The sequence below is a fragment of the Melospiza melodia genome, chromosome 2 (assembly GCF_035770615.1).
Source record: "Melospiza melodia melodia isolate bMelMel2 chromosome 2, bMelMel2.pri, whole genome shotgun sequence".
In the NCBI taxonomy this organism is placed as follows: domain Eukaryota; kingdom Metazoa; phylum Chordata; class Aves; order Passeriformes; family Passerellidae; genus Melospiza; species Melospiza melodia.
This window is the reverse complement of record NC_086195.1, coordinates 118,318,181-118,606,538: the sequence shown is the minus strand read 5'-3', so window position 1 is coordinate 118,606,538 and position 288,358 is coordinate 118,318,181. Positions and strand designations below refer to the sequence as shown.

At 40.0% G+C, this 288,358-nt stretch overlaps 6 protein-coding genes across 13 annotated transcripts; 4 read left to right on the top strand and 2 right to left on the bottom strand.

The window, feature by feature from the left end:
- The first annotated feature begins 6,085 nt into the window (after positions 1-6,085).
- Positions 6,086-17,730, top strand: LOC134415226 (regucalcin). The gene is made up of 7 exons (XM_063150516.1): positions 6,086-6,127; positions 6,737-6,902; positions 9,379-9,561; positions 10,838-11,053; positions 12,513-12,644; positions 16,356-16,510; positions 17,246-17,730. The coding sequence occupies exons 2-7, from the start codon at positions 6,740-6,742 to the stop codon at positions 17,294-17,296; spliced, it is 900 nt and encodes a 299-aa protein (XP_063006586.1). The 5' UTR covers positions 6,086-6,127; positions 6,737-6,739; the 3' UTR covers positions 17,297-17,730.
- A 2,217-nt stretch (positions 17,731-19,947) lies between these two features.
- On the top strand, positions 19,948-32,697 carry LOC134415225 (regucalcin-like). 2 transcript variants are annotated; one of them, XM_063150514.1, is made up of 7 exons: positions 19,948-20,041; positions 25,950-26,118; positions 26,568-26,750; positions 27,975-28,190; positions 29,643-29,774; positions 30,391-30,545; positions 32,255-32,697. In XM_063150514.1, exons 2-7 carry the CDS (start codon positions 25,953-25,955, stop codon positions 32,303-32,305), a joined length of 903 nt encoding a protein of 300 aa, XP_063006584.1. In that variant the 5' UTR covers positions 19,948-20,041; positions 25,950-25,952; the 3' UTR covers positions 32,306-32,697. The 2 variants fall into 2 exon arrangements, with proteins under 2 accessions (XP_063006584.1, XP_063006585.1); XM_063150515.1 differs by lacking the exon at positions 19,948-20,041 and adding an exon at positions 22,539-22,682.
- A 21,575-nt stretch (positions 32,698-54,272) lies between these two features.
- Positions 54,273-73,363, top strand: PLCXD1 (phosphatidylinositol specific phospholipase C X domain containing 1). 2 transcript variants are annotated; one of them, XM_063149704.1, is made up of 7 exons: positions 54,273-54,377; positions 59,058-59,200; positions 62,564-62,700; positions 65,909-66,037; positions 66,548-66,703; positions 70,105-70,288; positions 71,875-73,363. In XM_063149704.1, the coding sequence occupies exons 2-7, from the start codon at positions 59,089-59,091 to the stop codon at positions 72,168-72,170; spliced, it is 1,014 nt and encodes a 337-aa protein (XP_063005774.1). In that variant the 5' UTR covers positions 54,273-54,377; positions 59,058-59,088; the 3' UTR covers positions 72,171-73,363. The 2 variants fall into 2 exon arrangements, with proteins under 2 accessions (XP_063005774.1, XP_063005775.1); XM_063149705.1 differs by lacking the exon at positions 54,273-54,377 and adding an exon at positions 58,425-58,558.
- A 207-nt stretch (positions 73,364-73,570) lies between these two features.
- Positions 73,571-84,798, bottom strand: GTPBP6 (GTP binding protein 6 (putative)). Its single transcript, XM_063149703.1, has 10 exons — positions 84,438-84,798; positions 81,589-81,726; positions 81,092-81,162; positions 79,446-79,576; positions 78,673-78,743; positions 78,065-78,223; positions 76,518-76,726; positions 75,044-75,192; positions 74,581-74,733; positions 73,571-74,278 (listed from the first exon to the last, which is right to left on the bottom strand). The coding sequence occupies exons 1-10, from the start codon at positions 84,796-84,798 to the stop codon at positions 74,137-74,139; spliced, it is 1,584 nt and encodes a 527-aa protein (XP_063005773.1). The 3' UTR covers positions 73,571-74,136.
- A 99-nt stretch (positions 84,799-84,897) lies between these two features.
- LOC134414711 (cohesin subunit SA-2-like) lies at positions 84,898-143,548 on the top strand. 4 transcript variants are annotated; one of them, XR_010026822.1, is made up of 34 exons: positions 84,898-84,989; positions 85,107-85,275; positions 89,669-89,753; positions 90,363-90,509; positions 91,977-92,073; positions 93,091-93,167; positions 97,110-97,181; positions 98,950-99,154; positions 100,227-100,378; positions 101,617-101,690; positions 102,124-102,247; positions 106,177-106,275; positions 108,320-108,399; positions 116,244-116,351; positions 118,259-118,361; positions 119,185-119,302; positions 121,011-121,114; positions 121,554-121,646; positions 121,732-121,821; positions 122,796-122,999; positions 124,562-124,638; positions 125,589-125,676; positions 126,700-126,777; positions 128,512-128,604; positions 129,264-129,432; positions 131,968-132,113; positions 133,007-133,108; positions 134,414-134,568; positions 134,671-134,799; positions 138,585-138,775; positions 139,852-140,026; positions 140,970-141,054; positions 142,559-142,898; positions 143,002-143,548. XR_010026822.1 is itself a non-coding variant. In XM_063149697.1 (33 exons), the coding sequence occupies exons 2-33, from the start codon at positions 85,232-85,234 to the stop codon at positions 142,565-142,567; spliced, it is 3,573 nt and encodes a 1,190-aa protein (XP_063005767.1). In that variant the 5' UTR covers positions 84,898-84,989; positions 85,107-85,231; the 3' UTR covers positions 142,568-143,548. The 4 variants fall into 4 exon arrangements, 3 of the variants coding, with proteins under 3 accessions (XP_063005767.1, XP_063005768.1, XP_063005766.1); XM_063149697.1 differs by having other exon boundaries at positions 142,559-143,548; XM_063149698.1 differs by lacking the exons at positions 142,559-142,898; positions 143,002-143,548 and adding an exon at positions 142,212-142,544 and having other exon boundaries at positions 128,512-128,592.
- Positions 143,549-144,840: 1,292 nt separating this feature from the next.
- PPP2R3B (protein phosphatase 2 regulatory subunit B''beta) lies at positions 144,841-189,393 on the bottom strand. Of its 3 annotated transcripts, none has more exons than XM_063149699.1 (14): positions 189,347-189,393; positions 187,535-187,897; positions 160,293-160,478; positions 158,532-158,635; positions 157,890-157,992; positions 157,071-157,145; positions 153,612-153,698; positions 153,027-153,183; positions 151,594-151,642; positions 150,416-150,505; positions 149,552-149,727; positions 147,040-147,158; positions 146,827-146,933; positions 144,841-146,068 (listed from the first exon to the last, which is right to left on the bottom strand). In XM_063149699.1, the coding sequence occupies exons 2-14, from the start codon at positions 187,880-187,882 to the stop codon at positions 145,924-145,926; spliced, it is 1,746 nt and encodes a 581-aa protein (XP_063005769.1). In that variant the 5' UTR covers positions 187,883-187,897; positions 189,347-189,393; the 3' UTR covers positions 144,841-145,923. The 3 variants fall into 3 exon arrangements, with proteins under 3 accessions (XP_063005769.1, XP_063005770.1, XP_063005771.1); XM_063149700.1 differs by lacking the exon at positions 189,347-189,393 and adding an exon at positions 189,121-189,141; XM_063149701.1 differs by lacking the exons at positions 187,535-187,897; positions 189,347-189,393 and adding an exon at positions 174,624-175,113.
- Between the last annotated feature and the right edge of the window lie 98,965 nt (positions 189,394-288,358).

Genomic DNA, 288,358 nt, shown 5'->3' with positions numbered 1-288,358 from the left:
ATGGCGTGCCTCAATGTGGCTTCCTTAGGAAGAAGTGAAGACACACAGACTTCTGGGCTCTGGTTTCACGGGAGATGCCTTGCTACTGCTGCTTCTGAACCTTCCTTTTACACCAGCTTCATGGCTGAACACTTTGCCCACTCCTGAGGTGAAACTCTGTGGTATTTACCTCTTGTAGAGATGATTCTGGGATAACTGCTGTCGGGCTCTGCTCCTAACCAAGTGGGTGCATCTAGTGGGATGTGGCAGGAGGATTAAAGTGACTGCAAACACTGACTTCTGAAAGAAAATGTTACATATTAGTTGGGTAAGTTGTTTGAAAATAGTGGATGTGCATGACTGTTTCTGTTCCTCAAGCTCCCCCCTCTGCAGAGAGCTTGGATAAATTTCTGTGACCACGTGGTTCTAGGAGAAGCAGCCTCGCATATTTGCTCATTAATTTCCCTGCCTCTGTGTATGCAGCTCCCAAATAAACTTTCTTTTTCCAGTAGGCTTCTTCTGTCTGGGGCAGTCTCCTGCATCCACCTTGCCCTGCCCTTTCTCTGGGATTCTTCTTTTGTTTTAGGTTGGGCAGACCCTCCCTGCCTTCCATTACTTTCTCGTCACACTTGGAGCTGGGTATCTGCCTCACCTTGGCTGCTTTATCTGATATACATTGTTTTAAATCTCTGGCTAGCTTCCATGATGACACCTTCATGGTTTCTTTTGGCTTAAACATCCTTAAGACATTTTTTTCCAGTTTCTGTTGTTTTTCCTCAGGTGCTGCTCCACCCACCCTATCCCAAGGAAAGAGCACTGGGGAGCAGGACAAAAGTTGTATTTTGACAGTTCCATAACAGTTCCAGAGTTGTTCTGCTCATAAAATTGGTGGGCCAGTGTCCTGAGGAAGGATTTAAAACTTAGCTCAACAGTAACAAAAGGAAGGTGCCATCAAGAAATCTCCTGGTCGTCTGAGAGCTCTTGAGCTTGTGACAGACTTCAAGAGTAGTACCTATAGAAAGAAAAAGTGTTACATGCCACTTGGGAAAATGGCTCTGGTTATACCTTGGGGAATGCAGGCTCTGGTGAGGGAATGAGGTCATCTGAGGGGGAAAAACACCTCTGAACTAGCCCATCCACTTCACCTGAAACCACAGTGTTTGTCTGCATTCCTTTGTAGTTCCTTATCTCAGAAGGGTGGTGCTGGGTAGTTTGGGAACCCCTGTCACTGGCATTTTAGGCTCCATTTGCATCTGGTTGAATGGAACCTGACCAAAGTGCTTTCCCTCCTTAAAACTGGCTCAGCTATTGTTCTCTTGTCTCCTCTAAAATGAAGTAGGAGCATTGTTTCATCTTTTTCCTGATTAATCATTATGCAACAAGCCAGACATCTCTCCTGGTTAAAGGAAGGACAGAGGCTGAAAAGCTGGATGAGCCAGGTGATGCAGATACTAATAAGCAAGTTGTAGTTTACACTCGTTACAAATGGCTGGTACATAAACCAGACTCCTCAAATTGTCTGGTTGAACATCTTAAATTAAAGCTCTGTGAAGTCACCCTAAATCTGCAGTTAATTTGAAATTTAATTTTGATTTGGCCAGAAGAAGGATTTGCATGCCTGTAAGCTGCAAACACTGAAAGCACTGTTGCTAGATCAGTTATTTGAATGAAAGATGCTGCCTTCCCCTCAAGTCCTGGCTCTGTTGCATGACCTCTGTTGTGACTATAATTTTGCAGCTGCTGTAGCACATATCAATGTTTTTTTTTTTTTATCCTGAGGCAAGTAAAATGCAAATCCAGGTCACATGGGGTACAAAGACCAGAAAAGTAAGGCATTAATGAAAAGTGTCTTGGCTGTGCTCCACTGAAGAATGCTTTCTGAAGCACCCTGTTGCCCAACTGCTCCCAGTACAGAGCAGAGGTCTGGAGAGGCACAGGCTGGGAACTCCAGATTTGTAAGGCAGCTTCAGGCAGCAGAAACCTGCACTGGTTGGTGCTCCCATGACAAAGAAGATGGAGGTGTAAGTGTGAGAGTGTGAGGGTGTTCATGAAGCACTGGGGAGACTGGCTGCAGTGGGAAGGGTCACACATTTGCTTAAGCGTTGTAATCTTAAGTGAGAGATGCTTTTTCATGAGCCTGTGGCCTGTACAGAAGGAATTGTGCTGAAAGAAGTCTGTGTAATAAACTGTAATAAGTAAAGGGTACGATTGCCATTTTTGTGAAAACTGGTTTTTGAAGGCTAAATACTTCAATATGACTTCATGGTGATTTAGTGCAATCCTTTGTATAAAGGATTCCCTGTCTGAGCTTCTTAATCCATTCTGCATTAACTTGTGTGACAGTGGTGTTGGACACATAAATTAGTCAATGGGCACAAATCTGCTGGTGCTACCTTCTCCCAAGCAGACATTTGCAAACAGGAAAATGGAGTACTTTGGCAAATGTTTTATTATGTTTAAATACACAACTGTGATCATCCAGACTAGTAAACAATTGAAACTTCTCAGCAGTTTGATCTCTCTTGGAGTTACTTGTTGCTTGCTAACAAATAAAACTTGATCTGGATACACAAGCCAATTCCAAGAATTATACTTGGCTGCAAACAAGTGCATGTCAGTGCCAACTCTTCCTTTCCAGTGAACTGATGGCAGTGACTGATTTCACGTTTCTGCCTCTGCTCTTGCTCAGGGTTTTTTGCTTGTCCCTCCATCTGTGCACCCCCAAATGCAGTACTATCTGCTAGTGCAGAATTCCCACATGCCCACTCTGGCTGCCCTAATGGATTTAACAGGCTTGCACTGAGGTAATGGCTCTTTGGGCTCCACAGCCCTTGGCACAGTCCCTGCTCTCAGTTGTACCTTGCCCATCTGCCGAGGTGGCCTGACAGAGGCAGCTTTTGGGATACAGACAGCTGATGCACAGCATTTGCACTTCATACCAGCCATGGATCAGGCCTAGAGCTCTCCCACCTTCAAGCAGGAAGGAGGACTCACAGTAGTAAGGAAGGAAAAAAGACAATGATTGCTCTAAAAATGAAGAAATGGCAGGATCAGGCTCATAAAAGAAGACAAGAACAACTGCAACTTTCCAGGAATGAGCAGAAGTAAAACCCAGTCTCTACAGTGCCTGAAATAGTCCAGCACCTCTTCTTGCCTACAGTCATTGAGAGTGGGTTTTTTTTTTCCATCTCTGTGGGGCTCTGGGCTGTTCTCCAGAGCTGCTGAGTGTTTCCTGACTGTCAGGAATGGTAATGGCTTCTGGCAGGCTGAGGGAACCTGCAGGCTGGGGGAGAGCTGTGACTTCACCCTACAAGGCCTCCCACATCACAGATCTCCTCTTTGTGTTCCTCATGGTTGTAGATAAGTAAGAATTCCACTTCCCTGCTCCCTCCCACCATGTGGAATAAATGCTAAGCCAGCAGTGTGGAAGCCACCGAGGTGCTGAGTTAGCTCCCTATCAGTCAGATTTGGCCACACAGTAGCCTGTGGCTGCAGTGCCACAGTGGGAAGTTGCCAGTGGGAAGGCACAAGGCAGTACAATCTTTGGCAGCCACCCCTTCCGTGCTCTTCTCTCCCACGGTGAGCTTGTACTGGCAGAAGACTTTATCTGATGCTCTCTGTGAAGGCACCCCAGCACGGATTCCTCCCTGCTCTACCTTTCAACAAGCTTGGATTAGCCAACACAGAGAGGACAAAGCAGGGGTGCTGTCCCATGTAACTAGAGCTCCGAGCTCCAAGCGCATGGCACAGAGTCTCTGTTGTAACCCAGTGCTTACAGAGGCTGTTCATTTTCTCCCAAGGTGTGTGCCAGCACACAGCTTGTTTTGATGCCTCCAAACCATGCTGGCAAATGCTTAAGTCAGCAAGGAACAGAGACTGCTGAGGTGGGTTGAGGGTGTACCTCCTGTTGCTGCTGGATTCAGTAAGCTCTTGCTTTGTATCCCAAATGGCCTTGCAGTGTGCAAAAACAATGGGAGAGCAGTAAATGTGGCTAAGCTTTGTAAGAAGCAATAATTGTTCTTCATTGTACTTAATGAATTCTTTGATTCTTTGCATATGGGTTTGTTTGTTTGTTTTTTAAAATTTCTGAATCTTCTTTCCATGTTGTGAAGTGTACGGAAAAAAGAAGAGAGATGTGGCACTTTTGTTCTGAATGTTTCTCTGTGTTGGTTGTTGCTAATAATTTGCTTGCATCAGATCTGAGATGAATTCCTGCTATTTGTTGTACATGCAGCAGTAGGACAGAAAAATAAATTAATTCAGTGCTAAGCACTGAAGGAATACCATGGAAGCCTATAAAATAGAAGTCTAACTGCTCAGATGAGATGACAATAAGTTAATGAACATAAATTAAGGAATATCACATCAGTACTACATCAGAAGAAGCCTACATGAAGCACATGTCAGTAAGGTCATGCAGCCCATGAACTTTCTGAAGGTACCACTAATAGAAATAAATGTTAGCAAGTGAAGCCTGGGCTGTGACCACCTGCTTTATGAATAAAGGCAACCAAATAAAAATGTTAAACAGGATATAATTGCTGCAAGGAGGGTGTATGATTCTTGGGATCTCTTGCTGGTCACTGTGACTCCAAGAATGTTAAAAGTCTCTTTTCCCAGCCTGAGTGCTTGAAGAAGGAGTCAGAGCTCTTCAATTCTTGGTCTCGAGGTTGTTTATTGTGTCTTATCTATAAAAAATTTTCTCCTGTCCTGCTGAGGTCCAACCAGCAGGACAGTTCCAGGCACACTGCCTGCCCCCGGGGCACTGTTCTGTCTTTATACTAAAAACTAATACGATATAACACTAAACTAAACTAATACTAAATACGATATTTACAATTACTTTCCAATACCTATCACCTATGTTAGACAGTGAGCTTCTACTCTAAACCAATCTAAAAGTGCCAACATCACAGCAGAAGATGGAGGCCAAGAAGAAGAAGGAGAAAGGCTGGACACAGCCAGTTCCCTCCATCTTGCCTCCTGAAACCCCATACCAGAAACCCCAAAGTCTACTTTTTCACCCCGTGATAACTTCACTATTATTCTACCTAAACTGTTGTAGCTTGCTGATCTTCATATAAGGTTGGTAATTTGCTCCACGGGTCATAATCAAAACCTCAGGTGTTTTGGGCTCTGTGCCAGGGCTTCTGAGCCCCCTGGCAGGGGTCCTGGCTGTCCTGGACAGCCAAAGGGATGTTCTGGGTTCCCACATATGATAAGAAGCAGATGAAATAACTAAGAGGAACTGTGTGGGGACTACCTCCTAAATGACCCAGCTGGGTGCTATGGGATCACTGGTTGCAGTGCCCCTTCAATAATGGGGCTGCTACATAAGCCAGCTGGAAACCAGAGTCTGGATGGGGAAGAGGTGAGCTTTGGAGCAGTTGAGTTAATCCTGGTTTGAGGGGACAGAGCAGCAAGCCAGCCTGTGCCTGCCTTGTGCTCCTGAGTTTCCAGGCGGAGACACACAAGGCCCTGAAGCCACTTGATGTCACTGATCCCTGTGGGGGTCACCAAGTCCAAGTTAAAAGGCAATATGTCATGGGATGCTGAAGAGGAGACCTGGAATAAAGAAGTACCCACTGCTTTGAGACTTGAGGCCTGGCAGCTGTAGTGGCCATAGCACAGAGATAAGCAGGCGCAACAGACAACTCTATCTGCAAATTTTGTTGCCAGCTGTTTGCCTCCTGCCTTTGCAAGTTTTTGAGACTAAACAGCATGGGGAATAAAAGAGGACAGGGCATGCGGAAGGCCCGAGATATCTGGATAACCGAGGCGCTGCTGCAGGAGCTGTGAAGGATCCCTGGTGCTGGAAGTCAGGGCCAAATATCTGTGGCCACCTCCACCAGAGCAAGAAGGCAGGGAGAAGTCAGGCCTTCGGGGAATCAGCTTCTCCAAGGGCCACCGTACTGGGGAAGAAAGCTCTTCTCCCTCTTGTCCCTCCCTGCAGCTCTTGGAAGAGGGGTGCCGAGCCGCTGCTGCTGGGCCAGCCGGCACCGCCGGCTCCGGGGAGAGGAGGATCCCGCGGGGCCCGGCCGCGCAGCCCGCCCCTGCCGGGGGACCAAGGAGCGCTATAAGAGCGGCGGGAGCGCTCCTGGGAGCAGGTACGGCCGGGGCGGGCTGGGAATAGCGCTTCCTTGCTACCGTGAGTTACTGATGATTGTTAGTGCTGCTCTTCTCTCCCGCGTTCGCGGGTAGGCAGGGTCCCGCACACGCCGTGTGTACATGACACGGCGGCGCACACACACAGACACACACACACCCACACACACAGACACACACACAGACACACGCACACCCACACACAGACACACGCACACCCACACACAGAGACACGCACACCCACACACACAGACACACGCACAGACACACGCACACCCACACACAGAGACACGCACACCCACACACACAGACACACGCACAGACACACACACAGACACACACACAGAGACACGCACACCCACACACACAGACACACGCACAGACACACACACAGACACACACACAGAGACACGCACACCCACACACACAGACACGCACACACACGCTGCGCCCCAGCAGCCGGGCATGCGGGGGCGGGCCCGCGGCGGAGCGGCCTTGGCCTCCCTGTGCCCGCCCGCACCCCGATTCAATCTTCCCTCTCTCTTTTATTATTCCCTCTCCTTGTTTTTTTTTTTCCTTCCCCGTTCCCGCTGGTGGCTGGCTCCCGCAGGCCGGCGGGGCCGGGCTGTAACGCGGTGTCGCTTCCCCGCAGGCCATGTCATCTGTCAGCATCGAGTGCGTGGCCGGCGAGGGCTGCAGGATCGGCGAGTCGCCCGTGTGGGACGACAGGGAGGGCGCGCTGCTCTACGTGGACATCACGGGCAGGAAGGTGTGCCGCTGGAGCCCCGTCACCCGGCAAGCGCAGGCCATTGCCCTGGGTAAGGAGCCCTGGAAAACCTCCCGATGTGCGGGAGCCTGGAAACCCTCCCGGGGTGCGGGAGCCCTGGAAAACCCTCCCGGGGTGCGGGAGCCTGGAAACCCTCCCGGTGTGCGGGAGCCTGGAAACCCTCCCGGGGTGCGGGAGCCTGGAAACCCTCCCGGGGTGCGGGAGCCTGGAAACCCTCCCGGGGTGCGGGAGCCTGGAAACCCTCCCGGGGTGCGGGAGCCTGGAAACCCTCCCGGGGTGCGGGAGCCTGGAAACCCTCCCGGGGTGCGGGAGCCTGGAAACCCTCCCGGGGTGCGGGAGCCTGGAAACCCTCCCGGGGTGCGGGAGCTGCGCGCTGGCGCTCGGGCTCTGTCCCTCGGCGGCTGCACTGGCTCAGATCTGGAGACCCTTCCCTACAGCCGGGGTTTCCTCGGTCACCAGCACACTGGGAGACACTAGATACAGACCAGACCTAGTCCTGGGGACTTTCCTTATGAATTTTTAGTACTGGCTTATGTTTGATCTATTTCCTCTCCCTGTAAGTTGTCCTCAGCTCTTTTACTCGTACTTTGTCCCAGAGGTGAAGTTCTTCTGTTGGTGCCTGTAGTAGTTCTGATGTGAATGATCAGTGCTCATAACATTTTCTGTATCATGAAACATTTTCTATATTATGAAAGATGATTTCCAATAATGCTTTAAGAAGGTGATACTTTTTTAAGGTAGCAGTGTCGCCAGCTAGAGTCTCAATGACTCAAGTATTTTTTCCAGAAAGGAAGAGATATGCTAACTCACTTTACAAAAGGATTGCAGATTTACTGCTGGATGTGATAGAGTAAATATTTGTGTTGGGAGACAGCTCCTTAAGTGGTTTCAGTGCAATTTATTATTTTCCCGTGTTCAATAGCACTTGGTGAAAATCAATTTTGCCTACCTATAAGCTGTTCACATTATTCACTAGAGACTGGTCTGGGCTTATCTGCCCTCCAAATTACTGTAGTTGCCAATTTCAAGATGAGAGAAGGCCTGATGGTGATTTTGGAAGTGTTGCTTCCCAAACTTATTTGCTCTTAGCTTAGCTGAGGGAGTGTGCATCTCCTTTCCCCCAGACTGATCTACTCTCAAAGGTGTAGTCTTTTGCTTGCAGCCTCTCTGGAGATGTGGAAGGGAGAGCAGCTGAAGTAGCTCCTGTTTTTCTTTTATTTTTTTAAAATTGTTTCCTCTCTTTAGTAATAAACCAGTTATGATTCATAGCTGTGTCTTTGGAAATGCCACAATTAAAAGAAAAAAAACAACCCCCAAACAACTAAAGAATGCCATGTGATTATAGCAGCAGGCTTCCAAATTGGAAACTAAGAGAAATTATTAATTATTAAAGATTTTAATAAGAAAATTACAACAACCCCATGCTGGAAACAACTTAAAATGCCCTTTATAACTTTACATGGTTAGAAAGAACTTTCAAATGCCCTCAGCTGCTAGAGCTGAGCTTGCAGTCGGGTGTTCATCTCCAGTGCTGGAGATGGACAAATAGCATTCGGATTTCTGTCACGGTGATGCTGCTGCCAGGGCTCCAGAGGGAAGGGGCATCCTGAGCCATGAGCAAACAGCTGGGAAGGAGCAGTTCCTCTTGTACCCAGTGGTGGCTAAGTGTCTGTGAAAGTATTGCCTAATTATATACCCCTGCAAAGTTATAAATACAAGAAATATTTCGGTTTAAAATTAGAAAATTAGTGATTAGTGCAATTCATAGAAAACACTATGCTAGACTTGGTTGCCCTGCCCAAAGTTATTATTCCTTAGATTGCATCTGACTGTAGGCTTTTACAGAAATGTTGTCTTTGCACTCACTGTTTTCTTTTACTAATTCCTTTATAATAACATGTAATTGAGGTTTTATGCATAATAGCTCAAGTGGAGTCATGGAAAGTGAGTGTGAACTAGTTTTCTCTTTTGTTTGAGCTCTTGGGGAGCTCTGCCACTCCTTGGTGTGTTTTTGGTGCTGCTGGAGGTTGAGTGGCACAGCAGAGTGTGGTACAGGTGTGTCTCTGCCCCGTGTGACCTGTCCCAGTGCAGAGATACTCTGCCTCCATCATTCACGGCTCATTTACACAGGAGCTGTGCTAAATAAACACCGTTGCTCTAGAGCTCTTATGACAATTGATTTTTCCCTTGGAGAGAGAACAGCCCACACAGTAAGCAATTGTGAAAAGCATATGTTCCTGTCCTCCTTTTTAGACTTATTATTTTCAGTAAAGCACCTAGCACAACTAGGTGCTGGTAATGATTATAGCTCCTGGTAGCAGTGGTAATACTCAAATTCATGTGACATAATCTGTTTCTATGTATTTAAACATCAGTTTTGTTGGTAGAAAAGTAGGTTGTTTCTCTTGCATGTGGTTTTGCTGAGTTCAGTTGGCATGTCTAAAGAGGGCAGGAAAGAAATGTCTCTTCATGGCGCATCTCACTTTTCAGTTTCACCCCGTTTCCAGATGCTCCTGTGAGCTCCGTGGCTCTCCGTCAGTCTGGGGGTTATGTCATCACCCTGGGAACCAGGTTTGCTGCTTTGAAATGGAAAGAGGAGCTGGTAACCACCATTGCTCAAGTGGACAAGGACAAGGCAAACACCCGGTTCAATGATGGCAAGGTGGATCCTGCAGGGAGGTATTTTGCAGGTATGCTGCAGTCTCTTTCTTCCCTCTGGTGCTTGCTGGGTTTTGGTGATAAGAGTCAGTGATCAGTAGTAGATGCAGCAAGTTTTCCTTCACAGTTAAATGGTGGGGATTTTTTTTTGTTTTCTTCAAACAGAGCTTAAATCCGCTTACAGATTTGTTTATATCACCTGGGCACTATCTAATCTGGACTGTTTTGATAAAAAGAGGCTGACTACACTGAGCCTGCCTAGTTTAAGATACTGGCCTTGCCTCCTTCCTGTCAGCTGCTTGATTTGAAGGGTGCCAATAGAAAATACATTTCCAGTGGGAAATTTATTATATTGTGTGGTTTGTTCTCCGTAACACAGAATATTGCTTCTAAAAACTAAGGGACAATTCATCCTGGAGATGAGAAGGCTCAGGGGATCCCACCTGTATGTATAAGTGCCTGACTGAGGAGGGAGTAAAAGAGATGGAGGCCAGGCTCTGCTCAGTGGTGCCCACTGAAAGACCAGAAGGAGTGGGCACAAGCTGAAACTCAGCCAATTCTGTATGAATGTGAGGCAACTCTTTTACTGAGGGTGACCAGACAGTGGAACAGGTTGTCCAGACAGCGTATGGAGTCTTCATCCATGGAGATCTTCAAGGCCCAACACTGGTGGGAGGAACCCGCGGTGTCTGACCCTGCTCTGAGCAGGGGGTGATCCTGGATGATGCCCAGAGGTGCCTCCAGCCTCAGCTGTGATGCTGTCCTCCTGATTTTCAAACCACCATTCTGTGCTTTGCTGTGTCATTCAGTCCCAAGACCTGACTTAACCTGCATTTACCCAGCCTCTCAAGAGCCAGTCTCAGCTGCCAACTTCAACGTGTAAAGATGAGATTTGCTTTAAAAGAGGCTTTGGTGTGAAACTCATTCTGAGGGAGGAGGTAATTTTTTTTCCACTCTCTCAGCTCTACAAGGCATTAAGATTAATTGTAAGTTAAATGCTGGCCACACCTGTCTTAATATATGAGTGACTGAATAAAACATTTTGCAGGAATCATGCTGCACACCATTTCTGCTGCAGAAACATTCAACAAAAGAACAAAGGCTGTGTTTTGCCACCTTCTGCTAAAAGCAAGCACTTTGGAAGTCTGCCTTTTCCTTCTGTTTTTAACTCAGTTTCTTCCTCAAATTTCAGAAGCCCCCCCTTTCTACGCTGGCAGTGTGATCACCATGGTAGTGAGAGGCTGTCCCCAAACGTGGAGAGGCGTCCCTTGGCTCTGAACCTGCTTTTTCCCCTTTGGCTGTGCACAGGTACGATGGCAGAGGAGATCCGTCCTGCCGTGCTGGAGAGGCGCCAGGGCTCTCTGTACACGCTCCTCCCCGACCTCTCCGTGGTGAAGCACTTTGGCCAGGTGGACATTTCCAATGGGCTGGACTGGTCGCTGGATCACAGAACCTTCTTCTACATTGACAGCTTGTCCTACTCCGTGGATGCCTTTGATTATGACCTCCAAACTGGAAAAATTGGTATGAATGGTTGTATTCTAAACCAGTTGTTTGTGCCTGAAGGTGGTGGTGTTTGTTTCTGCTCTGGTCATTATACAGAGATGGTCAGAGCTTTGGGGGATGACCAGAAGCTGTATTAACCTCTGTCTGCGTAGGCTCCTGGCTCAAACCAGTCAGGGTCGTTTGGTAATACTATAAAGTATTTAAATTGGCACTTGGAGTAACAATCTGTACTACTGTTACTAAACACAAGGCATATCTGATCTTGCAGCGAAAAGGACAAAGTGTATCTCACCTGTCTCTTCCTGTGGCTGCGTGTTTCTTGTTACTGGCAGCACAGGCAAAGTGACAGCAAGCTTGTAGTCTTGCACAAAACCTCTGCTAGCTTCTCTAGATATTTTTTCACTCTTCACCCTGTTGTTTTTTTTTAAATACAAGCTACTAAAGGAAGATTCTGCAGAAAGAACAAGGCAACAATGGTAGCAGTAACTCAAAGCTTCCTTCATTAATTTAAAACAAACCAAAGCCTTGAGGGCTTCTACAAGCTTGGGCAAAAGAAAAATTCTGGTGACTTGGACTAGTAATTTGCTTTTGAGTACACAGGCTGCAGTATTTTTCTTTTAGAGAGCCCAGCCAATTTGATGTTTAGTTTTACAGCTCTGAATTTAAAGCAATTTTGTGTGTAGCACCTTGTCCTAATGTCTCTCTGCTATGGCTTATATCTGATTTTTTCCCTAGGAAATAGGGTACTTCTCTCTCTCACTCATTCTTGCTCGCTCTTTCTGTGGGCAGTCTGACAATCCCCAGCAGCAAAAAGGAAACTCATTAAAAGTGTTGCTGCAGATGAGGAGCATTGAAGTTGTCAGAGCATAAAATAAACAATGTTGGAAAGTTGGGTTTAATTTTCTTTACTAATAGTGGATAAAAGTCCAGATAGAGTTGTTTGTTTTTTGGTCAATAGTATGCCTTTGAAATTGATGCTTTATCCCCAAACTCTGTGTTTATGTAATCTCTCAGTTTGTAGATCTGAAGCTCAGTTTTGTGTTGAAACAGTGACTGTTGGCACGTTCCAGCAAACTGTTTGAAAAGTCTCCAGCTGGAGCAACCCATACTTGAAATTATTCAAACTGCTTTTAAAACAAGTAATTAGTTTTATGAATATATCTAACATGAATTTATTCAGTTATTTCATTTAAAATTGTAAGTAGGGAACACGTGTGGTGCACTAGAAATGAATGCGAGAAAGAAGGATTATACTTTCAATGGATAGAAACTGATCCACAGGCTTTCATGCTGAGAAACAACTGTCTCAGGAAACAAACAGGGCAGCAGACACAATCTATTTCTTTCATGGGAAAAAAAAAACTCAGGGCCTCAGCACAGCTTTTGAAAATAATAGCACAAATAACTTTGCTGGGCTGTGACTGATAAAAATTTTAACAACTGTTTCACTCAGTTCTGTGGTTTTTCTATGCTGCAGGCAACCGTAGGAGTATATACAAACTGGAAAAAGAGGAGAGCATTCCTGATGGGATGTGCATTGACACGGAAGGCAAACTCTGGGTGGCTTGTTATGATGGTGGGAGAGTGATTCGCCTTGACCCCGAGACAGGTAAGTTCTTGCAACAGATGGACTGGAATTTTGTGTTAAACAAAACAGAACAAAAAAACCCCAAAGAAGAAATAAAAACAAAGAGTGAGGGGTGGGGTTTTTTCACCTCACAGAAATAGTGTATCTGCTCCTTTTTAAAAACTGTGCTTTTTTTCTTTTTTTTTTTCTTTTTTTTATAATTTCAAACAATTTTATGTCCCTGATCTAAAAAATTACCTTTCTAAATATGTCTCCTTTGTTCCCAGCATGTGTTTTGTTCGAAAAGATAAAGTCACTAAGGAGACCATCATTCTGCTTGTGAATTGTTTGTGTTAGCATCCTCTTGCATCCTCCAAAATTAAGACCAATGTTTATCTCATTGATAAATGGGGAAGATGACTTAAAACCATTTTTCAGTCTTATTTCTTCAGCTTAGTATATTATTTTGGGCAGCCTGCTGGATTTTATTACAAGTCTCATGGGACAATGATGCCAGCAACATCTTTTTTATTTTTGGAAGTTACTTGCGCTATCAATTTTGCAATGAAATAATTAAAAAATGTTTAATGGATTCCACAACATTTTATCATTCCCACAGTAATGTCTTGGGTGTGCCCATTGTCTGAGTCTGTTGTTCATTGCTGCTCTCATTTGGACTCTAGTGATGTGCCAGGGATGATTTACTCTGGGTAGAAAACACATGTAAAGCACTTAAGGGAAATGAACCACATTCACTGCAAAGGGCTGTTGGGTGGCAACGGGAGCATGATTTTGTCAGATCCCAGACAGCGCAAGTTTGCATCATGCAGCAGAAGAGAAACTGCACTGGGATGCCTCTGGAGCCTAGCAGAAGGCTTGGGGTTTTGTGGGACTGTGGGTTCAGGGATGCCAGTGCCCTGTGTGCAGTGTGCAGCAGACCCTGGCACACATGCACCAGCCTTGCTTCTGACTCTGCTGGAACTTCTACCATTTTTGAGTCTTGTTTCTTCAGCTTAGTGTTTTGTTTTGGGCAGCCTCCTGGCTTTTATTACAAGTCCCATGGACACTGTTGCTTTCCCCCTCACCTTTTGATCTGTACCCATCCAAAGCCTTGCCAACCTGTAGGAACTCTCCAGTTGTGCAGAGTCTGCACCCCAGCTCAGGGAGAAGGAAGCTCCAGTTGGGAATTGCCAGCAATGCTGGGACTTGTCTCTGGACCCACATTCTTTTGCTCTGGTGGGCAGAGCATTCCTTGGTGACATCCACCAGCCCTCTGAATACCCTCCTGATGTAGTAGATTCAGTAATTTTTCCTCTCTGGTTCACTGTTTCTGCCTTTTTCCTGCCTTTTATTTTCCTACCTTTTTTCCACTTTTCCCCTTATTTTCCTTTTCCTTCTCCCTTTTGGAGGTGTTTTCATATGGGAAAGCTAGAAGGAATAGTGTCCATAAGCAGATGTGTAGGGATAGCAGGAATATTGATGGCAGAGTACATATCCCTGATTCACTCCCAGTCTTTAACTCTGCTCACAGATGGATGAGGTACTGATGTGTTGGTAGTGCATTTCTCAGTGTACTTCTCTTCCATGAACCTGTTCTGTCTCCCCCTCACCCCTGTCATAGCACCTGCAGAGAACAGTGTTGTGAAGTTTCACAGGGTAACTGTCCATGTCAAAAAGAGCCACCTTTTTTTGTGAATATCTCATGCTTACCTGCCCTCTCATGCTATCATTTTGAAGTAATATCTAAAATCTGCAATTTCCTGAATTCTGAATGAATTGTAATTATTTAGGGAGATAACCCAGTGAGGTTTGAAGAGAATTCTATGAGAGCCTCTTTTAATGCACAATAGCCATTAAGTGTGGCTTGAATGGCTGTCAGCCAGTGCAGACACATCCACCAATAAAGAGCTCATCCAAAGCACGTGAGAGGTTTTCAGGTTTCAATGACAACAAAGCCTGGACTTTGTTTTTAGGGTAATGGGACCAGGAGACTTGTTTGTTTGGCATCTTTCCTAAGTGAAGGTTTTGAGGATCAGGGTGAAGCAGATTTTCAGGTCTAGGCTTCCTTAGCAGAGATGGCTGCTGCCTTTAGATTGAGGATGTGCTACAGGGAAGGGCTGATGGCTGATCCCTGGGGTTTGCAGAGGACTCAGGGGGTGTCTAATGTACAGGTTACCAAGTCCTGTCACAGCTTCTGGTCACGCAGTGACCTGCTACTTTTACTCTTTAAATTGGAATCCTGCAATCATTAAAGCTGGAAAAGACCTCCAAGATCATGGAGTCAAACCATCAACCAGCAGTGCCAAGTCCACCCCTAAACCATGTCTTTAGGTACCACATCTACATAGCTTTTAAATACTTTCAGGGATGATGATCCCACAACTTCCCTGGACAGCCTGTTCCAATGCTTGACAACATTTTCAGTGAAAAAAATTTTCCTAATGTTCAATCTAAACTGCAATTAAATATTTTATAGCTCTTCCTAATGATTGTTTTCAGCATCATTTGACATTTATAGTGTCAAAAAGATTTGTTATATTTGTCTCTTCAATAGAGACCAAGCACAGAGTAATACTCCAGATAGATTGTAGAGCATCCAGGTGCAGATTTTCTTGAAACTCCAGGGAGACACTTCAGACCTTTGTAAATGATAACTTCCAGGCTGTTAACCACTGAGAGCACTCTACACCTGCAACCAGGTTCTAGCTCCTTGTCTCTGGGGCTCATGCCCCTTTTCCTACAGTCCATGTTTTTTCCTTTTGAATGCCCTTCCCACTTACTTTCTCCCAGACTTGGTGTTAGTCACTTTCTAGGGTTCCCAACATCCTGCTCTTTCAACACATCACTAAAGTTGGTTGCTGTAAGGGGACCAAGCCCTTTGCATATGCAACTGGGAGGACAGAGAAATTACACATATTTTAAGGAAATTCATGTGCATATTTTTAGAAAGAGAAATTAATTCACTTGTAGGTACATAAAATAGGCATAATGGGAATAGGCTGTTATTGCCCAGAATTAGCAGAAATTTTGGAAAAATCTGCTGCAAGATGTCTCAACAGCCTTCTGGTTAGGGCTGGAGGCAATGTGTTCACTACCCTCATTAAGACCGTCGTTATTTGTTGGCATAATAAATGTCTAGTATTATTTATGGTAGCACTAATTTTCTATAAACATCACACATGTCCCATGATCCCTGTTTTATGCAAGCTTGATTTGGAAGACGGTTGAAATTTCCGGAAAAACTTCTAGGAATTAATCTTCGCTAACCGCAGGCAGCAGGGGTGCAGCAGGAGGTGCGCCTCCGTAGCGCTGCGCGAGGTCTGCTCGCTCCAGGCTGCCTTTGTAGTCAAAAGTAGAAAAGTCAGCAGGTCTAGGGCGTGATTCATGTGACCTGTTTTAGAGAGGAATTCTATCCCATTTCCATTGACTCCATGGACAGCCTAGATGATGAGCTCAGATACGTGTTTGTGCTGTGGATGTTAGCATTTAATTAGAGGACAAGCTGGGATTGAAGTGGGATTTGTCGGTGATACCTGAAACTGAAACTTGTCAAATGATACATCATCAACAACAGGGTTCGAAGAAGTCTGGTTTCTCCCTGTCATGGTGCTCATCAGTCAGGGTGGGACCTCTCCCAGCCCTGGTTCCCACTTTTGCAGAACATCTGGCTCTACAAAGGTTATTTGTGATAATTTGTTTAGATTTCTTGTTCTAAGTCGACAAACAGGAAACACCATGCATGTTTTCCTGCAGGAAAAAGACTCCAGACTGTGAAACTTCCCGTAGACAAAACAACTTCCTGCTGTTTTGGAGGAAAGGATTATTCAGAAATGTTTGTGACTTCTGCCAGTGATGGAATGGATAAAGAGTGGCTTTCACGGCAACCGCAGGCTGGTGGGATTTTCAAGGTGAATGATGCTTTCTCCTTTCATTTTAGAAGGCTGTTGTTTCACTCCTGATTTTTTCAGGTAGCAGAACTCCAGTTGGCAGTGCTGGGAAGCTGGAAAAAGGCAGTTGTTAGAACATTGGTCATACATGTTAAGCTGCTGTTTGTATTTTTTGTTCCTTTTGCAGAAAGTTAAACACATTTAGAGGTTTGAAGATACTTTGGGGTTTAAACTTTGTACCAATGCTGATAGTGCAAATTTTCAATGCCATCATCTCTTTATCCTTCTCCCTCTCCCAACACTGTTTACATTTTCTATTTATGGAAAGGATGGGTAAATACTTACATATCTTAATCAGAGGCAGATAAAAGCATCTGCTTTTATTTACTTTCTAGTTAATTATCAGGAAGTTATCTCTTTAAAAAAATCATTCCACTGGGATTTGTTTTAAAGCCCTGCTCTTTGTGTGTGCATGCCGAAGGTTACATTGTGAACTGCAGAATTAAGGCTTAGCAGTATCTAAGAGAAGAGGCTTTTGGGGAATGGACTCTGGCCTATGATTACTGAGCTTTAGAGAAAGAGCATGCATTGAAATTCCAGTCTGTGGTGAGCTGATGTGTGCAAAATATAGTAGGATGTCAAGCTGGAGTACACAGTCCTTTTCTAAATTAAAGCATGTGTAGTTTTGTAAGGAAACCAAGCACCTAATAATGGTGAATTATCACTCTAATTTTTTTTTTCTCTGTGTTTAAACAGATAACAGGACTGGGGGTGAAAGGAGTTCCACCGTATCCATTTGCAGGTTAAATACCCTCTTCAGAATGGATTACAGAGGGCTGGCGTAAGCAAGACGAGTCTGAAGGTTTTATTCTGGTGTTCAGCATCTTTTGCTTGGAAACCATAACCCCATTACAATCTTTCATCAGGAAAGGATTAAAAACTACTGAAATACATGGAATATTTTAAAACTGATCTTTTTTCTCCCTTGAAACTTACTTTAAATATATGATGGTACTTTTTCTGCTGTGCTAAAAAGATTCTCATCCTAATAATCTACTGTTGTAATTCTATTTTATGATTAAATAATATTTTAATATATTTTTATTGAGTAGTCTTCTGTCTCATTTGCAACTTATGCTATATTGTTTTACTGATTATACTAGTTGTACTGTCTCTTTTGCATATTTTCAAAGTTCCTCATAAAATGAGTTTTAGTGGTCCTACCACTGTTTTAACTGTAACTTCATTTGTCCTAAGATGTTCCCAACAACTGAAACATTAATACCTCTCACTGCATCTGCAGCTTCCTTCTAACAGGCCTCAGCTGTGGCTGTGCTTAAATTAACTCTGGCTGGGATTTATCACTCCTCTCCCCAGTGCCTGTTACCATGTTGCTCATTTTGTTAAATACAAACCCAAAGTTTTGTAGTCAAGAACCATATGCTTTTCTATCCTTTGAAGATCTTGGCCTGTTTTGGGGACGTCCATGATGACAGGAAAACATTGGGCATTCTTGGCTGTTTGTGCATAAAGCACAACCTGCACACACAAACCTCCTCCAGACCCAACCTCCCCCAGAGTACAGAGAGGCAAGGCAGGCCCACATGCCCAAAAAGCCACTGCTTTTACAAGTGTGAAGGAAGGGGAAGATCTGTTGCAATTTCTTCACACCACCTGTTGTGAATGAAAACTTACTCACTGGATTGCATTTTTGCCTTTAACTTCAGGCCTGTATGTGCTGCAACCGCTGTGATGTATCTCAGTTGGATTTCATTCTGCAGAATTTTGCTCTTGGAATGTTACAGGTTCCCATGTTAGTGCACCTCCATCTGCAGGTGGAATAGCTGTGTGTCCCCATCCTGCTGTGTGAGGGTCACCCACCAAGTGACTGCCAAGTGAGCCTGTGGCAGGGCAGTGCATTTTCTCTCCAGGTAGCTCCAAGAATCCGCACATAATGGTTTGCCATTTCTGCAGGCTTGTTGCACTTAGTTTCTGATGGATCATCTTCTGTTGGCTGTGCCCTCGAGTGTGCAGTGGGTGACTCAGCTGCCCACCAAGGCCTCAGTGCTGCTTTGATCCAAGGGTTCAAAGATTATTTTGTACACATTACTGTTTCCCCTCTTTAAATCATGCAGGGATCTGTCCTGGCAGCTGAAAAAAAAAGATTTAAGCAGCTGCTCTTCAGTGTGGATGAGCATGAGAGGCAGTAAAGGAAGCTGGGCCTTGTTCTTTGGAGTGTCCACATCCTTCATTTATTTTGTGCTACAAGGCAATCTAAAGGCACAATCTAAAGTCTACTCAAAGCACAGTATTGAGAAAGCTTGAGTTAAGAGAGATGGTAAATGTAGCAAATTTAGGGCTCTGATCTCACTAAAGTCACAAACCTGGTGATACCTGTAACTCTGGAACCATGCTGTTGGGCTGCTGTGGTTGATCACTAGTGGAGATCCAGAGATGCAGCAGAAAATAAGTGGACATAAACACAGATAAGCTTCCTCTGCCATTGCTGTTGAGGTTTTGTACCTGTGCTCACTCTCACACCATCTGGCAGTAGGGTGATTGCCAGCACAACAGAAAAAAACAAGCCAAGCTTTTTTTATGTTGTTGTTGCATTAGAAAAGTAAGAGCAATAGCTTGTACAGGCATGAAAAAATGGGTCAAAGATTAGTTTATCAGAGTTGGCTAGGAGGCACCTGTGAGCCACAGGGAGGAGGACATGGCTGCTGGAGCCCCTCTTCCTCCATGCTGTGCATGGGTGGCACTGGGCAAATGTCTGAGCAACTCGTTTCTTTGTGCTTTGTGAGTGTGAGAGCACAGGCAGGTAAAATAAGCTGCTGCAGACATTTTACAAATGAATGCCACCTCCCCCTGCAGTAAAAGCACCTACTCTTCTTTGCTGCACAGGTTTTGTGGGCTTCCCATGAGCAGGAATAGCCAACTCTGCCAGGAGAGTTGCATTTTTAATGCTGCCGAGATGCCCCGGGAGCGCGTCTCAGCGCTGGGGCTGGAGCTGCTTCCTGCACCCCAGCCCTGAGGAGCCCAAACTGGTGCTGCTGGCGTATTTTCACTCAGGTCCCATGACTGGGTGCTGGATCTGGCAAACTGGAGCTGAGCCGTTGCCGGTTCCCTCAATTAGGAAGGCTTCCTGACTTTTGTTTAATCCCTTGCTTATTAATGGCGCTCACCTCTTTGATCAAAGATCAGCACTGATTTCAATTAGGGTTGAGCAAGAACTCAGTGACAGGAAAGGCAGTATCAGGAGGAGCAGCTGCTGAGCCCTCAAGGGTTTCTTCATCCTCATGACCAAAATCTATAGTAATAGGTGAAGCGTAGTTGTTCCCAACCAAGCTGGAGAAAGCTCTTGTAATCCTTTGCTGGCAAAATAGCTCTGCTGGAATAAAAGCAGGCGGCACTGACTGCCTGGGGAGCTCCAGTTCTTCCCATCTCGAGCACAAGGGAGGGACCAGGCCCTTCCTACAAAAGGGTGAAGCCAGGAAAAGATAAGCTTTGGTTTCACTTTTGAACCACGCTGTCAAGTGGGCTGTCTCTGGGGTGAGTAACCATACCTGTATCTGCCCGGGGTTTTTAATGCCTGTGTCTTTGTTAACTCTGCCTGTTAGAGTTAACAACAGGCAGAGTTAACAAGGGAGGGGGCTCTTCCCCTGAGAGCTGCAAAGGTGCAGAAAAACTTTAAGAGATCAGGACAAAAAAATAACAAGCAAACTTGAGTTTCTAGAGCTGTGAATGATGGGATGGATCCTCAAGGGGAATAAGTAACACAAGTATATTTTGGAGAGATATGGGGTAAAAAAGAGAAGCGATGGATTTACCAAATATTTGCAAAGCCACAAGAACAAATTCTGAGTTATTGTCTGAGCACACGGCTGTGGGGAACAGAAGACAACTATTTAAATACCACATTTTGTGGTGTGATAATGCCTTGTTATTCTCCTGACTATGTTGATAAAAACTAGGGACTACTAGGGACTACAAAAAGCAGCGGGTAAGAGTTGCATCAGAGGACACCAAAGCAGTGGGAGAGAGGAAGCCACACCAGGAGGAGACAAGTGGTTGGGTGTCAGCCAGGGGTACAGGGGTGCATTGCTGCCTTTGGCCAACTTCACTAGAAACTTCTGCTTTGCAACCCAGCAACATCAGAAACAAACAAAGGGCATGGCAGGGCCAGGCTCTTTATGTTGTGGAAACAATTAATAGAAAAGCTGCTGGCTAGCAAATACATGCACCTGCTGCTGCAGAGCTGCATCACTCATCAGCAACACCCACAAAACCTTTGAGATGTGTCTCTTCCTAAAGGGACTGGCTTCTGGAAAGGCAGACATGTGGGATGTTGAAATGGCAGAGTGGCAGATGTGGTAACTGTGTTGGTAGCCTAGAGGTGGTCAGGGTAGGAATAAGAGATGGTGCAAAATGTGGCAGGGGCATCCCCAGAGCATTTGCAGCCACATGAATAAATTAGAGAGATGTGTTCTGGTATAATTTTCCCAGCTGCTGTCCTTCCTGTGCCACTGATGATCCAACACTCAAGCTGCTCACCCAGCCAGCTGCACGTTTGGTGTTTTCATTGCCAGCAAGGTGAATTCTTTGTCCCTCTGCCTCACTTGGTTTTACGTAGCTGCAGCCTGTGATGGGGAAGTCAAGTCACCAGAAGTGAAAGGCTGTGTGGAAAATGTGGTTTTCTCCTCCAAAATCCTTTAATCATTTAAAGAAAATGCTTTGGGAAATATTTTGTAGAAAACAAGATAACTTATATTTCTCAGTTGGTTTTTTTTTTTTTTTTCAGATGAGAATTAATTTTCAGTGAAAATTATCATAAGCCAGAATTTTCCTTTTGGATATGTCTTCCAGCTGAAAATGCTGTGGAAAACATGTATATTTTTATACTTGAACCTCCCTTTGAAAACAGCAGAAACTGAGGGTTTGTGCAGAGATGAGTTGGAGCCTTTGGGGGCCAAGAAAAGCTCAAAAGGGTCCTCAAGGCACCCAGAATCACGTTGTGTGTAATACAGTGATTTTGGAAGGAGTTTGACTTGGAAATATACCTGGCTTTTTCCCTAGAAATATTTTAATTTGTTTATGTCTTAGGGCTGTAATTTTTTAATCTCTGAATGTGGATTGATGGTGACTATGGTAGGATAATACATCTATCTTGTCTGCTTGCTTATCAGGGAAACGTGTTCATCCTGTGAATCATTTGAACATCAAATTACAGTGTTCATTAAAGTCTTTCATGAATAAGGAAATGCATTGCTCCTGCATGCTGGACTGGGGCTGATTTCTCCCAAGGGGCTTCTGCCCTTGCTGAGTGTGGCCCTGTCACCAAAACTCTGGTGGTCGCTCTGGCTCAGTGCCCAGCTTGGTCCCTGTCCCCATGGCAAGCCTGCCTTGTCCCCACCTTGCTGGCCCTGCCATCCCCTCCCTCTGCTGAGCAGGGCTGGCTGGGAGAAGGCACTTGGCACCTCCCACCTTGGCCTCCCACAGACAAAAAAAGAAGGCAAATGCCAAAGGAGGAGGAAAAATAAAAGTCAGGCAAGACATCACCATCCTGCAGCATCCATGGCAGTGGCTGAGAGTGCCTGGTAAAAGTCCTGCCCTGTGTGTGCAACAGGCAGCAGCTTGGAGCTTTTTTCCAAAGTGGGATCAGGCTTTGCGTGCTCGAGGTGAGGAGCCCTGGGACTTCACACACACAGGAAGCTTGTGGCACAGCTGGGAGTAGGAGCCAAGTCTTAAAGATGATAATAGGCCTTAATCACAACAATATGTTTTTCTTTATCAGAATACTACAAAACCCTCCCTTGCATCTTTCATTAACCTTCCCTTTTCAGCACCCTAAATTTTGGAAGGCTGAGCTAGCCCTTGGGGCAACTGAATGGTGCAACGCCTCAGTTTCCCTCTCACACTCTCCCGACATGAGAAAAATACTGAGCAAGGATTTTTCTCTATCACATGTCCTGCTGCTGGCACTGCAAACCAGACCATTCAGAAAGGCTTTGCTCCCTGCCTCATCATTCATGTGACTGCTGACTGAATACAAAATGTAAAGGGTTACCTGCTCCATGCAGATAACATCAACTGGTGCACATTTTTAACCGTCGCTGGAAACAGCAGCCAGTTTCATTGGGCCAGTGCTGGAAAAGAGTCACCAAGCCAGGGCTGGCAATATTTTCCTCAGCAGGTGCGTTGGTGGGATGAACTGCAGCGTTTCGCATAGGTGTCCTCCAGCTTGGTAACGATATTCAGCTGCTTGACTGAGGGGAAAAGGGTTCTTAAAATTCTCTGGTTTATGCAGATGGTTGCTTGAGTGTACATTAAAAGTTTTAGCTGTCTGCCTGCTTATTTGAAGGGTCAGTTTGACATTAACAATGAAATGATGTGTGTTTGCATGGGAGGGAGAGAGGGAAGGAAACAGCAAAAAAACACTTTTAAGGTCAGTCATTCATTTGTATTTTACCTGTATCTTTTTAGGGGTACTGAAATGACCAACTTTTGTGCAGATGATTTGAAAAGGGATGTGGACAGAGGTCTAGAAAGACTGTTTTCAAATGGCTGCCAGAGAGAGGGTTTAGTTTCTAGAGCAGAGAGGATGTTTTTACATTAAGTTTTTATTCCTAACAGGAAAATTTTCTTATGGTCTCCAAATTCTGATAACTTTTACCAGTAAAACTGTTTAACAATTTAACTTGGAAAATGTTTCAGTGACACCTGTCCATCCCTTGTGCATGAGTCCAGGAGGCTGCAAAACCAACAAAATGTTGGAAAGAGGATATAGGCAGGGTGGATGTGCTGTTTTTTTCTGCAGGGATTTTGCTTTGGGAGATTACAGAAATATCTGGTGATTTTTGCTTGGAATTTCTCATCTTTCCTTGCATGCTCATCTCCGATGGGTCAGTGCTGTACCAAGCAGGGTGCAAGGTGCCACAGATAAAGGTGTCCAGGTGGCAGGATGCTTGGGGACTGGTTATGCTGGGATATTTTGAACTGGGTTTTTGGGGGTCATTTCCTCATTTTTCCCTCTGAGATGCTGTATTTGGTGAAATGTTACTGCTGCATAATTCCCTGGGGAAATTTGCTTTTGCAGCAGGGAGGGCATGGCAGGAAATAAGCAGAGCACTGAGCAGAGGGGGGACAGGGACTGGGTAGGACAGGGCTGAGTCCCTCACAGCTTGTGGGGACTCTTTTGGAGGCAATGCTGCCAGTTAGGGTTGGATGGTCCTTCCTGTTAAAAGCCTCCATTTTCAGCTGCTAGTAAAAATTAGTGAAACCTCAGCTAGCAAAACACAGACCTTCCCTTCTAATTGCCCTCTTCTTAAAAGCAGGGAGGGGTGAGGATGATTTGAGCCACAATATTCACCAGTATGGGAACCTCCACAGCTGGAGTGACACGCAGGAGTTATTTCTGTGGCAGAGGGGAGGGATGCTGGGGCTGAATGTGCACTCAGGGAAGGTGGGTGTGCTCTGAGGGTCCATGGGACAGGGCAGGTCTCTGCAGCATCGCTGGGGGAACAGGAGAGGGGGAAGCAGGCAGCTGGTGCAGGCAGGATGGTTTCTCGCCTGCCTATGCCTTGTGAAACAGCTGGCAGTGGTGTGATTGTGTACTCCTCATGTGGCATGTGGGATGGGTCTGTGAATCAGTATTTCACCACAGCTTATCATGCCAGGCCCCTGTTTTGGCGTTGCAGAAGTTGGACAAGGGGCGTGTAAATGAAACAGGAGCTGGTGGGAAAAGAAAGGTTTAATAAGGCTTGGTTGGGTGAATGAAACAGCTGACAAGACAAATACGCACTGGCTGCTGCAGATCTGGAGCCTTTCTGCCTCTGCAGGAACCACAGTGCTGCCGGGCTGCTGCCGAGCTCTTGTTTTCCCACAGGGGTGAGAACAGCTCTGTGCTTCCCAGGCCATGGTACAATAAAGTCAGCATTGTGTCTCCAAGCCATGGGTCCCACATATGGCAGCCACATGACACAAAGCTTTAACCCACAATGAAACTCACTCCTCCAGCTCAAGCACTGTTTAACAGGTTTCTGGAGGTTAAAACTTGGCATCTTGCTGTGTATCTTCATTTATGCTTTAGATGCTCTTTTCCTGTGTGGAACACCTTGCTGCCCAGCCTCTTGTGGCCAGTGTATTTTGGAAGGGAAAAGGATATATTTGATAGATGGGTTGTTTGAAACTTGGTGATGTGACTCATTGCAGGAAAGATCCCACGTCCCTCAGCCCTGGCATTTCCACTCACAGTGATTAACTGGCTCTTCCCATGTATTTTGAAGTGCATTAATGCTAATTAATTATTTGTACACCTTATCACCGGCTCACCTGCTAGGAAACAATACCCACTTGAAGACAGTAATCCCTGGGACTGATGTTATGTCAGGGATTGGCTGCCTCCCAAGAATTATCTCCCAATCTGTGGAAAAAATGTGCTGAGGCCAGTGGGTGCAGCAGCGGAGGCGGCTCCATTAGGGGTGACTGAGGCACTGAGTGGGCCCCTTTCTTTTGTAAGAGCTCAATGTGGAGCTTATTGCTCACTTCCCACCCCACAGCAAGGTCAGGGAAGGGACAGGATCTGTGTTTTTGAGGACATCAGTGGGTACTGGACATAAAACTGATGGGTTGTGCACCATGTGTGGGTGTCAACCAGCTGTGGCTGATTGACTGATGTCCCTGCAAGCACCTTGCTGCAATGGGGACAGGGGAGCCAGAGCATGAACAACTTGTGGCAGAGGCAGGCATATGGAATGGGAACTTCACTGGTGGCTTTGGCCCCCCAGGCAGCAGCTGGGGTAATCACACCCCAGAGCTTGGCATTGGGCAAAACTTGGTTGGAGATGAAGTTGGGGCACTGAGGGGGCTGATGAAGAGAAAATGCTTAGAGGGAAAACAAAGCAGTAGAATTTCAAAGGCAGGAGCTTTCCTCAGTATTTGCATTTTCTCATTGTCTGGTGTGGGAACAGGCATTTGTTGTGCAGTGGCTTCTGTGGCAAAGTGGAGTGGGTGCTGTGGGTGTGTAAATGTCTTCCTGTGGAGGAAATCAATTCACTTGTGTTAGTAGGGCAGAGCCTTGATTTTCCACAAAAAGATTGATCCACCACTCATTGGTGCTGCTGCCTTCTGATCCCTCCCTGTGGTCAAGGGAACACTTAGGATCATGGATCCCCAGACAGCAGCTTGGTTCCAGCTTAGGGCCATAGCCAGCACTCCTGTGCCTGGAGACAGGTGCCTCATCAGCAGCTGTGGCTTAGGAAAGTTTTGGTAGGGAGGAGCTTTGGCACCTCAAGGTCAGTTCCAGCTATAAGGCCATGGAAATGTCATAAGAACCTCCTAAATTACTTTGTCGTGGGATTTGGAGTGCTTTGCTATTTACAACCTCTGCTTTTCAACATTGTAGGCATGGAAATATTCACATGACAGCTTTTAATTACATCCATTATTAACTTCCCCTCAGGCCATGTCTTCCTCCATCAAAATCGAGTCTGTTGTGAAGGAGAAGAACCGGATGGGAGAGTGCCCAGTCTGGGAGGAAAGGGAGAATGCACTTGTCTACGTGGACATCAACTCACAGAAAGTTTGCCGCTGGAGCCCGGTCACCAATGAAGTGCAGAGTGTGTCTGTGGGTAAGAGTCCACTCTCACTGCTTCATCCTGGGACTCTGTCTGTCCCATCCAGCCTTCCTGGTAGGAGTCCTGCAGGTTGGTGGTCTCTCATGGGACCACACTCCCTGTCTTCTCACAATGTGTTGCTGAGCACAGTGTGGCCTAAGCCAGCTGAGTGGAGAGGACAATTCACATGTTGCCCCTGATAAGTCTAAGAGGGAATGCATGTTTTATTTGGGACCTGCAGAGGAAAAGGTACAGTCCTAATGGCTGTGCCCTCCTAGAAGGTGGAAAAATCCATGGAACGCAGAGCCAATGAGATGTGCTCACAATCCCAGGGGAGAAGGATCTCAGCATCAGCTCAGCCTTTCCTGGCCAGGGGTGTCCCGGGTCAAGCCCAGATGCCCTCGGTGAGGGCCAAGTGACGGCGCCAGAGCTGCCCTTCATATTCTGCTCCCTCTCCCCCACAGATGCCCGTGTCAGCTCAGTGGCCCTGCGGCAGTGTGGGGGCTATGTCATCACCCTGGGGACCAGGTTTGCCTTCCTGGATTGGGACACCCAGGAGGTCACCACCATCCTCGAGCTCGAGCAGGATAAACCCAACAACAGGTTCAATGATGGGAAAGTGGATCCAAAGGGGAGGTTTTTTGCTGGTAAGTTCCTGGCAGAATTTCCCCTGGAGCAAGGGGAAACTAATTATAGTGTATTTTATATAAGGCATTTTTATTTATTGCCTGTCTTGTGAATGCTCTGCTTGGTTACTGCCCAGTGCAGGAGGACAGGGTACCCTATACCTTCTGACCTAGATGAGGACAGATGCTGCTGACAGGGGCCGTCTGACAGAAAGACTCCCCTACTTGGTGGAAGGTGTTTTTCAAACAACTACCTTCATGGAAAAGCCAGTGAAGGGCTTATGTAGGTGGGATTTTTTCTGGAAATGTAGAGAAGGATGCAGCTTCTAGAGCAGAACATGAGCTGCAGCTTGCACCCATTTTGTGCAGCCTCTCTTGGTTAGCCTGTGAAAAACAAGGATATGGGGGGGAGATCCTCAGCCTCCTGAAGGCAAGAAGGAGGTTTAGGTTGTACATTGTGTGAAAAGTCTTCACCCACAGGGTGATAAGGCACTGGAACAAGCTCCCCAGGGAAGCAGTGATGGCACAAAGCCCAACAGAGTTCAAGAATTGTTTGAACAATGCTCTCAGGCACATGGTGTGCACCTGTATTTTAATGGTCACAGCCCGTTTAAATTATGAAAGTAGCCTACAAAGAGCAACAACAAAAAAAACCATATGATTGATGCCTGCCTGCATCTCAACTTCTGCTGTGAGCAAAAACTCAACCCTCTGGGGCGTGTCCTGGTGGTCCGTTGGGTCTTTGATGTCTATGACTTAAACCTCATGGCAATGTAGGAACATCCTTTCATTGGCCAGGATCTGCTCTGTGGGAGGCAGCTGCCCTTGATCTGCTCCTTTTGCTCTTCCTCATCAATCTGACGTGACCCATTAGTCCCTTTCACCATAGGATTGCACAATTGTAGAATCATAGAATGATGTGGGTTGGAAGGGACCCTTAAGACCATGTAGTTCCAACCTCCCTGTTGTGGGCAGAGACACCTTCCACTAGATCAGGTCACTCAAAGCTCCATCCAACCTGGCCTTGAACACTTCCAAGGCATGGGATATCCACAACTTCTCTTGGCAACCTGTTCCTGTACCTCACTACCCTCACAGGAAAGATTTTCTTCCTAAAAATATTTTCTTTTTAGGAAGAATTACCCTAGAACCTCTTGGTAACACTTAGAGGAGGTTTTTGATCAAACATGAGGAGCAAGCTTCTAGTTTCTAACCAGTGCTCCCACTTCCATTTTTCCATTTCAGGCACGATGGCTGAAGAGACGGCACCAGGAGTCCGAGCGAGGCGGCAAGGAGCTCTCTATACCCTTTTCCCTGACCACTCAGTAATAAAACAGCTAGACCAGCTGGACATCTCCAATGGTCTGGATTGGTCCCTGGACCACAGGACCTTCTTCCACATCGACAGCCTGTCATACGCTGTCCATGCCTTCAGCTACGATGTGCACACTGGAAAGATTGGTACACATGTTTAAAATTTGGTGATGATTAGTGACACTGCTCTGTCTGCAGAAGACCTGGGCCTGTGAGATGCAGGGCATGTTCATTTGACAGATTTCATATCTTCTGGTTACAGCTTGTCAGCTGGCTGACTGTGATATTCCCCAAATTTACTCAGCAGGCATATTTGGTGAACAAACTTTTGACAGTGTTTCAGCTTTCTTTCTTCTGGAGACATGGCTCATACTTAGACCTGTTCAAGGAATTGCAGAAAGAAGTCATTTACACTGCAGAATGAGAAAGAGCTTTTAGGATGGTATTTATTCTTGAGTGCCATCTACTGGAATTCCTTTGATTGTACTAGCTCCATAAATACAAGTGGAGAACGTGCATGTATGTATTTCACAGAAAGGTTTTCAGAGGATCAAGCTGCCATTGTGACAGAGTTTTCCCTACAAAATTTTTGAAATTAAGATGTTTTCAAATTTAACTTAAATTCATTCTATGGATAAACATTTTTTATTGTATCTTCAAGGAACTAAATTTAAGTATAAGCAAAATGGATCTTACCTCATTTCAAAACTCTTTGAAATATTTTCATGCTGTATCAAGCTGATATACTCCACAGGAATTTAAATGTCTGTACTGCCTTTGTACTTTAAAGAGGGCAGACTTTGGGTAATCATAGATGAAAATCACACAAAGTAATTGCATTCACTCAGATTTCATTTTGTTGAGAACATCTCTTTCTACAGATTTTAGGATGTAAGATTTCAAAAGAGGATATAATGCAACATTTCCCCCTGCAAATGTAAAAAAGTAACATGTTTGAGTATCCTAGGCTTGGCTTTATGTCCACAGCTGTCTATTCTTGGGTAGTGAAATGACCAGAAGGTGCTGGGTGGGTCAGAGCAGGTGATCCATGACCCATGGGCCCTGCTCCATGAACCTGACTGCTCGCCAACATATCTGCACTGCATCCCTGACCATGAGCTGGTGTCCAGGTTTAATCAAAACTACTTGCTTGGTTTGCCATTAAAAAGTAAATTTTTTGATCTTTTGCTAGGAGAGATTGCTTATCACCAATGTTTAAATGCAGGTAATTATTTATGTGACATGACCAATAAAGGTCCAGGAAAAGTTACTGCACTTGCAGTGGCTGTGTTGTGGCAGGCAGCAGGTGGGTTAACAAGAGAGATGGGGGCATTTTGTTCTCTTCTCTTGGTAAAATAACAGGAGCACTAATTTGGTACAATCCCAGACTGAAATGTCTGTGCTGGGGACTTGTCTCTGCCAGGCTGGATTAGGCTTTTAACACATCTGCAAATGCTGGTGTGATGTACATTTTGCAGCACGTCTTTCTCACAGAAAATGAACGCAGCTGTTTGCAAGGGCATGGAAGAGGTTAGCCTGGGATCTGATACACAATGGGTAGCAGCCCACATAACATCAGCTTTGTAACTCTCCCTGCAGCCTGCCCCAAGCTTTTGTACCATCTGGAAAAGGAGGAGCAGATGCCTGACGGGATGTGCATAGACGCAGAAGGGAAGCTCTGGGTAGCCTGTATTGATGGCGGCAGAGTCATTCGCATCGACCCGGAGACAGGTGAGGCCTCCACCAGTTTGGGCATGTACATGTGAGGGGAATGGCAGCAGGGGGAATGGTTTGAAGGGGAGATAAGGTGAAAAGAATTGCCCATTTCTGCCCCACGGATTGCCAAGAGCATGGCTGGCTCAGGCTGTGATCATGTAAAGAGTGCAGCTCCCTGTGCTGCCTCCAGTGTGAGGTACCCCTGCCCCATCGTCGGCTGATGAAATGCAGCACACTCCTCTTAATAGTACCACTATCAAAAAATGTCCCACAAAATGCTGCATATAACATTTCTCAGTGTTGAAATGTTTAAATGGAAAATGCTTTAAAGAACTACATCCATCCCAAGCCAGGTGTCCCTGCCCTTCCTGACCTCACACACAGTACTGCTTTATTTTGAGAAAAGGAAATGAAGCCTCGCAGATGCGGGGGAGAGCCTGAAAAATAGTTAGAGATGAGGCAGATGAAATAATTTGGTTTCCCCACAAACTGTCCTTTAGGATGTGGTCTCTGTCTGAAAGGGAGGTGCCTTCTGAGTAATGTCACATCTGTGCCATGTGTACTAATAGTATTCATAATTACATGCTTCCTAAAAAATGAACATTAGAAAACAACTGCACATTTTTCCCAGGAAAAAGAATCCAAACTGTGAGGCTGCCTACTCCAAGGATCACCTCTTGCTGCTTTGGTGGAAAAGACTACTCAGAAATGTATGTGACTTCTGCATATGATGGACTGGACGAGGCCACCTTAGCCAAGGAACCTCATGCAGGAGAGATTTTCAAGGTGAGCAGATTTTATTTCTTTCTTTGTGTACATCAGACCCGCCAAGCCTCATGTTCTGGGAGTGAGGTGGCCCCAGCTGCCGTTGCTCATCCCACTCACCTCACGAGCTGCTCCAGGTGCATGGCTTGTCCCCCTGCCAGGCCCAGCTGCTTTTGCAGAACTGCCCATGCAATTGGAAGGAAGACTTGGAGAAATTACAAGTTATAGTGTTGATATCTGGCTTGGCCAAAGTTGACTGGTCAAGATCTGGAGGCAGCGAGCGGGTATGGATCTGCCATATGGATAGTGTGTTCTGTAATACACTGCAAGGAATTGCTTTTATCTCTTACTATAATTTAATCCCTTTTGCAAATTTCATTCTCTTACTTCTCAGTTTTTAATTGTGCCAGGAAATCTAAATGCTTACAGAACATATTTCTCCTTTAAAAATTAAATGTTTAAATTTACTAGGCAAAATTTTGTGTCTCAGTCTGAAAACTTTTAGGATTTCTTTTTGTCAGTTAAAAAATGTGAGGATTTGAAGGAATTTTGAATGAGTTAGAAATGGGATTTCTGAGTTGTTTTAGATAATGTGATTTATTTTTTTAATCTTCTATATAGGTAGAAAGGGTGAGTTTGGTTCAGATCTTCACCACATGGTTTAGAAGGTCATGAGACTTTTAGTTATAAGATCTTCTAAGGATTTATTAATTAATAAAACACTGTTAACAAGGATATTTATGTTTTTGATTTAATCTTTAAATATTTCTTCTTATGGATTCATGTTACAGTGTAAGCTTTCTTAGGTAATCATTTTTTAATATGCAAATCTATAATACTGTATTTTAAAATTAGAAACTTTCCTCTACTTAGTTTAATGTGTCTCTACTTTAAACTATAAATCCACATTCTCACTTCTAGCGCTAAAGTTTGGAAACCTTTTCTCAGGTCTCAAAGCAAATTCTGTGTTTAATTCTAAGCTTTGCCTTACAGGCCTAGAGTTCTGGGAATTCCCTGCATTTCAGATTCCAACAAAAAATGATTGCTATTTTTTAGAAAACATTTTTGTCTGGGGCTCTTGAGTCTGGAACTTGTTTCTCTCTTCATTTTTTTTCACTCCATTAGCAAAAAGGATATCAGGAGAATAAAATGCAGTTCTTACTCAGCAATTGCCATCAACCCAGACCAAACTTTTATCAGTTTGGCCACAAGATGAAGACATGTTACAGGAGGGATGGAAATCTTTTCTGGGATCTGGGACACTCCTGTTGAAAAGCAGGGCTTAGAGCAGATATCTCATGGCTGAGAACTGATATATTCAAGCATCGCAGTTTAGAAGCCCACAGGAGGATTAAATAAGCATCTTTTTGGTTTTGTTCTTGGGTTCTCCAGTTCCACAAGGGAATTGGTGTTTTCCAAACTCACATTTGTCTTGCATGGGCAAAGCATGTTAAAAATTACTATGAATTGTTTTGAAGACAAGGACTACATACAAAGGCCACAGATAACATTTCAATTAGCAAAATTATTGAGTAGTGCTTGATAATCTTAGTGATTTTAAGGAGTTTGGAAGAACTCCAAGTCGTGACTCCTTTTGGGCTCCTCTTGAAGCAGGGGACCCTCCACATAGTAGTCTGCTGCTATGGCATTTGCTCTACAATGTTTGAATGTTTTCATTATATTATCTGTTTCCTTTCTTTTATCTTTTAATTTTTAATTTTTTAAAACAGATAACAGGCCTGGGTGTGAAAGGGATCCCACAGAATTTCTATGCTGCTTGAACCTTGACACTAAACAGCAAAGAAGAAATGCTTCCATCTAGTAGTAAATCTGACTGGAAGAAATCAAATGAACTACAGAATTTATTTGTGTGAAGAGTTCTAAGCCCACATTTGTGAGTGTGCTTGTTTGGAGTTGAAGATATTTCTCCTTCTGTGGGCCTGTGGCTTGATGCAATAGGTTAGAGGGGTAAAGTTAATCTGTGTTACACCTTGGTAGCTTTTGTGACTTTCCATAAACCTTTAAATGCTCAAGCGTAGTTTCGCTGAACTTTCTGCCGACCAGCTCTGGATTTTCAAGTCTGTGCAGTTCCCAAAGCAGAATCTGACTCCTCGTGTTACAGTGACGCACCAGCAACGATATGGCAGATTTTAATAAACATTTTAAAGAGTGATGTCTTGAACTGGACTGTTCCTCTGCTGCAAGATTCCCCAGGGTTTGCTTTTGTTTTTTTTTTTTTTTGTTTTTTTTTTTTTTTTTCTCCTTTAATGATCAGACCTATTTGTAGTATCCAGGTTCCATTTTTCCATCCTCATTGGCCTTCTTCCAGGATGTCCTGTCTTTAGGACACCCCTTAGGTTGCTGAAAATAAACTACACAACTATGTTTAAAGAAATGCTTACAGATGTTTTTTCCTCTGCATGCAGATGTTACCTTGAAAGCACTGCCTGATCACACACAGTCAGTGCACGCACAGGCTGGGAGCCACCAGGACAGCCTGGAATACAAAACACGGATGCTTGGTGGAGTTGTGTTGTTATCTTGTTGTTGTATTTCATATTTCTAAAGTCCCATACTGTCACAATCATATTTCTAAAGTCTCATACCTTCTCAGAGATATTTCTTGGGGGCAGCTCTTCACAGCTCTGACTTCTTCTCCTGCTTGTTCCTGCTTCTTAGTCAGAGCTCCTTCCAGGCTCTTCCTGATCGGCCAAGCCCAGCCCCTTTTATCCCAGTTATCTTCATTAGCTACAGCTGCTGCCCAATTAAGGACATCACAGCTGCAGCCCATCAAGAACAACCGGGGCTTATCAGGGCAAGGCCTATATACAGATATTCAAATACAATACAGATATTTTAATAAGACTCCTACTACAGAGTTGTCCTTTCAGGGGTGATATTTACACACACACACACAAACACGCGAACGAACTTCCCTTTGCTTTACAGCCTTAATGTACCCAGGGCCTCACCATCTTGTTCCCCTTTCTTCTGGGGCTCATCCACTCCCATTTCAAGTATTTTTCCCCTTTTTCCCTTTAGATCCTCCCCTCCTTTCTCCTCCAGAAGGCACAACACCAAAGTGTATTTTTAGAGGCTGTTTAAATAACGACCGAGCTCTACCCTGGACTCACTGAACCCTGGTGATCCTTTCAGGATTTCAGAATGCTCGAGACCTGCAGACACACAGTGAAATCCAGCCTTTGCATTGAGTTTGCTGTCTTTTTGCTGTCTGGAAAGAGACACAGCATTTTAAAATAACACATTTTCAGATCTTTAGATCTTTAATGCTGACACTTTGTAATGTTGCAAAGAAGGCAATAATCCCCATCATTTACCAGACCAGATGTTTCAGTGTCTTCCTCTGAGGTATTTGACCTTTTCACCCCTGCTATTCAAAGCCCTCAGACACTATGAGTAGGGAGAAAGTACTCAGTGCCTCATGAGGATAATCTCCCCCAAAACCACAGAGGAGCAGGGGAACTGTGGTTAGCCATGCAGAAATATTAAACACAGTTTTCATGGGGCTGTACACAGATTGCCTCTAAAATTAGCTGTTTTCTCCAAACCCAGCATCCCTCTCCTAGCCAGGAGTCCCTCAACAGTTTTGAAAGAACCAAACTGAGTTGATTTTTTTCCTTTAAAAATACCCATATTGCCCAACTCTCTTATGTGGTAGCCTGCTGACAAGTAGGAGATCTGGTGCTGAGATCTGATCAGGCAGGGGATGGGCCAAGCCACATGTCCTAGGAAAATGTTGTACACATTTCAAAGGTGACAGGACAAGGTTAGGTGGTGTCTCTGACCCCTCAGCAGAACTGAACCACAGTCCAGAAAGAAATCTGAGATTCAGAGGACCAAGAAGGGAGCTTTATTCCCTAAGTACTATTGAATATACTTGGCCACAAACAGGATTTTCCAAAGTGCATTATTTCAGTGCAGTTACCCCTGAAGTCTGCTAAAACCCATGTTAGATGTTTTTCAGACACTTACTTTAGATCATTAGTCAGCACTTTTCTCCTGTGCCGCTTGATCAGATCATTTGTATAACAGGATGAAGAGGCTTAGCCTATCACTCCTACCTTTTACCCTGGAAGGGAGGTGAGTCCCTGGAGCTGCACAGAGACAACTTGATTGAGAAATAAAAGATTCAGCTTATTGTAATGTTTGCTCAACAAATAGGCCGTTGTTTTTCTTCCTAAGTCATAATTCCAGCAGTAATTAAACTGCTGGGGGTTCTTAAGAGCAAAGGTGCTAAATGCCCTTTGGCACCATGTCAATGCCAAACTGGTACAAGGAACATGGAATTATGCAAGATTTCCTGTTTACCCCATCTGGAGAGGAATGTGGTGGCAGGGTGTTTGGAGGCAAGTCAAGTGTCCTAACCTTTAATTAAAAAAAAATATAGGAAGTGAGTGCAGATACTTCATTTAACAAAAAATACCCAGTTACTTGCAAAATTGCCTACTTACTAGGTCCTTTGCTCTGCCAGAAAAGCAAAGCAGATAATTCTGAAACAATTTACACTTGAGAAATACTTACCACCCCTGCAATATTTTTTTTTTGCTAGAGTTTTCCCAGACATGGGAAAGCTGGGGTTGCTAGTTTGTTATTTTCCAACCACTCCTTCCTCCATTTCTAAAGGGAGACATGGAGTGTTCTGCTCTCACATTCCAAGGTCTCTCTGCCTTGGGAACTCTCTCTTGTAGTACAGCTTCTCAAACCAAAAAAGCCTTGAAGATTGATGAGTTTCTCTCTGCTACCCAAAGGCCCACTACTTTGCTTTTCTTCACATTTCAGAAGTTGCTGTTTGGTGAATTTGCTTTTAAAAGACAGTGCTAATTGAAAACCATGTTGGGCCTGTTCTCCAGCCTCAGTTCACCAAAGAGAGGCCAAGGCCCCTTGCCTTGATGAAGGCATGAAGGAAGCTGGTACAGGAGTGGGTTTGTTCCTTTTGTGCATATATCCATAGTATATATATCCACAGTACCCATAGTCCTTGCTGAGGACACGCTCTGAGCTGGTTACTCAGTGGCTGAGTGCTTGGTTGGTGTGGGCTAGCCCTACATAGGGTCAGCCCTAACCCATATGCTCCTGCCCAGGGGAAACCTGCAGAAAATAAACCAGCTAGTCAGCAATATGGCACAGACTGATGGGAGCTGGCTTCCTTTTTAAGGGATTGCTTTGTACATCCTGCCTTTTATAAGTATTTATTATGTTTTATCTATATTTGACCTGTACCACACTGGATGACATTAAACTAATAGTATTTTAAGTTAGCCATTCCATGCTTCACCTTGTGAAGCATATAAAAAATGTGCTGGTGACTGACTAGTTTTGTACAATTCTCTACCTAACTGCAGCAAAAGTTGGTCTGAGCTCCCTCCTAGTAACCAGCATTTGTTAATTTTGTTTTTGAAATGCAGCAAACTGGAATAAAAATATGTAAAGAATTTGGAACTTACAGTGTTTGATTGATACAGGTTGTGATAGCCTGCCTTTGATGCAGCCCGGGACACAGTTGGATTTCTGGGCTGTGAGAACACATTGCCAGCTCGTGTCCAGCCTCTCATCCACCAGCAGCCTCAAGCCCTTCTTGGCAGGGCTGCTCTTGGTTACTGCACTGTGACTGACCCAGGGTCTTGCAGATAATCTGTGTCAGGAGCAGGAAACCAACTCCATCTCCTCAATGCCGGTTCAGTGATTTACCTGCCACAGAATCAGTGAAAAATAAATTAAATTACAGAGTAATCTGAAATTTGGGGAAGCTTTCCAATGACTCTCTGGGGCTTTAAAGAGAGGAGTTACTTCACTTTTGGCATTACATCTGTATAGTTGTGTCCATGCCAAGCATTTATTTCCCACTACAGAAACTGCCTCAAGGCTCAGTGGTTTTTTGTCAGCTTTTCCTTTGCTGATGTACACCAGCCTGACAAAATAGTTGTCTTTCTTTTTTGTATTTTAACATTAACACAAAAAACCCACACAAACATTAACAAAAAACTTTGGGAAATTATTAGGAAAAATTTGGGGTGCTTTGTTTCTTACATGGAGATGAGAGAAGAAATGAGAGATTTTTCAAGCCCTCAGATAAAGAATATGTAAATAAGAAGATATCAAATCTTTATTAAGGACTTCAATTTTAGTCTTTAACATTGGAAAGATATTTATTTCACCTTCAGTTTTTGCATTCCTATCAATATCTGAGACAAGAAAGCTTAAAAATAGAATAATGGAAAATTATTTTTTTCTGCAATGGTGCTAGCTTGCTGTTTTCATTTTCTCTTAAAAACCTTTCCCTAATTCTGCTTTGACAAAGGAAGGATAGTGCATGGAGACCTATTTATATACCTCCAGCGCTGGTATCTTCATCCTGGGTGCCTAGTGATTCCCCCAGTAACTCTCTATATACAAGTAAATAAATAAATAAATTTTAAATAATAAATAAATAAATAAATAAATAAGTTCCCTTCCTAGATGTAGGAGAAATGTTAGATGCTTTGAAGGCCTCCAGTGGGAAATATACTCCAACTGAAATAAATTTTAAAATTTTGTAATGTCAGTAACTAATTGCTTACTTTTGGTAAATTGGAGGTTTTTTGGACATTCAAAACACCTTCTTCCTTTTATTGCTGACTCATTTACTTGAGGAAGACTGGTCCAACAGGTAAATGCTTAACCATTAGACACAACTAATTCCCCAAATCCCAAATAACACAAGGGCAGCATTCTTTGCATGTGGGCCAGCTCCTTTATTTTTACATATCTCTGTGGTATACAAACCATATTTATCACATACTTTTGACCATCTCTCCAAAAATCAACTTGGCAGTGGTCAAAGATCTACTATAATTGTTTCTGCTTATGCAGAAACAATTTCATTCTTTTTAGGCTACAAGACCAGACCAGGTCAATGATTCAAGTAGCAGAAGATTCAAGTAATGCTGGAGGGTATAAGTTCAAACCTTTCCTATGTGCCCTAGAGGCAGAACTCTGAGATCAGCATAAAATAATCAGAAAGGAATGGAGAAAATGTTTATTGATATAATTTTTATTACTAGCCAGACAAGAAGATTTTCCAGTGATACATTGCCCGAGGATAACAATCCCTGAACAGTGCTAAAATATTCCTTCATTCTGTACTGCATGTACTACCTGTGTACTGAATGTTTGTGTTATCTGTGATATAAGAACCAGGTCTGGGGAACAATAAGACTATAGTGGACATTTTATGTCTTTTTTAAAAGAAAAGAGTACTAAACTGCCACCTCTGCTAAGTTTTGCACCTGTTGACCCACCTCGGTCCAAACTGGATTAAATTATCTAACCAACGTAGCCCCACATTTCTCTTCACAGAGAAAAGCAAGGCACAGTCCTTCCCAAGAATATTTCTGGGATTCACATTCTCTGAACCTCAGAGCAAGAAAACACAATTCTTATCATTTGCTGTGCCTGTGTTTGTTCCAAAGTAGAATGCAATATGGAGATTGTTTACCCAAAGTGATGGTTTTTTGTTTCCTTGGCCTGTCAGGGCCAGCTGTGTGTGTATGTTGGGACTGTTGGGGGACAGTCACGAGATGCTGTGCAGTGTGTGCAGTTGTCTGCAGTGTTGACTGCTTGGCAGATTCAGTTTTAGATGTGTAGAATAATATAGGATAATAAAGTAATTAATTAGCTTTCTGATATCAATGGAGTCATCCTCATCATTCCTCCTTTGTCGGGGCCCTTGCAGCATTGCTATAAACCAGAACCTGTTCTGTGTGACAAAGAAGAGGCCTTATAAACTGTGATGAAGGATTTCTTACCTGTTTGATGTAAAGACACCAGTTTCACAAGCATTACTTCCCCTGACAACAGGACTAGGGGGTACTCCATGAGGACAGGAAAGCCACCCCACCTCTGTACCATATAACTGCCTATGCTATGTCCCACTGCTCTCTTGTAGTGTACTCCTCTCACACATGCAGCAAAGTTTCTGTAAACTTGTCATTTCCCAGTAGCCACTCTGATAAATACAGTGATCCTGCACTGTGGCCATTAGAGAATCAGAAATCAACCAGAAATCAGCAGAAACACCAAGTGTCCGTGACACAGCAGGTGAAAATGTACCTACAGTCTTTGCCACACAATACAGCAGGCAAACAGAGTAACACAACACTTAAGGTACCAGCACAATTAAAGGAAGGAGATTCTTACTGATAGAAGACAACTTCAGCTAACTTAGTTAGTCTAAGCTAACTCTTAAGTTTTTATGAATTCCTGATGGCACTTGCAAGGAGAGGTTTCTCTGTGCTCAGCACAGAAGGAGCCATTTCATTTGGAAGTGTTCTATTCCTTTAGCACTAAGCCCATCTCTACATCCCTGAGACAAGTGCAGATACCTCTTATTCCCTGTTGAGCTGGTTCAAGTAGTTTCTGAAAAACACTAGCTCATCTCTCTCATCCTTCCCATTGTTCTGTTTCCTGAAAGAAGTGTTTACCCTAAAGAGTAAGCTGTTGAGGCCTCCATGATTTATGGTGCAGGTGGCTAAATTCTCTTAAGTTCTATTGCCCTCAAGGTATCTAGAAATTAAAAATCTTCTTCACTTAATCTGTCTAAAACTTAGAAGGTCAGAATGATGGATTTAGCAGTCTTGAAAAGATGACCTTATAATGACATAGGGGTGGTTTTGTGCTTTTCAAATCTCTTCATTCTGGATCTTTGCAGATGCAGGCAGAAATCAAGATAAAATCAAGATGTTGATTTTACATATCAAATATTAAGAATGCCTAAACATTTTGTTGTAGAATGAAAGCAGAAATGCTAAGATATGATCTCAGGCCCCATATATGATCTGATGGAGAATAAGTGGGTTTTTTTTCTGGGTTCTGCTATAAAGCCTATTAGTGATACATACACAGTAGGGAAAGGAAGATTCTTCTTCCTTGTGTTCTGTCTGAAGAACACCTTGGACCTTGAAGTCTGCCTAGGATATAAGTTCAGCTTTATGTTTGACTAGTAATTATTTGAAATGACATATTCCACATCTGCCTCCTCTATGGACATTTGGCCTGTACATGACGAATATAATATCACATATGACTATTTTATTCTTATGCTGTATTTTTATGGACTATAAAAAACTCCATACTTGTTTAAATTAAATGGAGTTTGCATTGAGTGTTATAGAATTGCCTTATTTTTACATTGTGTGCACATGTATACATATAAATTTTTAACATTCTTTCTGCTCATAGCACTGAAAGTAGCATAATTACATAGATTTCGTATATTTGGGGAATTTTATATAAAGAAATGTCATATTTTTAAGGGAATGTCCAGCTGTGTTGGAAAAAGCATGCTTTTAATGCAAGAGGTCTCCTCAGTATTCTCCCTTCCCTGTGATTCAGTGATGTTACAATGACTTTAAACAGGACATACATGAGCAGCCAGCAGCTTGGCATACTCCTAGATCCACTGATTTCCAGTGCTCAGACCCTTCAACCCTGTAGGCAAACCCCAGACTGACTGGAGACAAGTGCATGGGCTGTCTAGACATATTCACTCTCTGATGCCACACCAGTAGCACATGAAATGACCTTACTTGCAAGATCTCATGTGCCCTGGGTTGTGCTGTGTTATGACTGAAGCTATCTTGAAATTGACCTTTGTGCTCTTATCAAACAAAACATGTGCTATCCATAAATTTTGCAAAATTTGGCTTTTGAATGCAAGATAGACCTTTAAATTGCATCTTATTCCCAAGGTTTGAACATAAACAGAAAAGAACTGCGGAGGGAAAAAAGATTGTTATATGTTGCACAAGGTTACTGGGGATAATGAAAAATATCTGCTGGGAAAGAAATATAGTAGATTGCTTGGAAAATTTTTGATTTAATCTGGAAAGTAAAGGAGAGATTTTTGTGTATTCATTGCAATTGTGAGGAATGGATGAGAATTTGAGGCTGGAAATTCCACTGAAGAGTGGCCATTAGAAAACAGATTCATGATTATTCCAGTACAAGATGGAATAGTAGCTGAGTGACACAAGGCAGACTTCAATAAAAGCTGTTGAAGGGTTAGTGCTTTACAAAAAATACACACAATGACACAATATCCATCCACAGGCATATACTACCCCACTGTGAAAAAAGAGAGAAAGTGCTGTAAGAGATCAGCTTGATTAAAGCATGAACTGTCCATGAACCTTAAACACAAGAAAGGATCAAGCTAGAAGCAGAAACTAGGTCAGACTACTGAGGATGAGTGATAAATATAACATGAAGATAGAGGAACAAACTTTTAAAAAATAAAAGCTCAAAACAAGATGCGTCTGACAAGAGGTATAATAATATAATTTTAGAAGTGCAGTTGTAACAGAGGGAAGGTGAAGGCAAGGATGGATTAGTCAGCTGTTCAGAAGAGAGGAAAAGATATTTCTAGATGGTACTCAGATGGTAAAATTCTGTAATAACATTTTTTGCTTCTTTCTTTAGAAGAATGATTTCAGTTGAAGGATATTATAGTCCATACCAGCAATATAAGTGAAGATGTTAACTTTGAACAGGAAAAGAAAAATTTAGAATTTTTCAAGTGAGCAAGGGATTATGAGTTTCCTCATGAAGATATTAAAGAACTTCACAAGGAATATTGGATAATAATGTTTTACCTGAGAGCATGTTATAGGCAGGTAATGTCTTAAAAGGTTCAGGAAGAAAAAGATAGCAATTGTCTTTAAATAAGGAGAAAGGAAGATTAAGGTATGATTCAGCCACAAACTTCATTTCGGTATTCAGAAAATATTTTAAAAAACTGACAAAACAAATTATTTGTTAGTACTGAAAGAAAACAAGGATGTGAACAGCACCAATAAGAAATTATCAAATCTATATAGTTTCTTCCTACAGCAGAACTGGATCTGAAAACTGTGCCATGCCATGTCAGCAAGGCAGCCACCTCTTTATTCTGCCATGGACCTGTTCATCCACAGTAGGCACCATTTGAAAGAGCTGCAGATTAAATTTGTCTAGGATTGTAGCTTGTTTGAGCTGCGTAAAGCATCACTTTATTGAGTTTGTTTGTGTAGTGTGCTGCAGTATTGACAACCTGAAAGTCAAAGAAACAGTTGGTGTTGATGTTGTGTCCTCCTCCTCCTGCACCAAAACAAGACTCATGCAAGCTGTAAATGGGTGGGTGGGTTTTGGGCTACGTCCCAAATGCTTTGCCAGATTCTGCACAGCAGGGAACAGGCAGACTCACTTTGGCTTTAAAAATGAGTACTATGGACACACTTGTCTGTGCTATCTTGTATATTTGCTGGCCTTGAACAATTTGGCATCTGGAATTGTGTCTTCCAGTCTGGGATCTCTCAATACTTTGCAGACACTACTCCTGGGGTGGCTACCCACCTCAGTGTGCTCTTGTTGCCTCTGCCAGTCTTCATCCTGGGCCAGAGCTCTTTTCACTGGAAGACACAATTCCAAATCTCAATAACCTTCAATAAAAGGTTATTGCTTTGAAACCAATGAATTCTTCACTATGTGGTCAAGAGAAAGACATTTTTAGGGTGTAACACAGCAAACTGATTTTAGAGGCTGATAAAGTGCACACTTTTGATTAATTACTCCCTTTGATTGCAAAAGGAGTCTTAGCTGTGTAGTGCATCAGTAGATGTCTCTGCTGCAGGTATCTGTGAAGCTTATTGACCTGAATCCCACTTCTGTGTTCTAGTGACCTGGACTTGTCCCTCAGATGTTGGTAGCACTGGTCAAAAGGTCAAAATGTTACCTGGGAGGTCACTGAGTGCTGTCACAGGCTTGTGCCTTTGGGTGGTGAGGCTGTGTAGTGGTAGTGGTCACTTCTACCTTCCAAGAGCCTGGATGGCTTCTCCAAACTCTATTCTCAAAGGAAATTTATGTAGTTTGGCACAGGAATCATCTCTGTTAAGGGTGATGGAGCCTGGCATTGCTCAATTTGTTTCCCCTCATTTGATAAGAGCTTCCTTTTTCACAATTAATAACCCTCTCTGCAGCTTGTTATGTCCATTACCCTGCTGGTATGAGAGTGGGGTGTAAAGGATACCAAGGACACTTGATAAAAGAATCATTAAAGGGTTTGGGTTGAAAAGGAATTAAAGATCATCTAGTTCCACCCTTAAAGATCATCTAGTTCCACCTCCTCTGCCATGAGAAGGGACAATTCCCAGTAGACCAGGTAACTCCAAGTTCCCACCCAGCCTGGCCTTGAACACTGCAAGGGATGGGGCAACCACATCCCAATTTATCACAGAACCACAGAATGTTAAAGGTTGGAAGGAATAAAAATCATCTAATCTCACCCTGTCCTGCCATGGGCAGGGACACCTTCTACTAGACCAGGTTGCCCAAGGCTTTATCCAACCTAGACTTGGGCACTGACAGTGTTGGGGCATTCACAGCCTCTCTGGGTAAGCTGTTCCAGTGTCTCACCACACTCATGATAAAGAATTCCTTCTTGATATCATCACAACTTCCCTGAGCAAACTGTACAGATACACAAGGACCATCTTCCTGGAAGAGCTGGAGAGACATCAGCATTATCATCTCAGCACTCGTGGGTAACTGATGCACACACCAGACTGTTTAAGAACTCTTTAGCAGATTTGAAGAGCCCCAGCAGAGCCCCATCTGCTGCCTCCTACTCCACTAACACCTTGTGGGCTTTGGTGACATGGGGTCTGCAGTAACTGGAATTAGTGGGAGTGACTGCTGAGAGAGGGGAAGGTAAATGTCAGAGCCCAGGAAAGCTGATAGCAAGCCCTTCAGACCCCATCCTTCCTGCTTGGGTTCTGCTGGTCTTGCTGCACTCTCCTTCTCTCTGCCAACGCCAATGAGGTCTGTTTGCATCCACTTTCACAAGAGTGAGTAGGAGTAACATGAGTCAGCTCCTTACCACTTCTTCAGTGTAGGTGCTCTCTGCTTGGCATGCAGGCATCAAAGCTGCCAGGGCGGTTTTAGGGTGCCTATCCTAGGAATTTGCTCTAGGTTTTCCATAAGAGGCAGGTCACTGAGAACAAGTTGCTATTTTCTACAATCTGTCAGTAGGGACTTCCTGATAGGGCAGACAGCAAAATTCCTGTTTAACAATTGGTTTTTATCCATTTCAACCACTCATTTCCGTGAACAGTTCATTTGATGCAAAGACAGGGTGAACTGTAGATAAGGGGTATCTCCTGTCATGTTAGTGACTTTTCTTATAATTAAAACCACAAAGGGTAATTTTATAAACTCTTCATTTATTTTCAGCATCTGCTTTAAATGTTTGTGTAGTTGAGGGGTGATGGAGAAACTGATGTCAGTAAGTGCTAGATTCATAAAAGTTCTTTCTTTTTTTTGAAGTAGGGGATTTTTGTTGTTCATTCTTCCTCTATCATAATTCTCAGGATGAGCTGGTGACTAGGATGATTCCTCTCCAAACATGTTACTTATAAATATTTTTAAAATCACTTCCCCCTTTAAAAAGATTCACAATCTGCAAGTTGAACTTCTTTTTACCAGATAAGATAAAAGAGGTTGAGTACGGTGATGCACTGACCTCTGCTGGCATCATCCCTTCTTACTGAAACTCCTTTTAAATGCTGAATTTGATACTCCAGAAAATAGATGATGCATCTGAAACAAGACCTGAGGTAGAATCAGTTCATGATGAAGCCACATTCTAATGCTACATTAAATCTAGCACTGTGACTCTTCAACCAATCCACAGTTCTTGGGCATAATGACACATGGTATTGATATCCTACAGAAACCCTCAATCTTATGTTTTAAATATGCTTTTGTAGCAGCAGGCTCAGAGTTGGACCAGGTTTTGGCTGTCTGTCCTTCTGTGGCAACATAGTGCTGGGATGTAAAGAAAAAGTGTGTGCCAAGTCTCTGTCAGATGCTCTGGCTCGTGATGAACTGTGTGCCCCTGCCTGACTCCAGCCTGCTCTGTGGTGCCACATCACCCTGAGCCAACAGGAGCCACCAGGCACATCTGTTCATGCACTGCTGGCTGTGCCAGCGACCTTCTCTGCAAGCCCTGAAGCAACTGTGACCAAGCAGCTCCATCAGAGCTGTGTCTCTGCTGGAGATGGGGTGCTAGCTGCCAGAAGCATCAAAGGAAGCTGGTATAGAGAAATGGCAATTTCAAGGCTGTGGTCCCTCTGATTTTAGTTTGGGATGGAATGACTTACTCTCTAGAAATTGCTCTCTACTATAGTCCTTGCTCTGTGGCTCTGATCCTTCTCTGATGGGAATGACTTCCAGGTGCAAGCCAGGTTTGGTTCAGATGAAACTCCAGATGATACAAAGAGCTGATGGGTAAAGCAATCAAAATGCTGCTAAGGAGCATAATACTCCCAGGAAGCTGAAGACTGTGTGCAGAGAGGAATGACAGTGGGACATGATTATGTGAACCACGGCTGTCCTAGTACAAGGAGCTTTCCTTTTCTGTTTGCCCACACAAGGATTAAATACCTCAGAATTTACTGTCTAGGAGATATCTGTACTCCTTTCCAGTTCCCTGGGGGCACCTGCACAACTTGTGTGTATTTAAGAAATTCCCTACAGACTTCTAAGCTTATTGAATAACTGCAGGAAAATCCATATTTTGTTAGTACTCCTGTCAGTCTGCACACATTTCAAGTGAAGCTGTGCCTGTTGCCTGTGGGCTAACCTTTGGAGATAAGTTTTAAAGTAGAGTGGAGAAAGAAGTGTGTAAAGTAGAGTGGAGAAGAAACAAGTTCCCCAGCCCTTGTTTCTTATATGGTGAGCAAAATGTTAGGGTTTTGTTTTGGAAGGAGCCCTGCCTGATTGAGCTGAGAGGGACAGGAATATGAAGGGACATGCCTGGTCAGGCACTGCTCAAAGTGCAGGCTGAGCCTCAGCTGCTCTGTCAGAATATGAGTCATGTTTTTATTTGTGTTTTTCTGAGCCTGAATTGAGAAAGCTTGTACAAGAAATTTTACAGCCCTTGACATCACTCTGCACTCTTGCAAGACAATAGCCTGACATTTTGCCCTAGGTGTTGGATTAAATAGTAACTGGAGATTGTGCAAATACTTCTCTTAGCCACAATTATCATGCCAAGGTCTTGTGCAAGCTGGGCACTTCTGTGGCTGGGGTGGTTACTCTAACATGTGACTTTAAGATAGCAGCTCTGTCTGCATCACTGTTGGTTGACTTTTCTTTGAAAACACTGGTAGAAAGCCCACACAGGATGACCTGAGGGAAGAACCACATCCTGACCACCAGTGCTTGCCATCAGAGTGAATCTGGGTGGTTCACAGAGCCCATGCTGAGCAAAGGTAAGCTGCAAGCACAACGCTCTCCTGCTGTACACCAGCATTCTGACACAAGCATATCACTGGTTTTGGTTCTCTAGGGTGTCACACTCCCATAAGCAAGGCAATGAAAAAGAACATAGACCTCTGCAAAAATGTGCTTGCACAATTGTATCCTATATCTCCTTTACATTACCCTCTCCTAAACTCTGTCTGTGAGAGCAAAGGGAGTTGACACCGTAAGAGCAAACAAACTTGCATTTCTCAACCTCGTGCTAATAGCTGCAAGCCTGAAATCATTTGGGGATTTTTTGCTTACACAACAGCTCAAGTCTGTTGGGTGAAGAGTGAGTTTCACATGTTTTGATGCCTTATGGATATGCTCTCAGAAAATTTTTTATCCTTTTAGGACCATTGTTTTCCCCTTCACCCAGCCCTGCAGTGATTTATTAGCTTTAACTAAATAATCTCACAATCTCTTCTCAAGCTGCAATAGTAGGAATGCGGCACCAGCACTTTACTTTCTCAGCAGTATACCTAGTGAGGTAAATATGAATGCAGAGACAGCAGAACTGTGTTCCCCTTTTAGCTGCCCACTTGCTCTCCAGCTACTAACTTTTGGCTCTTGCATGGTGGCATCTTGTGATCTCTTTTCCTCACAGTTGTCTTACAGTGCTAATGTGAGCCACCGTGGGTGACAGTTTCAAATTTATCATACTTCCTCTCACAGGCAAAAAAAAAAATTCAGTGTCTTTGGCTGCCTCTGTCCTGAGGCTCTTCTCTTGTGGTTGTCCAAGCTGGGGGACCTGCTCAAGCCCCTTGTACAGAAATGAGAAGCACAGAGGTTTGTGTGCATGAGACAGGTGTGGAACACTCCCTGTTGTGCTCCTCAGCTCCAGGGCTGAGAGACAGCTCTGTGCCCCAAGCAGTAAGCATGGTCCTTGCAGAGCACAGGACCCAGTGGGAGAAAGCAGGCTTGGAAAGGAGCAGCCTGACATGTATGAGGCTGTGCTTTCTGCATCCCTTGGTTGACTATGTTAAGGAAAGCAGGTGTTTTGAAAGGTGACTGAGTTTCCTTGCTGAGATGATCATCAATGAAAAGGAAAGGGACAAGCAGCAGGAAGAAGAGGGGGGTTGGAGACTATGGTCATACTACTGAAAAAGTAAGGGCACCTGAAATGTGAGTCTTTAGTAATGTGGTGTCCTTAGGAAGGGTGTAGAAATCAACCAGAAAGCTTTGGTAGCAGTATGTCTCTGTTTGAGCCAGTCTGAAGAAGGTTAGATGATGGGCATGCTAGATGTGCTCCTTTCCCCCTGTTGACTTTAGAGGGTTGTTAGCTTGTATCCAGAAGCAGCTGGGAAGAAAGAGAAGATATGAAGAGGGTAGAAGCAGGTGTATGAGAGTGTGGCTGCGTACACCCTACCTGCTAGAAAGAAACCCCAATTAAAAAATCATGTTAGCCTGGCTAACTGTATGTCCCATGAGGCTCGGACTGTTTGATTCTAACTGTGTTAGAGTGCCTTCTTCTAATTCTGCTTTTCTGGTCACATCTCCTGGCCTGGAACCAGAGCACTGCTGGGGCTGCAAGAGCCCTTGCAGGGGTCTCCTTTTCAACCTCTTGCCAAAGCCAGGCAGCTCTGGGGTGGGATGGGATGGGATGGGATGGGCTGCTCAGGGCTTGGTTCACTTGGTGCCACAACACAACTACACGAGGAGATGCAGCAGGGTTTTTGATGTAAAGGCCCACAGATGTTTAAAGGTGAATCACCAGGACCCTCTTAGACCGGGTACCAGCAGCCAGTGCACCCTACAGTGTACAGCCCTCTGCAAGGGTGTCAGCCCCCTCTGCCTATGGCAGTAGGAAGAAAGTGCAAAGAATCCCCGTTCTTGAACCTTCTGCCATCTTGGTCTGTGCATGTGGCACTTGGGGACATGGTTTAGAGGTAAACATGGTATTGCTGGGCTAAAGGCTTGGCTCAATGACCTTAGAGGTCACTTCCTCAACCTTAATGATTTTAGGATTCTATGTGACCTCCACAAGACACAAGCAATGCCCATTCCTTTTCATTTGGCTTAAAACCCAAGGGTCTGTTAGTCAGGTTATCAGAACATTGAAGAGAGGCTGTTTTCAAGAACCTCATGGTACAGTTGATAAGATTTTGCATCAATTCAACATGTGATTTAAAAAGTGCTGTGGGTAAGAAAGTAGGAAGAAAAACTGTACCAGATTAGGCAACTGCATAAATTATTTCCTTAAAAAAAAAATTCCCTTCTACTTATAAAAATCCCAAGCTCAAACCTAACGAGGAAAAAAACCATACCAAAAAAGAAACAACTCTCCTAGGTGCCAGCTTCTATTTCCTATAAACCATCAATTGTTTGGTTTTGTGTTAACCTCCTTTCCCCACTAGATGAGCCCTAACCTTCCTTTCAATATGGTGCAGAGACTGAAAATATGGGTCAAACCCTGTAGGTCGATACAAAGTTTTGTCTACATCAGACGACCTGAGGACCATTTCAGGATCAGAAATCGTTCAAATACATTTACAACAATGGCTGAACTTTTAGTTGATGGTTCTTATCACACCCATGTACTTAGTGAAATTCTTTAATCTTTCTAGCCCAGCTGTTCATATAAAAAAGTCAATAAGTGCAACAATGAGCAATGAGTGTGACATCATGTTCTTCACTTGTAACCAGGGAACAGGAAAAACTTGCATTTCAACTTGCCACAAATGTACTTCCTTCCTGTAGCTTCTAACATGTGTGCTGCAAAAAAATGTGTTTATATGCTCCTGTAAGGGAGATTTATTACTCAGCTTCATTAACATAAATTGATTAGTTGCCCCTGCCATGACAGGTAAAATAGATATGGAGGTATATTAATGAAAGAAAAAAAAAATCCAGTTTTGTTTTTACAGAAAAACTTGTCGATCATGAACACTCTAATCCATGGAAAATCCAATTGTGAAAACAGTCTTCACACTTAAGTGTTGTGTAGGATTTATTTTTTTTTATAACAGGTAGTGTATTTTTTCCCTGGTAAGGCATGGTGTGGTTACAAGAGTCTCACTGCATCTGCAGTCCAAGAGAAAGAAAATTGCCATGGAAAATGAACCATGAAAACAACTACAGTCATGTACGGTTTGGTCACTGCTAGAGCTTCTCTGTGTCTTTCTTGTGACATTCATGCAGACAACTGCTGAGCTTTCAGTGCATTGGAATGGCTTCTTACCCCTTCTTTTAGTGGAAGGTGGTTTGTTAACATTTTGGAGCTTGATAAATCTGATTTTATGGCCAGACAACATTGGAGGCTGCGTGTTCTACACAGTGATAGCAACATCCTCTAACTAAAAATGCTATGTGACAACTTGAAGGGTACTTATTATACTATTATAGAGTTTTAAGATGGGCATATTTAGTGTATGTCTGAATACTGATTAATTAGCTCAGGCACAAAAGCCCCACAACACAAACTGTTGGTGGGAAAAGTTAACTGAAATGTTTGTACAAACCCTTCCAGCAAAACTGCTGTCCTGGGTGTGCAGGAGTGGGACTACCCTGGAGCTGCAGCCCTTGTGCAATTTTTCACCTCCACATTCCTGACACAAGTACCAGTGGAAAACAATCTACCAGTGGTCAGTGGGATTTAGGAGATGTGGATAGGAAAACAGAAAAGGGCCAGTAATATGTATCAAGCAGTTTATAAATGACTATGCTATTAATTACTGCCCTGTGATAGTATGGGAGGTCAACATGGTGCTTTGTTACCCTGCAATAAAATAAGCAAAAGTAACAAGAGATGAAGTACTTTCTTAGGTTATCTGTCTCCTTGGGAAATCTGTATAACTTTTCTGTTGCAGATTTTAGCATCTAATATTAGCAAAGTTTGACCCAGACTGACATCCTGAGCTCAGCTTCTACCAGCCCTGCATCTAAATCCTCTGCCATGGGTGACTGGTGCTGTTTGCAGAGTGAAGTTCTGTTGGAGGATGAACATTTACTGCAGATCACTGCAGATCATACCTGCACTGCCTGAGACATCCATCCTGGCCTGCTTTTGCTATGGTGCCCCAATAGGTGTGAAATGCAGGCAGAGACCAAAAAGAAGCACAAAGTCCATGAAACTGCAAAAGATGTAGCTCTGCAGGGCACAGATCAGGACTGGCTCTGCACTGAGGATGCAGTTTATCTGATCTGTATCAGCTTGTGAGTCATCTTTGTTGCTGAAGCATGGACTGTAAAAGGTCTTGCTCCATGGCAGGTTATGTGTGACAGTGCAAATCAGCAATACATGGGAGAAGAAGAACTCACCAGCTTTAGAAGAATATTCAGTGATTTCCCAGCAACCCATTATCAACTCAAGGTCACCAAGGCTAAACCAACATGAGAACCACAGGAGTTAAAGTCTGGATGGCTTAAAGACCCAGACACTGTTACCTCCAACCTTTGCCCAGTACTGGACATTTGTCCTGAAGGACCCAGGAGCCTAATCTTCACAGCTGACAACAGAAGGGAAGTGGGATGCTACTTATGGTGCTGAAGGACACATGACTCACTCCCTCAGCTTCATCAAAGTGATGAATTTAAGCACAAAAAGAGTCCTTCCTCCTCCTCCCCATCATGTGCCACCAAGTTAGAAGCTGCACACAGGAAAGACATGGACAGGGAACAGTGTCTTGATGGTCCTGCTTTTCCCAGGGCAATGCTTCAGCTTCATACTGCCCAGGCAGCTGCTTCTGATGCTGAGCTGAGAGCTGCCTTTGTGGATGCAAAGTGAGTCCATAGTCTCTTCAGCTTCTCCAGGGACTGGGACATCTGAGTAGAGGCCTTTGTTTGTGACCTGTTCCAAAAAAAGACAGAGATTCATGCAGGGCAGGGGATTCCCACAGGTTTGAAGGGTTAGATAACAAACTAATGGCAAAGGAAAGAATGAAGAGGTTTCCTTTCTACCTGTAACTTGAAATCCTTTCTGGTGGATGAGAATGCATTTAATTTTTTGTTTCTCCCTAGGTTCTCTGTAAGGTTCTAGCAACAAAGCCCAGTTCTCTTCTTGTTCATGTTTTCTCAGATGCTGGGTCTGAGGAGAGAGTTTTGTTTATCTCCCCTTAAGTTTCTCTTCCTAGTAGGACATTACGAGCAGCTCTCCTGTGCATGTTGGAAGAGCTTTTCTTACCTTGTTTTAAACACTGTTAGTGCCAGACATGAGGTAAGCTGGCTGTATATATATACAAAAATACCAAAAGTATTTTAGGGCATTTTAACTCTTCTTGTCAATAATGGTGTAGTTAAGTTGAAATTAAAATCTCACTTTTTTAGTTTGAGAGGAAGATTATTTTGCCTGCACCTTGATCCATGCCCACTGAAGCCTCTCTTACATTGGTGGGAATGGATCAAAATGGAAGAATTTGAGGGTTTTTTTTCCCCACGTTTTAAAAATTTCAATTAAAATTTTCACTAATAAAATTCAACCCTATTTTTTCCTCTCAGCAACACTGTACCCCATGTCTAACCACCCCAACAGCATTTTTACCAGCCACTGAATTTTATCACTGGCTTTGCCTGTTGCAAATACAGCCAGGGCTGTTCTTCATGGTGGAACTGGCATGCTGCAATGTGTTTGGGTCACCTAAATCCCATCCCAATGCTTCTGCCTAAGGTTTCCTGCCAGCTGGTGCCAGATTATCAGAGGCACATCACTGAAGGGCTCCAGACTGCCTCCCATCCTCATCACATCCTGCTCACAGCACTGCAAGCTAGAGTAGCCATTGTGGTCTCATACTCTAGAAGCAAACACAGACCAGCAATTTCAAGCTCTCAGCAGGTCTGGGCTGCATTTTCCTTCCCAGGTCTTTTTATTACCCAGAGTGACCTCCCTGGTGCTGCAAGCAGCCTCCTCAGTGATTCCCCTGCTTTTAGGACACATCATGGCTGCTGCCCCTAGATACACAACCTCCTCTCATAAATATTAAGCTGCCTGTTTGTTCCAAAGCCAGAAATTTGGTGAAGGTTGAAAGGACTTATCAGTAAGTCAGGACAGGGACAAACGCACATTGCCCAGGGCGTTGGACACGTCCTCAGAGCAAACAGCGCAAATCCAGGCAATTCAGTTAAAGTTGTTCAAATGCTTAGTGGTATATTTTTATATAATTTCTGTACATTACAGCATAAAGGTGTTCCATATCTGAAAATAAAAAACTGGGTTGGAAGACAAAAGTCTCATGCAACATCTCAAATACTATACATTTTCAAAATAATGTCACAAACCTCTAATTCATCTGAACAAATTAACTGATTTCTCTCAGACTGAGAGCATCATATTTTGGCATGCCAAAGTGTTTAAATATATAAAGTCCAGTTTAAGGTTGTATGACTGCTGCCTCTGTGACTAACTAACCAGAAACTTCACTCTGACCCACAGCTATAAATCAGAGCTGCACTTCCATCAATCCCCACACTGATGTATCTGCCTGTTTTGACTCACTCAGATGCTACCAGCTTCAAACCTCTTCAGTACTGATTGCTTCAAAACCTGATAAGCTCCTTCTGGTAAGTTCTTTGTCTTTTGAGGTCTGTCCTGTCTTTTTAATGCAGACATTTCTTTTGTGAGGAGGGAAAATCTTGGGCTTTTTCAGTCCCTGCTTCCTCATCTTGAAATTTGTTTATCATTATTTCTGCAAATACTGCTAAAAGTTATCCTTGCCTTGACTGCTCCTCAGAAGACATGCTTATTCAGGGCTTTAATCATTTGCTGATTAACTTCCTGTCATTCATTTGCTTATGGAATTCCTAAATCCTTCCTGAGAGACTGTGATCTCAGAACTAAACCAAGAGCAACTCTCTTGACATCTCTAGTAATTCTAGTGCAAACAAAGAACTGAGACACAAACTCAGACTTGAAAGGGTAGGAATTAGAAGGGTTTGGACAGGGCTAGAGATTTCCTGATAGAGTATTTCTGTTGAGGTGAGACCTGCAAGATCATATCCACATCGCTCAGCAGACATTTCATGTTACTAGGGTGTAAAGAATGAAATGTGAGATTTCAGTTTCATGGTCCTTTTTGAGTTTTCTGTTACTCATTTCAAATCCACACCAAAATAGCCTTTCATTTTTTCTTTCCACAGTCATTTTTTGCCTTTTAGTCCAAGCAATTTCACACTGGTTTGTTTCACAAGCTGGAACCATGTCTGGCTGTACTGTATTCATCATGGTAGTATCCAGAGACTGCCTGACTGTTGTTTTGTCACACCTTCGTAGTCTTAACTTTATAAGAAAATGAAGAATTAAAGTTGACTTTGATTTTTACTCCTAGCCTTTTCTGATTGAAATACTTTCCTGCTTATTTCATTCTACAAAGGGCACAATAACACTTCTCTGTAAGTGTTCTCAGCTATTGTCTATCGTGGTGGTAAAAAACCACACAGCCATCAAATAGTGTCTTTGCCTTCCTACCTTCTCCTTTGCTTTACTTCATTTCTTTTGGCATTTCATCCTTTTTGTGCCCAGTGCTAAACTTGGTGCACATCTATTCTGCATCTACTGGCAGCTAGTTTTGTGATACACATAACTGTAAGCATCTCCCTGAAACCCAGGCAGCCCTGCTGTCCTGAGATTCACCAATGGAAATTACTCTTTTAGCTGAATGTTAACCTGACCTTGCTGCTGTTGGCACCACAACAAGTTTTGCTCTGTGCATATACACTGCTCTGCCTCATGCAAAAATGAGTTAGTGAAAAAGGCCTGTCTGGAAAACACATCCTTGCATTAAGCAGCACAACACTGCAGCAGCCTGAAGTGTTGCTAATCCCGACTGCAGTATGATCCCAGAGCACTTAGATCACAGCTCCATTGGAGATGACCCTCTAGGAATGCTGCCCTGTGGGGAAAGCGGAGATAATCTTCTCTATCCATTCTTTCAGCTGGAGTTTCAGCTCACCATTCTTTACTTAGGGAAATGTGTGTTTTAGTGTGCCTTTGGACCACTAAGGGGTAGGTGAGATCCTTTCTCCATCTCTCTGGGAAGGCTGAGAACACACCCTGCACCGAGGGTAAGCATGTTTGCCTCTACATGCCATTCACTCATCTATTTACCTCCTGCCTCTTTACACAGAAAAGCTTTTTGAAGAGCTTGCCAAGATTTCTGCCAGGTGGCATCATAAGTGAATTTCACCACAGCTGAGGCCCTGACAAGCTTTACTGGACAGACACAGCAGAAAAGTAAGGTACTTCTAACGTATATATATATTTGTAAATATTTATCTTAAGCCTTCCTGCATCAATAGACGTCAAATGCAGGAGCAGCACGGCATACCTGGCACTCCCCGCGCCTGTGCCTGCCCTCAGGCTCCTCCTGGAGCAATGCCCCGTGAGCCCAGAGAGCGGCTCTGCGCTTCGGGCTGCGCCACTTCTCCTCCTCTCCTTCATCCCTCCCGCCCCCTCTTCACCTTCCTCAAACCTGCGGCCACTTGAGCCGGGCGGGGCAGCTCCGCCCCGCCTGCTGCGGGCCCGGGCGGGCTGGGCAGCGCTCGGCTCCCCGAGGAGCCGGCATGGACACGGACTCGTTCCCCGCCGTGAGTAACGCGGCGGCCGGGGGAAAGGGAGGCAGGGAGGGATGCGGCTCTCGGCGGGCCCGGCAGCGGCAGGGATGGAGGGAGGGAGGGAGGGAGGCGGGGGCAGCGCCCAGCCCCGGGCCTCATCGCCCCCATCGCCCCCATCGCCGCCGGGGCTGCGGCCCCTCCTCGCCGGGTGCCCGGGCGCTGCTCCTCACAGGGTTTCCCCTAACTCCCCTGGAGGTTTTTTAGCTTCTGGGTCGGCTGCAGCACATGTTTGACTGATGTCATCACGAATGGTGCTTTAATTATATCTGCCGCCCGGAAGGAGCTGCGTTGGCCGGCGTTGGGCCGGGTCCCAGCCGTGCCCAGCGCGCTCCGGCCGGGCACAGCCGCTCCGGGCCAGGGACATCAGCCCGGTCCTCTGTGTCCTGGGGCTGGACAAATCAAATCAGAACAACTCATTTCAGGAACAGAATTCTTTCCTGTAATTCAGAATTCTTTTCTGTAATTCATATCACAACTTCAATTATTCTTTCTAAACAGGTGCCCTTTCTAAACAGGTGCAGGCAAATGCCTTATCCTTATTTAAACATTTTAACACAGCCTTCTTAATATCTGCCTTCAATAGTATTACATAACTTACTTGATATCAAGAGTATGAAATTTTCCTTTCTTCTTATCTCAAAGATTTGAATATAAGATATATATAAAATATAGTGGCTTTATAGGTCTGCAGGTTTTATTGCTTGTATATTGCATGTGTCCCGGTAAAGTCCTCAAAATGTGATTGCTGCCTGTATGCAGAGCACCCAGAGAAGGTCAGATGCTGATGTGAGCAAGGGGAGTGAGGGTAGTTAGGGTGGGCTGCTCCTGACTGGAAGCCAAGTGCCCACCAGAGTCTCTCCATCACTCTCCTGCTCGGCAAGGGAGAGAAAAATGTAGCAAAAGACTCATAGGCCAAGATAAGGACAGGGAGAGATCACTCACCAGGCACCGCCACAAAAAAGGCAAAGAAGACTCGGCTTGAGGAAAACATCGTATTCATTACCAATGAAATCAGAGTAAGGTAATGAGAAATAACCAGCAAATCTTAGAACACCTACTTCCCCCTCCTCCATTCTCCCAGGGTGCAACTTCACTTTTGATTTCCTGATTTCCTCTACCTGCAGTGGCACAGGGGGATGTGGAATGGGCACTGAGGTCAGTTCATCAAGTATTGTTTCTGCTAATCCTTCCTCCCCAGGAGAGGACCTCTCACACTCTCCTGCTCCAGCATGGTCCCTCCCTGTGGGAGACAGTCCTCCACAAATTTCTCCAACATCAGTCTTTCCCAAGAGCTGCTGTTCTTTGTGATCTGCTCCAGTGTGGGTCCTTTCCATGGGGTCACAAGTCCTGCTAGCAAACCTGCTCCAGTGTGGGCTCCTCTCTCCATGAGACCACAGGTCTTGCCAGAGGCCTGCTTCCACATGGGCTTCCCATGGGGTCACATTCTCCTTTGGGCACTCACCAGCCCTAGTGTGGGACCCTCCACAGGCTGCAGGTGGAGGGCTCTGCTCCAGAATGATCTCCATGGGCTCCAGGGGCACAGCTGCCCCACCATGGTATTTGCCACGGTCTGCAGGCAAATCTCTGCTCCAGTGCCTGGAGCACCTCCTGCCCCTCCTTCTGCACTGGCCCTGGTGTCTGCAGAGTTGTCTCTCTCACATAATCTTGCTCCTCTTTTCCTGGCTGCTGTTGCACAGCAACTTTTCCCCCCTTTTTGAACCTGTTACCCCAGAGGCTCTACCACTGTTGTTGATGGCTCACCCTTGGAGCCAGCTGGCATTGGCTCTGTTCTACTTGGGGAGAGTTTTTGGCAGCTTCTCACAGGAATCAGCTCTGTAGACTCCCTCACTACCAAAATCTTGTCATGCAAACCCAACACAGTAGTTTATCACAGTACTGTGTGTAGGGTGAATTTACCTATCTGGATAAGGGGAATAAAGAAGCAGTTCTTATTTGTGAAGTTTAGGGTTTAGTCACGAGAGGCAGCAGCTAATAGTTGCAGTTTCATTTCTCCAAGTAAGCCTTGGTTTCTCCCCAAAGGCTGCCCCTCAAACACAAGGCAGCAGCTGAGTTTAGAGGTGGCAGTGTGAACATCTAGGGCTTTGCATTGCATGGGGGAGTGGGACAAAATCTGGTCCAGGCACTTCTGTACAGGACTTGATCAGCAGATGGCCATGGTGCAGCTCCTGCCATGCACTGCCAGCGGTTGCCATCCCCAGTCTCAGGGTTCTGTGGAAGAGGAGGAGGAGAAGGAGATGTGCATCTCTCACATGTCTGTGTTTGCAGGACTGCAGTGTGCCTTTGTCTTGCTGTTTCTGCTCTCTGCTGGCTTTCCTCAGGCCCAGCAGGACACTCTCTGTGAAGTGCCCTGGTCCTGCTGAGGCTGGGGCAATGATGGCAGCCGTGCTGCCCATGGGCTTTGGCTGGACAATGCCAAGGGATCACTTGTACAGCTCAGTAAAGGCAATTGCAGGGCTTGATGCCTCTGCAGGGCCTTCCTGAGCATGTGCTATCATGACTCTGTGGTGAACTGGGGGAGCACATGGCAGGAGGAGAGAGGCAGCAGGCAGACCTGCACCCTTGGATGCATTCTGGGAGTGCTGTTGTTGCAAAGGAGCTTGTGCCAGGACAAGGTGTGACCGCATGGCAGGGCTTAAGGGTACTGCTGTGGGTCCCTGGGGTGATGGGTGCCTGCTCTGGGGGAGCATGGGTGGCTTTGGAGAGCCCCAGAAGCTCTGGAAAGGGAGGTGCAAATCTCCCCACTCAGAAGAGCAAAACCAATGCTTATAGTCAGGTCTCTAGTCTGCATACAGGACCTGCCTAAGTGCTGCCGTACGCTGGGGTGTTGCAGCCTCAGAGCTCCTGCCAGCTTCAGAGCTGGAGAAGAAGAGAGACCATCCAGTCTTTTTAAACAGAAATGCTGTTTTAAGCACCTGCAGCCCCTGCCCACGCTGATGCTGCATGGTGCAGAGACTAGAGCAGAGCAGCTGTGGGGTGCAGTGTGATGAAGCATGAAACAGCAAAAGGTGACAAAATGAGCTTTAGACATCTGTTGTCTGAAACAGGGGTCTGTGGGGGACAGAAGCTCATCATATCAAAGTGCAGAGCCAGAGGATGGGTGAGTTGATCTGCCTGAGATCTGAATATTTTCCCAAGAATAAGAATGGCTGCTGTGGCATATAGACACCATTTGTTTCTTACAACTCAATGATGCACCAAAGACACAGCAAGGCAGGCTAGGCAGGTGATGCTTTGTGCATTGGCTGTATAAAAGCAGATTGTATCTTTTTGTGTGGTATGGACATAAAGCTTAGGAATGCAATTCCTAAAGTTGCCTTTCAGATGACCCTATGTGACTGTCAAAGAAAAATATTGCACCATGTTTAAGGAAATGTTCTTCATATAAGCACTGTAAATGTGTGTAGATGTGCTAAGATGTGTGTAAATGTGCTAAGATGCAGCAAAAGGGACCGGGGACCAGTGAGGGTGTTTGCAGAGTACAAAACCTCAAAAATATGTATATGACTGAGATTGCTGTAGCAGACAGGAAGGAATCTTTTACATTGACAGCTTTTAAAAACAACATTAAAAAAGAAGCTGTGATATTGGTAATATGTTGATATTGGTAATCACTGTGCCAGAAGAAACTCTCACATTATCTGTGACAAAATAAAGCCTTGAAAGCAGTGAAAAGAAGGAAGGCTCTAATCCTCAGACCCCCACCTGAACTAGGAACATACTAGGCAAAAGACCCCAAAACACAGAGAACTTATTTTTGTGTTCTTCACAATCCAGGAGATCATAAAATGAAAAATGAACAGGATAACTCTAGCAGGCCCTGGTGATGGCATGATTTCTCACCTGGGCTTTCTCCACTGGCACTCCCGCATGACCACTGCAAATTTTGCAGAGGATCTCAGAGAAGAACAGTTCCAGAGTAGTTTCAGGAAGGTCAGACCAAACTGAAATACCTATGATCATGGACTCATAGGAGTGGTAAAAACATCTTTGGTGTTCTCCAAAGCAGGAATAAGGAGAGGAAAGTTTTCCTCTTTGACCCCAGATGCTGGAATGACCTGCAAATCCAGTGTCCTGACATTTTTGTAAAGGCTTTTCATAGAGTACTCCTGTGGCACCTGACTGGATCCTTGAAGGTAAGTGTTCTCTAGGGACCTGAGGGTAGCAGACCCAGCCCCTGTCCCAGCCCTGCCCTTGGTCCCCTTGCCATGCTCCTGGGACTGCAGAGGGTAAAGGAATGGACACAGTTTCACACTGGAGGGAGGTACTCCTTGTGGTTTCACAACAGCCAATACAGACAGCAATTTCTCCATACCAGTGAAACTCTGTATATTTGCCTTGGCTTGGCTATATTTGCCTTTGCCTTCGCTATTTTTTCTTTCACTTGGTCAGTTTGCAAACCTGAAGCTGGAATCCACCCTTTGGCATTGTGCTGGGAGACAGTGTTATCAAAAGCAGTACATGTTGTGGCTGCAAGCTCTTGACATTTTTCTGCATCTACTTGAGGGAAGGGTTGGCATTTTTTAACATCTGTAAATTCTTCCTTCACAGGTGCAATGCCCTTAATTCAACCACAGTAGATGGAGTGGTTTATTTGGAGTGGTTTATTGTTTTTCTTTCCTTTTTCCCTCCCAGAACACCCTATGAAGTCCCAGAGCACATACCAATGGAAGGCCCTTTGCAAACCTTCGTTCATGTGTGCCATGAAAATGGTCAATGGATGTCACAGTTACCAGAGAAGCTCTGGGATATTCCCCTCTATAACTTAGCTCTTCCAGGTAAAGATTAACTTTTGTTCTGCACTGTTATGTTAGCTTACCATTTAAGCGTTGGAATATCCTGTTTGTCCCATTTCAGGATGGCTATGTTTATTATTTGGGTCAGCGTGTGGGGGAGGGTTTGTGCGATGTTATGTGAATAATGTTGGTCTGTAATGTTTGGTGTTTCTTAGAGGCGAGGGGTAACAAAGGAATTTTTTATTTTTTTTTTTTTTTAGAAATAAAAATAAAGTGGCACTTTGCGTTATCTTGTGAGATACTATTAATAATCTAAGGATTAACTTATTTGGGCAATGATAAAATTTCCCTAATTAATTCTTGTGAATTCCTATATAATAAAATGTTTCCAGGAGGAGAGAATTAAGGTTTACCTTACTATTTGTTTCTTTGTACTGCCTAAAAGAAACTGTGAAGTTGCAGAAAAAGGAGAATTGAGACTTATAATTAACTTTTTTTTATTAATGTAGACTGTTACTTTTCTACATGATCCAGCTTATAAAAACTGGATTTATTGTGTTATGTGTAAATGCATTTAAACAATATCTGCGTATTATTAACCTTTCTTTGGTCATATTATTGCTTCTTTCTGCTGCCTTGACTTTTTCCGAGGCACTGAAGGCCATCAGCTCTTGAGTGATTCCCTTTGTTTCCACTTCAAAAATGGTTCTAAAGAAAAGTCTAGCCTGTGTTTTCTCTCACACCAGTAGATGTGACAGGTAGCTTGGGGGGAAAGCAGCACAGTGTGTAGATGAATGTTTTATGTAAGCCACAGGATCATAGGTTAATTTTAGGAAAGGCATATATTTAGAGATAGTGTAAAGTCTTGTCTTCAGTGGGTAGAGCCTTGGGAGAATCCAAAAATTGTAGTGTTTTGGCTTTTTTCTACCTGTTGTGAAGTAATGGAGTGTGGAGTTCCAATTAAAATTGAAAGCCAGAAACTTATTTCATGGAGGCTTCTTAGATAATGTAATTTGAATTGATCTTAACTTCAAAACAAGCACATCTCTGTTTAGGATAAAGTCTGTGTAAGAGGACTACAACAGGTGCTATTAAAGAAACCCCTCTAGATTTCTTATTTAACAATCATGAGAGGAAAAAAGAAAATATGTATCTGTCTTATGACTGAAGAAAGGAGGTAATAGTCTTCTCTTTTTCTATTTTTGTTCCTATTGCAAAAATCATTTAAAAGTCAGTAGCACACACAGTGGGATTTTGTTTTGCTGGAAAGAGAGCCATGATGTTCCTATAAGACTTTCCCCTGGTGTTTCTTGGCCATCTTAGAAAGTGGAGAACCTACTGACGGGTTTGTTTGCCGTCCTGGCTCTCCTCCTAATAACCTTGTTATTCTTGAAAATGTTTGTTGTTCTTGTGAATATGCCTGCAGGGATAGCAGGCACGAAGAACAGTTGAAGGCAAGTCCATTTCAGCAAACACTAGAGGACTTTTACAGAGCATTGCAGGCTATTAGCTTAGAATATTTTGGTGTCTGTCCAGCTGACCTATAAAGCTGATCTAGCCCAAGTCAGAACACAAACAGATCAAGACCAATCAGGTCAAGACAGCTCTGGCAGGTTTCCAGAGGGAGGAAACCCAATTTGGAAGTGGAAGTTTATCTCACAGAAGGCATGCAAGAAGCATGACAGAGTGGATTCTGAAAGTATGATGATGAGACAGCGGCAAATCTCATTAATTAGTGTTGTGCTTGCACCAGGTTCAGCACAGTGCTGCTGGGGAGGGGTGGAATCAAGGTCTGGAGCTACCGGGCTTGGTGCTAGCTCACTATCTTTGCATCATATATGTTGTGTCATGGATGTACCCATCTTCCTTTCATTACTGTAACTCATGACATCACAAAAGACTCGTGAGTAAAAGATTGCTATCCATTTGCTGGTTGGCATCCATAGATGCAACACCCATCAATGGAATCCTGCTTATCTCTCTCAGACTTGGATTTGGTCCATGGATATTTAATAGTTTGACTCCTACATCTTCTAACACATACTTCTTTTATTACCTACTCTCAATACTGATCTCCCATCTGCAGTGAGTGTGTTTTGGGTATTTAAAGCAGTAACAGGGGATCTTGTTCTTCTTTCACTCATAAACTTGGATTTCCCTCAGAAATCTTCAAACACTCACCTTGTTTGTTGTTTTTGTAGGGGAGGTGGGGATTTACTTCAGGAGGACATTTTTAGCAGATATTTAGGATATAAATAAATTAAAAATGGCTTTTAGAAGGTGAGAAAATTGATTGAGACATCAAACTATTATTGACAGTTCCAAAGAATTTTTACTTCCAAACCAATCCTTTTTACTGTGTTTATTAGAAATATTACCACTGGTACCAGTAAGACTGACAATTCAAGAAAGCACTTCCTAGCACTAGTGAACATTTAATTTGACAGAAGACTTAAACCTCAAAATGATAAGCAAATTCTTTGCAGATATTCTGTTTAGATCCAAGCAAGTCACTGAGTTGTTAGCTTTTCTTATTGATGCTTTATAAAACTGGAAGAAATAATGTTACAGGAAAGCTAGCAAAATCACTGGTTCCATATCCTGATGAAATGGTGAGTAGCAATACTTTCATCTAAGCACGATGCAAGAGATGTGTCAAATTTGTTAAGACTTCAAGGAAATAAAGTATTTGGGCATATTGGTCTTGGCTCCCATGCCTGCATAATTCCCTGTTCTGGAGAGAGTCAGGTAATTTTTGAAGTCCATCAAATGAGGGTCTTGTTCATCTTTCACGCATAAACTTGGATTTGCCTCAGAAACCCTCAAGCACTCACCTTGTTTGTTGTTTTTGTAGGGCAGGTGGGGGTTTACTTCAGGAGGACATTTTTTGCAGATATTTAAGATATAAATGGTTAAAGTGCCAAGTTAAGTGTTGGTCCAGTCAAAGGTGTAAGAAGATGAATTTCTTCTTTCAGTCATATTTTCCCATGCAGAGCTGAGGGTATTGGACAATGAAATCCTGCATTTGGACAACTCTGAAAACAATTTCTAGATAAATTCAGCCTTCAGCTATTTATTCCTTGAAAAAATATGTTTTCACATCAAGATAATTATTTTGAGGGAAGAGGCTATTTGAAACAAACCATTTTATTGTGGTTTGAGGCAAACAACGGTCATATGTAGTTCAGATGGTTTATTTCACACTAAGCTTTTTAATGTTAGGTGACCAACCTCTGTAGACAATTCCATCTTTTTGCCATAACTACAGAGGCTCTCAGAATATGTAGGTGTGTGGCTTGCAAATGTGGTGACCTATCAGGTGTGCACATGAAATGTAGCCATGGAATGTGGTCTTGAGTCATTAAGAAAAGAGATTTTCTGTACATTTATTTTTGTATCCTACAGGGAGTCACGACACTATGACCTACTGTTTGGATAAACGCTCTGCTGTTAGTGGCAATGAGTCCAAGCTGGTGAAGTTTTTAAACAAATGTCTGCCCTGCATTGTGCACCCCATTATCATGAAGTGGTCTATAACACAGGTAACCATTGTCTGGTGTTCTCTTCTTGCCTTGGCAAAGTTGAAGCTTGTGCTGCAGGGCTGAGAGTGTACAATGACAGAATAGCCTGCTGCCCAGAAATCTGTGCTCTCATGAGATGCCGTGCTTGGGTGTTGTGGTTTAACCCCAGCTCAGCTCTGCTCTGCTGCTTCTCATTGCCCCTGGGTGAGATAGGGGAGAGAACTGAAGGGTAAAAGCTGGAGAACTTGTGGGTTGAGATAGAGACCTTTTAATAGGTAAAGCAAAAGCCACATGGGCAAGTAAAGCAAAATAAGGAATTAATTCACCACTTCCCATGGACATGTAGGTGTTCAGTCACCTCCAAGAAAGCCAGGCTCCATCATGTGTAACTGTGTCTTAACAGGACAAACACCATCATTGATGTTCCCTCTCTTCCCCCAGCTTCATATGCTGAGCATGACTCCTTATGATGTGGGGTACCCCTGTGGTCAGTTAGGACCAGCTGTCCTGGCTGTGTCCCCTCCCAGCTCCTTGTGTACCCCCAGCCCCTTGCCCCTGCTTTTCTGAGAGGCAGAAAAGGCCCTGACTCTGTGTAAGCCCTTCCCAGCAACAGCAAGAACATCCCTGTGTAATCAATGCTCTTTCCAGCTCAAATCCAAAACACAGTTCTATTCCAGCCAATATGAAGAAAATTACTCTTTCAAAATCCAGCACTTCAGAGTATGAGATAGGAGCCACACATATCTAATCATCTTTTATGGGCAAAAAGCATGCAGGTGAGGCAGGGATGATACTTGTAGTTGTTGTTTAAAGCTGACCACTTGGTACTAGAAACCATTTTTCACATGTTTATTGTGGTGGTAAATAAAATTTAATATTAATGTAATTAACAGAGATTTTTTTTCTCTTGAACTTTGCTTGTCATTTTTGTTATCACTGTTGTGTGAGATGTCAGTTGCCTTCCCCACCTATACTGGGTATTTCACCAGCAGCAGAAACAGAAGAATCCCTTGTTGAAGGGATTTTTTTTCCCCATAAAGATTAAAAGAGTGAAGGTGTGGCCCATCACATAAGGTTTAGTTAACTTTTTGAAATGTGCAAATATTAAGCTAGTTGTTATCTCTTTGTTCCTCATAAATGTATGTTAAGGACAAAATTGATGATCATGTTCTAAGCTACAGCTTTTGAAGATTCTTACAAAGAATACATTTTCCTGACATCAAAGAGGTACCAAAAATCTTTCTGGTTTTGTTCTTATTGAAGGAATAGTTCATTATTAGAGAATTAAAACTGAATAATTGATAAATATCAATAAGCATGCTAAGGTTTCTTTTGTTGTGTTTGAGCAGCTCTGGCAAACTGGAATCTTAGACATTACCAGCTATCAAATATGAACCAGCAATCATGAGCTGACGTTGACGGGCACTTGCTTAGCACAGATCCTTGTTTATTTTGAGCTGCTTTTTTGAGGGGGACTTTAGCCAATGAAAGATTTGGAAACCTCCTCACTTGTGGGTTTGTGGCTGGCAAAGTGACCCCGTTGGTGACAAACAATCTCTTAACATCATTATAATAATCTTCAGGTCCAAACCCAGTGTGACAAGCAGGAAGTGTCCCAGTGGTGATAGGGAAGAGGCACAGCTACAATCCTGCCCCTCCTTAGCTCTGCTGTGCTCCAGTTATCTGTGTGGGGAGATGACTCCACCCATTGGAATGCAGAGCAGACACCATGGAGCCCTTCTGATGGTAGGATCCCCAAGTTCCTGGATGGCCCAGTGCCTGGGAGTTGCCTGCTTGAGCCCCAGTTGCTGTGGCTGTCAGTCTGGAGGCCCAAATGGTTCCTGTGTAATGGCTGTGGAACTTCCAGTCATGGCCTGGATGCCTGCTGTGAGATTGAGGCACTGAGCAGCATTGCTCCTCAGGGCTTCCTTTTGAATTTTGCCCTTTAGGGGGCAATGTTCACGCTGCCTAATCCAGTATCCAAACCCAGCTGACTAATTAGAGAGTCTAATTTGTCTTGTTTTCCTGTGTAGTCAACAGATAAGAAAATTAATCTGAAGGGCAGTTCAGAGCAGCAATTTCATTTGGTGCTTTTTCTGGCCACAAAGGTTATAAATTACCTGCAGCCATGTAGAGTCCTGTCTCCAACATACTCCAAGCAAAGGGATGTGGATCAGTTCAGCTTGGTGGACATCCAGCAGGCCCAGGAGGAGGTGTTGGCCAGATCCACTGCATCCCTGAACTCTGGGGCACCCTGGGCTGGTCTGTCCCATCCCAGCGCCTCGGGCACAGCCTGGGGAGGCTAAATTCATGTCTAAAAACCAGGAAAGTTAGGGGGTTAAACTGAGCAAAGTGAGCATCCTGCCATGTGCCTTAAGCTCTGCCATAGTGCTAAAGCTATGAATCTAGATATTCAAGAGCAATGCCTTGTGCTGATTTAGCTTTCTGATCCTTTCTGACTTAAATCAGTATAATGTATGGTTTCTGAAACCTAACTTTTCATCCCTAGCAGGCTGAAGACAAACTAGTGTTTAAACATATCTAATTAAATTGATTCTATTTTCTTTTGCTAAGAGAGTCTTGACATAAGGAAAAGACATATCATTTGGAACTTTTTGCCTCAGAAGCAGCTTTATCATGTGTTCTATTCAGCCCTCAAATCCAGTGGAAGTGCTCTGAGGGAGGTGGATCTAGAGGAGTGCCTCTGTTTTGTAGGACTTCTGCAGGTTAATTCAAACTTCATAAGAAACTATATCTTGAAAAAGAACAATAGCCAGTAGTTTTTTCTATTTTTGTTTTTCTTTCTGTTGAGGATGTGTGAGGTCCGCAGAGACAACCATGGTAAAGTCTTTGATCTAATAAGATAAATACAGCATTTCTAACTTGCTGATCCTGCAGTTGTTTTTTAAATGAATAGTTGTGTGAAGAGCAATGATGTATTTATGCACAGGTTAATTGGTCTTTAACTTTCAGAACACAACAAGGGCAACTGTCTGAAATGAATCTAATCTGTACTTGCAGTAAATGCTGCAGGGAAATTGGAATCCCTGTTGCCAGAGAGCAAAATGCTTCCAAGTTGCAATTTGGTGCCATACAGTAACATTTTAAAGATGAAAGACCTGTGAAAAATGCCATAGAGCTAACTTTGTACCCCTCTTTTAGCTTTCTAAACTAAAGAAACAAATCTCTTTCAAGTTCTCAGGGCTTTGTCTTCTGTTTCACCTTTCAGGTCCTGACTGTGACAGAGCAACTTGAGGCTGGAGTTCGATACCTGGATTTCAGGATTGCCCACAAGGCTAATGATCCTTCTATGAATTTGTACTTTGTGCATATGGTTTACACAACTGTTACTGTGCAGGTATTTTCCTTACTTTTGTGATGGCTATGAAACCAGTGCCATTTTTTCATTTGAGGGCCATCATAATCCTGGCTCAAGGCTCTTCTGAGTAGGTTATTTGTTTTTCTTTTGTGAGGACTTCAAATTAGAGAAAATCAGCAGGGCTGGAAGTTAGTTTGAGCTGCTGCACGTGATACTGGAGCATCAATGTTTTCCTTATCCTCAAACCAGACTTTGTGCCTGCTCTCCACTGCCTATCCCCTACCACATGCCTGATGTTCTGGGGTTTATCATGCGTTGTGCCAGGATGATACAGGGCATTCCTGTTTCCGTGGTAAGGAGAGAAGTTCTTCAAGGGAAGAAGGCATTAAAAGCCCTATATAATTACAGAAACACTTTTTATTTTGAGAAAACACAGTTTTTCGTTATTGTGATTGTGAGTCTACTCTGCCATCACTGCTCTGTTGATTGAATGTCCTTTCTCCTGCGTAGCACAGATAACTTATAAGCTGCCATATCTCTTTCTTGTAGGATATTCTGTGGGAAATATTGAGGTGGTTAGAAACTCATCCTCAGGAAGTTGTTATCATAGCCTGCAGGAATTTTGATGGATTAACCAAAAGACTTCATAATCATCTTGTTGCCTGTATAAAAGAGATTTTCCAGTGTAAACTGTGTCCTAGAAATGTAAGTATGAGATCCTTTTTTTTCACATTTTAAAAGAATGATATACCACAGTGAGATCTTTAATTGGAAATTTTTAGATATATTCTACTTTCACTGTGTTTTTAACCTTGGAAAGGTACTGTTTGCTGCATCAGAGATATGTCATTATCTAATAGAACTGAAGAGATAAAGCAAACATACATTCCACAGTGTGGAGGAGGGAATGAAATTTGACTGTTATGTATGTGGGACAATAGTAGAGACAACTGTCATCCATTGTCCTGTCTGAGTTTTCTTGGAAAGGAAAGGGAAAAGAAGAGATAAAAGAGAGGAAAAGAAAGGAAAATGAAAGAAAAAAGAAAGGAAAATAAAAGTTGTGCATCTTATATTTATTATTTAGTATTTAAAGAATCCATTTTCTGCCTTTTCACAGCAAAAATTTTAAATTAATTTTTTTTCTATTTAAAACAGTTTAGGTTGGAAGTGGCCTCTGGAGGTCATTCGGTCCAACACCACCACGCAAAGTAGGACCAGCTTCAAAGTTTCGCTGGGCTGTGTCCTGTTCATTCTTGATTATCTCCAAGGATGGAGATTTCACAACCTTTCCATGAAAAATTTGACCAATCTCACAGTAACATTGTTTTCCTTCTCTATCTGATTAGAATCTCTCTTGTGTCTGCTGACTTCCATCCTTTGCAGTGCATATCTGAGGAGTCTTCTCTACATTTACCGTTAGGTACTTGCAGACAGCAGTAAGACCTGTCCAGTCTTCTCTTTTCATGCTGGACAGACTCAGCTCCCTCAGCCTGTCATGCTCCAGCCTCTGCTCCAGCCTCTGCTGGCTCTGCTGGTGTGCTGCTGGATTCACTCCAGCTCGTCAGTGATTTCTTTATATGGGGAAGCCCCAGCTGGAAACAATACCTGAGCTCAGTCCCACAGCTGCTGAATGGAAGGGAAGATCCCCTTTTCTTGATTTGCTGTCTGTGCCTTTGCTAATACAGCCCAGTTCACAATTGACCTTTGCCAGGTGGGCACTACTGGCTCACGTGCAGCTTGATGCCTATGAGAATCTTCAGGTCCTTCTCTGCAAAGCAAGTTTCTTGCCAGCTTCCATCAGTCTGTCCTGGTGTGTGGGATTAGTCTGTTCAGGACTCTGTATTTGCTTTTGTTGAGCTTAATGAGGTTTCTGTCAACTTGTTGAGGTCCCTCTTAATTGCATCTCTGCCCTCAGTACATTTCTGGTGGCATTACTCCTAACCTGTCTTACAGTTACCCATACCTCCAGAAAAGCCTTAATTTAAATCAGAAAATATTTGATTGCTAGAGTTTAGAAGTTGAGATTTTTAGCTCCCTCTGTTTTTTACAAGGTGTGGGAGCTTTTAGTAGTTAAACAATTAACATTTCAAAGATGCAGAGGAACAGAGGGTTTTCTCTGGAGATGTGAGTGGTGCAGGAGAATGATGACCCTGTTTATGATTCAAATTCTGCCTTTGAAGCTGGTGTATCAGTAACATGTGAGTATTACCACTTCAAAGCATTTTGTACAGCAGAGTTAAAATAGAACAATTCTCAGCAAAACTGGGGATTCTGAATATTCAGGCCTCAGCTGAATAACTGAAGACCTGAGTGACACTGTTTTATTGTTTCCCCAAATAACTTGAGTGTGTAAGTTGTGGATGAGGAGAGATACTGGAGAAGGTGGTCAAATTTGCTTTCAGGCACATGGCCAGCCTTAAACAGAAGAAAGTTATTAACTGCAAAAGGGGAAAATGATGTTGCTGATGACAACTTGTTGAATAAATGTATTGAAAGAATGGTCTGAGATCACTTGATGAAGAAAGAACATTTCTGAGTTGTGTCCAGGAGGAAGGAGGAAGGGAACTGGAGAAAAAACCAAACCAAGTACTTCCCTTGAGTAGGAAAACTTTATATCTATGGGGTCTGTGACCAGCACAGTGGATCTCACCATTTTCCTAGTGGTACCATTGCAGGTTAGGCATCTGTGGGATTTTTCACAATCACAGATTCAGATTTGCCATTGAATATCCAAGTACTTGCTGACTTGTTCTAAAATAAACTGCTACCTACTGTTACCTGTCTTTCAAGACCACATCTCTGTTGTTGTACAGAATTAAATGTGAAACTGTTTATGAAGCAGCAGCTCAGGCAAGGCCTGTATGTAGTACTGGCACAGGCCACAGTGTGACAATATTACACTGCATTTAAAATTTTAATTGTCTTAACTATTCAAGGTGTCTTCCTTTGATCTGGATTACTAGGGTTTAAAAATCCCTTGTTAGACTTTAATTTCTGCTTTGTCTGCATAATAAGCACCTGTGTTTATATACACATCTCTGGTAGCTTGTTATTTTGGCTTTTATTGCACATCTTTGCTTGTTTGTTTAAAAGGTTTCAGCTTTAGAAAGGCAGCTGGAGTAAAGCAAAGGCTTCAGTCAACCACAAAGTTTTGTACCTTAAGAAGCTTGTGTCTTAATTTTGCAATATTTTCTGACCTAATAGAAGCTTGCATTCTTTCTTTTGTGGATGAACTGAGAGGGATTAATTCAACCCACAGCTTTCTTCTAATATTTATATTATTAATTTTCAAGTGCCTTTGGCTTTTATTTAAGTTAATAACCTAATAGGAACATCAAAAAGCCACCATTTCTTTTTCACAAGCTGCAAATGTAGTTTTTAACCACAACATTCTTAGAAGAAACAATGCCTGTTAAATATACTGGTTTTGTAAATAAAACTAGTCAGAGGGCCTCAGTTCTCTCTGATGGTAACTTCTGAGGCTGGAAAATGTAATTTCATATTGAGACACTTAAATTTAACAGCTATTTTAGCCCATCCACCTGATGGAGAAAATGTCTGACTCAGGTCTTTCTCTCTCTCAATTAAAAATGTCTGGAGTATCCCAGTTTCATAAACTTTCCAATTAGAGAAAGGAGGACTAATGTAGCTCTAGGTGACTCACATTTAGTATTACTAAGTTTTAAGCATTTCAGTTTTCTTTGGTGGTTACTGTGCCAAATTTGCATCAATGTGCCAAATCTGCTAAAATTATTCCTGCTTCTCTCTGTCTGCATTCCTGCAAGACATGGTCTCAGTCTTCCTCCCTTAACAAACTTCCAGCAATGGCTTGTGCATGAGGGCTGAGACAGGGATGGTTTAATATTATGCAGGTGTAAGACCTTGAGTTATGGACATGATCATAGCTGAATTGTTTGAGGAAAGGAGGAATTTGCTGAAGCTCCTAGGGTCATATTGCCCTGCAGCTGGTAGTCCAGCCCATCACATACTGGGCTGCTCATTTAAACTATCTGAACTGAATCTGTGCCAAGGTGATGTCTCTCAGTATGTGGAGTTAGGGAATGATGCTGTGTTGCTGACTTCAACCTGGGCCTGCTTCCTTTTAGGTGGTGCCCACGCTGCGGACCTTGTGGCACCTTGGCCACCAGGTTATAGTCTCGTACGAAGAGGAGATGGAACTGGGGAAGCACTGTGAGCTGTGGCCTCCCATCCCGTACTGGTGGGGAAACAAAACCTCCACTCGCGCTCTTATCCGGTATTTGGAGCACATGAAGCGGATGGGCCGGCCAGGTAGGCATGTGATGGTGTTCACAGGGGTCCCAGGATGAGGGAAGAGACAAGGATCTGACTCCATTATTTCAGAAGGCTTGATTTATTATTTTATGATATATATTATACTAAAACTATACTAAAAGAATAGAAGAAAGGATTTCATCAGAAGGCTAGCTAAGAATAGAATAGGAAAGAATGATAACAAAAGCTTGTGTCTTGGACAGAGAATCTGAGCCAGCTCACTGTGATTGGTCAGTAATTAGAAACAACCACATGAGACCAATCACAGATCCACCTGTTGCATTCCACAGCAGCAGATAATCATTGTTTACATTTTGTTCCTGAGGCCTCTGAGCTGCTCAGGAGAAAAATCCTAAGGAAAGGATTTTTCAGAAAATGTGTCTGTGACATAGGCACAGGCAGTTCGCTGGCAGGAGAGAAGGGGCACTTACAGCTATGCAGAACAAGTAGGAAGCTGGGCAATTGTTGCCTTCTGGAATATAACCACCCTGTGTGTGCTGTGTGGATACTGTCAGCATGCACACATGCACAGACCACAGAGATTGTGGTGGCCACCTCACTGGTGTGACCCACAGAAAGGGAGCCCTCAGTGCAGACACACTTACTGCACCCTCCTCATGGGGAGAAGGCTGCTTCCTCAGTCCAGTCTTGCTTTAGCACAGATGGTGACAAAAGTTCATTCCACTAACCTTGTTGTTAAAGGAAGCTCCTACAAGGTTTCTCTCAGGGGACACCTTATCACTCTCAACAGCTACTTGAAAGGAGGTTGTACCAAGGTGGAAATTGGCCTCTTCTCGCAGGCAACCAGAAGAGGAAATGGCCTCAGGTCAGGGGGATGCTGAGCTTGGAAATCAGGAACAATTTCTTCACTGAAAGGGTGGTTAAGCATTGGAATGGGCTGGCCAGGGAGGTGGTAGAGTCACTATCCCTGAAGGTGTTCAGGAAACAAATGGATGTGGCACTAAGTGCCACGGTTTAGTTGTTACGGTGGTGTTTGGCCAAATGTTGGACTCGATGATCTTGGAGGCCTTTCCCAACCGTAATGATTCTGTGATACCAGAGCAGTACGAGCAGGGCGTAGCTGCACACGAACAGCAGCACTCAAGCATGCTGGTGAAGTGCAGTCTGACAGAGGTTCAGTTCAGAACCTGTGGCACAGCTTTTGCAGTGAGGGGGAGCCTCAGAAGAGCACTCCCCAGCCGGAGGGTGCACCCTGCGCTCCCATCCACTGGGGGGAAGGCTCAGCCTTTGGAAACAACCCTCACAGAAAGACAGGAGTAATTTACAGAGGAATTTACAGAGGACTAGTCAGTGGAGAACCTTCCGACTGCAATGAGTAACTAGACCAATTTAGCTAAACTGGAATGTTTGGATAACCAAGTGTGGCTCAGGAATTGTTTACTACAGCATGCAGTTGCAACAAGGGGAAACAGTAATAGGGACATGAAACAATACAGAAAGAGTGTGAAGTTAGTATTTTAATGATCCCCACTGGAACGAGATGTGAAGGTAATGCAATACTGAGAAGTTTCTCTTCTCCTCAAAAGAATATTTAATCTGTCACTTTCTGATTTTTGTTTCAGGAAAATTCTTTGTGGCAGGTATTAACCTTACTGAAAATTTAAGGTATATTCTTGTACACCCATTTGGATCATTGAAGAAAATGACACTCCAGAGTCTTCCATGTTTGAAAATCTGGATAAAGCAGCAGCATCCAGGACCAAAAAGAAAATGTATTAACATCATTGCTGGAGACTTTATAGGAAACAATGATTTTGTCAAAGATGTGATAGAACTTAACGCAAAAATTAATCCTCCATTGCTCTGTCAAAGTGAAGTGGAACAAATAGCATTTAATTCTCAGCTTCCTGATCTATGAGAAGTTGAAGAGGCTTTGTCTGCATTTATTGTGCCCTGCTGTAAACATCCTGAATCTCATAAAGGTCCACTTAAATTAAACCAGTAATGCTTTCAAGGCTTAGTAGGAAAAGGTCTCCCAACACCATCAGGGTTTTGAGGCCTTTGGACAGAAAAGAGGGCAGGTACCTTGCTGAAGTCTCTAAAGAACTATGCATAGGTGTAATTTTTGGAGATGCTTTGATTCTGTAGCAGCTGGCAATACTAAAAGTCCCAAGAACTCAATCTTGTTTTCCATAGGACTAAGAAGGAGGAAAATATCATTAGTTGCATGATTTAGTGGTAAGATTTTATCTTTCTTATAATTGTAAGGACATTTTGCACTAATTGCAACCCAAATTCTTACTCTTTTATATAAGTCTGAAATTGACTTGTTGGTTTTCATAGTTTCTGTTAAATAAACAAAAGGAACAGTTGAAAATATTTTTGATATCTCAGAGATGCTGCACTGACAATCCAATTTGAAATGATCTTCTATATACACACACCAATGTGCTGAGTATCAGTTGTGAGCTACCTTACAAACAGGGTAGGCCCAAAATTATTTGGAATTTTTAAGAGGTAACTGAATTTGCACTTAGTCATGCCAGTTCTGCAGGTATAAAGACACCAAAACGAGGCCCTTACACAGTTTGTCTGTGGCAGTTAAACATTTTACTAGGTGTTGCCTAAGTATGCCTTACACTGAAAAGAAACACAGAGGAAACAAATTCCTGATCTTAACTTAAACTGCCCTAGAAATACAGATTCTTGGCTTCTGTCATGCTCATTTGGGTTTTCACACCTGGTCTGTTATTTAGCTATTTTAGTAGCTTTGTAATTATTTTTCCTCTCACTAAGTAGTTTTTGCATATGTCAAAACTAAGAGGTTTATGCTATTTCCCATTGCATACTAATTCTGTTTTTCTAAATGAACTGTGTAATAACAGATCATCATGAAAGCAAGAAAAATGTCAAGCATCAGGACTAAAACAGGACCAATTATTCTATAAAGTTCACTATGCAACTTCATCCATATACCTCACTTTTGAGATGCACTTTATATACAAAACTAAATTCAGATGTCTGCTAATGTTTGCAGAAGTTTTTCTGCCTGTCTTTTGTGCCCTCTTTTTTACCCTTCTTATTCTAATAAAACTTGATCTCTCTCTGTAATATGGAGTGAAATATTTGGTTTTTCCTTTCTGTGATGTTGTTTTATTGGTTCTCAGTAGTAATTCGTAACTTAAGAAATGGATCTGTTGTGGGTTTTTTCCTATTGTTTTTCTCTGTGAAAAGGTTTGCTGTACCTTAAATGTTTTCTCCAAGAACTGACATAGTAATAGGTATTGTGGATAAATTACTGTAGGCAAGAAAACTGTATGGGTAAAAGATGTTCACAGCTAACTTTATTTAATGCCTTAATTGATTTGTTTTTCTTCACTGCAATAAGACATGGCAGTTATTTTATTTACATTCACGCATTCTGCTTGAACACAGATTTATCTTTATTATTTATATACAACCAACAATATTTTCTTCATTAACTTTCCTTTTCTAAAGACCATCTGAAATACCTTAACTATAATAAATACTATTTTCTTCTGAAAAAGGCAATAAAAAGCTTAATTTGTATGATGTAAGAAACTTGGTTCTTTTCCTGTAGGTTAAGTCAGATGCCATTCCATGTGTTTGAGGTCCTCAGCTTATAGCCAACAACAGGTTTAACATAAATAATTTAGTGCTGTCCTGGTACTTGCTGACAAAATTAAGCTCAAAGCTCTTATTGTTTCCATATAGAAGTTTTCTGAAACAGCGTCCACTTCTAAAATGCGCCAAAACCATCAAGTGTGGAAGAAAAATAAACTATTCAGCAGTGAGACTAACAGGTCGTTTGTTTCACATCCTCTTGAGGAGATCAGTTTCTTCTCCTGGAACAGGATACAGGTTCATGACATGAAAATCTCACTGTTGGGAAAGAGGTTTTTGTATCTGCCAAAAGCAGAACTGCCGATTATCACCTTCACCCTGGCTGTGCCGTCTTCAGGCATGACCTCTACTTCCTGAACTGTTGCTTCTTTATAGAGCCAGCTGTAAATGTGAAAGCATATTAGCATCTTAAAGCTATGACACATGGCACAAAATGTGATTCTTGGTCTAGTTTCGAAGGTTCCTATCTAGGTAACACTTTAAAAGATGAAGTGTTTCAACTTCACTTCTCTAATGGGGCTAATTTTTGTCAATAGGTCACAAAACATTGATAATTATCTCTGTTATTCTTAACAGAGGTAGCAGATTAAAATCAGTATAATATGATCTGAAAACTTTCAGATTATGAATGATTAAGTGTTTCATATTTCTCCAAGTCCTTCACATGATTTAAAATTATTTACCTTAGCTGAGGTCCCTCTAAGTTGATGTTAACTGTTAGAATCTTCTTCCCGGTTGCTGTCAGTATTTTTTTCTCTATTTCTTGTTTCAGTTCTTCTAAACCATGCCCATGCAGAGCAGAAACAGCTAAAGCATTTTCTTCAGCAGGTTTATACCTGAAAGAAAATGAATTGCTAGCACATTTGTTCATGAAGATTAGGTTGTGAAAATATTCCAAGCACGGACAATTTAACTGAGTTACTCTGTACTGACACCTTCTACAGAGGCCACTTCTTGTATGACTCAAGTGATTTCTTTTGTAATTAAAAGATAATGAATTCTTTTTCAGACCATAGTTACATATGTAAAAGACTGAGAAACACTATTAAATATATTCTGAAGTGTGGGATCTCTTTTCTACACTAAGAATGAAAAAGATTCTGGAACATAAGAAATGTTTAAGTACACTTAGCATCTCCTGCTTACCTTTCTGTCAAATCCACTTTGTTATGAACTTCTACCATTGAGTCCAGTAAATGGCTAGGAAGATTGAGATTCCTCAGAACTGACAGAACGGTGGCTTTCTGGAGGATGGTTTCTGGATGAGTAATATCCCTCACATGAACTATCAGATCCTAGCAAAGATCAATAAACAATACCATTTACCAGGTTGTAGAGACTGTATACCATTTTTTGCATTGCTAATTACTCTAAAATATTTTCCTATCCATTTGGTAATACACTGGCAGATTAGCACTGTAAAATTAACTACTAAAACAGTATTAAGCTACTGCTTCTTGGACCATGATGGAAGAAAGTCTGCAGCAGCTTAGCCTTACACCTCTAGTGAGTACAAATTGCCTCCCCACAAACCTGAAGCAAATGTTGTCAATCAAGCTAGTCACAGAATCAGATTTCAAATAATAACTGATCCATTTTGTTCAAAGCCAAGGCTTTGTAACAGTAAGGCTTCAAAACCACTGGAGATTAAAAAGAATGGTCTCTGAAAAAAGCTCTCAGAAGAGTAATGGCTGCAAAACTGTTTCAAAAACAGAGGGGAAAAAACCTCCCTGTTACTTGTAATTCTATTTTTACATGCAAAATATAGAATACTATCCTTATGCTTAGCTCTCAGGATACTAATACTGATGCTGCACTAAAAAGCTTTATACAAAATGTACCAGGTTCAAGTATATATATGTTTGCCATAATAAAAACCAAGCAACCAAACTCAACATTTGCATTCAAATAGTTTCATCATCTTTGCTCGAGACGTTGCTTTATACTTCTGAAAAATCATTAGAAGTAAATGACAAATAGGATGGTTTCAGCCAGGTTTTGAAAGCCCTGCTATTACATGGTTAAATCTAATCTTTAGCAGCATTCTGGCATCTAGCTACCACTAAATTTCATTACCTTTCATAATACAGGGTTTTTGTTTAAATATCTGTGTATGTATGCAGCTTTACACTTTGTTATGGCACAGGAAAACAAACTTTAATGAGAAAATAATTGCTAAAGTACATTTATATTTATTACATGCTGCCTGCATCACATCACAATCACCCACTTGTAGACTACAAGCAACCTTAAGTTAAAACTAGGTAATTTCAGATGCTTTAATTCATTTTTAACTCCCAGGAAAGCTAGCCTTGACTCACTTGGATGCACTGTTCACATATTTTATCAGAAAAATCTGGTTTAAGTATCATGGAGATGGACACATATACTCCAAATAAGCCCTTTCTGAAAACCCTTTGTAGTTGTATGTTTTACATAAGTAAAGCATCAGAAAATTAGTTTATTTTAAGATATTTACATCATTATCTCAGGAGTTTACTTTAGTCAGCCAGACACTTTGCTAAGAACAGCATTTCAATTAACTTCCCCTGTTTGAAGGTTTGAGGATTATCTAAAATTAAGTTATTTGATTTCCCAATTTTTATAGTTGACTACTTACTGAGTAAGCCACTTCTTCTAGTGTAGCTGAAAATGACTCCACCAGATTATGTGGAAGATCAGTCAGAAACCCAATGGTGTCAACATAAATAACTGGCATATGTGAGGGCAAATAGCCAGCATGGGCTGTAATATCCAGAGTGGCAAACAGCTGATCTCTGGGTTGAAGTCCTGCTTCCCCAGTCAAGGCTTTGATCAAAGTAGTTTTTCCTAATTAAATAAAAAAGAACAGTATTTTAATGGCTTGTTCCAAGTAAAATTTAATTTGCAAGACTCAGGTGAAATGCATAATGTAACATATGTTTTTACACCTATTCTAGTTGTTTAATTGTAGCTTGTCATCAGTTATCTATATGATGTTAGGAAATCCAAAGACAGTCTTACATTTTATAACCTGGAATTGGGTTTAAGGTCACATATGTTTAATCACATACTGGTATGTACAGCTGTGCTGTGAAATCACAAGATGATCAAAGACTCATTTGACCTCATTTGATCTACCTACATCTCTCACCTGAAGAGCACTGCCATGACAGCATTGGGAAGCATGCACTTACACACTCCTCAGTGCTTCTGTTGTCAAATGAAATAATTTACTTGCTAAATAAAAAAAAATAAAGATAAGTGCTAATAATATATACCTTATTAGGCTGAGGCCTTTATTGGGCATTTCCTCATGAACATAATAATAGAGACATTTATTTGACTCAATGAATACTTCATATAATTAGTCATTAAAGTGCTCAGTATATAGCCTAATTAAAGTATTTCAATTATGTGTATGCCAAACTGTTTTATATCTATCAATATCTATATCTATACCTATGGCTATATCTATATCATCTATCTTCAGTTGGAAAAGTATGGAAGTATGACATTTAAGAAAAACATACAGTATAATCCAAATCTTTGAGTGCAAGATAGTTTTGTTTTTTAAAGAAGTTGAGTAAGAAAATGAAATTGTCTTAAGATAATCCAACCTGAAAAAAGTTTCTAGTCCAATGTCTCTTTATGCCTTGACTAAGAATTCACTTGTGTAAGCTAAAAAACCACACCAAACCAAAAAAAGCAGAAACAAACCTCTTTAGCTTTATTTAGCTTCTCCTAGGAACACATCTCAGAGTGCTACACATAATCCATGAAAAGCTACAGTGCTCCTTAAGCAGGTAGCAATTATCTTCCTACACCTCAAGTCTTCATGGTGATCTAAACACCCGTGTACTTTTCTGTGCCCATTCTGATCAAGCAGTAGAGATTCATATAAAGGGACAATAACAGTGCAGTCTTTAGCACTGTATATAAAATCTTTCTGGCACAATAGGTGCTAGGCATTCCTCCAAAACATGTCTTGGAGACTGAAAAAACCAAGCAGCTTAATTTGCTTTCCTAACTACATCCTAACTGAAAAATATTCATTACACAATTAAAAAAAAACTAATTAAAATACGAAGCCTATACACACACAAATGAGAATCTGGCCAGAGTTTCTAATTAAAAACTAGACAATATAAGCTCTTTTGTGTGATGATTTCAGGAGGTTTTGCTTACCACAGTTGGTATAGCCCATTACTGAGACCATTGGGAACTCGCATTTTCTGCGCTGAGTTCTAAGTAAAGCCCTTTTTCTCCTTAGTTTCTCCAGGGCATTCCTGATTTTAAGTTCCCTTTCTTTTAAGACACGATTCTGTGTTTCTAGAAATGTTTCACCTGAAAAATACAAATGAGTAATTGGCAGAACAGCTTACAAGAGAAACTGTATAGCAAGCGATGTATTTGGAAATCAAGTGAGCTAGCGCTAGGGCTAGTGAGGTTAAAAATAAGCCAATAAAACTATGTATTCTTGCCTAAAAAAGTGAATAAGTAATTATGAAACATATGCTAACCACTCTAAAATATCCATGTACACTTATGAAAAATCCCTGTGGCAAGCAAATAGTTTATCCTTCACCAGTTACTGACCAAAAAACTTGACCAGCACAGACCCAAACCTTATCATTTAACTTACTTTCTGATAGATTTTTGTACATTTGTTTAATTAGACACAGAACACTGTTTTTCCTCCTGACCTCCTCCAAATAAAATAAGAAGCAACTAAATTTGTTTAAAAGCCATGGAGAAAAAAAATCCTCCAAATCATGAGATTATTTAGACTTTACCTGAGCCCATGATGTATCTTGAACCTCCTCTCTGCTGATCTCTCTGAGACACCTCGTTTTTCAAATTTGACCTGGCAGCAGAGTAACAGTTACTTGGATGCAATTTTTTTAAATCCAGTTATACCAAAATACCTAAAAACTGTGAAGCAGTAGTGTTATTCTTATAGTACAAATAAAACCACTAAATGACTGAGTTGTAAATAAAACCTGCTCATGGCAAGAAGCCTGGAGAAAAAAAAAAACAAAATGAATTTTTCTGGCTCAACTGTAGCTTGAAAAAGCCTACAACTCTCTTGGTAAATTGTAATTGCTATTCTGAAATTTCAAAGAGCCAACTATACCTCAAAAACATCCACATAACTCACACCAACTGCCATGCACACATTTCTATGCCACAGAATGCAGAAATATGAAAAATTTAAATACAAATTATTCTTCCTTGTTTATAGCTTTCCTTATTACACTCAACAATTTTATATATGGGATATACATATCCAATTCCTACATATTCTTGCAATCCATCTTGTGTCTTAGAAAGAACCGGGACCTTTTCATGAAAAATACATTTTGTAAGATTATTGAACACATTCTGGTTTTGCCTGTCAGCACTGCAGAAGCTTAAAATAATGGCATTCTAGTAAATAATTCTGTGCTCTAATCAATCATTGAACATCCGATGTATTTTTTCTTTACAGTAAATGTTTCTGGCTTTTGTTACTGTAAAGAAATATTCACTAAACCACGTAGATATGTGATGTGCACAGCCCAGGTACCTGAGAAGTGGAATTTCAGCCAGTGCTACCTGCAGTTTTGCTTCTTTTGTCCGCGCATTGCAGCGAAAAATGTGAAGCACCACGGTGTATCTGTCAAAGACTGGCACGCCCCAGGCACCTTCTAGCTCTTTCTTCAGCCATGCAAGACAAAATAATCGACATGTCTTCTGTCCCCCACAGTATCTCTAGATCAATTCCTACACAGCAAGTGCAGTTAGTTAGCTGATGGACACTTGGACTCAGAGGAACTCATGATTCCACTGCAATGGATGGGCAATCATTATGAGCATGCATGGCCAAAATTTGGCTGACCAGACAGAGAGGAGTTAAAGTGAATTTAGAGAGTAAAACTTTATGTCTAGGCCCATCAAATTCAGTGAGAATCCTTCCACTGCCCTTTATGGATTCTTGCAACAAGTCTTACAGCATATCTCAGAATCAAGAACGTCAGTAGTTAAATCCTTGTAAAAAATAATTATGAAATAGTGGAATGGGAATGGCTAGGGATAATATAGGAAAATAAAAAAGATTACTAAAACTTGTAAACAAATAGAGAGGAATGCAGGAAAATTATTTCAGTGAAAGACTTAATAAACCCAACCAACCCAAACCCCTCATCCTTGCTCTAATTCAGCAAAAGACACTTAAAATATGCAGCAGTTTCCTTATGCCATCTCTAAAATCCAGAATGCTTGTATACATGTTCTCAAATACTTGCCTGAATCAACCCTGTTTAATTTTGTCTTAAGATCTATATTCGTCAAAAGAAAACATTTTTTAACAAATCTAGTACTGAAAGAATTCAACTGTAAAATAAACAGTTTTCCTAAAAACTAGGAAATTGAAGTGAAACATTTTCAACTTCCCTTTCATCAACAAATGGAAACATTTGAATAACCATCTGTTAGAGATATTTGTCACCACTTCATTTTATAATCAGGGAAAGCATTCGAAACCACCAGCAAAGCATTAATGTTTGCTTGTAAAGTTTGCATACACTTTACACCCTGCATGATGCTGCACATACTAAAAACCCAAAAAAGTTTTTATTTCAGTTTGCCCATGAATATCTGTAGTTCATGTACCAATTGTTTTACTGCCAGTGTTAAAATACTGAAGTATGCTGCACCCCTCAATGCTTCTTTTTAAGGGCTAGGAATGAAAGTTTAAGTATTTGAAACACTCAACTATAAGCTTGCTCTGAATTTACACCTTATATTCAAAATACAATTCAGCATCCACAGCATAGGGAAAAAAATATGCTATCTATTATAAATATAGAAACTTGAGCACATAGCTAATCCAAAATATTGACATTCTTTCTAACAAAATCTTTGTTAACACCCTAATTTTGTAAAAAACACCTTGAGTAACATTTTCAACATTTTAAAAAGGGCGTCAAATGTGGGAGCAGAGTCTATAATAAATTGTAGTAAGCTGCTGGAAAATTTCACGCACATGCTGGAAACATGTATCAACTGGACAAATGCAATAGGTATTAAGATTCTTTTCAATAAAACTCAGTCCTGGTGCTTCATATATTAACATTTGCAAATTCAGAATCTTAACCAACCACTTTTCCTAACATCAACAGCTTCCAGACAACAGTGATGCAAAGAATATGATTTGATATTATGTTTAATTACCTTTGTTAGTGAAGATACTCTTTCCACATTCAAGAAGACAGCTGTCACATGGGGCAATTTTTTAATCTTTTCTAAAAGATGGATAATGATTGCAAAATACAGTGTTAAATGTCAATTCTCTTTTTAAAATGCCCAGACTATAAACCATTTTGCACTGAGCAGAATGCTCATAAAACATCAAATGGCACCATAGTCTTTGTTCATAGAGCAGTTTTAATTGCTACTTTAGTACTGTGCCAAGAACAGCATCAGTTTCACTTATGTCAATCACATAAAGTTACAGACTAAGTTAACTCACACATTTTCAGCGACCAGGGGTTATGTCTATTCTGCATTACTTTTGTAACCTTAAAAATTCTTTCAAGTTTGCCTGGAAACCTGCATGATGGATAAACAAAATTCTCCCTCTCTTCAGCTTCCACACCTATCCTTGAACAGTTTGTCTGCAAAAGTCTTTCATTTAGAGAGATGCAGTGCTGAAAGATCTCAGTCCTTACCTGTCAAAACCTGAAAGTTTCCTTTGCCAAAAACAAACTTCTTGTTGGGATTTTTTGTAGGAATAATTATTTTATCTAAAACAGTCCAGTTCTGAAGAGTATCTACAAGAGCAACGGCTTCGGCAATCTGTAATTCAGCTTCAGGAACATAACAATAACAGAAAAAAGAAAAGAATATTACAATGTACCATCAGAACTCTGCTCAGATCTCAAATAACTACAGTACTTCTTTCAACCTCTAGCACAAGGAGGAAAGTGTCTTACCTCTTATCAGAGTAATTGAACAGTTTGATGCAATTTTATCACACAAAGCATCTTTCTGACAGTATAAATTATTTCTGTGGCTGTTGGCTTAGGAGAATTTTTAATTGTATTGTCAGGAAAGAGATCACAAAGCTTTCTTCTTCAACAAGTGAAATTAATAACTAGCTGGAAAATCTATTATTTCAGATGAGCACAAAACCACACAATTAACACTTTGGTGTTTTGCAGCAATAATTTGGGAATTACTAATACAGCATATCCTGCTGCTAACTTCACAGCCACTTAAAGGACCTAAACTGGTTTGTGACTTGCTTTGTGACTTGCTAAAACCAGTAGATGTGAATCCTGTATTCTGGTTCATCAATTACTTTTGAGTTTTTACCATCTACACTGCAAAGCAATGAGTTTTGAGGACTTTGTGAAATCACAAAGGCTACAGAAGAATATCAGATCAGCAACTCTAGTCTTGATATGCCAAACTTTTCCTTTTCAGAACAAATTTGTAAAGTTTCCCTAGACAGCAAAACAAAATTTATATACTAAATAGGTTACATTGATCCAAGAGGTAACATAATTTTAAAGATAATCATGATCCACTTTTTCCTCATATTGTTCGTACTTTTTGTAAAATACATACATTTCCTATTGGATCTGTGGTGCTTCAAAAATCATTCCAAAACATTAGTTCAGATTTCAGGCTCTAAGGAGGGCCTAAATAAATGGAGAAGGACTGCTATTCTTCTGTATGTTTGGACAGAAAGGTGTCTTTATATTTTACCTACTTTTCAGTTGTAAAATTATGTCACTTACATCAATTCTGCAAAGGTTAAAAGCTTTATTCTGCAATGTGAGAATTTGTTAGAATTAGCAGCACCAATAAAACTAAACATGATTTAGGCTCATCACATAATAAATTGGAATAAAATAATAAGTATAAACAAAGTGTCCCTTGCCATCCAGAAGAACACTGACAGGCGCAAGAAGTGGGCCCATGGAAGAATAGTGAGGGTGAACAAGTGCAAGGTCCTGCATCTGGGTCAGGGCAAGCCCCCAGGATACTGGTACAGCCTGGAGGATGGACAGACCACAGCAGCCCTGCTGAGAAGGACTCAGGGGCGTTGGTGGAGGAGAAACTGGACACGATCCGGCACTGTGCTCGCAGCCCAGAGAGCCAAATATGTCCTGGGCTGCATCCAAAGCAAAGCAGGGCAAGGGAGGGGATTCTGTCCCTCTGCTCTGCTCTGGTGACCCCACCTGCAGGGCTGCACCCAGCTCTGGGGTCCCAGCACAAGGTAGTTATGGACCTGTTGGAGCAGGTCCAGAGGAGTGCCACAGAGATGACCAGACAGGTGGAACCTCTCCTATGAGAAAAGTCTGGGAGAGTTGGTGCTGTCCAGCTTGGAGAAGGTTCCTGGAAAGACTTTTTTACAGCCTTTTAGTAGGTAAAAGGTGTTTATAAGAAAGATGGGGGTAGACTTTTTAGCAGGACCTGTTGCAATAAAATGGGGCAGTGGTTTTAAACCAAGAGATTCGATTTAGATTTGATACAAAGAAGGAGTTTTCTACAATAAGAGTGATGAAACACTGGAATAGATTGCCCAGAGAGGTGGAGGTTCTGTAAACATTCCCTGTGAATATTCAGCCCAGATTAGACAGGGCTCTGAACAAGCTCCAGTGGAAAATGTCCTGTATCATTACAGGGGTCAGACAAGATGACCTTCAGAGGTTTCCTCCAACCCAAACCATTCTGTGGTTCTATACATAAAAAGCTAACTTACAAGATGCTTCAATCCCTTACATTGCAACCTTCTAATTAGAGAAGTGTTCAAAGAGAAGCATCAAGTTCATAACGTATCTTAATTGTGTGTGATTAATGCTTATACATTAGCTAGTTATGATTTCTGAGAGAAACCTAATAGTAGTCCTAAAAAAAAGTCCTTACAGAGGAATTATTGGTGCATCACTAGGTAACTGCATAAAAGCATTTAAGTCTCCGAGAGGATTTATTCAGGACTTGATCTTCAGTGCACTCTCTTCTTTGGACAGGAGGGTATTGCTGCTCTCCAGCCAACTTCTGGGCAGCCCTGAGACCAAAGGACTCCAGCCCACCTGGGCAGGCAGCAGGGCTGAGGACAATTAACGCTGTGCTAATAAGGGGGACACCCGACTGCTTCCCTGACCAAAACAGTCAGCGTGGTTTGCAAGTCAAAGCACAGGCCTGCCAGCACTCACTAACGGTTCGTTTTTTAAAAAGTTGTCAAAGAAGGAGAGAACGACCGAGACCTTCCATCCAAGCTTGTCCTTGGCAAGCCACAGGTGGCGGTTTCACCGCTGTGACACGGGGCCACTTCACGCTAGCGGCACAGCCACAGAATCAATTGGGCTGGAAAAGACCTCTGAGATCACCGAGTCCAACCAACCTGTGACCAGACACCAGCATGTCAATAGCCCACGGCACTCAGTGCTGCCGCCAGTCTTTTCTCACACACTCCCAGGCACAGAGACTCCACCGCCTCCCAGGGCAGTCCATCCGACCCCCCGGTGCACGGCTCCCTGCGAGCCCGCCCGCCCCCGCAGCCCCGCACCCGTGGTGAGCGGCGACTTCTGCGGGCCCCACTTCACCGCAGGGTGCACGACGGCAACGCGCTGGGCGCCGGGCCCCGGGGCCAGCGGAGATGGGGCCAGCAGCTCCTCCAAGGCCGCCTCATCCTCCTCCTCCTCCTCTTCTTCTTCTTCTTCTTCTTTTTCTACATTCCCGCCGGGGGCCGCCGCTCCGTTCCAGGGCGCTCCGCCGCCCGTGCCCGGCGGGCGCAGGGGGGCCTGGAGCGGGGCGGAGGCGCTGAGCGGGCGGGCGGGCAGCGGGCGGCACCGGGGCGCGCCCAGAGCCGCCGCCGCCGCCCGCCGGCAGCGCAGGAGCAGCGACCACGAGAGGCGGCCGGGCCCCATCGGCACCGCCGGGCCCGGGGCGGCGGGCAGGCACCGTCAGCGGCCGCGTCTTTCCGGCCGCTGCGGAAGCGCCGCCGCCGCCCATGTGACAGCGCTGCCCGCCCCTGCCGGGCCCAGCGGCCGCCGTGATTGACGCCGGGCCCGGGGCCGGCCGCGCTGGGCAGCGCCAGGGAGGGACTGCACGGTTGTCGGTAGGTTTAATTTCTTTCTGTTTCATCCTTCTCTGCAGCCGGGCGGGGGATGGAGCGGGGGCTGTTTCTGGCCTGGTTTGCGTGGAATTAAGTCTCTTTGTGTGCCTTTCTTGACAGTTTTCGGCCGCTGTTCCGCCCGCAGAAGCCGAAGGGTTGTTAAGTTTTTAACACTGTCGATTTCGGTGAAGTTTCCTCAGGAGGTCGTGACAGCTTGTTTGTGCTGCTGAAATAATGTAGCGGAAATGATAGCGGAGCCCAACGCAGCCAGTACCCTTCCCAGCCAAAAGTAAGACCTGGCACAGGTTGTCTGTAAAATGTGTGGGTAAATTCGGGCGCTGTCCCTCGGGTTTGTGTGCAGACACCGCGGCAATCTGTGGTGTGTCACCTTGGGGAAAAGGGGAAAAAAGGGGTTTGCTCTGCATTGTGCTTTGTTACTAATATCTTCATTTTATTTCCTTTCGTCTACTATTTAGCATCTCCTTAGTGTAGTGTTTTATGCTGTTTATGACAGGGAGCTTGGCTTTGCAAGCTCTTCTGTGCCTTATTCACTACAGTGCCTATGTGTACCCTACCTTACAAAAAAAAAGAAAAGGGAGCAGATTCATTGTCAGTGCACGTGTTCCCTTCATCAGAGAATTTGGGGATGCTGGGAGGGAAGAGTGCTAAGTAATCTGCAAGCTTCCTGTAGGCGTTAATGGGGGCATTGCTTCTGTATATTTTTGCATTGTTTTTATCAGGGAGCCATCATGTCTTCTTCCTTTTATAATGTATTTCTAAGTCGTTTGTTGAGATGAGATAAAGTATTCATATAATTGTTTATGCAATGGCAACTAGAAGTTCCACTAGAATAAATATAAATAAATAAAAGGTAAAGTTACAACATTTGGGTATTTCTTGTTTGGTTTCAAAGAACCAAACAAAACCATTCTTAGATGTCCGCTGTTGTGTGCTTTGAACTCATTGCAGCCTGGTCTTTTCTGATCCTCTCATGTTCTGGGCCTGTTTGCTCCGTGTGCTTTGCTTCATTATGCTCTGATGGAGGCTGAGAGTTGTAGTCCATGATGATAGATATAGCTTCCCATATGTCCATTCCAGTATGTTTCATCTGAAACCAGCCTTTTACCTTCAGAGGTGTTAGGCAGATACATGGCAGTTGCTTATTGGAGCTTCTTATATTGGTTCTAATAGATGAAGCAGTTGTTTTGAAATTTATAATTTTAAAATTTTACAGGTAGGATTCTTTCAGTAGCACAGATTAATTGTTCCTTTTACACAACAAAAGGAATATATTGCCTCTTTGGTAAAGATATGTTTTCTTTTCAAGTGTGAGTCACCAGATCTATTCTAAATGTTTATAAGATAAGAAAACTGAATTCAGACATTATCACAGTAATCTTGTGTCTGAGGATTAGATGTGGGACTTGGCTTCCTTCATGCTTAAAGTGTTTGATAAGTAATACTTCAAGTGCTAGTGAAAGGACAACATTGTGGCAGGAACACAAGGTAAAAATGAGTCTCTGAGCCATACATAACAGAGTATAAAGGTGGAAACAGAAATGGCTTTCTGCTTATGCTTTCTTAATGGTTGCTGACGGAAGCAACTAAATGGCTGAGAGCTATTTCTTCCAGTGCATGAGGCAGTGGATGTATGCATGCAAAGTGCTCAACATAGTGTAGAATAACAAAGAGAGGAAAAAAAAAACACAGCTAGTTCAAAATTTGTCAAACCTACCATTGCACTCCTATAGTTGAGATGTTAAATGGAGATAGACATAGGGATCACTGCAGAAGTGACCCCCGTGTCTTCCCCCAGCTAGATACAGTAATACCTATGTTTTGCTTAAGAGAATAAGAGGATGTCTTAATTCTTTTAACAGTTTCTTCAACAGAAATGTAGTTGTGCAAATGAAAATTCCATTTAAATATCCCATTTAATTGCTCAGTGGTTTCATGGGGTTCAGTTTCTAGGTGCTGGTCTAGTTTCTGCAAATGTTTGTACCTGCCTTATGAATAGCCTACTGGAAGCATCAGTATTAAAGGCTACCAAAAAAAAGAAAAAAAGAAGAGAGAGAAAGAAAAGAGAAACATGAAAATTAGTAGTACCTGGATTAAAAAACAACCTCTACATTTATGTAAGTTGTCTGTTGTTGCCAGGGCTTCCTGAGGCATAGCTATGTGCTGCAGTGCACTGATAACCAAAACAGTTCAGAAACTAAATGGCTTTTTAATACTAGTATTTAGTGCTTAGTTATATTTCTTGAGTGCTTAAGATAGATGTTTAGTTGCATGTGTACCAGTTACTGTAAAAGGTTTCACCCCAGCTATGTTTTATTTGGCCCAGACCTACAGTTCTCTCCTACAGTGAGGGAGCTGTAGGTCTGTGGTCTTCCCACTCTTGGAGGTTTTGCTGAGCTTTGGTAACGTGCTGCTCCATGTGCCTTTTCCTTACTTTGTTGGGCCTCTTTTGCTACAAGTATATTTTGTCTGGCATAAGAAATGAAACAAGTAGCACAAGGCCAATAGATACCGTCCAGAGAGCTGTCCTTCAGAATGTTCTTAGGAAGGAGAGGTGTGAATTAAACCTTCAAAGAAGTATGTTCTACACAGAGATAGTAAAAGCAGTACGTGATCAGACAAGTCCTTGACGGAACTGTCCTGTGGCAGTTCTGATTTTTGAATTATTTAAATGTTTTAAACCAACTTGGACTCAAATATAGTTGCTATAATCAAATGCAGTGCGTTTATTTTCTTTCTGGGATGGAGTAAGTTGCTAAATAGTACTTGTAAACACTGCAGAAAAGGTTTTGAAGGTGTGTTGAGTGTTATGTTGAGGTACAATGCAGAAACTGGTAACCCATGTTACTGCAGTGCTGGCTGGCACCTGAGTTGCAGCTCGTGTGAAACAGTGCAAGTAAAAACCTGTTAGTCCAGCCCCACAGTGATGCATTCTGCTTTGAAATCAAGAGTGGAAGGATTTAATCACATAGGAGAAACAGCTCCTTGCCAAACATGTTTGGATTCTTTCTGGTTTTGTGGTCTGTAGAAGGATCTGAGAAGAGCAAACTGGCATCAGAGAAGCAATGCATATTGCTGTCCCTTGCTGTTTGTTCTTTTCATCTGGGAAGTCTCTGGTAGTACTTGGGCTACTTGATCTCTGTGGCTTGCAATTTTAAATCAAAGAAGACAATTGAAAAATTTTGTGAATGATTTCACAAAATACTGACTGCGCTGGGAGCTATAGTTTATCCCACTCTTCGCATGCAGAAGTCCGCACAGTTGGTATAAGGATTGGTTCATCCTGAATTATTTTCTTTCCTCCCATCTATCAAACACTTTGGCATGTTTTGAACTTTTCTGTAGCAAATAATAAACAGAATTTAACTTTCATTTCTCTGTAGAGAAGGTAAGCATATGCATAATTGTATTTAGAAATTTTATATATTTTGGTGCAATTTTATTTTTCTATAGAATTTTTATAGGAATCTTTGGAAGTCTCATTCTACATCAATTCTTGAAGTGTCTCAGTAGATCAAAAAAGTAAACAGAGACATGTTTAAATAAAACTTGTCTGCTCTTACCAACAAAATAATGTTGGGACCTTGGTCCTGCAGTTGATGTTATTCCGTCTCAGAATTTGTTTGCAAAACAATTGTGGGAAAAAGAATGATAAAAATGCTTATCTGGCATTGATAAACCTAGGTGGAGTTGAGCTGGCTCTGCATCCATAGAACAGTTAATTCTCCATCTGTGTTTGCCCACTCTGGATACTGGAGAGTTGACTGTATCTGATAGTGTAACACACTGGTTTTCTTAGTTTGTAAAGTGGTCACTTGTGTTAGTACACGCTCTTGTTGCAGTAGTGTCATGAAAACAGAAGTCATTGTACACTCTCATATTTACTTTCTTTCTGTGCCTTCCTGTAGTACAAGTCAACTGGCTTCATGTCCTGGCCACTGTAGTTTAAAGGAGGCCATTGCAGCCAGCTTCCAGTACTGGGCCTGCTGCACAAGTGGGATCCAGCTCGTCTGCTCAAACATGACCTTTGGCAAAGCACATTGTTAGCATTGGGAATGATGAAAAATGGCATGGTTTCATTGCAGATAAATGTATGGCTTCAGATCTCCCAGAAGGTGCATCTTTCTTTATACAATTGTTCCTCCATGATATTAGCAATGACTTGAAAATGAAGGTTTTTATGTGTCTTTTTTTTTTTGGCATGTTTAATAAACAAAGTAAACCAGGTTCTTCTTCTCATTTTAAAATGTCAGCACATCAAATGTAGCTGCTTTGTTTAGCTTAGGGCACCCACAGAGTGAATGCCTACTTATGTTACTGGTTCATGGTGCAAAGCTCTTAAGTCAACAAAGGCTGCATTAAGTCAACATCAGCTTTCTTTTTCATTTACTTACTTTATACTTCCTTGATACCTTTGATAGCTTTGCTGGTTTTCTAATTATCTGCATATTTTACAGGAAAGCCAGCAGTCTGAAAAAGGCCCCAAATTTCTGTTGTGCTTTTAAAGTTAGCTGTTTGGGTTTTAGTGAAAAAATGTCACCAGTACCAAACAACAAATTAAAAATCCTAAAATGCATGTATTTGCTTTTCTTCTGGCTTTATCCTGAAGTGTGTAGTCCTGAGTGCTTGCTGCTAACTCCTTCAATATGTTTATTGCACCTTAGAGAGAATGCTGTCCATGATGAGACTGTGCCTGAGTCTCCTGCTCAGAATGGCACCTGTGTGAGAAATGGCAACCTGAAAACACCAGTAAGTTAATTTAAAAACTTTTTAAAGTTTTAATTCTTTTAAATTGTGGAGTTTATTTTGTGTCTCATTCAGTTGTTACAAAATTGAGTACTGCATGCAGCAATCACAATGCATCTTAAAGCTGGTCACTGGATACAGCTTGGCCCTCAAATTCCATTGGCAGCAAAGCCTCAATGGTGGCTTTTGAGTGGTCAGTTCATTTCTGCATGGCCCTTCCTTTGTGTGCAGCCGATGTTAATTGGCAGGTAGTCAGTTTAACCTGTGAGGGAAAAGATGTGGAAGAGCTTCTGTGCTTGCTTTCTGTTATTCATAAATGACAGCTGCCGCTGAAAACTGCCTTCTGGGTAGTGTGCAACTGTGCAAAAACTTCTTTCCTGTTACATCTTCCTATGTTTATGACTCATTGTTAAAATGAGTAAAATTCAAACTGGTAAATCCTTACTTTCATTTCCTTTTAGTGTGGTCAAATTTGGTAAGGAATTGTTGGGGTCTTTGGTGCATAAAACTGAGCAGCCTGGGGAAGTGTTTACAGTGAGAGTGAAATAAGCTGGTGTCTGTGAAGGCCTGTTGTGTTGTGTTTTCTCACACACTGTGTTTGACTCGTTTCAGAGGGAGAAGCGGAAGGTCCGAGAGCAGTGTGAAAACATCAGGAGGAATTCTCCCGCTAGCAGACGAGTGAGCCAGCTGCAGAATGGAGAAGTGGTTGAGGCAGTTACCTTGTTTGAAGTGGTTAGCATGGGGAAGCAGGCCATGCAGGTATTCCCAGCACTGAGTTCTGAAAGCATTTGGTGGAGGAAAGATTAATAAACAGTGGTCATTTCCATTATTTGTAATGTGGAACATTTAAATTTTGGCTTAGCTGGGGAAGAAACATGTTCGATTGGAAAACTGCTGTGAGTGTGGTGGCTCTTGGAAAGAACATCTTGCAGCTTCAATAAATTAGTGAAGAGGTAGCTGTCAGATGTTTAAAAAGAGGAAGGAAATTGTACCTAAACCAGTCTACAATGCCTTAATATACAAAGAGATAATTATTTAAAAAAATGTGGAAGAGATTCATCAATAGCAAATTTAGTTGTCCAGAATTCTGAAAAATCAGGTTATCTTTTTTTCCTTTTTTTTCCTTTTTTTCATATTTCTTTTTTCCTCCTTTTTTCCTTTTTTCCTCCCCTGTGCTTGCCTTGTACTATTAATCCTTTACCTTCATTCCAATGCAGTTTGCCAGCAGCTAGTGTAATAGGCAGGTTCCCTTTTCATCTCTATAGTTAGCAATTTTCTTCAGTGTGAGGAAGCCTACCTCCCCATATTCTTTGAGCACATTTATTATCTTTGTATATGTGTTTGAAAATCTGGAGCCCCACATATTTTTATGTACAGTTATAGATATGTCTCTGGTGAGTAGTGTTTGTAAGCAAAGAGTGTGTGTGTGTGTGTGTGTGCACATGCATGAAAAGTGCATTTATATTTTGGATGTGAAACCTTTGTGCTATAGCTGGGGTAACTTCTGTAGAGCTGTCTGAAGAGCTTGGCTATGCCAAGCTATGCCAGCCATCATGGGAAGGTCTTGGAAAGGCAGCAGGGCTTGAGTTCTGTTGCTGCTGGAATTTATTAGACCTGTGTGGAGCTACTGGTGGGTTGAAGCCTGGAAAGCTTGTCCCAGGAGACCCATGTCACTTACAGGCTGTAGACTGTACTGCCCTAGAAATGAAATCTGGAGCAGTTTTTTGCCTTATGTTAGTGTGTGAACTGTTTCAAACCTACTGCACAAATCAAGTCCTAGAGAAAAAGAGAACCTCCAGGGTAAATTGCTGGTAGGATTTAATAGTAATTAGATGGTGCAGAGGCTAAATGTGTGTTTGGATTTTTTGTTGTTTGTGTTTATTTATTTGTTTTTAAATTAAATTGTTACCTCAGTGCAATCAAGAACTCAGGAGGACAACTTTTTTATTTTTCTTTATATTACATTTATTAAAACTGTGGTAATTTTCCCTGTTAACAGGAAGCAAAGAATCTGTGAAAAACAACATTGTCTAAAGCAGTTTAAGACTTGAAAGAGTCTTTTAGAACTACTAGAAATGGAAGAGAATTGCTTGGAGTTTATTCTTGGTTTTGTAATTTAATGGAGATGGAGCAGTGTTAGTTTTTATCTTTATTGTGGGTATCTTCAGTGGAGTGTGGCAAACTGTCTTCATCTCCTGACTAATGAGCTTCTTTAATCTGTTCTAGTCTGTAGTAGTTGACTGGGTTGAAGCTTATAAACAAGACAGGAATGTGGCACTTCTGGATCTCATCAACTTCTTCATTCAGTGCTCAGGCTGTCAAGGTAATTTACCTTCTTCACAGCCCTTCCACTGTCTGTGTGTGAGAGGAGTTTGAAGTGTGCTTTTTGAAATGGAGTTTTTCTCTGCAGTAAATCATGAACTTATGATCTGTACCGTTCGTTAAGACGAACTCCAGATGGGCAGGCAAAATAGAAAAGAATGCTGCTGGTTAAATTCTTTGTGCTAGCAGCATTCCAGCTCTGAGAGTTGTATTTGAACAAGGTTTGCAGGGTCAGGTTTCTGAAGTGGCATGTCACATTGCTTTGGAGAATCCTCACATAGGGACAGTGCTTTTGATGAGTGTTCTAATTAAAATCCAGTGTTTCAGTTGGCATTTGTTTTGTATTTCTTGGTATCTTTTGTTTTGCTAGTGTCCTTGTTTGAAAATAAGCAGCTAGCAGATTCAGCTCCCTGCTTTGGTGGCTAGAAAAGCAGTCTCTTGCCTCATTGCAGTTGCTTCTGCTAGAGAGTTGTGAAGCTGTCTGTTTCATAACAAACATTGAAGCACTGCCTTCTGGGGACAGTCTGCTAGTGAAATGCTTCAGGATGGCAAGTAAGAGATTTAAGAAGACTGTCCTATTAGTTTGAAACTTCTGAGTGTATTTAAGCAGCTAGAAATGTACTTTTTACATATCTCTTTTTTTTTTCCCCCTCTAGGTCTTTGACTAATATGCCTTCGCTTATGAGAAATACTTTGGGGGTTTTGACTAGTTTTGACCTGTGGGTAAAATTTTAGTCAATCCTTGAAGTAAATAAATTAACAGAGAAAACAGCCTTTCCAGACAGCACAGAGCAGACTTCTCTAATGGGAATTTCAGTTTTGGTTCATCAATATTTTTTCCTATAAATTAATTTATGTATCTTTTTCTGTGTATGTTGCCTGTACCAGTGTACATACATAAAAGAGAATTCCCCTGTCTTCAGTGTTTCTAAATTTAATAAAGTTCTTACTGTGGTTTGGACTTGATTAATGTTATAGAGTTGTGAGTAATTCTTTTTAAAACACTACTTTTTTTTAGGCATGGTAACAGCAGAGATGTTTCAAAGTTTGTACAAGAAAGATGTCATGCAAAAAATGACAGAGACCTTTGATAAGGTAGGTGCTACTTTAATTTTGCATGTCTTTTTTATATAAACAATAGTCTCTACCTTATTAGCCAGCCTGGATGGAATTCCTGTTGCTTATCAGGAGCTCGGTACCATTAGTACTGCTCTGCATTAATTTAGTAAAATAAATATAGTTTTTTGCAAGAGAAATTTGTTGTCATAATGACCCATTTTAGCAGCAGCAGATTTTTTTTAAGTTAAGTTTTATTTTGAGAGTTTTACTAGGGCTGTCTGACTGCAATGACTTTATAGAGGTAGATATAACCCAGCACTGCAGCAGGTAAATGGCTCCTTTGGTATTTAGTTGATAGGTCCTTTAAAAAATAGTAATATGGATTACTGATGAATTAATTCAGATATTTTTAGCTGATATTTTATTTGAAAATGTTCTTTCTGCTTTACTGACAATTATGATTTTTAATAACTGTATTACATCATGTGAAAGAAGAAAAATGTGTTTCAGATTTTTAGATAATTGTGAAAGCAGTAGTGAGTATTTAATTTTTTGGGGATTGTTAAGAAAGGCACATAGCTTTACAATGCTGTTTCACTGCTTGACTGCTCCTTGGCTAATTGTGGCAACATTAAATTTTCTGCAGTGCTTTCACAGTTGCTTCCATGCTTTTTTCCCTTATATTTGTCACTTCTGAATTGATTTGTCAAGCAGCAGCCATCAGCCTTGTTTTAACTGAGCATCTCTCAAAGACCAGCTGCTGTAGAAATTCCCACAGAGAATGAATTTGCCAACATGTTTTTCTTCATTTTAGAAGTGTAGTAGCACTTGGGCTAATTTTTTGACAGAAATGAACCTCTATGTGTCTAGCCATATGAATTAGTAGTCTGGCACTTCTTTGCCAACTGAATTAGCCCTGAATAACAGTCATGATACTGCAGGCACTCTGACAGATACAGAGATGTGATTACTTTTACCATCAGCCTGGAAATACTACAGCTCTGTAACCTTTTCACCTGTCCTCATGGGCAAAAAGGCAGGTTCTGCAGTTGCCTTAGAAGCTGTATTCTCTATGCTCTGTAAAGAGAGTTCTCTCATAAGATGGAATTGTAGGTTAGTGGTTTAAGTTAGTCGAGGAGGAGTGCCGTATGGGACTACTGGGATTTCAAAAACATTTTTTAAAAACTAATGACAGTAATAGTGAAAGTAGTAATGAGAGTGGAAAATATTGCCGGATATTTGCTTAACATCATCTTGCCTTTGAATTTTTATTCTTTGTTTCTAGCATTCAGAGGATTCATTCTTGATTATTTCAGTGATTCAACCATGGCATTGCTGTTCAGTTAATTAATTGCAGCACTACATCCTTGCATCAGTACTTCCTCTTAGAATTCTTCATAATGTTAGTGGGAAATGTTAATAGAGTTCAGTATGGAAAGAAAATAATTCCTAACATCCTCATGATCATGGTGGTGAAGTATGAGTTAGTTAAGTGGTCAGTGAGCTGGACTGAAAACTGGTGGAACAACGAGGCCTGTGGGGAAATGATCAATGGCAAAAGGTCCAGTTGGAGTCTAGTCACTAGTGCTGAACCCCAGCTTGATATTGTAGCCAATGCTGTTTTACATATTTAGTAATGACCTGGACACTGAGGCAGAGTTTAGTCTTGGCAAATTTTCAGATGATGCAAAATGGGGAGGATTAGCTGCCAAATCAGGTGGTTGTTCTGCTCCTCAGAGGGACCCTCAACAGACTGGAGAGTTTGGCAGAGGGGAACCTCATGAAGTTCTACAACAGGAAGCCCTGGGAACCTGGGAATGGATAGCCCTGTGCACCACTACACATTGGGGGCTGATAGACTGGAAAGCAGCTCTTGGTGTGGGTGACAAAATGAGCACGAGCCAGCAATGCACCCTTGCTGCAAAGTTGACCAACAGCCTCCTGGCCTGCCTTAGGCAGAGCATTGCCAAGAGGTCATGGGGGATGATCTTTCCTCTCTTCTCCTGCTACTGAGACTCATCTGGAGTGCTGAGTCAAGATTTGGACCTTGCAGAACAAGAGAGAGATGGGTTTACTGGAGTGAGGCCAGTGAAGGGCCACAAAGATGATTTATGATCTTTGATATGAGGAGAGGCTGAGGGAGTTGAGCCTGTTCAGTCTGGAAAGAGGCTGACTCAAAGGAATCTGGCCCATAAAATACCTGATGTGACAGGACAAGGAGGAAGCACAGCTCCACTCAGTGGTGTGCAGTGAGATGGTGAGCGATGGGCAGTGGGTGCAAACTAAAATGGACAGAATTTTACCTGAACACAAGAAAACTTCTACTGAGAGAATGATCAAGCAGTGGAACAGGTTGCCCAGAAAGGTTGTGGAGTCTCTGCAGATATTATTTGACTGCTCGTGGCATCACCTGACACTGAGGGAAAAGATGTGTACTTTGAGGGATCCTTGACAGAATGATGATGGCGCCAACTGTAGTTAAAAATTAAAGCTTTATTTGTTAACAGTATGTTATTATTAGTATAGAGCAGAATTTATGATTAAAATGGCACAGGATTTCTGTAAGCAGAATCAATATAATAGCATAATATAGAATGTATAATATAGCTCAGGTCTCACTGTCCAGCAGGAGTTGTGGTCAGAGTTCACCAGTTAGACCTTGCAGTACCTTGATTTTGTTGACAATGCTCTGGGTGCTGTGATGCTTCCCTGTTTTCTGACTGGGTCATTGCCACCACCTGCCTGGCTGAATGCCTGGGATCTGCAGGCTTGGTAAGGAAGGGAGTGATTGGTCTGGCGCCCAGGAACAGTGAGACTGTGAGGGAGGGAAGTTAATCTGTTTGATTTGTCTGCTTGGTTCACAGGACCTTCAGGGCCTGGTAATGAGGGAAAGGGAATGAATATGTGACCTGCTTGGTCACAGAGAAGGGCTGCTTGCTCTTAAAATTGCATTAGTTATGCTAACCACATTTCCAGGAGTTGAGAGCAGAAGTGCTGGTTGCACACAGCACTGGACTGCCTATGCTGGCTGACCTTGCTTGAGCAGGTGGGGTTGGATTAGATGATCTCAGAGAGTCCCTCTCAATTTCAGTCTTTCTGTAATTCTGTGAAAAATGTACTGATGTTAGAAGCAGAGACTGGTTTTAATAGGGTCATGGAGGCATTTATTTCATCTTTGTGAGCCATGGTATTCCTCAGTGATGAGACAGTCTTGTCTTGACACCATTTTTTGTTTTTCTTCTATTTTAAGATAATCTGTTTCTTCTGCTTTTCTTCCTGTTTGTGACATGTACTTCTTGCAGTTCTTTGTTTTTATGTGGTTTTTCTTTCCTTTCCCATTTTGTTGCTTAGACATTTAGGAAGGGAAGAGTTAACTTTGATGCTTAATTGTATAGCTAGATGAGGACAGAAAAACTTGTGCTTCACTGAACCTGATAAAGAACTCTAGATTTAACGCCTTTTGTTTTGGAATAATTGCAGAATTGAGAAAACATCTTAAATCAAGTTGCACTAGTGCTGAAAACATTCTTCTCTAATTTGAAAAGCTCAGAAAGTTTTTTTTAGAGTTTAGATGTTTTACATCTAGGTACCAAACGTTGAAAAAGGTTATGTACTTAGACTTGCTGTGGAGCCATATCTTAGAATTAATAATGGGGGTTATACCTTGTATATGTTTGCTTCTAAGTTTTGTAAACAACTTGTCTCCTATTCATAACAAGACAACTCAGGTTTTATATAAAAAGTGTGTCTTTCTTCTGTCATTGGTTAGTAAAAAAACCCCCAAAAACCAACAAAACCCAGGTGAGAAGGATTTAGGTTTTTTGTAGTATTTTGGCTTGTGTGGGCCACCTGTAGCACACATTGGCTGAAGTTCTAATGGCCTTTGAAATATGTTGCATGTTTTGAAATGCTTTTGTCTATGAATTATCTGTGCCATTTCATTAACAACCTTTCAAAATTTTGTCTCTTGCATTACAGGAAACTGGGTTGCAGTATAAGAAATTCATGGCCTATCCTTGGATCCTGACAGTTACTTGGCCGGTGGACATGGTAGGGCTGTTGTTGTTTCCCACAACTGTAGTATAGCTTTTTCTGTGGGGAATTTATCTGAACTCCTTGTTGGCACTTCATTTTGACTTTCCTCTCTTTCTGTAGACTCTGTATGAAAGAAGGAAACATTTTCTGGTTCAGTCAGAGCAGGAGCTCACATCACTCTGTTGAGTGATTTGAATAGTTCTCTGGAAGAACCTGTGTTAAGGGTCTAATCTGACTTGATTTCTAGAAGCAGAATTATCTCTCTACTGTTCATGAAAGGCATCTAAGGGAATCCCAAGTTAGGTGCCTCACTTTAGGTGGCATGCCCTTCATGTTGTGTATATGGTTACAGCGTGCATGTTACCATTAAAGAGTATCCCAGTGTGAAAAACATGGGCAGTAGAAATGCTCTTAAAAAGTGAGAAGTCTTTGTGTATTTTGTGCTAATTTTCAGATTGAGGAATAAGCTATGGTGATAAAGTAGGTATTTCCTGAAGTTGTAGATGGTCTTTCTACTGTCCATGTCATGATCAAGGAGCATTAAATGAGGCTTGCTGGAAACTTACCTTTCTGTTTTGGCACTTGCTGCTACTGTTAGGCTCTGAACTGACTCTTACAGCCTGGTCAGGAGCATATTCCAAATTCCTGATGTGCTTTGGGTTGCAGCCGGCCCTGTGATCATTCTGTATTGACATTTCTCATTAAAGCAAGCAGCAGTCCCTATGCATTGGAAACATAGTTACAGGAGAAGAGCATGAAGTGTACTTTAGAAGCACGGGAGGTTATGCTGAGTGTGATGCTGTGTTAGAATGGGGCTGAGAAGGTGATTGCCCACTGGTGAAGGACAGCTGAGCAGTGGCCAGCCTTCAGGAGGAGATTTTCCACAGTGAGTGAAGTTTTGGAGTTCCTTGACCTTGCTCACACATGGAAACTATAAAGATGCAAATTCATATTCTGAGCCATTCCTGGGATCTGTGAGGTGTACATGAAATGTTCACACTGTCTGAGGCTGCCATTTACAAAGTCTGTCTCGTGTACTTTCCACTATTTTGTGTGAGAAGTCATTTCACCTTCCCTCTGTCTGCTTTCCTCTTGGCAGTATCAACCATACTGTGGACACTTATGTTTTTATTGTAATTTGCTTTTTGCATGATGTCAAAGGTATTGCTCACTTACTGTTTCTGTGGGGGTTTTTGGAGACCCAGGTGCAGGCGGTATAGCTGAATGACTGAGTATTTGGCATTGAGCTTTAGCCTGATAAACTGCTCAGGCTGGGAGTGCTGCTGAGGAGAACAGTCCTGTCCTGTTCATGCCAGAGTTGTTTATCTCCACTTTTCCCTTACTTCATTTTCTGCCTGGATTTTACTTTACTTTTGCAGGAAGAGGAAGGATAGGGAAGTGGGGAAGCACTGCTACCTGTGAGAAAGTAGAATAAGCCAGGAGTGCTCATGGTTTATGCCAGTGAAAGTTACTTACTCTGCTCTGCCTTCCCACACTTTCTCTCTCTTGTCTGTTCACAGTTACCTTGCTTACATTGCTTTCAAAAGTGAGCTGTTATGACAGTGATAACAGTGTAGCTCAAATAAAGCTATTTTCTCTCTCTCTGCTTGCTTGTATCCTAGTTGCTTGTCCCTACTTTGCAATACTAACCATGGAAAAAGTTATGGGGGATGAAGTGAAACTGTCTGTCAGCAGAACTCTCTCTGATGTTCAGTGGGAGATTTGGAAATGCACAAGCAGAACTAATTAGTGTGTTTTCTCTCAACTTGTCTCTCTTGTGCAGGACAATGAAGACTACCCGCTGATCAGAACAGGGCCCTACTGGAAGAAGTTCAAGGCCAATTTCTGTGAATTCATTGCAGTGCTTGTGCAGCAGTGCCAGTGCAGCATCCTGTATGATAACTACTTGATGGACGCCATCATCTCGCTGCTTACAGGGTTAGCAGATTCCATGGTCAGAGCATTCAGGCACACAAGCACTTTGGCAGGTAAAATCACTTGCAGAGTTGCTCTAGAGGTGCTGAGTTCTCTTGACTTGTGTACTAACAAAACTGCTCTAAAATGAAAAACTATTTACTGGAGCAGTTCTCTTATGCACTGAGAGTATCTTCCTCCTAGTGTATGTTATATGAATGTCCATAATATAAACTTTTTGTTCCCATGTGTATCTGAATTGAATTTGAATGCTTTAGATATGATAGATCTAACATAATTTTTCTTTATAAAGAAATCTTTTATGCCTGACATGACTGACTTCAGAATTTTGCTGTTTTGAATATTATATTTTTCAGTAACTGATTGATTTTTTACAGTTTTTTGTTGTTTTTCTCCCTCCATTAACTAATGTGATGAGGTTGCAGTAGGTGCTTCACCTTAGGAAGCTTCCTTTGGAGAGCTGCTATTCTTGTGGTCTCTGTGCAAGAAAAGAACATTGCTTATTACACATTTTTGTTTCATGCAGTGTGATGGTACTAAAGCTACTACTTTTTTCCCCAAAAGCTAGTAAATACCCTCTTTACTGTTCAAAGAGCACTTAAAGTATAATTTATTCTAAAGTACGCTGTTTGCTTTGAGGGCTCAAAAAACTGACTTGAAATCTGTTCAAATCATCCAGCAATCCTTAAAGGAATGTGGATTTTTGTCCATTCCAGTAGTATATTAAGATTCCCAGCAATTTCTGAGCCAGCCTCACTGTTTTTTCAATTTTTTTCTTTTTGATTACCAACAATCAGCTGTTCCACAATTCTAGGTTCTCTTGCAGAAAAGTCAGAGTTGCATAAACTTACAAGAGAGTTGCCCAGTAAATTACGTTTCTGACCAGAACTCTGACCAAAAGTTTTAAATCACCAGAAATAGAAGTTAATTTTCCTTTTTTGATCATTGTCTGCCTTTAAAATAAACACTGTATTTTAAAGCAAATTACTATAATCTAGTCGTGTTCATATTTTCTATATAAGCTGGATTTGGCTAACCATATCCTTTTTGTGGTAAAGTGGTGAATATATTTATGCTGCATGTCTCTGAGCTAAGCTAATTGTGCTGGGTTTGTTTCTTTTTTAGCAATGAAACTTCTGACAGCAGTTGTAAGTGTCCATCTGAACCTTGATGTCAACAAGCACAATGCCCAAAGATTGTATGAGGTGGAGAAGAAGAGGCTAAGTGGCAAGAGGACCAGTTACAGACTTGATCAGCTAGAGAGAAAAAGGAAAGAGGTTAGGGAAGTGTCTTGTATGGGAGATTTGTGAAAGTGTAAAAGGATTGCTGGCTGCTTGCTCTTGGGTCCCTGCAGTTCTCTGAGGTTTATATATTTTTGTTATGCAAGGTGCAGAGCAGGTGTGACTGGCTGGATTAAGTGGTACAAACATGACTAAAGTAAAAATTGCCCTATGGACTGTCAACCTGTGATATCTCACTTACTGGTTGCTTTTCTAAATTGGCATCATTAGCTCTTGATCTTCACACAAATATGGATTTACACAAAAATTTCATTGTCTCAGTAGCTCTGGTGTTGTGGAAGTACAGTTTTGTATATGTTTGTACAAATTACAAGCCCAATTTTTAACAGTGAATCAAAAGGGACACAGACTAAGTGTCATCTCTGTGTAAGTAATGCATTACACAAAAATGGATTGAACTTCAGGGATGTCCTGTATAATTTTTGCTTTTCAATTTCTGTTGTTTCTTCCCTGCTCAAAGACAGCTCCTTTTCAGCTCTCAGAGGCAGAGCTGTAACTGTAAAAAATAACTGTGGTTTGAGGGAGAGGGTGACTTGGTGAATGAACATCAGGTATAGTTCCTTGTCTCCTGACCTTAGAATCACTTACCTCTGGTTTGAGTTTTAGATGTCTGTGGGCTTCTCTGAGACAATACCCCTTTTGTGGGGAGGAGTGTTTGGGTGAGACAGGATATTTTAGTATCATTGTAAGTCTGATCTTATCCTCAAAGACAGAGGAGATAGGTTTGATGGAGGGAAAACCCAAACTTGTCACCCTTCCTGATGCTGTGGATGAGGGAATATTTTTATTAGGTGACTTGCATTTTAGAAATTCCTACCTAAATTTTTGGGATTCAGTTTCTTAATAGGCTTGTTGTGTATTTTGAAAATTTCTTTGTCTGCATTTTTCCATCTCTGTTTGAGTACATGAAAAGTATGTGAGGATTGCTTTGTGCTGTATCTTTCTGTGTGATTTCTGATAGATCACGACTCACTGTATCAAACAAGTAGCTTGTTTCCCAAGGCTAGCAGTTGGTATACAATAATTCTTTCCTCAGGATGTAGCCACAAAAAGGTCAGTTGCTAGTGCAGATATAGCCCCCTATTTTATGTTGGTACCACATGTAAACATGAGCAGTTTGCATCACAGTGGTATTCTAAGGGCCCTGATGAAAATTTTTCATGTGTAGTGAATTGTGGGACTAATATTAACATTCAGTTCTCTTTGTATTTCAGTATGAGCATAAGCTTCTAGAGATACAGAACATGATGAATGCTATTTTCAAAGGGACGTTTCTAACCCGTTACCGGTAAGAGTGAAAATAAAGCTGTGACGTGTGTCTGCATTCCCCAGAAACTCCTGCTCAGATTGTACAGATAGGAGAATCAAGTTAAACATCCTGGAGGCACTGATGGTGTCAAGGAAAGTGTAGTAGTTAAATTATTTTTAAGAATCTGGGCTTCCAAAAGGACCTCTCTAGTGTGTTCTTTCAGTTCTTCCTGCTGGCTGTAGAGCAGTGTATTTGTGAATGAGAAGATATCCAGAATTGCAAAATAGTTTGTGGCTAAAAGTGGTCTAAGTACTGATTGAAGAGTAACTTATAACATTAATATGAAGATACTTGGAATATTTTGAATTATACATGCTTTTGAAATTCCGTAACATAAAAATATTGCAAATAACATAATTGGTTTTAAAATTAATTTTTAATGTATTAATATTACAATTTTATAATTTCACAGTGATGTTATCCCTGAGATCAGAGCAACTTGCATGGAAGAAATTGGCAGCTGGATTAAAACATACCCAGATGCTTTTTTGAATGATAGCTACTTAAAATATGTTGGATGGATGCTCTACGATAAGGTAAAGTTTAATTTGTTTTTTTGCCTAGGGCAGTACATTAGTTTTCTAATTTTAATTTTTTTTTAAAGAATCCTAGCATTTAAATTCTTGAGAGTAGATGTTTAAGACTGTGGTGGTACAATAAGAATTTACTTTCTTCCCCATTTCAGGTTATATTTTAAAAGCCATTTTAACACTAAATAACACTGAACATTTTTTCCAGTTCTGTGTGAATCCCTGTATGTGCAGTTATATTTATATGTCACTGAATTGGGAGTTATGTCTGAAATGTAAAATGGCTCATATCTTTTGAGAGGGTTAGATATTGACTGAAATTCTGCTTTTAGGCTTGATGGACATTTAACATTTTGTTTAGATTATTATAAGGAATGAAAAAATAAATATTGTCTACTGCTATTCTATTGTAGTAGAATAGTCTTCAATGTTCCATCTCTCCTATAGAGTTAGACAGATACAGAAAATGTTTAAAGGAAGTCCTGCTACTTCCGAAAGGTTTAAAGGAAGTCCTGCTACTCCTCCAAATACCACCGAAACAAACAAGCAAAAAAACCAAAAGAAAGTCAGTGAGTTCAAACCCCAAGCAGTAGAACAAGAGGCAGTGGGCAGAAACTGATTCGCAGGAAGTTGCACTGGAGCCTGAGGAAGAACTTTACTGTGTGGGTGACTGTTCCCTAGAGATGATTGCCCAGAGAGGTCATAGGCATCTCAGTGGAGATGTTCAGAACTATCTGGACACAATCCTGTGCTGGGATTATCTGGACACAATCCTGTGCTGGGATGACCCTGCTTGAGCAGGGAGGTTGGACCAGATGGACCAACCAGATGGATCAGGTGCACCATTGTGGTCCCTTCCAACCTGACTGTTCTGTGCTTCTGTGAAAAAACTCCTTTTCTCTTGCTTTGAGAAAGCATGAGAGACTTCAGGGGGATAGGAATGTTTATCGGGAGCGGCTAATTAGCGAAGTCGGCACGCTGTACTTGTGCAGGCCGCCTTTGAAGGCGGCTGTAGCTCCTGTGCGGATGCTGGAACCCGCGGGATTTGTTTGTGCCGGCTGCGGGCGGGTTGCGCTCTGCCGCGGGGCCAGCAGGGGGCGCGCCAGGCTCCCGCTTCCCGCCCTGCGCCCTCCCTCTGAAGGTGGCGTTTGGGGTTTTAGGGCGACAAATACATCGGGAACTGTCGTTTGTTCCTGCATGCATTTTATCTGATCACAATATCTTTTTATCTGGAGAATTCTCAAAAGAAAATGCTTTTTTTTTTTGAAGATGATATGTCTTCATTTGCAGTACTCTGCAGTGAAGATTAACAGCTGGTGTCTCTAATTAATGCACACAGCTCACCCACTGCCATTTACTGGAAACTGGAAGTAGAAAAGAAGTAGAACTGGAAGTAGGCTTTTTTAATCTGAAAGCAATGCAGATGCAAGCAGAGTGAGATGAAGTGGAGTATCTTCCATATTCTGTATTTGGCTGAGACCTGGTAGTGTGCCACTATTGGTGGCTGCAGTACCACTACTGCAAATTGCCTGATTTCAAAATGAGAGCACCAACAGGGGCAGCAGTGTTTTTTATATACTGTCATGGATTTTTTTGGGAAGGCTGGGGAGGGAGAGCAGTTTTTAAAATTGTTTTGCCTCAAATGACAGTTGGGTTGTCTTTGCTATCCAGGAGTAACTCAGAAGTAGACCTTCCCAGTTCATAGTCTGGGAAGTGTTGACCCAGCAGTCCTATCAAACCATCCAGGTCCCAGCCTGTATTTGTATTATTGACTGGCCCCATCTCTGTGATAGTGGTGGGGCTGAAATCTCATAACTGAATGTGTTCAAGCAGTGCTGGAGCCTGTGCAGAGCTCTCAGAGGTCACTAGAGCTGCCCACCACTTTACTGATGTTTTCTGTCATCAGGTCAGGATCAAAATGTGCTATGATACAGCTGAGGCAGAGTGTATGTGTTCAGAGTATCCTGAAAATGTGCTCACATAATTCCCCTTCACTCTGTCATGGCTTTGCAGGACCAGACAGGCACGTTTTTTGTTGAGATTAGAATGGTAGTTCTGATGAGGGGAGTAAGTGGCTGGGTGTTTGTGCTTGTGATGCTGCTGTTGAAAGAACCTGAAGGTAGTGAGATATCCTTGATCATTCAACATTACTTCACATCCTTCCAAAACTATGGGGAATGTTGAATTTAGAAAAGGTGAGGTGGTTGAGAAGGAGAAGCAAGGAAAATGCAGATGGAAACTTAGGAAAAATAACAGAAGTATTCATAGAAGTAGTTATATGTTTCTATTTACTAGAGTTAATTTTCTCAACACTTAAAGGAACATACATGTGTGGGGTTGTGACTGAGAGCTTTTGGATAGAAGCCTCAGAAGGGAGATGTACACTTTAATGTGTTTAACATTATGTCTGCAGACCTACACTTGACTCCACCTGACTGGCAAATGACATTTCCAGGTGTGCGCCAGGGGCTGTATGACCATTCAGCAAACCAGTGCACACTGTTGTCCCTTTGCCCACAAACAATTTCAGTCCCTATTCACAAGCAGAGTGTTGTGACAGAGAACCAAAGGCAACTGAAAGAACCAAAGAACCAAGCCAGCTTTGCAGTACCTTGGCTGAGCTGAGTTTGTGCCAGTGTGCAGTGATGGTGCCACCTTGGGGCTGTCTGTGAGAGAGCTCTGTGGCAGTAGGAAGCAGCAGGTGTGGGCAGCAGTCTCTTCCTCAGAGACTTTAAAATATAATACAGAATAAGTACTGCTGGTGTGTCATGGGCAGATTACAGAACAGTGTATATTGTTACCTGTTGACCTTTCACTTTATATTTCTAGCAAAAAGCTGTCTTAAACAGAGCTGTTAGTCAAAGCCTGCCACTGGGTATCATCCTTGGCTTTCCATCTAAGCAGGTGAACAGGAACTTGTAGCAATGGATAGCCTGTATGTAGGTGGTCTCCTTTCTTGGATTTCCATGTTTATTCTTACTACTATTGTTAGCAAGAGGAATTAAGAAAGAAATATGAAGAGACTGATTCAAAGCCTGCAGTTCATCTTAGTATCTCTGCTGATATGCTTAGCATTATAAATTTACAGAACACATGATTTTTCTATGTTGTATCATCAAAATCACTTTCCCAGTTCTATTTAAAACTTTTTCCTTTGAATGATGTAACAATATGCATGAGCTAATTGAAAAGCTGGCTAAGGAAAAGATTTCTTTTTGAGGCATCTATGAAGCAGCATAGCAATAGTATGAAATAACACCTTGTATGGATAAATATATTTTGCCTAAATTAACTAATTAGGCTGAATTCAAAACAACCCTTTCCCTACAATACTTAAAATATCATGTTCTAGTGTAAAACAGAAACAGGGAGAAGGCATGGTGCTTGACTCTATAAGAATCCACAGTGCATTTCTAAGTTGTACCTCTTCCTCTGGGAATCTAGAGAAACCTGTGATTTCTTGGACTCCTTGTCTGTGTTTAGCAATTGTCCCAGTCAGCTGTTGACAAGAAGCAAGCAAAGTCTGATGTATGGGAGAGTGCTGGTTGTGCTAAGCAGGCCATCCATACTCCTGTCTTTGTATCTTTAACAGATGAATAGCACAATCCCTGTATCTTTTCTATTCTGTTGCTTTTACTAACAGTGGTCTGTGAGAGTTTCTTTGTGTATGGCTCTTAGGGAGCCATACACAAACTTTGATGTTACCTTTGAGTTTGGCTCACTGCAGGCTTCCTCTGTGTGTGTAAGAGAGGGAGATGAGTGTGTGTACACACAAACAAACTGGTACTGATGTCATTGATAAAGAAGATGAGGCAGCATTTGGATAGTCTGCTGTAGGCACCCACAAAGAGCTCTTTTTTACATGCTGTAAATGCTGATGGTGACTAACAAAATACATGTATTTTACTGTTAGCCAATTTCTCTTTGTCTTACAGCAAGCTGAAGTGCGGTTGAAGTGTCTTCTGGGGCTGCAGGGAATTTATAGCAGAAAAGAACTTGTTTCCAGGATGGATCTCTTTACTAACAGGTTCAAGGTAAATGAATTACTGTTTGCTGGTTTTTTAAGTCTAGGTTGGGTGTATACACAGGGCCTGATGTTTTGATCAGAGCTGATCTCCCCACTCTCTTGACTAAGAGGAGTTTAGACTCCTGCAGAAACACTTTGTTGACTGAATAGAAGGAGTTTTGCAGGGATGTTTCCCTCTGTTTCTATGAACTCTTCCATTTCACTTTAGTTCACACAAAATGGTGTTAGCATGCACTGTGGTCAGTTATCGCCACCATTTATCCAGATTGGCCCAGGTTTTTTTACAGGATCTTTGGCAGATGACAAAGAATTTCCTATGCTAAAGATCCTCTTTTTGCTGTCCCTGATAATGGGTTAACCTTGATAGTGGACTGACTGTCCATGTATCACACTGATGTGGGAATGGCTCTCTCTTGATCTACCATGTCAGTATGAATCTTGAAGAAGGATCCCTTATGTCCTTTCTGAACAAATCAGGTGATACACTGTAGTTTTCAGTGCTTGTTTTGTGGCTTCACTGACCCTGTACTCTGTCATATTCCAACGTCCCAACTCATTTAAGAAGTTAGCCCTTTACTTTTTTTTAACCCTGGCGTTGCTAAGGATTTTGTCAGCTGCTCTTACCCTAGCAGGGTTGCACCTTCTCAGTATTTGAGTAAGAAAGCTGAAGATTATGTGATTGATATCTCAGTCCCTGTGAATCAGGACATGATTTAATGTCAGGACAAATCAATGCCTGCATGTGGTAGCAAACCCATGGTGTTTTTGCAAAAGGTGCAGGGCTTACCTATGTGTCAAAGCAGTTGCTAATAGTGAAAAATGCTTATCACATATCCTCAAAGAACATGAAATGGCTTAATATTAGTATCTTAGTAATAAATTATTCAGAATTAAACTCAGCTATCTAATATTGACCCCTGTTTTAAATGATTATGTGGTAGTCCCTTATCTTTCTGACTGCTCTAAGCTCTGTAACCAAACGCAGGATTGGTATTCAATAAAGAGTGATGAAATAGCTCCAGGCTGTTTGTGCTGCAATTTCCCTGTGTGGAGGATGCAGTATAAATGGATTATTGCTAACTCCATCCCCCAGTCAAAAAACCCCCACCCCAAAACAACTCCATCCCCTCTAAACAAAAGAAATCCAAACAATTACGCATAAAATACCAGTTTCAAAGTTTAAAGTATGCTTTCTTAGTGATGGGGAGTGTAATCATATAGCCATCAATCCATTTCCTGCAAACAGGAGTTACACATGCTCCCTCTGTTACCCTTGAGTGTTCAGACTCAGGACTTGTGGATTTAGATGTCTTCCAACTGGATTGTGAGAAAAAGGAAGGTGCAAAGGAAAATGAATGTAGAGATTTAGAAACCATGTGTTAAATGAGGAAACTAAAATAGTTCCAAATCAAGCAAGTCTAAAGGTGTAATAGTATCTTAAAGATATAGGCCACACTGAGGTGTGCAAGTTCCTGATTTCATGGGATGGGAAGTTTTTCAGTTTTTTGAGTTGTTTGCATGTATACTAAGTTACAATATTGTGAATTCTGGAGCATAGCAATATTGCTGCTATGCCATGAGGTACCTTTATGACTTTAACTGTCTTTTTAGCAAGGCACTGACTTCTGTAATGTGTAGGTGCAGGCACTTAACTGTTAGTGGGAGAAACTGATTAGATAATGCTTGTAATTTGAGGCTTACCTTCATTTAACATACTGAAGTGCCAGTAGTAACATCTAAGAAACAAGTTGTCAGTCACTTTTAATTTGTAGTGTGTAGTTAATTTCTTGTGAACGCATACATTACATGTATAAAAAATATCATATTACTGCATGATTAACTCAGTTAAAAAATTAACATGCTGTTAATTTTCAGGGGCTGGGGAACTACTTGGTGGTAATCAAGTTGCCTTATGTCTCTTAGGAAATAGCTGCAGAAATAAAAATAAATCTCTGCTGTACTAGTGTAGATGATCTAGCTGTAGCAAAAAATACATGTTTATTGAGAACAAACCATGTTACATCTTTTTATTGTCATTTTACATCCATTAGGATCGAATTGTGTCCATGCCTCTGGACAAGGACCATGAAGTAGCAGTTCAAGCCATGAAACTCTTGATGCTTATGTCGCAGTAAATAATTTCTTTTTTAATTTACTGTATTGTTTTAATGGCAACAAGATCCAGGTACAAACCTGATGAATCTTCCTGTAATCACTTACTTGTTGGGAAACAGTTGCTTCTGGCAGGATATGAGTTACAGTTAAAGCTGCTCAAGACATGACATTTTCTTTCTGTGGGAAATGCCAGTGTTAAGAAAACCCTTGTGCTGAGATTCAGTCTGAAAACTACGTTTTTATATCTGTGTTTCCCTCTGAAAGGAAATCCCACCTTTTTTAATATTGGCTTTTCTCAAAAAGAGCATTTGACAGTCTTGGGGGAAGTTCCCACTGAAGATGGGGTCCCCACCCCACCTTCTGTCCCAGGATTGCCAGGTCTTGACCAGAAGCTTGGAGAACTCTGCCCTCTTCCCTGTCTCTGCACCTGATGCAGGAAGCTTTGAGCTTTGAGGCTGTTGATGGAATTTGGACTTTCAGATTCTTGGCTCCAGGGCAGAGAATCTGGTAGCCTTTGAGCCCATAGCAGACTGACAGGAAATGATCAAGTGTGTGATTTTGCTGAGGTGGAAGACTAACAGAAGAGTTGTTTTCTTGGGAAATTTACCTGCCAGCCATAGCTTTGGTAGGATAATGGCAAGCTAGAAGTGTGGGGAAGAATTACACTTGGTATTACAGAAGTATATAAATCTTTTTCTGATACATCCTTGAGCAGCATGTTTATTTTAGAAATGTCTTTATTTGCAAAATATGTGTAGAATAAATTTTCTGTCCCTCTTTCTCAAAGCAAAATGGGAATAAGAACTTCACTGCATTCCATTGATAATACAGTTGAGATGTTAGGACTCAGTGTCTCCTCTGTCTGAGAGTGTAAGTTGAATTTTGGTGATGTAGATGCTTATTTCCATGTACAGCATGAGACATTATCCAATAGCCTTGTGGGATTTGCTTCTCTATTTAAGCCAGAAGTATTAGTCATTGCTAGAGGAGCATGTAGACCTTAGTGGTCCAACTAATGTGGTGCTGTAGACATTTACATTAAATTTCAAGTATGTTTGTATATTGAGGTGCTGCTTGATTGTCTCCTGTCTCACTTCACATTCCACTGGTTTGAATGGCATTTTTCCAGGGCTCCTTCAATAGGCACATCAGAACAGCATATGATGCTGTGAGCACTGCACCCTCTTCTGAAGGTAGTGCCATTGTTTGGACCTCACTGGTAGTAGCCAGGGTTATATTGTTCCTGTGTTCACAGTGTCCATGCCTACATCCCTTGGTTCCCCATGGTGCTTAGCTGTTGGAACAAAGCACAATGCAGGGCCCATGGATAACATGTCCCTGTGCTAGGAGGAGCAGCTCACCATTGTTGAAGTACAAAGATTCCATACACCAGTTAGGGCTGCACTTGTTCCGTATCTGAATTAACAAGAGCTATATTGGCACTGCAGCTGTTTATCATCTCTGGCTTTATTATAAGGGATAATTTTCTCATTAATGCAAGCTGCAGCTATAAAAGTTTGATCAATGTTTCTTTTTCCCTGAAGCAATTTTTTCTGAATTTTGCTTAAATATGGTTTCCAGTGTGAATAAATGCCATATAAAGTTTTCTGAATGATATTTTTCCATCATGAGATGCAATTTTCATAAGTAAAATTAATACATTATGAAATTGTTTTTAATTAAGCTATGTAGAGACCTAGCAAATACATTCTTTCTTTTTGCTCATCTGTTGCATATCCATCCTGCTTTGTTCCACTGTACACCCCCAGCTGGTCTGAGCCCTGCTGATTTGGCATAATTATTGGAGTGGTGAAAGTGTGCATTGGAGACTCAATAAGCAAATTCAACAACAGCTCTTCTCTTTGATAAGAGTAGTGCTGACCAGTCTGTAACTGTGTGAGGAGAATGCAGACAACATAGCCAGTCACATGCACAGGCTTCTTAACAAGAGCCTGCATCAAGGTCCTTTTCTAGCAGGGGAAAAGCTGATGCCTTAGTACCTACAGTGGTGACAGAAAGGACTTGATGCTGGCAGTGCAGAAACAAAAACCTGCAGGGCTAATATGTCTCAAATAGATGTGTCTCATAGCTCAAAGCTTTTTTGCGTATCCAGATACACACAAAAAGTGTGTCTGGTTTTTGAGCAGTAGTGCTGCTTGATACATGCAGTAAAGCATGAAATTGAGTTGGGGACAACAACTCCCCTGCCTCAAAGGGGATGATAAAGTAATAAATGACAGCTTGTATAAATGGCATGGCTACTAGTATGCAGTGGTAGAATAAAATTTTTGCCACTTTTGCCACGCTGTCTTGGCTTCTCTTTGAATGACTACTTTTGTCATCTGCAAATTTGGCAACTGAATTCAAGTGACCCAACTTGTGTTTTTAGTGAGATGTGAGAGACCTTTCAGATCAAGTTTCTGAAAGCTATTTTTAAAGCTACTGGAAAGAACCTCTATCTGAATTCTCTCTATTTGATCAGGAATCATTAATTAGAAAAAATAATCTTCATTGATGAGGTACAGACCTTCAGACCATGTCTCTAATCTTGGAGTAAATATTTTGTTATGTCATGACATGAGTCATCCAGTAATAGCTTTTTTTCTTCCAATTACTCAGTTGGGTAATTTTTCTTGGGAAAAATACATTATGTCAGTAACTTTCTTTGACTCACTTCCATAGTTGTCCTTTGGGTCAGCATAGAAGCAAGACTTTGGTGCTAATTTACCATTTTTGTGATGTTTTACAGTGGCAGGAAAACTGTGCTCCATGTATGGTAGTAACAGGTTTGAGCATCTCTCAGCCATCACTGCATTCCAGTTCTGTGGAATATACACTGACTACTCTGTATCCTACTGCCCCATAAAGCTGCTGTGCCTTTACATTCTCTCTCTTGATAGCTAGAGAGGCAGTGAAAAAACTGATCTTTTCAATTCACTTATATGTGTTATATTATTAAAAAAAAATCCCAGTGCTGATTCAGATTTCTCTTGCTATGCATATACTTAGTTTTTTTCAAATCCATATTTGTATTCTCTTCTTGTGTATCTCTGTGAGCTGAGAGTTTTTTTTCCTTCTTGTTGTTGCATGTTGTCTCAATTGAATGCCAGTCTTTGGGCTAGTAGATTTCTGTTTTTACACAGCATGATGTGATCCTGGAACGGAAATGAGCCTATGAGGTTTAGCATAATAGAAATTATTAATGGTACTGAATTATGCATAATTGTTAGCATTAATGTTGCAAAGGATCTGACAGGGAATAGAACTAGGAAGGAAATAAAGAAGGAGAAGCATCAGTGACAATGAGAGACCAAGGTAAAAAAAGCATTGCCTTTTAGGAGGCAAATTAGTTCAGTGTGCCTACTGCTAGACAATTCTGTTAATTTTTGTGTGCTTAACTACCTAAAAGCGTAGAGGGATTTCGGAAAAGAGCAGCAAAATAAGGAAACCACAGTAGATGCATGGGGAAAGGTTACAGGTGGTGTGGGTAGGGGCACAAATCCACAATTAGCTTGAATATGTAAATAGCCCAGGGGAAAATGACTTTGGTTTACTTTAGTTAAACGTAATTAGAAATTAAACTGAGTTTTAAACACAAAACACATCGGTCTGCCACAGCATAATCACAGTGTATTGCAACATGCTAATTCCATTGTACAGTGGGTGGGAAAGGACTATTGTTACATTTTAGTGGCAACCATATTGTCATTTTGCTGATCACCAAAGTGTGTCTTGAAATAACCTGCAATGAGAGCAGAGGAGTGAGAGTGAAATTGCAGAACAGTTCAGTAGTACATGATTTTTGTATTTAAAATTTTTATTGCAGACATTAGAATACTTTTAACATACATGGTGTTTTGGTTGATAGTGCTCTGTGCACATATACTACTTTTACAATGCATCTGCAGATTTGGATGTTTAACTTGACTTAATTTTAAATGCGAAGTGACCAGATTCTTTTTTGATTGAGATGCTATACCTTGGATTGTCATCACAATAATGTGTACCAGATCTTGCCCTGCACAGCCACTAAAAACAAAGGCTAGAGTAAAACTCTAAACTGTGTCAGGTATGTTTTTATTTTACTCTTGTGATTTTGATGATTTTCCTTGGTATGAGCAGACAGCACAGACCAAGTCAAGCTACTCAAGCAGTCATACCTCTTGCATGCAACCAAATAAAACAAAAAGCAAGATATGAAATCTTTCAACTGGTGCCATATGTGGAACAAAATGGGTCTGTGATCTCCCTCTAGAATGTCCCAGTTTCCTCTGGGACATGAAGACTGGGACATGTTCACACTGAAGTGCAGAGAAAGTGGTATGTCATGAGATTGGTATGTGGAAGGCCATGCCTGTTTATTTTTAGGTACCTAAACACTGGCAGGCACTTCTGGCTTAACCTTTATCTGTTGCTTGGCATGCTGAGGGCTGTAAATTTGCAGCAGTATTGCTGCTGTATTTGAAGTATTCGTTGTGTGGTTGACGATTGCCTGATGGATGTAAAAAAGAAAGGCACACTTCAGTGTGGCAGTGTTAGTGCTGGTGGTAGCAGGTGTAGTCAAGTGCTGCTGCTTGCAGAGGCAGGTAAAATGCCTGGGCACTCATTTCAGAGGGAGCTGTGAGCCTAAACCTCATCATGGTCAGAGAGTGGTGGTTGAACAGTAATAGTAGTAGTAGTGCCCACAGGTATTCCCCCCCACTCAAGAAAGGAAAAAGCAGAAGATCAGGTGCTCCAGTGGTGTCAGGAGTGTCTGTCAGCTTGTGTTGCAAAGGAAATGGATTCTTCTGCCTTCCTTTGCTTCTCTGCTGTTTGGGAGTGCTTCCTTTGCAGCTGGAGCAGCATCTCACCTACTTATGTCTTGAGGAGGGAGTAAATAATACTGCACTAGATGAATGTAATGGATAAATTCCCAACCTCTTAGAAGACAAAGTTAAAAATGGAGAAGTTGGGATTTTGGAAATCACAGAATGGCTGAAGTTAGAAGGGTTGTCTGGTCCAACCCCCTGCTCAAGAAGAGCCACGTAGAGCACATTGCCCAGGACTGCATCTGTATGGCTTTTGAGTATCTCCAGCAATGGAGACTCCACAGCCTCCCTTGGCAGCCGGTGCCAGTTCTCTGCCACCCTCACAGTAAAAACATGTTTGTCAGTGTTTAGAAGGAGCCTCTTGTGTTTCTGTTTGTGCCTGTTGCTTCTGGTCCTGGGCACCAGCAGCAGAAGCCTGTCTCTCCCACCACCAGGTACTTACACACATTGCTAAGATCCCCCTGAACCTTCTCTCCTCCAGGCTGAACAGTCCCTGCTCCTTTGACCTTTCCTCAAAGGAGAGATGCTCCAGTTCCAGGAAAGATGATCCCCAGATCATCTCTGTGACCCTTTCTTGATCTCTCCCCAGTCTGTCTTGTGTACTGGGGAGCCCAGCCCTGGACACAGCACTGCAGGTGTGGCTTCACCAGTGCTGTGTAGAGGGGAAGGATCACCTCCCCAAACCTGCTGGTAACACCTAATGCAGATACCATTGGGATACCAGTCACCTTCTTGTCAGCAAGAGAACATTGGTGGCTCATGTTCAACTTGGTGTGTACCAGGATTCCTTTTCTAAGGGTAGAAAATAGCTATGGAAAAGCAGTTTCATTAGTGCTGGAGAGGAAGAGTCCTTGATTTCTATCCAGAGAGATAGGTATTGCTTAGGTCTTCAGGCTATCTGAATGATTTAGTCAAGGAACTCTTTTAAAATAGAAACATTCAGGTATTGCATTCATTATTTCTATAAATGTGCTAAAGAGAGAAAACCTGAAATACAAAGAAGAAAAAAATTAAGTAGAAAAAATGTGTGCATTTGACTGGCATGTTCATACAGGAAATTTCATTTAAGCACAAGAAGAAGGTTTTTCACTGTGGAGTGATCCAATACTGGAATACATTGCCAGAGATGTTGTAGAGTCTTTGACTTCATGGATTGGACACATCAACCTGCTGTAGCTGATCCTCTTGGAGCAGATGTTCTGCAGAGGTGCTGACCATCCTCAGTGCTCTATCATTCTGTATTGGTTCAGTTCAGATCACCATATGTTTGTGAAATTTCTTATATTCCCAGCTGTCCACTGGTTTTGAAAAATATATAGAGAAAAAATGACAAAGACATCTTCATGGAAACTAGTGCTTTAAAAGAATTCAGTAATAGATTGACATTAAAAAAATGAAAGAAACATTGTCAGACTGCTATTTTTTCTGTAAATTCCCCACAGCCTTTTAATATTTATTATATCATGTCTTTTTATTCCTGTAAGTGCTCTTTGTTGTCATTCTTTGTTTTACTCTCACTTGTTAAACTTGTAGAAGTTTAATAAATTTGATCATTCATGGCTTCACAGGACACACCACTGCTTATTCATGTGCTCTAATGCACCATAAAACCATATTACTTCTTTCATTTTTTTACTGCTTAACATCAATAAACACATTTTTACTCTACTTTCTCAGTTCTGTAGATAGTTAAATAGTGACATAAATATTTCTCTTTATGGTGATTTCTTGATATGTATTCCTTTACACTTCCTATATGTTCTATTACTGCAAATATATTGTCTAGGTAATTGCATGTTTAAAGAGTCCACCAAAACCTGCCTTAAATATATAAGGCAGCTTTTATTTCACATTATCCTGTGAGACTGATTCATCACTTTTGGAGACATACCATTAGCGCTTTCATTTAAAGACCTTTTAATGGATGCTCCAGTGATAATCTCACCTAGTAGGAGCTCACTTCTTTTTCAGTCAGGTTGGAGGATATTTTGGGGCTTTGTGACTTGTGAGGATGCTAAAGGATGCAATGGGTTGGAGACAAATGGGCAAGCATAGGAAAGACTGCTGATTTTCTGTAGACATCACCCTTAGCTGGAGAATAGCATGAATCCTCAGTTGCAGAGAGGGTGTTGGACCACAGGTGTAGATGGTTTTAAAATGTTACTGCTCAAGGATTGAATGCAGTGATCAATAAAAACCCTTTCCTCTCAGCTGGGTATAGTAAGTGTCAGGATCTCATAGGTTGCTCTTTTATTTTCTGAAGTAGCCTAGTCCAGTGACATTGTTGTGGCAGCAAGAAGCAGTTATTTGGAAACTTTAATCCTGGATTTGGACTTTACTGCTCTGGTACCTCTTCATTGGGTTATTCAACCTTGATGCTTCAGTTTCTTTTTTGTAAATAGTTGATATGAATACCATTTCTACCTCTCAGAGAGTGTTCTGGGTGTACTAGTGGCATGTGGTGTTCTCAAGATGTGTAGCTGAATGAAAAAGTCATGACTTTGAATGTGTTTGTGCAGAGAGGTCACAGCCATAAGCGTGCCATCAAGAATGTGTTTTGATTTCCTTTTTTGTGGGATTCTAGTGTAATAGAATATATTAGAATATATTTTATATATATATAATATAATTTAATAAATGACTTAAGAATAATTTGTACTACAGAATGAAGGTTTCTAATTGTTTATTATTTTCTATGGTGAACATCTAAGCATAGAGTAAATGCATGATTTTCCTGTTTTATTACTATTACTCTTTTTGCCATGATCACTGATCAACTGTAATTATACTTTAAATTAATGTTCATGTCCATGCAGTGGGCCTGGTTTGTCACGGTTTACACAAACCTCTGTTTCTCTACACAGTGAGTAAAAGAACACTGCCAGTTTTGTTTGAGAGCATTTTTAGAAATGCCCTACAAAAATTTACACATAGCTGTGTAAACAAGTTGCAGGGTTATGGAGAATCAAGCCTAGTAAAAGCTGGACATAGCATTCATGCTATTCTTTGCAGATAAACCTGGCCTATAACTTCCGTTGTTATTTTTGCCTAGGAACTGTGGGGATGTGTTATCAGCTGAAGACTGTGAAATGTTATACCAGTTTGTTTATGCCACTCACCGGCCGCTTGCAGTAGCAGCTGGGGAATTCCTTTATAAAAGGTATCTCTGCCTGCCTACTTCTTGCATAGTCTCATTTGTTGTGGAATTAAGGTGGATTTATTTAAGGGGGATATTAAGCATTAGTTTTTCTGATGAAAGTATGTGCCACCTTTCTTCTGGTAATCAGAAGAGAAATGCTGTCTGGGGGTAATTGCATGTTTTTCTGCACAGCCCTGAAACAATAGGTATGAGAAAAGTTGCAAGACTAACACAGGGAATATGAAACTAATTGATCCACAAGTGCCGTGCTATGTTGAGAACATGCCCTCTTTCTCTCTACTTTCCTATTGCTTTGCTTCTTACAAGCTAATCTGTCACCTGGCATCTGCTGGATTTTCATAGTTTGATGATTAATCACAAAAATGGCCTCCTCTTCTCCCTTTGGAAGTTGCCTTATACATTGTAAAGGCTTTGAATAATGAGAGATGCAGCAGATTAAAAAGCCCTCCCAGTTTCCTGTCAGGTTAATGAAATACAGGTTTTATCTTCCCCAGGAGTAACTCTTATAAATGGGCTTCTTATAACACTGGTTGCATGAAGTTGTATGGAGTTGGCATGCTAAAAAGGGAAGAGACAAATATTCTGTCTTTAGCACTGAGAGAAATAATCTTGACTTACAAAAATAAATGAAAATAAAAATATTTAGGCAAGGATTTTGTGGGGGAACATTCAGAAATAATAATCATGTTTCCATGCATACAGAATCTCTTCCTAGTTGTGTTTTCCTTCTAACTGAAATGTTGGCATTCTGGAATTTGTGGAGCTAAGTCCAACAGAAAGACAAATGAAGAGAAACTTTTGTTTTGATGAATCTGCTATTACATCTGCTAGACTTAGTTGTTTGTGTTGGTCCTAATATGCTCTCATAAATTAGATATTTCTCCTGTCAGAACTCAGCTGCATTTTGCTACCAAAGTTATTTCCCTGATAACTTTGCCAGTGCCTTATAACACCTTGACCTTGTAAATCTCATCCTGGTTCTTGTTTGCCTCTCTCCAGCACTTTTTCCAGTATAGAATGTTTGTTTTGGTGTGATAAGAGATGTTAGTGACATCCTCCTTTCCCTGGTTATACTGCTAAGTTTTAGTATAAATGCTTATGCTTTCCACCCCTGCTGCCCCTTCTTCTCAGCTTGCACAAAATCTCTTCCATGTCTGCATATTTTAACTAAGGTTACTTAGCTGGCATAAATTATGCCAGCAGAAACTCTTCCTGAATGCACAAGCTTTTGCTGACATTTAGTAGTGTGGTCTAGCTCTTAAATCCAAGCTGTTTGGGCCTTACATTAATCTGCAGGGATGGCCTTCCTGTATTTATCTTGAGATTAGCACTTTTTGTGGGTAGTAGTCAGAACCATTTTGGATAAAGGGGGAAATGGAAGTGTCATACTGTGGTTCATACTTTAGACAGAAGAGGAAGAGCAGAGTTTCCACTGTATTTGTGATGTTAATTGCCTCTTATAATTACAAGGTACTGTGCCTTCCGTAAGAAGCTGCAGTTCCAAGATGCACTATGATGTGAATAGTGGCTGTGTGGTAATATCTCTGCTGTGTTGTTAAGGTTTTAAATTTGGCCTAGAGCAAGCCTCTTTTCAAGCATGAGCAAATGCCTACATTGCTGTATGGTCAGTTTATGGAATCTGCATCCATCATCCAGACGGGTGACAGAGTGCTGGTGAAACTGTCAGAAATAGTCTCTGCATCCACAGGGATAGCATGTCTCTCTTTTCAATGGAAAACAATCTTTTTTCCTTTCATCTTATAAAAAAGTCTAATGAGATTTGGGGTCAATAAGTAGACACTTGAGAGAAAGAAGTCCTTGTGATCTTGTCAGAATTAGTGTTACATTGGTAAATGAGTGTAAGGAGAATGTGGCAGAGCTGGACTGACTTGCTTTTCTTTTGGCAGGCTGCTTAGTCATGGGGGAGATAAAGTTCAGCCCAAAGGAGGAAAGTTTGGGGCGAGCACTGACCAGTTGAAAAGATTAATACACTTTTTCCTGGAGAGTGAGGTGAGAACTGGCCGTGCAGTAAGCCTTTTAAATCCAGTGTTGCATGTTAAATCAATTATCTTCTTGCTTTTGAAGGCAATTTCTGTTGGTGAGCTCTGAAATGTGTGGAGTTAGAAATGTTTTTACTCTCTAGATTAAGTTTTTAGTGAAGCCATTTCTGTTCTGTTGTATTAAACCTAATTTACAAGTGTGCTGATGGAGAGAATCAGTGCTGAGGCAGTTTCTGGAAACAACCAGAAAGACTAATGCCACCAAATGAAGGTTTTTTGGTATATGTCCATGTTTTTCTGGAGGCAGATGTGGGTTGCTGTACCATGGCTCCATGCTGACCCAAGACTGTAGTTTTATGAGAGTTTTATCAGCTTAAGTGTTGATAAACAGTTCACTGTTTAGCTTTTGCAGGGGTGCAGATCTCTATCTGGCCAAAGTGTCTCAGGCACAGCAGTTTTGCATCTTTCTGCAAAGAATTCGATGGACGACTTGTTTCTAGTCCTGTGACTGCATTTTTGGCTGTTACAGTCAGCAATATAAAGCAATAGTTTCAGTAATTATTTAATTTAAATTTAAACTTGTATTAAAAGGGAAAATTGCAATTCTTTGCCTACTTTTCCTGATTTTTTATCCCACTTTCCTGCTTTGTATCAGGTTGAACACATGGTGTTTAAATGTTGATTGGCCTGGAAATAAATATGCTGGAGTACTTCATTTGAATATATATGTGAACGACAGAGCTTTGTCATTGGACAGAGGGAGAGGAACATATGAAGCTGTATTTCTTTTAGTGATGTGTTTGCTTCTACAAGCTTGTGTTTTTAATCCCTAGCTACACAAACATGTTGCATACCTGGTAGACAGCTTGTGGGACTGGGCAGGCAAATTCCTGAAGGACTGGGAGTGCATGACCACTCTTCTATTAAAAAATGATGAAGAAGATGGAGAAGGTGGGTAAGCAAAGAATTTAGTTTTGTCTGAATGAAGCTCCCCATGCTATTTTTTGAACCTTGCCTTAGCTAGTTTAGGATCATTTCATATTGCAGTACCATTTGCTCCCAGATTGTTGTCCCCAAGTGGCACAAAGCAGATGCAACAATGCACTGCTAGTGTAATATTTATATCAACATACTTGTTTTATTCAGTATTCTGTATTTATGTAATGCTAGTTTATAACCTGTCCAGTAAACACTTGTGTAATTAAGCCATGATGCTGTGAAGGTCCGCCCGAAATAAACGGGTGACAAATGATTTTTGGGTGCAAAAATAACCAACACAAGGCACAGGGGTTTTGCAGTAACAAATCAACAAGGTGCAATTTATTGATTATAACCACAGCTAAATATGCGTTTGGTTAAGGGATCCGGGGAAGAGAAAGGTAAGACAAGGAAAAAGGGAGGAAAGAAGGTCAGGGAATGGGGTATAGCTACCAAAACGTGATGTCTTCGGGGTCCCGCCGCCGAAACTCGCTGGTGCACGTCTTGGGGAGTACTCAAAGGACAGTCGGGCCGAACCCCAATATATATACAGTTCTTGGTTGGGGGAAGGTAACTGAAATTAGGTTTCCATGGAGGGGAGAAGTCCATTGTTTTCATGGCCGAATGCTCACATGTACGTTAAGTTTTCCCCCTCCCTGAGTTGGGAGGGAGTACAGTCCCAGTCTCTGGAAGGAGGTTGCCAGGGGGGTGCCATGGGGGTGTCAATAGGGTGCCAGAGGGGTTCTGGGTTCCTTGATGAGGGGATTCGCATCTCTGTTGGTCCGTCACGGTGGTTGAAGACAGGCAAGAGGGGTCTTCTCATGGAGCGGAGGGGAACCACCCCAGAGCTCAGTCCAGCCAGCTCAGGAGTTTGGAAGAAAGTCCAGTTCAATTGTCCAGAAAAGGGCAGCATGCCCCCTTCGAGTACAGCATGGCGTGTTCTGCAAACATCACTTGTGAACACACTAGATAAGCAGGAGACTTTCTTTCCCAACCGGCTCAGCAGTTTTAACTCTTCGGTAGTCTTTTCTCATGACAATTGTGAGGCAAAAAATGAAGGACTTTCGGATGGACTTCTACAGATGCTTATGTAGTGTTCGCTTTGTTTGTCCAAAACTGTAGAATCTAAAAGTATTAATAGATTGAAATGTGTTATTGTCAGGCTTTTACTCCTTCCTCAAAAGAAAATTAGTAATGTACTGAGTTCACTAACATCTAACACTAGAGGGGTTTTTTTTGTAGAATTATTTTAAAGTGAATTTAAGTAAATCTTTAAAGTCCCTTCCAACCCAAACCATTCTGTGAATAGTTGTTGTAGACCTGGAGTTGATTGTGTGATTAAAATCAATTTGTAGACCCAGTGAGTTAGAGCATTTTGGTACTCAAAGAAGATTCGTCCTAAATGAGACACTAGTCAGTAGGAGACCTCATTAAAACTGCCTGTGTTTTTGCAAGCCCAACTGCCCCAAAAAGTGAAGCCATTAAGGGATTAATGGTACTCACTAAATGTAGAAAATAACTTCCTTCAAATGAAGTCAAGCACTCTTTAGCTGTTTATTTAGCAACACTGCATTCTTTAGTGTCCTTCCACAGTTCCTCAGGTGAATGAGTAGGCTTTACATCAATTGTTGCTGCATCTTCACTTTTCTTTTGTGTGATGCTGAGACTGATTTACTTCCAGCTCTGAGTGATGCCCAGGAAAGTGCTCTCATCGAAATCATCCTTGCAACAGTCAGAGAAGCAGCTGAAGGTCATCCTCCAGTGGGCAGAGGTGCAGCCAAAAAAGTCAGTGCATCTTAGTCTTATTTATTGTCCTGTCATCACATTATCTTTGCCTTATGTACTTTGCCAGACAGCTTGTTCCTAGTCGGAGATGTATCTTAGGAAATAAAATAGCTTATTTTTCTGAAGTTTTGCAGTGTCTTTTCACCTCTAGATCTTGTTAGAAGTGGATGTTGAAGGAGATGAGCATTAGAGAAGAGCCACTTGAAGCATGTTACTGACAAATGATGAGCATTTTATCCATGACATATAGCTGTTCAGCAATTTGCATCTAATTTAAGATCAAACAAAAAAAAAAGCATCTGGTTTTGTTCATGGAAAAGTGTCTCTATCTTAGGTTGATATGCTTGAGACAATGCAATATAAGTTAAGCTTGGGTTATATGTAAGATTCCACTCAATCCCAGAGATTTTATAATTTTAACCAAGTTCTTTATCTGCAGATTTTGTCAGTAAAAGAGAAGAAAATCCAATTGGAAGATTGTACCAAAATTACTGAGCACTTTATTATGGTGCTTCCTCAGCTCTTGGCAAAGGTAAATAACAGCTGCTCTATGAATGCATGTTAAATATTTCATGAAAATTCCTGTAATGTACTCATATCCTGTTTTTTCTCTGCAGTATTCAACAGATGCACAAAAAGTGGCAAATCTTCTGCAGATTCCTCAGTATTATGATTTAGATGTTTACAGTACGGGACATCTAGAGAAGGTGAATAGGATTTGGGATAATCGGTTCACGTGGAATGCTCTATTTATGTGACAATGTGGGGAGCTTAACGGGATTTGGAACAAGTAGAAAATTGTTGAAATACAATTAAATGGTCTCATACCTTAAGAAAAGTGCTCTTATTCAGGCTTTACTTTTTGGTTTGGAGCTGCAAATAAAGGCCTTAGGCTTGGCAGTTCTGATACGCGGGGTTGGGCCTTGGTGGATAATGATTTGTGGTTTTGTGTGGTAGACCCAGCCCTGGGTGTTTTCATTCCTGGCTGGAGGGAGGGTGGATTATGCCATGTGTCTTAAGTTGGTGTCTCCCAGGAGTTTACTGCAGAATAGGTTTCATTCTCCATGAAGGCTGACTCCCAGCTGCTGGGGAATGACAGTGACTGAAAGATAAGAATGGAGATAATATATCTGCTGATGGGAAAGGGATGGTCAGAAACGGATAGATGAAATCCTCGAAATAGTTTAACATGTTCTTGAGCAGGGGTGTTTACAGGGAGGCAGTGTTAGGCAAACACTCTGAGGTTAATTTCAGCCTAAAACTTGAACTGGAAGAGAGCAAGTCAGCGGAATAGCACAAATTACCTCTTCCCACTAAGAGTGAAGAACCCTGTTGCTGACATGATCCAAAACTTTCTCCATTGCTGATGGAGACAACAGACAGACCTGTCCTTTGGAAAGGCATTTATTCCCTATGTAATGCTAGTCATGTGTTGCTATAGTAGAACTTAAAGCAGTTGCTTCATTCTTTAGGAAGATCTAGAGACATAATGATGAAAGAGAGCTATAAACACAGAAAAAAAAAGTTGTGGTGTTTAGTTCTACTCCTCTTCTGCTTAGAGTGGCATTTGTTTCATCTTGTTTATATGACCCATAGGGATATATGGGCCTAGTGAAATGATTTAAAGCATAAGAGGATTTTTGTACAATTTACGTATAAATGCCCCTTTTATCACCTGCAGCACTTGGATGCTTTGCTGAGAGAGATAAAAGACATTGTGGCCAAACACTCCGACATGTCTGTCCTGGAGGCTTCCTCCAGGACTTATTATATCCTCTGCCGGGAGGAAATTGCCATCTATAGCCAGGTGGATTGTGCTCGAACTCAAATGATAGATGAGTTGATGAAACAGCTTAACCAGCTACTAGATTGCTTCTGGCAAAAGGTGAGTGTGACTCTTTGAGGGGTAAGCAGACTGTTTTCCTCGGGAAAAAGAGGAAGACAAAGAAAATTAAGGAGGATATGGAACTATTCTTCGCCTGCCATTTCTGCTTGAAGGAGGCAGAACTCTAAAAGATGAGTTTGCAGCTCTGAAAAGAATGGTTCTTCACATTTTAATGAAGCAGATATATTTTGGCAGTATATTTTGGCAGGAATAGAGCTGGGAAAATAATAAACAAGGTAATCCATGCCACCAATGGGGCATTGTATGTCTTCTGGCAGGCTTTTATTGGATGCTGATGTTGTAAAATGTGTCAAGCCAAAAGGTCCCCTAACCTCAGAATTATTTTGTTGATCTGTGCCAGTGTGGGAGAATGTGTACTTGTGAGGAACAAAATTGCTACACCAGATATTCTGGGCCTAAGAAATTGCTTTGTAGTTACTCCAGTGCTGTGCCAAAGATACTATGTGCAAAAATCAGCTAGTGAGTGCTGCTGGTCTACAGGTGATGAGACTCTTCCCAAAAAGGTACAGTTCTGTAGTTCTCCATATTTGACTGTACATAGGATGCCCTTTGTGCTGTCACTTGGATGTAGGGAAAAAAACCAAGCAAACAGCAGTCAAACCAAGCAAAATGCAGATTGTATAGCTTTGAGGGTCTTGGAAATAATGCCTTCCCCCTTGGAAGAGGACTGCAGTCTCCCTCAAAGCTTTTCATTAGGTCTAAAAAGCAGAAACAGCTGGTGGGATATGAATAGCTTGCTGGCTGAGCAGAACAACAGAAGCCTGCAGCTGATCTGATCAACTGTGCCGTCATGAACAGGTGTCATGCCATGGTATGAGAGTTAACACTGGCAAGTTTTTATTGGACACAGGGATATTGCAAAATGTGTCAAGCCAAAAAATCCCCTAACCTCAGATTGGATTAATTTTATTGGTCTTAAATAGAGATCTATGTCAATGTGGGAGAATGTGTACTTATGAGAAACAAGATCAGTGCAAGACCAGGGATTCTTCGACTCCTCCGTAGTGTGATCTATATCTAAATAAAGAGATTTTTCTCCTGGAACTCCTCCCTTCTAATTCCTGGTTGTATATTTTGTCCCCCAGAATCACATAGTATACTTGTGGAAACTACAGCAATTGCATCTATGGGAAAGTATTTAATATATTTTTAGCTATCTTTGAATGTGATCTGGCAGCTGGAAGCAGGGAAGGTCAGCACCATGTGAGCACTTAGCTTTCTGGAGATCCTTAGCAACTGTGTGAGGGACCATGTTAGACTAATTGCTACTTTTTGCTCTGTGTTAGCAATACTGCAACCTCTAGGGGGGCTGCCATTGGTTTATCAATGACAGGGATTTTCCTTTGTACAAAATTCCTGTGCAGTTATATTGTTTTCTTTTGACTGTAGAGCAGGACATGAGTAGTGTGGTTAAAGGTAAAGGTTAAAGGAGGGCTGGAGGAGAGTGATCCAGGCTTGTGGGTTGGTTGGGAAGGGAACACAGTCTTTCTTTGGCCCACACTGGCTAATTCCTTTCTCTTTCCCAAACTTCCATGATTTAGGAAGGAGGATTTTGTATGGACGCAGGAGAAATTTCCCGGATGCATTCTACTTTGAGAAGAGTAGCAGCTTTTCATAAGTGAGATCTTTATTTGCACAATTCATTTTCCCATGTACTTAAAGTATCAACCTTACACATGCAAAGTGAGAATTGCTTGTTGGGTTTATCAGGTTTTTTCTCAAGAGAATGAAAGTGATCCCTATGAGAGGTGCTGCAAGGTTTAGTTTCTTTTTAATAGAACCATACTCTTGGATATGGAATTATTTTTGGACTCATTATTGAGCATCAGCCCTAATGTAGCTGAGAAGTGTATGCTACAGAATTGAGATGTTGGAGTGGACACAGAGATCCCCTCTGTGGTGCCTCTGTCCTAGTTAGATGTTTTTCCACAGCCTTACTAACAAGACTGGTGGTCACTCTGAAGGGGGTGTAGTGAATGCAGTTGTTCTTTGTAGCAGGTGTAATCTGCTTTTTATTTTTAGTTTATCTGATCTTCTTTTGTTAAAAGATGATTTCTCAAAACCTTGGCTCTCCAGAGATTGATAAATTGTCATGCAAGCTAGTACAGAGGTTAGGGGAATTGGGCCTTCTCAATGTGTCTATTACCTGTCCAGCCTGCTGAGGCTACTGTGGTTTTCCACAGAGAAGTCTAATGCTGAGTTGAGAATACTCAAGACTATTAGAAACAGTCTTTTAGAGTGGGCTGAGGACATTGTTCTTTAGACCTTTTTGGGTACTTGAAGACTATGCATAAAGTATAGCAAAAGATACAGAACTCAGGTTTCTTTTTCCTCTCCTCATGGCACTGCAGTTTTGTGGTAGGAGTGTAGACTGTAAAGCTATAGTCTAAAGACTGCAGTGTTAGATGATGAAAACCTAATTTTTCCCCCTCATAATTAATATTTAGTTGTTTAATGTTATTTCTGTACATCATATGAAGGCAAAAATAGGATAGGTTTAAACTGTTTGATCAGGTGAATCCTCATTTCTTGCTTAGTGTATCACTATTGTTTCTTATTTACCTGCAGTGCCCATGATCTCACCAAGTGGAATCTGTATGACAAGACTTTAAAGTTCCTGGTGTTTGAAACAGAACATGGCAGTTTGCCTGTTCTGGTGAGTAGTTAATATTTAACATTGAAAGAAGTTTTTCTTGATGAAAGCACAAAGAAATACAAAGTATTAAATAATCTTATATGTCAGTGTCCTATGAGACAGGAAGATACTGTGTCCATTTCTCAATCTGGGAAATTGGGGCTGTCTTTGGTTATTGGAATCTGTAAATTAATGCCTCTATATGAATTAATTTTGGAAAGTTTTCAGAACTGTGACATCTGGACATCTGACATCTGGATTGATCCTTTGTCACATTCAGTACTTCCGATAATTGCATAGTCTCAGTTTCAGTACATATGAAATCATTGGGACCGTGAGGAACCCCCTTTAGATTGCATGTAACCAGAAATTGGAATACTTTGGATCTGTTGCTTTCACGTTGACTCTTGTTGTGGTGGTTCATAATTACCAGCTGTCTCAACTGCAGCCTTTTGGTTATCTGGTTGCCTCACCTCAAACACTGTGTGAAGATGGAGTTGTGTGTTCTAGGATTGCAAGGTGAAATATTTCAGCAGTTATGAATGAAACCAGCCCCTCTTTGCAGGAGAGAACTTGGGAGGCTTTTTGGCAAGGGGTGAAGTTTAGATGAGTAGAGAGAGCCTGCAGCCAGTGGGTAGAAGTGGACTCCTTTAGATGGAGCATTGGAGGACCAAGGTTTAGCTTCTGCTCTGAACTGGCCTCTGGAGGAGTCTGTCTTTAATCAAAGGCTTTAAAGAACTCCCAAGGAGCTAAGCTCAAGTGAGCCTCTGGGAATACACTTTTGGATATGTGGGTTGCTTTCCCTTGAACTCATGGAGATGTCTGAGAAGTTCTGCAAAATCAGCACCTTAGTAATGAAGTTTCTCAGGGGGCAATGCTTGCTTATATGTAAACCTTTTAAATTTATTTTAAGGATCTAAATACAACTGGGAAATGTTCATGTGAGCAGCATGCTGAATGTCAGGCTTGAATGCTTTGTTTAGTCTTAAGCTTTTTGCTGCTGAGCCTTTAATGTAAATAAAGGACATGTGTTTTTATTTGCAGATTATCCTACCAGCTCTCCAGTGCACTTATTTCTCTCTCCTGTGGCAACTAGCTGCAGTTTCGGAAAATTCTCCCAAGGTTGGTTGCTGCTGTAATTTTGAAGCTAGTTTCACCTCATAGAAGTTTACCCTTATAGAAGTTAAAGCTAATTTACCTGTTCTGAGATTTCTTGAAAAAGCAAGCTTATAAGAAGATAGTTTGTCTGTTTTCTTGAGGAAACCAAATCGAATTGAGGCATTTTCTCTCTATATTATCCTCTTTTTTTTTTTTTTTTTTTAACCTGTATGTGCTTTTTCAGTCTGCAGGAACAATGGTTCACTGCTATTTTTACTGCAAAACATGTGCATCAAATTCCTAGGGCTTGATGGAGATAAGGAACTTGTCTCACTGCCAAAGAGTTTGTTGTTTTCTTGTTTTAAGCAACAAAGAATATTAAGTGAAAACTCCAGGACATTCTGTAACTTTGTTTCTTTTTTTAATTTTCTTGATTTACCAACCTGTGTATTTCTGTCAGAAAGGTTGAGGAAGGTGGTAATTTTCTCATTGGTTGACTATTTATTTACATGATTTTTAAAAGTATCAAGCTTTAGCAGATGTTTCAGAAGAAAGTCTAGTTTGAGACACCAGAAAGGAAAACTCTTTTATGTTTTGTTTCATATGTGAGGGTGTACCCTGTGGGGCTCCTCCTCACGATGATTTCTGACTCCAGTGGGTGCTGCTTTGTCATTGTGTCCCCTTCCCTGGCGCTCGTGTGCACCAGGACAGGCGCTGACATGGACATTGGCGTGAGGAATGCCGGCTGGGGCGTTACCCGTTTGGCCACTGATTCACTGTCTATTCCCGTCCCGTTCCATTCCTGCCTGGATCCCCACATCTCTCACTGCTCCAGTGTGTTCTGCCTTTCACTCCAGACACAGTTAGCTCAGCTTGGTAATGGGGCAGCACATTTTTTAATTTGGCCTTCATATGGGAGCAGATTTTGATTGGAAGCAGATGTGACGGCGCACTCTGCAGGGCCAAATCTGGATGTTGGCAGATAGAGAAGTTCCAAGAGCAAAAAAAAAAAAATAATTCCTGGACAGCAGCTCTGTTATTTCCCCTTGCTCCTCCCCTAGCAGTTTTAAGAGAATGTATTGCCCCTTACCTGGTTCTCCTCAGCATGTCCTGGGATGAATCCCTTTTCTTATAAATGTAGAGCTCCGTAACATGAAATCTGCCTCTCTTGAAGGGCATTCCTTTTACACTTATGGCTCAGAGCTCAGTGCAGTACAGCTGAGACCTGGTTAGAAAGTCTACTGTACGGCTGCGAGCAAACCAAATAGTCTCCCATACTGGATTCATCTTAACAAAGTGTGGTGTCTTAAGTTTCTGAGTGCCAAAGTTAAATCCTATTCTCGTTGTAGTCATTAGGGGAAGAAGGGAGAAAACCAACTCCAGAAGGCAGTGCCCATTGAACATTAGGTGGAATGGACCAGAGGTTTTTATGACTCTGCTTCCATTGTTATCACTGCTTTATACAGATAAGATGAAGTGAATAACAGAATACATGCTGCCCTCCCTACAGATGGAGAAACAAAGAGTTTGTGACTTGCTGAATTCCACTGGCCTCAGCAACTGTGACAGATGCAGTTGTTCATAGCTAGTAAGCTGTTCTGTGAAATGCCAGCTTCTTTCATCATGTCATCAGCTGTGCTATCTTAAATGAATAATATGAGTGGAAGAAAGATGCAACTGTTGTTTGTTCTGTAATTCTCTGTTGAATCGTAGTCTCTAACATATTGGTCCTTTTGTTTTTCCTAAATGTGTTTTTAGGAGACTCTTTTTCCACTAAGAAGGCAGCTGAGACATTTCAGTCAGATTTGCACATGCTTCCTCCACCATAAGGAAAAAGATGTAAGAGAAAAGGTTTGTGGTTTTTTGTCACTTAATGAGCATTTGTGCTCAGATCTCCTTTTAAATGCCTGCCTTTTTTTCATACTGGTTTTTCATTCTATTAAATTTTTGCTGTGTTTTTGTCTCTTAGCAAAGAAATAACACATAAAAACCCCAGTCGTCAACTATTTCTTTTAAATAAAAGCTAAAGTTAAGTTAGTTGAAATGCTACAAGTTAGTGCTGTCTGCATGAGCCCATCTGCAGAATCAAGGCCTCAATCTGAATGAAAATCATTGTGTTTTCTAATTAGACCAGTGTACTGGTTGCTATCATTGCTTCATTCATGTTTTGCTATGAATATTACTTAAAGAAATGCAGAAATTGTCCAGCGGTTCATGTGTTAAAAGAGGGGTATTTCAACATAATACAGCTCTTCTTCTTGCCCATGCAACTTTGAAGATCTTTAGGTGGTATTTGTGCATGATACTTGTGTACACTGCATCCTAACATACAAGTTTTTTAAGGATTTAGCTGGGGCATTTCATCGCAGCTGAGGCAAACAGAAATCTTTAGTTTGCAAGGAAGAAGTGGGATGGAAACTTGATTGTGTTTGATGGAAATGCAGAGTGGAATTGGCACAAAAAGTAACATGGTCTCTAAATCCTTCTTTGGCTTTATTTGCTTGGTACAGGCCTTCATGATACTCTGTGACTGGTTGCTGATTTTGAGTCACCTGGATTCAAATAATAATGAAGAAGCAGTTGGACTTCTAGGTTATCTTCCTAACACAGAACTTCAGGAAAAACTGTTTTCATTTATCCAGGAACACGTTTTCATGGATGGAGAAGAGGAAAAAAAAGGTTAGACATCTTCATCAGTGGAGAAACAATCTACTATTTTTGCTATCATTTGTCATCTGCAGTGAATGTATCAGGGAAAAAGGCTGGCCTTTCTTTTGTTGTTATTTTGTGAGTTGCTTTGTTTTTTTTTTCTAGCTGGTCACCTTTACAAACAAAAACACCCTGTAATTCTTTGATCTGTGCAGACTGTGGGTTAACCAATTCACCTGTATGATGAAAAGGGCTGAAGTAAAGTGGGGTTGGGTGAGTAAAAGTGTTTGGTATACTGACTTCCATGGTCCAAATGTTAGAGGAAGGCCTTGCAGTGTTGTAGTGTGTCAGTGCATGGACCCTTCTAGGCCATCAGAGTAAAGAACCAGTAGATTTTGATTTTGGGACTGTGGGGCTGATTTCACAGAATTATAGACTGAAGGGACGTGGATGATCATATACTTCCAAACACCTCTGCCATGGACAGAGACACCTTCCTCTAGAGGAAGTTGCTCAAATCCCCATCCAGCCTGGCCTTCAACATGGAATGGAGCATCCGCAGCTTCTCTGGGCAGCCTGTTTCAGTGTCTCACCATCACCACAGTCAAGTCCTTATGCCCAAGAAATAAATCTGCCCTCTGTCTGTTTAAAGCCATTCCCCATTGTATCACTACATGCTGTTGAAAGAAGTCCTTTTCCACCTCTCTTGTTGGCCCTGTTTAGGTACTCGAAAGTGCTACAGGGTCTCACCAGAACCTCCCCTTCTCCAGGTGGAAGAACCCTAATTCTCTCAACCTGTTTTCATAGGCAAGGTGCTCCAGCCCTCTGAGCATCTTCATGGCCCTCCTCTGGACTCAGTCTGGCAGGTCCACATCCTTCTTGTGTTGGGGGCCCCAGAGCTGGGCACAGCACTCCAGCTGGGGTCTCAGCAGAGCAGAGAAGGGGCAGAATCACCTCCTCACCCTGCTGGTCTCACTGGTTTGGATGCACCCCAGGACAGAGTTGGCTTTTTGGGCAGTGAGCGCACACTGCTGGGCCTTGCCGAGCTTCTCATCAGCCAGCACCCCCAAGTCCTTTTCCTCAGGGCTGCTTTCAGTCCAGTGGGAAATAGTGTTTGTTGCTCTACTGCCTTTTTTCAAACACATTTGGATGCTGTATTGAGGTTGTAATTATGAAGGCTGATTTTCTTTTGAGAGTGTTTTGAAAATAGATTGTTCAATGTGGTTCTGAGGACAAGTTCAAGTGCCATGCTTTGAGAAAACAAGTGTTGTTCTAGATTTCTCTAACTCCTCTCCAGCTGTTCAGATGGAGTTCTCTGTTCAGTTTGGGCACCACACAGTTTAGGTCATGGTGTATATACAAGAACCACTGATGGGCAACATTGCATGGCCAAAATTGCAAAAGGGAAATAGTAAGAGAATCTGAATTAGTAAAGATACAGTAGAAAAGATTGCACAAGTAGGTTGTAGTTGTGGGAATTATTGAAGCAGGTTATGTTTCAGGATGTTTATGTTATGTTTCTGAAAGTGATAAAATTGATCCTGCTTTGGGATAGATGGCCTGAGATCTTTTTCAAACCTTTATTCTCAGTTTTTCAGTTCTTCCCGCAAAGGATCCCTTTTACCCTATTGCAGATTCCTTCCCGAACAAGTGATTTTGTGATGCAAGGTGTGCTTGTCTGTGTGCACAGCTGGCAGCTTTCATTCCAGTTTAAACTCTAACTTTCAGATACTTCTGATCAGTCATTTGCCTTATGTTTGTTTCCAGGCCCACAGTCATTCTAGAAGCAGAAAGAGTCCACACCAAAATTATAGGTCAGAGACTGAAGTCTTTTGGTATTTGATAGCTCACATGTGCAGCAGGAGAGTGTGTCTTGGCTATCCTACTGCAACAAACTCTCCCCAAGCACCTTTTTAGCACTGTTGGAAACTCTTAAGAGTATCTTTTTCCCATGAAAAGTAAAAGAGATACTTAAGAATATCTGTTTCCCACGAGTTATCCAGCTAGTAACTAACTCATGTTCCAGACACTTGTTCTTAATGCTATTAAGTGACTTTTCTTCCTTTTACTCTTGTTGATAAGCACGTGGAGAATTTTATTGGAACTTGGAGAATTTAATTGGAACTCTTGCTGACTGTGTGTGACAATTTTGTAGGGTTTCCAGTGAGTTATGTGCTCTTTTCTACCATCTGTTTTATTCTGTGAAAAAAATGTGTTTGCAATTTTTCAGGTCCCTTCCATTTGGTATGTTTGTGCCTTTTATTCTAGTTGCTGGTTCAGCTCTGTAACTGTGAGCAGTGTTGTACTTGGAGATTCTGACTAGTAGAAATGCCAAAGTCCTATGAAGATCAGAGTAGGAGACTGTGGAAGAAGACTGTTTTCAGTGTTACCAACTGGAGCTTTGAAATGGGAATAAAGCTGTGTTTTCTGATGTACACAGGAATGAGCAGTGGCACCTGTTACTGAACAGCTGAGTCTGTGCTATTTAGGTGAAAGTTGGTCATTTAAACTGAGATATCTTGAATAAAGTAATAGAACAAAGCTTCAATGCTTTTGTTTTCCTAGATCTGACAGAAGAGGGAAAGGATGAAGCTTGCAAACTTGATGACTTGCACAAAAAGCGGAGTCTTCTGGCAGCATATTGCAAGTTAATAGTGTATAACGTGGTAGAGATGACTGCAGCTGCTGAGATCTATAAGTATTATGTGAAGGTAATGTTTTAGATAAGGTTATTTTTCCTACCAGTGCATTTTAGTTTTTGAAAGTGTCTCCAGTGTTTGCAAAAGAGGGTGTTAAATAAGTGTTATTTATTATTATTATTATTATTAAATAAGTGTTATAAGGCTCAGAGTCCTGGGATAATCACAAAAGAATCAAGCAGGAGTGGGGCAGAGCTCCTCTCTTGGTTCCACAAAGGTACCTCACTGCAGACAAAGCAACTGAAAATTGAGGAGAGGATGTGTCTGTCTGGACATCTGCTCCTCAGCTTCTCCGGAGAGGCCACTGCAGAGCAGCAGTTTATGGCTGGAGAGTGATTCATGTATTTAGGTTCTCACCCTGAAGTGTTCAGCTTAATTCATACAGCTCACACAGTGCATATGGAGGTGCCTAGATTTCACGAGTCCCAGGGTTTAGATGACCAGGGTTTAGCCACTCTGAAGGGGGTTTCGGGAGGACCAAGATCATTGGAGTGGGCAGTTTCCTTGAGTCAACTGACAGAACTTTGGAAATACCTGAATATGAATCTTGTTCTTTGCTTCATTGGCAAGCAGTAGTAAAGTGTAGAAAACTCCATATTTGGTGAGGCTTTGCTTTTTTTAAAGAATTACAATTAATTGTGAATTAAGAATTGACAAGCAATTAGTTGTTAATACTTAACAATTTCAGTGTAATTTTGATCCTCACATTACTCTTCAAGGAGCATACCATTGCTTTGCATATGAAATATTATAAAAGACCCAGTTTTCATCTTTTAACTTGCATGTTCTGAAATTGGGAGTGTTTTAGGAACTTCTTGTGTCACTTGAACAGTCACGTGGTTTGTGTTCTCCCAGTGCTAAAGAAGGGGAATGCTAACTCTCAATTGTTTTGTTGCTGTTAATAGACCTACAGTGATTTTGGAGACATAATTAAAGAAACGTTAAGCAAGACGAGGTACAATGACAAAATTCAGAGTGCCAAGACACTGATTCTCTGTCTGCAGCAGGTAAGGTTAAGATTAAAGCAAGAGGCTAGGGGCTCTTATGATACCTGTATTCACAGTGAAGATTTTTACCTCCCATGCCATAATTATTCAAAATCATTAGAAAACCTAGTGACAGAATTTACTTCCTTTCCTGCACTTTCTCTACGTATATTGTTTTTGCATGTCACAATTAAAACTCCTTTCAAATCATTACCCCTATCTTAAAAGGTTCTTTTGTCCATGATGTTTTTTGGTCATGTTTTTAATCTTCAAGTGCATAGTATATTAGAACTGATGTGAGATTATGAAGTGTTTCTTGGGACATGATGTCTCTTAATAAATGTTAAGGATCTTATGTTGTGTTTTATGGACTACCTTAATTCTTCCTCAGTTTGAGGACCCATGGATGTGCCTGTGTCTGGCCACTCCAACTCCCCCTGTATTTTCAGCTTTTTTTTTTTTTTTTTTTTTCTGGATGAAAGTGGTTTGCAGCTCTTCTGAAGGGTCTCAGTTGCTTGCAGCTGCTGACTGATAGCCAGTTAGCTATTTTAGCAGCTGCTTTTGCCAGCTCTGCCCGTGGCCAGAGCTGCTTCTAGCCTGGAGTCCTGCTGTAATCCAGAGAGCAGGCTCCTCCCGAGGATACTGACACATGAGCTTTGCTTATTTCACACATATTGCCAGGGGCTTAGATCTGTGAACCAGCCCTTGAAATCTGAGCTTAGATGAGTCTAAGCAGCATTTGGCTACATATATTCTGCTGACATAGTCAGGACTTGGCGTTTAGGTATCACATAGACAACAGGCCCTTTTTGGCCTTTGCCTGACCTTGAAAGTTAACAGGTTGACAAGAACAAGCTGCTTCCTTATTCTATTAGAAAAAAAACCCCAAAGCACAGTTAATGGAGCTCAAGATGTGTTTTTGACCTACTCTTACTCTCCGAAATGGGACTATGGTGCTGCCAGACTTGCAGCTTTGTATCTGCACTGTGCTACTCTGAAAGCATCTCAGGCAAATTAGGCCTCTGGAGCTTGGTTCAGAAGCCCCAACAGGAGATGAGGTCAGTGGGACCATCATCTTCAGGAATCAGTTTTTTGTTTATACACATAATATTTTTATTTTTTAGTTTGTGCCTGTCTTAGGAGCACAGCAGTGTGCTTTGTGTCAGTTCCTTGTCGTTGTTCCATGCAGTGCTTCAGAAGCACATGGCTCACCTGCTCTTCTGTGAGGCTTCTCTCTGTGTGAGGTGGCTGTGCCTGTCTCTCTGCCTGGTGCTTTGTTTGCCTGTAGGATTACCTGTGTTTGCTTATCTGAGACTTCTCTTGCAGCTGTTTCAGACACATGCAGAAAGCCAAGACAGCAGTAATGGTGTGGACTTCTCCTCTCCTTCCTTTGCAAACATCAAAGAACTTGCTCGTCGCTTTTCACTAACATTTGGTTGGGACCAAGTGAAATCTAGAGAATCTATAGCCATGATACACAAGTATGTGCCATGTAGCATCATGTTGTCCGTGGTCATTGCTTTTATTAGTTGTCTCTTTTATCTGTTTTATTACTCTGTTCTTTTCTGTTTTTCTTTCAATAGGGAAGGGATTGAATTTGCTTTTCAAGGAGCTACTGGAGTAGATGGAAAATGCTTGCCTCCTAACTTGAGCTTTCTGTTAATCATCAGTGAATTTTCCAACAAGCTGCTGAAGCCAGACAAAAGACTAGTGTAAGTTCAGTTCTCGTATACCATCATACACAGTTTGTGATTTGTGTATCCCTCTACAAAGGACACTTGAACTTCAGCGTGGCAGAATTTGCTCAAGGGCACTTCAGAGAACCTCTGAAAGCAGTCTGCCCTTCAGGCTGTTAGTTTGAGACACACTTGTTGAATTTTGTAGTAGTAGTTATTTCAGATTGTATCTGCAATAAGCATTCTAGATTTTTCTAACACATAGTTGTGGCCACATATGGCAATTCTTCTGAAGGAAAGGCTGTTAATTTGGTGGAAGAGATTTGTGACTTGACTGGTTAGTGGAGTGACAGGAATGCTTTTCTGAACAGAAAAGTAAATCAAAATACTGTGGAAGAAATAATGCAGGGATCATTATTTTGTAATTATCTATTTCCACAGCTTCAGACCTCAATTATGTGAATTCCATGGAACATATTTGGAATAAAAATATATGTGACACTCTTCATTATATAGATATTTAAATCCAAGAATTTTATGTTTACACAGGCATATGCCCTGATCCAGTGGGTCATGTTTTAAATACTTACATTTAATGCTATAAGAGTCATAGCTTTGTTTTTGTATCAGTAGGGTATTATGCACCTGAATGGAGAGATATATGGGTATGTATCTTATTTCCTTCTTCACCTGCCTCAGCTCTGATAATTTTTGAGATGGAAGTAACATTGTTCCTTCTATTTGACCCTTTAGCATTACTTCCTTAGTCAGTGCTGTTCATTTGGATCTGGATCTCTGCACTTCAGAGATACTTCCAGGTATTTCCATTTTTCTGAAAGCACATTTGAAGATGTGGGACAGTAAGACACATCTGCCTTTCTGCATTTCTGAGTAAATCACTCCAGTACACAACAAGAAAAGTTTTACTTTTGAAAGGAAGTCAGCAGAAAGGGAGGAAAGCCAACTGTCACATCTTTCTGAGCTCTGTGTAACTTGCTTGTTCCCATGTCACTTTGTCTTACATTGGAGGAGAACTTCCATGGGAATCATCAACCAGGTTTTATGTAACATGGGTCAAGAATAGTAAATGTCTATTTTCCTGTTACTTCACATGACACAATTTATTAATGATTGCCATCAACACAATTCATTTGAAAAAATTGATTCAAAGCTGGAGTGCAAAATGCAGAAGAAAAGTAGTTAACATATAATGATTGCTGACCCATAATCTATGGATATGGATAACTTCGTTTGCTATTCTTGCATTTTTCTCAGATGAGAATCTTTGAGATCTGCTACTAAAATTGGTTTTCATAGAATCCATAGGACTCAAGGATCATCTAGTCCCAACCCCCTTGCCATGGGGAGGAACACTTTCTACTAGACCAGGTTGCTCAAAGCCTCATCCAGCCTGGCCTTGAACACTTTCAGGGATGGGGAGTGCAGAACTCTCTGGGCAACCTGCTTCAGTGCATCACCACAGTCCCAGTCAGGAAATTCTTCCTAATATCTAATCTAAACTCACACTCAGTTTAAAGCCATTTAAAGCCTTTTAAAGCCTTCTCCTATTTCTACATGCCCTTATAGAAAGTCCCTCTCCAGCTCTCTTTTCATCTCTGTTTAGGTACTAGAAGGTGCTGTAAGTCTTCCCCAGAGCCTTCTCTTCTCCAGGCTGAATAATGCCAACTCCCTCAGCCTTTCTTCATCAGGGAAGTGCTCCAGGCCCCAGTTTGGACAGTTATAACTCTGTCCATTGTTGTCTGTATTTTAAAGAGCTGTAAGCCTCTGTGGTCACACCCATGCAATAAGTAGATTCCTGTTAAACCATCCTTGAAAAACTGTAATTTCATTTACCTCTGGGAGTTGTTTTTAATCAAGCAAGAGGAAAATATTTAATTGTTGATGGGGCAGATCAAAGCTAAATCCTGATATTCGAGGATATATTCTGGAAGTATATTCCTGAATGTATCAGATACATTTGATGCATTCAGGTAGGTGTATTCATGGAGAAGTTTTGTGGAGAATAACAGAACCTAGTAGGGAATGCACTTGACTTCTTACTGCTTTGGGCCTTCCATCTACTGCTTGGAACAAATGGGAAACAATAAAATTTGCTAGAAGGGAAATTGCAATTTATCCACAAGTACGTTCATACTATATTTCTAGAATAGTTTCTATTCTGGGAGGCCATAAGTGCCTTGCAGAGACTGGAGATTATATTTCCTCTTAGAAATATTTAGGTTTAGCTCCATCATAAATTATTGGATGGAATGTTTTAAGTCAACATGAACTTTGAGAAACAAACATCTGGTTATTTTCATTTTTCTTATTAATCATAGGATTGATGTCCAGGTCTATATGTTAACATATGTGAACGTACCTGTAACAGATGAGATACAGAATATGGGCATTTGTTAGAAAGGACTATATTTCAACACCATGGAAGTATATGGACTTTAACCCTCTCCCCTGTAATTGCACAGGCTCTAGCAGTAAAATACCTGGCTTGTCAGTTGCTCTGTGCCACAAAATGCACACAAGAAATGAATTGCTGAATAGCAAGCAGCATGAAGGGCCTGATTCCTGAATCAGTAGGAGTCTTTCCATTGACATTGATAGCAGTTGGATTAGACCCTGAAACTGTAGTTACAATACGTGCTTGTTTGGAACCAACAAATTCCATTACCAGGGTTTCTTGATCCCTGGGGCCCCCAGAGTCCAGGACTCTAATTATTTCAGAGCCAGTGCTTACCCTGACCTCCTCTCAGCACTGGTTTTCTTGTTTTGCAAAGCAAATGAAATGTCTGATATTTTCCAGGCCACTCTCCTAATCAAAAAAAAAAAAAAAAATGTTGCACAGGCTGGTGTTAAAACTGTCACTTCTGGTATTTGCTAAGGTGGGGTCTGTTTTAACAACACTGGGCTTGATTTTAAAGTGATGGACTGTAGCTGAAATGTGGTGAATATCCGGTTTCTAATCCTGAGTCAGACTTTGGTTTTCTTTTCTTATTGTTATTAAGTAGGAATGGGTCAGAAAGACTTTGTTGAAAATGTCCTGTTTTTCAAATAAGAAGTGTTTGAAGATGGCCTTTTTGCTCCAGGAAAGGTGCTAGCTTCACCTGGGATTCAGGAAGGCCCAGTGTCAAATCTCTGGCCTGAATCAGACAGAACAAGGATTTGAGATAATGTTTCCCACATCCCATGTATTGTCAGAGCTATAGAGCAGTTATCTGCTTCTTGCAAACACTTGACATTGTAGTGAGAGAACTGGATTGAGTTTGAGCTGATAATATAGAAAAGTGGTTTAATTGGTTGTTATTTTTTTAAATTTTGACAGAACAGGCATTCATGGTATAAAACCCCCATTGCCTGACCTGTACTGTTTTCTGCACTACTGAATCACAGGGAGCATCTCTTGCCTGGGGTCTTCTTTGTGTTCATGAGGCAGAAAAGGCCACGAGAAGAAATGAATCCTTGGAGAATTTCTGCCCTGTTCAGGTTGCTACTGGCAGCAGCAATTGGCAGACTTTCCCTGCACAGGAAACTCTTTATAGAAGCTGATGTAGTTTTGTAATTTCTGGGGATCTTGTGTTGTTTCTAATGCTAAAAATTCAAGCACCCTTTTAGCTTTGAAGATGTTTGCATTTTAAATAGATAGTTCAGAGATGTCAGGTATTTCACAGAAAAATAGTGCCCTCTCTTCAACAGTTCTGTTTGCACCTTTGGAGAGTAAAGTGAAAACCCTTTCTTGCAATACCTGCCCTAGATATTGAATGGAAGGATAGTGAGTTTCCTTATGCTTGCTTTTGTTTTTGTTCCAGGTACAGTTACTTACAGAGGTACATAACAGAGCCACTGGCCTGCAGAGGAGACAAATGGCAGCCTTTGGTCTGGTACAGAAACTCTTTATTGTCAAATGAAGATGAGGAGAGCTCTGTCCTTGGCAGTTTGGGAGAGTGGCCCCCTGTGGGCTCATCTAAGACATCTTCTTTTAAAAGGAAATTGTCTAATGGTATGAAAACTTCCCAGTTCTTGATCAGCTGTATTTTTTGTCTGTCTGGAAAAACTGCTGTATCTGCTATTTTGCTTAGCTGTAGCAAATTTGCACATGCTAAAATGTATTTAATGTTTTGCATTAGCAGTAGAGTACCATGATGTGTTGGATATTGTGGACTTCCCAGTTTGAAGTGTGGTTTTTGCCTTCAGCTTTGTTGTTGTTACAGGTCCCTTGATCACTCAATAGCAATAGGGTTGGACTGAGGGGAATTCAAGATTATCTGAATTCTGCTGTGTACTAAAATCTGGCATTTGTCTGAGCCACTGAGACTTGGTTGATTGCTTTTAATTGTTAACTTAGGACACTGTTGCTTTAGGCCCTGTAGATAATTGAGACAAGAGAGGTATTTCCAGAAGTTGATTCAGGTCTTCAGGCCAGATTATCTGGGCCAAATCATATTCTAGGGTTTTTCTCTCTGGTGAATTTCTAAGGAGTCTGTAAAATTATACTCCTACCTTAAAGAATTATATTTAGATGAGCTGCATCCAGGCTTTGGCAGCATTTATGGACAGCCCATCTGTAATGAAGTATTCACTGATGGATATGGTGGGACTTAGTTTAAATGTAATAAAGCTATTATGAAAACAATTGCTAATAAACATGCTAAGTGTTATGGACATGTGCAGTAGTATGTGGAGGAAAGGAAATTTTCCCACAGTGTCCTTTAGTTTCTTTCTCATTCTTTCTCATAAATCTTCTTTTCAATAACTTGCCTTCAGAGAGCTTGTTCCTTTGTATCCCCAAAGGCCCTGCTTTCTTGAGCATTACATAGACTCAGCAGTACTGATAGCAGTTATGGACCAGGGCCAAGTTCATAAATCTAGATTGCAAAAATGACCAGTGGGCAAATTAAATGGATTTTCTTTTAAGTGGCTTTTAGCTGTCTCTTTCAATAAAGGAGTGCTTTGCTCCAGATGTCCTTTTGAGCTTGGCCCAATTGTTTCTCTGCTGTGGGGAACATACTGGAAATGTCCATCTCAGGACCTCTGAGGGTGAGGCTGAAGAATGACTGTGTTCACTCTCTGTTGCAGGGTCTGTGCCTGAAACCAGCCAGACTGAAGCAGGAAGCAAAGCCCCAGAACAGCAGTGTGTTTCCCAGCTGTCCTCTGCAGCAGGGAAAAGCAGAAAGAGGCTGAAATCTCAGGAGATGCACTTGCAGGAACGTTTGCCATTCCTTTGTCCAGGAGGGATGCGTAGAAGATACTGGTGAGAGTTTGATGTCTTACAAGCTCCTCCACCTGTTCTGGCATTGACAGTTGGGGTCTCCCTATCCACCTTCTGGTTTTTGTAATACTTCATGAACTCAGGGTGTGTGCTCCTCCTGTCTTATGGGCTGTGTCCCAAGGACAGGTTGTGTTTTTTTGTTTCCCCAGTCCAGTATCTACATCTGCTGCTTTCTCCTGCCACTGTCACAGGGCTTCTGTGCTTTCTTGAAGTACTATCAGGTGTGCAGAGAAAAAGACAAGGATGGAGGAAAGTTCCCTGTCCCACTTCCCATGTCCAGATTGGAGATCTTTGGTGCTGGTTACTCTCTGGCTGTTGCTGCAGCCACACAATAAGTGTTTTCTGCATTTCTGGAAATGAAAGAGGATTCTTGTCTCTGCAGATCTGCTGTTAACCACTGTGTTACCCTGTGGCTTTCTTTTAGAGAAGTGTTGGTGTGCAGCATGCAGACATGCCACAGTGAAACTCCACACAGCTTGGATGTGAGAGAGGTGTTGCAGAAATAGGGAGTCTGGAGTCTACTTTTGAGCAATCAAAGTGCTCAGTTGAAGTATTTTCCTTTAATTCAGTTCATTTATTGAGGTAGTAGGTTAAAAGGTGAAACACAAATCCTGGGAAGATGCATGCTTTTCCAGGTTTTGGGACACTTGCTAAATGAACCTGGAGAATACAAGTAAAGTAGAACAAATTATTAAACATGAAGGTAGCCCCTATTCAAACTAGTGTTTTGTTTCTGAACAGCTTTATTGAAAATTCCTCAGAGCATAACCTGTTTCATACTGGGAAATCCTAGGCCAGTAACTTTAGGCTACCTTACATGGATATCAGCAGCAGATCTTACTATGTGAAATTCCCTGCCATGTGCAGCCTCTGTTATGAGATATCTCAAGACTTAGCTATTTTTTGGTTTGTTTTTCTTTTCCAGCAAAGATGAGGTTAAGACAGAAGATGTCTCTGCGGAGGGTCCAGAAGACACAATTGAAGATGTTGATGTTGTTGGTACAGACCAGGTAATTCTGGCTGGTTTTCCAGCTCTGAGGACAGCTGTAGTTGAGGTGTGTCAGTGTTAGGTCAGAGTCTCCTGGGTAGCCATGCAGCAGCAAAGGGGTTGCTCTTTTGTGACCCTTTTCAGGATGAGAAAAGGAGGATGCCCTCTTCTCTTTCCAGCTGCAACTGTAGTTTCCTCCTTCAGCTCAATCTACATTTTAGAGGCAATCCTTACTGTAGTATCAAGACATCCTTAGGTCGTTTGTAAGGATTGAATGTCACTTAGGATGCATTAAGAGGAGGATCCCCTTTCTTTTTCCCCATACTGTGAAGCTTCCTTGTTAAGAGCCGTTTGCTGCAGTTGCTTCGCTTTACTGACACATTGCAGAGATGGCACTGCTGTGTGGCCTGCAGGGAATATCTGCTTCAGAAATGGTGTTTGCATTGTGCTCTTTGGATTGCAAGACTCAGAATGTGTCTGATCACTGGACAGCCCTGGGCTCTTGCTGGAGTATCCCATGTTTCTTGCCTTTTCCCTGTCACGGCTGTTGGGCAGATTAAATTGTCCCCTAACAAACTGGGGATTTGAAGGGAAGCATGAGAACATTGTGGGCTTGGAGTGGCAACCAGCATAGCCGAGGGCTTGTCTCATGGGCACTGATTGCCTTTGGGATCCAAGTTTGGCAGAGCTGCAGCTGTCTGCCTGGCCTCAGCTCAGCCCTGGACTGGGTCACTGCAGCAGGGAAGGACTTTTAGCCATTTGGGCCAGTGCAGTGCAAGAACTCAGGATGTTGTACAGCAGGGCCTTGTGGAGTGGCTGTACAAGGAAAGGGGTGGAGGGGAGAGAAAGGCCGTGGTTTATCCTGTGCTGCAGCTAATCACAACCCTTCTGCCCCCTAAAGGTTTCTGTGTCAGCCACTACAGGGGGCTGAGCAGTTCCTTCAGGTTTTTCCCTGTTATCTGCACTTCAGAACACAACTCAGTGTTTGGCAGACAGTATTTTTGCAGTGAGTCAGGCAACTCCTTGATTTCCAGTGACTGGTTGTCTGGGATCTAACCACCACATTCGGACTTTGCATGATTTTTGTCTTTTTAAATGAGTTTTTGCTGTAAAGTTCAGCCAATTTTTTTTAACATATGGTGGGCTTAAATTTTTAAAGAGGACTACCTTTTCTTTCAGTTATATGCATGTTAAAATGAGAGAGTTTGGCCCATGTACTTGAAGCAGCTCCTACTGAACACAGATAATGGAAGAATTTAACTCCATGGACAAAGATCAAAGCCATACAGAAATTGCACTACTTGGGCAGTATGGTGCCTTTCCTGTTGTGCCTTTTCTGGGCTTTTTGGGGTATGGAAATGCTTCTTTCCTTTTGTGGAAGCTGTAGCTCTTTATAAGAGCTGGCTCTATGTCTAAGTTGCTGAATGGTTTGATGCTACACTGTTACTCTGATTCCTTATAGGCTCTTAAATGATATTTTCTTCAGAGGAGAGCACTGACTTAATCTCTTTTTTCTTGTGATGTAGGACAGTTAAGACACTGAGAGGATGAACAGAAGTGAAGCACACGCTGTGTTTTTTCTGCAAGTTGTTTAATTCGTCAAACTGAGGTGGCAGGAGACATGGGTCACTTTGTCTCTGTGCCCATGGGCCTCCAGCCAGAACCAGCTTGTAGCACTATGGTTGATTTCTCACCATTGCTGGCTGTGGGCATTACTGAGGTGGCTGCTACAGTTCCAGGGTTGGGCCTTCTGAGCATCTTTACTCAGCTGTATCCTCATCCTTGATGCTGCCTTGGAAAAGCTCACAGCTGCAGGATTGGAATCAGGGTATTGACAAACACTGAATCAAAGACACTGTGAACCAGGTGAGACAAGCTTGTCTGCAGCATGTGAGGCCAGTGCTCTGCTGGCCTGTTTTTTACTGTTTAAGATAACCAAATGGAGATGTGTGTGTTTCCTTGCACCCAGTGCAGGGGAGAAAAGAGCCTGGCCCACCTGTGAGCACTGGGACCTGCTGGCTGATGGCAAGTGCCATTTCCTGCCTGTAAAATGGAAAACCTGGATCAATCATCTGAAAGTATTTCTGAATTCCATTGCTTAGAACAATGTGTTTAGCATCAGGACATGTTCCTGGAAAACCTGTGTGAAGGCTTCAGAGTAACAAAGAAAGAAACAACGGACCAGCTGAGTATTTTCCTCTGGAAATCCTTTGTATAGTGATCATGTGGTGTTTACTTGGAAAAATCCTGGAAAGACAGTGTAAATAGACTGTAAATATGGCCATTCATAAATAGAGGGTTTTTGCATTAAGAATTTGCAAATGATGGTCACTCGAGTGTTTCAGTGGCAGTCGGCTGGGGAGTGGGAGCTGCTTTCACTTACCCTGCTCACTGCTCCCTGGAATTGTACATTGCAGTGATCATATCAGCTTTATTTTTATATATATATATACATATATATATATATATATATTTTGGATTGTAACTATGTAAAATAAACTACAGAACTATTGCTATCCATTAGTACTGAATGTGTAAGTGATACTCCCACACTGTGATGGAGAAAGAATGGCAGCAAATGTGAATGTGTGCTGGCCTTTGCAGTTGTGTTATTCCACAGGCTGAGCAGGGAGTTCCTATGAAGATGGAAGTGAAAGCCATGACTGTTGCCCAGGTATTGAGTACACTGAAGTGGCCACAGTGAAATCCATGATTCTCCTTGTGCATGGTGTGCAGGCTGACACAAGGGAGGTGATTCTCAGGTTCCTCTATGATTCCATCAGTAACTCCCCCTACCTGGACTGGGCTACTGCTGTTTCCCCTCATCCATCTGTGGATGGTTTGTGGATCTAGGCCTAAGGACTCACCAGGCAGGCAGAATACAGCTTGACTAGGAAAACAGTTATACCTGGAACCACATCAAACATATGGATACTTTAATTTCTGTAACAGTGGGATTGGGATGGTAATTACCCTGCAGAGGCAAGGTCCAGTAATCCTCAAACTCATTTTAGGAAAAAGGACTGCTCTGAAAACAGCAGGATACATTCTATTTAGGAAAGGAGGGATTTGGTTAGCACAAGTATAATAGAGAGCAGGATTTAACAGGCACTTCATTAAACACAAAGTGGCAACAACAGCTACAGGCTCTGCAGAAGAGATTGACCCTGCACCATAGTGCTGTGTGACCGATGTGTCACTGCATCCTGGGAAAGCCTGTGGCTGTTTCCTGCCCAGTAACAAGCCCCCTTCTTGAGAAAAGTTTTAAGGTAGGAAAATGCATCTCTTGCAGTGTAACAGATGTTCAGGATCACCTTCTCCAATGCCCGTTGGTCATCCTTTCCCTGAGGGAGCAGAGCATCACAGAAATGCTGTGTATCTTTACTGCTTAAAAGCCCCAAACCATGGGCAGGTTAGTGAAAGGGATCCAGCCAGCCCTGGAGAAATTTGACATAGGTGAGTCTGTATTAAAACTGAAAAAATTAACCAAAATCCTTCAAATGGTATTACAATTACTTGAGTTTCCTTCAGTGAGGTTCACCAGCACTTCAGCAGTGAGTTTCTTGATACACAGGTGTGTAGGTTTGTGCAGGAGGTGGTGTGATGAGTTGAGCACAACAGGTTTCTCCCAGCTGCTCAGCAAATACTCTTTTGGATGAAGAAAAGCCTGCTAGAGGCTGATTGCTTTGCATATGCAGCTTGTTGTAATTACCCAGACTGCATACCTGTGTAACCCATCCTGTGTTGAATGGCTCTTTATTAGCAAGACATGAATTGTGCGAAGTATGTAAAAATTACATCTGTGAAATTACATGTACGAAAATCTTTATTTGAAAATACAAACATGTTTTCTAAACATTTTAAAAGATCTACACTGCAACCAAAAAAATAACTTACATCTTTTTTGTACATTTTTTCCCAACAAAACCTGTTTAACAGTTACGAGTGAGGCAACAATTTCAAGCTGCTGTGACACTGATGAATATCCATGGAATGTGTCAATAGCAAACAAGCAAAGGGGAGGACAGACAAAATCACTGAATGCCCACAACAAATTAGTGCACATCACTGATCAAGTAACATTTATACAAAGGATTAAAAAAAAAAAAAAATTGGTTCCTTCTGCATGAATTAACACACCCATTTTGGATCAAGTATGAACACTCAGACTTCACTGTTAAATAATCTTTTTATGATTAACATCAAAAAACCTGAAGTTTAAAAGGGAAAAATTAAAGTTGGGGCAAACAAGGACTACACAGAAAAGAAAAACAACTTGTCTTGGGTGTTCACTTTAGTGTATTTTACTAATATGCACAGCTTGTCAGACAAAACTCTGCTTGTAAATGAGTGCTGAACTGTGCACTCATTGTCACATCTCTTCCTTACCAAGGCATAAAACCTAAAAGAGGGCTGTCTATGAGCATGAGCACACTGCAGGTGTAAATTGTCTCCTTACCTCCCATACCAGGACAGAAACACCTGTTCACAGGTGAGATGGAGATGGTCAGTGCACCACACATCAGCTTAAAGAGAATTATACAGTTCTCAGTTCTCATAAAAACAGTAGATTACTTTTCTCTTAAGTCAAATATTGTTATTCTTCCAAAAAAGGAATTATGCAACATCTGAAAATAAATATTTTAATCTATTTTACAAACGATAAACTATTGAATAAATACAAAAATCTCATCATTCCATATAAATGCACTTCTTTTGCTTACAAGGTAGTGTAGTGATTAGATATTTTTAGCACAAAACTAAAGAAAGTGTTTCTTTTCCCATTGATATGTTTCAGTGGGGAAAAAAACCCCACTGAAAAGTATCAGTGTGTAGCAGACCTGCTGCAGACTGTCCCTTCTCTTCTGCAAGTGCTGACCATAAGTAACCTCTATTCAAAATCCTCATCATAGCCATATTCATCCAAGTCTACATCAGCCAGATGGGAAGGCATTTCAAAAAATGGTCTTTTCTCCATTTGATACTTTAGAACACTGGCCTTCTGATGGTCTACAGGACTCAGTTCTGCTTCATACCTAGAAGCAGACAGAAAGAAAAAAAAAAAGAAAAAAAAAGAAAAAAAAGAAAATGAAAGAGTCTAACTATGCCAAGAAGTGCCTAAATGTTGGAACACTAACAAGGCAGCTGCAGGAAAAACATACTTCCCAACATTTTATAATAAGCATAACCACAACAGCACCAGGGTTCTGTAATAATTCCCTGAATTTAAGTTAGCTTTCTCTCCTATCACATGCTGAACTTCCCAGTATGAAATGCAGCTCTACTGAAAGAATTCAAAGCACACACTGACACACTGCTCCACTGACCAGGTCCTGGGTTAGAGTGACTCACATTCATGCATGTCTTCCCAACTACTACTGAATTTCATCATGTTTTTACTTAACAGGACTGTGCAGAGAATGAGCTTTAGATACTGCATTTTTGCTCTTTAAAACTGCTTTATAAAGGCATTATGTGCTCATCAGCTGTTCTTTCAGAGAAAGACATAGGACAAAGTAGTTAAATACTAAGACTCCACTGTGCACACTAAAATAGAGCAGCACCTTGAGTTTCTCCCATGAGTTCACCACCGATTTAAACAGAAAACAAAAGTCATCTGAAGGTGCAATTCACCAAGTTATGAATTTAAAAACAAAGGCTTATAAAAAGATGCATATTCTAGAATAAGAGTTTTGGGAAGGAAGTGTTTATTCTTTTTTAAATAAATGATAGTGGTGGTGAGGCTGTATTTTAGTAGAGAGGATTCATATTAACTGTCCTGCTGCATTCTTACCCGTCGTTCCACTGCTCACTTGCTGCCTCTTCTGCTACCAAGATATCATACTCTTCAGCAGCATATTTCTCCCAGTCAGAGACCTCTTGACTTTCACCTTCACCATCCTAAACAATCATGTTGCATGTTAGGCAAAACAGTATTAATTCATTAATATAAACAGTATTAATTGTAAGCATGTAGCTGTAAAGACTCTTAAAGTCTCATACTCACCCGCAACATAGAGAACTGATCCTTCTGTTCATGGTCAAGGTATTTTTCAATGTTGAAAAAAGTATCAAAGAACACATTTGTCAGCTTACATCGCTTTAAATCATGCAGAGTAATTTTTCCTGTAAAGAAGATTATGAGATAAGATTATTAGAGAGAAAATTATTAGATCTCAAAAGTGGAGGAATCAAAAGGTACTTTATCACTACTCAGTCATCACTGCTTAGCAACATTTGTCACTGATCCTCAATGCAATGGGAAAGATGAAAACAGATGAAATACATACCTAGAGATGTGCCCTTCAAAGTGTACAAAATTTGAAACGGTTCAGATTTTTTCCCTTGCTGTGGTTGTCATATCCCACAGCCTGTCAGAATGTTGAAGTGAGATGGAGTCTACATCCCTCAGCTATTAAAAATCATTTAAGGTATTTGTTTAAGCTTCCTCAAAGACAGAAGTCTAGTGAGTTAGCCATTCCTTCCCAAGGAGTGCTGGGGTAGCAGGTAGGAATCTCTTATGGCAGCAGCCCTCTCTCTTCCCTGACTTGAGCAGATAAATGTATGACAGACACGACACTGTGCGACTATGCTTCATACAGATGAATTTTTCATAGAGTCAAGGTCGCCACACTTGTCCAGTCTGATCAATATTTACTACTTGAGAGGAAAGCTAAATGCTCAGAGGTGTTTTGTTTGATTTTTATAGTGTGATACTTTAAAGACTCAAATCAATGGATGTATTAAGCATTAGAAACATTTGTCAGGTTGCTCAGAAATGTTATCCTGTTTCAAAGCTGAATATTGAAGCTTCTGCAGAAAGGCTAAAAAATATGAGATACACAAGGGAAGACAGATGACAATCCGTACAACTCCCCTTTATTGATTCACCTGGAATACAGACAATCTTCCATTGTTAATCAAATAGGAACTAACTGAAGATGTTATGGAATATGAGTTCAATAAAAGCCAGACTTGGAACAGTATTTCCTCAGCATACTGTCCCAGCCTCTAACAAAGTGTAACTCAAGGACATCACAGGGAAGCAAAATCCAAATCCCATTTGTACATGGTTGCCACGCTTGCATCTGTCATGAAGGGCCCCAGTGTGTTCTGCTGGCTCGTCACTGGTGCTGCAGGAGGACACAAATCCCCCGTGGCACCTGTGCCCTATCTGTCAGACCCACACAGATGGCTGGTGCACAGAACCATTTCAAGTGGCAGCAGCTCTCCACAAGCAAGCAAATGATTTGAATCCTAGTTACATAAGCTCCCAGTTAGACTCCTATATTTGGTTCATTGATTTGCTCTCCATTTTCCATTTATTGCAATGGGAGCTTAGACACGCAACACTTGTGTAGATGCCTACCACTGTCTCTCAAACACCAACAAAACAGGAGTAAAATGTACGTAATTAATTCAGGTCTCCAGAAATTCAAGTTTGCTTTTTTGCACACAGAGCATTCTATAGAAAATGTATCACAGTTTAGCCATACTTTATGAAAGTGTCTTCTTTTGTTCCGAAGCTACGAAGTGAAACATCAGTTATGCTGCTAGTTTTTGTATTAGAAAACCAGATTTTTTTCTTAATCCACCTTTTAAACATAATTCAGTTAAAACAAAAAAAACCAAAAAAAAACCAAAAAAAAAATCAACCCTCCTCAACTGGCTTTCATTTTTGTTACCCTGAATAACTCATCTTGGTTGTGTTTGATAGTCTTCTTTTATCATCCTTTAGATGATAAAAGAATATCAAGCTTTATGTTCTAATTTTGAGCCATTTCAATTCTCTCAGCATGCAAAAAATCCCATCTCAATAAATGACAAGTGTCTTAAAAAAATTAAATTTCTTGTAATTTAAATATTCTTAATACTAGAAAGAAAGTGGGCAATAAACCTGACTTACTTGGTTGTCTAACCATAATTGTATTCTTAAGTTTTTCTCAAGTGTAAAAGGTAAACTGAAGTTGTATCAGCTAAAGATGATACCATGTCAAATGCAGGAGAGTAGAATGCAGGTCAAGGAAAGTTCAAATGTGAAAAATAGGCAAAAACTCAGAAAAGTTCATTATTCTGTTAATTTTAATCCCCTTGTCATGAATTTCCTAAGGGTGGGCTTCCAATGTAACCGAAGTCAATACTGGTCTAAGAGACAAACACGGTTTAGAAACTGTTCCCTCCAGAGAAGCTCAAATGAGCACTGGAAGAAGTGAGAAATGGGTGAAAACCATCAAGAGGTTTTCCTGAGAGCCTCACCTCAGCTAGATAGTGACAAGGTTTTACTCAAGGCTAAATGTGGCTACAATCACAAAATGAAAGCTGACAAGGAATTTTAAAGCAGCATATTAAATTTTAGTATGGAAAGAATGCCTGCCTGCTGTTGGATGACCAATCAATTATTAAGCTTTAACAGATGTCAGTGAAAAGAAAACCTCAAGGCATTTTGTTTGTATGACCAACTGAGTGCTCTTAAGACTGCACTAAGTCCAGAGAAACAAGATGGAAAAGGAGTTTATTACCTTCATGTTGTGGCTTTACAAGATCCAGCATCTGGCACAGGCAGTCTTCAAAAGGCAAAGGTTCTATGGCCATGTTTTCTAATTTTTGGCACTGTTCTTCATAAAAATATTCCAATTCATACATAGACAAAGCACCATCACCATCAAGATCCATGCAGCGGAACCAGTATTCAATGCTGGAATTCAGTCATTAACAGCAGAGACAAACTTACTACAGATTTTCAAGAATTCATGTTGCCTGTTTCAAAGGCAAAACTAGATTTAAGAGTACATTCCACTAATCCATGGAAAGTTATTGAACACCAGCTACTGTGGTAAGAGTTGCTGGTATTTGCTACACCATCCATTATTTGAAAACACATGTGTCAATGGGATGTAGGAGAAGACTAAAACACATAGTTTTCCATTAAAAAAGAAAATCAAGGGAGACAATGGAAAATTGAATTGTACATAACAACTTCAGTATTTTGGGCATGTTCCCATATTGAACAAGCTAGTGATATGTCACATGATAGGTTTCTCATCAGTACCATACAGGAGCTGCACAGCTTCCCAGAATCACTGGCATCATGAAACAGCTGCAACATCCTTAACCTGTGGCCCTGTTTATAAATAGGCCACACACAACTTATGAAACAATAACACTGAATTAGCCTCTTAAAAGTCAATAAATTAGACTTCTACAGCTACAGCAGGAGACACTGATAAACACAGATGATGCAAAGAACTGGGCCACTTTTCCACTCATGTTTTTATAGTATAAGCTTCTTCCATTAGAGTTGCAGCTGTTCATCAGTGGTCCCCATTTAAGGACTGGAAAAACAAAATCAGTCTTTATTCCTGCTGAAACAAATTCATTCTTACCTAGTTGGTGTTTTCTTGTCCTCTTCAGATATCAAAAACCAGACAAAATCAGCGTAGCTAATCTTCCCATCTTTTTGTGCTTTTCTACCTCTTGGAGGCCAATGAGGAAAAAGATAGAAAATTTATTTTAGAACACCTAGCTTTTACTAAGCAATATTAAGGATTATTTTCGTTGTTGGTATTAACTATTTACTCCTAAATGATCCAGTGTTCATAAGGTGCTAAATAGTTAACAGAAGAGCCATCTCAAAAATTTTTGATGATATATTATCCACAAGTACAGAGGCTTTTTAGAATTTCTATTCAGGTAGAAGGAATGAGAACTTAAAAGCTTTACAGAACTCCACTAGCTAAAAGTTTTGGAATGAAAATATGAAGATAAAAATTAAACAGAAAGCTTAAGGAAGTAAATGTCCATGGCAAGAACATAATTGTCTGTTTCTACTCTCATAAATGCAGGAACCAAGTAAGTTGCACAGAGTCAACCTGTCTAGTAAAAAGTCAGGTAGGCAGTTCCTAGACATATTACATTTCAAAACATCAAAAAATGAATTTCATTATTAACTTCAAGATGTCTGGAAAAATATGGTATATGTTTTTGTCTTGCCCATGAAACTCAGATAAAGGAGTAAGCTCTAGACATATTCCTGGTAAGTCTCTTATTTCAGCTTTTATTTCTGTTGATTGGTTGCTTTTTATCTCAGATATTGTGCTAGGAAACATTTCAAAAATTAATGAAATGCCATAAATACAAAAGAGGAAGTCAATCCCAAGGGGAGAAATGAAGAATGACTGTCAAAAATGTGAACTAACTCAACTGGAGGCATTCTTGTAAATTTATTGATGCAATAAGCATTGATTTTACAATTAGTACTTAAAAGCTCAGTTCTCCTCGCACATTTTATAGGTTTGAGGGATGGAAAAAGAATGATTTCTTCCTTCTTCATTCCCATCATACAATACCCAGTGGCCTGTGTTCATATGGGTAAAGAGAGTGAAGAACTTGAACCATACCAAACGTTCCAAGACCACTCTAGTACTACTAGAATTTAAACTACAAATCTCATCTTGAAATTCACTGCTCCTTTGTGAGGGGAGTCATCTTTTTCCCTTGGAATACCACTGAATTTAACAAGCAAAAATGAAATGGGATTTAGACCAGCATACAAAACAAGTACCTTGTTACTGCTCCTGAGAAGATGCGTTCTATCATCCTATTTGAAATTGCTGTGAAGAAAAGTTTGAAACAAAGTCAACTCTATGCAAGTTATTTTTGCATGTATCCTGTTGTTGAAAAGTTTACTGGAACTCTCCTCTTACATACACAGATCAGTGAGAATGATCAGGGGTAGTGCTCACTAATCCCTTTAAGTCCTTTTAGAGAGGATCACTTAACACAAAGCCTCCAAAGCAAAACTACAACCACCCAGCTTTGAATTCAAACTTAATGCAGAAATAGTAATCAAATTGCAATACAAGTAATAAAATTGGCTGATTAATAAAACTGTATTTCCCACTTCTTTGACAAGTAAATCATGTTTTCCAGTGGCAGTAAGTTTTACATGACTTTGGCAAAGAGCCAAACCAGAACTGGCACGATCACACATAATAAACATACCTTACTGATTCTGACAGGGGTCTATTTTTGACATGGTTTTGATCCGTGCTTCTATTTTGAAACCATTTCAGGGATTTTACAGACATGTCTGAACTAAGCACTACTTTTGTAAAGGATATTCAATTTATCCTTAAGAATCTGCAAAATTAAATTGCAGGTGGCACTGCAATTATTAGTTGTGTGTATTAGTTGTGCTTTCTTCCTAAAATGTACTAACTTAACAGAGCAGCCACTCAAATGAAAGCAGTTTTCCTTTCTCACTGTCCTAAAGCACAGTCAAACTTTAGTAGGCAAATTTTGAGAAGCAATCAGAATTGTGTTTATCCTTTTTAATGTGGGATAATACTCCATAATCACTTTGTGCTTAGGTAAGCTTTCCAGTCCTGAAAGGAACACTATGAAGGTGGACACAAGGATCTGAAAAGAGCCCCAACAGTTCCATACAAGCCACAAGAATATTTAAAATAGAAACAAGCATGCAAGACTACAGAATCACAGTCAATGCATATTGTACATGCAGCAAACGTAAACTTGCTAACTAGTGCTTAACAGTATTAAAGCAAAACACACTGCAGCTGAGTTAGCAAAACTCCAAATAAGCCAAGTACCTGAAGGTATGTTTGCCTTTTCTACTCTTTCCATATCTTGCCATAAAAGTAATGCTACTTGAGTAATATCAGTAAAATGGATTTTGTCCAAGATAACAACCCAAAATTTCCAAATAAAACCATTTATAATACACCAACACATAAGTGATATTTGCCCTACTTCTTTATCAAGATCAGAATTCAAATTCAGAATTTTCCTCAAATCTGGTATTTGTAGATGCAAAGTAGCATCACAGATGACTTGTCCTGCTTTAGTTCACTGAGTCAGCAGGACCAGCTACACCAACAGACTCATGAAACTCTCCCTGGCATCAAACCACTTCCTCAGCTCAAAGTTTACAGGTCATTTAATACATGTAAACAAAAGGTGCTTCATTTGTCATACCATAATCATTATGTCGAGCTAAATCCTTCCGATCAATATAGAGGTCATGGTCTGTGTCCAGCTCCCAAAATTTGCAATAGATAACATAAAAATGTTCATATGAGAAGTATTCTGTCAGCTGGTTAATATCAGCTTCCTCTTCCAATAATGCCACATTCTATTATCAGAAGGACAAACAGAACATATTAAAGAGTTTGTAAGACATTTATTTTTTGAATGGTCTGAGTTCTCATAACTAAGTTAATATATAATGCTATTTCAGTGGAACAATTTTTGTTTTCAGGGACAATGCACACCATACAGTGTGACAGCAAAACTGAACACGTGGCAGAAAATGAATGCATTCACAAAAGAATGAACAGATCAGACCAACTTCTGCTACACACATTTACATGTATACAGCTCCAGATAGAAAAAGTTACATTTAAACATATTCTAATGTATGAGAATTAATGCAATTGGGTCTTCATTACTTTTTGGAAAAGGAAGAAATGCTATTTATGTTACTCCCTTAAGCCTTTAGTTAATTCAGTTTTTTAAAACTTCCAGAAATATCTGTCTTGCAAAATTTTAGATATTACAAACCTGCAAAAAATTGCTTTTCCTGAGTTCATTACAAGTTATTTTCCCAGACCAGGACCTATTTACTGTATAAAATATTCTCTGTATGACCTGCAAAAAAGAGAAAATGGAAAGAAACTTTAGCTATGGTAATTAAATACCCATCCAAATATTTCTCAAAGATGTTTTAGTACAGCTGCATTAGAGAGCTCCATGTTTCCCATATTTCTATTGTTCTCATTAGTTAGAACTTCTCTTGTGTCATATTATCCACTATTCAAATAATTTCTAAATCTATATCTAAACTCATCTAGATGAGTTTTATTTCAATGCTGCAGTACCTATATCTCACTCAGTAATGTTGCAGAATATTATGTGCTATCCAAAATATGTATATTGGTGATTTTACTACCTCAAGTCTCCCAGATCTACAGGATACAATCAAATAAACCTATTAACATATCTTATTACTTCAGATTTAAAGACCTGCATTTGCTGGGAGACTGTTTTACTTCATAACTGATTTTACAGAAATAGAATTGGGACTGCTTAAGAATTAGAGTACAGCAGATGTTGCTACTTCTGAAGTCTACAAACACAACAAATCTACATCTGACAGAAATATTTCCTGCAGGTGCAAAGAGAATGTTTTTCCCCATTTAACTTCATTCTATTTGGAAAAAAACCCCCTGTTAATAGCATTAAAAGAACATTAATATTTTCCAAGTGAAGAACAAAATAAAATAATCTATGCAAGAAACTAGTTCTTGTGCCATGACTGATACTGGAACCAGAAACAAATACATCCATATGAGTACTCTACACATCTTGAAAAATAAATTTTACATGTACTTCAACTCAATGATCTTACAGGTCTTTTCCAAACTAATGGTTCTATGGCTATTTTGGGCATCTCATGCATTCGCTATAATTTTCTCAGATTTAGTTTACAAACTCAAGACTTGAAATATGACTTCAAAATATATTTTTTCTCCTACTTAACTGAATTCAGTATTCACCTCAATTAGTTTGACTTAAGAAAACCAGGTGTACCTTTCAAGTCAGTCATTCACCACTAAACAAAACAAAAAAAAAAAAACAACCAAAAACACCCCAAGCATATTATGAACTATAACTGCTCAACTGGTGATTGATTATACCTGCTAACTGGCAAGACTCAGTAATACATTGTAGTGCTTCACTTGCAAGAGAGCAGGTACTAAGGTTCCTCTCCTTAGGAATCCCTTTCCTGCAATTAATATGTCCTCCCAACTACAGGCTAAGCTTTTTATCACTTCAGACTTCAACTGTAGTAAATCAATAGTTTAAACTAACCAATCATTTTAAAATTACAAATAGAAGAATAATGTACTGATGAAGTTTTGAAAGAAAACTTAAACTGTAGAGCAGCAAGCTCCTCAGTTCTTACTTCGAACAAGAACAGCTGGTTCAATGACTCCAGACAGAAGAATAGATTATCCTGCTTCTGAAACTTAATTAACTTAATTCTAATTGTGAATTTAGGGAAGGCCTATTTTTTGGCTTACACTACAAAGCAATTTTTTCTAAAAAGGTTTTTGCCTTAGCTTTGCAACTTAATCCGTCTGCATGTCATTATCTCATCTGTTATACATTTAACTGGTCTAAAAATAAAAACAAAATTGAATGTTTGGTAAAGACAACTGGGAACAAACTTAAACTGTTTTCTAAAGTAAACTGATGCAGAGCGTAAGCAAATTGTCAGAGAATTGACTTTACTATTCTGCAGAGTGCTTTGTCAGAAGGGAGAAGAAATGCTGCAATACAGAGACTACCATTTCAAGAACTCATAGTTCAAATATGCACCTAACATCCTGGAAAAATAAATGTAGTATCTTATTTGTAACAGCAAACATTTTAAACTTATTTCAGCTTTATCTTGGCCATATATAACGGGACTGACCAACAAACCTGTAACATATCTTAGGAGACAGACCAGATTGCTTTCATGGCTTACACAACACGTGCTAAAGAGATGTATGTAATGTGCATGCATACACACATACATATGTGTAGGTATATATAAAAACCCAGCAGAATGGCTCATTTGCTTTGCAGCTGGATGTATCCTTTAGATGAAGCTTCATGTAGCAAGGTTAAGCTAACTGAGTACAGGTATGAAATGACTTCTTTCATTATAGGTAAAATAATCTATCATCATTAATAACTTGCAGGACAGAATTTTGGAAGACTGTAACAAGCACAGTGGTCAAAGCATGGTGCAAATAATGTCAAGGTTGTGGGTTTGACCCCTGTATGGATCATTCACTTAAGAGTTAGACTTGATTCTTATGGGTCACTTCCAACTCAGAATATTCTGAATTTTGTTAATAAAATACTTCCAGTAATGATTTATTCAATATTGCTAAACTTTCTCCAATAAGCTGTTCCTCCAAAGAAAAGTAACTGGACATTGCAGGACCTTTTCTTTCCTACTCTTTTTCAGGTCATTCAGCAAGCTTTCACAATTTTAACCAGAGCAGGCTGTGACACAACGAAGAATCCACAAAGAAACAAAACAACTCACAGGCAGAACAATTCCTTCAATCACAACTGACAGGAAAGTTCTGTGAGCTCAGGTAATCATTATAACAAGAAGCAAAACCTAATGCAGCAGGACATACTTGATAGGCCAGCAAGTCTCTGTAAGAAGGATGTAACAAACAAAACCCAAATGCTCTCAAAAAAAACCTTCCACAATTTTAACCTGGGTCAAAGTGTAAGATGGATATAAGATGGATGCATGGCTTTTTTTTTCTTGGAGAATATTCATTAAGCTAGTTTTCACATGCACAAAGAAAGTGAACTGAAGGTCATTTTGAAGAATTTTAATCTTTTGAGACTTCAGTGGAATCGACTGTCTAGTCCTCAGTTGAGAAAATTTAATGTCAACGATTTCTCCCTTGGGTACAGAACAAATACTTCAGTCACATAACCCTGGGAAGACAGGAATTGAACTTTTCATGCACAAAAACCTTCCTTGGAAGAAAAGTCCCCAGAGAGACAAGTGGCAAGCAGCTTCAATATTATCATTATTTCACTTAATACTGAACATAATCATATTAATATAGATGTTTCATTCAAGACTTCATTTAATTAATCCCAGACTAAGGTCAGGATTCTAATGAATGCAGTCTACAGCCACAATCAAGAGTTTAAGATAACAGCCTGCTCTTCATTTAATGCTCATTAACTTATCCAACACTATTACAATTCACTGCTTCTCTTACTAGTATTAAATTCAGCAATTCCTTAAAAATGTTGAGAACTATCAGGCCTAAGAAAGACTCCTTTTCCACAAAATTTCTAGTTACGTAGAAATGAAGACTTAGAGCCTGCTCTAACTCTACTGTTCCCATGGGACAAAGATGCTTAGAGACATTTGACTAATCTTGATTTCCTTAGTTAACCAAAAAATAGCTTTTCCAGATACAAATCACTTACTGTTGTAATATACCGAGAATGGAATTCAGATGCTTCTTTTAAAAATAAAAGGCCTGGATGACTATTCACCACATCCTACAAAAAACAATATCACAAGGAGCATTCATTAGCATCCATTTAAGACAATTAGCAAAGAATAACACACCTGCTATTCCTTAACCAAAACAGTTTAAACTAACTACCACAATCATTACTGATAACTACATTTTCACCAAGGCTTCAGACAAATCACATTCCAAACCTTTTAAAAATAAAATTATCTTTTAAATAAATTGGATAAACAAAAGCTTTCCTGTATTTTAGAAATATTTTAAAAGGGGTTTTTTCCTCTGTATTTTAGATAAGCTGAGGATTTTGAACACTGCTGACTGTCCTAGCTTGTAATTCTGTGTCTATGATTCAGTGAAGTCAATTCAGGTTTTATTCAGTCATTTCTATAGGTGGTGTTTGCTGCTCTTCCAACAAAGATATATTAGGTTTGAATTCATATCCCACTTCTCCTTTGCCCTCCAAAGGGCTACCTGACTTAAATAACTTTAACTGACTTATGAAACATCAAAGATTCTAATACACATGTTATTCCTACAATTGATTTTAAATCTTACCAGGGTGCTTAAAAAACACCTCACCTTATACAAAATTATTAACTGTAAAACAAGTCACTAGCATCTCAGTGGATCATGCAAAGTCAGTTGCACTAAATATTATCAATAAACTTTAATGATGACCCTGAAAAAGTATGTTTAGTTCAAGCAACTCAGGGCTTTGCCAGTTCATCATTTTGTGGTGTTCCTAGAAATAGTTTCAACTGCAACTTACTTGTAAAAAAGGAATGAAGTCTTCTTGCACCAGGTAGTTACATCCAGGGTTCATCAGAAGATGAACAAACTTCGCAGCATCATCATAGCAGGTCTGAAGTACTCTGAAATGGAAATATTTCTATTTAGTATTCTACACAGAAAATTGCTCATGCTACCTCATGCAGGCAACCTAGAGCAAGGCCTATGAAACAATATTTATTAAAAAGGTCATTACAAATGTCAAACCATGCTCCAAGTGAACTTATCAAAGCAGAAATGTCTCTTAAATTGATGTTAAAGGAGGTGGGTACACCATGTAATCGATTACATGAAAGGACAATTTAAAGTTAAATTTAGAAAAGAGCTAAAAATAAAAAGCACATTGCTCAGAACTGGCATCTACAAGTAAGGGCCATGGTTTTCACTTCTCATGAACTGTCATTTACCCAAACATTTTAAAATCTATAAACCCTCTAAATGAAGATTTGTTTATATTAAAGTATTATTTAGTTACATTTTCCCATGTACAAGCTTGCTGACAACAGCTGATTATGGGAAAGTGTTTTATTCCCCTTTACAAGACAAGATCACATTCAGAACTTAAAATATCACATTTCAATGCAAAAAAACCCAGTACTTCTAAAAACAGTAATCTACTTACTTCCGCCACATTGCAACAAATTTATGAACTGACACGTATCCTGTTCGTTCACCTCCAGCACAATAAAATAAAGGACCTTTCCAGTACAGTGGGCATTCACAAGCCTACAATTAAAGTATACATCAAGTCAGCTTATTGATTGCTTATCTGAGGGCTACTCTTCTATTTATGGATCCTTCAAAATTTACAAGTGTTAAGAAAAAAGCATTAGGGAAGAGATATTTTTAAAACCAGTTTCTGAAACCAGCTTCACGTCCTGAAATAATCTATTTAAAGCAACTTTAGGCTGAAATCCAAAAGTGGAGAGCAAAACACAGGGAAACTTGCAGCATTCCTAATGGACTAACACAGTGAGTCACGTGGCTGTCTGTCCATGCTCTAAGCAGCTGAACAGAGTCCATCTTAAACTCCACTTCAAGAGCTGGATGTCCTTAAGCTAAGCTCAAGACAGCACACTTACAGACCCTCTGAACTGGAGCAAATTGACACTTGTCTGGCTCAGAAGATGGCTCAACTCATCTGCATCCTTTGCACGTGCATGGTACATCCTGCATCCAATTTTAAGTAGCAGGCCAGCCTGCCCTGAGCAGCAGGATCTCGCTTTAGGGTACTCAACAGCTACACATTCCCAACTCCAGTGTAAGCACAAGCACCTAAAGCCCAAGTGTCTGCAGCTGTAACAGCCAAGAGCCCAGCCTGCCTAAAACAGACTCCAGCTGGGAGCAGTCAGACATGCTGGCATCCCCAAGGATCTCCAAAACCACTGAATACTGCAAGATGTGTAAGGGCACTGGAGCAAAAGTACAATTACTTCTCATGCAATGGCTTAACTAGTACTTCAAACAGAATAAAAGAAGTGGTTGTGATGAATACTGTCTTCATCATTGAATAACAGGTGACCAGACCCTTTCAGCTTCCTTGCTGAGAGAGAAGGGTCTCTTCCCTACCTCCTTACTTCTATGTACTTCTATGTTGGAAGGACCTGTGGAAGACAGGGATCCTATCATTCAGCTTAGCAGTAAAAAAGTTTTGGTGAGGCAAACTCCCAGTCCCGCTCTTGTGAGCAGTCAGTTTCTCTTTTCAAGACCCTGGACAAAGTGACAGGAACATAGATGAGAACCTGAAACTCATCAGCAAGATCACGACTTGCAGTGAGATTTCAAGCATTAATTCAATATAAAAAAATGGAAATTTAAGTCCATTATTAAATAGCTTATTGTCTTTAAATTTACAGAGAAGTTTAAAAAAGTATTTGCTGCTTTCTAAGCTAAGTATTTTGTCACTCTGCCATAACTAAAGTAGCTCTTCAAGAATAACTTGAGAGCTATAATCTCAAGTTACCAAACCATCCTGTCTTTACCAGTGTCTTTGCAATGGAGGTTTAGCAGAATGAGAAAAAAAACTCCAACCTGTGTGAATATCTGAAAACAAAACATATATTAGGAGTGCTTTTGCCTTAACTCTCTTGGTCAATGTGGAATGGAGAACAACATACAATCTTGTTCTTTAGTATTTGGTTACTTATGCAGCAAAAAAAGTAGTTCAAGTTTTGTTTTAATGTTTTGTTTCTTTTTATAAGGTCATTTGATAGACAGCTAATGCAGAAACTTCCACATAACTATTATCAACAATGTAAAATATCATTAAATACTAATGTGTGGGAGATGGAAACACACAATACAAGAAAAGCAAGCACACAGAACTCATCTTTCCTTTCCACAGGAGTACAGTACAAAAAGAAAATGGCCAGCAAGTTCTCACCTTTGCAACCTTACCCATGTCTTCTAACGTTGCCCTCTCATTCGGAAATTCAGAAAAAGTTTTCTCAATTTTGGCAATCACAGCATCTATATTTACTTTTTCCTTAGGACATCCTCGAGGAAAGTAAAAAGTTGGAATGTTTTGACTATGTGGTGGTGGCAAAGTTTCTTCCTTCTTTGTTTGAACCTAAATAGATAAATACACATTTGACAGTCAAGTACCATGAAATCACATAGTCCTCCACAGATGACTTAAATCTCTTGGTATTCTATTTTTCAACACACCTTCAAAAAGATTTCAGATTATAAATTGAATAAACTATTACAGAATATGGGCACATCAGAAAAATTGATGACTATTTCCAAAAATGGTCATATAGAAAAACTTCTAGGATGTTAAATATTTAATAAAAACAACTTCAATCTTCAACACATATCACATTTCAAGACTGATACATTGGACAGCTTCTTGGGGACACCTGAAATTACTCATGTTGTATTATCTGTTTCAGGAAAAAACCTTTCAACCTCCATCTTAACAGATATTATGAAAGAATTTACTTTTGAAATACTTGTAGTTTTACAGATTCAAGGTTTTGAAATAAATATAATAACTTTGTTACAAGCCACCAACCTATTTAATAAAGTTATGATGAAGATTTTGGGTTTTTCGCCGTAAAAAATTACAGATTTTATAAAGGTAGCAAACAATGCCTGCAGAGAGGTTTTTTTTGAGTAAAGTATATACCATGAGAGTTTAGAAAGCTGTTTCTCAAGAACTGTGATACACCACATCACTAAAAAAATCCCCCAGATGACCTGTAACAAGAGAAATTTATTTAAAAGCTTTCAAGTTCAGTAAAGAAGAATTTACCTAGTAGTCAGTTTCCAAAAGAATGCCAAATAGGGCATAGAAGCAAAGATAATAGATAAAGTAACAACAGAGTTAGGAAACAACTCAAACTTAGCAATTAAACCAAATTAAAGTCCTTATTCCCAATACTACTATTCAAATGTAAAAACATTGCTATAGGGTGACTTGTCCTAGTGATGAATGTGTTCAAGATTCTGCATCTAATCTCTCATTTTCAACCATAACGGGGGGAAAATAAGCTCAAAATCTCTCCAAAAACCCAAACCCTTGTTTTTACTCTTTATCACCTTTGCCAAAGTGCCTGTAAACATACCCAGCTCTTTTACCATAACGGAAGTCCTTCCTTATGTGAGTGGAAGAACTAGGTGCTTATGGACAACAGATTTTAATTTGCAGAGTTCCACCCCAGGACCCTTCACTGGAATGCTACATATGCAAAAAAAACCCAAACCAAAAAAACAAAAAAACCCCACAAAACCAAAAAAACTCTGAACTAACCTTTCCTTCCTCTCCTCTGCATTTGAGCCAGAATTCCTGTCCACAGCTGCAGAATTACCTTAACTATGTTACAAGATTTATTCCATAGAAGAAAATGTTACCTTGAATCTGCGACACCAGGAGTCAATGTCTATCACTTTCTATGAATACTGTTAAGTAACAACTTTTAATATCTTATCATTGGTTCACCAGTCCAGTTGAAGAAGTAGTTTAAAATAAGAGTGCTATAGGGTATCAAAAATCCCTTCCAACTTCAGACTTCCAAAATTTTAGGAAGTCTAAAGACAGTAATGCTTTATTCTCTAGGTAAAATCACCACCAGCACTACAAATAATGTCTGTAACAGGGTGAACACCTTGTTTCATTCTACAAGCCCAGCTCTACCCAGGAGCACTTTCCAAGAGCTCTTGCAATTACCCTATTTCCCCCATTTCCAAGAACTGCCTGGACTGACACAAGATTAGCTCAGCTGATCAGAGCATGTTGCTAATAACACCAAGGTCATGAGCTCAATCCCTGTACAGGTTGTTCATTTAAGAGCTGGATTTGATGATCCTTGTGGGTCCCTTCCAGTATTGCTCAGAATATTCTGTGATTCTGTGACAACCACTCCCATGTGAGCTGCTCAAATGGCCACAGAGCAGCAGGTGCTCCAGCTCTTCAGAGGTGCCCGATGAGGAATGCCTCATCCAAGAAAAGGGAAAGTGCAAATCACAGACTACTAACATTCCCTGAATGTTGCTGATGTCATGAGGATATCATCAGCAAATGTTGATATCATCAGCATTTTGAGGAAGCTTAGTACAAAGAAGCAAGGCATTTTTAAAATCCACAGCTAGGGAAATTTAGAGCCTCAGATAGAAAATTTCTTTTAAAAGCATAGCTAGAAACAGAGGGAAGACTACACTGGAAAAGATCCCAGGAGAAAAAGAAAAGCCATCATCAGAACCATTTGATCATTGGATACTATATTTTTTCAGAAACCACTAATTTAGATACCGCAGTTACACAAGAAATGATTTCCATTGGTCCAGGTTAGAAGCTGTTCTTAAATACAGATGGAAATCTCAATTCAGGATTTGTAGTAAGACCTATCCAAGCACAAGTTATTTAAAAGAACTATAAGATAAGGGCTTTTTATTTATTTTTCATCTTATAGTCTGGAACACGTTCAAAACAAAGATTATAAGGAAGAAGTTCAGCAACCAATTCAGAACTTAAGACAAACATATAGTTGAAGAAAAATGATTTTTCTAAGATGAAAATGTTATATTGAAACATTTGAATTCAGCATGCTTACTGTAAAAATATATAATATTTAACCTGTAAGACGGAATATTAATTCTAAGACCAAATACAGACTACAAATCTGTCCCAGCAAGACAAATTAACTCTCCCTATACTGAAAGATGTCTATTTTCACATGCTGGTTTCTCCAAGTTGGCAAAAGAAGAAACTATAAAAAGGCTTCATTTGTATTAGCAAGTGTATGATCACTTCACAGTCATTTCTGCTAGAATTATTTGGTGCCTACATATAGGCATCTAGTGAGAATACCATCTAGGGCACGAAAAAAAATGCCCTTGAACATTCCTTGTGGCATCCAGCACAGCTCTCACTCTGCATCTGCCATGTGGATGATCTGAGCATGCTAATGCTTCTTAAATGCCACCAGCAACTCGGAATGGGACAATTGAATTGTGCTGTTAATGTCAGTCAACACAGGAATAGGAACTGTACCAAAGAGAGAAGCACATTGTCCAAAACCATGAGCTCCAACTAATGCACTATAAAGTTGATATTACGTCTCCTCCCTCTTCTCACCTTCCCAAGAAGGGCCAGAGATTCTCCTCTCAGTCTGAATAACCAAAAGGCTTCTTGTACAACTGAGGCTGCTCTGCTGTGTGTGCTCTAATGAAGGAATGTGCGATACTTAAAGGGCTCTAAAAATGTCACTATTTTCTGTTCAGGTGCTAGTTACCTCTGTAGAGGCACATATTGCATAGCTGATGAAGGAGTCAGTTCTGCTATTTCAGAACAATCTAAATGCACTAATTGCGTGAGATTGGGCTGTTCTAAAATGAATTATAATTTTAACTGGGGAATTCCTTCATTAAAAATAACAGCCAGAAGCCTACTAACATCCAGTCTTAGACTGGAAAATCTGCAGGAATAGTTCATTAATCTTTTGCACAACTACTCCATTTCAGTGGTCAATTTAACATTTAGAAAGTGATCTACGTTTTCCTGTTGTTTTAAGTTAAAACCTTTAAAACTTGTAACAGTAAGCTAAACTCAAAAAAAGGGACTTGTTTGGTCAGTGAAAATTTTCCCTGCAACTTGCTGAGAAAGAGTACCAACAACAGCATGCTTGGAAATAAGGAAAAGAGCTATATAAGCTTGTAAATAACTCAAACAGATGTGTGTTGAAGTGTCAGGACTGAAGGGAGCATTAAACTTTGCAATAAGTATATATGAAGTCCAGGATCTGTAAGTGTATTGCAAAGCTGCCACCGAAGTTTAGGTTTTATATAAAACAGATGGGAAGTGAGGATTCCTTGAAACATCTTGTTTGCAGTAATGTAAATAAACTTCTGTAAGATTTGTCTATTGGAGAATTCAAGAAAACCTTTAATACACAACCAGTTTTCATTCTTGAGAAACAGAATTGTAAAGACTGTCCATAGCTACCCAACACTTGCCTTGATTTTTACAGTGAAAGAAATGGAAATGGAAGTTGTTATCCCATTGAGGTCACTGTTCAAAGGGCAAAACTTCTAATATTAATTTTGCAACTTTCCAGATCCTTTTCCAATCATTCTTTCAGAAGTTGTTTATATAAATGGCATAAATCAGTATTATAATTACAATACAGTGACATATTAGTATATACCAGAGAACATGGATACACCATATTCCAAAGAGAGAAATTAATTCTTCAAGCTAGACAGTCTTCTTACATCTACCACCTGATGAGTGGCATTCAGCAGAGTTAACTTTTTCTAAGCAAAAAATAAAGACAGTGGAAATTTTAAAAGGGTGGGCTTTTCCTTCTCTCTTAATTGTAAGAGCTGATGCTATGATATAATTATTCAAGTAGAGGATATATTGCTGAAATAACAAGGAAGGGAGGACTCGATCCCAGGTATTTTAATAATGTATGCTCAGTAATGTCTAGCTCTAACATTTGTATGTAGCAACTGCCAAAGCAGAAACACTGAGCCCCATGAAGGGGTTGAATATGTGGATTCAAATGCAAGTGAGTAAAACCTCACTTATAAAGGACTTGCTGGAAAAAGAAGCAAAGTACATATATTTGTGAATTTAATACTCTTTTAGACATTTCTGAGATTAAGACATGAACTTGGGTTGGAAGGGACATCTGGATCCAACCCCTCCTCTGTGGTCAGGGGTGCCACCCACTAGATGAGGTTGCTCAGGGCCCCATTCAACCTGGTCTTAAACACTTCCAGGGATGGGGGATCCACAACTTCCCTGGGTTGCCTGTACCAAGGCCTCACCACTCTCATAGCAAAGAATTTTTCCTCTCTTTTTAGTTTAAAGCCATTCTCCCTCGTCCTATCACTATCTGGATTGAACTGATTGGTATTTACATTGTTTTGACAGGACTACAGAATAAGATAACTTCATTCAGAAATGTTGATTACACCAACATTTTTTCTTCCCGTTTCTCTGAAAAAAGCCCAACCCTAAACATTTTAAAATATTTACAGAATTTACAGTCAGCTCTTGCTGTAGTATTTGACCGGAATTTCCATGATAATGATCATACTAGAGAAAAGTCATTGGAATGCATACAACAGGGTCAAAAAAGGACCCCAAAAATTCTACCTCACATTTACATCCAACTTTACATTAGGATTTTACTAACTGATGCACCACAATCTCCCCCCCCACCAAAAAAAAAAAAAAAAAAAAAAAGGCATTAAATATTGAAAATACTATAAAGAGATTTTTGCCTATCAAATAGATAAAATAGTCTGGTTCAATTCCTTAGTAATTTTCAACTAGGAATTTAGAAGGAAAAAGGTCTGTTGCAATATTGCTTACAATGTGCAGTACATAAGTTAATGTAGTTCTTCAACAGACTAGGTAATCTAGTCTTATATATTCTACTTTATGCTAAACTTACCTGGATGAACCAAAGTGCATAATAAGCTAAGAGGATTTTCTGCAGAGATATGCAATTCAGACTTTTAAATCCTAATATCCATGCAACCACCCAACAATGAAATCAGATAACTGCATGAAGTTCCCTGACACAAAACAGAAAATGGAAGCCAACATGGAGATTCAAAGGGTAAAATTTTTTTAATGAGTCTTTATTAAATTCAGTGAGTTCTTAAGAATACAATGTGTGTTACAACTGATCAGTTAAACAGTAATTGTGAATGTAATAAAAAGTTGTCAGTAAGCAGGCTCACAAGGAACACCTAACCAGCCTTCCCATCCCTCTGCTCTGTTATTGCTATCAATCTAAGTCTGACCAATAAAATCACAGAAATATTTCCTTTTAAGCTTATTATCTAATTGACTGCAAAGTGAAAGTCAACATTTCCCTCTAGACAAACAATTGACATTATCAGTAGTTTTATGGAATTTAAATCTTGAAAATCTCACATAAGACTTGCACTACTATTATTTAGAAAAGAGTTCATTCTCATTTGGAGGAAAGACAACAGTTTTGAAAAACCTGTTCTAATATATAAAATACTTTAACATGCTGAAACGCCTTCAAAAATCTGTTTCAGGATAGACAAAGTAAGGTGACTACCAGAACTTTCCCCAGAAGAAGCCCAGAGAAACATGCCCTCTGTAACATAAGCTCTTTTAACCTTGTGGTAGACATTTACATTTAAAATTATTTGAGTTGAAGTGTGATGCTTTTATTGCTTTCTGTGTCATCCTCATTAGCATCTTTCCAGCCAAACTAATGAGATTTTTTTACTGCAAGAGTTCATGATTGTACTACTTCCCATTCAGCTTGGTGTGCTAAACAGTATTCTCTCCCCTGTGAAAGATGATCCTTGGACAACTTAAAACTTTGAAAATTTCTGGGTTCTTCCTCCAGCCAAGTTCTATTACTCTAAAATGAAATTATTGCACTGAAAATCATCTTAAAAACACTAAGTTTATCTGAAATCTTAATAATGAACTTTACAGCATGGCATAAGATAAGCTATACCACAGCATACCTGCATCTTCCCCTTCCTCCACAGAATTTACTTGCTTCACTAGTGACATTGAAGCAATATGGTGAATTGCCTCAGGTCACCAAGACAGCTGAAGAGCAAAATTAAAACTCCCTATTTGTCTTCACCAAATCTCACTCAGTTGGTGCCACTTAGAAGCAACGTGGTTCTGCTGCTAACATAAGGAAGATCAGGGAGTACTGCAGCAGTATTGTTTAAAAATCAGATTACATTAGGCTTAAAACCATGCTAAGATTGTGATTAATTTTGCATAACTTAGTCAGAAATATAAAACTGATCAAACCCTGAGATACCTACAGAGAATGAACCCATGCTAAACCAGTCATCAGGGTATATATGTAAAAGTCTTTCCTCTGGCAACAATCATTTTAGTCCCAGTTGTTTCCTTCTATCCTGGACTTGAGCTTGCTATCCTTCAGTGACTGTCTGGCAGCTGTTTTTAGATGGGCTATAGAGACTAATTTTATCATACATGCTTCTCTTTCTTTCCACAGTAAGAGATAAACATCCATTAATTTTAACCCTGCTGCAGTTTTACACTAGCTTACTTTTGCTGTTAGCCTTAACTCTGAAAATTTCATTCATCCAGTCTGTTCTGTAGTCAATATTTGTGCTACATGGGGGGAAGGAAATGGAAAAATTAATACACTTTCCCATAAAATTCTAGCAATATACCATTAGAAGAAAAAAGGCACTTTAACCTACACTGTTTCCAATTTTATACATGAGACCCGAATTAAGGTCTGAGAGCATGGTTCAGCAAATCTCCCAAAGCAGCCTATGTTCCAGTTAGCAATCCTGTGTTCAAATTCTGACCAGAAAAATACGGTGGGATTCTCCTTCCTGCATCCCAGTTTGTGCATTCATCTCAGTTTTAAATAAATGGACTATCATTCTCATCTCATTTATGCATATTCTTGGCCATTTACTCTCAAGTCTATTTCTGTAAAAAGGCATGTGGTAATCTGGTCTTGTGTTCAATGCACATGTTAACCCTCAATGATGAATTGACTTTACTCTAGAGATGAACCCATACACTGCTCTGTCCCATTTTGGGATCACTGACATGTTACAGCATGTCAGTGCTGCAATTCCATAAACAAATTAGAAGAGATTCAGGGATGTTTAGAGCAGACAGGAGTAACACAAGGAAGGATCCTAGGTAACAGTAAAAATGAAGCCTGAAGAAGACCCTAATTTCTGATTCTGAGGTAAGAAATGAAATGGGTTTTTTTAAGCTGTTTGCTATATGAAGCTAATTTCTCCCCTTAGTTTAAGTCTTAAGACAGCAGAGTAAGTAGTAGTACTCTTAATTTTGTGATAGCCTGTCCAGTTTGAACAAAACTGGTGTGTTAAGGGCCACCACATGGATAAGTCTTGAAAATCTTCCTATAAGGCATAAAGAATTATGGTACAACTATCATTAACACTTTCCCCCTTTATTTAACCAAGCCAAACTGAAATAGCCAAAATGATCCTCAAGAAAAAGACACTGAAGTGTCAGCACTGCAGCAGAGCATGGAAAACTTTGGACTATCTACACAAACCCATCTGGGAGAGCATATTCTAATGTAGGAAGAGACTGTAGGCAGCGGCATCCAGCAAAAGCTTCCACCTGAAACTATGAAATGCATTCCATACATACTATCTGGGGTATAGAATTTAAAACCACATTCAACTAAAAGCATTTGTGAATGGCCACCACAGGCAAGTCATATCATATATACACAAAAAAAGTAGCACTGGGAAACTTTCAAATGGTCAAAATCTGATTTTCACTTGTTAGTGAAGGCTGAGGTAAACTGGTATTTTTCTGCATGATACCTAACCATTATAGCACACACTTACCAATCTCCTCCCTTTCAGTAATATATATGCTGCACTAACAGAAGTCTCACTCAAGTTTTTCTTCAACTCTGATTTTGGAAATACTGAGATTCTCCCAATTTGCAGCTTGGTAGAGCTGACATAGGTAAATCATGCAGTCCTGCTGGGAACTGGAAGATGCTATTGCAAAAGCATTATTGCTGTAGAAACACCTCCAAATATGGCTGCACGCTTTTTCTTTGTACAGCCACACAGAGCTTCAATATAAAAAATATGGAGTATGAAGGACTTATTGATTTATTCAGAAAATACTTGTGTTTTCACAAACACAAAATGGAAGATGTAGAGTTACCTGTGCCCCCCAAAGGGGCACAAGACCATTCCACATTGCATCTACATCCATTGGTAACTTGCTTCATTTGCTGACAAAACTTTTACCAAAGGCTTCTAGAGCGAGGTTTGCTCTGAGAATTTGCCATCACTGGGAATGATGCCACTTTTTATCCAGTGAAGATATTTTCTCTCTTTCACATGCCTTACTAATTTAAAAACGGAAAAGGGTACACATTATAAAATGAAAAAAAACCAGGAGTCTTCAGAAAAACCTACCCTATGAACCACAATTTCCTAAAATTTTCTAATTTTCTTTTACATTTCATAAGACAAAAGCAGTAGAAAAATTAGTCACTGATAGTATAACTGCTAGTGCCTGTGAGTTGTTGTCAAACAGGCTACAGTTTATGAATTATGTCAAATTAAGTATTCTAATCACTAATATGTACTGTTAGTCATATAGTTGCAGCTTCCTCAGAAAATACTCTGATTGCAGATTAAATCAGTTCCTCTATTCCTTCCCAGTGTATTCTGTTCCCCAACTGTTTCTAGGGCACAATCTGGCAAGTTCCTCCTAGTACATGATTATTTTGATTGTACACAGCCAATGGACTGACAGGTACACCCGAGGCAATTCTAACATTTGTCTACAGCAAACAGCCCTTGTCAGGACAGGCCATCAGCTCAACATCAAAAGTAACACATACAGCTAAGACAGACATCCACTTAAACTCTGCAATAGCTTTTTATCCTTACATGTTTACAACAAGCAAGCTTCAATCACTAGGTGCAATTGACTTCAAGAAGAATCCTCTCAAACAAGAAATGTCACCAAGTTCAGCCTTGCTACAGAGCTGCAAAGTCAACAGCTGGAGCAAGTATCCTGTCACCTGCTTGTCTGCTGATGCCCTGAAAAATCCTCATTTGGACAATTGTGAAAACAATCTCATCTCCCTCTTGCCCTGTAAAAGTTGAAGGACATTGTATATGAAGATGTGCTGAACTGTTTCAGGCTTTTTAGGACTACCAATAGTCATACAACATCTACTATTAGTAGTGTTAGTTAAAATGGAGAAAAGAATAGGGAATGTTTTATTTCAAGCGAAAAAATAAGTACATCTGAACTCTTCAATGTATGAATTGCTGCATCACAAAACTTAGCTGCAGAGGGAACTGACATCTAGACTCTTAAATCACGAATGCAAGTAAGCTGTAACAAACTTTCACCATATTGGCTTTTCTATAGAAACAGTACACATATTCTGTAATAATAATTTAAAAAATAGATTTATGACCAGACATAAGCAGGTAAAGAAGCTGCTATCACAGGCAGCCAATACATTTTATGTTTGAACCAAGAGTCTCCATTACAGAAATGGCAAAAATCTACCAGCTTATTTACAGTTTCTTTTTAAGAGACTAGAGCTTAAAACCTGGCAATCCACTAGCAGTGAACCATTTATGGAAAACCTCATGTTAACTAGTAAGTCTCAGCGGGCAGCCTATATATTTTCATTCTGTTTTAAACGTTTGCACCTGCTCTGGAAAACTGGCATTATATCAGCAAGCTAACATCAAGTGTACCTATTAGCTACAGTCAGAATGAGATTTGTATTCCATCTCTGGCCCTCCCAGCAAACACTTGTGTTCTTTAATAAGGCATTTGTGTGCCTGATGTAAAAGTATTATGTAAAAATGAATATTGGGTCCTCTCCCTGTGGTGTTAAAAGGTCTACAAATTATGTTAAATTAGAAAACTGATGTTAACAGGAAAGCTGTCGTGCCTGAAACCTCTAATTGTTACACAACCTTCTTCTGAGATTATAGCTGTAAACCCAACAGCCTCAATTAAATTTTTTTAAAGTAGTTTTGCCTCAGAAATGAGAATTATCTTCATGACTAAAAGAATCACTGTGTGCACTACATCACAAATATACACCAGCCCAGCACACATTAGTACCTACAGACTCTGTGTTCATTGCTTGAACATGCCACAAGCATTTATGCAGCATTTCGGTACCAAAGGAAGGTAAAAATGATCAAGAGGCACTAAAGTCTAAAGCCACTTCACTCAGAAGGCAAGCCAATCTCGTGAGACACTGCAGAAGCTGAAGAAATAGTTCTCATACAGCTGACATAAATAGCGTGTGTAAGCAGCATTTAGTATCATTAACAGGTGGTCATGAAATGAGTAGTTCTCCATTTTCACACTGAGTTGTGACGCATACAACTACACCAAGGCATCACCCAGTAGGCACAGCAGATAAAGTTATAATTCATTAAAAGTATCAAAAAATATGCCAGCACAGGTCTGTCACTAACATTGAGAGGATTAATTAAAAACTTAGGGTAGATTTGTTTTAGCTCCTTTTAAAAAATTATATTCAGCATGAATTTATTTGATTTTTTAAAAGTCTAGTTTTAAAATTAGAACTCTGCAGTTTTGTAAGGCGATGTGGCCTCTAAATATAAAAAAATACCCATTTTCCAAGGTTTAGCTTACACTGAGTTAAATGTATAAGCATGTCAGTGTACACACATGTACTTTATTCTAATTATGTTTCAAACTTGAGGTATATTTTCCTCATATAGCATGCCTAATGGTGCTGCTTATATTCCAGCTCTGACAGGTAGGGATGTCACCCGACACTGGTTAAAATACAGTGCTGAGCCTTTCAGTTCACATCTGTAAGTTGCCAGTACATTTGACAAGGTGAGAGTTTCTTCTTCCTCCAAAGTTTCAGATAAATTGACAAGCAAGGTGGACAAGCACAGCGACCCTTCAAGTGTTGCATTCCCAGCTCAATATATTCCATAGGCGTTAAGTACTTAAGAAAGACATTGGTTTTACAATTAACATCAGGGTAAGATGGAATGAAGTTTTACTTCATTTTAGGCAGAAATACCTACTAAGAAATTTAGCTCCCCAAGGTAACAGAGAATGTTTCAACAGTTGTGTATTGCTTCATCTTTCTTTTGAGAAATAGCTCTTTCCATAAAGCCCTACTTTGCTCAGGTTTTTTTCAATTTTCATCCATAAATTAAAACTGAGGAACAGCCTATTCCGCTTTCTAGAACAACCCACCTCACTACTGATGGTCTATTTAAAGATTTTCAAGAAACCTGATGTGCTATGCTCTAATGACCACCCCTTCTAAACCACAGGGGATTACCTACACAGATTATTTACTTACATGGCCCTATATGAAAAGCCACTGCCTTAGAATTCTTGGAACCTGTGGAAGACCAGTCATTCCAATCCACCTCAGAGCAGATTCTGAGCCACATGTTATTTCACCATTCAGCACCATTACTAATTTTTTATTTTAAGATGCTGGTTTTAATAGCACAAACCTCTTAACGAGAATCTGTCATTTGTTTAACAAATTATAAAATTACAAGATTGTAGTAGAAATATGGAAGAATAGATTGCTTCCATTTCTGTCTGACTTTACCATTCTAATTTTACATCATATTCATGACCTGTTGTGTCTGAAAGCCTATACAGGGAAATAGGAGGTTGTAAATTCCAAAACCAACAAAGCTTGGCAACTGAAATTATAAAGTTTTGTTTCAAGTTATTCTACAAAATCTCTAAGGAGTCTCTAATTTTAACATGAAATTTCTTCAATGATTACCTAGCTGATAAACACTATTATTTGAAAAACACCTAACCTATGAGGATAAGTTGGAATTAACATAAAACAGCAGGTAAAAAATATGCATCTTCTATATCAACAGTTACTAGCACCCCTATTTAATTTTTTATGATACTTCCAAAAAGTTCTCCTTAACATCATGGGGTCAAAGCAAACCATCACCTAAAAAAGGAACTTAAGAGAAAATGCTTTCTATCAAATTGAGCAATGACAGACCTCATATTCTAGTTTTATATGTGTGTTAACTCTGTTTTGCTCAAAAAATTTTGTAATCTAATGAAGTAATTTATCATACATTATTCTACAGTTGCCATTTACCCAGGAAGTGCAAGACTGGTTAAAAAATGAAAAATACTTGCTCACTGCAAGTTTATAGCCAGCAGCATCCTAGAGCCCCTACAGATTAGACAAGCTGTTTTCTAAAGCAGTTAGTAGCTTGGAGCTATGCTGAACCATACTACACTGAGATGTTTTCTAGGTCAACATAAAAAGGCCCTGTAAAAGTACAAGTGATCCAACTATCGCTCGATGAAAGACAGATCAAGTTAAGGGGCACCACACAAGGTAATGCTGTGTTTGTTTACAACAGGATGCCATGACTAGACTGAACTTGCCTCCTCCTCTGAGGTGCCCAAATATTAACTGCTACCACTACTTTTGGGTAATTAAGATCATATTTTCTTTTCTTGCTATCTCTAATCAATGTACCTGTCTCCAGTTTAGCACTGAAGACACAAGTCAAAAATCCTTTAACTCACATGTCTATGCTAAATGGTGTAAATCAGCACAGTCAACACTGGCACTCTGCTTTGCACAAAGGAATAAACACTGTTTATAAAGATCACTTGAAACAAATTTTAAATAAACATATGGAAGATAGAAGTCTAATACATTTTTAGGGTCATAGGGCTCTATGTCCCTCTCTTGAAGGTCATCTGGAAGGGACATTAGTGCTCTGAACTCAAAATTAAGTAGCAGGCTATATTTAGAATAACTAACAATGCCAGAAATTCTAAGTTAATGTAATTTTTATTCAACTGCTAAACTTTCCTTAATTAAAAAAGGGTGAAAAAAATTCACACATGCCTTCACTGACACACCTTTATTTTAGTACATGAATTAGAAGTGAGGGTGAAGTAAGGTCAAAGTGAATGCTTTCAGATATCACTGTATGTCTTAAAGGGTATTCAAAGAAATACCAAATTTCAGTTTCTCAAAAAAAGTTGTATGTTTTTTCTCACTCCAAAGGATAACAAATCTCTTTCAACATTGACTCTACAAGTAGTTTCCCTGCGGATTTTACTTTTCAAATATTTCTATTCTCAAGTTTAAGCACACTTGAAAATTGTAGCTTTAACTCACTGCTACAAAACAACAGCAGTACACGTGTGAATCAAGCAGCAACAACTGATCTCATTCAAATAAAAAGTTCAAAAAAAACAATCTAAAGGAATTCAGGATCACCAGGCAAGTATGCAAGCACTTTTAACTATATTATGTTTGAGCTAGTGAAGTTACAGCCTATTTCAGTATTTTTTATATGCCCAGTTCCGATAAGAGGAAAATTAAATCCCCCAGAGAAATGTATGTAGATTGCAATTATACAGATTAAGGAAAAGAGTCTTTAAAAGCCTAATAGCATTAAATGTACCAACTTTGCACTGCATATACCTCTGTGCAAACATTGTACTTGAGCTGTGGTATGTGCTTCAGCAAACTCTCATCTTTTCTTTGCACAAAACCACCACCACAGTCCTTTAAAACACAGAAGAAATCATCATATATGGAACAGACTATCAAAACTCTGCTAGCTGAGTGACAGCTTTCAAGCATTGCCTGCAGTTTGAGTGGTTATAAAGGTACAATTGACAACAATAACTTAATTGTATAAGAACAGAAAGACAAACCTGAACCTGCTGAAAAGCTTTCAGTCTCTTCTTGAATCTAGAAGGTAAAACAAAATCACATCCTCGAGCTAGCAGTGCCAACTCCTTTCTTAGATCGGGATCTTGCCGCAAAGAAATCTCCTTTATCCTCATGCTTTCGGATTTCATATAATGTCTCTGTGTGCCAGTCCAGGCACTCGAGTCCCAGTAAATAGCAGAGCTGTTGTATTATCTCTCAGTGCCGCTTAAAGCAGCAGCTGCGCCCGACTTCTGGGATATTATAAGAGTCAGCTCAACTTTGCCCACTCCATACATTAAAGGGAACTTGGCTGGAATTGCAAGAACAGATTGGGAAGTCACTTTGGGGGCCTGCCCTTTCATCCAGGCATTCCAAAGTCTAAATGGGACATTATGGAAAATGAAAACCGTGTTTGGAGGAGCATCTATAAAAGCAGCTTCCAATTTTAAAAAAGGCAAGCCCTACAGGAATGCAGAGAGACCAGCCGTGTTATTTTCTAGCTTCCTCCTCCTCCCATCCCCCTCAGCTTTCCCTTCTGTCACAAAACACTCACTGTCTAGCTTCAATGAAGAACCTCACCGAAGGATAAGGCTTATTACACAGCAATTAATTCCTTTTAAACTATTTTGTACTTTAGTAGGAACCCTATTACACTGGGACAATGAAGGCAATGGCAAAGAGCTTCAGACAGGCTTTCAGAATGGCTCACATAATCAATAAATAGATATAGATTGATGTAAAAAAAAACTCAGTTACTGTATTTCAAGAATCTAAAAATTTAAATGTTAAGATGGAAAGCCATAGCAGAAATGAAGTTAATGTTACCACACTGAAACACTGCTTTAAATAATGTTTTACCAAAAGGTTACATTAGAAATATAAATGATGTCACAAAATTTGAAAAAATTGACAGGATACTTTTTTTCCTAAGTAGCTTTATAAACATTAACGTCCACATGCTAGATTGCATACCTGTCACATTTCACTAGCATTAGACTCCACTACCACTCTATTTTCAGTGTACTGAATCTCAAATATATTTTATGGGGGTGGTGAGGCAAGATTTTAATACACATCAATATTCTTCATGGAAACAGAAATCTGATAAGCTTTGTGAAAATTCAAGTGACCTTCAGTTCCTTCTCCTTTGCAGTTTTAGGTACAGTAACTTATAACTAGTGGAGTTTTCACATTTTAAATGGATATACCTTTATCATAGCAATCTTTAGTTATTTTGATGGATTTGTTTTTTTTCAAATATCACCATTACAATTATGAGTACAGTAACTCTTACTATTCCAGGCTGTGAACATTGTTAGCACCTCCAAATTCTCTAAAGATAGAGATGTTGGCTATTTATTATCAACATAATTGTCATGCACAAGTTTAGTTACAAACAGCATAAAACGAAAGACCTTGCCAAACCTATTCAGTTTTCATCCCTCCTACTTTAAATAAGGCCATTTTCCTGATTACACAAAATGTACACAGCCCAAAACAACTCTTTCACCACTATGTCAGAGATTTCTTTTACTGGATGGCACTATTTTACTCCCATATAATCTTTAGCCATATTTATCCATTCATAGCCATTCTATATGTAACACTGCATTAAAATCCCACAGTAAATATTCCTGTTCAATTAAGAAAACTATGAAAAAGTGCTAGTGAAACATGATTTGTCTTAACTGGATTTTTTTTTAGTTTATGACACACTGTTAGAAAGTAAATAATGACAAAACACCTGCTTTCTTGGTTTTAATTTAGTATCCAGTCCAGTCCCTGCCTCCCACTTCTCTACTGCAGCTCGTTATGAAGATATTTATTTCTTTTGGAAACGGGAGAACAAGAAAGGAATTGACAAGGCAAGAGTCAGACATGTTGTGGTTGGCATGACCAGACTATCCAACTGCATTGAGCAAATCTGGCTGTCACTCACTGTCTTTTAGGAAGACTAAATCAACTAACCTGGGATAAATCTTGGCCACAGGGAAGTCAACAGAAAACTGGGCATGCAGTACACAACAGCAGCGTGCCTGGAACTTGAGATGAAGCACTGAGGTGTTAGAGTAGGAGAGGAATCCTATTCTGGCAACAGATAACCATTCCAGACCAAAATGTGGAAGGTCAGGAAGGTTGTATTGCAAGGCAGATTGTGTTTCAGGTTAGGCAGAACAGCCCTTATTTGAGGTAAGGAAAGGCATCTTCTCACCTAAATTGCTATTTTCATCCCTTTCAACCAGGTGATGCATTCCCATTTGCTGCTGCATGCACAGTCTCATTTGATGTGGCTGTGTTATGTCATTAAGTGATGGATTGTCACACTGAGAGCTAACCTAAAAGAGTGAAGTGCCAGTCTGGAACCTAAAAGGCCTGGAGCTCCTGAACCTGCTGAAGGAGCCTCAGTAACAAAGAAATGTTCTGAACTCCATTTTTGAAGGAGGTGTGTATTTCCCTCCTTTATTCAAACAGAACTCAGAACCCATCATAACTTAGCCAGCAAACCAGGTTCAGTGTTTTGAATATTCTGCATTGCTTTCTCGTAATATTACTTCACTGCTCCAAGTCAATCCTATTGTTAGTCTCATATGTTTTAGCACTACGGTTTCCAACCTAGTGGCCATTTATATACCTGGGTATTTGTTGTTCACAGGTTGCAATTTGTTGTTCCAGAGATTGCAACTGGCTACTAATCACATAATTTTCACCATCTAAATGGAAAAGGGGTTGGTATTGCCACATTTAAGGAGACTGAGCACTTATAAAGCAATGTGGTCATGAGTCCCCTAAGATCTGTTTTAACCTTTTCAGTCATGAATTAATCACAGGGGAAAGTCAGCTTTCATCCTGACTGAACTGGAAGTGTTGTAATGTTACTTTTATTCTAAATCTGAATTCTCTCCAGTGAAAGCTAAGGCAAAATCCTTTACTGGGTGAAGGTCTGGGTGCCAGCCATGAAGCTGTTCAAGTATCCTGGCAGCCTATTATTAGCTAGATAAACAAACAGGGGGGAAGATGCATGCTCAGAGCTTCCTTCCAAAGCTAAAGATACACACTATGAATGACTGGACTCAAGGAGTGTGGCCAAAGAGTTCATCACTTTAACAAAGATCTGAAAATACACAAGAGTAACACAGCAAAAATAACACAATATTCTGGGTATTGTAGAGGAAATACAACCTTGAAGACAACTTTAAAAACCCCTTAAGTATTTGCCTAGCAAACCAGAATTTCTTGTCAGAAGCATATACCAGCAGTATATTAACGTCTTAATCTCTTAAGTGACCTCAAATCTGGAAAAAGCATTACAGGAAGACCCCAAGAAAATAATTTTCAGCCATATAAAAACTTTAGTTACTGGAGTCTAGCATTCAACCCAATAAAACATGAACCAAGATGACAGAAAGCCTGTTTGGCTATTGGAGGAAATTTAAATAAGGCTGAATAGGCAATCCCAATGGCAACAGCATGGAACCCAACAGCATTCCTCAGCCTGTGATAGTGCAGAAACTAAGAGTGGCTTCTGGGTTAACTGTGGAAAGAAAATTGTTGTACCTCCAAATCAGTCACTGTAAAGGGCTGTAATGCAACTAATGCAACCCTTTACAAAAGTAACTTAATAGTGAGGGGCAGAACACAGCAGTTAAGAGAAGCAAGGCAAGGTGGCACCTTCTCAATACAGAAAAAAAAATATGGCATGACTAATGTAGTATTTAAGATATATTCAGAGGTTTTAAAGTAGAAAGAAGGCACTAGTAAAAACAAATAGGTCAGGAAAATATACAAGAAGTCAATCAGCTAAGGATGTTAGCTAAAACAGCTACTATGAGGCAAAAAAATACAAAGAAGAAATTACATAAATATACTAGAAGACAAACAAAAGAAGCAATTCTTTGCTAGACTAAGAAAACAAGAAATCCCAAACCAAACAACCCTAAAATGCTGAGTTCTTTTTTTTTTCCACTCAAACATTATTGTCTAGTCTAGACTACCACCATTATTTAATGTTATCAAGAATTATTTCTAAGCCAGATGGTCCATACCTCGCCTTTGCTATACTGAAAGATCCTGAAACTAACTTTTTGCTAGCAACTTCCCATTTGTAACTGCTGTGCATGAAAAGAGAACAAGAGGACAATGCATTTGCGAACTGAACAGAATAACCAAGTACTACTATCCATGCCTAACTCTCCTTTGGATGGGAGTCATCCCTTTGCAGCAGTACACTCCCAAAACCCAAGGGAGCCAACATGTACAATGCGCACACAGCAGAAGGAATCAAGTTATTAGGCTCATATTCAACAACCAGCTATGGAAACTGATTGCTTTAAAAGTCATGGACAGTTTTCCTGGAGTGAGTATGACATACTGATGAACTGCTAGATGTTGACACTGTGCAGTTCAGAAATCTACCTTCCCAAGAAGAAACTGATCCTTTGGCCTTGGGAGGGAGTTCATGTGCATCTGGGCCTAGACACATAAGTTTTTTTTCTTGTAGGATGCAATGCCTCCCCACTGGAATGGGAAGTTTTGCATGTAAATGCCTTCTTGAATAATTATTTAAATTTTCCAGTAGTCTTGGATTAGACAGAACAATGCCTGGCAGTTCTTTCCACAGCATTTAAGAGAATCCAGAATTCTTAGGAGACAAGACAGTGAGTAAGTAAAAAGACAGCAGTTAGATGCCAGATGTGTGGTCATGTTAGTAGGCCAGGAAGGAGGGGCGGATCAGATTTTCTGCACATTACAAAAGAAAGCCGTGTATGAACACCAGCTGCTAAGGGCCATTATCAGCTTACAACTAAGATAAGATACATGTCACCTTGCTATGATTACACAGCCTGGACTCCAAAGACATAGCAAAGGCCTTTTTCAGTTTGTCATCTGCATCTGACAGACTAACTTCAGCAAGCATCAATCAGTTATAAAACCAATGCCTGACAACAAAGGAATGGTTTACAACCCTTTAGAATAATTCTCATGTTCTCTGCCGTCTTAAAAAAAGTCACTTCACATTTTATTTATTTGTGTACAGCATAAACTGACTTTTAAGGGAAAAAGGTTGTTGGAATAGTTTTGCAGATGAAGCCAATTTACTATTCATGATCTTCACATGACTCTATTCATCAGATCATGAAAACCAAGACCACCCAAACTGATGCTGATGAGGTGAGTATTAAAGAGAGAAAGCTATAAAGAAAAAAAATCTACTATGGATTACACAAATTAGTCATATTTCCTCTAATAAGATGCTGTGCTTTTACATTTTCAATCAACTGTGATGCTACAGAGGCTATCCACAGATGAAGCTACAGTCCACAACATATGCACTTGTAATTTTACCAATATAAGCCTCTGAATAGCAGACTTAGATTAAAATAAACAATCAGTTCAGGTTGATTCAGAACGCCAGAAATTTTCCTACAAGAGACAGCAGCTTTTAAAACCAAGTTTAATGACATGCATTATAGAACTTTACAAAGTCACACTGGCCATTTCGGATATTTAGCAATTTCTAGATTGTTATTATTGTTATTATTTACATTGTGCCACCTGAATTTAGAAGTTGACAGTAATTTAGAAGTCTGGTATTAAGAACATGAATGACATTTTATAACTGTCCAGCAATTTAGTTAAACACTGTATAACCTGTTCAGTACTTCCATCTGAAGTAAGTCGTTATGTAAATTTTACATATTTTTTTCAAGCAGTCTGGAAAAATTGTTCTAAAACATTGGGCTTAATTTTGTCACTTGATAAATAAGCAAGGAGTCAAAATTTTACATGGTGTTTTCAGTGTGTTAAAAGCAAGAGAAGAAAATTAGTCATCTTTTGTTTAAAAATCTGATACTACAACAGGAAAGTCTCCTGTTACAGTATTTGCTGTAAATGACTATTCACAAAGATTTTGCAGGTAGAAAAATAATCTAGCTCATTGTTTCAATATTGCATAATTTCAAATAGTTTGCTTTATCTTTTGGTAAAGTATGTCACAAAGATTATTATTTACAATACATCAGTATTCATCATATCTACTAGAAATGTTTACAAAATTTAGAAAATTGTTTATTGTTTATCAATACAAATCTAGCTTCTAAAGGAATAAAACTCATTGAGAACTATTCTCCTGGTTCTGCTGAATCAAAAAAAAAACACCTAATCAAGTAATTTGATAAGTTCTACAAGGCTTCTTTTGTCAAGAAAATCAAACTGAACCTAATTCACACTGAACACATCATGCAAGTACTTGGCAATGATTTCTTCAGCACCCACTCAGTATTTCCCCTTACATCTCCCCATGTAGATTCCATGTACATTTTCCTTTTAGACTTCCAGCTCATCCCACTCAACCTGAAATCAGCCAAAGTTTCTAGCAGGATCTGCACAGAACAAATATCCAAGGCTAGTTCCATATGAAATGAAACTAAACAGCATGCACAAGGTTAATGGGACACATATCCCAAGAGCTCATCGTTCCTGCAAGCACCTGTGGTCAAGAAGCAGTACATGGGTGGCTCTACAGTTTCTAGCTGTTTTCCACATGATTGCTATGCAAAAGGAGCACATCTAACATTAAATACTGGAACATGCTTTTAAAAACACATCTTGGTCACTGTAGGTTTCCATGGACTCATTTTAAGTTGTATCTGTTGTTTGCAGAGTACAAATTATTCTTATCTACCAGACACTGGTATCATGTGGTTAACTGGAAGACATACTAACAGCACCCCACAACACCATAACATTTACATGTTATATGTAAATAACAAAGGAGTTATTTACATATTATGGCACACTTAAAACACTAAATTTAGTAACCATTTGTTGCTGACTGTGAAAAACAATGAGTAGGCTTAATTAGTATCTTATTGAATCAATGCAGTGAGTTAAATACAATGAAAGCAAGGCAACTGTAAGAAAATTGTGAGTGCAAAACCTCTTAATTTGCCAAGGCTTGGTCATGTGATTTTACCACTGGCATTTGGAAGATTTTTCTCATAACATGGCTTGCAGAAAAGTCCTGAGCACCCATTGACTAGGAAACAACAGTGGACAAACTCCTTCACTGGATGAGCTGCATTTGTGATTTTATGCTGAAGTAAGCCCATACATACTTTTGGCCTCAACTTTATTTCTTGCTGACAGAGTAAATGTAAGACATATGAAGAAATTCTTAAAAACAGGTTCTCAAGCATCACTGGATTAAAAAAAAAAGTGCTATCTCATCTACATCAATACCTAATTTCCTCACAGACTGAACACCCATTTAAAAAAAAGGACTGTTTAAATGACTGATATAAAGCTATAATTAAGTTTACTTGTTTTAAAAGACTGAACAGAGAAGCTACTGAAAAGTAATGACCTGTAAGCAATGATGATATAGCTTTGAACTTTTTTTTGTTTGCTTTTAAATGCCAGTTACTCACACAGGTGTGACTGTCATTATTAAATGTCATAATTCCCAACTGAATTAATTTTAATTGTCCTGGGTCAGGATTCAGGTGAGCTTCCAACTCACCTGAAGAAAGCTAAAAAATTCTGATTTCCATTTCTCAGTACTAGAAATGCCAAAAACTCTTAGACTGCATGCAGCATACAAAAATATGAGTTTCCAGTAGGACACAAGTGCAACTGCCACTTTGAAAGAGGACAAAAGTTCATTATTTTTTAAATAAAGCACAAAGTGTAAACAAAATCAATATAACTGCCAACAAGAGTAACATTTACATGCCAGGGTAACAAGATACAGTTAGAATAAGGAGCATTATCATAACCCTGCAACAGTTTCTCAATTCCGTTTCTCAATTATGAATAAAAAGAACAGTTAGTTCTTTAATCAGGAAAATGGCTCTTCTATTCCAAGCTATTCAGTACAGCAAAGCTTAAGATGAATAACACAACGTACTACCAGTGCTGCTTATGTTGACTACTATTACATCACCCCACTCAAAGCTAATGATGATTTTATAGGAGCACCTATAACTGCACTCTTCCAGACTCTAATATGAACTTTTGGCTGCCCTTTCTTTGTTGGCACCATAGAAGGAGCTTTATTGAGATCACACTAATGCTGACATCTCTCATAATGCCCAGTTATCACTGTGAAAGTACATCAGTTTGATAGCAGGTTATTTACAGTCTCCCTTTAAGTCACGGGCTTGAGTTGAAAGCCAAGTCCAGCATCCTCCCCACTTAGTGATAGGACAGGGCACTACTAACACTATCTTTGCCTGATACAGAGTTAGGGAGTGTCTGTGCTGGACCACACAGCACAATCTGGTGTGCAGAGCAATGCTAGCACAGCCCAGGCTCTGGAGTTCACAGTTCTGCTATGAACGAGGCAGCAATTCAGATGCAGACACACTGTGTAAGATGATGGTATCAGCCCAGCTACTCTCCACCCGGAGCTCTCAGAATTAATTTATTTAAAAAGCAACTGTTAAGTGTTATTCAGACTTCAGCCCATGTTAAAAGGTTTCATTCTAGCCTCCCTTTAAACTAAAATGGATGACAGCAGTATCACTACGTTTAAATCAAGCAACTGATTACAAAAATTTGGCAAGAATGTTGCTCATGTTGAAGCTAAGCAGCCATATATTAAAGAAGTAAAAACATTTACAAGTTACAGAAATAGGAGGAAAATGAGCTTTAATTGCCACAGGATAACAAGCAGGAACATCATGCTTATCAGACAAAGGAAACAAAGAAACCATTTCAAGAAGTACCTTTATATCAAAGGTTGACCCTGCAGAGAAATGGAAAATAACTTTGAAGTACTTCTGATTGTATCACATTCTCTCTGCACCACCATCCCACAAAATGCCCACAGGGAATTCTGTGAATTATTTCCCCAGATGCCTTGAACACCAGGCACCTTTTAGACCTTGAGGACTGGGATTTTTGACAGTGGGATGCCCAGTGTACAATTGTGTATGCCCCAGGTGCTTAGGATAATCTAGACTCCAAGAAACACTGTTAAATCTATCTACAGTTGTGATAAGGGTTAGAAGAAATCTACAGCATCCTTCTAGTTTCAAAGTTACAGCCCTAGAATTTCTTCAACAATACACTCAGAAAATAATTGAGACTTGAATGCTGAAATTTTTTGTCTCTACTTTTTTGTTATTTGAAGCATATAGTACACAGAAATCACAGGCCTACTTGCAGAATACCAAGTGCTAGCAAGCACTTCACATCACATAACCAAAGCACCAGAACTCTGCAATTAACATGTTCACACAATGGGGACAGTCACATTTCACAGTCACTGTGAATGGCACCATACAAGCGAAGCAAAGTAAAGCATAAAGTGTCATTTTTTTTCCCATAAAGGAAAAAAAAATCCATAAACAAACACTGTTTTGCTTTCATTTGCATTAAAACACACAAAGATGAATTTTCATGGTAGAGCTTTGAACAGGTTTTGAAATGTGCATTTGGATTAAGTCAACAGTTTACTTTTAACATGTTTTTAAGTGACCTGTCCAGATGAAAAAATTCTATAAAGACCATGTAGGTTCTTTCATTATTGGAATAAGTACTTTTGACTTGCTAATCAGGAGAGGGCTCCAACTATCTTGAAAGACAGCAAATTATCCTCTGGCATGACATTAGTGTTTCAGCAAAATACATGGCAATTTCTGTATTTTGGATAGAAATATAACCCACAGGCTTCAATTATAAGCTAATCTCTGGAAAAAAAGCAAAGATCTCCTTGAATACAATAGCTGACAGCTACAGTACATTTAATACTGTTTAATGGTTGCCATCAGCACACCAACTTATTTTGCTCATATGCTACTGTTTAAAGTATAAAAAGATTACACATCTAATTAGATTCTAATTAAGAATGCTTCCTGTTCAGAAAAACATGTTTTGCTAACAAGTACAGAAACCCGTAGGATGGAAATGTTGTTTTCCTACAAAACCATATTTACTTCCTGGTAATTACTTAAAGATAGTGGTTTTCTGTTATCAGCTTTATTGTTTGTATTATCCTTCAAAAAATTGCAGGAACATTTTAAGAAACAGGAAAAAGGCATACAGCAGCCTTACCCATAATCAAATGCAGTGATTTAGCTCAGTGATACTGAAAATGTATCATGCCAAATAGGTTAACTGCTTGTATGCTGCCTTATGAGACTTCCAGTGCATAATGAGAAAAAGTTTAGTAAGATGCTTAAGTTGACTTACATAGTCCAAAAAAGAAATAATTCCCCAGCTCTTTATGACTGGATGTAAAAGCCTTTTCCTAACATCACCCACATGCACACAGAGCTAAGCACATTAACTCATCATTTTCTAGGACTGATATTTAGAATTTTAATCTGTATTAGCTTGTACTGTAGGTCCAGCATCTGAAACATTTTCTTCCACTTATAGAAACAAGATGAGGGCCTCAAACTTACTTAAAACTCATATGAAGTAGGTAGAACCATTGTGGCTTCATCTGAGAAACATAATAAGATGCACAACAGCAGATGCATTAGTTTTGACACTGTGTGAGGTAATTTGTGGAAGAAATTGGGGTACATTGTGCTTTCTAAGAGAAAATACACTGTTGTGGCAGAACATGCAATTCTTGGTGGTATTTAAGAGCTAATTCCAGCTGAAAATGCAATTTACACTTAGAGATTAAGAAACTTTTGGATGAAGATTTAGTTCACCTGAATAATAAAGCTATAAATATGATTGGAAATTCCTCCTGCCCAACCTACTCAAGCAAGGAACAACCTAATTCCTCTAGGTTCTCTCTCAGCACTATACAAACAATTCCAATTAAGTCAAGGATGTTACTCTTCATTAATCTCTTCTAGTTCTTCTGTATGGAATTTACTTCAAGCAATCAACCAAGACACATGAAGAGAAATTGCAGTACACAAGTTAGTGATCAAGTATAGTAAATAACAGTGAGTTTTAACAGAAAACTTTGTCTTTTGCTTTGCCTGCTTTTATCTGATATGAGAATAAACTGAGCATCTGTTGACTGACTATCTGCATTTTACTAGAACAGGAAATATAATAGTGTGAACAACAACAAAAAAGTAAATCAATCATCATGCCCCGCTGTCTGGCTGGTGATTGTACATAAACACAAGTCCCTATTATTGTAAAGTCAATCTAGACAAACACTGGACTGGACATGTGGTGTTTTGGAGCTAGGAAGTTGTCAGACTAGATTTGAAAATTAGTATTTATGAAACCAAGAGGTCACTTCAGATTAAATGTTTAAGTGCAGAAGTGTCATGCTGTTACTCCTGTGGCTTAAAGGGTAAGTCTACACACTCAATGCATATCAATAACAAACAATAAATAACTGATCCTCTTAAACATCCCAGCTTTATCCTCTCTACCCTTACCCAACTGAACAGGCTTCTCTGGGATACCAGGTTTGGACACTGCAATAAGTTAGATACCAAAGTATATAGAGCAATTGGGAATTACAACCTCTTAAAATTTTCCAGTACTATTAAAATGTATGAATTTATAGTCCTGTAGCACAAACAGCATAAAAACTCTTTGAAGTCTTTATGAATGTGATGAAGTTCAGCAAGGTCAAGTGGAAGGCTCTGCATCTGGGACAAGAAAATCCCAAGCCACAAACAGACTGGGTGGGGAACAGACTGAGAGGAGCCCTGGGATGGAGGACTTGGGGATGTTGCTGGATGAAAAGCTCAGCATGACCCAGCAATGTGCACTTGCAGCTCAGAAAGCCAAACATCCTGGGCTGCATCAATATCAGCCAGCCAGCAGGGCAAGGTGGGTGATTCTGCCCCTCTGCTCTGGTCTGGTGAGAGCCCAGCTGGAGTGCTGTGCCCACCTCTGGGGTGCTCAGCAAAAGAAGGATTGGATCTGCTGGAGCAAGTCCAGAGGAAGGTCACAAAGATGATCACAGGGCTGCAGCACCTTGCCAAAGAAGAGAGGCTGAGAGAGTTGAGGTTGTTCCATGTGGAGAAGAGAAGGCTCTGGGGAGAACTTAGAGAAGCCGTCCAGTACTTAAAGGGGCATGTTGTGACAGGACAAGGGGAAAGGGCTTTAAACTAAACACAACTAAAAGGGCTTGAATCTAAACTAAACCAAGGGTAGGCTTAGATCAAATATTATGAAGAAATTATTGAAATTCCTTACTGAAACAGGCTGTCCAGAGAAGCTGTGCATCTCCCATCCTGGGAGCGCTCAAAGCCTGGCTGGATGGGGCTTTGTGCAATGTGGTCTAATGGAAGATGTCCCTGTCCATGGCAGGGTGGCTGGAACTAGAGGGTCATGAAGGTCCCGTGCAGTCCAAACCATTCTGTAATTCTATGATTCTAGGGTTGTTGATAATACATAAGCAACACTTAATTTTGTCAGTCATGACAAAATTTTCTATCCAGTTTGGTTTTTCTTTATGAAAAGAGCTAGAAACTAGATTTTGAACTGAACTGCAAGCCTAAAAAGAAGGTTTCAGGTTGGGGGCAGGGTTGCCATCCTTGCACAGAGGGCATTGTCTGTTACAAATAAAGAGCTCATTAGGAAGGAAGTGCTGAGTGTACCATGCAGTACCAAAACAATTACTTTGTTAATATGCAGATCCAGTGAAGCCAAATTTGAGTCTTGTACTAACAACAGTGCCTGGTATCATTAGACAAAGGAATATTTGCAGTCAAGGCAGTCTGTTACAAAAGGAACACAAACACAAGGACTTAAATTTATCCACAATTAGATGGCAAGGACCCAAGATAGTCTTATGGAAGCTCAGGCCACCTATCCACTAATAATACACAAACATTGGTATTTTAGGTTCAGTGCAGCTGCTTCACTCCACTCCTGATACCTCCTCTGGGGTAACTATTTACTTACATAATTTGCCAATACCACAAACACAAAAGTCAGTTCCATTTAAACAAATAAATCTAAAAAGAAACAAACTTACTTCTTTGGTCCCGGAGGATCGATGTGATGCTCTGACATTAGAAATGTTCCTTGAGCTAGCTGGAGTTGCCAATGGAAGAGCAGTAGAAAGCTGAGGAGGACTCAAAGACAACAAAGGCAATCTGGTATCTCCTAATATGCACTGCTTGGAATTGGAATTTTTACTGGTGAAGTTCTTATGTTTACTGTTTCCTGAATCTGTGTTACCAAACTCTGTTTTCTCCTTATTCTTGATTCTTCTCAAGCAGTCCTTTAGTATTAGCTGAGTGGCAGGCTGACTCAACCAGCACAAAAAGAGTTCATCCACCTTCATTTCCACTGCAGGTTGCAGAACTTTTCCAGGTGACATTTTCTGCCAGTTTCCCTGTTTTGTTGGTTCAAATTCAAAGTAAATATTTGACAATCATATAAATATTCCATTCACCTTTCAGTGTTTCACAGGCATTATTTAACAAAGTGCTAATATCGATTCCCTCAAGATACCAAGAGAAGCTGAGAATTATATTTTAACATGTGACTTCAACAACATTTTATAAGTGTAAGCCATAAATCAGTCAGAGTCAATTCCAATAATTTCTTTTAAATAATGGATAACTTATTTTAAAAGCATACTGTGTAAATGGTGGAGACTGGAGAACAAGAAATTGCACTTGGGCTTTTTCAAAAAGATAGCTAACAAATATTACAAATATCCTCTAAGAATATGTGTTAAAAACACATGTATTATGGAAACTAGGACTTGAAAATACTCATAACTGAACATACTAAGAAGTAAATATCTAAGCAGTTTATGCTAAACCCCGGTGATAAAACAAATAAGATTTAATAAGCAAGTCTTTCAGTCAAGAGATTTAGAACTAAGACTGGAGGCTTGATTTTCATTCTGAAGTTGTGATATGGATTCCACATCTTGCATCCCCCCATGTGAGGGATTCCCAAAGCCTTGCCATTTGATATTTTAAAACCTCTTATGTGACATTCACTTTTGCAGCTTTTCAAAACCAATGTAAAATCCGATGTAACTCAAGAACTGCAACAGTGTGATTTCAGGTTCAGTTACTCACCTGAAAAAAACAGGTTTTTGGTGGTTTTTAGTTTTTCTGGTTTTTTTTTTTTATTCTTTTTTTGTGTGTGTTAGAGAGACAGAGGATTGGAATGAAACACTGAGAACAGAATAAAATTTACTATAAAGATTTTCAGCATCCAATTACTTCATGATTTGGTACAGTTCAAATAAAAACCTATGCTTCCTCCCGTCTGTGCTTTTTTTTTTTAAAGCCCTTCACAAAATTTAATCTATATACAAAAATCACATGATAAAAGATACATGATTGATAATCTTAGACGTCTCTTCAAACCTAAATGATTCTATATATAAATACTTAGCTGAACAAGCCGTAAAACAAGCACTTCAGTTTGGAACCGAATAACACCTGGCAAGCGAACATCCTATTAAAACCTAAAGCTCATCCTTGTCCCACGGCAGAACAAGCCTTTTAAAAGTGCACCACCTAAACTTTCTGGACCTCGATAACTACGCAGTTCAGTTATTCCGATTCTAAAAGTGAAGAAAACCCGTCTCCCTACTTTTTAAGCTCAACTCCGTCACGGCGCCGGCGGCTGCGCTCAGGCACCCTCAAGCGCCACCCGCCTGGAAAGGAACGGTCCTGGGCAGGGGCCAGCCCGGCACCGCCCCGGCGCGGGGAGCCGGCGCTGCGGCCACAGCTCGCTCCGCTCGGGCGGGCCCCGCACCGAGCCCGCAGCAGCAGCTCAGAAGCGCCGTGACTCCACAGCCCCAGCCAGCCACGCTCACCTGCCCCGTTCCGCCTCCGCCACGGCCCCTTCCCGCCGCCGCCGCCTTCAAACGCGCGCCTCCTTCCGGCCCGGCCCGGCCCGGCCGCCGCCATCTCGCGAGAGCGCGGCCCTTCCGCCCCGCGGGACGCGGCCGCTGGTCGCCATGGCGACGGGCCAGACGGGGCCGCCGGGCCGGCGCTGCGCTGCCCTGACCGAGCCACCGCCACCGCCGCCGTATGAGCTCAGCTTAGAGCTCTGACAAGGTCTCGGCCTCTGACGGGCTGCTCCTCACTGGTTCTCTGAGGGGAGCTGGCAAAGGGATGAAGGGGCAGAGTATTTCCTCAGCAAGTTTGCTGATGGCGCAAAGCCGGGAGGAGTGGCCGATACCCCAGAGGCCTGTGCAGCCCTTCGGAAAGATCTCGACGGCTTGAAGAGAGGGTCAGAGAAGAACTGTCTGGAGTTCAACAAAAGCAAATTCCTCCCCTGCACCTGGGAAGGAACAACCCTGGCACCAGCACCGGCTGGGGCTGACCTGCGGGGAGCAGCTCTGCCCAGAAGGACCTGGATGTCCTGGGGAACAGCGAGCTGTCCCTGAGCCAGCAGTGTGTCCTTGGGGACAAGGCCAGTGCTGTCCAGGGATGCACAAGGAGGAGCATTGCCAGCAGGTCGAGGGAGGTTGTCCTGCCCCTCTGCTCAGCCCTGGTGAGGTCCCATCTGGGTTCTGGTCTCCCCAGCCCAAGACACTCCTGGAGAGGGTCCAGCAGAGGGTGACAAAGAGAGTAAGGTGACAGGAGCATCTCTGTTAAGAGGAAAGGCAGAGGGAGCTGGGCCTGTTCAGCCTCGAGAAGACATGACTAGGAGGGGACCTTATTAATGTGTATACACATTAAAAGGGAATGGGTCCAGACACTTCTTGGTGTTGCCAACCACTAGGACATGAGGCAAGGGCCAGAAACTGATGCACAGGAAGCTCCACCTGAATAAGAGTAAGAATGTCTTTACTGTGCAGGTGACCACACACTGGAACAGATTGCCCAGATTGCCCAGAGAGGTTGTAGAGTCTCCCTTGTGGAAGATGTACAAGAACCATCTGGATGCCCTTCTGTGCCATGTGCTCTAGGATGAGCCTGCCTCAGCAGAGAGGTTGGATCAGATGACCCACTGTAATCCCTTCCACACAATTTACCCATTCTGTGGTTCTGTGAAAGTGAGCTGGTTCCATCTGCTAAATGCTGTTAAAAGGAGAACACTAAATGCTCTTTCTACACAATGGCTATGGTTACCACTAGTGTTATGGGATTGCAAACGATAGGATGAAAGAGGAGGTGGAGGCAGTAACAAATAGAAGGATAATCCCCTTACTAAGAGAACGATGTGTGCTAGTCTGTTTGCAGCCCCGTTTTTGTATTGGAAAACATACACTGGGATTTTGTGGTTGTCAGCTTTCAGGGCTGTCACCCCTTTGAGGCTCTATGGATGCATATATCAGTGGGGTTTAGGTGGTTGACCATTGGCCCATATAGTTTTTTTTCTTTGATATTTTTTGCATCAGTGACTGTGGTATTTTTACATCAGACTCCCTACTTCCACTGCACTGATTTTTCCTCATGTGTCTATGCTTCACTTTTGTTAATCCATTTTACATTCTGCCAATTTCTTTACCAGCAGACACTCTCCGGATTTATGAAAAGTTATTATTACAAATTGTTGGAACAATAATGCTGTAGAAATGGGGCTGTACTGAAGATGATACAGTGGTTTGGAGGGAAGGCTTGAAAATGTACGCAAGAGTAAAATAGGGTAAGTGAAGGAATGTGCTTGCTTTCTCATTTTTGGAAGCTTGTGGAGAGGACACAAAGATAAGAAAGGGCTCAGAAGAAGCAAAAGCCAAGATGCTGTGAGAGAAATCTGGTACAGTCCAACACAATTACATTTAGGTAATACCAGAATGATAGATAATAACAGTCATCTGGCAAAACCCAGTATTATTCTTCTGAGTATATCAGAAGGCTTTAGCTTCCAGCTTTAAACACTGAAATATATTTTCACAAGTCTTAAAATGAGATTCTGCACGTAAGAAGACATTGAAAGTTCTTGAGGGAGTCTCCACTCTGAAGTGGGGTAGTATTCTGTTTCCTGCCCATTGGTTGGTTGTTGATGAAGTTAGAAAATATGCCTTTGCAAAGCCACAGTGGACAAAATGGCATTTTTTAAACTGGAGTAGAACATTCAACATACCACAGTGGAAGCAGATGTCAAAGTATGGATAAATCTGTATATAATATGGAAGTAGCTTTTTAAGTAGAGAAAAGAAATTTAAAACCCTGTGTTATGGATAGCAGCAAGATTTTTGGCGGAGAACTGAAGGGCTGAATTAAGAAGACTGATAGCAGAGCAAGAGACATGGAACAAAGAGGACTTTTAAAACATTTTGAATGCCTTTGAAGCATTCCTTAGTGATGGTGTAGCCATCTGTTGATTGACATGTTGAAGACAGGTGGGAAGAAGGGGATCAGAGACTGACTTGACAGAGTTGTAGAGTTGGATATCATCTGCAAAGAGATGATGCCCTTTGTTGAAACTGGCAATGAGATCTCCCAGAGGAACATTAGAAATAAGAAAAAAAGAAATGAAAAAAGGCTCCTCTGAGAGATGCACACAGTCATAGTGTTCTGTCATGCATGCTAGGGTAGATTCAAAGCAATTCTAACTCTGACTTCATTAGACTGTATCATGGATAACATTGGTGTGAGAGAGGAATCAATTCCATGTGCCTTCTGTTAAGCAGAAAACACTTTGGGCATCCTCATCAGGTTGTGCCAGTAGTGGCAATTGAGACAGATGTTTTGAACTTGTGTCTATTTGAATCAGGTCCACTCAGCAGTGTATCTACTGGTAGAGGTGTGTTTTTGTAGAGATACAGGGGCTCAAACTTGGCCAAAAGTGGAGAAATACCTAAACTGAACCTCTTTATTCTGATCTTCCACTGAGAATTGAAACTTGAAATCCTTTTTGACTGCTATTTCCTTGTTCTTGCTTGACACAGTGAGTACAGAAGCTGACCCTTTTTTACATTGCTTTCAATGTATGGAAAACAAAAATCTGTTCTAGTGTCTTACCATTTTTAGGAAATGTATCCATCTGGTTTAAAGATGGTTTCCTTTAAAATCCATTGAATAATTATTAAATATTAAAGTACCAAGCATACAGTATCCAACTGAAAGTTTAGTGATGTGGTCACACTTAGCATTGCTGTAAAAGACACAGACTATGCTTTAGGTAAGGCACTTGTTTAATAAGTGCAAGAGAGTGGTGCATTGATATAATTTGAGCCAGTTGATAACAGGAGTGCTGGGGCCTGACAGCCCAGTGCAGCGGAGTTAGTGCACCGTGCTGGTGTGGCTGTGTAGCACAGTGCCTCCCTCTATGCTGAGTGTGGAGGTACTAACCCCGGAGCAGAAACTGGAGAGCCACATCCAGCTCTTGTTGCTCTGTTGCCTACAGCTCCTTCCTGACCTTGCTTCACTGCTATTGACTCAGCAGGTGTGATGTTAGCAGCACTGCCAATGTGCGTTCCTGGCTAAATATCAAAGTCATCCTTTGCCTTTATTTGTCGCTGTGTACAGTGACACAGGGCAGTGGTGTTCATAAGCAATATTTCCATTCCTAATCAGCATTTTGCAGTGACCGCTGGGCTTCTTTCTGATAACCTTGGGTCTGTACAACTTAGACACACAGGTCATAAAGAGATGTCTCCAATCTCTCTGTGCTAAAGCAACATTTCTAAGGCCTGATAAATGTTACCCAGAGGGAGACATATAACCTAGATCAGCTGTAACATGACTTAAAAGTTTTCCTCCCCACTACTTAATAAGAATCTCAATTAGTATTTGAAACATACACAACTACATTTTAGGAGTCTAAAGTTAGATAGGATAAATGTTTTTGGAGTATTATATTTACTTGCTTGCACAGGTCTGTGTCAGATGTGCTCTCATCCGGTCTCAAAAGCAGAGTTATCATCCTTAAACAGACTGGCAGTTTGAGGTGGAACATGTGCTGGAGATCAAAATACAGTTCACTGCAGAATTTTTCTGAGTCCTTATTCTGGAGCTTTTCATGTGCCTTTGTGCTGGTTTATCTGGGGAGGGGCTAACTTTCTTCACAGGAGCTGGTATTGTATTGTATTGATTTGTACTGAACAGGGATAAATGTTTTTGGTATTGCTGAGCAGGGGTTACACAGAGCCAAAGCCTTTTCTGCTTTTCCTACTGCCTGCTGATGAGCAGACTATGGATGCATGGGAGATGGTGAGCGAGGACAGCCAACCCCAACAGACCAAAGGGTTATTCCACACTATATGACACCATGATCAGTATATAAAAAGAGGGGAAGAAGGAGGAAGAGGGGGATGTTTGGAGTGATGATTCTTGTCTTCTCAAGTCACTGTTCTGTATGATGGAGCCCTGCTGTCCTGGAGATGCCTGAACACCTGCCTGCCCATGGAAGCAGTGAATTAATGTCATTGTTTTGTTTTGCTTGTGTGCATAGCTTTTGCCTTTCCTCTTAAACTGAGTTTATCTCAACTCATGAGTTTTCTCACTTTTACCTTTCCAATTCTCTCCTTGATCCTGCTGGGGGGGGGGATTGAGTGAGCAGCTGTGTGGTATTTGGTTGATGGCTGGGGTTAAACTATGATAGCCTGTCACTCAGGGAAGAGAACTACAGTACCTCTTTTGAATGCTGCTTTAAGGACAATATTGCATTTTGATTAAGCTTTTGTTTTTATAATGCTTTTATAATGCTTTTGTTGACATATTTCACAACTTTGAAATATGAAGTCCATTTCTAACCTATATATAAGTGCTAAAATTACTATGTCCTAATTTCCTGTTGTGCTAATTTAGTTGGAAGCAGGTGTGCTGGATGCCTCTGACAAGCTAATCACTTTTATTTAAGTTGTTGTTATTGAAAAGTTTGGCCTGATGGGTTCATGGAGGCTGTGCTGCCAAGGTGATGCTCCTTGTGAACCTGCTTATGGTATGCAGTCAGAGACACTTCAGAGCAGTGTAAATGTTGCTTTCCACTAAGTAAAGGATAAGTCTAACATACTTTATGTTAGACTTTACTGACATAAGATGTCACTCAGATTGCTAGTCCTGGTACTAATTTGTGGGGGAATGAAGAGATACATGCCTTATGCTGCATCATTTAAAATGAAGATAGATATTAAGAAAATGGTAGCAAATGGTAATCCATTGGACTATGTACCCATACCAGCTAACTATACCACTCCATCCTGTCTTGCAGCAGCTTACCAAAAATAGAGCTGGAATGGTGAACTATAGGTCATATGGCCTCCAGAAGTAGCATCATAAGCAGGCAAAAATATGTCAGCAATTCTGACTTGGTGCACGTGTTTGGCAGCCAGCAATGCTCTCCAAAGAGCCTAATATTGAGATGGGAGGCTTGAATTTTCTCTGTCTCCTACCACCTTGAGGTAGAATATTGCAGTAATATAGGATCTGGTTAGTAGCTTGCTGGTGCACAACTATTTAAGAGCAAATAAGAGATATAATTGCAAATTATTTTGTAACCTGCCAGCTTGTGTTATGAGTAGAGGCATTTAAACATTCTGTACTTGCAGACACATTTTGTTTTCTCCTTGTCACATGCACCATGTAGTTAGAATAAGGCCATGTCACTGGCTCTCTCCTTAGCTGAGCAGTTGGTTTAAAGCAGGAATATTATATCTCTGCAAGAAAAAGAAAAAAGAGTATAAAATGTAGATACTGTAAGAGCAGGTGCACTACAAGCCAAAGAAGAAAATTGATTCAGCAGTTGTTTGCCATCATGTTTTTAGATTAATTCTTACTGCATATCACTGCAGGGCTCTAGCAATGAGCAGTTCTTATACATTTTACTGAATTACTGTTGGTGTGTTGTTTTTTTCCACAGGGGCCTTGGACTGAACGATGTTTACAGCAGTCCAGATGTGAAGGTTGGTTCTGTATTAAGGCACCCTGATCTTCTAATCCCAGGTTCACATACTTCTGGTGCTGTATTTTATCCAATGGTTTTATCTAGCTTTGTATCCAGGTCACATGGAGTTTATGGAAAACTGCTTGAAATGCAGTCTCTGGGGTGGTGTTTAACAAGGTGTGCGTGAGGATGTTTATGGGGTGTGAGAATGGGAGTCCATTCATTCTCCACGTTGAGTGTTACTGAGCCCAGTTCTCTTCTAACCTTGTCCTGGTGCAATCATTAAAGGGGAGAGAAGACTCTGAGCTCTTGTATCCAGCAGCCTGTAATGTCTGCCAGCTACTTGTCTGCTACCATGCCCAGGTGCTTGGCTCTTGCATCTCCATCCCCTGGCTAGGACCCAGTCTGAAGAGCTGAGACCTAAACTTGTTTTGGGATAGAATCTACTTTTCTTTGTTTCATCAGAGCCGTCTTCATCAGATTATCAATTGGGCAGTGTAAAACAGTGCCTCTACTATTTTTCTACTTTGGCAGTTCTAAAGAAATGTAAATTGTGTAATGGACAAGTATATTTTTATTACTTGGTATCCACAACTGTTTCTGTAATAACATGAATATTTATAGGGCAGGGTCTTTTGAATATCCATGTACATAAATACTTGCAATAAATAGAAACTGCAGTAAACCACAGAATTTTGCCAGCTACCACTGCTCTAATTAGCTCACGGAACTAAAAATAATTAATATAGTTAGTTGTTGGATTACAATACAATGAGAAGTACACACCTAATAAATCACATTGTTTTTATTATTATTTGCTAAGTATCTGGCTGCTTGAGTAATATTTTACAACTTTGGCTAAATTCACCTTGTGCTCTTCAAAGTCAGTAGCAAGATTTCCAGTTTTCATAATGCTATGAGATCAGACACCTATGCTCTGGGGGGTTTAATTCACTGCTGCATTACTCCATTTACAAGATCTGATCTGCGATTTGACCGCTATTTTCATTCAGCAAAACTAAAAGATTAACTATTTCTAAATTTATGAGCTAATTAGTACACTAATACAAACCACATTTATAATTTTCCTGAGTTTGCTTAATCCTTCTTCATTATGAAAGTCAGTTCAGATGTCCGTAAAAGCTTACAGGAAAAAAAAAAGAAAAGTATTTGTTTTCATTTTCATTAGGGAAAAGTGAAAATTCCAAAAGATTCTGGGCAGACAGAGCCACATTCTTTTGCTCTCATTAAAGTCCTTTTAGTTACAGTAGTTAGAGGAGGAAAACACTGTGCAGCTCTCGGCATATGTCTGCAAGGTTGCCAACACCAATAATTTTATCACAAGTTTAATAAGATTTCGTGTTTTTTTTATAAAGCTCCAGAGTCCCATGATTATGTAATAATGTTATCTCCCATTAAATGTGCATGTTAAAAGGAGTTCTTGTAGTTGCAAAGAAAGTATTGGAAATACAAAATTATTGGTTCAAAAATCCTAATAAAAAAAAGAGCCCCAGATTAATTTCTTTAAAATCGAGGTTTTAGAGGCAATCTCAGATTTTGAAAAGTGTTTTTTAATCAAAATATTGTGTCAGTAGTGGCATTAATTCCAGCAGTATTGCTCTTCAAGTATTTTTTGTATAGAATCTGGTGCTACTTTCTTTGTATTCTTCTCCTACTCTATAAACTTCACTTAAGACACAGAAACCCTACACGTTTTTCTGATTTAAGTGCATCAGAATGCTGAGACATAGGGTTAAGAATTGGCTACATATTTTAGATATTGGAGCCAGACAGCAATTCAGTCTAATAATGTGCATGTCTACTATTTCCTGAAAATTTGCTGGTACATGACCCTTTATATGCATATATGTGACCCTACAACAAACTCTTTTATGTGGTGCCAAAAAATGGCATTAGCTTCAGCTGCTTTATTAAATTGCTACCCAAGCTGGCGTGCATTCAGAGCGTATCAGCGGCTCACGCTGCTGTGCCAGCTAACATGGGAACCTCTGCTGCTCTCCTGGCTAACTGGGGTTAGCACACAGACGAAGAACAAAAGCCTCTTGAGTGCTGGGCCAGAGTATTTTGCACACTGTCACAACCGTGTTTGTCCTTTGGTCTGAAAGGAGCACTGGAGGGGCACTAACAATGGCTGGCTGAGCTGCTTTGCTCCCCCAGTCCTCAGTGAGGCAGCATATGCAGCAGACAAGGAGTCTGGCTTTTGAGAGGCATTTATGAAATAGGCTGCAGCTGTGATGAACAATACTGTTCCCAACTAAATATTCTGTCCCAGAGACAAGGTTAGAGAAATAGTCCCTGTAATTAACATTTACCTTTAATACTACCAGCTGAAAAAAGAAGTGAATGTGACAGCAGTCAGCAACTGCCAAGATATAGATCCAATATGGGACTATTATGGAAATGAGAAAAGTGCACACTGGAAGAAGACAAAGCTTGCATAATGTTCCACATGATCCTGGGCAAAATAATTGCAGCTAAAGAATGTAATTTGAATGTATGAAGAGTATTCACAGGGGCTAAATTTATTTGGGTGATGCAGACTCCTCTGGGCTGGAGCTGATTTCCTGATCTGAACTGCCCTCCAGAAGAGCCTGTTGGTATCCCTTGGTTGTGAAAGTTCCCCCATGGGGCTTAGTGGCCATAGGCTAATATGGCCTTTGGGAATAGTCCCCATGGTAACATGAAACTAGCTTGTATTAGTATTTCAATGCTGCTGTTTCCTGACTTTTAAGCACTTCCTCACATATCTTGACTGTCCTGACTCAGTACTTAGCCCTTCTGCAAGGACTGGTACTAAGAACTCTTCTGGAAGGAACAAGACTGGAATGCAACTTTTCAACAAAATTAAGATATTTTTTCTAATTTTCCTTTTTACTGTGTAGTAAAAATTGCTGTCATATGTGTTTTACACTTCTAATATTTTCATAGAGGTGTTCACAAAAGACATTCCATATAGCTCAGCAGAAGTAAACTCATGCAGCAAATGTCCTTAGTTCTGGACCTTGAAATGCAGATAATAGATTAGTCAGAACTATGCACTTGTTTTCCATCCTGTTCAGGACAGAGGACAAGCTTCTTCTTGAATTACTTGCAAATCACATGCTTAAAACCTCTTCTGTGACATCATAAATTAATTTTTTGTGTTTCTGATTATATAACACACTCCAAACTTTGTGTATCTATTTGGTATCTATTCACTTTTACCTATAAAATAGTGCATTTTAATTATTTATATTCCTGCAAGTCTAGAGGATGTAAGGGACCTGAGAAGGGTAGTTGGGCTCTTATTTTCTTGTTCATCAGTGTGCCTGTTAGTAGCTTCCATTGCAGAACCACCCTTATGCCATACAGTGGTGCATGTATTGTTTGGTTCCTCAATTGCTGTTATGGGAAAAGTTGAAAAAAATGTAATTTTTTTTTTAATCTGGGGCTTGACTGATGTCACTGTCATATTTTCTGAAAAATTTCTTTGCCCAGGATTTTCTCCTGGGAAGCTGAGAAGCCTCAGAGAAAAATGAAAACAATAATTATCTGATTTGCTTCTTTTGTGTTTTGCTGCTTTGCAATGTGTTTGGACATCATTTACCAACAGGTGAGTGTTTCATTGGTTTCATGTGAATTGTTCTTACTTAATGGCAATCAGTCCCAAGCTGTGTAGAGACTCTGGAAGGAGTCACAGGTTTTTATTTAGAATCATTTTAGCCTTCTGTCTGTAACCTTTCTGTATTCTTTAGCATAGTTTAGTATGGTATTCTTTAATATAATATAGTATCATAAAATAATAAATTAGCTTTCTAAGAACCTGGATTCAGATGCATCATTCCTTCCTTCGTCTGGGAACCCTGAAAATACAACAGACTGAAATGAATATATTTGTGTGTCTTCTTAGGTTCAGCTCTTCTCTCCACAACTGCTGGTGGGTCACAGGTTCTTGCTAGCATTCACCATTTCCTGCAAATGTGTCTTAATTTAAGAGTTAGTTCAACATTAAGAGCTTTAACTTGTAAGTATTTCTAAAAAAGCCATTATCCTTGATAGTCTGAGCACTTGTCCTGCTCCTCAGAGTGCTTCTATGCATACTTTTTGCACTTGCCTCACACTCCATCTTTACCCTGTGCCTGTGAAACTGCATAAGCTGATGAGGTAAACTCCACCCATAGGTTACTTAGAGAACACAAATTCCCTGTGAGCATGCCCAGCATCATGCAGAGCTCTGTCTTTCCCCAAAGGAAGATCAAGTCTGAGCACTGCTTACTTGTGGTGTGGAGGAAGGAAAATTGATGAAAAGTGTTCTTCCCCAGTTCAGAAGGTGTGTCTGCCAGGTATGGGGAAGTTTCTCTGAACAGTAGTTCCCCTCATCCTGCTGTCCTGGATAATGCCTGTGCACCAGGTTCATGTGTGTGAAGCGAGAGCAGAAACATAGAGAAAAAACAAATTCTACTACAGTCAGTAAGAGCAGCCTAGGACTTATTTTTAACACAGTGCCTTAACATTTAGGTTGCTGCATCACATTTTTGATTAAGTGTTAGTGGTGCCCACAGTTAGGCATACCTTGTGGCTTAAATACTCCAAATAATTAGAAAAGAAATAACTGGTATGCAGTATTTGAAAATCAAACTGCGTAATTCTGTGCACCTCTAGAAGGGAGGAAAGTAACTGTTGATGGAATTTAGGCCAAACTAAATTTATGCAGTGTCATTACACTCTTGTTTTCCTGGAGACATATTGTCCAAGCCCAAATGTCCGAGTAAGTTTCATCAATAGTGTGGTGCCAAGCTGGCATTGTTCAAATCAATTGTTGTTTTGGGGTTGAACTTCATAAGTAGCAAGAGGATATTCCAAATGGTAGTCCTTGGAAAAAAATGAGATGCCTGATGACATTATTTGACAAAACTTTCAGGGATGGAAACGAAACATTGCAGTGGTTTAGTATATCAAGCAGCTTGAAGTGATTAAAAGGGCTGTGTTTTATTCTCAAAAAGCATTTAAGACATATTAAAAGGCTTCAGTAACCCCCCACTGAACACTGCAGGCACATTCTGAGAACAGGTCTGTTTTTCCCCCAGTTTTGTACTCGTTCATCTGAGCACTCTTACCACGATGCCTGCATTTCCCCCCAAAGGTGGCTGATTTTCACATCTTCTAACCTACATAAATTCTTAATGTTTTACTATACTTTCTGTGGTGGAGATGTTATTGGTTAGATAATAAGAAAAAAACCCAGTTCTACCATGTAATGTGCATTTTTTGCACCTTATGAGAATATTGAATAGACTTCATTATTTTTTTCAATACAAGTCTGAATTCTACCATTTGATTACCTGAACCAAAAGCATTTCAATTTGCCATCCATCACCCTGACCAGTGTAAAATGCTGAATATTCAGATTAAATTGGAACTTTTTTTCTATGAATAAGGAATTTGATTCAATTCTATAATATACAGTGTCTCTGGGGAGAGGAAATTGAGCTGAAGGTCGCTGAAGGCAAGTGAGAAAATTGTATTATCCAAATACAAAATTCTTTTTCTTATCATCAAAACCTGAAATACAGCCATGGGGAATAAGGGGGTCAAGAGAGAATTCAATTAGAGATGAAAATGAAAAAGGTGCATTTTTCAACTTACCTTTCATTTTTCCAAACAAGTGGCAGCAGTGAGCTGTATAGGGACAATGAAATATTTGTCAAGCAGTTAAAACTTTTTTTTTTTTGAGTATAAATCAGAAAACATTCTCAATCAGTTTTAGAGAGATAGTAAAAGTCCATATGAACATGGAATGGCCAATTCTTCAAAGCCTTAACCATTGCAGTTTTAGCTTGTTCAGCAGTGGTGGGCAGAGGTAATGAATATATAATTACAACAATTTGTATGGATAAAATTGTTTTGTTTAGAAAGACTTCTCAAATGTTTGTAATCAATTTCCTCTCAAAGACAGTTTGTAATAACAATTTCTGCCCTTTTTCCTCCTTAACTCCTAATTTTAAATTATAAATGTTCAAAATCATTGTAAAAGTATGATGTTGTTATGCCATAAAGATGCATAATTTTATCTTTACTTTGAAGTTTCCCTTTATTTGTTTTAGTGTAGATATCAAGCCCTTATGAAATAAGCCAGACCTTGCCCAGTGTGGGCAGCTGTGAAACACTAGCAATTACAGATAGAGGCAGTGATTTAGCCAAGAGCTGCCCTGCTTGCTCAGTTCTCAGCTGCACGACTGGGATCACTGCACTGTGTCTGCAGGGTAGGAGGTCTTGATCAAGGCCTTTGAGCCAGTGCTGAGGATAATGGTAGAGAAAAGGAGATTTCCAGTGAGATCCTGGAATGATAATTTATCAACTTCAAAAGCTCACTCTATAAATTACAGAATGATTTGTAAAATCAGCTTGAGATATCTCAGGAGTTCTTATTCTGTGTCTGTACTTGTTAGCTTCGTTTGTAGTCATTTCCTAAACATTTATTCTTTCCAAGAAAAAGTCACTATGATATTTACAGAAACCTTTCTGTATTTGGTAAGGGATAATTTAAAATACTTTATCATTACATATCCATTTATGGTCTTTCTAGTTAGAATAGATAGTGTCATATATAGCCAAACATTCAAATATATTTTAATTCTAAGGAGCCTTTCATTCATATTGCAACTACCAGTTCTGAGTTTGGGTTTTCTCCACTGTTGGATAAAACTTAGTGAAGTTGTTATCATATTCTACAAAAAGTAGTGTGAAAGTGTTGTTACTCTTGAAGACAAATGCAGTCATCTCTGAGAAATTACCTGGAAAGTAAATCTTCAAACTCAGTGAATAATTAAAATCTGATAATTGCCTTTTTGGTGTATTTGTAATACTATATAATTATTAAGTTGTAAATGCCCTGTCTCTGGAAGTGTTCAAGGCCAGGTTGGATGGAGCTCTGAGTAACCTGATCTAGTGTAGGGTGTCCCTGCCCATGGCAGGGGGATTGGAACTAGATGGTCTTTTAGGTCCCTTTCAACCCAAGCCATTCTATGATTCTATAATTAAAAGCATGTTATATTGACTATGAAGCTATTCTGCTTTTCAACAAAATAGTCCCCTTTTAAAAATCAGAATTCAGCAATCCCAGCCTTGGTTCTTTAGTGGTGCAAGGATTGAACATGCAGATGCAAAATGAAGCCTTTTACCTCTTTGTGAGCACCTGCAGTTGGTATTGTTTGCAAGTGGAAACAATGCCGTACCCACCACATCTCTGAACACGAAAGAGTTCAGAGAGATGAATTGTTTTCTCACAAATTCAAAGGTCTTTAAAACAAATGTCCATTCTCTGAACATTCTCTAAATTATCCTTTTCTTGTTCCATGGGAAAGAAATTTCAATCTCTGGTTTGGTTTTTTTGGTTTTTTTTTTTTTTTTTTTTTTAATGTAAACCAAAATTATGTTTCAATTTTTTTGTCCTGTTTCATCTAAAACATAATGGGCTATGTTATACACACAGAAATGAGCTGGAGTGAGAATTCATTTTCTGTACCTTTTTAAAAAGATTTTGTTATGAGCCTGTCTGCATTTTAAAGTGCCAGAACACCACTATAAGCCTAGTGCCTAATAGATTCACTGGCTTTCAGTGGAAGTGAAAGGGCTCTTCTGTTCAGATTGGATTGCAAGATTGGGGTCTTTGTAAAATAAAATGCCTACTAGATGGATCAGGACTGTCTGCATGTTGCTTATATAATGTGATATGAATAATTTTTTTAAAGTGACAGAGAGTTTTATATTTTATATCTAATGAAATAAAGCTTACTCTAATTTTCATTTCAGCCTGTCACAGGAACAAGAATTTCATCTACAGTTGCTGAATTTTTCAAAGTGAAGGAAAAAGGACATTACATAGGTAAGATTATTCAGTCTGGTTCTGTTTGAAACTACTGAACTTCCTTCTATTTGACAAAATGTAAAATTAATGTTTTTGGAATCTGGGGACTTCAATAACCTAAGAAAATTTAAAAATAAAGGGAGTTTTACTGAATTGAAATAGGTTGTTAGAAGAAAATCAGCCTCTGGTAAAGGGAAGGGAAGAAAAATGATAAAGAGAAATCACATTGACAGAAACCTCAAACATTATGGTAACAAGTAGGTCAAAAGAGGTATATTCAAGAGGTATGTTCAAGACAATATACCTTTCAAGTATATATTATCAAAAGCACCACTAATTCTTTAGGCAGAAAGACACCTGAGATCAAGCAAATGCTAATTTGTAGCTAACCATTAAACAGCTACTTGGGTGATGGGAACAAAAGAATATATATAGTGCAGAAAATGAATCCAAGATTATTTGAATGAAAAGGTATTATACCAAAATAATAGGAAAGTAAATATAAAATGCACTTGATTTTTCAAAATAAACTAAAACCTCAAGTTCTGTTGGATAGATGTTCTGTGGAAATTTGATTATTATATTCTAAGATATTGGAAAGGGAGATAAAACCAGTGTCCACCACCTGGACTGTAGAGAGGAGCTTCCTTTTAAAACTCAGTTTTATGAACTGCTGGAGAATGCAGCAAAGCAGAAGTTATGCAGTAAAGTGGCAGTCGGGCAGATGCAAGATGTAACAGCAAACCTTCACTTCCCCTCAAAGGTATCACTTTAAAAACAGATGGGTTGGAAGATGTAGGCAACAAAGGAGGAAAAGGGTTTTATGAAGGCTCTAAGCATGATTTGTGAGATGTTGCAAGATAGATGCTGGAGATCTTCAGCTCAGGTTATCTCAGTGAGAGTTGAGACTGGGTACCAACTTGTACTTGGCAAGGCCAATGATGTGAAAGTCCACATGTATTTATTTGCTACCCTAATGCAGTAAGATAATTTAAATGGAAAAACACTGCTTGAAACTGCAGCCTAATGGCTGCTCTGTAATAAAGTAAAGAAAATGTGTTGACTAGGCAGGAGACTGACCAACATAATCAAATACCTTTGGGAAGACTTTTTAAGTATCAAAACCCTTTTCCACACAGTTTTAGGGTTGTGATATCAGGCATTCAATAGTCAGCAGTTCCCAATGGGTAAGGTGGTAAGCTCAGCTCAGCCCTATTGTTTTTCACCATGTAGAAATGGTTACACAGATGGAGCAGGGGACAAGTACTTTACTAGACCAACATGTCTGGGTGGAACTGCCTGTCCCCAAGGTTCTGGGTATCATTAGAGACAAGTTGCTTGTTGAATTGCTTTTGAACATTATACATCTGCTTTTGATCATTCTACATCATGGACTGCAGCCCAGGGGATGAGCCAGGCTCCTTAGAGCTACTCCAACTCCAGTCTTTGTCCTCTGAGACTGTGTTGCTCCTGGAGAAGGGAGAGAATGATGGGATAAAAGTAAAAAAAAATAAGTCACTGTCCCTCATATGACCTCTGCTGGACTCCCATAAAATAAGTATCAGTACTTAAGAGGATAGGACTACCCTTTCTAATGCAGTTCTTTAATTTGCTTTTGTTTTGTCTGTGGTGAATTTAGATAAGCCAGATATTTAGCAAAGTCCACAAAGAGTAGAAGAGGTATTTTTGGAGAAGGACACTTGGAACTCACTTGAGTAGGTGAAAATTTTTTATGACTGTGCTGGAACATGTGACACAAATCTGGTTTTCCTCTGAAGATTTCAACTTTAGCAGATTACAGATACTTTTGGTTTTGCAGGCCAGGATATGCTGACCAAAGGAACCATTCTAGCTCCCCTTGATATTGCTGGAAGAGTCATCTTTGACTTTAAGGGTGCATGGCCTTAGCCAGCAGTATGCAGTTGTGTTTGGGGATAAAGGAATTTCCTAGCCACATGTCAACAGCACGATTTCTGAACAGTTGAGTTCAGTGCAAATGGTGTAGAGCATTACAGAATACCTGGTGGAAAAAGAGCCTGCCCAGGTGATTGTGATGTGATCATACTCTGGTAAGAGGAATGCATCAGTTATCTCAGTATATTTTGGATCAGAGTCTAAATGAGATGTTGAATACCTGAGATACCAATGACTTCAGCAATACTTAATGTTTTGACCAGCAGGATATTGCTTTACCAAGACAGAGAGATGCAGTAGAAGACAATTTTACTCAGTAAAATATAAGTGGAATAAAGGGAGGCAGAAGCTGCCAGAACAGGGAAGCCATACTGCATGGACTTATTTCTTCTATTTAACAGAAATTTGCACAATGGCAACTCCCTTCCCCTTTCTCCATTTTCATAACTCTACAATACCAGGGAAATATGTTATCATGAATATGACCGTGTTTCTTTTATTTATAAGAATAAACCTATTTTCTTTCAGCTCCAGACCCATTATTGCAACAGTAAACAACAAAAGAGGGATCAATTTTAAACTGATAAACAGTGAAAATTTTCACTGGGTAGAATAAGTTATGTTGAGGTTACATGCTGAGAGCAGGAGAAAGCCAGCACTTGTGTTTATTGAGTTTTTTTAATGAAAAGTAAACTCACAAAGCCTTGCTTATTAGTTTTTTTTAATAGCAACAAATGAGGTACTGTGGTATGCACATATACATATTGACAGTCAAATCTGAACTTGTTCTCCCCCATGCATGAATATGTAAACATGAACTAATAATTTTACATACAGAAACAGCTGAAAAGCCCAGAGAGAGTCTGGCTCCAGCAGAGCTTTTCCTGTTTACTTTGTTGTCTGTTGGATCATGGGCTTATTAAAATACAACTATAATTCGGTAAAGCTCTCAAGTAGAATTTGTCCAAGAGGTTGCTTTGCACAAGTGCACAGTCTAATGATTAGTTTGCCATTGGGAAGAAAGAAATGCACATAAAAAGATAAAACCAATCATATAATTGGGTTGCATGCGTGTATTGCAGAACAGTCTGTTTTAGAAAAGATACTAGATTGGTAGATACAGAATTTCAACACTAAATTATTTCTTTTGATACCCATCTCTTACAAAAAGAGAAGAATAATCCCTTTTTTTCTTTTCTGCTTTGCAAGCAAATAAGAGCCAAAGCAGAATCCTCTTTAGGCCATACCTTTTATTTACCACAGTCTGATTGCCAAAGACAGAATTCAGTTGAGAATAATACATATGCATGACAATGGACTTATCATCCTTGCCTAGTGGGAAGTGGGAAGGGAGGTTCTGGATGGGGAAAGTGAAAGGGTAAAATTAAGCACCAGCTGAAAACTCTTTGAATTTTGAAGTCCAGGTGATGCTGTACAGGATAGGACTTTGAAAGCATCCTCTTTGGACATGAGAAGTGGGGAAAACTAGAAAACCTAAAGTAGATCAAACCCATACTTGTGGGTCCATCAAGTACAAAAGCTTGTACTTGTGGGCAAGGTACTGATAGATGTAGAAGGCAGAAGCCTATTAAGCTTTGGAAAACTCTTTCTTGTATTCTCTAATGACCATGCTGCTGTCTGCTGAAGAAAGAACATGAAAATTATATTGCTAGAGATGTGTGCATGGACTCCTCAGTGGTAACTCTGTGCAGTTCATCAAGTAAAGCCTCCCTCCTTGCCATTCCCAAAGGCTGAAACAGTTACTTGAATGGGCTTTTATATCAACAGAACATAAAACACCCATCTGCGTGTATGCTACTGATATAATTTTAAGTGTTTTGCTTAAAAATACATAACTGTGAATATTGAACTCCTTACACAACTCCTCTGAGGGTGAATAAGGCAACTTCAAATTCATCTGTTCTAAGTGACTTGAGAGGTAAAGAATCTGTGTATGTTACCTCTATGTGTTCCTCTTCATTCTGTGGAAACTTGTAGCCATATTGAAGAAGTGAAGCACTGGAGTCTCTAAAGGCCTGACAGGTGAATTTTATTTTTAAAGAGTATGAGAAAATTCTTCTCCTGGAAAATGAAGACTCATTTTCCAGGAGTCTTCACTTTTTAACACTGGGAGACTTGTATTAACCTTGCTTACAATCTTGATCTCAGTTGCAAGACAGCTCTTCCAAATCATGAAACAGAGAAAAACAGAGAATCTCCCATTACTGCCACAGCTAAAGGACCCTTTTTTCCCCCCTACATTGTAGGAGCTGGTGTATGTGCTTATCCTGTCTTTCAGGAAATGGGAATGATGTGAATGTGCTGAAGGGAAAGGATTTTCTTGCTTCTTCTCCTCTTTGGCACCTGCACATACTGTATCCAGAGGCTGTGCCCATTCTGTATCTGCCATGCTGCAGTGCCTCTAGGTCACATTTGTTGAGATAAATTATGCCATCAGCACTGCAAAATTCCTGAACATTTACTGGGGATATTAGATTTGCTCTTTCCGAAGTGAGGCTTATAAACTGCATCACCAGCTAATAGGAGAAGGCATGCAGTATATTTGTAGCTGTAAGTTAAGAAAAATCTGTAAATATCTATGTTTTCTATTCACTGAAGGAAGAATCACCTCTCTCCTCCTTATCAAATCTGATGAGTCAGATAAATACCTCTCTTTCTTCTCAAATGATAATGACATAGTACAAATACTCTCCTATCATATAAAAAGACATGTGCCTGCCTCTCTTTTTCCTTGTAATGTTTCATCATTCACTTAAAATGTGTAGTGATTTCAAAATCACAAGAGAATTTTTGTATTATTTGTGATGGGTTAGGCATCATTAAAATGAGCAATTCCAATCTAGTGCTTTAATTATTTTCTCTTTTAGTTTAAACTTCAGCCTTGAGCTACTTGTGAGGCAGTAATGTGTGTATCTTCATTACTGACTGACCGTTCTGTTGGGTTTTGTTACTGTTTTCAAGGTAGTTGAAACAGCAATGTATTTACGGCAAATCAGGTCAATGATATGTTGGAGACACATAAAACTGTCTTAAAAAACATTAATAAAAGACTTTTTTTCCCAGTAACTAGTGGCATCTATATTTCTTGCAGCAGAATATTTCTTGCTCTGAATGTCTAAATAAAACCCATGACTGTGCAGAGGAGCAGTTTGTGAATGCTGCATGGGTCTGGACTATTTATTCTCTCAAAGTGCAATACTGTCTTGGTGGTCTACTGAAAAAACATTTTCCTTTCCTTTTGCCCTATTTCATAATATAGCTATAAAAGGGAGTATTACAACATAACTGCTCCCTGTAATGCAGTGCATATGAAGTGCAGTCTGAAAAGATACCGTGAAACAAGAAGTCCATTTTCAATGTGTCAAAACTTACTGTCACAGTGGGTTTAGTTGTTGAATTTTGAGTAGAAGTGTTGTTACATATATCTGTCTCACAAACAAAGGAGCAAGTATTGTTATTCCTAGGCCTTGTACAAGTGAATGTAATATTTAGCAAAGGTAATTTTGTATTTGTATGAACAGAAGACTTTTTCCTGACCAATTGAGTCACATAAAACAGAGATGTGCATTATGGTGTCTCTTAGCACGAGGCCCTGGGAGGTATGTATGAGAGCAAAGGGGGAAAAGGTACATGACAAATTATAAACTGCATGTCTATGTGTCCAGAAGTTATTGCAAAGCTAACACCCATAACACCCCCTAATGCCATGTAATGATATTAGTATCTATTGATTTTTGTGACAGAGAGAATGCCAGAGGAATGGAAAATTAAGCAAAAACAAGATCAAAAATAACACACTTAAAAGCAGCCTTGCTTTTATAGCGGTGATAGAGGGAGGAGGAAAATTAAAGATGCCAAAGTCCTTACGCTTAAATGTGTTAGAAATTGACTATATTTTCTTTCTTATACATACATTGTACATAGCAAATACCATACCAAACCTCCTTTTCCTGTCTTTTGAACCCCAAACAAGGTTTCCCCCTGATAGACTCAAGACTTTGTTGAAGGTAAAAGGCAGAGAAGCCCTAAAAAGCCCTAATGCTAGTGTGCTGTAATGCAAGAACACATCTCTGTCGGTATCTTGTGGATTGCATTCGCTGAAGAAGGGGGCAGGATACACATGATCAGTGTTGAAATGCAAACATGGCACACATTGGATTGCTACAATGTCCACCTGGGTCTGAAATATTTGGGAAATTTGGGTGTCATGTTTATACCTGTGCTTCACAAACACATCCAGAATGGATCCACCTGTGTTATCCATACTGGTGTTTGCCAAGACCCTTAGTTGAAACCCAGTTCAGAAATATTGCCTGCCTGTAAAAGAAACACTACTCCAGAGCTGATAGCCACTGGTTCAGCAAAAACAGTTCACTGTTCGTTTCAAAATAAGAAATTTTCAGAACTATGTACCTCTATGTATCTGTAATGCAGCTGATTTCTCTACCACTGACATCACTTACTGTCCTTTTTTACTTTTGCTTTTGCTTATTATCCTTTGCAATGTCAGACCATAGTCCTGTAGTTTGTCAGACTTTTACATTTTCTACCCTATTTACCTTCTTCTTATATGAGCAATGATCTGTTTGGTTTAGATCCCCAGGGGCTGTGGCTAATGGTGCTTGTGTGTCATTCACACTTGGTGGAAAGACTTCTCTTCATGCTCATAGAAATGCACATGTATTTAATAAATAGTCAAGTGCAATTAATTCTGAGTCATATATGTGGCTTCATTTCTCTGGTTATCTTTTTGTTTAGAAATATCTTCAACAGGGATTATTTGATACTTTAGTTTTTTCATATTTTTTCTCTCAGTCTTATACCATCAATTTCCTCTTTCAGATGCTCATTTAAACTTTAAAAATATGGGGTAACATGCAGGAGGTGACCAGATAACAATACATTTCTATGGCACAACTCTGCATACCTGGTAGTCTTCATACTTGATTCCAGTTGATGTATTTTGTGTTGGAAGTCATGCCCAGGTGATCCTTTAATGAAAGGAATTCTCTTGCAACAGCTGTAAACAAATAAAAAAAAGGTCCCAATAATAAATCATTGAGATGATCTCACATGTTAGCTAAATGTTTATCTTTTCCCCCCCCCACTTAGACTGTGATGAAGGAGAGAAATAAGAACATGACAGATTGTAGACCATTGCAGAGGACAACATGTACGAGCAGTTTAGTTAAGTTTTCCTACAGTTAAGTTTTCCTACAGTCCTTCTTTCTGCTGCACTTTTATGTGAGTTGTTCGATCTCAAGCAGAGAAAAAAGTAATTTTGTCAGCTCCTGTGGACCAAATTCCAGCCCCCAGCCAACTTGTGCCTCTTTGAGCTGGGGTTCATGTGGTCTGAATCAAGGATGGCAGAAGCAGCAGTCTCCTCTTCCTGTTTCTGAGCAAAAGATGAATGGATGTGGTACCAGATGAAAGGCAATGCTGAATCTAATGGAATTAGTTTATGGGGCAAGCCCCACCCAAAAGAATTTTATTTGTCTCCCAGCTACAAATGAAATTCATTTGTTTTGCACTTCCTGACAGATTCAAATGTGTCAAAACATTAGGGTCATGAAGGTGGGTGGTTTGCATTGACAACTGTGGTTTTTTGTGGCACACTGGTTTAAATTAGCAGATTTCAAACAGATTTTGTATTGAAGTTTAGGACAGAGTTGAACCCAATTTTCATGAAGAGAGTTGTGGTGTGTGAACAGATTTATATGGCTGGTCAGTAGCTGGAAGCAAGGCCATTAATGTTTGAATGTCTCTGGATGTTATCTGGGGAACTGAAAAAGCAATTAAGTATTTAGAGAGACATTTAAGGGACAAAAATTAAATCAAATACAAAATAAAGGCTTAGGGAATTCAGTGATACAAGGGAAGAAGACTGAAGAAATGATTGAGAAGAAAGCTGCAGTAGAATGGGAAAATACTGTTTAGAGAACATGAGAATTAAACTGAATAAAGTTGAGATCAGCCAGAAAACTCCAAGCCCTTCATCTTAAAAGCAGTTATAGGTTAAGGGTGCAAGTGCTAGGCATTTTTCCTGTATCAACAAGAGATGCGGTCATTTAAATTTGGCAGAGGTAAAGATGTGCTAATTAAACGCACGCCTTGCATCAGCTGAAGAGTGTGAGCTTGATCTTAACAGCTCTTTGTAATTTTGCAGATGAGAATCTTACCTTCTCTTGCAAAGGCCAGCTGCCAGAATGATGGTGCTTCTTAGGGATAACATTGGGACATTTAAATAAACTATCTGTGAAAATTGTAACATAATTTATAAGGACAAGAAGTAAAACTGGATATATTGTTGGCATTTGCACGTCAAATGGAAACTGGACGTTTGGTATCCCATGGGATTTCTAGCATATTGATAAACTACAACATGGAAGGAAAACACAAGACTGATGGTTGAGTTGGATGCACCTATTCATAAGTGATGTTTGTGTAATGGCTAGTGGCAAGGAACTAATATATATTTACTTTGCTTATTTGTGTTTGAGTGTGCATGTGACTACAGCTTGTTTTGTTGACAAATTCTGGTAAAAGCTGTGGTATTTTACATTTTAGGTTCCAATAAGGTGCAAAAACTAGATCTTTAAGGGCAACTTAAAATACACTTTTTCTCTGGGGATATTAATTATCCAGATTTATGATGTATATAATTTATAAAAGTACATATGTATGAAATGCTTTTACAACACTCTTCATGGAAATTTATAATTATAGCATACAATGAATACCTAAGTTCTTGAATGCTATGCTCCTGTTTTTGATATTGAAAAAATTTTGTTTAAGGAAAACTTCTCTTAAAATAAAACTGATGAACTCATTGTAGCAACTTTACTTAGAGTCTCCATAACATTTATAAATGCATTTACACTACAGGTCTTTTTTTTATATTGGGATGTTATGGTACGTTACATTCAGCTATCTAGGTCAGATCATATTAGTTATTTATATTTAATAGGTTTAAAAAGAGTCTGAGCATTTGGTGTGTACATTTTTCCTGAGGTAACAAGCTGAATGGCAGTGCAGATACCGGGTGGGTCTGGTGGTTTTCATGGCACTCAGTGCAAGGGAGCAGAGCTATCTCAGCCCCATGCTGAGGGAATTAAAAATGAAAATGAGAAAGATTAGGTAATGTAATGTTGATTTTTTTTGGTGATTTCTACTTCCTCTGAGAAAAACAAATGCAACATTTTTAATGAGGAAAAAAAATATCTCAGATACTCTTGGTATTTAGAGATGTCAGCATTTTGTGTAACAGCTTATTTCTAGCTTGACCGCATTTCTGTTTATAAACCATCACTAGAGGTTTCTATTGGAAGGAGATGATGCTCCAGATGATACTTGCAAACTGCCTATAGTGATACTCTAGAAACTAGCCAGATTTAACTCAGATATATAAATAAGATTACTTCTATGCTCTGTGGTGTTTTACTCTCCGTCTGTCCCCTTCTGTGACTTCTCTCATGCCAGCACAACCACCCAAAGCATCTCCAGAAGCTGCTGCCATGCTGCAGCTGGTGTTGTGTGGCATGTGTAGAATGTGGGGGGTTCCACCCCCCTCACCTGCCTGCTGCTGCTCAGCCAGCCCTGGGTGCAGCTCAGTCCGGTCACTGCACTCTGCACACTGTTGTTTTCCTGCTCCTTATTCATGAACTGCAGTTAAAGGAGCCTCAGATGATATTCACTAATTTTTAGAAATCCCTCAAGAGACACTCATGGGTACCATCCAGGGCAGAGGAGTTTTGGGCTTAATCTCCAGTGGTTTGGGGTGGGGAAATGTGGAGATCTGGCTGTTTGCAGATCACACACCCTGTGGAAGCTTTTGTCAGCATGAAAGCATTTTTTTTTTTCTTTTTAATCAGCTGAGGACCAGTTGCCAAAGATTTGGTACAACCTAAGCATGGATGCTGTGCTGGAATACTCCCAGATAGAAATCAGGTACCAGCCCAGGAGGATCTTCAACTTCCACAAATTTTCTATTTTGTCTGCTGGCTCTGGTCTCATTTTTTTTGATATCTGCTGTCCAAAACACCAGTTCTCCCATACATGTAGGGATTGCTGTCTTGATGTCAGGTCATAGAACAAATAGAGAGGAAATGGGCTAATCTGGGAGTGGTTGAACTTTTAAATATCTTCATACGGCTGAGAGCCACCTGCACCCTTCCTGCTCTGTGCCCAGCACCTCATCCCCAGAGGGTACCATCCTGGTCATTATACTCCAAATATTTAGTAGCCTGTGGACAGTGGATTAGGGTCAAAGAATATGGAAATAATAATCTTGGTTGTTTGTCTACAATACTCTCATAGCCTCAATCTGCTGTGCAGTACAAGAGAATAAAATGTTAAGTGTTAACAAGTGTTTAACTTATCTCCAAATTACCAGCAGCATGATCCTACAGGATTTCCTTTTCCCCAGGTACATTTGCAAATATGTGTTTACATTTACTGGCTAGAAGTCAGTGACAAAAATGATCTGAAATGAAACTGTGAAATGTGCTGCTTAGAAGAGTCAGCATCATAGGAGAAACAGAGTAGGCAGAGAGTAATCTATCCAGGATGCTGCCAGGCCAGGCTGCAGAAGGATGACAATCTATATTCAATAAAGATATTTAATAATTTTCTAAAAAAATAAATGTAAAAAATACGTAAGGAAATATGAATGTTATTATTGATTAATCTTTTGAAGGGGAATTTTTCTCAATAAAGGAAACCATATTTTCTACTCAGTCCTTTTCTTGTGTTTTCATTAAGCAATTTAATATGTCTGAATCTTACTTTATGTTGTATTTCCTCTTTATTACTTTATATTACATCTCTGTGTTCAGAGATTGAATGATATAATGCCTGGCTAGAAAGAAAGTATGCCTTCTGTTCAAACATATAATAATTTCTGACCAACTTTACTGCTTTTATTGAGGAAAAAGTTATTAAAAAGCCCATAAGGTGTGTTTGTTTTCTTTTTGATCAGAAACTTTGGTATTCACTTTTTTCTATTTCCTATCCAGAAATAAAAAGGTGCTCTGTCTGTTCTGTAAAGGCCCTCTGTTGCACTGTTAAAGTCAATGGGAAATTTGCCCCTAACTTTGATGGGAATGCTACCAGACCCTGTATTTATAGCAGAGGGCAGTATTCATCTTGGTGTAATGGAAAAGATGTGCATTTCAAATATCTGGCAGTCATTCTTGCATGGCTTTTATAACCAGTCAAAATGCATGTAGCAGTGCTTCCTCAAGACAAATTAAAAAAAAAATCAATATCAGTTTTGGACAACACCAGATTTCTAAAGAAAATAAATTTTCAAATCTATTTTTTCTTACCATATATTTTTCTTGCAGAGATATTGCTCTGGTAATTGCTATTTAAGAAAAGAATAAAAAGAGGCATATGCTCTGGGAAAATGTTCTTTAAGGCAGCCTGAGACAAATAAAATCTCCAACGAAAAATCCCTCTTGCTTAAGAATCTTCTCTGCTGGATAAAGCTCAGTAGCGGCAGCATAGGTGTTAATGTGTCTTGCTTGTGCCATCTGCCACAGCAAATGTGTGTGCTTCCTCAGACATCTCTGACAGCTTGATCATCTGTATTATTGAATCAGTGGAGGGCAAACCTTAGAGTCAGAAAAGATGACTTTCCACCAAATTCTTTGGGATTTTGCCTGGAACAGACCATAAAAAATGATGGAAGGTTTTCTTCTGGTAGATGGACTTTCTGGAGACTAGGGCTACGTCATGTTTCAAATTAACTTATTTCATTGAAAGTACAATAAAAAACATGGTCTTTTGATAAAACTTTTTCCTCCAATCTATGTAAAATCAAGGTATTTTTATGTTAAAATCTGGATATCATAATAGCAGGAAGAGCCCAGCAAGAATGAAGACAGATGTGGCGGTACCTAGCAGTGACAAACAAGAAGCCTGCAAATACTAATGTGCAGTTGTAGAGTACCAAGAAAAGCTGTAGCATGTGAACTAATTATCAGTCTTCTGTGGTATCTTCAGAACACCTGTGGGAGGTTCTAAACACAGTTTAAGTACATGAATGGAAGGTTGGCCATACTGGCATGCAGTGAGGGGAGGCAGGTGCTGAACATTTGGCATAGAATTCAATCACAAATTTGCTGTAGATTTCAACAGGAATTGAGTGAGTGTCTGCAAAAGTAACCTTATATGACTATTGCAAATAAGTATGACTATTTATTTGCTGTAAAAAGAGTACAATGCTCTGTTAAAAATATGTATTAATAGTTTGGAAACCTGGGGAGATTCCCTCATCCACAATCATGGTCCTTTGCTGAAAGAGGTATTAACAAATGGAACAATATCTAGTCAAATTTATGGGTTTTCATGCTAAACACATATTTTATGGAGTTAAGCATACTTTTTATTTCTGTAAGAGAATGAGATCATAGAAGATATTCTGTGGCTGTTTCAGGAAGGAATAGAAAAATCTGGATCTAGCCCTAATTAAAAAAATAAATAAATGTGGATTCAGATTGAAAAAGAAGTTCATGCTTCTTCTAACCTCTGTTCCAGGAAGAATTCTAGAAAGTTGCTTTGCAAATTCAATAATTTGCTTGTCTTTGGGTGGAGAATAAAATCTCACTTCAGTTCAGCAAAGCAGCTAAGCCTGTACTGGAGTCCTGTTAAGAACTGGTGAGGTATCATTGCTGGAATTGAACAAAAATGATAAAGTTACATAAGCCATTACCCTCAATCAAATATCATCTAACTTAAAGTGTTTAACAAAAAACATCCCCAAAAATACGTATGTACTTCTGCTTGGAAGAAATGTTTTTCCATTTGTTGGTATCACAAACTGGAAAATTGTGAAACAGATGGTCTTTGAGCTATGAAATCACCTATCAAAACCCAGTCTGTAGTAGCTACTCTGCTTTCCACAAAGAGATGGTAGGTCCTGCAGGTCACCTGAATTTCACCTTGGTTTCTCATTTGTGTGTCAGTGATTTTGAGTGTGGTCAATAGCCCCTCCTGGTACTTATTGCCATAGTTTGATTAAATTGACATCAGCTGAAGATTTACCCCTTCATGCTTTTGAAGTGTTGCTGTCAGGCTTTGTACTCCAGAGGGGCCGTAGGATGTGTGCTGAGGCTCTTCATTTTCAGAGGACAGATTGTGACAGAAGTGCTGAGGTGTCTGGACCGTGCCCTGGCCCTCTGTCTGCCTCTCGCACGGGCAATGGCTGCAGCCTTGGGTGTGTGATGTAGCATCCCATCCTTGAGACAGCAGCAGTGACATTCTCTCTTCCCCTCCCAGAGAAGTTTGTTGGTGCGCCAAAGGTGTTCCAGTAGCAGCACAGGAACTGGAGCCAGAGCAAGGGGCTGGATGTGGGCTTTGGCTGGGGCAGCCTGGTGCTCTGCTGGGCAGCCCAGTGTCTGCCTGAAGCTGTTGCCATATTGTGATTTGGGCTTGGCTATCCTGCTGAGAGACTTTAATGGTGGGGATGTGAGAGAGATTAGTCCCTGGGCTGTTTTCTTTTGGAGCTGAGGCAGGACAGAGTAGGATGGTTTTCCTGGTCCAAGAAACAGTGCAAATGTGGCAAGAGGTCATTTGCATTATAGAAAATAATCTGTGTGTAATTTAGATAAACACATTTTTTCAGGTTCTTATGGTTAAGGAGCCAAAATCTTCCATTTGCTGCAAAATGAAAGCCACAGATACTAGGAATTGTCTAATATTTTTACTTCTTGCTTGTTGCTGGAAGAGAGAGTTTTTGTCATCAAATGCTTGAGAAATTGCACTACTTGTGGCTGCTGCTGTGCCCTACAGCAAGACTGCATCCCTCACAAGTCCCCTGGGAGCAGAGGCCTCCTGTTGTCCCTGACCTGTGCCACCTGGCAGCCCATGTGACCACCAAGTGTTGTACAAAGCAAGTGCATTTGGAAACTTGCTGTGTGTAAATACCTTCCTGATGGCTTAGCCCCAGCAATTGATGCTGCCAAACTTCTGAGAGGTCCCAGAGCACAGATTAGGCACAAGTACCTGCTTCTGTGTGAGCTGCTTCGCCTTGCTGGTAATGGCCTGTGCCAGAGGGTTGGTGTTTTATTGGTGGTTAAAGCTCAGTTGTCGAAACTCAATTTCCTTGAGAGGAAAGCAAAAAGCATGAGAATGCAGTAGGTCGGGCAAGAGACCTCCCCCATCAGGGAAGGAATCGTGTGCTGCACTGTGCATTCAACAGCCTTTCTCTTTATTAATTTTCAAAGTTCAATAAAATTATTTTTGAAGAAAACACCAAGGGGCAAGTGTGAGCTGAGCAGTTTAGGAATGCTTACAAACACGCTGAAACCCCACTTGATTACTTAGAGGAATGGAAATAACCACACCAAGCTGCTGTAATCCATACTAGGATAAAAACACATGTGAAACTCTACTTTCCCAGTTAATAAGATGACAATGACATTACAGGGCAGCCTTGTCACAGATAAACTGATAAGTAAATGACAATCCATACTGGTAAATGGTATTCTTGACATGAGATGATTTCAATAAAATCCAAGGGAAATTCAGTTATATAGAAAGGGAAGGTGAAGTACAGATTGTTGAGTGATGTACTCAAGGCCATCAAGGAAACGTTGTCAGAACTGGCAGTCAAATTTAGGGAGGCAAATCCTTCTTAATTCTAAACCCACAACTAAGAAGCTATGGGTTTTCTTGAAGCTAGTTACAATGAATTTGAAAATTTTGGTTTTAAAAAACAATGCCAAGACCAGCTGGCTTCAGGCAATTCCTTTGATTGTCAGTTTATTTAACCCTTTCTTACACCTCCTTTATGAACCTCGGTTCAATTTGTAAGGAAAAAAATACCTTTCCAAATAGAAAATATCAGTGTCTTATTTGGAAAATGAGGATACAAGGTGTCAATGTTCCTGAGAAGTGTTTTGACATTTCTGACATTCCCTCTTCTTTTTTTTTTGTGTCTAAAACAGACTGTAAGAGTTGATTTGACTTGACAAATATTCTCACTCCTTAGAAGATCAGTTTATGCCAAATTTACTGTTTAATGATGCTATTTCCTACAGATCTATGGCTCAGCCTTATTTAACATAGTTAACAAAAGTTAGCTATAAGACAACACAAGTTAACCATTGTACTTTCATTAAATATGTCTGTCTTAAAGCCTTAGATCCTTGGAGCAAGTGTCTTTGCAAGAGAACCTGTTTTCATTAACAAAAGCAGAATGATTTTTTAAGTCTTTGGAATGAAACACTTAAAAATGGGATGTAAGAATATTTGAATCTATGGTCTCTAAAGACCCAAATGCAGACATATCATGTTGTGAATATTTCAAGGCCTTGCCATTTTTAGATAGAAAATTCATTTTTAGAAATCATGAAAAACTTTTATGAAGCTAGGGTTTTTTGTCATACAATTGAAGGGTTGAGCTGGACTTGGACTGAGGTAACAAATCAGAAAAAAAAGGAAAGGCAATGCCACACTCATCAAAAGAAAAGGACATTTTCACTGTCTCTCTGGACTCTGGATGAGGACCCTGAAAGTTTTATGTGTGAGTTTATTTTATGCAAAGCAGAGGCTCTAATAAGTTTCCCTGTAAGGGGTTTTTAACCATCTCCAGAGGAATGTGGAGTTGACTTTACATGGTACCTTTGTACCAGCAAGAGTCTCCCTCGTAGTCTGTCCTGCCATGGGTGATCAGTCCTGCAAGCACATGATGTGAGAAAGAGTGTGCCTCATACATGAAATTATTCCTAGCAGCTCTTATATTAGTATGTTTGGTATGGTCTTTATTGTGTCTTCTAAAAATAATTTCCATGGATGCTTTACTGACTTATATTGTGTAATACACTTTTCTAGGAGCAACTGAATGCAAACACACAAATGTGCACACCAACCCCCCTTTTCTTATGCGATCATTACTGTTATTATTTTATGGTGGTTTCTTATAAACTCCCCCAGGCACTAGCTTAATAATTTTATTTCTGTAGTCCTAAGTTCTTAATTTTATGATTTTTGGCCCTTATTCAAAAAGGTACTTAAGGAAAAATCTTTAGTGAAGTTTCGGTAGAAATAAACTGAGTGAGTGTAATTTTTAGGTGAAAGGAAAAGAGATAGGAAAAATGTGACTCTTACAATTCTGTGTCTCTGTGCCTTACAAAAAACTCAACTGTGTATGCAAATAACCTTATTTTTTTAGAGACACCACAGCAGCATAGGCTAGAGCTGTCTGGATGCTGCAATGTAAGAACTTGGAAGAAATTTGGTTACACTCATCTTGCATTTGACAATGTCTGCTGGCCTCTTAAACTGTGGCTTGTCAATTACATTGGATTTGTTAATGTCTGGGTTTGGGGCTAAGTAATGTGTAATGCAATATTAATGTAAAGAGCTGTTATTATTCATTATCTATTTGTATCTTCTCTCATTAAATTTTATTATCTAATCAAGAAGGACAAATGTCTGACTATTGATCTAAGGTAGGAATCACCCAGTGTAAATTACAAATGTCAGATATTCAAAGCAAATGATCCAGGCAAACCACCTCCTGTTTGTCCAAGCTGCTTGCAGCAATTTATGAACAAAAACATCAGTAGAAATAATAGCTGGTTCAAAAGCAAGGAAATATGCTTACTGTATCAGATACTTTATTTATAATTAAAATCAAGTTCAAAGGGACCCATAAGGATCATTGAGTCTGACTCCTTGCTCTTTGCAGGACTGCATAAAACTAGAACATATGATCAATTCTGCTGGAAATGTGATTTCGGGAACTATTAGAAGATATGTAGCTGTGAAATGTGTTATCTGACTAGAAGGACCTGGCTCAAACCTTCTCCATGACTCAGAGGGACCAGATTAATCTGTGAGCTCTGCAGCAAGAGCAAATCCCTTTGAGCATACTGAACAGCAAATGCAGCCCAAGGGAAGCTCACATCCTTCACAGTCAGGACCAATCTCCAGTTAGTAACAAAATGCTGAGATCCATCCTTTACATATACTTAGCTAAAGTCTGGAAATTTGTTAGAACAAAACTTCCACGAGGATGTCACTTCATGTCTCTCTGGTGTATCAAGAGAAAAATAGTGCACTAACCATTAGGATCTAAATCTACACCAAGCACTCACTTCAAAGACATATAATTTATGAGAGCAATAGAAAACTTATTGCAGTCAGAGTAGGGAATAAAATGAAGCAGCATCGTGATTTTCATGGCCATACCAGTCTGGGATTCCTAAATAGAAGGTGCTATTCCATTTTCTTCCCTTAGCAGGGTGACATTACACAGCAGAGCAAGGGAAACTCCATCAGCAGTGCAGAACACCTGCCCTGCACCATTCATGTGAGACATGGCACCCAACAAGATCTTGCTCTGTGGAAGGATATAGATTCCTAAAGAACATTTGAAGGAGAGTTATTTTGCATTCCCACAATGCAGGGGAAGTGACAGAACAAGTGTAGAGTGCTTCACTGCACGTATGGCCAGTACTAATGTCACCTGTGGTTCTGCTTCTTCTCTGCCATTACTTCTCAATCTTCTCATAATTAATATATTGCTGTTCACGATTGCTCATTCTTGTAAGAGTGGTTGTCTAAATGAGGACAAGTCTTGATATACTGGCACACGGTTGTGGCACATTAATTTCACCCCACCTCAGCCAGCTGAATGCTCTTTCATTTCCCTTGGCTGGCACTGGTGCCTAGCCAAAAGGAACTGTGCTGCAGAAGTTCAGCTGTGGCAATCTGCATGGGACACAAGACTGCATTGTTTGTTCTCCTATTAATCCTTTAAACTGCGTCAGTTTTTATATTCAGGTGTAAAATTTAGTAGCCTTTGTAAATTAGGCAAATTATAAAATAAATTTGTACAAATAAAGGACAGAGATATTTGCAGGTAAGGCTTCAAATCAGGTTCAGGAATGTAAATTGAATTTCTAACTCTGTGTAATTTGAGGCTTTGGTTTCACATTTGTAAAACTGGAATACATTTGTCTCATCCATTTTGATTGTAAATTCCTTGAGATTATATCCAGCACCAGGCACATTTCCAGTTTTCTTATGAAAATTTGGAGCAGTGCAAACGAATAAATCTGGTTCTTTGGGAACGCCCAAAAACTCTTGAAGTAAACAAGTTTTTAGGTGTTTTTTTTTTTTGTTGGTGTTTTTTTTTTTTTTTTTTTTTTTTTTTTTTTTTTTTTTTTTTTTTTGTGGTGGGGGTCAAAAACCAGAAGGAGCTCTTGTATTAAGTTTTTGTGTTGCAGACGAAGCCTCAAACTCTAAAATCTTCCAGACTCACTGGTCATGTGGCACTTTTTCCCTGTCCTCAGTCAGTATTGAAAACAGGCACTATGTTCTTGAGCAATTTCTTCATTGGCCTTGTTTTTTGGGGTTGGCCTTGGGGACCAGGGTTTGGATGGGACATAATATCTTTTTAAAATGGTAGATTTTCAGAGCAGCTTTCAAAATGCCACCAAAAAATCTCCATTGCTTTTTTTGATTCTATTACTTTTACTTCTTCGTTAAAATAAAATTCAGAGCACAACAAACCCTTCTGTGCTTGCAGTAGTAAGACAGAGAAACTGCTACCTGTATTGTGAAGAGCTGGGGCAATGTTTATTGTTTGCTGTGGCAGGAAAATGAAAAGTATTTTAATTTTTTTTTCCTTAACAAATTCTGAGGGAATAAACACAGATTGACTTTGTAGAAGTGCCCCAAAAAAGACTGTTTAGCCAGTCTAGTATTTGTCTCAGTGCAACAATGGATGAGAATGCTTTGAAGCAAGTGAAGCATGCATGTGCAGCCTGGGAGCTGCTTTCCATTAGTTCCCATCTCCATAGGTGTGTGGGCTGCTAGAGATCTTACATCCTGCAAAGCACTAGTTTCCAGTCATGATTTCTGCCTTCATTAAGTACAATCTGAGAAACTACATCCATGGAAGACAAGATGACCCTTACCAAGGCAGATCAGATTTCAGTTTTTTACCCTAGTTGCTATAGTCTTAGGCCTAAGCAATCCAAGGACTGGAATTTTTGATCAGAAGAGCAGCAGTGGAGCTCACTGCAGGTGTGAACGTGGACAATCAACCTGTGTGAAGACTGAGTTGTGGATTAACCACTTCCACCTGCCACTTCATTTTTATTATATTTACTGCGTCCTTCTTCATAACTTTTTAAAAATTAAATATACTTTGATTCTTACAACCTAATATGGGTCTCTATTGTATTAGCCATGTTGTTCTGTCTCCAGTCTTCCACATTGCCCTGGCAACTGAGAGTTCATAATATAAATGAAAAAGTGAAATGTGTAATCAGTACAAGATTATAAGACTGTACAAAATGAGCATTAGGTTGGTCCATAAGAATGTAATTCTTGTGCTGTTACAGCAGTTAAAACTGAAGTTATCTAGTAGTAAATGATAAGCCTGTAGCAGAGAAGCTGTGTTGCAGAGCTATCTTCCTCACCACTTAAGGCAAGGGGCTGAGAATGGGCACACTCAACCCTGCTCTGTCATGAGCTGGGCAGAGCATAGAGTATGGAAGAGATGTATGTGTGAACAGCTTTTTCTGAAACACTTTTGATTTCTGGACATCATCCCTGGACAGCTGAGGCAGCCTTGTGGGGTACCACAGGCTTCTCTGACTTGTGTCCGTAGAGGACAATCATCAGCATCATCTGTATGTATAAAACTTGTGCTTATTCAAGGAGTATTTCTGCTGAGATTGTCTTGCCATCTAGGAAGTGGAGACAATTCGTCATATTATTCCTTGTGGAGGGGGTTATTTTCCTTGATTAAATGCTGTTCTCAAAGCACAGAGTGGAGCTGGGCTGTCCGTGCTCTGGGACTGGTCCTTCCTGCCTGGCCCTCAAGTGCCTGCAGAACATGGTCTGTCTCCATCCATCTGTTGTCTCCTGCATCCAAGGTATCTAAGGAAGGCCTGAGTCTTTCTGTGCAGTGCCTAGCACAGCAGTTTCTTGTTCAAGACTGCTTGCTTTTGTGGCAGCGAGTACTGGTAGCAGTAGCCATATGATAATACAGGTCTAGAAACACAGGATAAAAAATTACCCCTCCTTTTGAACATTTCCTCTCTCTAAACCTGAGTTACAAACACAGTTAAATGAATGAGTTGTCACCCCTTGGTTTTGATTTTTTGGTCATGCCTTTCTGATGAAAAAATAAGAAATTTTTTGTTAAGTAAGAGTGCTGTCAAACTTTAGAACGTGTTCTAGTTCTGAATATTTTGGTGTCTTGTTTGTAATTCCCTATGGTTCAGATCTCAATTAACTGTCTTGCAGAGCCAGCATTGTTAATTCACACCAAAATATTGCTTCTCTTATTTCTTCACTGATTAGCTAATGTAGCTTAATTTCAGTGAGGGGTATGCATGTTAAATGGCCTGCTGCAATCAAAATGCTTTTTAGTTTTGAAGTTTCTTTAATGCTGTTACAAATGTGTTCTTTGTGATAACATGTATTTATACTACTGAAAATCCCTTCCTATAGATCATTTCATTTGTGCAAATTGCAAAAATATAAGTGTAAATAAATTGTGGAAAACTGCCATTTGTCATGAGTTGTGAAAGCCAGAAAATTTACTTGTTACAGCCATAAAAAGAGAATTCACTGGAGAACTGGATGGCTTGGGAGAAGGATAATAGGTAATGGAGAACACAGGATTTCACAACCAGGACATCTGCACAAGTCCAACCCAAAGGTCTAGTCCAGCAAACATTAATATCTCTCCCACAGCAATCCATAAAAGCAAACAAAATATCAGTATGTGCAAGAGACTGAATATAAAATAGTCTGGAAAAAGAGTGGAGCCATCTGTCCAGAAAAAGTCCCAACAAAAAATTACCAATAACAGCAACATATCTGAAAAACCTCCTTCTTGGTGCGGGCTAGATGTTATTTTCAGCATTTATTTTCATGCTTTCTCTTACACAGATACTTTATAGGTGAGCTATGGTTATGCTGGCACAGTGCTGCAGGCAGAACCTGACTGTCAGAGGCATGACCTGTCTTCAAAAGGGCTGGTTAAATCTGTGCTATTGTGAGCATCAAAATAGAGCTGCTTCTTGGGTGTACAAACACCTGTTTCCCTGGGCAGATAGAGGTTTATCCGTGGGAGAGGGATGCAGGGGGTCTGTGTTGCAGCACAAGGGCACAGACAGGGCTGAGCATCTTCCCTTCCCCCAAGCCTTACTCATCCCTGTCTCAGGACACCAGAATGATTGAAGAGCAATAACAGCATCTGTGTCCACACTCCTCACTTCCAGCCAGCGTCTGGCCCCAAAGGTCCTGTACATTTTTCCCTAGGGCCCATCCTTCAGTGCTTGCTCAATCTGCTCACTCTTTCCTGTTTTCCCTCTTCTTCTCCTTGGACTTCTCTTTCAAATCTCTTTCATATCTGTATTATTCTTCAGAAAAGTAAAAGATAACGGAGTACTCCAGACTGTATGCTTTGGCTGGTGGCATAGGAAAATTGAATACTACTGGTTTTCTTTGAGCATACTGGTCAGTACTTTAGCTTGGCAAACTGTTTAATGCCACTGTGCTCTTTCTGTCTGACTCTGTCAATAGTGGACTGATTCTAACAATCATTTAATCAACTGCCCATTTTTATGGGCAGTTTTATGTTAGAATGAGGCAGACACCTAGAATTGTGGCTCTTAAACAAACTTGTGGTTTTTTAATCATGCTTAAATCATTGCTCATATTCATCTATTAGTGATTTTCCTTCCTTTTCCTTCCATTTACTTCTGTTCTCTGAACATCTGGAAGTTCCTGTGAAGGAAAAAAAAAGTTTATTGCTTAATCTGTTTCCAAGTTAGCATTTAACTTCGTGCATTCTTATGTCAGTGACATCCAAGTAAAATGCATTCCTATAAAAAAAGAATAGAACAGCACCAGATAGTTCCTAATGTGATGTATTAGGGACTAGTATGTTTTCCTTTGCACCTTGATAGAGGGCTCTGGCTTTTCTCTAACTTTCAGCTCATGATTTTTACCTTCCACTATTCAGGAAGTAGGATAAGTTTAGGGGATCTATGCATCTTCTGAGGTAGTTTCTAGGGGCTTTTTATTTTCAATGTGTACAGGAGGGTCAAGGTCACAATGCATATACGAGTCTTCAATTATTATGGAGAAAGCTCTTGAAAGTTTCCTTGAACATTTGACTGTTTTTGAGAGCTGGTCAAGAGAAAATTGCGTGGTAGGAATTTGCAGTATGTAGACTGGTCTCCAGTATTTTGGAATGCAAGTTAAGTAGTTGCCACTAGATGACAGTATAATCTACTGATACGATACCTAAATCAGCATTTCAATACATTATAATACTGAACTTGTTCTTTGCATGAGCAGTTTGCTAGACTTATTTCGCTGGATCCAGTTAGAACCCACTGGAATTCAGCAAAATGTGAAATTATCTGCTTTAATTTTTTCCACCCTAAGTGCTATTAGCTGGAAGGGCAGAAATATTATCCACAAGTCCTGGGCAAGTGCTTGAGGAAAAAAACCTGCAAGAAATAGACATTCCTAATTACTTAGATGTAATTAATTTCTGAATTTCTTCCTGAGCTCCTGGTAATGCTGCCTGGCATCTCTAGTAGTTATTTTCACTGAGTATTGTCCTCCTGGCTTGATGGTGCTTTTCTCAGATATCACTGTGCGAAGGAGAGGCAGAAGTGGTGAATCCTTTTAACTAGCTGCAGTATAGATAAGATTCATGCCAAGGAAACACTGGAAAACTGGTGTAAAAAGAGACTGAAAGTATATTACTGCTTTTAACCTAACCTGAGTCATATGTTCTCTCTTGCTCTTATTTAATGACTTGTTTCTCAAAGAGTTAAAGAAAAAGTGTTTCATGTGAAGTTGGACTTCTTGGATAAACAGAAGCAGTGATCATCCTTGTATTCACCTCGCTTCTTTCTCTGACTTGTGCTCTGCAAAAATATTGGATAATATTAAAAAGAAGACAATTAAAGAATCTTTTTTGCACTCTTTTAATATGTATGCTCACCTTTCTCAGTTGCAGCTTTGAAATGGCATTGTTTTTTCCAAAACATATTGAGCCGGGACTTAATGCAATGAATACGAGTTTGCTTGTGTGGCAGAAGCAGCCTTGCTCTTACAGATGTGGTTGGGACAGTCACCTGTGGGTTAGTTTGCCTTCTGCTACACAACTTTTACAGAAAGCATTACTTCAAAAGCCAACAGACTTTTAGAGGTTACTTAATTATTGCATCTTTGTATAAAGCTGACATTTGTTTCTAGGCTGCTCAGCGCTGTGAACAAACGAAGTGCTCTATCACAAATCAGCTGTCACAAAGGTTTTCACTGTATCATAAAAAGCAACAGAGAATCCAGCCGCCCAAATATTGCAAAATAAACCCAAGATTTTTTTTCCTACTTTATAATTTCAGGTTTGTTCAGGAATTGTGCAATAAAGAGCAGTGAATAGCTGAGAAGTGTCACATGCAAATCCTCTGATGATGATGAGAGTTAGCAGTACAATAAAACAGTCTAGGCATTCTCCAGGTAGAGCTTCCATTTCCTAACATGATCTTTTGGAAGTCTACCTTTGCCTTCCAAAGGTCATGTTTAAAATTTGCCATATGATGTGATAATGATAACAGCAGCCTCCTGTAAGACCATTTTTGGATCAAAGTCCTACCCTAGCAATGACACAGAACACTGACACCAATGCTCACCACTAAATAAGTACTTGAGAGAGTCAAATGTTCTTAGCCTAATGGTCATGTGAATTTCTTCTTCCTTGTACTATTGTCCTGGAAGAAGTCATGGCTCTGAAGATATCAATGCTACAAATGTATTTAATTAGAATGATGGGAAATTATCAATCTGTGCCCATCAAGCTAAATGGAAATGGAAAAATGAGTATATTGGGCAAGAATAAGCAGGGATGAGAGTGCACCCACTGACTGTTTATATTGTCTGCTTGCTTTCTGCTGGGGACCTGTATTTGGCTGAACTGAGAGATCCTTCAAATAAATCACTTGAATAAAAGTGATCAGAGGTACGCAGTGGTGTTTCAGAGTCTGTGCCAGAGATGATGCAACAGTGATTTTTTACCTCTTGCCTTCCTGCTAATTCTGTCTTCAACAAGAACCTGTTAAAGTGGATAGCAACCATAGCCTGTGTTCTGCTGTTTGAGTGTTGATTTTAAACCAGGTTCAGCAGGAGGGATTTGGAAAATGTCTTGTAGCATATCTGTATGTGCAGATTGGGGTTGGGGGGGTAGTCCTCTGTGCATTATTATGCTTAAAATCAAGTTACTGTTACTGAAAAAACTTTGATGATATATGAGACTGAGAGGGAGTGAAATGCAGGTCTGCATTTAAAAAGTTTTCTTTTAGAATTGAAAAAAAGAAGAAGGGTCTGTATTTCTCCTCCTTGTCAGTTTCTTGGCTTCTTGTCTTCTGTTGAGATGCCACAAGCAATTCTGCGTGCAGTGTCTGCAAGTGACTGAAGCAGGGCAGTGATAATTTCTGTAGCCTCACGTGCACAGGCTCTGCCTCACCCTGGGTGCCTAAACAATCCTTAGAAGGACTTTTTTTCCTTGAAAAAGTCTAGCACAAAATTGTGGCTTAAAACATATAGTGACTGCAGCAAAAGGAAAGCATTTTTAAGCCAGAAGGCCACACACAGCAGTGGCAGGAAGGGGTGGGCCTTGGTCTCTGAAGGTCTACTTGTCGCAGTGTTGGACTTTTCTTCTGTGAGAGCTGCAGCAAAATACCGTTGATCAGGCAGAAGAAAGATGTTGGCTGCCCTAGAAGAGAGGTCTGAGCTTTGCTTGTGCTTTCTGGAGTGCCACAGTACCAAGGATTTTTTTAAACTATTAGAAAGGACTAGTATTCAGTAAGTAGCAGAGGGGACTTAGGGCAAGAACTGAGGCAAGAGTATAGTCAATGGTGTGATATGATTCACAATGTGCCCCCTTGTGCATTCATGGGGAGAGCAGAGGTGCTGGTATAATTTATTTCCATGAACAGTGATTTTCTTGATAAAGAAATACTGTAAGTATTTCACATACCTGTCCTCACAACTCACCTGCTATTCCTGCAGGCAAATGTGACAAGCAGAGCTTCATCACAAGAAAAATGGTTGAGATCAGGGTGGGAATTAGGCCAGCAGAATGTTTTCCCATCTTCAGGCATGTTTGCTTTCATGTGTGCGTGCCACCCAGCCTATTGAAGCCATCTGCTCAGCTCCAGTGCCTGTGCCTATGGAACATTTTCCTCAGCTTCATCTTTAACTTGCACACTGAAGACTGAAAGAAAAAATTAAGCTCTCATGCCGAGTGGGGATGTTAGAAGCTGGAAGAGAACACAATAACATGGCCTTGACAAGCCAGTGTGCAGGTGGGTTGGAAGTAATTGAATATCCCATAATGCTGGGTGTCACATTCCATTTTCTCTGTGAATTCAGAATGTAGATACACAGTACTCTGGTTCATGTTGATAGGCACATAAAACTCATTTTAAGAAAGCACTTGAAGAAAAGGCTTGTTTTACTGAGAAGCCATACAGTATGTTGATGCCTGTTGGCACCTGTAATGTAATGCTACGGGTCAGAATTAGAAATCCAACAGATGAAGAAGCACCATCCATAACTTTCACTACCTCTGGATTGAGATGTCAAGGAAGAAGTAATTCTTGAAACAAACAAGCAAAAATCAGATAAAGGAAGGAGACACCCGTAATTAAAAAAAAAAAAGACATTAAAAAGTAGGTGGCCAAGTTTCTCAAAGCACCACACTCTCCTGTTTTTCGGGGTTCCCTTGGAATTCTGCCATTGTGGATAGCACATATTGCCTGAAGTGCTTGGCTTTTCTGTGCTTTGTACATGTTGTGTATCTTTAGGTTCAGGTAGTGGGCAAAGACAGATTTTTCCAAACTAGAATATTGCTTTACCTTCACTTGGATACATGTAAATCCTTACAATGGGAGGGGGCTGAGGAAACATCCCACTATTTCTAGGTGTCCATCTTGTTAACCTTGAGCTTACTCTTCCAGCTAATTGAACCAGAAGACATATTGTCACACAGAAGAAAACATGACACCTTCCAAAGTCTATTAAGTGTGGACTGAAGGGCTGTCTGCTTCTAAGGGGATGTGTAACACATCTTTACATGCTCCTCATTGGGAGACTGGAGACTATCTTATGCATTCCTCATTCTGGAGCACAGAGGTGAACTTATCTTGACCATATTAGTCTAAGACTTCTGCTCTAAGAGTCCAAGCCCTCCTGGATCAACCAAATGCACGTGAGCTGTAAACCTTGGAATCAAAAGTCACACACAACCTCATGGGGAAGGTGCAAGATCTCCCTGTTTCTGACAAGCCTTGGGAAGAAAGGTACAAGTTAGAGCCCTGCAGATGAATGAGAAACCTCAAGGTGTTATTGCTGGGCAGTGTAATAGGAGCAATTGGGGATGGCAGAGACTGCTGTGGGAAGTGAGAATCTCCCTCACTAGTTTCAGATTATAAAAACCCCATAAAACAGCATTGCTCTTTCAGTAATGCTGCCCTGCATTAGTATCTTCCTATTTATAGCCTCAGTCTAATCATAACAAAGTCCTCATTTCCCACCTCTTCCCCTTTCCCCCCCTGCCACCTAATATTCTCTGGAGAATTGTCTAATCTAGCTTTAAATAACTTAAGTAAGAGTACTTTCATAATTTAGCTCTGGAGATGATTACTTGGCCTAATAGTAACAATTGTGAGAATTCTGTAGAGTTTGGTCCATGATGATGTTCGGAGACTGAATTCTGCAAATCTATTCATAAAGAGTTGGCCAAAGATAAAAGCATTCACTGCTTTCTTGATGTTCAGACACACCAATTCAGATGCCTTACAGTTTATTTCTAATAATTTCTAGGTGCTTAAATAGCCATAATAACGTGTCTCTGTATGGATACTCGCAGCTAACAAACCCTTCCTGTGCTACCCTGCTCTGGTAAAATATTGTGTGAAATTATGCTATTTGCCCAATGGCCTCAGTCTTTTTTTCTGGCAGATGACTGATGGCAACATAGATAATCCTTACTATTTATGTCCAGATAAAGCAAGAGTGCATAAGGAGGAAAGACATCTTAATTTTTTTTTCTTTTTTTTTTTTAATCTCCATTATTTTCTTTGAGGTTGACCAAGCAGGAGTCAGACTAATGCATTCAATATTATGGTGGTAGAACACTAGTTGCTGGGCCTCCTGGTCAGACTTGGTGTTCTTCAGAAGAAGTGCTAAATGGATGACCCCTTCTTCCTGTAGTAGTGGTGGTTGCTTTCAGCAGTGATTCCACACTTTTTGGACAATGGTCCACTATGAATCCTAAAACAGCACACAGATCACCTGCATTTCTTGCAGGTAAGTGTCTGTGCACAGGCTTTTCATTGAAAATACCAGCTTGCTGATACAATCCCATTAGCTGGCTAAACATCAGCTACCATAGTTTTTCTTCTCAGAAACCAGCCAGAAATTTTCTTCACAGGCAGAAATTTTCTGGTTTAAAACCAAAAGAAATTGCCTTCCTTCACTAAGGCCATAAATCACTCTTAATACACATAGTACTTTCTTACATCTCAGTGAGCAAGATTTGGGATGCTCAGAAGGATCAAGCTCTGTTACTGATTTTAGTAAAAAGCTCACTTTGGTAGCAGGGATAGCACAAGTTGCTTGTAACCCAAGAGAACGGTTCTAGCCCATTGGAACTGCAGTTCTTTAGGAGTTTCATGACAGAGTTCATGAAAAAGTAGAGTCTTCTAATTGAGCTCAAACTGAAGAAACAGATGAGTCTGGCCAAAGGCCAGTGTTTTCAGAATTGTTGATCAAAGATAAGTTTTATCACAGTTGGTCTTTAAAAAATACTGACATCTCAGACAAAAAATGAGCTAAAACAGATGGAATGTGAGCCCTTACAATTTAAGCTGATCTGGCTTTTTCTTTCTTCTTCGTTTTTTTTCCTTTTTGCCCTGTGATCACAAACATAAAAAGATGGAGGTAATACAGGTGTAAAATTTATTATCACTACCAAACTCTTGAGGGTCTTTAGAGAGCAAAGTACATACAAAACCTGCATTTGACCTTAACCATTACTTGTTCCTGTGGTGGTTGGGAATGATTAAGTCATTTTTAATGTAGTGGAAGCTGGGGTCATGCTCCACTTCTCCTAATGCTCTTTAAAGAACAAGTTGCTATAATTACTATAATAAATGTTGTAACCTATAGAAAAGTGCAACCCACAGCTCTCAAAAACACCCAAGTTCTGCTCTGGGCATGCGTTCTGGATTGTCGCTGGCTTAAGCACCACAGTGAGTGTGGCAGCTATTAGGAGAGCAGTAAGAATGTGTAGGAAAATGTAGTCATTGCTGTTAACTACATCAGGCTTTTGGCCCAGTCAATTTCTTTTTCCATTAATATTGGGGCTGTAGAGTCACATATTAGAGCCATGCACAGATTTAGGTCAGAAGGGACCTCTGGAGGATGTTTGGTCCAGCCCCCTGCTCCATGCAGACCTAACTTCCAAGTGAGATCAAGCTGCTCAGAGCTTTTCCAGTCGTGTTTTGAATGTCTCTAAGGACAGACAGATTGCACAGTCTCTCTGTGCAGCCTGTTCCCATTCATAGCCACTCTCATTGTGGAATGTTTTCCCCTTATGTGTAATAAGAATTTTTGCAATCCTGCTTAGCACTTTTTTCTTAAAGCCCTTTCTTGATTTTTGAAAAATGCAGTCAACTTCAAACTTCTCAAGCTATTATTCTTTTTATGAGAGGGATGTCATCTAACAAGGAGAGAAGCAGCATGCCAATTGACATATATAACCACTTACACAATCTGGGGTTTGAATTCTATATAGCAAAAGCCCTGTGGTACACTAATTATGAATTCTGGTGGAAAATCTGTAACCCCAAATATATTAATGAAAGCAGTCAGTAAAACAATTACAAATAGCATAAAAGCTCAAAAAAAATTTTCTTGTTTCATGAGTGGGGAAGTTTTGAGGGAGAAAAGGCCCCAGCACAGGAGTCTATTGTTTGCAGCTCATTCTGTTTAGGACTGAGCAAACTGGAATCAGGGGAGCCACATAGAGATCCTAGAAGGAATAAATTTGACTCAAAAAAAGGGCTTTATATTAAAAACCTTTGAATTTCTGCTTTTTGGTTGGATTTTTATTTGTGACTATAATTTTACCCTTCAAAGAACCAACTCTATCTTTAGTAATAGATTTCTGCAGTAGTCATGCTAGCCTATGTTTCTTTTGCTGTGACAATTTCAGGAATATGTTGCTTGCACACTGGCACAGGGAAAAGAAGGAAGTTCTGGCATATCAGTGGCAAATGAAGAGATGGCAGCTTGCAAGAGGAATTGTACAAGGACAAAGTGATCTTTTAGATGGGTGACTGCAGAATAAAAGCTACACAGATGACATACTGAAAAAAAGTCAATGGATTTACTGTCAAAACCAAGAGACATGAGAGTGTGAAATTTTTTCCATTTCTGTTTCATCTGGTAAAAAAAAATATCCTTTTCTAGTGCAGGATATGTGAAACGTGATAAGCAAAATGAATTTGAAAAGTATTGTAAAATACACAGGCCTGTGCCTGGCTAACGCTGTATTTTAAATCACCTATTTATTTCCACTGTAACTTAACTCGAATTCTGATATGCTTTTTTCTTGAAATTCATTATGTCAACATAAGTAGGTGCAGCTTATAATCACTTGGATGGTTGTTATTTTTTAGCTGTTTAATTCATTGACTCACATCCGGCAATAATTCATGCAAAATGGGCTCTGAACTCCTTTCCAATATGCAGATTTGTGTGCAAATGAGCGTTACCTATGGTGTTCATACTGAAGCGTTTTTCTTTGATGTACATTTCTGACATTCTGAGATTGTAAAGAAGAAAATAACTTTAAAAATTTTAAGAAACCTTAATTGAAGTTAACATAAAAGAAGATACATGGTGTTAATTGGTCTGTTTCAGGCATAATTTGTGCCTTTGAGACCATGTCCCTTACCCCCCGCCAAAGTGTCAAGACTCACATCTTTAATTCAACAATCTTTGTATTAATTACCTCTGGATAAGGTAAGCTTTGATTGGGAGTCCTTTATTGTAAAATTACAGTACATTGCCTGCTTTAAGATAAATAAATTAGGGTTGAACTTGAAAAAAAATCTCCATCCAACTGTGAATGGGAAAGTGCATTTGAGTATCAAATGCTAGATGAAAGAACGCTTTTTATCAGACTTCCTTACTAGGGGAAAAGTGTTTTCTTTTTGTTCCTCTTTTTTCATTGTTTTTTCACATCGAAAAATTATAGCTTTAGATGGAAATATTTGGGTCTTTGGGCTGCCAGCACTTTCCTTCCAAAAGGTTCCTTTCTGCCTCATGGGATCTCAGCATTCTCCTCTGAGAAGAATTCCCAGTATCTGGTTTGTTATGGAATAATCAGTGAACCATGGATGGCATTCTCTGCTCTGCTGCTCACCGTTACCCCTTCTTAATTGCATATAGTTGACTGTCCATTAAGGCCAAATTTTGCTTTCAGGGATGGAAGGATTTAGAAGGGCTTTTTACCCCCTCCATACCACCTGGATGTGTTTTGGGGAGTAGGTGTCGCAAGTTCTGAGCGGTACAGAAACAGCTACATGGACAAGAAAGCTGCCAGCATTAATCCAGGCAGACTGAGGACAGCTTGTCTACCTGTCCCAGAGGAAGACTGCCCATTCCTGGCTTTGCTGTGATGGAGCTGCAGAGCTGAGTTTGGATGTGGGAGCTTGGGTGCTCTGCAGATGGTATGCTTTTTGAATGGATTATGCTGGCTGCATTCTGATGCCCTCACATATGCTTGCAATGCAGCTAAGTGGTTTGAACAGCTATTGTTGGATGGTGACAGAACTTTAAAACCCATAGGCTCAGTACTAGCCTCAGAGATGCTGGTGTGACTCTTGAATCTGTAGGATGTTCTGTGTGCGTTGTGTACCTTTCAGGGTTAATGCACATTGTGCCATGAGTGCTCATCTGAGGGAACCAGAGACTGAGCTGAAAAATTAGGTGTGCCTGTGGGAAGGTGTTAAGGACACTTATTCTAAAGTTTCAGATCTGACACCTGAGGGATTTCAGCTCTACTGTCTCTCAGTAAAGACACACTAACTGCTCTTCAAAAGATTTGCAGCATATACATAAAAGACTTGAAGTTACAGGTCCATTTTTTTGTTCTTCACCTAATTTTGAGCATAGCCTTTCTCTTCCCTGCTGGGATACCTTGGGCAGTGCAGCGCTCCCACATTTGCCCAGTTAGCAAAGAAGGTGTGCCAGTGATAAAGGGATGCTGGAGGCTTCAGTTTTGCCACCTGAGCTGTCAACTGCCTCAGTAAGGCAGGTTTTACCCCATTTTTGCAATGTAATGTTTTTGGCCCTTTATTTGCATTGAAATCTGCTGAAATGAAAGATACCCAGCAAAGAAGAACTTTTGATTTATTAAAAGCTCTGGAAATACTGAGACAGAAAGACACATGGTACCTATTCAACCCTCCCCTGCTCTGGGAATTGTAGCAACAATATGCTGAAACCACTGTGGGATCTTGACCCAAGAACTGGTTGTATACTACTTTCTCATTGTACTAGGCCACTGTGATTTTCATCCTGCCACGTTTTCCCATCCCCTAGAGGCAGACTTGTCAAGAAGCCTTTTGTCTGGCACAGTATTTTCAAATCCAAACTCTGATAATTATCTGTGGTTCTGCTGCTGACTTGAAAGGCAATTGCTAGGCATCGAATCCACATTCCCTTCAGTACTAAAATTAAGAGTAAGGAGCAGAGGCCTTTCTGTGACTGCTTCTCTCTCCAACACTTGACACCAAATGCACATGTGAGGCTGACCGTCAAAGATAAATGAGCTCAATAGAAAAGAGGAGACACACACTTGGATCTCAGTGAAATTCAGTACAAATCACTAGAAAGTGCAACACAAAGGCTTTGCATGGCGGACTGCTAATCAGAAGAGGTGAGTATTTTAGCATATTTAAATGAGGAAAGGGCATGCACTAATCAAACAACATATTCCAGAAGTACTGAAAGAGCAAGGGAAAGAATGCTGCTTAAAACTTTCCAGTATGGATGGAGGGTTTTTAAAATATAATTAAATATGATGATCTAGGTTTATAGGAAGATAATGAGGTAAGTAACAAATATGTCAAAACTAAACTATCAAATACTGTAATTATGTTGGGTACAGATTAGTTGCTGAAAGTTTCCCCATTACTGCACTATATCTGTCAGAAAACCATATTCAAATAACAATGGGTTTTCTTTTGATTTGCTTTATTTAGCAAAAGGTGCTATGTGGTAAATTTCCAATAGCTTTCATGGGATGAATAAGAATTACATCATGAGCCTGATAGGATTCTTCAATATAAGTTGGTGTGAAATACACATAAGTGACGAAAAAAATTTTTACATGAGAGATTTTAAAGGCTTTCACATCATCTAAGTAGATTGTTTTGAAAACACCTTTATTTAGTTCTCTTACAGGCTTTGTCTTTCTTCTACTGTTGTGTTTCTTCTGCAGCTTGGGTTGCTGTCACATTCATTGACATTTCTCCTTCACAGCAGCAATATTTTTTGTTAATCAGTCAGGAAAGAGAATTAGTTTTACATCAACATTTAAAAGGGATATTTTCTTAAAACCTCCCAGGGAAAAAAAATACCTTTTACTGAGAATTATACAAAAGGTACATGCTTCCTAGGCCAATAGATCATTGCCATATGAGTATAACAAAGGTTATTTAGCAGTCATAGGTTTTCTTTGGGAATATTGCCTTCACAGAAGCAGCTCTCTAAGGAGATGAGCTTATTTTAAGCTGATATTCATTAGAAAGCTACTAAGCCGCTAGAGACATTCTGGATACAAAATAGGATATCTGGCTTATATTTTCTTTTGCAGGTAATAAGAGATAATATCTGTAATCATGATTAGAATCTTTGATTTATTACTCTGATAGGTTATATTGTGTCATATGATATTCTGATATTTTTTCACTATTTCTTTCAAGGAGTATTTTTAGAGTATTTTTATGGATTTTAACCACATGCGAGCGTGAGACTTATAGCTTCAAGACTGGTATCTTCCTCCATTTATGGAAATAATGTCTCCTTTTGGTTATTACCTGTATTTGCTGTAATTTTTATCAAGGGCTTGAATTATCTGCTTTAAAGACAAAATTTATATTTTCATTGTCTCCAGTAGAAACTGGATGAAGGCTGCATACCTCCACACATTAAGAGGGAGTTAGGTTGGATCTTTTGAAGGTAAGAGGGGGTATATGTTTAATCTATTATTCTTTTTTTTTTTTTTGGTGAAATATGAATCTTCCTTGAGGTACAAAAAGTTGAAGAAAAAACTAAGTGCTGGACAGAAGAAATACATGACTGTATGTATTAAACAGTGAGACTCTTCATGCTAAATACTGGAGAAAGATGATAATTTAATTGGATAGAATATTTTAGTTCAGAAAAGAAACAGAGAAAGAATCAAGATTTTGTCAAGAGTAAAAAGAAATTACTGTAAAATTGAGAAATGGTAGTTTCAATATAAAAAATAAAGAATCTAGAAGGAAGAATGCTTGCATATACAAAATAATCTCATCTGTGATAAAAATGGAACAATCAAATCTGAAAGGAGACTTGGGAAATATATCTTTTCAGCTGTATGAAAAAAAGTTTTTGGCTTATCATTTTTGACACTGTGGATACAGTGGGAAAAGAGCAGAATGGTATCTGCAGAGATAACACAGTACAGTCAGGGATTGACTAAAAGGTAAATTCTACTCTTTTTCCTTTATGTTTTGGGCGGCAGGGTTTCACTGTCTGTACCTTCATTCCGCAGTACTTTCAGGCATGCAGAAAGGCTAGTAGTGGCAAATAAAGGGATGCATCACCTAGAACTTCAGTGCCAAAACTCTGAAGATTTCTGTTTTCTACACAGAGTGAGAACAATTCCAGATCAGGGCAAGAGTATTATGGAGAAATAAAAGCCAAAAAAAAGAGCACAAGGCTGAAGAACTGCACAGCCAAAGAGGGAATATATCGCTCCCCTGTGACTTTGGGTTAGTTACTGCAATGGCAGACTTCTCTCAAAGCCTTTGTCTTTAATTTTCTTTTGTAGACATGGAGGTGCTATTGATCATGTACTCCTTGTGTCTTGAGCACTACTATCAAGAGATAAAACATTTATTTAATATCTCATATCTTCAACTCCTGGAGATACAAGAGTTCCTGGAGAGTTCTCGTCATTGTCTTGCCATAAGTTCTCTCTGAAGGTTTCAGGGGCCATTTTGCCTCCCATTTCCTTGGTTTGCCTTTTGCCACTCTTAGGAGACAGCTGCGTGTTCACACAGCTCTCAGTAAAATGGCATCTTGCTGAAGAGTTTCAGAAAGAGCAACAGGAAACTATGTTTTCCAGAGCTGAGTATTGTAACAGGGTGGAGTGGGGGCAAAGCACTGTGCAGATCTCTAGTACTCTCTAAACATCCAGCTCTTTAGTACTCTCTTTTAAATATAAAAGCACAAATTTTTCTGCTTTTATATTTAAAAGAGAGTACTAAAGATCTGGATGTTTTTTTTCTTCATATTGTGTAATCTAATTGTTCACCTCACCATTATTCTAACAGAGATGGGAGAGGTGAAAACAAAAATCTATGGTATTTTGAAACTTTTTGCTTTACTGCTGGATAGCTTGTCCAAAAGAATGAAGTACAACTGGTGGAGCTGAAGGCGGAGAGAGGAGGAACCTCAAGTAGGTTCTGTTGTAGTACATAGCAACCAAAAGTCCATTCATTGGCAATGTAATTATTCACATACAGGCACATGATTTTTATTTTTGTCCATTTGCCTCAACCCGTTTGTCTTAAGCCTGGACCTCCATATGTATAAGTGTATATGAGTATATGAATGCAATTAAATTCAATTAAATCTGCTTTATTTAAATTAAATGACTTCAACTAAAATCTGCTAATGTTAACAAGTGCCCATCCTCATTAGGGTGAAGATGAATGAGTAACAAGTACTAGCTTTCAACAATGAACATACATGTCTTCGGTGCAGAACCATGGAGATTCTTAGATTCTTGAAGGGTATTCCTGTGTTGCCTTCTGTGAAATGTTCTGTCTGTCAAAGGAATAGGCCTTAAGATGAGAGCAAGGTTCTGCAAAGGGGTATTGCAAAATCCAGCAGTTTCCTGGTCCAACAGTAACACTCTTAGTAGCTTTTTCCTGCACAAAATGGAAAATCTGGTGTTTCTTGACAGAACTTCCTCCCACATTACTGTCAGATAACCATTTGCACAGTTACTCACCTGTGACATAGCTGCTTAGAAACTTCTCCAACATTGCAGCATGACAACTTTAATGAAATTATCACCAACATAAAAAAAATTATTTGGCAAATTACTACATATATTATGATGAGGTCACTCTGGATGAGGTTTTCCTACAATAGATTTACAATTAAATAAATTGAAAGATAAAAGAAAATAAGGGATTTAATGGAGAAAGAGGTGATTTTTCTATAAGTGATACATTCAATCTTTGCGTGAATTTGGAGACAATGTCCTAATTCCACCCTTTATAAATATTTTTAAAATGTTCTCATAACATTTCACATCAAAACTATTTTTACTATTGGTAAAAACCAATAGTACTGAGCTATGATTGAATGAAGATGCATGGAAACACTGAGTCTGTGTGAGCTTGTCTTTAAAGATTCACTTAAAAACTCTCTGATCTGCCTGTAACTAAATTAGACTGCAGCACTGTAGGACCTGCTCAGTGGTGCAGTGTAGTCAGTGGAAAAACTCACTTAGGCAAACATCTGTGTGTAGCAATACTCTTCCAGCAGTCACCAAGATGAGCAACTATTCCTACCAATTGCTAAATCTGCAGAATTCATAGAATGTATTCAGCATTGATTATCAAATCCAGATCTTTTCCACTGCTATTTACAATAAAGCATAAAGGATGAGTGATTCATTTTCGTGACGCACTTCTTTTGGTCCACCTCCAGACCAGAAACTTCAGTTATTCAATATGTTATTTAAGCACCTGCTCACCGAGCCCTGAATGATGCAATGCAAGGATACCATCAAGATGTATGTTAAAACACCATTTCCTTCCCCTCACAGTGGTGCTCTCATTTCTTTAGGAAATATTTAAGGGGTGCATGTTGTTCTGACAGCATATTAACGCAATGTCTTCTTTGATGATGTAATAACTGTTAACAGCTTAACGCTCCCATAACCAGCTAGTAATGGGAAGGGTATTTTGGATTCTACTAGTTTTGAAGTGATGTCAGCCAAAGATTTGTGGGATTGTAGTTTTCCTTAGCTTTTAAAAGTATCTCCATCTGGCATGCTTTATATTTTGTTTTACTCTGCTATGGATTGTAGTTTTGCTGTGCTTTGTGACTTGCCTTGCAAGACCTATGCTTTTTTGCCTTGACTTGACCTCTGTCTTGATAACCTTGGACTGGTCTTTAAGGATTCAAGCTGCAAACACAGGACCTGTTGTCATCCTTCATTAAACTTTGAATCCCTCAAGTGATTCTTGACTAATACTGTGTAAAATCCTGCTCACTGAGCATCTGATTTCTTTCCATTGCTGGCACATGGGAATTTTTTATGCTTACCACATATTTTAAAGATTGTCAGTGATGTGTTCAGCCAACTTGCAACCTGACTCTGTAAAGCTATAATGCTCAAGTCCCAAGATAAAACTTATGTATTTTGTGGTTAAAATTGCTTAACTCTTTCATCCCTCATGAATTCTATCATATTTAAAAAGTCCATATTGATATCTAGTCTTACAGAGAAGTGGGGAACTTTCTTGATATTTGTGAAGCTCTTTGAAGAACATGACATTGGAAGCAAGCTCAGGAAAGAGTAATGCTACATATTGCCAGTGTTGTTTTGTCTGGACTTTGAAAGCTGAAGCCAATTGCCACTTGGGCTAAAAAGATGCTGCATTTTAGAACATTCAGACATTTCAGATACTTACCAGACTGCCCAAATGCTGATGAACAAGATGGGTAGAAAGCAATGGATTACTAATAATTAAGAGAAACTTTTTGTTAGAATGAAGCAACAGCTATTCCACACTTCATTGAAACCTGGAATACTTCACAAAAATGCACATTAAGTTTTACCATGTGTAAAAAGGAAGAACTCAGACATGGCAGATGAGCTTTTGAAAGAGGCCAGCTTTTACAAGTGTCTCAAATTTACTATGTTCTCCACAGGACAAGTCAGAGGAGGGGTATGTTTTTGTCTTCTGGTATAAGAAAGGACTACCAGGTGGGATGGGAATCTTTCTGGCAAAGCTTATAGTTGAGTGTGAAAACAGATCTATTTCTGCTTGCATGTGACTCTTGCACTCTGGATATCAAAGTATTCAAGGCATTGAGCTCACATCTTTTCACCTCCAGACCCACACAGTGTATTTTTAACAGAACTTAAGGCTACAGGTGCCAAAGTTGCCATAAAACCTTGGTTTTTATGACTTAGTGTACTCTAAAGCTGTGGGACTATATGTCTGATGAATGAATGGCCTTTGTGGCAGGAGCACTTCTCTTCAGATATATTTTCTGGGCAGGTGTTTAAATGTTGATTTTACTGGGTGATGTATCTTACTGTTCGCTCTTGAATAGCTTGAAAAATGTCAATGAACGCTGCCCATGTTTTCTGGTTGAATTGAGAGAGTTCACAAAGTGTGTACCTCCTTTGTGTTAGCAAAGTCTGGTCTATTACCAATGAGTATATCTTTGGCTACATCAGCTACAGGAAAATTTTATGAGAAAAACACGGGAAAAAAAGAATTCATTGATGAAGATGATCAAAATTGTTAATATATTAAATTCTGAAAAACATGCTTGATTGGGAAAAATCCAATTCTAGTTTAACATCTTGATTGCTGACAGAGAGAAAGCCTTTTGTTCTGATGAACAAATGAGGAGGAGCAGTTTTACAAACAAAGCAGACAGACATTACATTTCTTTCTTTCTGCTTGTAGTAACTAATTAAAGATTCTGTGGATCTATTTCCAGAAATAATGCAGTCAGCTCCAGGTAGTTAAACTGATTTCTTAATTTTGGATAATCGACAAGGAGAAAAAAAATCATATTCCTATTTGGGGAAAAAAAGGAACAAGAAGGAAATATAACCTGTAAACTCTGCAGCCCTGGGAGTTTCTGGAGGTAGTTAAATGAGCAAGAGATGTTTGGCAGGTAGAAGATTGCTGGCCAGGAGACAAGAAGAGTTTAGGACTGCTTTACTTATAGAATTGGGATAACTTCACTAACATCTTAGAGGACAAGGAATATGGATTTCCATATATTGACTGGGCAGTAGCAAAACAATTCTGTTTCTTGCCTTTTCAGAGTCAAAGTCAAGTACACTGAGGTCTTTCAGTGGGCAGGTGTGTGTTTTTCCTAAATAGTACAGCTGATAAATACACCTCTGGTTCTGCTTACTGTTACAGGTTCCTCATGATGTCTTGTTTAGTTCAATTTCAGTTAGGAAGATATGAATGCAGCAGGGATAGGAGAAGGGAGAAGGCTGGAGAGGAGGTGCAGAAGTACAGAAGTAAGAGCCAGATGTCAAACTGCTCATCCATGAAGTGTTCTTTATTGTTTGTTACATTTCTCTAGGTGATGTGGTAGGTTCAGATTCTGTAGAGTTTAGGCTTCTATTTAAAGGGAAAAATATGAAATATTTCTGTTCTAGCCAAAAAGATAGAAATTTTAAATGTAAACAGGTCCAGCCATCACCCTTTCTGAGTGAACACACCAGCTAAAATAATGCTTCAAAGCACAAAATTTCATTCCTAGCTCAATGAGCAGTGAACTTAAATGTCAGAGGAAAAATGAATTTTGAGAATGTGTGAGTTAATAGGAAAACTGTACATTCAGTAAGGGCAAATGGAGAAGAAAAAAGACAGGGACTGAGAATCAGAGGCAGAAAATACCTGGAGAATAACTGAACAACAAAATTTCACAAAGAACAACAAATCTGAGTGGACAGAGTGCTAAATCACAGCTAAGCTAGTGACTGAGTACTGGCAGTGCTAACCACAGATCCCTGTGTTCTTTAGTGCTCATGACCCTCCAGGGCCCAACGTGCAGCTGTTTGTCACGTCAGTCATTTCTCTCCCTTGTGTCAGGTGAACAAGTGCTGTGCTTTCCCCATCTCTTGCTGGGGGAAAGTTGAACTCTCTCAAATCTTTTCAGGAAGGGTAGGACTGCGCAGTCAAATGAAGAAGTAAAACTGCTGTGTGCCCTTTTTCTTTCTTTTTTCTTTCTGTCCCTGTGGAAATTGACATGGCTGGTTACTTTTTCCTTCCTGACGCTCCTTTCTGTGTTTATGGACATGAGGGCCAGCACAGAAGCTACCACCAACACATGGCAAATTATCCAGCCTGAGTGGGCTATGACCAGCAACATCCTGGTAGCTGAGAGGTTTCAGAGGGAGCCACCAGGGCCAGTGACTGTAATTGTTCTCAAAGATGGGTGCAAATCCTTTGGAAGGCTGCACTCCCAGCATAACCTCTATGCAGTCTGCACACAGCCCTTAGTTCCAAGTGTTGTAATTCAACACCTACTCCAAAGGGAAGGATATTTTAAATAACCTAGTTAAACCAAATCAAATAATACTCGTAGGTTTTGTTGTTGTTGTTGTTTGTTCATTTGTTTTATTAAATTAACACTCTGTTTTGGAGCCATTAGTGATCATGTGGGTCATATTTATAAGCTCTTGCCCATAACCACCAGGGTTAGAAAATGGCTTACAAAGTAAAGTGAAAGCTGAGATTCCAATTATGTAATTCCACTTAGACTTCAATAAAACCACAGGTATTATAGAGCTTGTGTGACTCAAATATCTGTGAGTGCAGGGAGGAATACATAATGCCCCTTCAATCTTCATTTTGGGGTGTTCTAACTCTATGTTGCCCAAACTGAGAACCTTAGATGCTGGATCCAGCCCTAAGCCTGATTCCTTTACCCATGTACTTATTTTGCCTCTTGCACTAACTCAGAATAGTAAATTTGTTGTGTAAACATCTCATTTGGGGGTTTGATTACATGACATTTACTCCTTTGACTCTCCCTTTATTGCAACGATTAGGCCTCAGAAATGAAAATAAAATCAAAGTAATATCAGGATCAATTTTTACTGAGGTCTGGGTATTCTCTCAATAGGGCAGAATCAGCATTGGACTTTATAAAAGGAAGGATGCTTGTCAGACTGGCCACCATCATGTTTGAAAATATCCCACGTGTTCCTTCTGGAAGGTACCTTTTTTGTTATATGTATCAGGGAAATCCAGATGTCATACATGCTGATCTATATTCCCATTATGTCCTCTCACTAACAAGAAATATTATCTACACAGTGGTTACAAAGATTTATCTTTCTAAAATTCCTTTCCCTTAGGTTATGTTTTCATGGAATCAGAATGCTGTGAGTTGTAAGGCTCCTTTTAAACACTATCTAGTCCAGCATTCCTACAATGAACAGAGATATATTCACCTAGATCAGGTTGCTGAATCTCATCTAACCTGACCTTAAAGGTTTCCAGAAATGGGGCTTCCACCACCTCTTTGGACGTTCCATTCTAGTGTTTCACTTCCCTCATTGTAAAATACTTCTTTTTTATATCTAATCTAAATAGATCCTCCTTCATTTAAAAACATTTATTCTTTATCCTACCATAACTGGCCCTGCTAAAAAGTTTGCCCCTCTCTTTCTTATAGCCCATGTCAGGATGCAATAGGATTTTCCCAGAGCTTCCTCTTGTCCAATCTTAAAACCCCATTTTTTTTCCATCCTAAGGGAGAGAGTTATGCCCATCTTGAGGGAGAAACAAGAACAAAAAGCAAACTCTGCCACCAAGCTGATGCAAATGACCCTGTGTGCTTGCTAAGGAAAGCAGACCTGAGCTGGGTCTGAGCTGGCCAGTATGGGAGACAGAAACTGGATGCCAGGTACGAGGGAGTAAGGGAGGAAATGGATGCAAACAGGGTTGCATGTGACATATGGTTCCTTTTGCTTTCAGTCTAGCAGAAGTTTCTTAGTGGATATGAAGTCCTGTGCCTGATTGTGTAAAGCCCATTAGCATATGTCTCTGCAGTGGGTTTCTGTGGCAGAGTTCCAGTAATTACTGTTCATTAGTATTCATTAGTACCAGGTCTTGCCTGATCTTGAGTTCATGTTGAATCAGCACTGCTGTAACATTTTTGATATGGGCTGGATGTAGAGGTCAGCATGGAGGCATTAATTAGGCCTGGTAGTCAGAAGTTATTTTCATGGCTCTTCAGATAGGGTTTGTTTCAGATGCACCATGGCTTTTCCTTCTGAAGTGGAAAGCATACATGTAAAGTGGAGCAGTGGTGAGCCTGACACTCAACCGCTTGTGAATATAAAAGCAAGGATTTAAAGAAAGCCCTAAACTTGCTCTCTCCTAACAGTGACCTGTTAAAAAAATCTGCAGGGGTTTCAGTGACTTTTCTTGTTGCTTTCTTTATTCTTGCAATCTAGGAATGTTGACACTGAGAAGAATTTAAAAGTGCAAAATGTGGATAATGTGATTTGTATTGCTGAATGCTCATTCCTCTTTTGATCAGCTACTCCTGATAATAATGTAACCATGAGCTTCTAGGGTATACCCTCTGACCTCTACAAAAAGAAGAACATTGAACAACAAACCTACTTATCTCTTTTTAAAAACAAAAAGGGGGAAAATGTTGTGTTAGAATAGTTTCTACATTAACCAGATAAATAAACGTACTTTTGGAGCCTAGAGGTACTTTTTAGAGGTTACAAGTGAGGAAGGATTGAGTAAAATCTGAATACACGTTGGCCTTTTTATCTTGTATAGTTAAAGAAAGTGAAATAATTTCAATTTCAATTTTTCTTAGAGAAATATGTATTTTCTATAGATATCTTAGACTGTACATTTATCTAAAAGCACAGCTCTATTTACCTTGTCTTTACTAAAACAGTCTGTAAAATCATGATCCTCAAAATACAAATCCTTAATTCTAGTAATAACCAATCTCAGTAGAGTGTTGCTCACCTGAGAAAGAAGAGGTATACAAAGATTCATGCACTGAAGCATCAGCCAAGGTGTTTTCTTTGTCAGCCAATGCCTCCTCTAGCTGAATTTAAGCCTACAATACAGACACACAACTGGTGAGATCACAGTCTTTTAAATTTCTGTAACATAGAGTATTGCCATTACTTGGGAATTACTCCAAAGAAATCTGGCTGAAGAATGGCAGGAAAAAAACCTCTTTTTTCAGACTTTCTCATCTTCAATAATGATGAATGAAATATTTAAGACAGAACAAAAAAATCTCCTGGTAAAGGAGATGCTGAGGTTGGGACTGCTCTCCTCATAAAGTCTTGTCTTTCTACATAAGAACACTAATAGAGTTGTAGGTCTAGTTACACTTCAAAGTGAAAAGCACAAAGTCCTCTCCTGCTTGGAATAATCAAAAGATTCCAGATGATGACAACAAGACTAGACAGTCTTTAATGCTTCCTGGATTCCTTTAATTCAGGTTCTTTTTGACATTCCTCTGCTCTTTTTTCCATGTTACAGATCTTGGGTAAACTGCTAAAAAGTGTGTCCAGTGAACTGGGCAAATGGGCCTCTGACCTGACCAGCATGGCCACTCTGATATTCTTGTAGTGCATCTCCAGATAGATCAAATTGAGATCCTGCTGGCAAAACATTTCTGCATCATCTTCAAACTGAAAGAAGGTGAAGCAGATACTACCATGCAGAAAGGCCTTTGTTTTAAATGAAAACAAGACAGAGCATGTAGATTAGGAAAGTGTAAGAGTAAGACCTCATGTAATAAAGTGTGGAGTCAGTAGTATATCAGTAGTATGGAGTACAGGAAAAGTCACTGCCTGTACCTGAAGCCTTTTTGAATATTGCATGATGTAATATCAGAAACATTAGAAATAAATATAAATTACTTGGTAGCTTCAAGAGATCCAAGTACCTCCATGAACCTAAGCAGACCAGAGATATGTTTGGTGAAGGAGCTGGGGAGATTTGCAATCCACACTAAGGAGGGGGATGAAAAGCCAGTATCACATCCTGTTCAGGATGGTTCCCCAGCCTAAAAAATCTGGCACCCTCTGGGGTGACCTTTGGCACCAGCTGGTTTATAGCTCAGACTCACACATCTGTCTCCAGAGCTGAACACCTCTTGGGCCTCACCTTGCCCTTCACCAGAAAATGCACACGCTCTGGATCCCAGCTGAACTGGATACTTTTCACTTCCAAATGATTTAAAAGGAGAGACAATCCTCTTTTAGGGCTTCAACGGGTGAGATTCTTTCACAGAAATGCTAAGTGCTCTTTGCAGATTAATGATGTAAACTTTTTTGAGACACAGTGTGGAACACAGATTAATGACCTCCCAATACAGTTTGATTCACAGGTTCCCTTACTTGTGTGTCATATGCAGACTGGCCTCAAAATAGATGTGCTTTGAGTCAGGACATTTAAAGTCAAGAAAGCCTGAAGTGCACAACCAATTTTTAGGATATTTTACTAGGAGTTATCTGATTATGAGGAAATATGAGTGTTGCAATGCAACCCTTTCCTCCTGTAAGAAAAATAAAATGCAGGCTCCACTACATAAGAAATGCCAAGCCTTTTCTGCCAATAAAAAAAATTAAAATTCTCTTTATCTAAAGATATGAAACAAATTAAGTTCAGTGATGGCAGGTTCCACATAGAGGCCCCCTTTGCTTTCTTGTCATGCTTGGCATCTTGTTTTAGGATCCTTCTGATGTGGTACTCCTGTTGCAAGAGAATTGTTCCTAGTTCAGGGAAAGAATGATGCGTCTTTAATAAACAAACCTGGGAGCTAATACAAATCCATGTTGACAAATGCTTGTCAAGAAGAAAACCAAAGAAATAAAATCAATACATAGTCTTGCATTAAATCACATTGTTTACAGATAGATCTCCTGAAACTTTTTTTTTTTTGTTTACTAAATAGCTGTCCCTGATTAATTTAGGATAGACCAGAATCTGGCTTTATAACAACAGAAGTTTTTTAAAAAAAGTTTACAGCCAACCTCTTCAAATATTCTGTCGTTTTTAAGGAAAAAAACATTCCTCCCAGCCTTCCTTATTCTGACACCATTTTACTTTAGAAGATCTCAAAGTACAAGTGAATACATGACACTTGCAGTGTCTCCAGTGTACACATTTTACGTTTGATTTATGACATTACTATATAGGTGCACTTGACAGCTTTCAGATTGAAGCAGAGACAAGAGAGCTTTAAAGTGAGATGGGTTATCTGGGTAAATCTATCAAGGGTTCGTCCTGGGAGAACAAGGAGAGAGGCTTTGTAGAGCCCTGCTGTGTAGCAAGCCTCCATGCTGAGCACATCCCAAGCTCCCTGACAGTTGCACTCAGCCTTCACTGTAATAACGAATAAAAGGGAGCTCCCTGTAGATTACAGATCTTCCGTGTTTTGACATTGACCTTAATACATAATTTAACCACAAAGCCTGAGAAGTGTGGAACAAGATAAGAAAAGACCACAGAACTGGCAAATAAAGTGATGTTCAATCAGAAATCATATTTGTTCCTGATAGTGGAGATGTGGGCATTAAAAGGGGAGACAGAGAGGGATTGAGAGAGAGAGAGAGAGGGGGAAAGAGAGAGGGAAGAACAGTCTGGTTTATTTGAAGACTTATGGATCTCTTTTAAAGGACATATGGTTGTCAAATAAAAGTTTGTCCTGGATTTTCAGTAAGAAATAAAAAAAAAGTCAATGGTTATTAAATTTTCATAGACACCAGGTTGCTGCTTTTCTCAACATACAGTAATGGCATTTTCCATGTTTGCCTCATGTCTGTGCTTTTGCTTTTAACTCAATGGACTGCAGAGGGGGCGATACACAGAATTACCATAAAGCTGTCCTTAGGCATATATTTAGACTAATCAAGTTTAATATCTGCCTATTTTAGACCTTAGCTTGGGTTTCCACATTAAAAGAAACAATTGTTTGGATGCTAAGAGTTTGTAGGTTTTTCTTCTTATTTACAGAGAACACTCAATGCACAAATGAAATGCACAGTGGGATGGGCTGCTTGCATGGCAATGGCATATTTTTACTCTAGCAGAGGAGGCTCATGCAAAGGAACTGGTTTTTTAGCATTAAGGGCGTAAATGTGGGTACTGTAAAAATGAAGCACAATTCTTATGTGCTTAATGATCATGGATAAAAAAATTGATCATGGATAAAATGATGCACAAAATAAAAAATTAATGTTCAAATATAACGGAGGATGAAAAAATTGTTGGGAAAAACGTCTTTTCACCATTTTTGTTGTTTTTGTTTTTTAATTCCTATTGGATAACATGTCTGGCCAGCTAATTGCACATTTTTCTTTCTAATTCTTTTTAAATGGTCCATGACTTAGCAGTTTTTCTAATGCTATAATAGATAGCTGGATGGTATAGGCTTTGAGAAAATTCCCATTTATCAGTTATATTTGAAATTGATAATATTTACAATTAATGATATTTAAATAGAGATTTGACTGTGATACTGGTTACAAAATTTAAATTTGGTGCCTCCTTTGGATGGATTTCCAGACCCTTCCCTTATCCCAAAATCCTTCAATTCCATCTTCAGAATACATGCAGGCACCTAAGTAATTTGAGTGGTTTTGTATGAGAATGGGATTCCCTTTTGTTTGAACATATATACATAACTGGGCTGGTTTGAGATTAATACCTTTCCTTGAGTGCAAATATTTGACTTATATTATAAAGTCAAACAATGGGAATAAAGAATTAAACATTAAAGACAATACATTCCTTCATGTATAAAGATGGAATTATGTTTCTTTCATTTCCAAAAGCAAACAAGTGAGCAAGTCACTCTAAGGGAATTAGAGTACATCAGTATTTTTCATTTGGGATCAATGTTGCATGCATACTGTTTCAAACAGTGTGTTGAAGTATGTTTGGGATTTTTTAAATACACACACATATATATATATATATATATATATTTAAAATAATATATCAGTATGATTCCTCAGAGCAGCCCGCAGATCAGAAATCCCTCATGTTCAGGATAAGATTTCAACTCAACAAAATAGAATGGTCCTAACATTATCTCCCTCTCACCACAGCACTCCATGTAGCCCCTTTGACATACTCACTTTTGTATTTGCAGTACAACCTAGTAAAAAGGGATGAATACTGAGTGTTCAGCTGCCTGCTACATTACTGAAGAATATGATGACAGTTAAAGCCCCAAAACTCCAGGGAAGTTCTTCTCCAGGATCAATTGGCCCAATTTAGTTCTAAGGATTCTGATCTAAATGAATTTGAGAGTCCTTACACCAAGTTTGTTAAGTCTACAGTTAACCACTTTCATGACAATTTTTCCTTTTGAAATAAAAACAGAAAAAATAAATGGGGAAAAAAACCAGAACTTCAACACAAACATCTCAACTATTTCTGGTCCAACTATGCAACTTTGCATCTGTGTGCTAATAGCAAATATGAGGCAAAACTCTGTATCCATATGGAGAGAAGTAAGTGAAAAACTCCCAAGAAATATCTCATGGAGATGACAGCCACTGAGGTGTTTTCTTACCTAGGAGAGGAGACAAAGCAATTTTGTTCTGTTCAAAATAGTTCTGCATGAAGCCTGGCAGGTTCAGAAAAAAAGGAAAGACAAACTCCTTTCGGTCTGCAGAGATTAGCTGCAGTATATTAAATACTTGACCGTTCATTTGGATCCAAATGTGCTAGCTTGTCTTTCAAATCTTCTGTTACACAAATTCATCATTTTTCATGGCCGTTTTGGTTTGATTTATAAAATAATGCCACAGGTTTCCTGGAAAATACTTTGCTAAAAGTAGGAAGTTACAGGTGATGCCTGTATGTATGTGATGCATTGCCATAACAGCTACAACTCCAAATTTAGCAGTTTGCCTTACTGGCACACCAATCTGAAGGTCTGCCTGTGCAATGAATCACAAACCAGGGTGTTGAGAGTCCAAGAAGGCGAACAAATGGTAAGAGGAAGAGGGAAGGGAAACAGAGTGCTTTGGATTTGGCAAAAAATCCGTGGAAGTGTAATCTGGTGTGACATTTCCTTGTCCTCATTAGGACTAACTTTCACAAACTGATGGAGGGCTGGCAGATCTGCAAATCTTCTGTAATTGCCTGTGGAGACATAAGGACTGGAAATGCAGTGATTGCTCACAGTGTGCCTTATGGGGTTGTTTCTGACTCATGGATGGGAGATGTTGCTTTCATCAAAGAGAGACACAATTGTGGTAGCTTAGCAATTTTATCAGCAGGCCACCAAGAGGATCTGTTTCAAGGTCTAGAAAAACAAAAACAAAAGAAGACCCAACTGGCTCTAAACTTTCCTTGAGCAGAAAAAATGGAATTTATTTTTCTCCCTGCTAAAGAACTAGTGCCTGGAGTAGATAAAAATCACCGATATTTGAAAAGGATGGTGAATGCTGGAATGGTAAGGAGAAAGCTCAAGCACATGTGTAGAGGCTGTATTCATACTCTAAAGTCAAATAAACCTTATTTTTCCCAAGAGCAAAGTGAATGAAATGGACATTTGATCTTCAAAGTTCCATCGTGGGGTAAAAATCCTCTAGAAGAGACATTATCAATAGAGTAGATGGAACAAGGGACTAACTTAGCACAGTCTCAGAACTAGCCAGTCCTTGTGAATTTAAGGCAATGAAAAGTGCCCTTGTTCAAAGCTACACATTTTGAGGTGAATCAGTTGAAAGTTCTCAGACTAAATGCTTGAGCCTATGCTTGAACACCAGTCAAATAGGTCTGGAGGAGAAATACAGTTACTTTTTCTTTAAAAAAAGGACAAAGTAACTTTTTCAGCTGATGTAAATGAATATAAACCAGTCCAGTATATGTGCCAATATCAAGAAAGGAAAACAAGCCATGTGTTTGCAAAATCACTCAGACTAGAGCAGGTAATGAAATGAATAAATAGTGTGCAGAGGTGAGCTGTGCATTTGCTCCACAAAGAAAGATGCTGCAAAGTCAAAAGAATGCCTAATAAAACAAAGCACAAATGGCCTCCATGTGATGCACAAATTAGGCCCAGGAGCACAAATGAAAGAAGTGAGAAAAACTGAAACACGCTTGTTCAAAAGAAAGTATGGAGTTGGAGAAGTCAAAGGTGAGACTGAAATCTGAAAGCAAGGGACAAATTCCAGGCCTGGCCAAGTGTGAAGTGTCACTGATGTTCAAAGGCACAAAGAGTAAAACAAGACGTTATGGTAATGCATTAAGGAGAGCAAGTGGTCCATGGGCATAAGTTTGGTCTCGTCACTGAAATGTGTGCCAAACCCCAGTAGATTCATGGCCCCAGGAACAACCTGAACCAGACATGAATGTGCCAATGCGTGAAGTGAAGTGTGCCTGCAGAAAAAAGGGGTCACCTGGTGACATTCCAGGTACAGTTAATGGAAGACGCAGAATGTCTTACATGTGGCACTAATAAAAGTGCAGCAAAACATGACAACAGATGGCTTCATTCACAGGATCAGTCAGAGCAATAAAACAGGCTTGTTCTTTGTAGCTGTGGAGAAAAATAGCAAAAAGGATTGGTCTTAGATTTTTGCAGTGACCACAAGATGCTGAACAAGATCATTTAAAAAGGGAAACATTTCCATTTGCTCTCAAGGAGCAAAATATTTGCTGAGATGGCAGAAGCCAAGTTCTTCAGAATATTAGATACAGAGAGAGGGTTTTGGCAGGCTCCCCTGGACACTGAACACTTCAAAATTTGCTTTCAAATCACCGTTTTGCAAATGCTGCTTCCTGGGATTGCCTTTTGGAAACCATTTAGCATACTGCAGAAAAACACCCCAAACACTAGGAGGTGGTCCTGGGGCGAAAATACATGTGAATGACACAAGAGAAATGGGCAGCAGCACTTTTGAACATCAGGAATTATTGCGGAGAACACTAAAAATTGCAAGAAGAAGCATTCTCAAATTGAACAACTCCAAATTGCCAGTGTCTACCTAATAAGAGAAGTAGATCATAAAATGAATGATGCCTAATTCACCTACAGCAGAGGCCTCGAGGGCTACGACAGTGACACAGGACAGATGTATGAATGTATATTCTAAATAGAACATGCAACAGCCATAAAAGGTTCTGTCATTTTTGTCTAGAATCAAAAGACAAGACATAAAGTATAGATAACTTTTTATGAAACAGAAGAAACGACCCACTGAAACCAAGCAAACTTATTGCAATTGCTTTTATTACCCAGCAAGCTTATTGCAATTTTTTTTCCAAAGGCTGAAAGAAGGCTGTGAATATGGAGGTCGTGCTAGTGACAGTAAATTGTAATTTTAAGCAACCAGGTGACCAAGAATGAGCTATAATACAGTGTATGACTACTATAAATGTATGAAGCTCTGTATTTACCCTGGATGTGGGATAAGTTATGCAAGCAGTTATGTGAGCTACAAGCAGAGAATGATAAAAAACAAAAACATTTCTCATGCTCACATTGGATCATCTGGAGAGCCACACAAGATAACTGCCATACAAGAATGGCAGTTATCACAGAAAGGCAAAGTAAAATGTAGGGAAGATGTTCATCCAGAAGGACACCTTGGAATGACTAGTCAAAAAACATACCAGTGAAGTTTCACTTTATTCACAGATGAGGCAGATATCAGAAATGGTGAACATAAGGGGGGACTGGTTTAAATGCATCAAGTAGAGCTCTGTAAGTTAGCCTGCTATGCTTATAGTGCTGATATGTTTCAGGTTCCAAAATCAGAAGTGAAACATGATTTATGTGAATAAGCATTGCATCTCTCAAGGCATATCACTAATTGAAAAGACCACAGGTTTAGCTGTGATCAAATGTGTTACAACTGATGCATAACTGTTGAGAAAGCGAATGGTTATTATTGTACTTCACAAATTCTGAACTCCCAAATGTTTCTACGGTGCATGCATTTTAACATAAGACATCAAAGGCTTGATTCTTCTTATTCCATTTAAGATGCACAGACATACCTGAAACATCCACAAGGAATGATGTAGGACTTAAAGGAGACCTGTGCATTACTACGTGAAAGCTGGAGGCCATGGTGGACACATTAGGGCATCTCAAATCCCATAGATACCCATATATACCTATAAAGACTGCAGTAATTCTTTAACCATAGATGTCAGAGGAACACCAGAGCATACTCTTTTTGCATAAGGAAGAATTTGCTCAGAAAATGCTTGGCACAAGAGAACCCTGGGAAAAAAAAAGGAAATTCGGCTATACAAGTCTACATGGGTGCCTGAGACATAGAAACAAGACTAAATCAAAGAACAACGTATAACTGTGATTTTTGGCAAACAGCCTAGAGAAGTCAAAATGGACAAAGAACTGTAACAGTCACCAGGTGTTTGCCACAGCCCAGAAATACAGACCTCAGCAAGATTACTGCTGTCAGAAAAAAACAGTGAAGATACATCACCTGGTTTGCATTCTGGGACTTGAGCCAGTGAATGGACTTCTCAGACAAATGTATCCTCTCAGTACTTGGGTTATAGGAAAACTTATTTAAATTTTAGGATTGGCTGATATCCCTGTTCTTCTTTTAAATTAGAACTGCAAGGTCGCTGTAAGAAAGAGCTGGATAATCCCCCTGGTTAACCATCCCAGCACAAGCCTGGTACAGCATTGTGGGTTGTAGGGACCTGGTGTATATTGTGGTTTTGGCTATTGCCAGGGTGAAGGTCAGCATGACCTTGGTCTTCATGACATAATGAACAGGCCCGAAAATCTTCAAGAACAAGATGTCTCTTTGATCACCAGCACTTACCTGTCAAAACTGGGCTCAAAGTCACCTTTGTACTTCCGTCAGCCCTGAAATGGAGATTAATTTGGCAAACAGTAGGATTAATTTGAAGACCTGTTTCCCACTGTCATTTCTTTGAATTTTCCTTTTGCTCATGCTATGTCCAGTTCACATGTAAAACCCTCACTGGCAGGCTCTTCATTCCACAGGCTTCTTCCTCACATTGTGTATCCAGGGCAGTCTCTGGCCATCCAAAGAAGGTTTTGCTAGACCTGAAAGGTTGCAACTGAGCTGTGTTGAGCACTGTGATGCCTGCTGAAATTGAAGATGCCCATGTGAAGTCCCAGGGAAAAAGACGTTCTTGTTCAGGACGGCAGAGATTGTTTTGACATGGGAATTTTTCCTGTGGGGCAGGGTATTAAAAATGTCCATGGCCCTTTGCAGATAAGAATGAATCTGTGCTAGCAGAGAGTTGTAATTTCAAAGTTGTTTTTGAATTACAGATATAAAGAAAAAGCAACAAATCCCACAAAATTGCTATATTTGTTTTTTCTTCTCTTTTAACTTGCACACAGCTGAACCAAATTATTTTATGTCCAGTAAAAGTCCTTTCCCATAAATGTGCAGGCTGTTTCCTTCCATATGAATTTTTTCCGTATGCTTTATGAACTTTTGAAAATGCAGGGAGAATAATTGTGTTGTTGATAAAAATATAGCATAAATTGTGGAGACTGCTACACTAATGAAGAAAGAAAGAAACTTTTTAATTTTTTGGGGTCAGAAAGCCTGGGGCAAATGAATATTTTCTTGGAAACTTCAGTGGTAGTTTTGCTTGAGTGCAGATTGTGGACTCATGAGTTCTGTGAGTGGACAGGCATGCCCATATAATTTTTACGACATGTGCATGTTATTTAATAGGATGGTTGCACACAAAATTCCCAGGCTGGAAAATCATTGTCCTGAATGGAACTGAAGTCCCAGCTTAGATCAAAATCCATCCTCTGCTGCTTTGAAAAATGATCAAAAGCTTTGTTGGAAGTTTCCCTGTTTCTGTTGCCTACATGTACAAGGTGAAAAGGATATTAACAGGGGTCTCTAAGCATCTCACCTGCTGTCTGGAATTTGGGGTCCAGGACAAACTACATTGTGCCCTGCGTCTACAATCTCTTCAGATGAAACTTAGGTAAGATGGGTGACTTTCTTTGTGGGGAAGAAGAGGAACGCATGGTATGAGGCATGGCAGTCTTCCTAATGTCCCTCAATATATTTTTTGTAAGTAACAAATTCCCTTCTACTAAAAAAAAATAGTTGAACCAATTTAATAACATGTTCAATTGAAAAAAATTGTTAAGAGGAGGAAACCTTTTGGGTCCCAATTACTGTTAATTTGTAATCCGGTGAGGTCAAGTACCTGATTAAATATTTATATAGGAGAAAGGTCATAGTCTTTTGTGATCTTCTATGCCCTGTGTTAATTTTCCGTCAGATGCAATGAGTTCCTTTTGGAGAACACTTTATCAGGGAAAGTAAGCCTTGCTCTTGGCCTCTGAAAAGGTAACTGTTGGGTTTTGATGTCAGGCAGCTGAAATCAATCTCTTGCAGTTAGGTACATTTTTAGCTCAAGTTTTTCCAAAGCAATTTAGTGATTTTAGGTTTCTCAGCATTTGAATGCTCATCGCAATGCCTTTGAAAGGCACTAGACTTTAAGGAAATGAAGAGTATCTGACCTCTGTAAATTGGGACACTTTAAAGAGGTCTCAGCTGGACATGTGTGTCATATGGAAACATTTCAAAATCACTTAGTCACTTTTGAAAACCTTGCACTCAAAGGACACAAAAAATTATTGGTTTTTTTTGTCTGTTGTAATTTGTTTTGTGGCTTAAACCCCTCAAAAGAGGCCTGCTGTAGCAAGCTCAGGGGTGTCTGATGAGAAAATAAATATCTGGGTGGAATTCAGGCAAAACCAAATGGAACCAGCAGAGATTTGTCAAGATTTGCAGTTTCCCCCCGTATCTGTGGAGGGCCAAACCACACTGTCTGCTCCTCCAGCTGAAGAGATGGGACAGATGGAGATCAGCCAAAGTTTCTCTCTAAAAACCTCCCTTCCCATGGCACTGCATAGAGCAGTGCAGTCATTGCAGTCAGGATGTGGGGCCTTGGACATCTCAGGGTGAACCCAGAATCTTCTAGGGAGTGATCAAGTGCCCCAGGTGCTCTGTGGGTGCGCCCTAATGTGGGACATATTTTGGATTTTCTGTAGAAAAACCTCTTTTGTCATTCTCACATTAAAATTAGTATTCTTTCACTTTTTTTCCCCCATTAAGTGTGTGTTTATTTCTGTTTAGCTGGATGTATTTCAACTCTTCTCTTTTGCAGCATTTTAACTATTTATTTTTCTCTCCATATGCTATACACAACTGCACATTAGAAATGTACAATCCATCTAAAGGATCTACACCAGGCAAATATATTAGCTAACTTGGAAGCCACAGAAAGCATTCAGGGTGTAGAAGGTTTTCAAAAATTCTAGTTTCTAGAGGTAGTTGATTTGCCATAACCAGTTATATCATGTATCATGCAGAAATACCCCTGCGAATATAAGATGGTTATGGGGTTTTGTATTTATGATGCATCTTTTTAGCTGTGGAAAATCTGTATGGGGTAATTCACAAGTGCCACTGGACCTGCTGTAATGCCATGCAGAATTCTGAATTAATATTATTGGAATGACCCAGTTGAGTAGAGCCTGGACTGATGACTATGCTTTACTGTACTGCTATTTTTTCCCTTTGATTATTGATTGAATTGAATGTCTTTGGCCAGTGAACACTAAGTATTACTGAGAGAAAGATATGATATCAACCTATTGCAGTAATTTTTACACGCATTGTTGATGAGATTTAAAGTGATACAGACAAAACAAGTAACTGTGTCCTTAGGAGGGTAGTATTCTTAGTACACTGCCCTTTCATGAAGAATAATTGTAGAATCAACAGAACATTTGACTGTTGTAATTTTGGCTATGCTTCTCTCTCATTTGTCAAGTGTGAAATGTGGGCTCTTGGGAGTAGTGGTTATTGGTATTCCTCGCATATATAAGATGGAGTGGAATGGAATGGTGACCCTGTTTGCCTACTAGTGGGCTGAATTTTCTAATCTGATATTATATAATAATATACTCAGTGGGCAGAATCAGGGACTTAAGAATGAGATTATTTTAAATATGAATATCTTAATTTAGAGAGCAAATCCTTGTTGAAGAAATTGTATCTGTTTTTTCCCCAGAACATGTAGAGTTGAAGGCCAGGAAATGATCATGTCATCTAGACTTTGTATTATCACAGACCCATACATATCCTAAATTACAGACATAAAATCCAAATAACTTGTGCTCCAATGAAAAAATATCTTCATAGTGGTGACCAGTCTTACAAGGAAGAAGTCCAAAAATGTGAAAGAATACTGCTATTTCAAGTAGAACAGAGTTCCAAAACTTAATCATCTCCTGCAGCATAAACCCCAGATACATTTATTCTGATCTAAAGCTTAAGCTTCCCACCCTTGGGGTTCTTGCTGTACTTCTCTCTTCTAGAAATTCTCACAGTATTTGCTACCTAAGAAGATATTTACTTACTGAAATCATATTACTTCTCAGTCGTGCTTCAAAAGAGTAAATATACTGAGCTCCTAGAATGCCCCATTGTAAAGCATTTTCTTTAGCTCTTGGGATGCTTTCTCCACATTTTCCATTTTTACCATTTCCTTCTTAGAGAATGGACACCACATGTGTTCACCATTGCCATAAATCCTCTCCTGTTCCTGCATTCCCTGTTTAAGCATCTAAGGGCTGTTCTTTTTTTTTTGCCACTGTAAGAAACTTTGAGTTCCCATTGAGCTGTACTCACAGAGGACTTTGTTTGTTTTATCTGCAGACATTTGTGTGTAATATTCTGTAGCTGCATGCTAAATTATGACCACAAAACTTCAGGGTAAGTGCCTGCTAGAGTATTCTATGTAATGTAAGAGGTCGGATAGCTTTCACTACACTCCCAGCAGAAAGAGCTTGAACACTGGATATAGAATGACATTTTTCCAAAATCTATCAAATCTGGATATTAACACAGTGACAGACTTCTGCAGAGTGACACTAGCCAAATAATTTGACTCACCATGTTGTATTAGATTTTTGTGCATGTCAACAGTCTGTGTTATGATGTGCCAAAACACTAAGAGAAACAGAGCTCTTCCAAAAATGACAATTTAAGCCCATTTTAATTCTGTTACTTCACTAAGCTTAAGGGTTGGCAGCTGAGAATCCATGTTAACCCTTCAGTAAGACAGTTGTTTTCAGCCAAGGAATTTGCAATTTGCCTAATGGGGTAAATTAATTACGTAATAAAGAACTTGGTGACTTATGATGCCAAATTGCAGACTCCTTAGAAGAGAGTGCACTTTCTAAAATAGAATATTACAGACAACATTCCTATTCTAAAGTGCAAAAAATATCATCCTGGATTCAGAATTATGGGCATTTTTCTCCTTGTATTCTAGCCCAAGTAAGGATTTTCTAATGTCATATTAATATTCCTCCCTGGTAATTTTCTTAACTGGTGCAGTTTGGAAGAGAGAAATACCGTACTTGTGCACTGTCTCATAATATCTGTGTTACTAGAAGGGGATTAGGAGATCCAGGGAGTCCTCAATCCAACAGAACCCTAAACCTGAAGAAAGCTTAGACTGTAAACTGCTAGGGACAGGGCTGTTTTGCTGGTGTCCATACAGTGCCATTCTTGCCCATGACAAAAATCTCCCAGGTGCTCAAGTAATAAAACTGAAAAATATGCAAATAGTCTCCTTGAAGATCCAGTGCTTTGACGGATCAGGGCCACGACTCAGCAGATGAATGATGTTGGCTCACAGCAGCTGAACAAGCCCTATTGTTTTAGGAAGCTGTCATCTTGTGCTCCAAATTCTAATCCTTCATTAAAAATAGCCTCTAGCATATAATTGCAAAAATAGCCTTCCCCACTTGGACTGACAGCAAATTGATGCCATGTTGCCTCTAGCTTCTGTAATAACTGGAGACAGCAGCTCAGAATGCCCTATATTCAGTCCTTTCACTTCAATATCTTGTTGACTCTGAAGCCTAATGATGATTGTCTCAGAGTTCATACTATTATTTAACTGATGATCAAATATGCAAGAAACAAGAAGAAAGGTGATCAACAGGGGTTTGTGTCTTTAAAGCATCCAAAACTTAGAGTATGTGGTTGTTGTTTACTATGTGATCCTTTACCTCAAAACATGGCAAGGGGATTTCTTTTGAGTCATGGTATAGCTCCATGATAAATTCTGCATTTAATAGAAAAAATATTTTCTACTATGGAGGACATCGGAACTTGTTCTTAAAAAATCCCACTTTTTTTGGTTCCACTGTTTTAATGTTCATAAGAATGTAACTCTGGGTAATTTTTAGTTTATTATGTTTACAATAAAAAGAGATGCGTATTTGTTCAGTGTCTTGAGTTTGTTTTCTAGTTCATCTTCTGACTGAAAATGTGCATAGAATGCTCATGTGAGCTGCTGATTTTTTCCCCATTCAATTTTTAGATGAAAGACTCATGGAATGAACTGAGTAAAAGAAATAAATTGACTAAAGTATACAAAACAAGACCAACTGAACTGCAGCCACTTGAGAACTTGTGGTTTTTTTCAATATCTGGTCAAAAAACATCTGTGTCGTTGGTTTAAGAGCAGGTGTAGCATTCAGGAACAAGAGTATTAGAGATGCAGATGGACAACGTGTGTAAAGGGTTCAGGGAAAACTCTTGAGAATCCAGCAGTTAAAATAATATCTTCCAAGGCAGCCCAGGGAATTGGAGGATGATCTTTTCCTGAGGCTCACTCTTGAATTTGTTGATTATGTGTGAATAAAGGGGATGGTTTGACATCCAGATAACACCTAATATGGTCTAAAGAAAATATTTTGATTTGGAATGCTGCAAATAAAGCCAGTTACTGTCCTATACAAAGCTTTTATCTATCAAAAATATTTTAGACAGTGCACCAGTCCTTGTGAAAATGCACTTTTATTCATAAAGGATATATGTGAGACTGAAATATTGTTATACAGTATGACAACAGATGGTACCTTCTGTGTTACAGATAGCAGAAAATGGGGCCTAAAAAGACAACTGAATTAATGCTAGAGTTCTGTGAGAATATCTTCATGAATCATCTTAAGGGATTTATGAGAGGAGCCAACCAAGTATGAAACTCCTGTTTTTTCTCTCTCCTGTGGAATCCTCCAGGTGTTTGTTGATTTGCTAATGACTCTCCAGAATGCAGTCTTCTTTGAAACAGACAGCATCAGGGGTTACATAAATCCTGTAATGTCATGGAATGACACATTCCGTGATAACTTCTGTAGACTAGATAACCCCATTTAATTTCAAATGTAGGAAGAGGAAGAAAGTTTTGTGGTTTTTGTTGGTTTTTGTTTGTTCACTTGGTTTTTTTCCCAAGATAAATGCTTTTTCCTGAATACTTCTTGTCATGCAAAAAGCCTGGTTACTTGAGGCAAACAAAACATAATATGGAGATTAAATATATTTTTCTATAATCTCTGCAGGGCTCTGTAGTAACAGAATTTTTCCATGATGCTATGAAGACTATTTCAGAATTTTCAAAATGGTTACCATTTGCTGTAGTGGAAGTACATGGAAAATGACCTATGTATGCAAAGTAGATTAACGATTTCCAAAGAATGTGTTTTATGTGGTTTATAGTTTATTTTGCCAAAACACTTTTGTAAAATACTGATATTCTGCTTTTCAGGTGGATTTTGAGTTGCCCTATTTATAACAATGTGTTATTATTTTAGTTGTGAATATCTGTTCACCAGGGTGATAATAAACATACACTCTGCTTTCCTGCCTCTACAGAGCTGGAGGCGGGTTTTCACCTTGTCCTAGTTAGACCAGTCATTGATACAATGTAGAGGCAATCATTAAATACAGCTGTATACAGAGACCTTATGGTTTAACTGCATCAGGCTTTTCTTGGTCAAGTAAAGAAATGCCAGAGGAGCTTGCCTATATGCATAATGACACTTTCAGGAATCAGCTGCTCCCCTAAACATTTCTGACAAACTAAGTAAGTATTAATTACCTAAATTGATGTAGCTTGGCTGATCTGTTTATCAGACAGAAATTTTGTATATCACATGTGTCTTTTATTGTTGCTGCATGTCATACTGAGGTGGGATTTGCCTCAATTTTTGAAGGCTTATTTCAAAAGAACACAGCTAAAGTTTGTGAGAGAATTATTTTTTGTAATATTTTCCCACAAGGCTGGCTTGTCAGCCTTATCAAGGCGCTTTATGCTCTCTCTTATAATGTAATATTTAATACCTTTGTTTTTTGCATTTGGTTTCCTTGGTACCATTAGAGTAGGACATGAAAAAAGGCAGATACAAAAGTGTAAGTGTTGCTTTGGCAATTAATCTGACGAACTATGCACAACCAGCCAGATGACTGAGGAGTAGGGTCCTGGTTCTGCAGGCACCAGCCAGAGCACTTCTACTTCATGTGGGCAATCCCACCCATGTGTTCTCACAGAGAAGGAAACATTGTCCACCCTGCTGCATGGGGAAATACAACACTACAGCTATACAGGTTTTACACAACAGACAAGAGGTTTTCTGTGGCAGTTTCTCCCCTTGATTTAACACTATAAAGCATTTGAGGGTAGGGCTCAAATGCCAGGTGTGTATGCTTGAGTCAGCCAAACAATTGCAAATGCAGGGGGGCTGCTGTGTGGGCTTATTGTAGCCTTTAGAAGCCTGCTCAAGTACTTCAGAAATAATGTTTCATTTCTGTTCCTGCTTGGAGAGGCTGAATTCTGTCCATATCCTGAGTTTTTGGATTGCTAAATGTAGTGCAGACTGCAGGGGGAGCTTATCAGAACTGGTGTTACCAGAAGCTAAGAGAGCATTATTCACTTTCCCAAAGGTAAGGACTTCAAGTGGAATGTTGTTAGGTATAGGGGTTTATGTCCTGACTATTTTCAACTTTACTGAGAGGTTCTCATCCTGAATTTGTAGATGGTGAATTTAGATTTCTACCTCTGGTAACACTGAAATGCAGGCCTTTCCTCTTCCTGCTCATTCCCATTGGCAGTTCACTGGAACTTCACTGAATCTCAGCTGCATCCTCCATAAATTGGGAAATTCACTTGGATCTTTGCCAACTCCTTTTTTTTCCTTTCTGAAACTTTTGAATCTATCCCATAGTTCTGTCTGAAAAAGGCACTACAGTCCTATTTCTACCTTCTCCATTATATATTTACTCTCAGTCTTTGTCCTCTGTTTCTTCAGTTTCCCTCTTACATTTTTCTAACCTCATTTTTATTCTTTGGTCTCTACCCACTACAGTGGTCATCTCTACTAGAAGCAACATCCTTTGAGTTAAAAAAGAAGAGACAGGCTTTTTAAATAAATCAGTCCTTGCTAAGAGAAAGTGGGAGATGACAGCCATTTTCAGACAGAGTCCTTGAAGGAAAGCCAGGCACTCTGTGTAGATTTCAAAGCCCTTTCTTTGTTGCCAGAAGAACATTATTTTACACTGGCAAATGTCAGTCCTTTCAGTAGCATTCTGCATCAAATACAAACAGTATTTTGAAATGCCCTTCATTTTTGCTAAATTAGCACAATTTGTTAATAAGAATGAGAATGCTCATCCAGTGCGCAATCTTTCCATGAATTGAATTGCTGCTACCTTTTCTGAGTCCAGTTGATAGGCCCTACAGAATTAATATAATCCAGAAAAATCTGGTGTAACATGCACCTGCATTTAGGCTTACTTTCTCTGGCTTTTCTGTTGTTCTCAACCCCAAGAAGCAACTGGCCCATTACTGAATTTGTTATGAATGCAAGATATGATGCTTTAGCACATATTGGGTGGTTTGACAAACTCAAAGGCCAAAAAATAACCAGTGACAGTCCCAAAAATAAATAGAAAACTAGCATTTCATCTTATGCTCTTGTGAAAGACAATAGTGGTATCTGCCTGAAATACATAAAAACTGTTTGTGTTTTTCTTCTCTTACAGAAATATTTTTGGATTTCTATTTAGTTGTTTAAACAGAGCTAGTGAGACCGTGTATGCAAAAAAATTATTTTCACCCAGTAAACTTTGCCATTTAAGTCTCACAGATTGCACGCCCTCATTAGCCACATTTTCAGAGGTGGTAGACACCTGAAAACTTCAGTGTTCAGGGTACAAATTATTAATCAGCCCTGAAAATTGAGTTGCAAGGAGCAGAATTTTTTTTCTTACCACTGTTTCACCAAGCAGTGTTTCTGGCCATATATGCTCTGCACAGGGAAACTTTTGTAGTGTTTGCAATATTGTTTCAGAAATGGTTTTATGATTTGTGGCTTCCAGAAAAACATATTCCAATAAAGCAGCTTTGACACTTGCTTCACCTGGTTACTCAAAATATTAACATCTCTGTTGAGTGAAGGTATGGCAAGTGCATTGAGGACATAGTAATCTTGGGCACTTCCTCTTTCATCACACACAACTGACACAGAAATTGTTCCAGCTAATTTCTTTTTTCCCCCGGCAACATGGTAATCAAAGACTTTAGGGAGATACTCAGTACGCAACCATTGAGATGTTGGCATGACCCCAGGAGATTTTAGGTTTGCTTCAAGGTAGCAGCACAGACTTGGGTTTTCGAGATCACTGAGTGCCACATTAACACATGTAAATGCTCCCACCATATATTAAAAAAAAAAAAGAAAAAAAAAAAGGAGAGATTCATTGAACTGTTTGGGTTCTAATCAGTTGTTTATTTTCCTGTTGGGCACATAGGAACAAAATCAGGCCCTCCCCTTTTGATGCACCCCACGGCTCTGAGACAGCTGATGGTGGGCAGCCTTTCCTCCAGGACACCAGAGCTGGCATACCCCATGGGTAAAGCACTGCCACCAGAAACTTTAAATGACATTTCTGTAGGGAAAACACAGAAACCACTTGGAAATCTTTCTAAATCTTGTGCCTATTTTTGTCTGCCTTAGCTCAGTGTGTAAAGTGGCTCTGGTTTCAAGATTTCTCAGGCACCTGCCGGCCCTGAGGTCACTCGAACCTTTTGGAAGTAGGGAAACAGAAAAATCAAGAGCTACTCCTGTTTTCTTCTTTCAACCTGACAGAAGAGTACTTTGGGCATGTTACACACCCCACTCTTTAGAGAGTTGGGGTGTTTCTCCTCCCTAAAGTCAGTGGCTCTTTCTTGTACCCCTCACACCCACTCTTGGTGTGGGCACTCCCTCTGGCTGTGGTGACGCAGAGGGCCCTTTGCCAAGGGAAGGAAAGAGCTCTAGGGAAGGACCAGCATAGTTTATCGAGTTTCAGCCCTCCTTCCTTGTGTGATAACTGGGGATTTTCATCACTGCTCCCCTGGTCTGGGAAGGGGTGATGTAACCCAAGGGTAGTCTGGGTTCTGCCTGGACAGAGCTGTCCAGGAAGGAGTGGGGAGAGTTGGGCCCATGGAGCAGTGTGTTGGTGGCTTCTGGCCTCTTCCTGATGGTCTCACCTGTCTGGGTTGGTAAAATACATTAAAAAGGAGCTTATAAGGGGGGAAATGCTGGGCACAATGTTGCTATGGGGCTGCACTGGAAAGTGCCCAGGAGTCCTGATGATTTTGGAAGGCATCATCTCCTGAAGCAGCGCCTGGCCATCCCCCTCAGGGACCCGGGGTGGGACCAGGGCAGTCAGTGGCCACTGTCTGAAGGGGGAATGGTGGTGAAGGTGGAAGGATGGGATATGAAGGGGCAGGACACCCTCATATGCTCCTTGGCTGTCCAGTTAAGTCTTTCTCTGGTTAAGACCATATGGGTAATGCAAATGTTAGGTGGGTGAACACTTACAGATTTTCTCTAGGATTTAAGGGTTAGTTAAATATGCCCCTCTAACAATAAAATAAAAAAAAAGTTTTCTCACTTTTTTGATACAGTACTTCTGTTATCATGATATTAATAATTTCGAGGACACTGTGGAAGACTGTACTAAGCTGTTGCCGTGTCAATTACACAGAGCTATATTTTTGTGCTCATTATTATTCTTGGATGTCTCTAATTTACATCTAAATGTACTGACTAATTTTGATTCAATCATGTCAAAAATGATAGGTCATGTGTGGGAGGAGATGACAGCCCTACCATCAGGAATTGCCAGAATGTGAATTCCTCGGGGCAATGATTTAATGCCCAAGTCAAGCAGTGCTGTCAGAATTGGAGGCCAAATTATGACACATTATGCTGTACTATGGACTTGCACATACAATGCATATGAAAAAAGTGACTGAGATTGGAGTTATTAAACTATGCTTTAACCGCTGCTACATTTTCCTTCTCACTCTCACTCTCTCCCTCCTGCTGTCTTTTTTTTTCCCATGCTCACTGCATTTGTTCAGAGGTACTAATAATGGTACAGAAATCTCTTCTGTAACAACCAACATTCTAAACCATCCTGAACAGCAGCCTGTGATTAAAGTGGGTGATAAAATAATGGCACTTGATGTACGTTTCTGCTTAGCCTTTCTTTAAATCATTTACACTCTTTTAGCAAGCTACATGTCAGCCAGATGTTCTGTGAAGGGGCAGGGCCCATTTGTTCCATTGTTCCTTTTTACCAGGATATGATTTTTTTAAAGGAATCCAGTGTCTGGATAAACCTGCTGAATAACCTTCAGCAGCTCCTGAGCAATCCATGGGAACTGATTTGCATGTTGGATAACTCATCCTAATTATTACATCCTATTTGCCTTTTTTAGCTTAAGGGGATTTATCTGTCAGAAGCGAAGTGGTTTTTTGTTTGTTTGTTTTTTTTTTTTTTTTAGAAAATATGCGCTTTTCTATCTCACCTTTTAATTGCGGGGGAGAAGGTGCAAAGCTGTTTACCGTGAACACTTTATGGGCAGTTCATTGCATATTCTTGTGCAATCAGTGTTGAGATTAATGCTTTAAAGTTAGAGGTTAGAGGTTAAAATGATGGTTAGACTCACCATCAAGCTGTTGAATTTGATCTTGTATTTTCATATCAATATGATATGTTCATTTATTGTAATCCTAAAACAATGCAATAAGATATTGTGATATAATAGTTGAGTCAAAGTAATTGGGTTTTTTCAACTTTAAAAAAAATAAACCTTGACATTTTAAATAATTGTGTGAGAAGTTGTGGTAATTGATTTTATTGGCACAGAAGTGAAAAATTTTAATGGTGCACATCTAACTTTTGAAATGTTTAAATCCATGATCTCTTTTGAGGTATAGTAGATGAACAAAAAGGAAATTGTTTTGTGGTTTCAGAAATATAGCATTTTAAGCATTGCTTGAAAAGTAAACTCTAGGAAAAACAACTGACATTTAAGCCTATAAGCTGAGAATGGACATTGTGAGGAAAGGCCATTACTAGATTTGGAAAAGATTGGTTTGATTGTCAGCAGGTTTGGATTGTTTGGATGAAGTGCAGTGACATTCTCAGAGAAGATTTGGAATCCTGTTTAAAAACCCTTAGGCTTAATGTTCACAGAGCCCTAAATCCTGAGGAACAACTCTTCCCAAGCAGATCTGCCTTGCTCCAGGCATGTGATTTGTGTTGTTCTTCCCTTCCCTCCCTGGGAACATTAAAATCAACTGTTCTGAATTTCTCAGTCAGGCTGGGGTTGGATGCCAGGCTGGGAACTGTCACTGTGTCCAATGTGGCTGTGGCCACTCACAACTCCAAATACCCAACCCTGTCCTGAAAGTGCAAGAGGTTTCCAAACAGTTTTGTAGCCTGTGTGCCATCCTAACGATTGTTCTTGATCTCCTTCAAGGCCATAGGAATAAAAGAAATCAGGATGGATGGACTACATGGGTCAGATCTGCCAGCTGGATTGACCTACCCAATTTCCATTTTTGCAATGCAAGTAACAATTTTTGTTGCTCTGGGAGGAGAGTGTATTACCTCTTATGGAGGTGAGAAGAGTGCCCAAAATGTTAAACAGCAGAGAAAGGTCCCTCCTTCTTCTGGGAGAGTTCTCAGATAGCTGGGATGGTTCCCAAAGTCTCAGGATTTTTTATGTGGTTATTGATGTCTGTGCCAAAGCTGCAGTGCTGGATGCTCCGAAGGTGGTACAGACAGCAGTAGAAAGGAAGAATCCAATCCAATCAAGTTCCTATTTCCCAAGGGTCACTCTGGGGAAAGAGGAGAAAAATTTGTCAGGATTTGGAAGGAAATCAGTGAGAGGTTGTATGGACTGGATCAGATGTTGGGATTGTGAGAGGCATCAAGGACAGTCTAGAGATCTGATTTCACTTCTGCAGGCACGCAATTGAAATTCCTCCTTGCACTGACATGGTAGAGAAATGATCTGCAGCCAAGGGGATTTTATACTTCAGTCTGCATTTCCCTGAATGTGGAGAGTTCCTACCCCTGATAATTAAACTTCAAAGCTAACACTCTATTAAATGAATACAGCTATTATTTCAATCTGTTTGGCCGCAGTCAGTTGACATTGCAAAGGCATTAAAGGGGGCCATAAACATCACTGTTTTCAAACAAAAGCAGTGTTTTAGAAAATATAGCAAAATCATCAGGAGTATTTTAATGTCATTATGTCTGCTGATTTTTCTGTGTGCCTGAATGTCTCTTTTCATTGCTTAGGAAAACATGTACTAAGCTAGTTTCCTGACTTTTGATTGCCATGGACTTACTGAAAAGCCAGGACAAGGAGTCTCATTCCAGTTGCAGAGGGGAAGCAAACAGCTGTCAGGCACCATACCTGTAAAGGCAGAAAGCCATAGCTCAGTAAGCTGTCTTGCCATTTTTGTGGTACCTGAAAAAAGCACATTATTATATCAGAACCATGTAAACTTGCACAATTTTATACAAAACTATTTTTGTATTTCTGAGCTCTGGAGACCACTGAAATGAGACTCCTTAAGTAAGCTGGTCACTGGCTTATCTAACAGACTTTTTTCTCGAGATTAGGGTAGAGGTAGAGGAAGAGCCAGAATAGACCCTATGAGAGGTTGTTTGAATAGCATGCAGCTTTGTTAACACATCTGGGAACTATCCAGCAATAACTTGTACAAAACAGATCATTCTTCCTTCCATAATCCACTCCACCTGTTGGAGGACTGCCATCAGGATGACTGACCAGTGTGGCCATTCTGGCTTGTTTTCCAACATTGTTTTCCATGTGGTCAATAGACATGTGGACAGATGATCAGACGTAACCTCATTCAGCAGCTTCTTTGGACCCACAACTCCTCTACCCCTTTGCTGTCTTCTGTTTGCCATCCTGCTAGATCTGTTATCTCCCTGCCTCACACTGGGCTCATTGCAAGTTCTAAAACACTGAACATTATTTTCTAAGCTCTTTTCTGTGTTTCTGAACTACTGAAGTGACTTTCCTCAACCTGTCCCATCTCTAAGTCCATACCAGTGACTGCCTGCCCAAATGGAAAAGGAAAGGAAAAAATTTTGCCTGGTCAAGAAGAATGTGGCTTCAGGCAAACATGCCTTTCCTAAGCTTTGTCTTTTCAAATGCACTGTAGGCTAGGACCAAATGTACCTGTTTCCTTTCCCCATCTACATATATGAGAATTTGTTTTGTGCAAAACCAGAAGATGGGTGGATTATCTATGCCAAGTACAAACAGTAGCATCTCATTGTCTTCTCCCTTCTTTTCAGTCTTACAGGTTTGACCTTGCTGGGCTGGCACAAAACTATATTTCTGTTGTGTGTTAATATAAAATGGTCTTTGACTAACTCATGGCCTCAGGCATGAGCATAATTTATTTTTTTCCAGTTTAGGTATTTTAAAGTCCAGGTAGTCTATATTAGTGACTGACTCCTTCTCTACAGCTAGCTGAGAGAGACACACATTCAGAGGGAAAATCCCACATTCTTGGTGACATATTTGCCTGACACACCTTTTGTCCTTGATGTATAGTGGGCCAAAGTGGCTACATACAGGTTGAGTGGCACTGATTCACTCAGAACAGTACTTCTGACAGGACAATTAAAAAGCCGACCTTAACTGACTTTTTCCTTAGGAAGTTTTTCTTTCTGCCAGCTGGATCAGCACAGCACATCTTGACCAAACATCTCTGCAAGACTACATATATCAAAAATAGCTCTGAAAAACAGACATTGAGAGGTGTTTAGAAAGCCATCCCATGCTGAATAAAAAAGGACTTTTAAGACATATTTGTCCCTTTCCTTTCCTTTCCTTTCCTTTCCTTTCCTTTCCTTTCCTTTCCTTTCCTTTCCTTTCCTTTCCTTTCCTTTCCTTTCCTTTCCTTTCCTTTCCTTTCCTTTCCTTTCCTTTCCTTTCCTTTCCTTTCCTTTCCTTTCCTTTCCTTTCCTTTCCTTTCCTTTCCTTTCCTTTCCTTTCCTTTCCTTTCCTTTCCTTTCCTTTCCTTTCCTTTCCTTTCCTTTCCTTTCCTTTCCTTTCCTTTCCTTTTCCTTTCCTTTCCTTTCCTTTCCTTTCCTTCAATTCCTGTTTAATACAATAGCAATAATTCTTAGCAGTAGAATAACTTTTTTAGCTACAGCGATACAAATCTTACAGGATACAAATTTTTGTGAATTTGACAAGCTATTTTTGAAACCTCAGTATTTGCCAAACATAGCCTGAACTTGCAGAAGTTCTGTAACCTGATCCATAGATACATTTTCAGTCACATTATCCACAGAACCAATACCAGCTGTCCAGGGAAGACTTTCTCTTAGCATCCCCAGTCATGTTTCCTCTTTTCTCCCAATAGAGCTTACCAGCCTCTGATAGAAGCCATTTCTTTCCATGTTAGCAACTGACCCACAATGCCCTTTGCTGAAAGAAAAGGGGAAGAGCAGGAAGCAGAGTTTGGCAGAGGGGTCAGAGCTGCCTTTGTGTTCTTCTCATAGTGTGGGAAGTCTCTAAGGATGGAGGTGAATCTCACGAAAAGGAAGTCTGACCCTCAAAAATGAGAAGGAATACCAGCCAACCGAAAAGCTGTGTTTGGATGTGGGAGTAGGAGAATGATGGGAAAGCCAGCCATGGAATAGGATGTTTGTAAAATGTTTTGCACAGAAACAGCAGCTCTTAGGAAAAGGCCTGGAGGTAATGGGTTGCCTGCTGGTGGAAAAAAGGGGTATAAGGACAGCACATCCAAGTGCTTTACAGAGGACAGGTTCAATTTGCATTTGGTACTCTTCTTACTCATTTCCCACCCATGTCATGTGGGAAATCTATCTTCACTGGTGTATAAAAATGTTCAAACGAAAGGTCATAATCAGCAAAGGACAAAAAAGCAGATGCACTAATTAAATTGAATGGTCCACCTACTGCCTGGTACTGGAGCTTCTGAAGATTAGAATAGAAAAAATATTTGTTCAAAGTTATGTATTTCTGCACAGAAATCTTTCCTGTTTGTTATTATGGTAAGATGAGTTTATTACTCAGATTCCAACAATGCTGATTTCCAGATGTGATTTCACTAGTCACTCCAAGCTATTAAACTCTCAGTGCCCTCAGACTTGACACATATTTGACATATAAACAACATTACACAAGTAAAATAGAAATTCCTTAGAAAACTGATCTAGTAACATTGGAGTGATAAACTTTTAATGTTAGTTAAGGATAATATGAATTAACAATAGCAAAGACTAGGAAACTGTGTTAACAGGAGAATGCCTGGTTTGTGTAAAAAACCACAAACAAACAGACCAAACAAAATACTGTGGCTGGAATTTGATTTGGAGACCTGCACTGGTGAGTAACTGTATACAAGGCTTTGCACAAGGGTCAGTTTTGATGTGGGCAGTGGTCACATTATCTTGTTTTGTATAGTCAGTAATTGAAGAATGGCCTTCAAAAAGCTGCTGTGACATACTGGGTTAGAGTGGACTCCACTGGTTTCAGTTATAAACATGAGTTGACATTGCTGAGGGCTTCCTTTGTATGGCTCACACAGGGAGAATGGGGAACTGATTTAGCACTTTCTGCTTTCTTTCTTGCTCTTCTGCTTACACCTTTGTTTCAAATGAGTAATGCTTTTGTTTCTTCAGCCTGACTTTGCTGAATGATTTACATTCAGGAAAAATGGGTCCCTGTGGAAATAACAGTTATTAATTTCGAGTACCAAGGCTAAAATAGCCTTGATACAATCATGATAAAGAATAGTGTGGCTAGAATCACTGTGCTATAACATTCACTATGACTTTTTTAAATGTTAATTTGGTCTCTTAATTTGACCTCCTGTTAGGCACTTTATGAAATGAAGATAAAAATGGAAAGGGTAATACATTAATGCTTAATCCACTTAATGAAATAGGATTTCCTTTGTGATTCCATATAAATTAGTGTATAACTTAGACTATTTTACCTGAAATAATAATAGCGATGAAATTAATTCTCAGCTGTAAATCCTCACAGTTAATTTTGTAGTGGTCACTTTACCCTTGTGGATTGCTGCATTTTACTATTGTTCAGGAGACTCAGATTGTAGTTTTACTTCATGCTGCTTTCTACATGCACCAGTTGTTTCTCTCCTGCATCTGACACCCTACAGATGTGAAGAATGTTGTAGATTAATATGTACCAAGGGGAAAGTCAATAACATGCATTCCTCACACAGGATTGTTTTGAGATGGGCTGTAAGGGTCACCATGTTATTTCACTTCTTTTCCTAAATCATGACAAGTGATGAAGAAATAGTGGGAGAGAGAGAGTTTGAGTTCTGTGATTCTTTCCCTTTGAACCCACAGGGAATAAAAAATTTTTACCTAAGCATCTTTCAGTCTTCATGGCTTGCTGTAAGACATGCAGGTTTGAGGGTTGTGCCCTCTGGGTATTAGCTATTGCCCCTGAAATTAATCTTTCCATGGTACAGTTAGGATTACTGGTGTGGAAGTCACACACTGAGGATTGAACCAATGATGTCAAAAGCATGAATGGCTATGGTTTTAGCCAAACCTGCCCCACCCTGGATGGTCATTGATTCTGTGGAGCCTGCATACAGGAAACACCAGTAGCACGTGTGTTACTGGGCCTTCATGTTGGAGGGCCTGTAGAGCCCTCAATCTGTGTTAGTCTTCCCTTGTCAAATCTGTGCATTTCAGACCAAACCAAGAAATTTATTATCAGGGCACGTTGTTTATGGAAATTGTTTATGGGACAAGCACATTATTTGAAGGAATGAAACACACCTGACTGTATCTGTTTGACTGCAGTATTACATATGTTTTGCTGATGAGTTCATGAGAGCTTGGTGGGTTTAATTACAACTCGGGCTGATTCAGTTTTCTCCAGAACTGCTTTGCAGTCTTGCAGCCCCTGTGGAAACACTGGAATTACTCTTCATTTGTAGGTGTGTGAGGTCAGAATCTGCTCAGTCTACCACCACTGGCTCCAGGCAGCTGCTTTTAACATAAACGTGCTCTCCCCTTTTGCCGATGGATTTGATGTGTACCAATTCTTTATATGGTTTTGGTTGAGTAATAAATTCCCAGTTATTTAGTACAGTGTTCTGCCTCTTCATTTACATCAGCAGGACTTTTCCATTAATGTACAACCTTGTATTCAGTTGGGACCAAGTATATTCCATGTGTACTGATTTTAGTCTATTAAAATATTACACATTTTGTATTTTAAAGTAACCACAGGAAATTCAATTCTTTCTTTCTTTGAGTTTCATTATTCCAATATCAGAAACCATATGTGCATTTCTACTCTGTTGTTTATTGTACATGTGGCTGAAAAATAATATAAATTTGGGACTTAATTGGGCTAAATGCTTGGCAGACAAGCTGCATCTGGTTTAAAGAAACCCCAAATATCTTCCTTTCTGAAGACTGTGAGGCCTTAAGAATGGTAAATTGAGAAGGATTTAAAGCAAATTATTGAGCTGTTTGGGTAAGAGAGCCTATCAACCATGAGGTTTGAGGTCTGATTCTGATGTTACTTTCCTTGGTAAAATTATATCAGTAGCTCTACTGGAGTCTATGGCATTAAAGCAATATAAAACCCATTAATGTCGGATCAAGCCCTGGTCAGTTATTTGGAATTGAAAGTACTGTAGTTGAAGATCTGCACTCTCTGCCTTTTGAAGTGTAATGGCTCAGTGTACCAGTCTCCAACAGCTTTATATGCTCCCCTGGTAAAATCTGCTTCTGGCTTTTAAATTCAGAGGTCATCTAGGCCCTGATTTATTAAGGTATTAGAGTAATGTAAAAGGAAGGAAAAAAGGGGAATAAGTACTTTTAAAGTGTAATTTTCTACTGTTTGAAGTATTGTGTAAATTAAATGTGATCTTCCTTAATCTGGAACCTCAGTTGGCTTAATCAAATATCAAACCAGTGGAATCCTTAGATGGAATGGCAAATTTAAGTGCTCTCCCCTCTCTGTATAATCCACACTTTCCTTTAACACTAAGTCATTTCAGTTGTGTTTGCAGCAAGCATTGAAACAGAAGTGTGGCTGGGGCAAGAGCTGGACAGGTTGTTTCACTTAAGCAACATTTATGCTTTGCTTTCTGTCACGGCAGAGCATTCCCAGGCCTGCCTTAGTGCTTCTCTGTGCTCCTGGCATTCAGGGGTAAATATCCTAAAGCTGCTTAAAATTAAAAAGTGAAAGTAGTTAGTGCTTGTATATGGTAATTCCCATCTGTGGAATTCAGACACGCTATTGTGAAAGAGAAGATGAGGCATGGAAAAATTAAATGTTCTGCATATGATGAAATAGTAAGTTGGTAGCAAAGCCTAGAAAAAAGGAAATTGGATCTTCAGATTGCCAGCCCATTTCCTCCACAGCATGGACTCTCAGAATGGGCATTAATACCAACATTTGTATTTCCATGTCAGGTTTTTTCCCAATGAATATTTATCTACATATGGTTGGGGGAGGAGAATAAGTGTAACCCTCATCTTCCCCAGGGTACTGCCTTTAACCATTCATGGGTACATTACAGAGGAAGATGGAAGATTTGTGTGTCAGTAAGTTAATGGATTTCTTTATCACCCACTTGGGTTTCAACCTATTCCACTCAAAACTGATCATTTGCAACAAACATGCCAACACTGAAAGCTGTAAATTCTGAATGTTAATTCTGTGAGTGGTGATCCAAACTGAGAGCAAGGAATTAAATGGTAAATGACCAAGCAGAAAAGAACAAAAAAATCTGTCTGTGGCTGGATTCAGGTCTAAAGAAAAGATAGATTGTTGTCTGTTTTGTGACACCAAGGATACAGTGTATTTTTAAACCTTTTTCTCTTGATTGCTGTGAGATATTTGGATTGTGCCCCTTGTATGTTTGAAAGCAAAAGACAAACAAGCTTTTTTTTTTTTTCACTGTGTAAGAGAAACAAAGAGAAACACACCGACAAATTTTTGGGGGGATTCATATCCAGTAAATCAATCTTCTTTCCACTGAATAGGAATGAGTTCCATGATCTTTACTGGATTCAGGAAGTGGAATAGTTTTTGTTCTTTTTCCTGTGTTTGAAAACTCACAACAGCTATCCAAGTGTTGTTTATACTCACAGTGCTGCATATCACGTCTACACTCAAGTGGAGCAAATGCCAAGAGCTGCAGAATCTCTGGGTCGCTGCATGAGTTTTCAAAAGCAGCTTGTTGTACCAAACAATAAAATGCCATAAAATGAGACACAGACTCCATCTCTAAAGCACCTTGTGAGAATGGCAAAGTACAATAAGAAGTCTTTTTCCTCTCTTCGGCAAAGCTGAGCCCTTGGAAAAGGAATATACTGAAAGACTTTAGACCATCTACCAAAGCTGCACTTGGGAAACTAAAGTTTACTTCTTTAATTTTCCATCTAGAAAATTGTACCTTCTCCTACCACCTGATGGAAATAAAGTTTATGATATAATCAGGTGGCTGAGATCAATAACAATATGGTGAATGTAAGTTATTTTTATGTAAGTTGGCCTTTATAACAGATGAGGCAAATTAGTGTTAAAAAAAAAGACAGGGAATTGTCTGGAAGGACAGGTGCTTAAAGGATTGCTAGACCTCAAACTGGATTCCTAGGAAGGTTTCAGGAAGGCCAGTGGCTTACAAAGGCAAGTGATTTTTGTTAAACGTACAAAGGGTAGCCAAGTCTTGAAGCAGTGTCCTTGCTTGGGAATGGTGCATTAAAATGATCCTTCCTGTTTTTGAAGCTAAAAGTTGTAATGAACATTAATTGCAAGCACTCTTGCATGCTTTGGCTCCAATTTAGTCTCCATCTAAATTAGCTGGAAATCTATGGCCTTGATTTATTGCATTTGCAACAGTCGCACTAAAGGAAGGTAATTCCTTCTGAAAATGCCACATGCAGGCAGGAACAGGAAACCAATTAGGAATCAGTGGATGATAAATGGGCATTTTTACCAGCAGTTTACTTAATATCCCCATTAAATAAGCCTCTTTGCATTTATCATTTCATTCTCCCTCAGTCTATAAGGTCCTTTAATTGCTGCCTAAATGAGCCCTGTGTTTCAGTCCAAATTTAATCTTGGATCAGGAGAGAGAGATCCTTTCCAATGCTTGCCTGCCCAGCTGCCAAGAACTGTCAGAAATGATCACATAACTTTGCACATTTCTCACAGTCTCATTGGAGAAACGTAAGATTGGCAGAAAAAAAAAAAAAACCAAACTAAAAACACAGGTCACATTTTTGCTTTTAATTGTAAACTACAGTGCGAGCAGCCTTTTTCCTCAATTGCATTTCCTGTATTTTTTTTTTTTTTTAAGTTGCACTAAAAATAGATGGAAGCTGTAATGTTGCTCTGTGCTTTTTCGTTTGGGAGAGGTACCTTCAGTGGAAGTAGATGTGTGGCAGAACTAATGAAGTGTTACAGAGTTTGTGCAGCAAACAATTACTGGCTGGCTGTGGGTGAGCGGGTTGGTTACTGAACATGTGATTTGTGGGCGGAACATTGCGTCTCCAGGCTAAATGGCAGTCAATGATGAAGAATCCCAAAGCAGTTGCCTCAACCTGCCTTTTAATTTTTTTTTTTTGTAACACTCAGATTTGGGGGTTTAGGGTTGGGGCTCTTGAAAACATAAAAATAGTTGTTTTCTTTAAAAATTCTGTTATTTCTGAGGTCTTCTGACCTTGGAGCATAAGCAGATGTTCACAGCATATGGAAAATTCATGGAGTAGCCCCCAAACATCATTTTTGTAAGGGGACAATTCCCACTTACAGTCAACTGTTTTCTGAAATGCAGTGGACTTTCACTTGGGTGGTCCAGATGTCAGACCTTGCACCAAAAGTACAAAGCCAAATCACCAATGCACTAAAACTCACATACTTCTGAAAAATTGGCAGCAAATAATAGGCCCAGAGGAGGAATATTACCCAAACATTCAGTGCTGATTTATCTTCCTACTGTCAAAAGCATACACATCTGTCTTGGTACAAAGAGCAACCCAAAGTCAGTGCTGTTATCTTGCCCTTCATCCAGACATTTCAGCTTCTAATTTAAAATATCTATCAATGTGGAGCCTGATGTTGGTGCTGGAGGACTTTGAACTGATGTTAATGAGACAGTCTAGGACTGAGGCGCTCAAATGTAGTGTTAAATAATGACGAGTGTTATAATAATCTCTAAAACCAGAAGGGTGACTGAATCTCTTTTTGGACTTGTGCTCCTACTACCATAAACAAACAAATATCACAAGAAAAGGAAGCAATACAGCCTCTGTGAAGCTCTGACCTCACTCGTGGGATTATAAACTGTTTGCTTTATATATGTGCTCGTCTGCTATTTTTCTTCCTTTAACAAAAAAAAAAAAAAAAGAAAATAAAAAATTGTAAATTCAGAGCATATAGATGATAACAGCTTGGGAAACATTAGATGCATCTCAAAAATATTTTTCTCTTAATTCATTGAAGGGTGGTTGAGTCCACTGTCATGTGGATTCAAGACTGTAGAAAAAATCATATACAAAGGTAATTGTATTCTGTTGAGGAAGGGAAATGATTGATGGGCTCGAGGGTGTACTAATATAAGATTTGTCTTATTTTACTGTCTCCATTAAAGATTCGAAGGTGAGAGTAAGCAGGAAGTTATTTACATTCAGACGTGATACAAAGCTGTCATCTTATGCCATCTGAAATCAGTCACTTTGGAGCATTTTTGTCTTAATGCTTTCTTGAAATCATTCGTCATCACAGGGAGGCTGGGGAAAACCCAGCCTGAAACCTAATATTTCAGATAATGAAGATGGGATTACTGCATAGGAATGGCTGTACCAAGCAAGACCATAGGCCCATTTATTCCATCTTCTGTCACAGAAGTGGCCAATAGAAGATGCCTGGGGAAGAGTCTAAACAGGGCAAGCATTCACAGATACTTTCCCTGACTAAGGAAGCAGAGGTGTCAAAAGATGTGGTATCCATCCAAATTAATATATTGAGCACCTGAGAGGCTGGTAAGGATTACATGTTACTTGTGTTCAGTTTCTGAGAACTAGCAGGTACAGTTTTTATTTTTTAAAAAGTTGCTAAGAAAATTAATCAACAAATCCAGCCATTCTAGGAGAGGTGAGAGGGGTAAAATTCTGCCACCAATTATGGCTGGTATTCAGGGAAAAAAAAAAAGAACTGGAATAAATGGTCCATTTCAGCATGATATTATGATGTTGTGTGTGTGATCCCAAGCATTTAACCTATTATAAATAGACCTATTTATAATCTGTGAGGACTAGATGAGGAAAACCTTGAGATCCCAGAATCTGCACAATTATTTAGGTTATTCCAGATGAAATGAGACTGTGGGACTTAAAGCTAGGTGGCTGGGAAGCACAATGTCAGATGGAATTCAGTGCTGACAAATACATTGTAATACATATCAGAAGGAATAATTTGATCACTACCTTTTAACTGAACTGAAGTCATTGCGGAAAAGAGTTTGCCAGTGGACAAATTAGGGAGCAGCAGTAATGAAAAAGCAAAAAATGTGTTAAAGTCAAGGACTAGAGAACACTGAAAGTATTGGATTGTCATGATATAATTTTAACTGGAAATACAGAGCATAAATAGGATGGGCAATGGATAGAAGTTATAAAAGGCAATTCCTGAACAATTTATCTAGGGAAAATGAAAAGGTTACAGCATGAGAGGACAATTAGAAGGGAGCATGAGGAATGTATATAGAGAGATGAAGGACATAAAATAGATATATCAAGGGTGCTTATTTGTATTTTTTCCTTACATGGAAACTAATGAAAACCAAGAATAAGGCTACAGGAGTTCAAATTTCTGTTTGGCCTGTCTCAAACTAATGAAAAACTCACATAAAAATTTATATGCTAACGAGGTACAACATCTGAGAGCCTTTATTGGGTAATTTCTTTGCTCCTCTGCTCCCTTTTGCATCAAGGAAAGCTAAAAAAATAAAAAAAGCGCCTAACCTTGGCTTGGTAAATGTATCTTTTTGAATAATAATGAAATATTACTTCCCATTTGGTAAAAATGCAATTATCAGGCTTCCTGCTGGTCAGTTTTAACATCTGATGGTCAAATATATTTGCTGTGCTACTTCCTGCTTTCACATCACTTGAATCTTTAAGAGCTGTGATTGGGTGATGATGCCAGAGCTGAGGTGTGTTGGGAAAGCATGGACTGCCAACCCTCATAAGGGATTATCTCAGCCTGGAATGGGGCTCCCTTGTCCACAGGTCTCTAGGGATTTCTGCTCTTTAAAGGGGTAATTCATGTGAACCTAAACCACTATCTTGCACATATTGCATGAGTTATCCATGCCACTCCTTGACACTTGATGCTGTTGAGGGAATAACACTACCACTGAAAAATATAGACTTGTATGATTAGAAAGTTCTACTTATGGGTAGAAATGTCTGGTTTTATGTGAAACAGGAGAAAAACTTATTTTCTTGATCATATTAGTTGACAGAACTTGAAAACTTTCCATTAACTATCTGGCACTATCAGCTTAAGGATACTGAAACTGACATTGGCTGCTGAGGCCTGGGCAAGGCCCATGCAAAGGGATGTAGCCACTGGTAGCCACTGCTTAGTGACATAACACTTCTTGTCATGGCTTCACACTGTCCAAGCATCCCTCTAAGCTGGTGACTCTGGGGACAACCCTTCAGGTGAATCTACAGCATGGCAATTAATTGCATGAAATTAGAGTGTAAGAATGTCACTTGATGATCTTATGCAGTAGGAATGTAGAAGGCAGAAACATATTTATAAAACCTTCTTTGATTTACTTTTGTACTACAGCAATAAAGGTGAGAACCTGACCCTCAGTGAGTGTGGGTATGTGGTGTGCATGTGCTCACACGTGTGTGCTTTGTGACATGGCTGAATCTGCTATATTTCATCCTTCATGACTAATTGTTACCCTTTCCCTCCTCTGCAGAAGGAGGTCTGTAAAAATGGTTGCTGGTAATACAGCATATATATATATATATGTATTAGTATATATTTATATTCAGCCTGGAAAAGAGAAGGTTTTGGGGTAACCTAATTGTGGCCGTCCAGGGACTGAAGGGAGTCTACAGGAAAGATGGAGGGAGTCTGTTTACAAAAGCATGTAGGACAAGGGCAATTATTTCAAACTGAAAAAGAGTAGCTTTAGATTTGGTATTAGGAAGAAATTCTTTGTGGGTGATGAAGCATTGGAACAGGCTGCCCAGAGAAGCTGTGGATGCCCCATCCCTGGAAGTGTTCACGGCCAGGTTGCATAAGGCTCTGACCAACCTAGTCTAGTGAAAGATATCCCTGCCCATGGCAGAGGGTTTGTAACTAGATGGTCTTAAATGTTCCTTCCAACCCAGGTCATTCCATGATTCTATGATTCCATAGGACATGGCAGCTCATGGCTGGCTCTATGTATACCCTTGTGGAGGGGCATTTCCAAAGCTACTCTCCAGGAACTGGATAGCTGCTATCCAGGAACACTTAGAAGTGAGGGGGAAGCCCAGGTCCCAGAAGTATCCCTCACACTTGAAGAGACCCCCAGGCCAGAACTGTGCAACAGCTTGATGGCTTTAATGAGGAGAAATCCTCCATGGTTTGGTTTGTAGTGTTCCCACTTGCCTCCATGCCCCATCCAAATCCACTCAAGTTCTAAGAAGGAATAACACTCTCAAAAGATCAGCCATTGCACTGCACTCCTGTTTTCAGCCATGGAGCTAAGTGTATGCTGTAGCCTTATCCCTCCCCTACAGATGAGATAACTGAGGGGCAGAAAGCTAAGGTGAGTGCCCAGAATTGCTAGCAGGCTGCTGGCAGAGCTGAGAATAAAAGCCTGGTGTGTGGCATGACATCTGGCCTTTGCAGCTTTGCAAAAGCTGGATTGCAAGGTCACTCGGGTAGTGCTTGTGTCTTCCTATTTGTTCTGTAAAACATGACTCTCCAGATTAAAAAATAATAAGAAATGTCTTGGGTGAATTTCTTTACAAAGTCTCTTCCCATTATTACTTGGATTTTTTTTTTTTTTTGGCAGCATAGCTATTATGCTGATGTTGGCCAGTGAACTATGACTATACAGAAAGGAGGAGAAGAAAAAAAAAGAAAAAAGTGCTTAACTATTTTGTGCCTATGCTAAATATCTCTGTAATTTAACAGTATGTATGTGCCCTCATGAAAATCTCCACACTGCATAAAACGAAGTCCTGAGCATCTTTGAAAATGCAGGCTGTACTAGCAGAAATATAATTAAGAGAAAATACTAATCACATTTTTATCCAGGGTGACATTACGGGTTAAGAGCGGATATATGTTTGTATCTGGATTTCAGTCCTAAACTTAAGGCTGAATCCTAACAATATAACCTCAGAAAAGTGGTGAATAACATAAGAAATCATTTTCCTGTAAAATATTTTTGACTTTCAGAAAGTGACTGTCATTAATTTGCAACAGTACATGCTGGTACTCTTAAGTAAGTTTTTCCCAGGATAACAATCTGTGTAAATTAGAAATAATGAAAAAACTATTTCATGCGTCATTTCTTGAAACCAGTGTTGGCAACCTGATCAAACCATTCAGTGAATTGTTCACTATGTTCACGTTGCACAGACCCTCACTTTTAGAAGGATTTGGGTATGTTTTCATAACCTAGCCATCTTTTCATTGAACACCTGTGTGCTTAATACTAACAACTGATTTTCAGTTGCCCATTCAACTGTGGTTTCATGAAGACAAATCAGAACATGAGGCCACCACCTTTCCCCCTTGTAAAAGTAAAGCTTGTTCAGTCTTGATGCAAGACTTTCTAGTGTTGGAGATGAGCTGAGCAGCCATGGGGTTTTGTCATGACATTCTGCTTTGGACGAGCACTGGAACAGAAGTAGAATGCTTTGGGATCAAGGATAATCATTCAGATCTGGTGGAATCAAGGTATAGTTGCTATTCTTGACCATGTTGTAAAATAGTAGCTGTAGGGCAATTCAGTGGAGCTTTGAGGTTTTAGCATGACATGGTCCATCCACAGAGAGTCTATGAAGCATAATTATCTAGTGTAGCACGTTGTGGAGTAGTGTGTAGTAAATACTTGATGTAGAATTACCTTCCCTGTGAATTACATGAAAATATAAAATGCTGATGTTTCCCAAATAATTTGATTTGGTAGAAATTAAAGAAGTTATTAAAAAATCCTAAAATATAAAGCACATTTCTCAACTAGGCTCTTGGTCTATGTTATGTCTTGCAAGTATTGCAAAGATATAGTCCTTTACTGTATTGCCCCGTGTTAGATGCAAATTGAGATGATATGGCATTTTTGGGTAGCAGCTCAAGGTTGAGCTGTGATTTTACAAAGTCAGCAAAAATTTCAAGCCAGATACTGTCTTATCATACTCTTTTTCATTCCTATCCCTGATAATCTTGTCAAATGTTATTGCTTAATATAGAGCAAGATACAGCAATTAATCTGTAATGTTAACCACTGCACTTCCATTTGTTGACATAGAATGTTCAATAGTAATGAACAAGAGAGTAAACTGAGATTATCCATAAACTACTGTTCTTGCCTAGCTTAGCAGGGATGGCAAGAAGGGAGTGTGGAAGGCTTTGTATCACCAGTCCTCATCACAATCTTTTGTATTTTGACTATCAAATGTGTGCAGCAAATCCATGGTGACTCAGGAATGCCGCAGTTGTCACTATGCTGTGCACTGCGGCCACTCAGAGCCGGGTGGCAGTAGCGGAAATGGGATTCAGTCCTGTTCTCACACTCCAGGTTTCTGTCACCTGGAAAACTAGCACTCATGTGGGGCTTACAGAGCAGAAAAAGGTGTCAAGTCTGTCTGGTGGAGACTGATAAGTACTGGAAGGATGAAAGTAGTGTCAATGTAACACAACATCACTGAATAATGGTAATATGGTAGTGAGTCCCTCACAGTCACCAGCCAGCTGGGAAATCTGATTGATAGGTAAGGTTTTGGAAAAAAATAAAAATCTAACTTATACACTAGTCTGAATAAAAAAAGTGATTTTTCCTACTCCCTTCCTGAACAGAGCAATGCAGTTTATGGCTATCTGCTATAATATTACTAATTTAATAATTAATTTAATTACTAAAACTGGTGAATTGGTCAATGGGCTAACACCTCTGTCATATCTAACTTCAATAACTCATCACTTTTGTCATTCTGCCATTTCTCAGAAGTAGGGGCTTTCAAGAAAGGCAGTACTCTTTCCCATGTTGATGGATAGAGGACATGGAATGAGGCCAAGTAGAGTGTCAGCAGGCTTGCAAACACCTTACATCAAAATGGATCCAGAAAATCAACACAGGTCAGTCCCTCCAGCAGGGATGAGATCAGAAAGATGTAGTGGAAAAGAAAGTGAGACCTCATCTTCACCCTATGAAAGTGGATCTGAAGACTGCTCATTAAGTTGTCAGTCATAAATAAGGCTTATAGGGAATGTTCACAAAAACAATGTTAGATCTGCTTCTTGTAAAACCTAAACTGGAGTATGTTGTGTTAGCTCTTTTAAAAATTTTGTTTGAAAATTCCAAAATCTTCATTTTTTTCACCTCAATTCTTGTACTTTCCTTGGTTTTGAAATAATAAGGGCCAGCTAGAGGGAGAAGTTTGTAATGAACTACAGTGGCATTGCATCTCTCATCTGCTGATTTATAAACACTCTTGAATATAGGTAAGCAAATGTATCAATGCCATTTAGTGTTATACCATCACTGTTTTAGGGGCATTATGGGGTGTGACATAGTGGTCCTCTAGATTCCTCCAGATTTGTCTAGGACCTGGTGGTTAGCATGTTTGCTGGCAGTCTTAACAGAGGCCTGAGAGCTTAAATCTTACTGGAAGGGGCTCATCAGGGTTACTGTCAAGGGCAGCATGATGAAATAGGCATTGCCCTTCATACAGAGAGCACTGACTGCTGCGCTATCAAATAAACCAGTACCTTTAAAATGTACTGGGGCTATTAAAGAGACAGGCTCTTAGATTACCCCTAAATGCTGTGCTTCTCTCCCTCTCATGTCTGCTGCTATTTCATTTTTATTGTCTTTATGGAAAAAAATTCAAAGGGTTGGAGGACAGAGGAAACATTCTTGTAAAGTTACTTTGTAATCCGTAGAGTAAGCCCACAGAGGGAGAGAGAAGGGAAGTATTTTTCAGAAGCTTTAATAGGTTGCAAATTCTCTGCCTTAATGGTCCTATTTAGGCTCTGTATTTACAGATGTGTGCATACATAAGTGCACACATGCACAATCAATGTGTGTTCACACAATAAATTTCTCCAAAGTATTTTAGGAAGACACTTTTCTAATACAACCCTTGCCTAAACCCAATGCTGAGAAATAATGGCATTTCACTCTCACCTTAAGTTTTTTCCTCTGGATTTCCTGCTCACTCTTTTGCTCTCTCTCAGAGAATCAGATCCTCAGCAGTGAGGGATTAAAGTCTCATGCTGTAACATTCATCCTTCTTGCTGAATGAATAACATGATTAAGGTATGTGGGGAAGTGGAGTGACAGTAGCAAGTTCCATAGGTACAAACCCCCTCAGGGGTTGTGCTGCAATATACAATGATTTATTTGGCAGCTATTTGCATACAACAAATGCCTGTGAAAATTTCTCTGGGACTCTGGACAATTTCCATGATGGAGGAAGCAGACGAAGGCTGATGTGGAAGAAGAGCAGAGTTTCTTTCTCCACTACATTGACAGGTCAAATCAGGAGCAGGGTGGAGTGAGGGACTAGCATGTTCTGAATGTGTTTTGTGCTCACATATTGAGTCCTGTGCACATGGTGTGATAACAACCATCACAGCACATGGTGTTATAAATGAAACTGTGGTGTTCAGGTATCACAGGCTAACTTGTGGCCAGCCAGCACTGCCCCTGGGCTAAGTACAAGGCCTCATTGCTCCAGAATGAACATGTTTTTTTTCTGGAAGTTTGCCATTTTGCAAACTCCACCTATGAACTGTAATTTCTCTTTCAAAGGCTTGCACTTTTCCTGTAAGGCTCATCCCCTCACAGACTTTATTGCATGCATTTTTGTTAATGCTCCTGTGAAAAGAGTGCTCCTGTTCCTCTTTCGAAGAAGGAAAATGAAGGTGCTGAAAAATGAGAGTCAAATTCATGAAGGGACCACCAAAATTTCCAAATGTGGCTTTGGTATCTTAATCTCACAAATTCTGCTCCACTACTGTTTTAAGTCTGCCACTGCACAAGTTTTTGACATTTGATTTTTTTGGGAACTTAAATTCTTCTCCTGGTCTTCCTCATAGGCACTTCATTTTTGACAGTCTTAGCAGCTCACAGTCTGTTTCATGTTTTAATTCTCCTTGGATCCATAAATTGGGTGTTTCTGTTTGCTTGTGTGAGGGGCTCAATCCAATAGAGGTTCTCCAAACATCAACTTAATTGAGTTTTACCCAAGATAGAATCGCTGGATACCTCTCCATCTCCTCACCCTCATTCCCTCAGCCAGGTGATGAAGCATTTGTCTTGGTTGTGTGAGAAATCTGATATCTGATCCGATTGATACCTAAAGAGACTCGCAGTCAAATCTCTGATGCAGAGTGAAATAGATTGCAAGATTGGCTGAAACTGCATTCTTCTCTAGAGGGAGGAAGGAAAAACTGCCTGTGAAATCAGCTAAAAGGCAGAGAGCCCAGGGTTCCCAGATTTTGGTGGCTCATGTTGTGAAAACTCTGATGTGGTTATGAAAGAAAGCTGCAATCCACACTCAGATTTTGAATGAAAAGGTTTAGACAGCTACCCTGGGGAGAGCATTGAGTGCATTGGTACTACTGAAAAAGGAGCTTGAGCCACAGAGAGGAGAAGCGTATCCATTTGGAAAGACCAGCATAGGTCCTAAAAACCTGCAGATCTGCATTAGCATGGTGATGTTCTGGAGTTGTTCTGGTCTTCTTCACATGAGCAATATCATAATATGGAAAGAAATAAAGTACAAGATGATAAGTGAAATTGTAATAGGGAGACATTCAGTGCTATGACAAGAACACGTGGCTAGGGAGCAACAACAATAAAAGTCTGGTCCAAGAGCTTTTCAGCAACAAGCAAGATTGGCCAAGTTTATCTTCTGCCTCTGGATATGTGAGGTTAAGCTAAAGGTTTGATTAAGTCAATAAGACTTCAAAATGAGATAAAGCTAAACTGTTGTGGATAAATTGCCACAGACACTTCAAGAAACAGACTGTGGGCCAAATTCTATTCGATGATGGACTTCCTGATTCTGTGTGCTTTGACTATTTTTCTGTTGGTGTGGCTTCTGTCACCTCTTGTATGACCTGTATTTTTTTCTCCACTTCTTCATGCAAGAGGCCAGGTAGCTACCAATATATATGTTCTGATTTGAAGACTGAAAAGATAATCCACAGTAAAATAATGTGTGTTTAATCAACTGTCCATTGGGATATGGAAGAAAAATATTTTTTTCTTTTGAATGCCTAGATGTATAATTACCTGATGGACCAGAAAGATGAGTTTTAGTCTCTTGTACAAATAAAAAAAAAAAAAAAAAGAAGTCTGTCTTAATGTTTTGGAAACAGAAACTTGGTCTGATCTCTTGGGTAGATACAATGCATTTTAGAACTAAGCATATAAGATATACTAAGAATATTTTAAAGGAGAAGCCTGAGTGTATTAGCAAGAGTTGGCATGAATCAGGAAGGCCTGCATGACACTATCTTCTGTAGTGATCAAAATGCTCTGGCTGTGGTTGAACTCCTTTTCCTCAGTGCCATAATTTCAATTCTTTTAAAAGAAAAACTGTATGTGCTTGAATAAGTGATCAGCACATTCCTGTTAATAGAGTCTTAAAGTGCTTTGCTGTGTTATAGTGGAAAGCAGCTTGCAACTTCTGTCACTGACTCTTCATTGATGGGCTACAATGCTCTGCCAGGAACTTGGAGTCACAGCGCAATAGGGCAGGGGGCTGTGAAAAGCTGCACTCTGGAGACAGGAAAAGCAATGGCAGGGCCAGTCACACTGCTGCTTGACCCCAGGGTTTCATCTGCTTGTGATTTGTATTTACTCACAATAGTACTGGAAAAAGTTTTTTGAAATCTCTCCAGATAGATGAAGCGATCTTATTTCTAATTTTTCCCCCTCATATTCTCCAAAAATAACTACCTGATATTCTTGATAGGAAAAACTTTTAAACACATTTTCTTTGTGTGTTTATCTGTATTTCTCCCATTACAGACTGAATGGAGAGAGTTGGACACACTCATTTTTTATTTTCCTGTAAAACAACTGTGTTCTCTTAGGAAGTTTAGTAGACCTTCATTAGGTACTAGTACAACATTTAAAGCTTTGGCTTAAGAATTGTTGCTACTCAACATCGTTTTTCTATTTTTCCTATCTTTTTAGAAAACAGACATGAAGACTTTTATTCAAGTGCAATTTGAAGGAGATTGTACAATTTAAGAAGATTTTTTTTGGTTTGTGGACTTCTTATCTCTATGTACATTAAACTGTATACTCCATTTTGAATATGGGGCTCGTGTGCGATTTCTGCAATTTTTTGCTTCCAAGAAAGGAGATGAGCTACAGAAAAATGTTAGTTAATAAATGAGCAGAAACTGCTCATGAATGCTTTGTGCCTGAAAATTAGAACAGAATATCTATAAAGTTTCTAGCTGTTACAGTGGTGAGGCTATGGAACAATCTTGCCATAGTATGCTAAGCCCAAAATCTAATATAGATACACATGTGTATGTTTATATGTTAAAAAAAAATAAAAATAGAACCTGATTCAACCTGATAAGCTTCTGAGGAATTTCATGAAAGGGTTTGTATGATAAGAACAAGTAACTGCCCTCTCAATGTAGAAGTCATTTCAGGTCTTACATTCCTGATAGCCTTTGGAACCTTACAACAGCTTTGTTTTTGATGAGTTCAGTTAACAGTTGTCCCTGGATAGGGAAGAGATTTGGAAACAGGGGAAAGTTTGTATTTCAGATGCTGAAACACCTCTGGGACTGGCATTGGTTTAGACCTTGAGCATCTTAAGATGGGTATGAATAGAGGGGTTACAGGTAGAAACCAATGTTCAAGAAAACTACTTGAAAGATGTTGAGGCAGGAGCGAACATGGGAGTCATGAAGACCCCTGGGAACTTGTAAGTATGCATACTTGTAAGTGTGCACTGCTGAGGGCTTAAGCACCAGCTGGCTGTCAACCAAAACAGAACAACCAAACATTTCATAGTAATGAAATGAGAGAAACTTTCACTTCTTCAGCTTGTTTAGAAGATGATGTTTTAAAATCAAGACTTTGTTGATGAGTCTGTTCAGGTAGAGGGGGGTGAATGGTTCTGTGGGGACACACTGCCCTGTGCTGCCACTGTGCTGCTGTGGCTTTCCACCCACACACTGAGGAAGATCACAAGCTGTGCTCTAGCACTCCTCCAGAAGCCCAAACCTCATTGCCCAACCCTGCACCATTTAAGCAGCTATGTACTGAAACTGTTGTACTATTTCCTAGTGGGAAGATAAATTAGGAGACCTGTAAGTTTGACTGAGTGAAATCTTTGGGTGCACCTCACTGGGCAGATACTGTGGATGGAGCTGCTGCCTCATCACTCAAGGCTTCCTTCCTGGAGCTGTTTGCAAGAACCTGCTATGGCTGCCACTGTCCTTCTTGCAGGTAATCTTCAAAGCCATGTTTCATGGTAGAGTGTATCTACTTCTTGGCAATAATAAAGTGGTATTAGCCACACAATTAGGATCATTACTATCTTTCTGCAGGTGGACAGGCATGGTGCAGATAAGGTTAGGGGGGTTGGTCACTATTTCATTCTGATGG

Coding starts and splice junctions, on each gene's coding strand:
- LOC134415226 (XM_063150516.1), top strand. CDS start 6,740: ATGTCATCTGTCAGCATCGAGTGCGTGGCCGGCGAGGGCTGCAGGATC. Junction 6,903..9,378: donor AGCGCAGGCCATTGCCCTGG/GTAAGGAGCCCT, acceptor CCCCGTTTCCAG/ATGCTCCTGTGAGCTCCGTG. Junction 11,054..12,512: donor CCTCCAAACTGGAAAAATTG/GTATGAATGGTT, acceptor TCTATGCTGCAG/GCAACCGTAGGAGTATATAC.
- LOC134415225 (XM_063150514.1), top strand. CDS start 25,953: ATGTCTTCCTCCATCAAAATCGAGTCTGTTGTGAAGGAGAAGAACCGG. Junction 28,191..29,642: donor TGTGCACACTGGAAAGATTG/GTACACATGTTT, acceptor CTCTCCCTGCAG/CCTGCCCCAAGCTTTTGTAC. Junction 30,546..32,254: donor ATGCAGGAGAGATTTTCAAG/GTGAGCAGATTT, acceptor TTTTTAAAACAG/ATAACAGGCCTGGGTGTGAA.
- PLCXD1 (XM_063149704.1), top strand. CDS start 59,089: ATGGAAGGCCCTTTGCAAACCTTCGTTCATGTGTGCCATGAAAATGGT. Junction 59,201..62,563: donor CTATAACTTAGCTCTTCCAG/GTAAAGATTAAC, acceptor TGTATCCTACAG/GGAGTCACGACACTATGACC. Junction 66,038..66,547: donor ACACAACTGTTACTGTGCAG/GTATTTTCCTTA, acceptor TCTTTCTTGTAG/GATATTCTGTGGGAAATATT.
- GTPBP6 (XM_063149703.1), bottom strand. CDS start 84,798: ATGGGGCCCGGCCGCCTCTCGTGGTCGCTGCTCCTGCGCTGCCGGCGG. Junction 81,163..81,588: donor AAACTTTCAGGTTTTGACAG/GTAAGGACTGAG, acceptor TCCATCTTTTAG/AAAAGATTAAAAAATTGCCC. Junction 78,224..78,672: donor AAGATACATCATGGGCTCAG/GTAAAGTCTAAA, acceptor TGTATTTTTCAG/GTGAAACATTTCTAGAAACA.
- LOC134414711 (XM_063149696.1), top strand. CDS start 85,232: ATGATAGCGGAGCCCAACGCAGCCAGTACCCTTCCCAGCCAAAA. Junction 89,754..90,362: donor ATGGCAACCTGAAAACACCA/GTAAGTTAATTT, acceptor GACTCGTTTCAG/AGGGAGAAGCGGAAGGTCCG. Junction 121,115..121,553: donor GCAGAGGTGCAGCCAAAAAA/GTCAGTGCATCT, acceptor CTTTATCTGCAG/ATTTTGTCAGTAAAAGAGAA.
- PPP2R3B (XM_063149699.1), bottom strand. CDS start 187,882: ATGTCACCTGGAAAAGTTCTGCAACCTGCAGTGGAAATGAAGGTGGAT. Junction 160,479..187,534: donor GATCCTCCGGGACCAAAGAA/GTAAGTTTGTTT, acceptor TTATCTATTTAG/GTTCAAACAAAGAAGGAAGA. Junction 158,636..160,292: donor ACATGGGTAAGGTTGCAAAG/GTGAGAACTTGC, acceptor CTTTAATTGTAG/GCTTGTGAATGCCCACTGTA.